Source organism: Falco biarmicus, chromosome 1, assembly GCF_023638135.1.
Source record: "Falco biarmicus isolate bFalBia1 chromosome 1, bFalBia1.pri, whole genome shotgun sequence".
Classification (NCBI taxonomy): Eukaryota; Metazoa; Chordata; class Aves; order Falconiformes; family Falconidae; genus Falco; species Falco biarmicus.
In genome coordinates this window covers 99,158,741-99,418,273 of record NC_079288.1, presented here as the reverse complement: position 1 = coordinate 99,418,273, position 259,533 = coordinate 99,158,741, and the positions used below count along the sequence as shown (strand labels likewise).

The 259,533-nt window shown below is 36.0% G+C and overlaps 2 protein-coding genes across 4 annotated transcripts; one reads left to right on the top strand and one right to left on the bottom strand.

Moving 5' to 3' along the window:
- Positions 1–42,174: 42,174 nt before the first annotated feature.
- DTHD1 (death domain containing 1) lies at positions 42,175–62,776 on the bottom strand. Its single transcript, XM_056327341.1, has 10 exons — positions 62,478–62,776; positions 58,723–59,622; positions 57,894–58,224; positions 57,031–57,210; positions 55,953–56,194; positions 53,804–53,968; positions 52,932–53,221; positions 51,394–51,638; positions 43,130–43,187; positions 42,175–42,546 (listed from the first exon to the last, which is right to left on the bottom strand). Exons 1-10 carry the CDS (start codon positions 62,774–62,776, stop codon positions 42,257–42,259), a joined length of 3,000 nt encoding a protein of 999 aa, XP_056183316.1. The 3' UTR covers positions 42,175–42,256.
- Positions 62,777–75,848: 13,072 nt separating this feature from the next.
- On the top strand, positions 75,849–205,844 carry ARAP2 (ArfGAP with RhoGAP domain, ankyrin repeat and PH domain 2). 3 transcript variants are annotated; one of them, XM_056351398.1, is made up of 33 exons: positions 75,851–75,988; positions 81,877–82,937; positions 90,118–90,188; positions 91,126–91,205; positions 96,087–96,169; positions 96,969–97,325; positions 100,670–100,739; positions 105,978–106,098; positions 108,914–109,095; positions 133,951–134,066; positions 135,209–135,408; positions 136,171–136,256; positions 136,938–137,120; positions 138,581–138,755; positions 140,273–140,407; positions 145,238–145,382; positions 147,743–147,845; positions 148,484–148,682; positions 150,728–150,791; positions 158,326–158,489; positions 160,520–160,732; positions 162,983–163,088; positions 164,944–165,091; positions 165,939–166,007; positions 173,291–173,365; positions 174,463–174,580; positions 179,140–179,268; positions 185,449–185,588; positions 190,372–190,454; positions 191,849–191,884; positions 192,361–192,424; positions 196,859–196,987; positions 202,519–205,844. In XM_056351398.1, exons 2-33 carry the CDS (start codon positions 82,072–82,074, stop codon positions 202,870–202,872), a joined length of 5,064 nt encoding a protein of 1,687 aa, XP_056207373.1. In that variant the 5' UTR covers positions 75,851–75,988; positions 81,877–82,071; the 3' UTR covers positions 202,873–205,844. The 3 variants fall into 3 exon arrangements, 2 of the variants coding, with proteins under 2 accessions (XP_056207373.1, XP_056207383.1); XM_056351408.1 differs by lacking the exon at positions 75,851–75,988 and adding an exon at positions 76,725–76,852; XR_008823869.1 differs by lacking the exons at positions 185,449–185,588; positions 192,361–192,424; positions 196,859–196,987; positions 202,519–205,844 and having other exon boundaries at positions 75,849–75,988.
- Positions 205,845–259,533: the final 53,689 nt, after the last annotated feature.

Sequence of the window (259,533 nt, the reverse complement as noted above, 5' to 3'; positions counted from 1 at the left end):
ACATTGTGGTAAATGCACCTACAAGTTTTTCCTTGTCTATACAAGTGGGAGTTGGAAGAAGTAGGTTAATTCTTAGCTCAGCAGTAGAAATTCCTGTACAATTTTAATGAGCCCGTTAACTTATTGAGCTCCAGTTTCCAAATATGTAAAACAGAATATTACTAACTGCCCATCTCAGATTCACTAACAATTTTTAAAGGCCATGTGATTTGGAATTGTTTTTTTCCAAAAGTACGTGTGACTAACAAAGCCTTTTGGAGAATTTATTGCTAAGTTGAGCTGACCTTTCTCACCTTAGTTATGTCTGTATTAGCAACAGTTCTACCTACAAAAAATTTGCGGAGTGAAACAGCTGGCACTGAGGGCCTCATATCCAGATGAAAAGGGTTTCTTTTGGACTAGCTTTAGTTTGATCCTATGGAGTGAATCGTTGGAATGCACTGAGCTCCTCACATCTTCTCTAGTTTCAACTGAAAGAAAAGCATTTATTTGCTCCAAGACAACTCCACAGTGTAACCTACAAACTAGGTATGGGTGGTTAGTACATTCAAAAGTACAATGCTGTTGCAAACTAAAACACTAATGTAATTGCACCCTTAGCCTCTTGCAGGAGAATCATATTCAAATACAGCAGGTTTTTTCTCTGTTCTTGATGAAATCACAGTATAAATTCTACCCTCTAATAAAAAGATCTGATCCAGGGTATTTAGTTCTTTCGGACCAGTCAGAGCAGTCATCTGTGATAGCTCCCAACAGTCCCTCTCCCTCAAATTCCCAGCCTTGCTCTGGCAACAGATACTTTCTCTAAATCTTTTTAATGACAATTTTGAAAGAATTTTTTCTAAGTATTTCCATTTTTCCAGACTCTGCTTTTCTCTCTCTTCACTCCCTTAATTAGGTCATTATGATGTAAGTAAAAATCTTGTGCAGGACAGAAGTTTTAGTTGCTTTATAGCTCTGTGAAATATATAGGTGAAAATTCTCCTTTGGAGAAGACTAATGAATAAAGAATAAAAATCACTGCAGCTGCTTTTTTGAACACAGGGAAAGCAGTAGATCTTTAGGCTCCAACCTGGTGAAAAAGAAACAGAGAAGGGCCTCATAACTCTCATAATCATAATAAAGGCTGGGAGTGAGGCAGGGAAGACGACCAGTGATAAAATCCAGAATATGTCATTTGCAGACAATGATTCCCCCTCATCTGTGAGACCATTTTGTGAATACTTCCATGGGGATAATGAGGTAGGAATATGATATCTCACAGAAAATTTATGAAAGAGCTCTTGTCACACACACATGGAAAGGAACTGAAAAGTATATTCACATATTTCAGTCTGCCTGTCTTGAGTACTGACTAGAGTATAAAAGTATTCATCAGATTGCACTTGGGGTTTCAAAGTAGTCCAGATCTTGTGTTTGAAAAGGACAAAAATGTGTATGTGAAACTATACAGAAAATTACACTAGTAAATTTATATTTTATATATTATATATTATAGATTTTTATAAACTTTAAATAAAATGTTCTCAGTGATTAATCTCTTTAACTCCAGTTCTACCTCAGCCTTGGCAGGGTGCACATTGGTTTTCAAACAGGATCCATTCTAGTATCATAATGCAGAACAAAGTAAATCTGTTCGGTTTTAAGTAAAAAGCCAGCAGAATGTTCATATATCTGACTAAATAAATAAGTCTTTAAAATATTATTCATACATATTCCAATAGATCAAATAATAATAATAAAAGGCTTAAAGGACAGATATTTGTGTACACATATATATTTTAGTAATAGCACTGAACCTGGTTTTACAAAACACAGTTATAAGCAGTTATTCTGTCACTAGTGAAAAAAAAATTGGCCATCATGCCTTGCTTACTTGTCAGGTGCAATTTTATAAAGTTTATATGTTTGGCGCATAAACATGCCAATGAAATCTTCATATATATTCCTGTTAGAGAAAACATATGTAAAATTATTAGCACAACTGCATGGGTTCTTTAGGGGTAAATTTAAAAGAGTCTTAATCCTTGCACACACCTGGAATGGAAGGATTATCCTAAGGGATTTTTTCAGTGCTTCACTTTTTCATTTATTCATTCTAATCACCTAAAACAACTGTAGAGAGTGCAAGGAACTGTTTGAAAATGAAACAGGCTGCTAATGAAGATTGCCATCATTCATGTAATGGAAGCTGAAGTTGATATCTCAAGATCAGTTGATATGAATATAAATTATTGCAGTATCAAGTTTATTCTACAGTCAGCATAATATGAAAAAAGAATACAAAAATTTCCAAGCTTCAATACTTACAACTAAATTAATTCCATATTTAAATATCCTTCTAAAGTAAGATAAAATATGCAAGATGTTTAAAAGTTAATTTTCACTTAATATGCTTTTCAGGAAGAGCTAATAAGACCAGCAGGTTCAAACTTTGGAAACCTTTTTTTTAAATGCAATTAGATTATCTTTCTTCTTATATCTATCTCTTTTTAATGATGAAAAATCCCTGCAATTTGCTAGGAATCTTCCAAAAAATCATAACTCTACAGGTTCGATGAAAAATTATTAATACTTTTTTGAGAGATTTGACTAAGAGTAAGTTTAGCCTAATAAAAGGAATACTCCTTTTGCCTGAAAGCTAGCAGTCTGTGACTGTTCCCAGCCCCCACTTTTGAGCTAAGATATTGCTGGATGTGCTGCTTCACCAAAAGCCGTCTCTCCACAGTGTTAGTTGTGGTGGCTAACAAACTCCCTATAGAAGTCCATCCCTTCCAGGCATGGGTACTTGGCTTTATCAACGTGTAAGTGATTGTTTAGAGTCCATTCTTCCCATGAATGCACACCTGGCTTTCTTAACATTAGAATGATTTTCCTTACCTCTTTCCTTCCTTTGAAGCTGCATGTAAGTGGGGTGTCTGCAATCACTTAGCAGAGAACAGGGGAGCAGAAGGGGGAACCCTGCCCAAATGATCTCTTGCCACGATCACAGCTAACAAAGCTGCTGTCTGGCCTGTCTCAAATTATACTTGTATTACTTCACACTAGGAGTCATAAGGTTATTTCACATCGTTTCTTTAATTTAACATATTAGGTGATACATATGTGGACATCACCTGTGTGAGTGGCTTTTTAATCTCTTCAACAAGCCACAGACAGATTTATTAGAAACCGAGCAGTTGATAGTATATATATGAATACCATTAATTCAGTAAAGATCCTGAAATGCCAAGTTGCTCAGGTATTTGAGCATTCCAGCTGAAGAGGTTTATACCGCTTTGCAAAAAGTTATGCATGTACATTTGCATGAAGAGCACAACTTTGCAAAAACCTACAAATATAAGATCTTCTTGATACATATTAGTGCAACTGCATTGTCTAGAAAAAGCCTAGAAAATGGAACTTTGGATGCAAACATTGTCATTTATACAGCTTTACAAAGAAGCTGGATTCCACACCTTGTTTCCCTTCCTAGCAGGAAAAATTTTGGCAAATTTTATTGAAAGGGTAAAATGAAAATCATAATTTAGGTTGAACTTGGGAAAACTACAGCCATGAGAAGGAATTCCACTAATTAAAATCTAAATTTTTATCTTCAGGATATAAATGTCACTGGATAAAATAAATGTGCTTGTATTTGTTCTTAATTTCTTTGTTGATAAGAAGTACAAAATATTTTAATTCCTGATATAACTGGGGTAACAAACAAAGTGCAAGGTGTGGGTTGTATTGAATATTTTATATTAATATCATTGTTGCTGGTTGTGTATTCATATTCATTATCTCAACAAACAGGTGGAGATAGTGGTTTTTACATATTCCATACAAATACTCTTTGCTTTAGGTGGCAGCTGTGTTGTTGTAAGAGGAGGAGAAGAAAGGTGATAGCTCAGAATTGTAAACCATTTCTGTATACAAACCAATTGTATACAAACCAGAGTGTACACTGAGAAAGAAGAAAGCAGAGTGAATGAATCTGAATCTGCCTCTGCTTGGCCAAAATGAGATCATCACTTATATGGGTAATTAAAATTGTAAGAGTCTAAGATCATTTATGACCAGTAACCCTTACAGATTAGGTTCATGGATTCCATTAACATATAAATTGTTTTGCTCTTATCCTTTTGTATGCAAAAAGTTTATTTTGCCTTTCCAGCAAATACATTGCTTTTGTGACTCCTAGGAGAAGGAATTAGCATTATACCTTAGCACTTAGATGTGGACAAAGACATCAAGGACATTTGCATGGTGCTCCCAACACTGAAATAAAAGAAGCAGGACCAGGAAGGGATTAAAGTCACTTAGCAACAGGTATTGGGTATCGCAGAAGTGATCCACAGAAATTAGGTCATGGGATCTGAAAGCTGACATGTGCCTTGGGAAGAAATATCAGATTCAGTATTTGCAGCATAGCTGAGGGCTCCGTCTGTCCTGAAATGCTGGATCCCTGATGCTGACTTCTGGGACAGGACTCCAGTGAAAGGCCCTGCTTGAGTTAAATCATATTGGGTTTTTTCTATTTGGAAAACTTACCGGAAAAACAGTGCTTAGCCTGAATGCTAGCCTCTGAACGCCACTACATATATATTTTCTACAGTCAGCTGCTAATCTTTGCTGTAGCTAAGGGGAAGGTAGATCTTGAATTGGTCAGTTGAAGTTTTCTCCATAACTGAATCCAGCTCAGGCACCCCATGGGATCTGTGACTTGGAGATTAAAATGCTGGTTTTCTAACTAACAGTGCTTTAAGGAATGAGGTGTGAGGGCTGATGTGGTAAGCTTTGGGGAAGTGTTGCTTCTGGTAGGTGCTAATGTTTTCTACAAGGAAAAAGTACTGAAAAACTTCTAAAAGTAACTCTGGGAAAATCCAGAAATGTCACATTTTGCCATTGATTTCAGTTAGGCTTTAGTCGGGTCCCAGGAAATGCAGCATTACAATAATTCTCAGATGCCTCACATGCCCGAAACACAGTTTCTGGTATCTTTTGCAGGTTTTAAGCAACTTATAGATTAGATTATATTTAATCAGTAATACTGGTACTGCCTCAGTGTTTTCAGTAGAGCAGGTTGACACAGTTTAGTCCCAAGTATGTTACCTCTTCAAATGAGAGGTACTGCTGAAACTTCAGCTTTATTTCAATACAGCATAAGTATATTGTCTTGATAAATTTACACTGATATAAGCAGATTGTGACATGAAATATATGATAAATTTCAATGTTGTCTTGCACATTTAGGCAACACTTTCCCCTTCCTCCTGCTTTTGGAAGCTTTCCTGGTCTAAGGCTGGAGGAATTGCTGTCCAGTTCTACCTGCAGAGGGTAGTAACACAGAACGTGTCAAAGTCAGTGTTACAGTTCATAAGCAAGCATTAATGTAGGCTGAAATAATGGTAAACTAGGTTTCCAAGACTGATTGCAAATTTTGATCAACTTCAGAAGTGAGTTGCCCTTTTAGTGATTTGAATAGATGAAAGGTGGAAGTTACTTAATAAACTGGTCAATGAAAAAAGTTGATCAACCATAACAGTAATTAATTCTTATTGGTCAAAGGCTATTTTCATCAATCTACCCACTAATAGGTAGACATTTTCAGGCTTATTTTACATAAAATGAGATTCGATGATCATAACGGTCCCATCTAATCTTCCATAAATCAGTGGGTAGAACTGTTCTCTTAATCAATTTTGTAAGAAAGAATCTCAATATACTTACAAATAAAATGGCTTTTAATCAGAAAACAACATCTTCCAATGCAACTTTCATTTCTGATGATGTGAATTTCAGTTGTTGGTGAAAGCAATGTAATACAAGATAATTTACCGTCCCTTTCTCTAAGCCTTTTTCTCTGCATCCACATGGTTCTCAATGCATTTTCAGTTTTGCTTCAAATGGGTTTCAAGTTCTCTTTTCAATACACACAGAAGATGTTCTGACTTCTTTACTATTTGCCAGCAGTCTTTCAGTGAGAGATCAGAAATATCTGTGCTAATTGATATGTAAGAAACATTTAAACTTTCCTTCTTTCTGGAAGACTTTCTCTTGCTTTCTCTTCTCCATGTCATTTTGCTGCTTTATCACACTTATTTTAAAGTTCCTCTCTCCCCCATGCCTGAACTCTCAAGTATTTATTATACATTGTCTTCTTTTCATCCAGAATGTTTCAATTTATATACCTGAGCAAAAAAAAAAGAAAGAATTATAGGTCCCATTGCTGTTGCACTTACAAAGGGCTGGAAGTTCAATAGATGCAGAATCACAACCACAAAGCATGAAAGTGATTGACATCCTACTCCAGCCACAGTAAATAATTTCCATTTAAAATAATTAATGTAAGTTCCCCACTGAAAAATCCAAGTAAATGAACAGGAAGAAAATTAATTGAAGAAACAGTGGTAAAAGATAGAGTGATGGAAGAGATTAAAAAAAATATTTTGAAAAATTCTCTTTTGTACAGTCAGGGACAGAAGAGAACATTGGATTAAATGCACAGTGTTGAAGTATTTTATATACACATTAAGAATTCTGTCTGTAGAGGATTAAACCAAAAACATTTATACTACTAAAGTAAACACAAAAGACATAACTGAAGTTACTGTAAAAGAGAAACATGAACCTATTTGGAGGAGATCTGACTTATGGGTTTTGTTATTTGTTTTGTTCATTTTATTATTCTGCCTTCCAAGGAATGTTTCTACATCTTATTTAAATATTGCTTACTGTAAAATCATAAATAACTTTCACTTTATTACCTATCTTGCAGGTAATAATTCTATAATTCACTGGAAAGAATGGGTCATCAGTTTGTAAAGATTTTCTTCTTTGCAGAGACCAGAAAATCAAAGACCTAAAAGACCAAATACCAAAGTAAAATGATTTCTGAGTCTGGGATTTTGGGGTTTTGGGTGTGAATGCTGGGGGATGTAGTTCCAGTAATCAGTTAGTATCCGACTTGGATGTGAAATATAGGGCATCAAAGTTTATGTATGAATTCAGTAGTCATAAAAATAGCAGTCTGAATTTATGCACAGCTTTTAATAGATGCTACAGGACAAATATTCAGCTATTATAAATCAGCCATGCTTGCTTTGGAACAAAACACATGCCAAAGCTGCAAGAAAAGGGTTAATTTGGTCTTGCTGTGGAGGATCTACAAGCTCCTGTGAGTTCAGTAACATGGTTTGAATACCTGTGAACAAAATGATTCAGATAGTCAGCTGGCCAAAAAGGGTATCAGATGAAAAATTATTGAGAGCAATTAGTTTATCATATGGACCAAAGCTGAAAAAAATCCATAGTCTCAGTGAGACTGGGGGACAAAACCCATGTTCTAAACTGAACAGGAGCCTTGAAGTACCAGCACCACTGATGATGGGATGCTCAGCCAGAAATTAAATAATGGGGGAGGAAACTAAATATTTCTAAGCAAATAAGGGATTTGAAGACTCTATATATGAAGTTATGAACATGCTGAATTCCAGGATATAAGTTACAAATTGCATTACTTTCTGATCATCTGTGGAAAAAAGACATTTTTTTTCTATTGCCTCTAGCAAGAGGCAGATGGAAATGTTACCTCCAAGAATGAAACGGAAGGTGAGCAGAAATATTTATAACGAAAACATGAAAACCTCACATTTATTTTGCTGATGGCAGAATCACAACACAAGCAAGCAAGATATCAGTCAAATTCAAAGATACTATGAGTTACAAACATCTGAGCATTGCTGTTGACTTCAGTGGGTGCAACACACTTAACGGGGTTTGAAATGGAACAAGTGGCATGCACACCTTTCTGTTTTCTTTTCATTGCTGCTGTTTGAATCACTTACCAATGAATATCACATTACACAATATAAATGCATATTTTACATTATGAATACATCATCAGTGAATTTAGTCTCATAATACTATGACAAAATGTTTTCTGTATTCAAATGTACAAAAGAATTTTGGGATGATATAGAATAGTGTTGCCTAAATTGTTTTTAAAAGATGAGGTAGGAGGCTGGAAAAATCTCTTGCTTGTTCTTTAGGATTAAATAGATATAATTTACCCCATAATACATATTTTGACCTACTTTATATTTTTCAAGGTAGAGTTTCCTGCCTTTATATTCATATACTCTATTCTTATAGTAGCTTTTTATTGTATTTCAAAAGAGCATTTTCTTACCTTGTGATATTAAAGGCTTTTTGCAATACAAATACCTGCATGCCCCTAAAATACTTTAAGGGATTTACTAACTGTGAAAGCCTTATCTCTTGTTTTAAAGCTTATGTTTTGTGGGGTTTTTTTGTGCGCTACCTACATAAGACTAAATGCATATAGGTCTGATTTTATAGAATTTAATGGGGTAAAATCAGCATTTATATTTTTTTTTTAGCATACACTAAAATTATTTCTGCATTTGATGGTATCAACAGATTTGTTATATAAAACTGTTTTACTTACTCAAGTTCAGATGTCCCAGTTTGCTCATAACCAGGAATCTTTCTCTATGCTGTGAGACTCAAGAAGCCTGAAAGGAAAGCACCTGCTGCCATCCTAATTTTGAGAAAATTGTTTATCCTATTGGAACCTATTCTAAAATAAGAATTGTTGAGAAAAAAAGACTCATGAAATTTAGAGGAATGAAGCTGGATTAATTAGCATTGATAATATACAGCTGTGGGCTGGCTTCAGGGGCGGTAGGTTGGTTGATGTAGACAAGGTGCAGCTGTGGCTGGTTAAATTAAGAGGTTGGGCAGGCAATGAGGGGAGAGCAGCCGAGGGAGAGAGAGGAGGAAGAAGCAGCAAAGAGGGAGTGAGCATGCACGTGTCCTGGATGAGGAGAGACTAGGAGAAGGCAGCAGAGGGACTGGCATGAAGAGTACGTTGGTATGTGGTGGTAATAGACTTTGTTGCAGCTTTGTAGTTTGGAGAGTACTGTGGCAATGAAAAACTGCTCTCAGGTCCTTCAATGAACAGATCTCCATTTGCAGTGTTTATATGCTAGTATAACAACTTTTATCACAGGGGTCCTCAAACTTTTTAAGCAGGGGGCCGGCGCGTGGATGAAGGGGCAGGCAGTCATCTGCGGCTGCTTGGTTCCCCCCCCACCGGGGGTGGGGCGGGTGGGGGGTTCTGTAAGTACCAGGGGCCTGATTGAGGGCCCTGGGGGGCTGTATCCGGCCCGTGGGCTGTAGTTTGAGGACCGCTGTTCTAGAACCATGTTATTTTAGCAGTGCCAATAAAGCCACAGACTAGTGTGTAAAACCCTGTGTAAATCATTTTTTGCATGAGCAGGAAAGATTTTGAGGCTGAATTCATCATTTAGTTGGAAGTGTTTATGTCCTACAGAGGAGCAAGCATTATGGTTTAGTGGATAATATTTTATATTTGCAACGTTCTTGTGAAACCTTCCAGTGCTTGCTGCAAGAAACAGATTATGGGATAGGATTAGGGTCTAAGTTTATATTTGCAGGGAAAAAGGTAACTTGAAGCCGTAGTGGCTAAGTCATCTTTATACAGATTTAGACATTATGCCTCCTATACGCTTCCATGTGTAGAGTCTGTATAGCTTTTGCGCCTGAATGGAAGTGAACCTTATCCTTAGAGCAAAGAACTGAATATGAGTGAATGTTCTGTATGTTAGAAATGCTGGCACGCTTTGACTGTGCTAACATGGATTCATTGGATTTGTAACCCCAGTTTCAAGAATTATTTGAGAACTAATGCAGTTAAATTCATGAATGGATTTTAAAGGGTCTGTTTTAATTTTTAGTTATTACAGTGAAAATAAAAAAAAACCTTACCCTGTCCTTCATCCCTGAAGCACCACAAAGCCTGACTTTTTCTGTGCATGCAGGTGTGAAGGGAAGCAGCAGATGATAGTATTGGGTTACTATTTAGATAAAGTAGTAGAGGAGTAGGTGTGAACAATCTGTGTTTACTTCTACCTAATTCCAGTGTTTGACATAAGTACAGGTGGAAAGAGCTTCACTGGATGAACACATTTGATTGAGAAGGCAACAAGTCACTGTGGACTCCTTTTAATCTTTGCTGGCAATAGCATGGGTATAAAAGGAAAAAGGATAGACTTAATATTTGTTAAGTGCTAAAGAGGGCTGGCATGACTTCATCCTTCAAATAGCGAAAGACTGCTTTAAAGTAAATCTCCCAGTTTCAGTAGCAAATCATGTTTTTAAATTCTCTGATAATGGATATGGTGTTCACTGGGAAATATAAGCAAGCCAGTCTTCCAGCTGGCAATGTGAGTGGATACTTCTGCCTAAAAAGTCATATATTGGATATTTTATTGACAGATTATTTTTACATATCTAGTAAATCAATACTTAGCTCTGAAGTTTTGAGCTATTGTATCTAAACCTAATAATATACCCTAAGTAATAATAAAACTTCTTGAGGTCCTGAGCTTTGAAGATATTAAATGCAGTCTATCCTACCTTGTCCTTTGTAATTGTTAAGCAGACACAGATTCTTCTTGTTTGTTCTTAAATACCCAGATCAAACCCTCCAGCCCTTTAATGTTTTTTCCTCTTTTTCCTGAATTCCCTCCACAATTTGGAGTTAGTGAGATGCCCTGCCCCCTCTTTCCTACACCTACACACTTGATGTAAAGCTATGGAAAACTTCAGTGTTCAAATGCTGGCTGTCCTTTCTTCATATCTTAAAGAACTGAAGTTGGTATGTGTTTTGTGATCCAATAGCCTTCCAAGATATTCTGATTTTATTTTGTTTGCTATCAAAAGTTAAAAATGGCAAACTGAATGATACAGTCCTATGCGTGTTTGCACTTGGTAAACGATACAGGAACAATTTAATCCAAAATCATATTTTTTTAATTGCAATGTCCACTGCTACCTGTCGAGAGATGAGTTTGTTGCTTTTTTTATTTTCCTTTCATGTAAAAGAGGGAGGATTCATTGGAATGTTCTATTCACAAAGGTGAATTATAAAATTTTAATTTGGAAAATATACAAATATTTTACATTACAGTCTTCAAGTATTTCTTCCTTGCCTGACAACTGTCTTGATTCTGTAAATGGGTCTGAATTACAACCAAGCATCTGAACAGTTTCAGCCTGTGAAAAGTTGACAGGCATGCTTGAATTTTAATCTGTATGTCCTATATTTTTCCAGTGAGCTTCATCAAAGCTGAGATACCACCGGCACTCTTTCAAATATTAATAAGCTAATACAATTTGTGATAATTTCATCAGTGTTTGCTTGCCTTAATGCCTAGTAGCTTCATAGTTCTAGAATTACATATTATGTGTCATCTGCAAAGGTAAGAGGACCAGATTTTCCCAACATGTGAAAATAAAAAGTTTTCTTGCTTAACAGTGAGCATAATTCTGCTTTAATACCTTATCAATGGACACTGATAATATACTGCATGGAAAATCTACCGATTTTGTTTGTGCTTTCTCCATAACATTTTTTCAAAGATCAGATAATTAAGAGGGGGGGGGTGGTGGTGGGATATTTTATCAACTCATTAAATAGGTACATTAGCTATCTAGATGAAGCTCCTTCTGTGGTCAGTGGACAGAACTCAGTGGTCCCAAAGAACAACTAAGCATCTTCCAAAGGCCAGTGTAATTGTTGTAAGTCTCCTAAGCGTGCCGGGCTCTTTGCATTGAGTTTAGAATAACAAGATGTTGAATTTAGACTAGATGTGTAACTTTCAGAGTTTGATTCTGAGAGATCAATCCCATCCTCAGTCTAATAAATGGAATCTCCTACAGTCAGATGACTGAAGTGGTACAAAAATCTATTTGAAGACTGTCACTGAGATTGGCAGAAATTATACAATGAAACAATTTACAAAATTAAAAAAAAATGTTTACAGATATGGTGTGACCACAACCATTTAACTTCGTCCTTCTAAGTGTCCTCCCATCCCCCTCTCTTCCCTAATCACATAAAGAAAATGTTTTGGTTTTTTTTTTCATAAGGAAAGTCTCATGCCTAGAGCAAAATAAATACAAACGCACAAGTTTTCAGCGTAAAGGTGCTCAATGCAACCAGTAACACACAGACAACAGAAAGCACAGACTAGTTGTTGAGTACATAGACACAATAGGGTGTTCTAGTTGGCCACCATATTTGTTATTCTATACACATTCACTGTAGAGTCATAAGAGCATAGCATTCAAAAGTCCATTTTTACCTATTACTATCTCATGGTAGATTAGATACAACTACCATCAGCTGACCATATTTTTCTCTTTAAATAAGAATTATTTTTCCAGAGGCTCTTCTAATCTGTTTATCACCATTCTATATGAATTCCTCACAAACAACAGCAAGTTTATGTTCATAATGTCGCTGAAATAAGAATAAAAATGTTGTTAGCAGGAGCAGATGCTGACAAAGTGTAATTGACGTCAGTATGGAGACTTCTATGTAGTTCAAGGGGATGGTGAACCTGACAGACCTTATGAAGGGGATACTTTGAGTTACATGCTGAAGTACCACTGACTATTGCAATTTGACAATATTATTATACATGTGTATAAGCACTTCACTGAATGCAGATGTGTATCACAGAGGACTGGCAAAGATGTGACATTCCCAAATGAATATCTCAGTCACAGAGTCATTCTTCTTCCTGCTTTGTTTGTTAGCTCTCCAGTGCAAAGTTTAGGATTAAAAAACCTGACTCCTTTAACCCCAAAAATACTCTGTATGCTGGGAGAAACATTTTATCTGACTAAAAATATGAGTTCATCAGATGCTATTGCCATTAATTGTGGTCTGAATTGATATTAATCATTCACAATGCCATGACAAAACCTAACAGAACTTTTCTACCTTTTCAGTTGTGCTGGTTTTGTCTGGGATAGAGTTAATTTTCTTCACAGTAGCTAGCGTGGGGTATGTCTTGGATTGTGCTGAAAGCAGTGCTGATAACACAGGGGTGTTTTTGTTACTGCTGAGCAGCACTGACACGGAGCCGATGCTTTTTCTGCCCCTCATCCCCCACCAGCAGCGAGCTGCCTCGGGGGGGGTGTTGGGAGGGGGCACAGCTAGGACAGCTGATTCCAGCTGACCAAAGGGATATTCCATATCATATGGCATCATGCTCAGCATATAAAGCTGGGGGAAGAAGAAGGAAGGGGAGGATGTTCAGAGTTAGAGCATTTTGTCTTCCCGAGTAACTGTTATGTGTGCTGGAACCCTGCCTCCCTGGAGATGGCTGAACACCTGCCTGCCCATGGGGAGTGGTGAATGAATTCCTTGTTTTGCTTTGCTTGTGTGTGAAGCTTTTGCTTTACCTATCATATCTCAACCCATGAGTTTTCTCACTTTTACTCTTTTGATTATCTTTCCTATCCCACCACGGGGGAAGTGAGCAAGCGGCTGTGTGGTGCTTTGTGGCCTAGTGGCTGGGGTTACACCACAACATCAGTTAACGCATGATGTGAAAGAAGCAACATTTCCTATTAATCCAAATAAATGTTGCTGAATAGAAAACTTTTATTTACATCTTCCCTTAATTAATCCATAACAGATCTTTAACTCTGGTTTGCATCTGAGCCCCATGTTCAGTTGTGAGGACAGGGAGAGGAGGATAATTGAGCTTTTAAAGCCCCGAAGGGACATCAGTGTGATGTGTTAACCTAGGATTAAAATATGCCAGCTATTGGAACCGAAATCATTGTATGACAGTCTTCACATGTGAGGCCTCATGTGAGTCATGGGGGATGCACAGATGTGGACAATAACTTGTAAGGTGGAGAAAAGGACAGGGAATATCCACCTGCTGTGGCCTGCAGGCACAAAACCAAGGTCAGTAGCTTCAGAAATTTTCAAACCATGAGTGTGGTAGAGACATTTGGTCCAAGAACCAGACTGTATCTGTTCCAAAATAACCCTGTGAAATATGTGAAATACAAGTATGAGGAATTTGAGCACACAGTGTTTTAATCCACCAATATGCTCCTTTTGCATTGATTGGTAGTGCATAACGTATTCACGGTGTAGGTTGAAGCCTGCAGGAAGACAGTGGATATGTGTTGGGGGAAAATTTAAAAGGTTGTGTCCTTTCTGAGTTTCACACAGTGTAGCCTGAGACTTACTTGCAGTTTCTCACCAGCATCATGTCCATACAAACCATCACAATTTTAAAAAAGGCCTTCCTGTGCACTGAATTTTTAACTCGTATCAAACTGCAGAGAAATAACAATGTCAGAATACAAACAGTTATTTTTCTAGAAGGCATAGCTTTATCAATTAGAAATAGTTACTTTGTCAGCCAAATTTTGAAACTGGGTATTAATCTATGAATTAGCTGCCTGTTGTCTGAGACTATGTATCAGTATGCAAATATGCATATTGCTAATTGATCTTTGTAGTTAAATTTAGATGATTACTTAAGGAAAAACTGTCACTTTCATTTAGTTTCCCCAAAGTTTTTGTCAGGGCGTTTATGGATCTCAGTCACCCTCGAGTGTTACCCAAGGTACATGAATGACTAAGACCTTACAACTGAATTTTTTTAAGTGTTGTTTAAAAAAAAAAAAAAAGCTAAAATGCATTGAAGACAAGATTAACAAAACAAACTTGACTAGTTTCCTCTTTCACGATCCATGCGGCCTTCTTTTGTTTCAAAGTTGTTCCTTGACTTGTTTTACGTAAAAATACGCGCTATTAATGAATAAGTATTTTATGTTAGGTACTGCTTAGTCTACGTTTTCCCTCAGAGACTTCAGGCAAATTTGGGGGTAAATTTTTGTGGTAGCCCTTCCTGAGAAAACAATGATGGGATTTTTTTAAAGCTAAATATTCTATTGTGATGAACTGGTTTTACCTCTATAAATGTTAAAGGACGACCCTTTCTGGTTTAGAAAAGATGAAGTCACAGTAAATGTTTTCATAAGTAATTGAACTTCATTTACCAGGTAGAAATGCACTGCAGCAGTGATATTTACCACATCAGTGATTACAAGGCAATTATAAAATCACATCAGCTTATTAAAATTTATGAGAAATGTTATACATATATGTGATTTTTTTTAAAAGTATCACTGTAGCTGATAATTTTACAAAGTATGCAGTGAGAAAATCAACAAGTTATGCTTCTAGTAAAACCAGGAACATTAAAATTCTTCAAAAAAATTGTTGCTTACATTTTTTGAGTGAGAAATCACAGGAAATAACGTGCAATTAAACTGGGTTTTTTCCCACTAAAGCTGTAGTAACAGGATCGCTTAAGATCAAGGCCTTCCCTGAAAATAGTTCTGCATATTTCACATTTCCTTTAACAGTTTTCTAGCTACCACAACAACAGCAACATATAGTGATATACTTGTCTTTCTGGATTAGACTAAAATTTCACCTTCTAAAGTGTGCATCTATTTAGGTAGGCTTTCTTAATAAATTACTTGGGCTTCTCCATGATGTTAGATAAACTAAAATTATTTATTACTTCAAGTGTGGTTTATTTAAAATCTATTCATGCTCACAGGAATGTTTCTACTTACCTACACTGGCTTAGGACTTCAGTTAGCAAAGTTTTTGTGGTATTGTGGTTGTTAGAGGTTGCCTTACAGGGGTGAGGCTGCTGCATCTCTGCTCCCTGGTCTAGTTCATAGCGAGTCTAAGCATATGAGCCTGTGATTTTGTTTAGTGACTGTGCTGAAAAAAAAAAATTATTGCTGAAATATGTTAAAAAAGAACAATATTCAAAGTATGTCTAAAAATATTCTGCTATGTTTCTGTAAATGCACAAGTCCTTAGCCAAAGGGCAGAAATATTAGCAGTATTATCTAGTCAATATCCAGTGTGCTATATTTAAGTTTGGAGTAATTGTAATTATTCACAATATGTGACAAATATTGTACAAATTTAAATAACTAGCAAATTGAAGGAAGTTGTTTCCTACTAAAATTTCAAAAGCAGAAACAGCAGCTAAACTAAATACAATATTCTTTGAGATGACTGCTCAGATCTAATACGTAGCTAATTCAATTTTCATACAAAATTAAATATTAACTAGAGAAATTAACATAGAAAGTTCAGGAAAAAAGAGGGTGACATCTAACGGTTTCTTTTAAACTTACTGTTAAAGTTGTTGTTCACCCAAGCGTTATAAAGGTGACACCTTGTGGTGAGAAATAATATTGCGCCGGTATTCCTTAGCCACTGGATGACTGATTTTAAACTGTCTTTTCCATAATACAAATAGAATAACGTTATAATTGAATCACAGATTTGGCCAGTAATCTTTCACTCTGAAAGATACTCATTATGCATCATATCAATACTGTTTTAGATTCAAAGTGTCTTAATTCAAAAAAATTAAGCAGTATTCAAGATGGTTTTTTTTTTTAACCTTGCTTTGGTGCTTTTGTAATAGTTCTGCAATAATTTTATAATAATTTTTGTAAGAATTTTATATTTTTACAGTACTACGTAGATTTAAACACCGCTCCTCAGATTCAGCTGAATGTTACACTTGCCCCTGATTTAGATGAACACAGAAAACCTGAGAATCACATTAAATGCATCTTCTCTATATAGATACCATGTGCACAAATACGCCCCTCCAAGGCAATACAGAGCACAGATCATGTAACTACATTTGCAACGCACCCAGGATAAAATTATATCTGTGTGTCTGCCACCTTCCTTTTTTGTTAATGCATAGTTATTGCAGTGGCTAAAAGGATAGTTCGGTGGTCTTAAATGATGTTGGGAAAAAGGGTAGCCAAACTATTGCATGTTTAAAGCTGCTCTCCTAGGAAGTCATTACAGCTGCACGGTGCTGAGCCTGAGCTGATATGAGTCAGCTCCTTCTTTTTCTACAAAATATGGTCATAACTTATTTAGTAACCCTATTTAGTAAGAAATCTAATTCTTCAGCCTTCTTATTCTAGCTTTCAATCCAGCTTCAGCAATACTGATGTTTACTACAGATAAACCTACACATAAGCCATCATCCCCTCACTTTGCAGTAGCTCACAGCCTACCCATCTAGGTCTTGCAGTGTCCCACAATTAGAATAGCCTCTGCCAAACCCCAACTATTCAATTAATTTTGAGTATTGGCAGGAGGGACCATGTAAGTTTGAAGTAATTTTTTCTTATTCCCTTTAATTTAACAGTATGCTTAAATATGTTGACATAATATTTGCCATTGAATGTATGTTTGCTGCCCTGCATAAGTTATAACAGCTATGAGTGAAGATGCATGTTCCAACTGCTTTCTCCTCATTAGGCTCAGAGATTAAAGAAGTTGAGGGCTAGTGTGAGAGAAAAGTTGTTAAAAATAATTTAACAAATGGGTGATGAATTTCCCGGAGTAGGTGGCCAGATACCAGCCAGAAAGGTATTAATATTAGTTAAAGCAGTAGTTACATGAATTCCATCTTAATCATAGAATCATATAATCATTTAGGTTAGAAAAGTCCTTTGAGATCATCAAGTCCAACTGTTAACCCAGGACTGACAAATCCACCAATAAACCGTGTCCCTAAGCACAGCATCTATATGTTTTGTAAGTAACCCCAGGGCTGGTGATTCCACCACCTCCCTGCACAGCCTGTTCCAATGCTTGGCCACCCTTTCAGTGAAAAAATGTTTCTTAATATCCAATCTAAACCGCCCCTGGTATGAAATGGTTTACTCGGGAAACAACGTGGAATAATTTGATTTGAAATATTGCATGATATCCAGACATTTATTAAAGGAGTAACTAAATTGTGACAGAATAATAATCATGGTTCTTACATTAAAAGGCTTTGTTCCACTGGAAGAAAAGATAAGAACACTGTAACAACCTACTGAAGAAACAAGACAAAAATGGATGAAGAAAGATCTTTTAAGGTTTACATAATTTCAGGAAAGGATTGATAAGGTTTTTACTTATACCTGAGGACCTTTTGTGGTATTCCAGTGCCACATTTGGTTTTAATACATGATTCTGTAGTTCTGTTTGAGAAATAATATCAAGAATATTTATGTTGCAGCATTGCACAGATAGTAGAATTAGTAATGCTATAGTAGGTGTAGATACTGATGACTATTTTGGCAAAATTCAACATTAAATATCACTTAATCCAATGAGCAGACAAAATTACAGGATGATATGACTGCTTATGCATTCATACAAATTAATTACAATGGAACAGTAGATGAAAGAAGATCTTTAAATCTGTGACATAAATTTTGGTGAAGTGAAAACTTACAAAGTAGTCAATTGTATATATGGTCACTCTGTAAAGTCATATCAGTTACTGTTTGAATGAGGGATTAGGCAGGTACAAGGGACTGTACACGTGGCTGCTGTGGAGCAGCTGATATGCTGGATTTCAGTGCATAATTTATACTTTAAATTTAATTAAACCCATTCCATGAGATTTTCAGTTTCACAAGGCAATCTTTCATTCATCGAGGGAACTAATTAGTAGAATCAACCAGCTAAAAAAGCTATAAAAATTGATAAAAGTATGAGGAGTCAGCATCTCAAGCAAAGGTGGTGTGGAGAGACCTTGTATAACTGGAGTTTAACCTAATGAATTATCACCTGTCAAGTGCCAAACAAGCTGATAACCTACATGGAACAGGAAAAGGATGTGATCACAGAAAAAATACTAGCTCTCAGAGGTAAGGGTAATATAAGAATTGCCAAGACTCAAGCAGAATTACATCCTGCCAAGATACCAAAATAAAGTAAAACAGCTTTTCTATTTTATATTAAAACAAAGACAAGCTGTCCACACCCAGTACCAGAGGAGTCCTATTCCTGCTACCCAAGGAGTGTCAAAACAGGCAGGTGTTGTGTAGGACAAAACCAAGTCAGTCAAGTCAACTTCCTAACAGTTAATGGTAGTGAAGCATCAATTTCATTGTGAAGTTGCAAAATCTGGGATAGGGTTCAAGGCTGTTACCTTCTCTTTATCCTGTGAACAGGCTTAGTGCCTCAAATCCTTTCCAAGGAAAAAAAATCCAGCCACACATTTGGAGAAGAGCCAGCACATCCATGAAAGGAATTGTCTTCACACCTGCTACTGACCTTTGCTTATATGAACTCCTAGTCTATTTGAGAAAGACTTCTCTGATCCAATACAGAAATTGAGTAAACAGCACAATTTTCAAGAACACCTAGTGGCTGCTACCATGGGAGCAGAGGAGCAAAGCAGCATCAAATCTTGACCTCTTTGAAGGTCAGTAAGTAAACATGATATAGCACTGTCATGAGGCAGATCTTAAGGCACACTTTATATTGACTTTAAGCATTTCACTGGTTCAGCAAGGATCTCATATCAAGCCTGGCCAACAGCGCAGCTGGCAGGCAGGAAGCTGTATGGAGTGGTTGTGCTGTGGATAATAGTAAGGGCGAACACATACACACACACACAAATCAAACAAACGTAAATTCCTGATAATGCAGGCACTTCTTATATTATTCCTTCACCATCACAAAAGCAGTCACCAGTATCCATTCTGTATAATGATCTTAACATTTCTACTGATGGCTCCAGAACGGAACAGGAAAATTAGAAGTGGACTAATGGCAATCATCACTTATAACACTCCCAAGAAGAACTGGAGAAGACATAAATAATACAATTGAGGAAACGAGTACAGAGCTTCAAAGTACAAGGTGGTGCACTGGCAGATCAGGGAGGAGCAGCCTTGCCATCAAAACCTCCTAGCTGAGCACAGCAGCTGTAAGCATCTCTGTGCACTAATTAGTCATGGAGTGACTACTGATGAGATGCACTACAAAAAGGAAAGCTTAGGTATTTCAAACAGGTGAAGTATTTAGCAGTGCCATGGAAAATCTAGTTTAAGTCAGACAGATTTAAATAGTCCAGGCCTGATGAAATTTATTGTAGGACCTCATCCATTCTCTAAATATCCTTTTAATGTAGTTAGAGGATATCTATGAGAATCTTTGCAGGCTGGGCAATGTATCAAAGACTGGAGAAGTCATGTCCTCTTTAAAAAGTGAGTATGGTTGTGGCTAGGTAGAAGACAGAATGTTGGTGTTTGGATTCTAGCTGTTGAAAAAACACAAAATAACCAAAATTTATGAGCCTTAAGAATTCTACAGGTAACAGATCCATGTTACTTTTCATGTACAAATTATGACAACTAGCTACTTCTTGTTTTAGGCTAACATGTTTACTGGATAACTGAACTGAGTATCTTTTGGTTATTTTCTAGTCCAGGTAACAAATGTGGCTTTGGTGGTCATTTAGTGGTTTGTCAGACAAGTTATATTTTCTCTAGTTGAATAGAACTAGATATTCCACCTTAAAGAAACTGATAATCTTGAGCTAGCATCAGTGCTATTTGGGGCTCAGATGACAAACCCTTTTCACTGTAGTTTTTAAGAGGTTTCTCTGGAAAAATCTCACTTTTCTATTTTTCCCTATAGGCTGATTTCTATTTTAGGTTATCAGCTGTGAATCATGCCTCCCAGATGATTCCCAGCATCTGTGTACTGTCTGTTCATAGAACATAGCAGATGCTTGTTTAGACCCTTAGAGGTGTGCTGTTATATGTTCTGCTACCAGACTAGCATTAGAAACAGTCTTTAAATATAACATTTGTACTTGCTCCTGGGAAAAAATTTCCATCTACGTATGTGGTTCAGGCAGCTGGTATACATGTTGGTTTGAAGCTCAAGATGCTAGTAGGTCAGACTGGGGTTCTTCTGCATGATTTCCAGTAACTTCAAAGGAACATGGTTAGTCACTTGAGAAAAAAGGACATTGGAAAGTTTCGATTAAATGTATTTAAATTATTTTCTTGCAAGGCACTCTCTACTTTGTGCTTTTAGTCCTGGAGATTTTGGCTGCTAAATAAAATAAAGTGCGTGCTGCCGCATAAGTTCTTCCCCAAGATGTTTTTCAGAGAATTTATAAACAATTATTTTTCAAATCGGATTTTGACAAGAGTATCATAAAGATCTCTAAAAAAAAATATCTTGGAAAATGTGCATGTGTAGGTAGTTTAATTGTAATCCTTGTAAAATAGGGTAGGGAAGAGGAAAGAGTACTGTGAAACTCAAAATCCAACTGTAAACCACTAGTAATATCCAACCAAACAGAGAAGGAATTTGTCTGGTGCTTGATAGTACCTTCTCTGTATCTTAATCTTAATTTCCTAATTATTGCACTTGAGCATACCCTGTTTGGCATTAATCTGGCTCACCGGTGAGGCCTGCTGCCTTAAGTAGCACTGGGCTATTTGAGTCTGAGTCAACAGAGCTGTCAGTAGCTCAGCTGTCTGTCAAAACAAATAGAAATGTGATCAAAATCCACTGATTGCTTCTTTTCCTCCTCCCCAAGTGTATTAACTTAATTAAAATAATCACAACAGCTAGAATAAAGCTGTAAGTGTGCTGCATCTTGTTGAAATAGCATTTGCATTAACAAACTGTTAGGAGAGGAGGTTGCAAAGTAAAGCCCTGCCAAAATTGGCAAGTTTCAGCAGGAAGGCCTTAGCACAAGCCAACACTGAAAGTGTGCATTACGATATTGTTTTAAAATAATGCTTGCTGTTTTCGTGTTGTACTTGTTCATAGTTAAGTTGCCTCTTAACAAGCAGCTATTCTATAGTTCAGCTTATTAATTTTATAGCCCATGTTCCCATGCTTTATTTATCATACCTTATTCAACACATGCCTCTAAACCAGCTATTTTTAGCTTCCTTTTTTATGAACGACTTCACTAGAGAATGTGTGTTTTGTGAATGATCACATACAATGGTAAAGGAAGAGCATGTTTTATGACTGTGGATCAGACACAAGGCCATTAGTGTCAAATCTACTTGGTGAAGGAATACTTAACTTGTGTTGTCTAGGATGTGAATTTTTTCAGAGTACGTGTATTCTGTAAATCCAAAATGGAAATCTCTTTGGCTTCAGGTGGATTTCTAGTTTTTGAGCAATCCCGCAACTTAACTGTGAATGTTATTCGGGCAACATAGAATGAACACAACCTAGAACAGTCTAGTCTAAATAAAATGGCTGGTATCATGTGAGAACCACTCTCAGATGCAAACAGATTCCAAAACTGGCAGTAAAACACTTTAAACAATGGGTTTATTGCTCTTTTCCAGCAAACTCCCACCTCATAGGGGTGCTCTATACCAACTACTGCAACAAAAAAACTTAACTTTATTGCCAGAAAAGCTCCAGCCTATTCCTTCTCCAGAACAACTTTGACAATTTGTCTCACTCTGTTTACATTCACAATTCTGCTCTTTAAGTTTTAATGTGATATTACTGTATCAGCTAAGAACAGCTGAACAGCAATAGACCGTATCTTCCTTGCAGCTAAGCACACTCAGCTAAAATGGGTGATTTGGGTCTGCTTTTGTGTTCCCCACAGCTTTAAGTGTTTAATCCAGCTGCTGGTTAGCTGCATGTGTTTCCTTTTGTGATTGCATTTCTCACGCATTTTACACACATAGAATTTCATACCACATTACCATTGTTGTTGGAACAGAAATTTACTTTTTATGTGTACAAGACGGAACTCCAAACATTTGTGTTCCTTCCTCCAAAGCATAGTTGTTCCAGACTTCAAAGAAAAGTTCATCAGAATTTGCTTTGTTCCCTAAATTCTTCAAAATTACTGTTATTTTTGCAATAGCAAAAGAATCTCTGAAATAGCTTGGCCAGACAATGCAGAATACCTTCAAATAGTACTTGTCGGTAGCAGAAATCTAGCAAGTAAAGTACCAGCTGGCACTGATATTAAAGCTTGGTGACTGCGATGAACTCTTATAATGAAGAGACCTGAGAGAACCTTAATGGCAAACAGCAGTATCAGTCTGAACTGTAACTTTTTGATGTTACAGCTGGTATTCAGATCTCACCTGCTGATGGAAACACTTTCTAAACTAGGACCTTTGACAAGCCAATGGCAGCTGGTGAATTAACTCAGCCTCCTGTGTGTGTGGCCCTAAACTTTCAATATCTTACTGCTGTCATCAGTTTTGTAACTTTAGAAAAATACTATTGCCCAGAAAATAAGATAAAAAGGTAGGAGTTAGGAAAATTAATGAAAATCCATTACAGGAGACAGGTACAGCTGCGTGCTGCAATTCCCGTGCAAGCCTTGCTTAGGCAAGCTGCCCAAGGTAAAGGTTGCAAAATGGCAGTAGAGCTGCTCACCCCTTCGTAAAGCCCAAGAAAACATTTGTACTGAGCCATGAGTCACTTCAGCAGATTGGTGTCAGGGCCCTGATTTTCCCAACTTTCTTGGGGGGTTGGATGCCTGGGCTCAGGGTCAACTTAGAAATAGTGCAACTGAGCGCCTTGAGAGAAGGAGCAAGCAGGCACGTCCCTGGAGGCTTGCTCCAAGCTGCTGTGCTAGGAAGAGTGAGCTGGGGCTCCCTCCTCCTTTTCTTCGGGCTGCTGAGACACTGATGGTGGATCCCTGCCTGAGCTGTGCTGCAGGAGCGTTGTGCCTGTGCTGGAGCTTGGCCCTGCTGTGCCACCACACAGTGGGCGGTGGGACAGGCTCTGGCTGGCAAGACCCTGCCCTGTCAACGCTGCTTCATGTATGCACGTGCATCTTTGGGGGAAAGTGTAGGGTGGGAGGGGTGTCTGTCATTTTTCCAGAAAAGCCTTTAATACCATGGACACGCAAATCTCAGTGAGTATAAAACTTTTTGCAGTTCTTATTTTATTTCACAGTTCTGAAATCATATTATGATATTTCATACTAAGCCAGCTGTGCTTTCCAAGCACACTTGAAAAATAAGGTTTTTTGCTCCAGTTCCTTTAGGTGTTTCTATTGCACCAACTTTAATAATCATAACAGATTAACTCACTGCTGCAGAATTATCGGTAGGATATATTGCTGAACCTCTCCCAAAGCTGTAGAAGCTGTACAAATTAATCAGTTTTATCAGCTCATGGCTCAACTTCAGGCTGTTAATAGCTTCACTTTCTGGCATGTTTCCATGCTGTGGATGAAATTGTTTCTGTAGTATTCATATGGCTGGAAATGCTGCAAATCCTATGCTACTATGTCCATGTTTCAGTAGTGTTGACTTCCACTCTACATATTGCCTTGTACTGTGATTATATCTCCTAATTCACAGACAATAATTCTAATGGTTTATGAAAAGCCAAAATGTCTGTATAAAAGAGCGTATTTGCTTACTTCCCCTTAAAAATAGATCCAGATTGTGTTCATGGGTACAGCTTGTGGACATCCTCAAGGACATCGCCCACAGGAGGAGGAATGTCTGGGAAGTGCCATTACAGAGAAAAATAAACTGGTAGCTCTGCTCTGTTCTAGGGACTGAGCGGTGGTGAAACAGAAAGGGGAAGTAAAATTCAGTCATATAGAGAAAATTATCTTTGAAATTACCATTTCCTTTGAAAAAGGAAACAGTAGTTTCACAAGGAATTTTAAAGCTGTATCTTCTACAAAAGAAAATTAATATACCTTTCCTTGAAGAAGTGAATTTCCAACATATGTTTCTATCTTCAGTTCATCAAAAACACAGATGTAAGTGTAGAACTGTAAATTATCTTTTTTCTACTGAGATATTTCAGCCCTCTAGGAGTGCTTACAGGCAACAGGATTCATGTCACACTTTCAGAAGATCCCTTCCAGTTCTGTTTCCTTCAGGAAGTTTTACTCCTTTTTAAAGTAATGGAAGGTAACTTTATCAAACTGAAAATGAAATATTTGAAAAGTTCTTCTAAAGCTCCATCTTTAATTAATAGTGAGACATTCACCTCCTAGGATCTGGCATTACTTTGTAACCAAGAAATACTCTGCAAACCTGTAAGTTTCTCAAAGTTGTTTGTTATTTCTGTGACAAGTAGCTCTACTCTCTCTCTGTCTATATATATATATATAAAAATATAAATAAATATTAAAAATAAAAATATAGTTGACTATTCCCAAGAGCTCTCAAAGTCTGGAATCACACTGACTCTAGATTATACACTGAAGCCAGCGCACTTTATGTAGTTTAACACAATATACTCAGATTATGTTGCAGTGACTTACAATAAAACGTTAAAATATTTTTGTGGATGTAAATATTATTCTGTTAATTCTTATACCTAAAGGTTAAAGTAGGTTCTGGCAATTTAGGATGGGACCACCTCACATAAATGAGCTGGGATAGAATGGAGAGCATATCTTCTGATCTAGAAAAGGACAAATATACCTTTTACGAAATGCATATAGAACAAGGTATTTCTTTGGTGGCCTAAAAGGCTCTTTTAGCTCAGAAAGATTTCTGGCCAGGAGACACTGTGACTTCATGACTTCCCAAGTAATGTTGGAATTAGGATTCCAGAACATACTCTTTCAGGTACGAGAGTTGGAGCGAAATCACATTTTTCTGTGTATATGTAACATTGGGAACCTACTACAATACTCACCTGTGGTGTTCTCCCAGTAGCTGTTCAGTGGTTAACCACCCTCACTTGCAAAGACATCTGTTTTTTCCTCTGGATTTTCCTGTGTTCATCTGCAGTGAATTAAACTGAAGGACTGTCTAAGGACTCTTCTAGCTGCTCAGCTTGACATCCTTTAAAATAAACAGAGCTGCTTGAGGTGTTTTTTTTTTGTTACATATCTTATGTCTTCTACTGCTTTGAGTAATTCTTTTAGTGCTTCTTTCGTCCGTCATCCTTACAACTGTAGCTTACTCAGAATCAGGGCTTTGAGCTCAGCTTAGCACCATAGCAGCTTCTCCTACAGGGTATGGGAGCATTGCAATTGCATGTTTCCAGCCTGTCAGCCCCATGGAACAGCCTTGGAGTGGTGACCTCTTTTCCTTGGCAGTCACCTTTGCACCCCCTTCTGTTATTATCATAGGGACTAGGGTCTAGGTGTGTTTCTGTGAACTGCTCTTGTTCTTCATGTGTCAAGATCTCTGGGGAAATACTCAGCTGTTCAGGCTGATGGCAGATAAGAGACTGAGTTGTGTCTCCTTTACCCGAGTCCTGCCTGGGGAATCTCATACTCTTTCTTTTATAGCGTAAGAACAGCCTCCATGCTCTGCTCCTGAATGCGCATGTTACCGTACTGAATTTTTCCCTCAATTGAACCTGTTTTCCTTGAACATTCGTGGAGTCAACAATTAAATTTATCAGCATTGGCTGAACTATTTTTGTCCTTGGCTCTTTAAAAATGTAAATAAATGTAAAATTAGTGCCAGAAAAGCATGATGAAAGAAAAACAGCCACTTGGTGATATTCCCTTTTTACACTGGATGCTGAGATCTATTTTTTACTCAGCTGTTAATCCCATTAGTATCTGCCTTGATGATTTTTATCAACTGAATTTATAATTTCATAAAAATGATACCAACTTAATTTGACAAGATCTATTTTTCCATCTACCCATGTTGATTAGCAGTAATTATATTATCTTCCTTTAGCTGCTTATTACTTGAATCCCATATCAGGCTTTACATAATTACAACAATCTCTTAATACTGGCAGCATGAGGCCTTTCACTGATGACACTTAGATTATCTTCCCCATGATAATGCAAGGTGGGGTTTTTTCCCCTCTAAATATATCAGATAGATACTTAAATATCTATTTATCCTGTTCACTAAACTGTTATGATAGTGTGAACATAATAATGAACTAAATAATACCCTATCTCATGTTCTATTTGGTGAAAGGTTTGACCAGGAAATTCAGAATTACTTTAGTCTGCGTTGTAACTTCCTTGGAAACTTTGGGGCTTTTCATACTCAAAAATCTTTCTACAAGATTTCAGTACGTTCTCCTTTTATTTATTTATTGTTTTCCTCCCCTAAAAAAGGAATACATTCTAGGCCTTATTCTTTATTCCTGAGGATTCTTACATTGTTGTATTGGAAGTTACAACCTGAAAGAGTTGATGACTAGATTTTATGTAGCTTTTATGCAAGCACGTATTACCTAAGGAACAAAAGAGCCCTGCCTACTGCAAGGACTACAGCTCAAACTGACCCTTCATGAATATTTTTCAGATACATCTCCCAAAAAAACCAACTGGCCTTAAAGCAAGGTAGTAAGAGGAGGAGGGGGATAGAGGCCATCTTGAATAACAATCATTGCTTTCTGTCTTTTTTTTTTTCTAAGAATTAGAGGTCTATTATAGTTTCATTATTGACCTTCACATGCATTCAGTAGCTAGACTGTACTTTGAAAATTTGATTTTATTTGTCAAAAAATGTCAGGCCCCTAGTATGTTTTGCCTACAAAATACAGTTCAGTGAACATAGCTGTATCAACTATATGTTTAAAACCAAGAATTACCTATATTTTCACACCTACCTTAGGGAGGAAAATATTTTTCTATAGTTTTTGGTAAGCAGACATCCATTTGTGGCATTCAAAATACCAAAAGTACACTGTTAGCATTACACTGTGTAAAAAACACAGTTGAAGAACAAATTCATAAATAAAAGAACAAAATCAACTTGATATTTTTATCCTCTATTTACTTATTGGTATTAATTTGGTCCAACAATTGTATTGTTTAATTTCTAATTAATAGTTTGCAATGGCCTAGGTCCTCAGATGACTGAAGAACTGATATTCGAGTAAATTTAAACTCTGCTTCTGATTGTCTTTTGCTATAATTTTAATTATACAATATGATCAGTTTTGCTTTGTTTATCATGTTCTTTCATTAATTTTAACTAATGAAGTTATAGCATTTTTAACAGTAAGAAGCCTTTGAACACAGTGGAAAATCAGCATCTACAGGAAAAATGAAAGTCTTTGCAAGGTTCAGAGGTTCTAATTAGAAGGTTGAATCTAATACATCTCTTTCCCTTAGTGATATTGGATTTCATACAAAATTTATAAGATCTGAAAGGCCAAAATAAACATAAACCGCTTAATACTGAGTCTATAGATTGATGTCCCTTGACTTTAAGAGTATCTAGATTTACTTGAATGTACATCAGTTTATCAGGAACTTTGCTGCTGTTTCTGGAATACTACTTTCTTTTTCTGGACAACAACTTTATTTAATGTTTTTTCAGCTAATATTTAATATCCTTTTCTAAGTAGTTCCTTCCCTTTGGAAGATTCTCCTGGAAACTGACCTTTTTTTTCTGAGGTAAGTCTAAAGTATGTGGTTAAAGGGAAGAAAGACATCCATACTTCTGTCATGTGGCTGTCATTGGTCAAGCTGCTACTGTTTTCTCAAATTAAGAAAATAAGTGGGGTTTTGTTACTGCTATCTGGTTGCTGTATTTTTATCTGGAGGAAATAAATGTAATCTTTTCTATCACATTTGTATTCAATAAGAACTTTTTTAGCATTCTGTATTTCCATGAAATCTTTGAGAGGTGTGTGTGAACAGGAGTTTGGGGTGAAGGTGAGAAATGTGAGTGCTCTAAGATAGTGATGCATACTGATTTTGAACTGAGAATGACATATATTCATGTTTTAGTGGTTAAAATTCTTTGTTCTTTAGTGGTTTGTTGCCATAGGATATTAAGTTGATAGCTAAGTTTCTCAAATGCAAAGACAGAACTCCTGTCTGATTGTAGATGCAAAAGACCTACAATTATATGTATGAAGCAAAAATGTAGAGCATGTTACAAAGAAGGAGCTGTGGGTTAGATATTTAGCTACTGGTGGAGCACAGTGATTGACATCATGTAGGGACATGACCCTAGATAAAAAGCCCTATGTATGTATCTGATAACAGAGTGGTTTTATATTCTCTCAAATATTACTTGGAAAGTTTTTTTTATTTTTTGTGAAATTGTTTTCAGAAGATGGTGGGTAGGGGTGCTAATCTTTCTAAATTCTGAATCCAGAGTAGCACATCTGTCTGGGATGCTTCAAAAGGGAAAATAAAAAAAAAAAGTCTATGACTGCTGGAATGTTTCGTATAGAAAGAGAGCTATGTAGTATTTAACACTTCTTTGTTTTTTTTGGTTTTTTGGGGTTTTTTTCCATGAAAAACTTCTAAAGGGAAGATGACTGGTAGGAAGAAAAAATATTTATTGAACTTTTGTAATGGCTGTTAAAGTCCAATATTGCATTTTAAGCTGAACTGTATGTCATTGAATAACCCATGAAGCATCTTGAATCATCCTTCATATGTACCTTAAACATCCATTTAGCAGGCTGGCAGAATTCAGTGTACAGTGAGGATTCATGCCCATAGCAAGTGTTTGAACACTGTATAAAGATGCAAGGTAACTGCTGCTGAGTCATAGTGGTTCATGCATCTTATTAAATTCCACTGCAATATAAAGCAAGTTCAACTGGCTAAGCAACAGCATCATACCATGGAAAAATATCTGTATGTCAATGATGATGTTAAACTTTCCTATGTGTAGAAGTAGGGCTTCTAGAGCATATCACTCACTCTTCACAAGCAGCAGAAGGTTTTGCTGCTCAGTGAATATTTTCCAATGTCAGTCTTGGCATCCAGGGTAATTGCGACAGTGCTGAGAGATTAGGAGTGTTCAAAACGGGAATATTCTGTTTATACTGCATAAGAGCGGGCAATCAGTGCTCCAGACACAAGCTTTAGTTTATGCCCTTAAATAACAGTAGCAATGAGCTAAGAGCAACACTGTAGGAGAGATATTGTACATGGATGGGATCGTTATCTGGAGAAGCGTTGTCACTGCAGTTTCCAGTAAAGATGCTGTGTTTTCAAAGGGAAAATTCCAGGAAGAAGAAATTTTTTTCATAGGTAACACATTTGTAATCTACAGCCAGTGTCATATGGTGACCTGCTTACAATTGTCTGTCTTGTAAACATGTATGTTTAAATGAAGCTCTCAGCTAGTTTTTGAGACTGGTTTGAACAAGAGAATTTGAAGATACGCAAAATAGGGCTGAAGTCATTGTTACCATTCAAAAGAGGCAGAGTTAGACTTGCTCATGGAATTTTCCATAAAGCAGGTTCTTTTCTGCATGAACAAGGAAACTTATTACCCTAACTGCTTTGTTCATTTATCTCAAAAGAGAAGAATTTTTTGTTGTTCAGAATAAAAATGTAATAGAATTGCTCGGCTTAGATAAGATTTGAAATCTAAAAGGCTTCCTTTCAACATTCAAAAATTAAAATAGCAATAAAAAAAATTCTTATGCCTGAGCAGCTATTCCCCTCATTGTTGAAGTTCTGCATTTTATTTCTTTCTACCAAATATAACACTCGTGCGTTGAATTCCATCGTACTTTTTCTTAGGTCCTGTTTTTTTATTTGATGTTGTGCTTATAACCTTTCCTGTCTTAGTGTCATCTACTTTTTTCAGAGTGTATTCTTTATTATGTATTTTACAACATTAATGAAAGTGTTTAATAGAATTTGATCCTTGATTGTTTTCTCCTCTTGCTCCCTGTCAGATTCCATTTGCTTCATCGACTTAGTTTGTGTTTAGTTTCTTTCTCGCCACAGGGATTTTTTTCCAAGTCTATTAATAACCCCTAGGCAGTTCCTTTTCTCCTGGGGACTCTCCTCTTTTTCTGAGCCCTCCTGGCTAGCTTTACATTAACACTCTACAGTGGAAGCTCCTTGTTCCACTTTATTTAGTTACAGTCATTTTTTTTATAGGGTAAATAAAGCATTTTGCGACAAGCATTCAAGCTGGAAGATGACAAAGCTAAGGTTTTACTGTCAGCTTTTACTCTGTTTTAAAGCATATAGAGTATTATGCAATCCTGATATGCAAAACCATACTGTTGTTTTTGTATTGGTTCTGTAAAGTGCAATGCAGGCAAAATGTTCAGGGAAGAAAAATCTGTGCAGCGCAGATGTTATGGACCAAATGCTAAAGGACAGTTATGATGGCATGACAGACAGTATACATTAATTTATTCCATGAGTAGTAACCCACTTCCCTGAGGGAAATGTTGAATTGAATGATAATATTTGCCTGGCTATGTAAGAGGGTGTACAAAATATAGTGTAGTTCAGCTTTGTTTTTAGAGTGTTTAAACCTACAGGTTCACTAAGGTTTTTTTGGAACTCAGGAACACCATAAATGCAACATAGGACCAATGATCTTCTGCTCTAATTTGACAGTGGCTATATCTGTTGCTCCAGGAAAAATTTGCTGTGGTATGTTGTGATGACATGTCTCCCTAATGCAAAGCTGTAGGTGGTACAGTTCATGCTCCAAAGCATGCCCTAATCATGTTCTAGGCTATTATATTTTACCCTAATATAACTCCAGATGATATTCTTATTCATGTGGACATCTTAGGCCTGTGGAGCTTCATTGTTATCTCTGGCAGAGTCTTATTGTGGCAATTACATTTAGGGTTGTTTTTCTCTCTTCCCTCCCTCCTCAATCTTTCCCTTAAAAAAAAAAAAACCCACAACAACTCTTCTGAAATGCTCCCTTCTTACTATCTCCTGGGTCATGAGTACATAAAAGAAATAAAAATGCTAGTTTACTTCTTGCAGTCACTAAATTTTTCAAGCTTCTAAGCAACATCATGGGAGTGCAAGCAAATATGATTCCAGCTTGCACAGGCACATGGAGTTTGCCCAGGCTCCCACTTATTGTTAAAGACTGAGATCAAGCTCCACAGCATTACCACTATCCTGTGAACATCAAGCTTGGATGGACAATGAGTTATCAGAAATGAGCACTTGGTCTTCAAGTACCAAGTGTTTTCAGTGCATGGAAAATCAAATTATAGAATCTTTAGATCTCCATTTTCTCAGATGATAGTGTATTTCAGTTTGGTTTGGTTTGAAGGTAAGTCACAAAACTGCTCTCTTGTTTTACAGCCTTGGAGTTGCTGTAATTCTGGCTAACTAGTAAGACTTGGAAAGGGTTTGTAGTATTTAAGATCCATGAAATACTGGTGGCTAAATTGCAAATGTAGCTTACAAAGAGAAATCTGTTGCAGAAAATAGTTGGCTCCAATCCCATCATAATTTTGAGCATAGTAAAAGGAAGGCTGCAACAGATTTTGAAACCCCAACAGCATCAAATATGAGCACATGAAGTAAGTCAGAATTGTACTTAGCAGACTATGAAGATTATTGCAAGTGGAAAAAATTGCCAGAATAAGCCTTCTGCTTTGGTTTCCAACCTAATTTGAAAAATTTCTTTTAAAATTTTTTGTCTTAGAAGTTACATGCTAAGATGTAAATTATTTTTTTCAGAGAAAAGGGGAGAACTGCATGCTTTTGCTTTGATTTATTTTTTTCTTGATTCAAAGTATAAAATTCTTGTGGAAGATAAATTCACCTACTTTCATAATATGCAGACATTTATGGCAACATACCATACATGTGCGTTTTTTCCTCTTGCACTTCATTTTGTAACAAGAAGCCCTACTGCAGCCCACAGGGGGACTTAGAGGCCTGTGGAGATAAGACATTTTTAAACTCCTTATTGCAGTATAATATTATCATGGCAGAGAGGGGGGAAAAAACTCAACGAAACCCCCAACAACCTTGCCATCCCATTGCATGCTATCGTTCTTTTTGTACTTTAAAATCATTGTAACAACATGTTCTTCATTCATTCATTCAAAAATGTTTGAAGCATGTCATGAAAACATGTTCTCAAGGTGTCTTTGCCTGTTACATGTAATGTGTGTTTTCTCTGACTCAAGTGCCTAGAAGACTGTAAAAAATTATCTTTCAAAGAATCAGCATTTTATTTGGTGTCATTAAGACCCTGTCCTGGTTCACAGCTCAGAGCAGCTGAACTGCACTGCAAGTGAAAGCATGTTCTGAGAGCTATTCCCAGTATTGCATACATTAAAAAAATAATAATTTATAATCAAGTACTTATAGCTTGCACGGTAACAACATCAACCATCCTCACGGCTACTGGGGATTGCAGATGTATGGTAGTATAACCACATCCTGTCCTCTCATGTCTATGAGCAACTGTAATCTAGCAGAGAGAGTAAAATAAATAAATGGATTATTCTCTTGGGAAATATTTCTTTCCGAGTCAGCTTTGCAAATTTAGTCTCGGGTTTTATTTACAACTGCAGTTTTTGCCAGGATAACCCTTATCAATAGACCACCCTCCAAAGAAGGTGCAGATGTTTTCTCTGCAGATGTTAATGCTCATTGGAATGGTCAGTTACATAAATATCCTTCCTGCAACTTGTGGAACCACAGTAATGATCCTTATAATGACTTGCAGATGTTTCTAGATTATTTTGTCTGACCATAGGTGACAGAAACTCTTCTCTTCCTCTTAAGAATCTCCCCTTACCCAACACATTCCACTGCTGAGCACAATACTGGACCCCTATTTAAGAAAGATCTGAAGTTTTTTTCCATTTCTGACATTTGAGCCTGTACCAAGCTGTTAACAAACCTATTATAACTGAAGTAGCATTAATAAATTGTGATCATTTTCCAGAATTAATTCATCTAAAAACATACTAGTTCCTTGTATTTAATTTAATCTTCTTGCCTTTTTTTAAAATCTTTAAAAATTTCAGACTAATATTCTATATAATTTTTAAATAGAGCTCTTACTCACCTGACTACTTTTGGGTAACAGAATGTTCATTTGCTGAATGAGTCTTCATATCCCAGACATATTTATTTATCATCATAATGGACTAATATTATAAATGTATGTGTTGAGTTAAAAAAAAAAATCTTAAAATCTAGCAGTAGAAGAATAAACTAGAGGTAGGTAATGTCTACTAAACTTGGCCTCAGATTTTAAGACTGCAGTTCTTATCCTTTTTTTAGGGTTCTGGATATGGAAATTTAGCGTAGCCAAATGATATAGAAACATCTACTGAGTCTTCTGTGCTTTTGAAGATTATTTCCATTCATGACCAGAATAGTGTCAACAAACAAGTTGTTAAAATGTTTCTGTAGTTCAGAAATAGTTGACAGAAATTGATAAATTTTCACAGAAAAGGACTGAGTCACATAAACCAAACTGGATCATGTTTCAGCCAAAGCACGCATGTTCCTGTCCCTCTGGATGTCCCAGTAATAACGCTTTTGTTTTCTGCTCCTCACATTTCTACACAAAACTGCTATGGTTGGCTCTTAAACAGAGCTTTAATGTCTTTTACACAGAGTTTGGTCCTGGCCCTGACCCAGGTAAGTAGAGATCAAAAAATATTTGCAGGTAAATACCAATGATCCAAGAGGCCCAGCTTGAATGCAGTGAAGAAGGCATTCAAAGAAAAGGTGAAAGTGGAATGATGGTATCATTACCATCAGTTTCTATAGTGCCTGTTGATCAGTAGTTCAAATGAATTTTAGTAATGAAAAGCAGTTGAAAGTAGAGCATTATTCAATGGAAGCATGAACAGCTACACAATGTGAAACAGAGAAAAATATGCACGTAAATGTGTCCCAGCCTGTTCAGAATAAAGTGAAAATGTTTAGCTACCTTGAGTTTAAACTAGGGAAAAAACCAAAAATGTAAATGCAAATGCTACCTCTGAAAACTTGTAATTGAAACACTAGGGTAATTAACTGAAAACCTACCTTTTCCATTTTTTCTGCAGAGTAAAACTTTAACTTGATATGGAAATATAAACTGTAGTATAGAGAATTATGATGTTACTACTATTTGGATGAACTATAGGTGCTAATCTATAGATTTTAAAATAAAGAAGCTATTTTGTATAAAACAGATTTGTATGGCAGATTTGTATGTTGGTTAAAAGAAGCAAAGGGTTAAAACATTACCCCAGCTAAATCTATTAAACATAAAATAGCTGGAATAGCTTTGACAAGCTCATTAAAATTAATATGAACATTTCAAAGGGACAGACTGGCTGTCATAAATTATTCAGGAAAAGAAATTATGCTGTTCAACAAAGCATGCATTTTTTATGAAAATATAAGCACAATTTTAACTAGTAGCTAATTTCCATTTCACCCTGAATTACTAGTTTTATCTTCTTGGGGTTTCATAATAAAATCAGTTACAGTAAACACACCATGTATTACACCATTGTGGATCACTTAACTTTATTACATTGTGTAGCCATGGCTACCAGTCACTGGGAAAGAAAAGAGACTTAAGGTTTGACAGCAGTTTATTGTCAGCCAGGATACCATAAATCATATTAATTTTATACCTTTTTAGACATGAACTGAGGTTCTTGGTTGCTTGTCAGGTTTAGGTGTGTGTATGTGAGTCTCTGCATGTACACAGTACATAATGTGACAAGGAGTGGCAGGAGCCTACTTGTAAAATGAGGTGGATTGAGCAACTGGTATAAAGGATACGATGATAATTCCTGCCCAGTCTCTACCTGTCTGTATAATCGAGGGACACCAAAATGGACAGAGAATTTATCTCCTTCTTACTTCAGTTCTCCACTGTTGAAGACTGCTGTTATAAAAAATTTCATGAACTTTAAGAACTACATTTTATAATGCTTTAGGTATTTTCCCCAATTAATCCTGCTGGAAAGTTGTGATGGTTAGGAAAGTACCTCATTCCCAATCTGTATTTATGTTTACGTTCAGGAACAGGTATTGTGTTTTATCTAACTGAAAATATTTGTTCAGATTTTAATTTTCTCTGGGTAGATCGACTTTTAAAGTTTCCTTTTAAAATCCCTTCTCTTTTTCCATGATCTTTTAACTATTCCTTCTTTGCAGAAGGGCTCAGCAAAGATTCAGCACTTTAAGTTCATTCCTTTTGAATATACATGAACAGAACCGTGCACCATGCTGCAGAGGAAGTCTCCTCAACCTCTTCCAGACAGGCATTGACAGTTTGCTGCCCCCCTCAGAAATATTTTCTCAGTATATGCTGAGATTGTAGATACTTTGACATGACAACAATTAGAAAAAATGTGAAGCTCTTGATTAAAACTCACAGCACTTATACAGTACGTAACAAATGAATAAAAATACTCAAAAGCGAAGCCTGAAGGCAGAATAAACTGAGTAGAAATGGTTCAGTAAACCCACAGTAGATCTGCTCACTTTGCATGTGGAGTCGATGTAGTTGCCCCTTTTGCCCTTCCTTGTTTTTTTCTAAACCATTCAGGTCTATGCACAGTTCTTGGCAACAGTTGTTTCTGGAAGATTACAGAAGATGCCCCCATAGTTAAAAAAAATAATAATAGCGGAAGACCTTCACTGTTTTACTTGCAGACTGAGAAAAATCTAAGACTTTTAGGAGTTTCTGTATGTGTAAACAGAGGGATGAGCTAAAGTATTTTTGAAATCATTTGGATTTAGTTTTAGAAGTACTATAAAATCTTTCATTGTATCAGCTTAACACTTGACAGATGTTCTCAGAAAAACTTCCAGATTTTTTTGTAGCATCTTGTTTTCCCTGAGGAATGACATTTTGTCAAAACTCCATAAGAAAAAAAAAAACAACACCAAACATGGAGAACATAAATTGGCTATCTCCATTAGTAACTATTCATTTACCTCGAAAAGGTTACTAGTTTTTAAAAATGTTTGAAAATATATGAAACACGAACCTCTTCTGATGATGAGTTTCTTCAGTACAGAATACTTCCCTCTTTCTTTCTAGAAACAAAATACTCCAAAATATTTTTTAACATTTGATTCTATACCACTTCAACCTTTTTTTTATTCCTTTCCTTAACTCCTCAGGCACAGGCATGGACCTTAACAAAGTATTACTCTTAACACTTAAAAGAAAGCATTCCTATTTCTGATTGCATTATATCTGCAGTTTAGATTGTTTGCATGCCTTCACCTCAAAATACTCTGCAAGGGAGTAACTCATGAAGAAACAAGTAAGTAATGCAATCTTTCAGGAATTTCTATTCCATTGTCTTACCGAAGTGAGTTATTATATGTTGCTTTCAAGTTTGAAGATACTAGAAATAATATCTTTGTAGAAGCTCTTCTGCATCGTCTGCTGGTGAAATTGGCACTTGCAGTAGAAAGCTGGCATTGAATAATAATAATCATGTCTGGAGTCCTTCCAGTTCTATTAAGTTCTTTCAGATTCTGATACGTAATTAGTCTGCTCTGGTTATAATCTGACCTAAGGCCAAAATTAAAATAGGTGATAACATTTCTGGAAGTGATAGTATCAAAACTGGACTCCAAAATAGCGTGCAATGATGATAAAGATTATGTATGGATTTTGAAATATTTTAACAAGTTGAAGAGCCACAATTTTTTCATTTGGAAAGCTACAGCACAAAAGTTCTTAATGGTAACAACGATGTGGTAGGTGCTCAATGGATAAAAAAGGTCAGTGAGATCTAGGCATCTAAGACCCTGCATATGGATTTGGAAAATCTTCCATCAGGGGTGTATATCCACTGTGACATAAAGAATTTATATATGTAATGGGGAGTTCAAAAGCATGTGAATTTTTTTGAAAGACTAAGAATAGGGTTACCATAGTAATGATGAAGGGTTGTGTTTCACTTTGGCTAGAGATAAGGACAAAGTCTTGCACTTGCATACTCTATAATAGAATAATTTTTCTTATATTTATCATACTTTCATTGTTCAGGGAGAAAGGATGAAACATGGACTCTACTTTTCTATTCTTGCAAGCTTTACTATGATTTATTACAATGTTACAGTAGATCACTAATTCATAATAAGTCTTTTGTTAACCTCTAATAGTATATGAGAAAATTGTTTTCATATGAGTCTATTAACAATGGGAGCTCTTCAAATTGCCAGAGTAGAAATGAATTTTTATTAAAATAAGATTTTAATTAAGTAATAGAAGTATTAAGGCAATATTTTTCAGTTCATCAGACTCTTGTAATGATACTGGGTGTTCCAAAAAGTGAATTGGGTTTTTGGGAGGGGGGTTTATTTTATTTTATTTTTATTTTTTTCTGTAGATTATGTTGTAATGAGTGAGAAAGGCTTTTGAGTGTTTCCTGGGAGAAAATGAAATACAATATGAAGAATCAAACATAAAGTTGCACTTTCTATTTTAGAATTTCTCTAGTAATGATTCTTATTTTAATCATAATAATGATTCTTCTTTTCTGAGGACAAAGCAAGTCTATACATAGGGAAACTTTCCATTAAATTTTTTTCAGCTCCTTAAAGTTCATTGTGTATTATATGATTCAACTCAGTTTCAGATCAGCTGAAATAGGTGTGTTTGTGCTTTTCCAAACATCTATGTTGTGTAGAATTATTAGGAGACCTCCTAAGTATTTCTTTAGAGCATCATGCAAGGACCTTGTTTCTACTGCATAGCTAATGGATAGGCAAAGCCATTAGAGAATATATTCTAGCATCTTCATGAAAAAGGAGACTCTGAAGGAGCCTCAGAACAGACTGGTACCTGGTGTGCAGTATTCAGACATATGTTCAAGCCCCTCTACTTAGGACCAGAGGAACTGCAGATAATGCATTTCTTTGTTTGACAACTTTTCTGAGATGAATCAGAGATGCTCAATGACTTTTTGTTGTGTCTTAAGGTAAAGTGTAGAGATTGTATGGAAAGAAAGGAGTGATTTTGGCTGGGCTATTTTATGCCAGGTTCCTGAGTGCCTCTGCCCTTTCAGGGGTTTAGCTCACTGCGCTTAAGACCAGCTCACTGAAATGAGTCGTTGAGAATTGCTGAAAAGACCCCCTACTGGCGTTCCCCCACAGCTCTGCATGTGAGCTCTCCTCCAATTCACTTGGGAGTTTTTCAGGTGAGACTCTTGTGCTTGGAGATTGCCACAGATAGTTATTTCTATGAAAACAGTACCTCTTCCAGGACTATTGAAAGGATAAAATAACTCATTTTTGCAAGGGGCTTGGGTGAGATATTGATTAAATGCCATTATAATTTTTTTTAATTAAACCCATCTGTTGTATTCAACAGCTTACTGATCCTGCTTACTGAGCTCTATCTCCCTAAGAGAATTTGTATGCTAAATGTTGAATATGCAGAGTTTGCTTTATACCTTTGCACTTTGTCAATCTCAGAGACAGTTGGCAACCCATTCTGTAACAACGCCACAAAAGGAATACATGTTTTTCTTTCTTTTCTGTTTAACTGTCCAGCATTTAAATAATTAGCTTCTGTATTCAGTCTGCCAAATTACAGTTGTCTAGGTGATTTCTTTATAAGCAATTCACTTCCTATCTTAGCTCTCTTTCTGTTCAGTTGCCTTCAGTGTTTAGCAGAAATATACAACGTCACCTTTTATTTAGGTATAGAAAACATACCCATTCTAAGCAATAGTTTTGTTCTCAGTCCAGCCTATTTTTACAGCTAGTAACACAGCACAGAAGCAGATTTGTCCCATACAGACCTACTTCTTTCCTACCTTTTGATTGCAGTTCAGTGAGTCTAAATCTCACTGAGAGAACCCTTTCATTTAGGAAACAATATTTGATTGAATGAAAAGCAAATGACAGCTTTGATTCTAGATAAGAAATTGGATGTTCCACAGCAATAATTCAGTCATACCAGCCTGTGACTGATATTTGCTATTCGGAAAGAAGCAGAGTAGTCAGATATTCTTCCTTCCATAAGGCTTGAGAGCCACCTTAGTAATATCTCCCTGCTCCTCCCTTTTTGACAAGGTCTCTTTAGATTCTGCTACATCTTGATTTTGATTTACTTTAGCCATAAAAATCTACATTTTGGGGTCTCATTGCTGCTGCTGGCATTGCACTGTTGAACAGAAGGCCACATTTTGGTCTGAAACCTGTCTTGTTTGAAGGTTTTGATTACAGCCTATGAACTTTAGAGGGGGAAGAATCTCTTCTCTGAAAAACAAATTAGGATAAAAAATTGTATCTGTATACAAACCTGTTGGCTGAGACCTAACATGAAGAGAAACATCCCATATTCCCTTTTCCTGCCAGGAGTCCCTGGGTTCAGGGAGACCTAGTCAAAGAAGGTACTTAATGGTTGGACTCAATGATCTTAAAGGCCTTTTTCAACCTAAATGATTCTATGACTCTGTGGCCTTCCGGTAGAGCAAAAGAAACAAAGTGGGCAAGCATAAGCATGTTTGTTTTGCCTGTGTTGTGTATATAATTTTTTGTTAAAATGTGTGTTTTAAATATGTTTTTCTTTAGTGAGCTGAGAAAGTCTGTGCTCGATGCTACCCATGCCCTTCCAAGAGATGAAATAACAAAAAAGTGGGAACAAAAGCTGTGAAGGCTACCTAGAACAGCTAGCAGGGAAAGCCCCAGGACAAGGCAGAATTGGTGGGAGATGAGGAGGGAGAGGAACAGAGGAGAAGCACATCATCAGCAAGCGCTCAGTTTTAGTGGGCCACAGCAAGACTAGTTGCTAGTTTCAGACTGTAAGTGAAAGTTACTGCAAGAAGAGAAAAATAACTAGCAGGTCTAAAGGTTACCTCCTCAGAGGAGAACATGAATTTTTATATTAAAAACTGTTGTTAATTTTTTAATCTGCCTTATTAGTCTTTTCCCAAACTTAATAAACTATATGGTTTATTTAGTCTCTTGATTAGTGTTTGCTACTAATAAAAATGACCTTTTAACATAAGCAGAATTAATATATTTTTACCATCCAATTAATTTAAAAAATAATCTCAAATTCCTAGGAAGAGGAGGCTGAACACAGTTGTTCCCGTTGTATAATTGCTACTGAAATGCCCACAGTTCTTGCTGCTTTGCACTAATGTTAATGATAATGTATAGTGGAGTATCCAGGTCTTTATAAATGGCTTTAGTTTTTAGTAGTGTTTTATTCACATATTTTTCAGCATGTGAAATACAGGTATTATGGTTTTGTTAGACACAGAGGCCATCTTGTGGCAGAATTTTGGTAGTTGTATTTTTAAAAAAAAGTATTTTAATACTTTTAATTTAGATATAAAAATGAAGTCCAGTTTGTGGCAATATATCCAGTACTATCTGTAGTGCCATCATGCATTGAAGCATGATCATAATATGCATACATTCTGATAGTATCTGCTGAGCCATCATTCCCAAAGAGAAGGCACTGATGACAAAAGATCTGAAGATGTGAAGATGTGTTAGAGCACTGTGAAAAGTGTGATAAAGTTTTCCACTAATAAGAAGCCAGTTTACATTCAAAGAACATCTTTATTTATAGAAAAAAAAATAAAAAAGGAAAGGATGGTTATATCACAGTGAAGTGGTCAAATTCCTCATATATTCTGTTTTACAATTAAAAAAGTATAATCCTACAGAATGAGACATTGCTGACTAGATAATTCAAACTAATCAATGTTATTCCTATTTATATTTTCTTTTGCAAGGCAATTTTCTCAATTTTAGTTATGATTCAGGAATATTCAAATATATGAAAATAAAATATCCAGACTAACAATATGTATCACAAGTAAGATTTGCCAGGAAGACATACAAGATTTCTAAATAGTCTAAATACTAATAAATTCTAGATTAATAACTTCTAGATTTAGATCAATAATTAAAATTTGTATTATATTATTAAGGGTGTATGTGTGGGGGGGTGTGTGTGTGTGTGAAAGGGGAAAATAATTGGTTCATTGAATCCAGAAGAATAACAGTAAAAAATAACTATGTACAGGTGGACTTGATGAAAGAGCTTCATCTATTGCACATTGTTGGAGCATGAGGGAAATTGCATGGATGTGACAGCTGCGTAATCACAAATTGATAGTTATGTATGTAAATACCAAGCAGTCAGCTTTCTCCCAGAACTGTGATTCACTAGCTCTTGCCAGCTACTTTGGGCCTTTAACAGAAAAGTCAGTTAAGTACTTAGAGAAATTCTGGGTGTGTTGTATGCAGTGAATTGCAATGTAGCAGCAAGTAACAGAAGACTGCAAATTAGCATATTATCTCAGCAGAAACACAGTTATAAAAGTCCAAACCTGCTATTGCTCTGACTTTAAAAAGTTAGGTTGGTCAAACTTGGCATTCTGGAAAGAAACTAATGTTTAGATGTTAAAACACATGGCTAAGGAATGGCACAAATACATCTGGTTTATTATCTGTACCCTCAATATAAGAACTCAGTATAACGAAAAAAATTTCAAAGCAATAAATTTTAAAACTTACTTGAAGAAATACTCGTTTTTCCAAATTTAATGGTAACCTGAAAAAAACCCATGACCATGATAGATTAAAGTAAGGCTTCCTGGTAAATTCTGGAAACAGATTAGATCTTCATATGCAGACCAGTCTATAATTCTTCATACCTGTATTTTCAATGTCTCATTTTTCCACAGAAGAAATGTTTACTTTTACCAAGCAAGGACATTGCTATTATATTTGGAGTTGCAAAGTAACACATGAAATAAGCAGGTTTATCCCTGACTGGTATCACTGTCACTTGTGCATCCAAAGATATCACAGAAATATTCACACCTTTCAACAGGAAAGAAGATAAACTGGGCTGTTAGTTGCCAGTGATTCTGTCAAGTGAACACTTTATTTTGCCACTTAAACCTAAGTTCTTCTGAAAGATCACTTCTGCCACTCTTCCGCAAATAGTGAGACAGGAGCTGGTGTTTATCAGCTGACCTTGGAAGGGTCTTTTTCCAGCAGCAGAGCAGCTCATAGATCTGGTGTGTTAAATTATCAGGGCACTTCAGCCTAACAAGCTGAAGTACGCTCCGCCGAACAGGTAAGCACAAAGCAAGCAATGATGTATTATCTTCTGCAAGCTCTTCTGCAAGCCAATATAGCAAGTTGTCCCATATGGCCTCTGAAAGGTAAAAATAAATAGATTAAGAACATTATTCTTCTGCTATGTAATTCTTTCTTTTGCAAAGCTTTCTAAAGCTGAAGGTTTAGTGAGTGAACACCCCAACTAATTATGTTTTGTTGTTTGTTTGTTTGGTTTTTTTTTAACTTTAATGGAAATACCATCTCTTCTTGTTTCTAATTCAATTTTTGGTAACTGCACCACAACATGAAGTCAATTAAGAACAGATTCAGCAATAATCTATAACTTTTGGAACTGCATGGGAAAAGCTAGCAATAAAATAAAAGGGTTTGGGCAATTCCTATAACTGATAAATCAGTTATACTGAAGCTTTCCAGTATGAACTGAATCTCCTTATACAGAAAATTATACGTTGTTCAAGCACCCCACCACCATATTATCTTTATTTGAATTTCCCAGTGAGCAGATCACTTTCTTTTTTCCTTGAATACCTTTTAACACATTAACTACTTTGGTTCTTGAATATGGCATTTAAAAATGTCAGTTACAGCTGAAACATATCTTGGCATTTAAAAAAAAATAATAGCAAATATATATTAATATTTTAGGTATGTGTTCTTACCTGGTGAATCAGAAGAAATTCTTTTTGTGCTTCTTGGACGGTTGATCAACTTTTCTTGCTATCAAAGATATTGTGTTGAGGAAAGCAAAATTACTAAATGAGTAAGGGATGAGGCATAGGATATGGGAGTGGATTGCAGTAAATCAGCATTTGAGATTGGCTCTTCCTACACAGCAGATTTGTGTCATTATTGAAAACCAATTAACACCATCAGCAGGCATAAATCAGTATACAGTTATTAAAATAATGAAACTAAGTCTGTTTATACCAAATGGATGTTTATTTAATCTTTTATTAAAATGCTTATAATTTATGCAATTTTACAAATGTTTGATCAGTAGCATTATGTCATGAGTGGTGTATAAATGTGAGCATACAGAAAATCTGTATGGAATCCTTGTATATGAAGTGGATTCTAATTTTGAATACTGCATTAACTTTGCCTTGCTGTCTCTGTGTTGTTACTATAATTGTGTGCATATCGTACTGTTTCAGGAAAAATGAGACTTTCTAGGTATACAGTAGTTTTTGTTAGGTCTAGAAATCTTACTGTTTATAGCCATAATTATTCATTTTACATATTTCAACTTTTAATTAAAAATCACTAAAGATCAGAATTCAAAAGACAAGCTCCATTAGAAAGTATAGAATTTTTCCTATTTCTTCCTCTAGGCACTGGATTATTAAATATAATAATCAATATAATATATGGATATATAATATAAATATTCAAAATACTTTGTCCTTTTTCCCTATGACTGAGAAAGAGAAAATTCTTGTGGGCTTTACTGTTGTTTCCTACTCCACATAGAATAAGAAATTACTTCCATAAGCACTGAGCACAAGAAGAGATTAATTTGACATTCAGCAATTCTTTTTGTTAAAAGTTGTAATTGTCCTCTTTTAGTGGCCATGTTACTTTCCTCATGCACATTCATGTTTATGGCTGTTTATGCACAGCTTTCTCTGTGAGGCTTGCTCCAGGTTTATTCACTGAGCTTCTGTTTTCCATTTATGAATTAAAAGCATGAAACTCTGACTGGATAAATTATTCTCCTTTTCCTGCTGGGCATAGTTTGCCAGAGCCTTGCTGAGCTTATCTTAAATAGTTTTATAACACAGACTTTATATATTGTTCAGTATTTGGAGTATTTCATATGTACTGAGCTACACATCCAAAAGATCGATATAATCATAACTGTTTCTTATTCACCTGTGAACTGAACACCTTTTCATCAGGCCTGCACATCTTGGTAGGGGGGCTCAGTGTGCACAGGACGCACACACACACTGCTTGGCAGTGCAGAACCATCCTGTGCTGTGCTCATCTTGAGAGCTGAATGTGCCTCGTCTTAAGTGCTTATGCAGCAATTCTGTCACTGGGCCCGCCCTAGTGTGAAGATAGCATAACACGGCTAAAAAAATCCCTCGAAATAAAGGGAATATAAAGCTTTTCCACAAGGGGGCATTATTTTCCTTCCAAGACAGATTTGTTTGGCTTCTTTTGATTATGCATTTATATTTAAATTTATTTTCATTCATTAATGAGAATTTAGCTCCTCAAAGGTCTGTATGAGATTTTCAAAGTTATTCTAGATGAACTCTATTACCCATGCATTGACTTTAATCTGAACGACTTTATGGTACTTAATGCTAAAATAGTAGTAAAAAATGGTAAGAATTGAAAATGAGTATTGTCTAGAAATAGTGTAATAATATAAAATGCATTAGATCTAAAACATTAAATCGGCCTTGAAATATCAAATATCTCTGGTGAAGCACTAAATTCACCCATGGTTCAGCTGCACTGGCATGTGGTCCTACTGTTCTTGTTCACAGCATAAGTAAAATACTCAGCAGTCAAAGCAGTTTTCTAGTCTGGAAGGTGCTTCAATTAGCTAAGCGACTGACTTTCTGAAGCAGAGGATCACATGTTATTTTGCTGTTAGACAGTCACTAGACATAAAGCTTCAGTAAAATAGTAATTTGATAATGCTTGTATGTATTACAACAATCTCTTTTTGCAAAGCATTCTGATTTCAGGCAGTAATACTGCGGTGCCCTGTCAAATGGACTTCTCAGACATGACCAGACTCTAGTAGCATATCAAACAGGACAGGCAGAAAAGGAGAAATTAACCTTTTAAACTCTTTAACGCAGTTTCGTATCAATACAACTGCTTTGAAATCAGTAGAAATATTACTGATACGCACACACATACTTGACATCATAACCTAATTCACTGTATTTAACTTGTGTTGAAAATAACAGATTTGACCAGCCGGTGTTTTCCAATGCTAAGGAAATGAAAACTCCACAAATAGGAATCATTAGTGAAGATCAGCTTACTTCTGTACAAGTCATATTTAAACTAAAACCTGATGTGAAAGGTTACATACAATGTAAACAAACACTGCTTTGACCACTGTCAGAAATATATTTGTAAGAAAGTGGATAACGTGGACACGTACATATAAAAAGTGTCTATAATCTACATTGTTACTGTTTTCTCTCCACAATTCAAGGGAAATTTAGGTGGCAATTTTACAGAAAAAAGTGAAAATGTAGTCAGAATGGTTGCCTTAAAAAGATTCAATGTGTTTTGTCACAGCCAAAACCAGACATTGTGGATTCGTGGATGGTTCTAACTTTACCGGGGGGGGGGGGGGGAAGGCCAAAAAAGCACCAACAATTTCATTTCGCTAAGAAAATTTCTATTGTTACTGGCAACACTGAGTGTCTGACCTCGTGTGTACTAAAACTAATCTGTTAACATGGTTAAACTAAACTTAAGATATTTGTTAACTCAACAGCATAGTAGAAATATAAATAGTTGTTTCTGTTCTTGCCCTACATTTACTGCTGGTTTAGAGATTTTATTCCCATATGAAATGCTTCCCCCAGCATACTGGGAGCAACTGAGAAGTCCATCAACAATGCTACAACTTAGAGTCAACTATTAAGACATGAGCGTCTTACTGTGATGTAGAGGAATGCAGCTGGGTTAATTAGCATTGATAATATACAGCTGTGGGTTGGCTGATTTAGATAAGGTGCAACTGTGGCTGGTTCTGTTAAGTGGTTGAGAGCCAATGAAGAGAGAGCAGCTGAGGAAGAAGCAAAAGAAGAGAGAACACATGCCCTGGATGAGGTGGGATGAGAAGGCAGCAGAGGGACTAGCATGAAGAGTATGCTGGTATGAGATGGTAAAAGACCTTGTTGCAGTTGGCTAGTTTGGAGAGCGCAGTGACAATTGGTGCCCTGTGTGAGGTCCTTCAGATTATGAGACTGAGTGTAATGGGCAGTGACAGCAGTGAGGCTGTGCTGGGGGATGTTTGAAACAGTAATGGCGGTGACCCAATGAGACAGGTGGGGATAGCCTGTGATCCAGATCACGTTGGGATAGGTGGGAAGAGCCTGGGGATCTGGATCAGATACCGGGAAAGGTGAGCCTTTAGGGTTAAAAAGAAGAAAGCCTGACTGCTGTGGAGTTAAGAGACTGAGGGTAATGGGTGATAGTGGTGGAGTACACAGCCAGACGTGGCAGTAGCCCACAGTGGTGGCGGGTCCAGAGCAGGTCTGGCCAGACAGTGGCGATGGCCGTGCCAGAGGAAGGCATGGGAGCAGTGCGGTGCAGCGTGCGGCTCCCACTGTTGCTGCTGTTGCTCAGCCTGGTGGTATTCTTGCTAGTGTTTATGTGCTCATTGAAGGTGTCTCCAGTTGAAGAAGAAATGGGCCACCACAAGGATGTTAAGAAGTTTTTCAGTACACAGAATGATGTGTTAGCACTGTATTCTAGATCTGCTGCTGCTGAAAGCTCACTCAGGTTACTGTCCAGTGTGACCCGAGAGGTGAAAGGACAAGGCACTATAAGTTCATCACAACCCCCCTCTGAAGAAAACAAAATCCCAGGTGCTAAGAAAGCAGATAAGAAGAAAGGTGATCAACCTGCAGAAGCTGAAAAGCCCAAGATAAAAGTGAAGAAGGAATTCAGGGACAAGTTGTCCAAACTGTACGAAAAGTTTATTTGTAAAAAGTTTGTGATGGTTGGTAAAAAACATGAGGTATGAAATATTAAAAAGAAAAAAAAAGGGGGGGGATTTGTAGAGGAGTTATAGAGGACTGTACGAAAAATTTATTTGTAAAAGGGTTGTAATGACTGTTAAAAACATAAGGTATGAAATCTTTAAAAAAAAAAGAGGAAGTGTAGAGGAATGCAGCTGGGTTAATTAGCATTGATAATATACAACTGGGGGTTGGCTTCAGGGGTGGTGGGTTGGCCAATGTAGATAAGGTGCAGCTGTGGCTGGTTAAGTGGTTGGGAGCCAATGAAGAGAGAGCAGCCGAGGAAGAAGCAGAGGGAAAAAGAAGCAGAAGAAAAGAGAACACATGCCCTGGATGAGGCGAGATGAGGAGAAGGCAGCAGAGAGACTGATATGAAGAGTATGCTGGTATGACATGGTAAAAAACCTTGTTGCAGCTTGGTAGTTTGGAGAGTACTGTGACAACTGGAATTCTGCAAGCAGCTGTGTCGGTGTGCACAATACTATAAACAACCCAGAATTATCAATGAGTCAGATATGAATGCTAAAGTCATGTTTTGATATGCTTGAGAGATTTGTGGCAGCTTAATCATTGTACTGTAGCAGTATACATGTGATAGAAACTAGCAAAATTGAAGGATCATCACTTGAGTGTGTGTCTATGCACGTGAATTTGGTCAGATGTATTTGGTGCTTTGGCAATATATATTAATAGCATCAGCATATGACTAACTATGGACAGTGCCAGTCTCTGTTCATGTTATATGAACACTAACACAAGACTTGTACTTTAATGAAGTGGTAAATAGAAGTTGTGTTTCACAGATGGCTAGTGCAGTTGTATAATTAGGGCAGTAAATGTCTCCCTAACTGTGTTTTCTCACCCAGTTTTAACTATTTCCTTCCATTTCTTTTATTCATTAGAAAGCTCACCTAAATGTGAAAATATATCTGATTCATGTATATTGACCAAATCGTGGATAGTAAAACCAGGATAAAAGTTACGTTGATTTTTATTGTCAGTGCTTTCATCACTGTTAATAATTTTAGAACATACAATAAGATACATTAAGTAATTAGAATTTCCATTTCATTGCTCTGTCATTAAATTGCATCTGAATCATTGTGTTTAATAGATGGTTCTGCCTTTCAGTCAATTTCTTTTCTAACTCAAACACATTTTTAACTGCTGCAAATATCCTGGGAAAATAAATTCATGTTCTGATTATTTCTATGTGTAAAAAGTACGTTATTTTATATTACTGGTTGCACCTGCACTTACCAACATCATTGTTCTTATATCCTGATAAAGGGGATATAACAGTCCCTTTTTCAGTTTCTCTATAATATTAATATGTGCATATGATATTTCCACTTCTGTCAAAACTGCCTGAAGCATTATCAATGTACTGTCTCTCCACCTAGAACCACTATGTGCTTCTGATACCTTTCCTTCCCTTTCTTTCAAATCCTCTTTCTGAGTTCTGTGGCCACAACTGAAGAGTACAGTCATGATGTGAGCGCCTCATAGATATATGGCATAGTCTTGTTTTCGGTTTTGTTCTCTAATAATTTGGAAGTTTCTGCTTATATTTTTATTCTCTGCTGAATGCTCTGGAAGTTTTCAGAAAGCAACATAATTAAGATTTTTAATTTTTTTTGAGTGGTAATAGGTAATTTAGAGTCTATCAGTATAAAATCACTTATTGAACCTAAATTACCTAGTTTATTTTCTAGTTCAATATTCTGTGATTCTTCAGATAGCTTTAGTACTCTGATGACATTTCATAATGTCATCAGACATTTCACTTAATTATTCAAAAATTTCTGATGAATATGTTAAGTGTGGATCTGTGTAGGACTTTGCTAGTAACCATCTTCCCTTGGGAAAACCAGCTGCTTTTTCCTACTTTCTCTTATCTTTCAGCCAGCAAACAAGCCGAAAGAGAACATTTTTTTTTTTGTTTTTAAAATTTCTGTGAGTTTGTTCAGTATGGAATTCTTTACTTGGCTAGAAGAAGGTATGAAGAGCAAAAGAGTGAACAATGTTGTTATTTTGTGTTAATGAGTGTTACATATCATTAGATAGTAGTGTGGGTGAAATTCCCTTTTGCCTTGTGTATTTATATACCAATAGTAAGCTATGTTGTATTTAACTTACTAATTAGTCATGAAAGTCTAATAATCAGCGTCATTGCTGTTTTATAATTCTTCAAAAAGATTAAAATTGAACTAGCTAAATTATTAATGAATATTTCTTCTCTATTAAAACCCCCTTAATTTAGGTATTATCAATTTTAAATTATTACACTGCATGGAAGGAAGATAAATCATAAAGTAGGGTTCATCAACTATAGCAAAATATAACATTTTTTGTACTAAGATGACTTGCAACATAGGGGAAGATTTTATTTTGATGCTGTTCTTCATTCTATAGATTAGTATTTCAGTCCATGTTGGAAAATACAAATCACATCATGAAAAAGCTATCAACATGCAAATGTTTTCAAGCATTTTGATTGCTTTTTTTCCTAATATTTGCATTTAATGAAGATTGTGACTCCTTTGAAATGGACCTCCTAAAATATATTTACCAGAAGCAAAAGAAAAATAATTTGCAAGATGCTGTGGCACTTCTTTTCTGAAGTGGTACAATAATTCTGTCTCTCTAAGCAGACCTTTTGTGCATCAGACTTAGGTGCTCTATGCTTGAACTGGTTCAGATGAAAGTAGAGCCACTACTCAAAAAATAGATGTAAAGAAAATATTCCCAAAGGCTATCACTATTTGTTCCTAGGGTATGATTTAATTTCTAATTTACCAGCAATAATCATGTTATATAGCTCTTTCGTTTATTTCCATTTACATGAGTAGGCTGGGTGCTATTGTGTAGCCACATATAATATATATCCTCACACACTTATACAGACTTCCCAGACTTCAGGATCTGGGCCTCACTGAAAAAAGAGGGAACGTGGCCTCAAATTTAGTAGGAGAAAAGGGGTAGTCAGAAATTTATGTCCTGAAAAGTCTGAATAGAACTTTTAAGGACTAACATGTATAGTAATAGACCATATATACCAACCCAAATCTAAGACACTTGATAAGTACCTTTGTGGTTTAATACAAATGTAGTTCAATCATTTAAGTCTTATTCTTCTTATGAGTAAGATTAAATCAAGTGGAACAACAGGATGGAAGCTAGGCAGGTGGATGGAAGAGGACTAGCTGATGCCTAGGGTATGCTGCAGATTTTTTTATATATATTTTTTTAAATCATCTCACTGGACCTCAAGAGTTTGTATTTCCCTCTCTGTGAATACTGCACTTGGAATGCTCACCCTGTGGAAAAGCAAAGTGTTTGAAAGCATGTGATTTAAAAAAAAAAAAAACCTTACATTTTATACAGAGATTGTCACCGAAAGAAATATCCTCTTAAGATCTGCAGTTGTTACTTATTCTTAATTTTTAATTGGGAGAATGGAGATGAGAGAGAAATCAAGAGGTATGCTTATGAAATAAAAGACGTATTTGCAGGTGACAGCTTAATGAAGGGTGAAGTCAATTAAAATCAAAAAGAGAGAGATGCTACTGCTTGTCACTGGATATTTAGACCAAGAGTTACGGTACATATTTTGATATTAAAATGTATGTAAATTTGATAGCAGTAGTCTAGTGGCAGAATTCTGTACAACATAGGGGGCTGATACCTAGGCAACTTTGAAAAGATTACAAAGAGATTTCATTGCAGGAATATTAAAGATTAATTTATGCAGCAATGGCTTTCACCAGAGATGGAGATAAATGCCCATGTGGCTGTATTGTGGAGCCTTATCAGGCGTGATAGGAGAAAGAAAAGTTACATGAACCATCTAATGCTTTTACGTTTTGCAATTCTGCATTCCCAAGACAATGATACAGGAAATATACACCTTGTGAAACTTAAGTCATAATTTCTTAGGGCCATACTATTTAGGGAGAGCAAAAGGATGAAAAACTTCTGCTAAACATTTCTTTTCCATCTTCATGCTTGATGAGGGTCCCTCCCACCTGCTAAGAGAAATTCTGAGATGTTTGTACGTTGCTGATGGACCAGAACTGCTCCATCAGAGATCCGTGTGTATCTGTAAGACCTAAATCATACCAAAATCCTCTTGCCTAATAAATATGTGGTAAGGGAAAAAGGAAAAGATCTCTAACATTATCAAGTGAGAAACCCACCTTTGGTAATGTTAGTGCTAATTTACACAGCGGAGATTGGTGTCGATATTCACCATATAGCAATGGCTGTTCCCATTTCTTTGTTATCATCTCTCTGGTAATTTTATAAAACACTGCTGTTCCTTTGTAATGAGGTGAACTGTGGTTACCGAATTCATCCACTTCTTTAATTTGGAGCTCCAGCCTGGGTTTTCTTTGTGAATGAAAAATTAGCCTGTAGACTTTTCCAAAATCTTTTCCATTCTCTGGAGTCCATAAAAAAAAATATAAAAAAATTACACAGTATTTAGATGTGTGCATTTAAAGCAATTCATTAGGGTCAGTCAAATAGTTATTCACATAATTCAGCTGTTCTTTATCACTGTTATTATTTTACATTGAACATCTGATGTTCAAACACTCCTGCCAGTCTGCTTCAGTAGTTCAAATGTCTTTATAATTTCATGATTTTTCTAAGCCCTTGAATTGTTGGCATAAGGAATAAGCAGTGAAGGCTGTGCTACAAGTTGAAAAGTAAGGAACACTGAAGGGAATGAAGTATGTAACACAGAGAAATAAAAATAAAATGGTGTTGCGAATAGAATTACAAGTATATGCTTTCTGGTTATTCAGGGTGGATATGTGTCTATCTGTAACGACAAAATTAATTGAGGCAGAGATTTACGTGCAACTTTAGGCATTGTAGTTCCGTTTTAATTGATACATCTATATATGCTACCTTTGCATATATGAGCAGGCATTCCTTGGGGGCTGGAGACTTCTCTTTTTGAAGAATAATCCTTTCTTTAGGGTAAATGAAATTTTCAGTTGGAGACTTTATGTAAAAAATGTTCAGAGACCCAAATACATACTTACATATTCTTTCCAAAACTGACAGAATAGTCTATACATAATTTGGGGTGAAAATGTTTTTGAGGCTTCTTACCTCTTTTCTCTTTAAGCAAATCCCTGAATGGCGGCACCCACTGCATGGAATTTTTGAGGCTGCTGATTGAAACAGCAGAACAACTCTATCATCACCTCAATTCATAGTGCAACTCGCAAAAAGAAACATTTTGCCCTGGATTTCAATGTTTGATCTTCCTCACCTTAAGTGAAATTACACAGATAAAATATCGGAGTGTTTCTTTTTTGTCTGGAATCTTTTTAATTGCTATCAAATGTTCTTTATGTTAAAAAGCCATTGATGGAAACCTGCCCTTTTGAAATAAGAGATAAAATATCAGCTGTTTCTGAGGACCAAGTTTCACAGAATGGCAGAGGTTGGAAGAGATCTCTGAAGATCACCTTGTTGAACCCCCTTGTTCAAAGCAGGGTCACCTAAAGCAGGTTGCTCGGGATCTTGTTAAACTAGTACATTTTATTTTTCAGTTGTAGCAGTTTCCCATGTAGTTCTATGCGCTTAATTACAAGAAATAAAACACTGAAATAACTAAATGTGCTGTGATCAACCACAATCTACTTACGCTCCCATACAGTATTTCTGAATAGCTGAGGTAATTGTTAGTGTTCACCCCCATGCATGAATTATTGCTTACCTGAAGCAAAAATATTTCCTCTAAATCTAAAATGAACCTGCTCTCCTTCTCTTAATGGGAACTGCTGCGTAGGTTCTGGGGGACCAAAGTAGCCCCCTTCATGGAGTTTTTGAAGTTCACTGGCCAGTTCTTTGGATGCAGATAGCAAAACTACTATTTTGTATGGGTTTTCTCTTTTCCGATACAGTATCACATTAGCCATTGTGCTACAAAGACCTTTTTCTAGAGCCTGAGCAAAGAGGAGAAGATATGTGTTTTCCAAGAGGAGCGAAAGGCGAATGACCACAAAGCTGTATTAAAGAAAATAAAAAAGCAAGAAAATAAATAGCTCTATCTGAAATAATTTTATCAACTGCTAACAGTTTATTATGCAAAATAATACCGGGCTCAGTGTCCAACAGACCTTTTGCTACCTCCTTTTTATTCTCATTTCCAAGATATGAAAGGATGGAAATTTGCCTGTTTCTGTAATGTAGAGTATATTGACTCTCTACCAATTAATTCAAATAACATGAATTTTAGATGAAAGTAAAGGAATATTTCCTAATAAGTTCCAAAAAATATTATGGTTTTGTAGTTAGAGAGCTAAATCACATTTTCAAAGTAAGATTAATATCTGCATATCCTCTTTCAGGTTTGGTATATATTACATTGTGTACAGTCTATAGGAAAAGATATTTAAACAAATTTATATTTTCTGTAGTTAAGAGTAATAACTAAATGAACTTATACTGCAAAGTGGAAGAAAGAGATGCTGGCAAGCTAATAATTAATAGTGGATGATGTCTTAACTCTACTGATTTCCATTGATCCATATTCTTGGAAGTAAATATTTTAGTAAATAGAATTGTATTAAATTATTTATACGTTACCTCTCTAAATGCTCATTTAGTTCAAATGATACCAGCCCATTCCGTGCATTCTGGACAATAACATCATCGAACACCTTCCACCCCTCTTCTTTGTTTCTGTGACCTAATAATTTCAAAGTATCACTGGGATTCTCCCCATTTTTTCTCACAGAAGCACCCACAGCCCTGGAAAGCCAAGGAATTACAGGAAAAAATATAATGAAAAATAGATCCTGCAGAAGGAGTTAACTTTTATTTGTAGCTCTGCTTTCCCTTCTGCTTTTCTTGATGACTACGTGTGTTTTTCCCACCTTGCTGAAAAATCTGCATCTGGAACTGTAAAGTGATGCAATTGCTAAGAGTGATCTGCCTCTGCCCCACAACTCCCCAATCCTCTACAAAGAGGGAAGAAAGGAAAAAAGACAGGTTTCTTTCTAAATGAATCTAGCTTAATCTATTATGTACGGTAATTATTATGGATTGGTTTTGAGCCATTCATCAAGATTTAGATTCTTTAGAAGTAGGTATTGGGGAGGAAGAACACCAACCCACCTTTTCTTCCAGAAGTAAATATTGTTCAATGATCCCAAAGGATTTTAGAAAATAAGACGTGACTGCTATCCACTATATCTTTCAAGAGAGAAAATAAAAGAATCTTCTCTTCAAATCAGGTGATTACTTTGATATCACACTCAGAATCAAGCAACTATGGCATGACATTCTCTGGCTAATTTATCCTAATAAATGAAACGTGAAGTGCTTTTTTACAGAAGTCCATAGCTCTTACACACACCTCTCGGGGTTTTTTTAAAACTGGATGTGAATAACCCATTCACCTCAAGCATACACCCTATGTACAATCAAAAAATGAAAATACTTCAGACAGGACAGCCTAAGCTTTTCTCAAGCATACAGCATCAGCCTATGCACAGAGGAAAATATTGACATCATTTCTAAGGAATTTGTATAGAAATAAGCAATAGAGTGATGGTCTTTTCATGAATGTGCTTTGATTGTGAGTCTGAAGTGCCTTTTAGACTGGCATTAAGAACAGACAGATGCTGCAAGGGTGCTGCCACGCTATTAAATGCTTCTGGTGCAGGAGATGAAATCTGAATCTCCTATAGACTAACGTGGGCAACCTTCCCAAACCTGAAGTTTGTGATTAAGATGGATGTCTAGTCTAAGAGACCAGCCTGAGCGTGGAGCTCTTAAAAGCATAATCTGAGAAGTTTTTCAGAAATGGAAGGCTAGAACATTGTCTGCCTTCTCCATCTGTACCGTGCTTATTTCCAAAAAAATCATAATCTTGGCATATAGATGAATTTTGAAAAAGATAAATGTTTAGCACAGTAGGATTAAGCTAAGTCTTTAATGATGTAAAGCAGAGGCACCACAGAGCTAGTCCCTACCAAGAAATCCCACTAAGCCTCCCTGAACCTGGAGTTGCCCATGGTAGCAGAACTGGAATGACAACAATCAAATGGTAAGTTCAGATCATTGTTTTTCCTGCACGAGATGGTAAAAATATCTTTAATTTTGCTGACTTTCAAAACAAATGAGGTCAGCTTTGGCCTTTTTTTCCACCAAAATTTTTAGAAGTCCCCATGTTTTAACGCTTTTAAAAACAAAAGGCCTAAGATTTAGAAACTTTGTAGTGAGTGCTTTGGGAAAATCTGGGACTTTATCTAATGCAGCACTTACCACAAAACTGACCTACTCCAAACCATTGTGCCGTACGTTTTGATTCAGGTAGCCATTAGAATGTGTAGAAGTAGAGATCAGAAAATTCAAAGGCCAGGGTAGCCAAACCACCGACTTGTAAAATGATCACAGCAGCTTTGAGACATGATTATTCTCTGTGTTCAGTGTTTGGTTCTGGTGAAAGTGGCCGAATGTTTCTTGCTGAAGAAAATACAGGCATTTTTCATCCTGGCTTCTGCTAGAAATATAGTGGTCAGCATATTTGAAGATTATACATCAAATGCTATGTGAATTTCTTGGTGAAGCTGTAGCATGAGAATTGTGCAGATTTGCTCTAACACTGTTTCTTAAGTATAGCAGACTATTAAGGAACTAATGTATTTTTAATACAAAAAAAATTTAATCAGAAGTTGGTAAAATTAATTAATTTTGATGTTTTGAAAATTTGTAGTGAAATTGTTCTTACCGAGGATGGCATACTGTAGCAACCCGTTTTACTGTGGCACTAATGGCTCTTGCATGTTCTGTCTCATCTTGCCTCTTTTTTTCTGGGTTTGGAGGACAGGGTAGAGTAATAGTGACAGATCTGTTGAACGGTTGGGCTGAAGGATGCTGGACATAAACCAGTGCACTAGTGGATACCACTGAGTGGTACATATCGTATCTTGCTTTCAATGCTGAAACCAATGATGGTTCAACTGGCTGAATCTAAATATGGAAAGCAATTGTTCAATAGTTTTTAAATTAATAAATCTTTTCATACATGCTTGTTCTTTTACAACTTGATTTCTCTTTTGGAATTGGATCAGACTATCACAGAAGCATTAAGCCCCTCTCTGTAACCCAAGGAACAACCCTACAAAAGTATCAACACTTTATACAATGCATAACCAAGTGCTTTAGAGTCATCAAAAACTGGAACCTTTGCTGACTTAAAAATTTTGATTGTTTTGTTCCTGCTTGGAGTTCAAGTTTTGAAACTCCTGGGCTTCCTCAGATTTTGATAATTTTCTAAGATTTTTTGAATCTGTATTTTTTTTCACTGTTAATTTTACCTTCTCCGTACCTTAGAATCGATGTTTTTGTGGAGTAAGGGAGAAACACAGTATAACTGAAGAAAATTTTGAAATTATTCTCAGCCTAAGATTAAGAGGTGACAAAACCTTCTGTTGCACTGCCTAGTACCAATAATGAAGGTCAGGTGAGAAAAATTGCTCCATTAGCTTGAACACTGGGCCAAGCAGTTGAAGTCTGGCGTTGATGCTTATGTCATTATTGAAAACAACTATATTTTCTGAAGTGTATCAAAGAAAGGTAGGTGGTTTTTCTTTTGAGGTAGAGATGTTGTTGACTACTGATGATATTATGTGGTTTAAACAAAGTTGGCAGGAAACCATTTGCTGTGTGTACAGGATGTGGAGCTGCAACCACTTTTCATAGACTGAATAATGGAACAGGTTGCCCTTTAACATTATTGGCATTCTTGCTTCAGAACTGATCAGATAACAGACTTATAGAACAAGTATTGCATATTTCAAGCTCACCTTTAACTGCATGGGTGCTGGAGAACTGAATGTTTCTGGATGGTAACAGAAAGAGATTCTACAATCCATGCTCAGCTTTTTTGAAAGTCCTACCTTTGGAACAGTAAATGTTTCTTTCTTTAAGCATGACAACACAGAAAAAACACCCAGCTGATAAATTTTCACTTCCGCAAATGTTTCCTGTGTAAAGTAAATGTGGAGTTAGAGTACACTGGAGGAAAAGGAAGCTGTGTTCCACAGCAGATAAACATTTTGAGAAGACAACAGTATTCACAGAGTAAGGTGTGAAATGAAAATAAACTGAATATTATTGCCACTTGGGTGCCCAGGTATCTGATGATCTCTAGTTATCATATGATGTCATTAATATTCCAGGGTATGACTGGGATAAAATGAAACAAGCTCATAAACTGGGTGATGAATCTGTCCCAATGCAATTCTGCATTTGAAAAAAGAACCATCCTATGTTTCTTTGAGATGGAGTTTGGACTCATACATGCAGAATTTTGTTACTTCCCTGTGATCTGAATGCAAAATAATTCCCCTTAAGTTTTTACTTTTAACAAATACTGAATCATATTATACTTGATTGAAAAAGTCATGAACCATTACTCAGTCATTAGTATTGTGGGATTAAGAACTAGCCTTAACATTACAAGTGAAAAAAAAAAAAAAAAGACCTTGTTAAATACTAGGTTTCAAAGATAATTAGTTCTTGAGAAACTAGGAACAAAAGCTCAGTTTAACCCCACGTAGTGGGCAATATGGCTTAATAATGACAACTTCACTTGTCTAACTCCACAGAGGCTTAAATGGGAACCTGGAATGATGTTTTTACAATGTGTAGATGAGAGGTTACCAACCTTATGTTTTCCTTGGTATCCCTCCAAAGAAATAGGAGTTAAGTAGTGTGATTGAAAGTTCACATCAGTCAACTTCACCATAATCTCCCGATAACTTCCTCTGAAGCATGAAGTAAATGGGATTGCAATGTTGATAGGGAAAGGGATTGTTTTCTCATAATCAGAGCATTCAATACTGATGACATTGCTGACCAGCTCCTCAGAATCATCCACCACCAAGGAACTAGTGTCATTGACTATCTTACACTTCAGATTCTCCAGAGCAGTTGATGGGGCTTTAATAAAACAAGCTACTTCACATTTACTTTTACCACTCTCTTCCACTAGAAATCTGCAGAAGAAGAATATAAAATATTATTCTTTGTATTTTGGGTGGGGTGGCATCTTGTATTTTTAATTAAATAATTTACTATAGCGATGTGCTACACTAGCATAAGCATATCATTCATAAAAATATATGTTTATGAATAGATGGGAAAATCATGAAAATGCTTATGTTGAGCTTGTTTCAGAACAGCTTACAAATTATTATAAAACTGACTAATTGGGGTAATTTCCTACTGATTTCCAACTGTTTGGGAGTTACTGACTTTACTGGGTGTGACTCAGTCCCTCACTGTCAAAAAAAATGCAATCAAATAGAAAGTTACAGTTTACTTTAGACCAAATGGAAGATCTTCATTGCATGCTTAAGTTGTAAACTGCTATCAAGTGCATGACCAGCAGCTGTTCAATACATGCATATTGAGTTTCTGGGCCGCAGATGTTGGTAAGTGTGCTAATAAGCAATATTTATGTACATCTGTTTCTGAAAAGAATACATGCTTACTCTTTGCTCATCCAGTGCCTAGATTTCTGTACTTCTGAATCATTCATAGAAAGATTCACAGCAGTAAGATCACATGTTTGTTCTGAAGCTGTGAAGGTAATTAGGTCATTCCTAATAATCTCATGATTTGTTTCCATTTTACTGTCTTCCATTTGCTTTGTGAGTCTACGTTCTTCACTTTTGACCTGTTCTGAAGAGTCTTTGACTACTGAATTTTTTTCCTGTTCAAGAAGTTTTGTGACAGCCCTGTCATAAATGTCTTCCGCTGTCCCAGATAGAATGCCTTCCCCACTGCTCATATGAGCATCTTGAAAAGTCAATTCTGGCGACTTTTCAGTAACGGAGCTACCTCCATGACGTTTATCCTTTCCACTGCACTCTTTTTTCTCTGTAACAGAGCTCATTAGTAGTCTGTGTTCACTGTGTTCTTTTTTCATTGGAGGTTCGCTGCCAATGTCCTGTTCTTGAGCAGATATATTTTCAACTAATGATGCAACAATGTCTTTTACCACTGTTACAGTTTCACTCGGCTGGATTTGATTAATATTTTGATTTTCCATCTTGTTCAAGGAAGGAGTTCTTTGGCATTGCTGACTGGGACTAGAAGATGTTTGCACAGAGTCTGTTGCTTCTTCAGAACAATGCACTGTTTCTCTAGAAGCATTTTGAGCAGTCTGGATCTGAGAATCATCTTCTCTGCAGTGAGCAGCATAAAGTTTATTTTCTGCCACTTGAAGATGTGAGACTGTATTGATCAAATAAGCCTTCACTTCATGCAGATAATCTACAGTTCCATTGTACTCTAAGGCAAAAAAATAGGTAAACAATTGAATTTTGCTAAGAAAGCTAGCCAAAAATGTGAAAGCTCTTACACACGTACCTAATGAATTCTGCCTAATTCTGTAGTGCAATTCAATACATGAAGCACAATTTATTTCCTGGCTTTCATTTAGTGTTTTTGCATTTATTGCTATTCAATTTGAGTCAATTTCTGAAGAACTGAATTGAATGACAAGTATTTTTGTGTACTTGTCCAAGTACAACTGTGTATTTGTCAAAGTACTATTGTGGCAACTTTAATGACCACCTTTCTAATGATCAGACACCACCTAAATGCTTAATGACAATCAATCTAAAGCATGAAATTTGGACATAATAGTCAAATCCATTTAGGAAGAGCTTAAAAATTAAACAATAATTATATATATTTCCTAAAATTGAATGCTACAAGATTCTAACACGTGGATGTCTTAACAAAGCTGTCATGCATGGGCTCAATATTAAACATGCTCAGCAGCTTTGAATTTTTGCTACAGAGAATTGAGGATAATATCAAAACACCAGCACATATATAATACTGAAGTTCAGCAGTTTGTATCTGTACCTATTATAGGAATGGTGGAAGTTGCTTGCGCATATAACTGAAAACACTTGGTGAAGAATGATGCACAAAAAGCACACAATCACTATGTGCCATTCATGTAAGGTTTTATCTTTAACCTATTTTGTGATCCCTCGTTTTTTTTTATCTAACACCTTTCTTAGGAATCCTTCCAGATACTACCTTCAAGGATTTCAGATGCATCACTTTCAGCTCTCCCCTCACCATACACTGTCAATCTCTGAAACTGGACCCATGTCTTCATTAGTTATGTATATTTCAAACCCCTTGGAAAATTGCTTTTTTATTTCTGTTTGCTGCATGAGATCCAGGAAAGCTTTGTTTTGCAGGCTAAATCCAGTGAGGGTCAGTAGAAATAAGAAAATGGCACAGAAGGAAAACACAGTATACTGTTTCATCAATGTGTCATGTTATACGATCTGGACAGGCCCTTCACTTTTATCCCTATTTGCAACTGATTAATCTAAACCTACAAAGAGTACAGTTCAGAATAAAGGTTGGTGTGGTTTTTTTGGTTGAATTTAGTCTAAAAATTATTCCTTTGTAATGATTTCCCAGTTCCCAAATGGCTTGTTATTGGATTTTGACTACATTTGTGGGGGGAGCAATCACATTTTTAAAATATTTTTCCACTGGTAGTTCAAAAAACAACGTAAGTTTATTCTAAGGTACTGCTGTTTTGCCAGGGACACTTTTGCAATAGTGAGAAGAACTTCTAAATAGCTTAACAAGACTGAGAAATATGAAACAAAAGGACTGGAAATGACATAGGTTCATTTGCATAAGAGGTTGTAAAAGACCACTTCCCAGCTTCACTATAAAGCAAAGTTCAAGCTTCGGCAAAACTACCAAAATTAACCTGTTTCCTCCCTGAATTTTGCATTCTCTGAAAAAAAAAACGAAACAAAAAAAACCAACCCAAAACCAATCATACAGCTCTTTAAGCTTCCCTAAAATCGAATTTGAAGATAATGGGGTCATTCAGAACAATGGCCTTTTCCTGCACTGTGAATGTGACTTTTCTAATACTGCAGTGCCTAAAGCCAAGCAAAGACATGGCCTTGTAACTTCACACTACCCAAGGAAAGACACTTTTTGCATTCTGTTACAAGGTTAACCTCAAAATAAGCCTTCTTTTAAGTTACCACCACCACCACCATCTCTTTTCTAACACTTTGCTTTCTGTACTAAGATGGCAGCAGTCTTTATCACTTTTATTGTCATCTTTTTAACGTTGTTACTTGTAGAGGCCTGTAGACTCGATATGGGTCTGCTGGCAGGGTGCTGGCACAGGGGGCTGCAGGGGCAGGCTCCGTGGTGCATGCCCACGCTGCACACAGCTGGTTCCAGCCAGCTCCGCAGTGGTCCTACTGCCTGCAGGACTGACTTGAGCCTGTCAGCAAAGCTGGTGCTGCCTCTGTGAGCAGATAGTTAAGAAAGGGCAAGAATACTGAAGAACAGTGAGGACTGAGGAAAAAAAGTGCGAGAAACAGCCCTGTGAACACCCAAAGTCAGAGGAGAAGAAAGGGGAGGTGCTCCAGGCATGGAGCAGAGGTTCCCTTGCAGCCCACGGAGACCAGGCTGGAGCAGGTATCTGCTTTGCAGCCTGTGGAGACCCTCACTGGAGCAGGCAGGCATTCCCTGAAGGAACTGCAGCTCGTGGAGAGCCCAGCTTTTCCTGACAGGACCTGTGGGAAGGATCCACAGTGCTGCATGAAACAGTGTGAGGAGTGAGTGGCAGAGCAGAGCTGTTAGGGATTGATTGACTGCTGCCCCATTTCCCTGCTAGAGGAGGTAGGAACGAAGGAACAAAGGTGAGCCTGGAAAAAAAGGAGGGGTGGGGGAAAGGTGGGGTTTGAATTTTTTCCCTTTGTTTTTTACTATCCAGATCTATTTCAATTGGAAAGAAATGAAATTATTTTTTTTCCCCTAAGTCAAGTCTATTTTGTCCATGATGGTAATGGTAAGTGATTTTCCTGTATTTATATTGACCCATGAGGTTTCCCATCTTATTTTCTCCACCTGTCCTGTTGAGGAAGGGGAGTAAGTTGCTGGGTGGGCATCTAGTGTCTAGCCAAGATAAACCCACTGAAGTATAATATACATAAAACTTTGAAAAAAATCATTTTTGTTAATTTTATTTTATATATATTTTTTTCCTCACATCATGAGAATTATGAGTCTCATATTGAACCTTATGTAACAGACTAAAAAACAGTGTGATATTCTCAAAAGATGAATTTGGTTTAACAAATTACCAAGTACTGAAATACTAAAAAATCAAAAGTAAGGTCCCCCAGTATCATCACACAGTAGAACTTAGCATCCAGTATACCCAGTCCATTCTGCTTACAGGTAAGTCCCTCCATACTTGCCTGGACTTGCAGTCAATTCCTTGTATTTGTCGTGCAAAGCACTCAGCAACTGCCAGGTGTCTTGAATACTTGCCGTAACATTCTCCAGATGCTGGCTGAGAGATCTGCTCAGCTGTTTTGTTAAAGACATCAGTCTAAGTGTGTACTCCATGATACCTTCATTATCCAGATCACTTTTCAGAAGCACATCTCTCACTAGCGAGTTCAGTTGCCAATTTTTTTCCGGGAGCTGGCCTGATTTGTCTGCAGTTGTAATCTTACCTTCAGCCATTTCCATGCTATGTTCAGAATATACTACTATAATTTCTTTTCTGCTCAAATACTTCCACACAGTGTTGTCCTTGGTAAAGACTACTACACCATTTAGTTTTTGTAGCCAAAGAGCATTTTAAAAAGTACCGTATTCCATACACTGACAAATCAAAGTCTAGCCCAGAAACTCTGAGTTGATGTTGACTATTAAAAAGTTACTAGGTGACAGAGAGGAGTGGCTGTCCTGTAACTACAGGCAAGGATTGCCAAGAGATGCCTCTGCACACCATGTACCTTTAAGGGAGGTTATGTAAACCTGTTCCGTTGCAGTGACTTAGGAGCTCTGAGCTTCACTTCAGTGGCTGTAAATGATCAGCACCCATGAACTCAAGCTTAATTGTGAATTCATAATTACATAGTCACCAACAATGAGGAAATGGTTTCACTGCAAGCTAACATTAAATGCTGTAGGTCACTTGACGCCGTTTTCTGACAACCGTATTTCATTTCTTGTAAAGATATGTGAAATAGGTGGGACAGGTCCAAGATGCTGTGCAGTCTAGGTGATGTACTTGAGCTATACGTAGGTTTCAGCAAGACAAGAATTGACAAATGTAATTCTGTGATTAGCAAAAATAGTTATTAGTAATAGACATCTGAGGAAACTTGCAGTGTTTTCCAGGGTGTGTTTATATAATGGGAAGAAACTTAAACAAAAAATAGTAACAGCTAAAACTTCAAATACCTAATGACTGAAATTTTGTTTGATGTTTTGGAAATTGAAAAGCAAACATGAGAAAAACATAAGCTTACTACATTTAACTGTGGCATCAAGAATTGACTATATGTGGTTCACAGGCAAAAAGCACTGTGCTCAGGAGTAGCCCTGTGAAAACAGCGCTGCTTTCGCAAGGGCTCACAGCTATGTTCTCCTGGAGGCAGCTTGGGAGGAAGCAGGGCCAGTGCCTGACAGGGCTCCTGTGCTGTTCTTGTCTTCAGAGGGTGGCATTTGAGTGCTGATACCTCAGTGATATTATCTGTGATGATTTGCATTTCACCCAGCAAGTTCAGGGAAAAAAGTCTCAATACAACAGCGATGAAAACAAGTGGGGGAACATCACTGATATTCTCTTTGCACTGTGCCATGCTAGCAGGGGAAGACAGGCCTGCAACCCTCATCAGCAGAGTTCAGTACTGGGCTAAATCTGAAGTGTCACATACAGCAAAATATTTTATAGTTTAAGAAATGTACAACACAAATCGTTGGTACAGTGGCTTTCCTACTAAATATTCCTTTTTATGACCCATTATAACTATAATTAATGCAGCTTTAAATAGCAATTAAAATGGCACTGTGATACAAAAGCACACTGAAAATTGCATCTAAGCTTTGCAAGAATTAATAAGGTAATGTCAGCAGAGTGCTTTGAAGATGTAAAGCACTGTATAAATGTTAAAATAACAATGAAAGAGATAAAGTGTCTTTAATCAAACGTACGAGCTGAAACCAGCTGTAATTATTAAATTCAAAAGGAAAGTTCCTTTTGACTCATTACAGTTTGCATGACCACAAAGGAAGTGTACTGCACAGCTAACACAAAAAGATGTGTGAATCATTAACCTATTTACCAGTTCTGATGGTCCAGCATCTCCACATTTTCCCAAATTATTCCTAGTAAAAAAGGATGTCTGAAAAGAACATATACTTTCATGTACAGAAAGTAAAAAAGTCATCTTCCTACCCAAAATTTTTGGGATGCATAAGTGAAAAAAAAAAAGATAAGATAGGCAAAAAGGCATTATTATATATACACTGTATAGTATTGCATAGACTAGCTTCTTGATTTGAATCCATATTGTTCCCCTAACCATAGTATAGCTGGATTTATCAGCTATGGATCTTTGTCAGTGTATGTATTTGCTTAGATTACTGCAGACTAAATCAATCAGTGATGGGCAGATGTGAGTTATGAAAAAAGATATTAGTTTGAATAAAGGTAAAAGAAGATCTGATTTTTAAGAAGTAACTTTTGTGTATGTGAAATAGATAGTAATAAATGGACCTGTTATCAGAATATGCTGTTCATTGAATGTTGTAGAACTTATGAGAAGCTACTTGTGGTTTAACCCCAGCAGCCAAACAAGCATCCGTTACACAGTGGGATTGGGGGAGAATTGGAAAAGTGAGAAAACTCATGGGCTGAAATAAAGACAGTTTAAAAGGTAAAGCAAAACCCATGCATGCAAGCAAAGCAAAACAAGGAATTCATTCACCACTCCCCATGGGCAGGCAGGTGTTCAGCCATCTCCAGGGAGGCAGGGTTCCAGCACACATAACAGTTACTCGGGAAGACAAAATGCTCTAACTCTGAACATCCTCCCCTTCCTTCTTCTTCCCCCAGCTTTATATGCTGAGCATGATGCCATATGATATGGAATATCCCTTTGGTCAGCTGGAATCAGCTGTCCTAGCTGTGCCCCCTCCCAACAGCCCCCCCCCAAGCAGCTCGCTGCTGGCGGGGGATGAGGGGCAGAAAAAGCATCGGCTCTGTGTCAGTGCTGCTCAGCAGTAACGAAAACACCCCTGTGTTATCAGCACTGCTTTCAGCACAATCCAAGACATACCCTACGCTAGCTACTGTGAAGAAAATTAACTCTATCCCAGACAAAACCAGGACAGTACTACAATATACTGTTATAAACACAGTTTTAGAAAATATGACAAGAACTGCTCTATACTAATGTTCTTTGCCATAAGCAAACTGTTTTGTTTGGTTTGGTTTGGTTTTGTTGGGATTTTTTTTAAAAGTTATTTATCTAGCTCCTGCTTCAGCTAATACATGCTAACTGTATAAATTCTCTATGCATATTCAAAATCAGGCATTAGTTTCAAAAATACATGTCTAAAACATTCAGTAGGAGAAGAGAAACTGTTCTGACTTTTTAATGGGTAGTTGAAACTATTTCAAGCCTTAGAGATAAAAAAGTTTATATTGGTCTTATCTGTAAGCGTGAGTGAAAATGCAAAAAACCAAGCATTGTAAAACTGTGAAGTACTACATGGTATAAAGGTCTGCAATTATAGTGTGGTCTGTATGAGAATTTATTATAGAGGTAATTAGGTAAGCTGCATTCTTACTGAAACAGTTACTACACAAGTGCTGCTGTTGGGAGACATTTGAATTATGAACACATGATTATATCTCAGACCTTGCGACACAAAATGAGGCAGTAATGGCCACTCAAATTACAGTTGACTCTTCCAGCTTTTTTACTCTTTACTGGTAGTAAAGAGAATGTATATTTAGGTTGTCTGATGATCAACAGTTGAAGGCCTTTACGTACAGCTATTCATATAGCAAAAACATAGCTTTTGTTAAACAAAGATAGGTCCCACACTATTTTAATTTCAGTCCCAGCACTGGGCTATGAAAACCTGCGATTTATGATATTTTGCTACTAATTTCTCCTTACTGGAAGAATAGTGATAAATTATGTAGAGTGGAATTTCTTAATCTTTGATGCTGTTTAGTGGATAGTCTTATGATTTAAGTCTTTGAGAACAATCAGACATTTTTTACTTGATGCAGGTTCTTGCCCAGAGAGATCCAATTGTAGCAGTAGCTTTCAGGGCCCTGCATGCACCCATGGGCCTTCATGGCTCAGACCAGCCTCCCCGGGTGAGTGCGGGTGAGTAGCTGGGCCATGTTTGAAGCTTGCTGAACAATGCAGATTGTAAAAGTAAATGTTGCTGAAATTAGTAAAATACAAGCAGAAAACATGAAGGGGAAAGAAAGTAGAGAATGTAAGTAATTCAGAAATATTACAGAAAAGTTACTGTATATTCTCAGAAAATACACTCTATACTGTATTAATATATAACTTTCAGTACACTGAAGAAAATAAAACACTGTAATAGATCACATACATGAAAGAGGAAGTCCTTTCAATGCAATATGGTAATGAACCTAGTACAAAGGTTATGTAAATAGAATTTATATCATACAGCTAATGCTGGAGTTTTACAACCACTTTAAGCTCATACTTTTGTTAAGTTATATTCATCCTGGATTTGTTATCTGAGATGGTTTACTATGCAGCACACCAGCTACAAAGAGGAGGTTGAGACAGTAGAAATAATCAGACTTGTTAAGGACAATATTACTCCATTCTCCAGCAGAGTCAACTTTAACAGTGAACTTTAACAGTGAAACTATAGTTAGATCTTTCAGCTTTTACAACAAAATCCTGAGCAAAAGAAAAAAAAAACCACACACACACACAGATGCAAATAAAACCAGTTCTGGGATATTGTATCAGAAGAAACTCACAGATTTGGCCACTGCGGATCCCCAGCCTGACTGGAAATCCCTGTCTGAAATGTATCCTTTAACAGAGAAAGAATCAGGCTCATAGTGGTAAAATGAAGACATAAGCTATTATGTTTACCATTAAAGATGGATACCAGATAATTAGCTTTACAATAACAGACTAACAGGATAAAATGAGACATGGGTGTCCTACAACCTGATTGGCAAAATAGGGCCCTATGCCTGGGTAGGTAATATAATGTACAGAGAAGAAAATAAAAATAATTAAGAGACAATGTGTAAGAAAAAGAAATGCAAGAACAATTATGATAGATGTAAAATTGTAACTAGGATGTATCTTTTCCAGTCTTGGGTTGCTTTATTTATTTATTTATTTTGTGTAAAAGAACTAATAACAAAAGAGCTGTGTACTCATACTCAAAGCTTAGTTCTGCATTGAGCTTTGCCTTTCTGAAGAGTGATTCTACTCTTCAGGAAAGCTATATAAGAAAAAAAAAAAGAAAAAAAAAGAAAAAAAAAGAAAAAAAACCAAAGTGGGAAATCGGCTCTGTGCTTGATTTTGTTTTAAAGCAATTCCTATTCCCAAGTTACTTTCACTTTTAACTATATTCTGTAACTATTCAAAAAGTCCTTAAGGGTTTTCACGTTTGTATTAAATAGTGGCCTTAGATGTAGGAGAAACGAAATACCAAATTTAGATAAATAGGGATCAAAGTATGCATTTAAATTATGTTACTATTTAGCAGATGTACCTGTTCTTTTCAGAGTACCTTAACACTGTTGCAAGGCTGGTAACAAAGGGAGTGGACTTTGGTCTGCCAGGAAAGGAGATTAGACTGTATGATGCAGGCCCAGTAAGTTTTATCTTTATACTTTGTGTATAATGCAAAGTTCAGTATGTGCCAATGAATGCATTTTGATGCATCTGGTGATCTTTTCATATTTGAAAATATGTGTAATGTTTTTTCTTCCTGTCTCTGGTATTCTAAGGGCCAAGTGAGAAAATAACAATAGTACAAGAAAAACAAAGAAAGTGCTATAGGTATACTGTGCCATAGAAATTGTATTATATACTCATGTGAATGGTTCATTTAGCGCTCTACCATAGTGACCAGTGCTGAATGTTTTGAAGAAAGACATAATCCCTTTGAAATATATGATTATGAAATAATATGGTTAGAAAAGGTATATCTCTCCTAGTGTAGTCACAGTACTTGACACTAAGACATCTTAAGTACGAATCAGTGTGCATGAACCTCATATTAGGAAAGACAAAGCTCCAGAGTGTAGGGGAGAACAAAGTCTGAGCCTGCACTAAAGCCCAGTGTGGGGCCACCTATGTACCTATATTCACTTAAATGCAGCACGGTGATCTTGGCCTGAATTTGCCATTATATTTATGTTAGCTTCTGTGGAGCTTTCAGATAACAAATGTTCAGAAAACAAGCCACGCTCAGCTATGCTGGAGTAAAGCTAAAACACAAAACATGATGCTAGCTTTTTGTTTTGTTTTGTTTTCATTTCTGAGTCTGATCTATGCCAAACCACCCAGGCACAGCCTTTGGTTAGCTTTGTGATCTGGGTGGGGGGTGTGGTGTGGAATAAAAGCAGCTTATATTCTGTGTTCTCTTTCAGTTTAATTGTTGATAACTATTTGTAAGTAGTTTGAATAACATTCCATGGGAAAAAATAATCTTCTATGTACCGATCAAAGACAAAGACATTGCAGACTAGGACTTTATGAGTCCTTATCTTTGGAATGGTAAAAGGAACTTCTAGCCCACCTAATCTGTCCTTTACTACTTGAGCATAGACATACAAAACAGTAGGAGTCTAGGGGAAGATAAAAATATCAATATGTACTCTCACATACATATACTATATTATCCTGTTTACATTCTTTTACAGGAGATTGTCTTGATTTAGCTGAGAACCTACTAGGCCTGAAATCAAGCTTGAACTGTAATATGCATTTCCTGTATCTCTCTTTTGTGAAAGAAATACAAACCACTTTGCCTGGTGCTTCTCTTACAATGGACAATGCCTTGCAGGCACAAGAGAAGTGAGCTTTGATGACAAATATGAAGAAAAAGTGGGCTTTCCATAGCCACTGAAATACCCTAATCAGTTTTCATTAATTTTTTTTCATGCTCATTTAGACCATCAATGCACTGTAGAAATGGCAATGAACGGTTTTAACGCATTAATTTAAACTAGAATTTGCTTTATTTTTATTTTTATTTCGTTTTAATTTTGTTCTGTATGCAAGAACTGTGAAGGCCTCCAGGATTCTGAACATTCATAAACAAGTGATAAGATTTGTATTGCAGTAGCTGAACAAGTATGTAATTCGAATTCCATACCGGTGTGCATAAAGCAAAAAGATTTAGTCAAGGTTTTAGTCTTGCATAGATTGTTTTCTTCTTTGTGCATACAAAATTGAATTATCTTGAATCAGGCCTTTGTGTGATGCATTGGCTTTCCAATTATTATGTAAGGAAACTACAAGATTACCACAGTGCCTCTGAAATGTCAGAAGCTTGATTAACTGTTTACCTGGAGAAGATCATAATTTCCACAGCTGTTGTGCTTTTTGTCTAATTTTATAAGATTAAGAAATAACCTAATTATTACCTTTGGGAAAAAAGTTATTCTTGAAAGAAAAATGCTTTTTGATGTGATCAGCAGTTATATTTTGTAGTTATTAAACATGATTGATGTTGTTTTAATGTTAGTGTTTAATTATAGAAGAAAAACTCTAGGCTTTTCTATCTAATATTGAAGTGACACTTATCTAATTGCATTTTTAATTACATTTTTAGAAGGGAAAGGCTGTAGAAACATGACATGGAAAGTATTGTTTTCACTTGATGGTATTTCTTTTCCTAATGACAAAGTACTAGTCTCAGTTATACTGCTGTCCTCAACAGAATTAAACCTTCATTGCTCTTAAGAGATACCCTTGGTACAAAGTAATCCTTGAAGGAACAATGAAATTTTCTGAGTAGAAGGTGGTGAAAAAGATAGTGAGAACAATAACTACCTGGATATAGAATGGTGTGGTGTGACTAATTTCAGCAGAGCTTGCAACATGACCTGAGTATTTGAATGAGATTTCTTAAATGGCAATCTAATTCAAAACTGTAGGCACAATACTTATGCCATCCTTTCTTTACCTAAAATAACTAAGGTTCCTGGTACTTCCAGTACCACCTGGTACTCCCCAGGTGGCTTGTCTACTTTTAACTTTCATTTTAGCAGTTTATGTTTGAGTCTGTTTCTCAATTTGTTATTTCGAAAAGAGACTGAAATCTAAGGAAACCTTACGTGAAATTGAATGTATGTAGTAAAACTTCAAAGACTTGGCAGTTCTCGGCTTCTAACCACTTAATAACTTTACAAGAAACTATTCAAGGACAGAACGGGTATCTTCATTATGAATTTTCTATTAAAGTATTAACTGTATATACAGTAAGTCTGCAGTTTGGTCCCTTTAATAGCATCAGAATCCTGGGGAGTAAGCCAGTTATCATGAGTTTCTTTCTTTGGTTGGGCAGAAAGCAACAAGGAAACGAGAAAACAGAAGAGAGATAATGCATTTCACCAGACCCAATAATAGTATGAAATTGTGTTGAACTTTATACAATTTTAACAGTGATTGTACTTTGGAAATTTTTTTCCTTTAGAAATAGTTCTGTGATGTCTATTATGTTTCATTACTTTCCATGCCAAATTTGCTCAAGTAACAAGTAAAATGAAAGAGGGAAGTGTCTGAGACAGTGACCTTTAGATTAATAGCAGCTTTAAATGTGTCATATGTGGTTTCTGTAGTATGCAAGCAAACCAAGGCTCTGTAGGTAAAACCTTAATGATGTGTGATTCATTACAATTCAATGAACTGTGCAAAAGATGAAAATTGAAAAAAATTTGCACTTTGATGTGCAGGAAGGTTCCTCAGAGGGATTTATTTTCAAGTAAGTTTAAGAATGCTCCATTACACTTCTCAAAGACAAGAGGAAGTTATGCCAAAATAAATAGGTACCCTAAATGAGAGCAATAGCAAAGAAATAAAAAGGAACTTACCACATGATTTGAAGCTGTATTTGTATTCAAAAGCAACTTGAAAATATAATGAGAGAAGTACTGGGATAAGGTCCAACAGCAAGCATAGCACTCTGAAAATGAAAGTGTTAAAGTTACCCCTCTAGATTTTCTAGTGACAGATTTCTTGGAGAAACCCTAAGCAGCAGCTAGAATGAGAGACTAATGCCAGGTATTTTCTAATTTTTTTTTTCTTGGTTAGATGCCTTTCATTTGAAGCAAGAGCTTAACCCGTCTGCCTTGCTGAAATAAATTTGCTGTTTTCATTTCTAGGCTTGTGAACTCAGGTGAATCTTATACATAGGACGTGCTTTTACTTCCCCTTAAGCAATGAATTCGAACAAAGTAGTACTGCAGACAAAATTCTCAGGTTGTCTGCAGATTGAAATGCATATCAGTGTATGTGAAAGTGGGGGATCACCAATCCATAGGGCTGTATTAACAGGTTTGGGCGCTGGCTCAAGACAGGACATGGAAAAGGTTAGTCCAGGGAAGTACTGTATTGTGTGCTTTGACAAAAGGCAGTAGATAGACTCGTTCATTTCTAGGGATATATTTTGTATTGCCATCTTTGCAGACACCCTCTGAGAGTGAGGTCAAGTTCAATGTTTCTGACTCGCCCATCACCGCTATAAGAGAGGTGTTTTTAGAGCAAACATTACTATTGGTTTGTAAGTGTTTTTGTTCTCAGACATAGAATCTTAGTTAATCTAAACAGCTTTTTGCCTTTAGAGGATTTTGCATGTGCAGCTGAGTGCAACATACAACACATAAGCCAGAAAACTCACTCTGACTTATTTGTCACCAGAATTGGTAAAGAAAAATATGTCAGTATATTGCAAAAGTAATCAGTATCACCTTGTTACACCAGCTTTATGTGAGTTGTTTCAGAAGTCACATACCAAAATAACTTAAAGGGATTACCTCATGAGTCCATCAGTAGTTTTAAGGAAAACAGACTGCATTAAGGTCAAACATATACCCATTAAAGGAAATAAGATGGCAAAATCCACAGTCATGTTGTCATGCCTGTAAAGAAGAACACCAACTAGTATAACTAATATTAACTAGTAAAGTGGTAGTCTAAAAATACAAATCCATTATATGGTACAGGGAACTACCTTATGATGCTTCTCAGAAATCAGACTGACTGTTATACAATTACATTAAAACACTGGGTATGGGTCAAACTGGCTTACAGGACTCAGTAAAAATTTAAGTTGGTGTCCAATGAGACATACAAAAGTAACTGAGTTATAATGCATTGAGTAACTGGCTGAGAGGAATCCCAAGGTCACATAAACAGCTGATAGCAAATGCAAAACCTGAACCTAGATATCTCAGCTCTTGTGCTTATTCTTAACTACAGTCCTGTCATTTTTCAAAAGCTTTGCAGCATTTTTGTCTTACTCTGGGTGCAATATGTTCCCTCCTGCTAGAACTCTGCTTGTGAAAATCATAATGCATGATTTAATTTCCTAGGTTAGTTTTCCTGATTATTTTATTAACAAGAATATTGATGCTATACTATAACAAGAGTAGTAAACTTCCAAAGACATAAGGCCTAGACACTAACTTGCTGGTTGTCTGAGCTGCAGCTAACATTTCATTGCTTATAACGCTTCAAAAGCTTCAAAAACTAAATGCATTTTACCTTCTCAACACCTTGAGAAGATTGGTAGATGAATTTTATTACCTCTGCTTTAAAAAGAAGCAAATGAGACTGAAAGGACTGGAGAAGGCCATGTTTAGAACTTGGACCTCACTGCCTTGGACTGTGTTCAGTGGGAATATGTGCTATTTTTATTGCAGAGGGAAATTATCTCATTAAAATTCACAAATAAATTCTGTGTATTTTTAGATAGCTGACAAACTTCATGTAAATATCAAAGATAATTTTTAGGCCATCCATAAAGGAAGGAGTAGCAGTTGTTTCCCCCAGTTTATATTATCAGCTTGCTGTTTATGCAGCTAGTTTCAGAGTTCTTAAATACAGTAAATATGCAGCAAGTAGAACTTATTATATACATAAATATGAAGCAAGTAATTTTAAAGACATGCACATGCAAAAATTACAATATTTGAAAATTGGAAAATAACTGACTAGTTTGAGTCAGTTACATTACTGGCTTAGTGAAGAATAAAAAATGTGGCAAACATCTACTTTGATTTATGACAAACCACACTGATAGGGTGTGGAAATCTGAGGGAGATTTGTGTTCTAAGGATCAGTTCCTGTACAGTTTAGATTATATTATTCCATCATCAGTTAAACACAGACTTACATGGTTATTCTTATGGACTGATACTATTAAAAGTAATCAGGCCAATATCAATTACTGGAAAACAAGGTTATTTTAAGCGTTTTTGTAACCATAAAGCTGAGCTGGAAGGGAGTCTTACCATGTTCACTATCAATGACCTTCTTGTATGGTCAAATGTATTTTAGGATACAACAGGCCTTAATGTCTTCCAAAAGTCTTGCAACTTCTTTTCATAATTACTTCCTAAACTTAAATTTTATCTTCACATACTAAAAAAAAGTTACCTACCTAACATTTTTTCATGATGGAAATTATCAGCTAATAAAATCTCTGCAGTTTTCAAGCCTGACAGCAGATTTTCAAAACTCAAGAATACAAACAAGTCATAGAATAGCCTGTGCCTTATGTCGTATTTGAATTACAGTAGAATTGGCAAGGTGCAATTTTTGTGAATTTTTGGTTGTTGGTTTTTTTTTTTTACCATAATGGTAGAAAGCCGTTGTTCCATGCTCTGGCAAAGAACTATATGCTGTAGATAAACGAGAGACTTGAGAGCATTCTTAGAATCTGGTAAATTATGCTACTTTATTTCTAACAAAACCAGCATATACATTTGCCTGATACTGATAGTGTAATTTAGACATACACAAAAAGACAAGAAAAACACCTAATGCCCCCCAAAACCCAACATGGGAATTTCTTGACAGAGAAGAGCTCAAGGGTACTAATCAATGACCATACCTGAAGACTGGTAGGAAAAAGAAATTCAGCCCAGCAAAAACTGTGGTTTTGCATGGCAAAGTAAAGCTACAAAAGGTGCGGGTCTTTTGTTGTTTACAGTATCTGAACCATTCAAATATTTTAAGTTACTGTGGTTAAAATTCCTTTTCTTAGTCAGCATTCATTGGCATTCTTACTGTTCTGAAAGGAAACTAGGCTTAGCTGGAACTCTTAGGCAAATCTGTGATTGGATGACTCTGTGAGTCACTGGGTTACAATCCAGAAAGGCTATGACCGAAAAGGGTGTTAGTAAACTGACTGAATCACATCTGTGCACTGACTTGGTTTGGAAACATATGGGTCCCTTTGCAAACAACTGGGAATGACACTGAGCCAGACTTAGCAAAAACATGAATAAAAAGTCAAGCAAGAACATATCAAATTTATTTAGGTTATCTAAAGAGATGAGACCAAAAGTTTGCACTGGAGCAGGACTTTTTTGCCACAAAATTTGCTTGCATAATGCAAGTGTAGGAGGTAAAATTAACTGGTTTTTTTGTGGGTTTTTTTTTTTGTTTGTTTTTTTTTTTTTTTTTTTGTACACTGGTATTTAGGCATGTAATAATTAGGACTTGCAGCAGGATTTTCAGATACACTGACGGAATTGGTTCTGTAATGCTGAACTTCAAACTTCTAATTGTTTTAACTGGGAGCTGGAGAGTGAAAAAGCTGTTTACGTTCAAAATCGTGATCCTGAAACCTCACTTTACTGCCATAGCACCAACAGGTTTTAACAGCCTTACTATTAGTCAGGCTATCTGGTATGGCAGTATTTAGCATGTGGCAAGCAGCAGAAAGAACCTAGGTGTGCTTGCTCCTAAACGAGCACTTTAATTACCGGCCTCTTTTTCCTCAGTAAACCTTCACTGCTGCAAGAGCAGCAGGCCTCAGGCTTCTGCCCCGACAGCATGCGCTTCCTGGGCCAAGGACATGCGTCCTTGGATTTAAATAGAAAAAAATCAGGACTGACACATCAAGAAGATGTGTATGTACATTGATCGTGTATATGAAAGTACTTTTTGGTCTTATTTTGTGTAACAAAAAGCTAGCTTCAGTTGCATGACTGTAATTCACACATGTAGGTGAGTTCCTAGAAGCGGGGAAGTTACATACGTTGCTGACAGTTTAGTAATTCTTTGAATTATTTATTTTTTTAGAAAAGCTGGCAATCCCTCAGCAGCTGTGCCGCTACTGTTAAGGCAATGCCGCTCCTTCGCACCTGGCCTGACCTGCCCTGAGCACCGCTCCGGCTGGTGCCAGAGATGGCCGGGAGCAGCCCGCTACCACGCAGCCCGCCGCTTCCTAGCCAGGGGGACGCCCGCCGCCACCCCAGCTCGGGCTGCCGGAGAGGGCGCGGGCGCCTGCGAAGCGACGCGCTGGGGCAGTGAGCACTCCCAGAGCCGAAGCCTGCGGCTGCGAGCGCGCTCCCTCCCGGCTCCTCCAGAAATATGCTGCCCGACGAGCACGCCCTGAGCACCCGCCCCGGCGCGGAGCGGCAGCGCGGAAGGGCGCGGGGCGGCGGGCGCTCCCGCCCGCGCCCAGGTGGGGCCGCCTCCTGAGGGAGCGCCGCGGGCGCGGCTTGCCGCGGAGCAGCGCGGGGGTGGGGTGGGGTGTGGAGGCAGGAAGGAAGGAAGGAAAGAGAAAGAAATCAAGAAAGTGAGTGAGCGGAGAGACGGAGGGGGAACAGAGAGCTGAAGCCAGGCAAAAGCCCTGCTCTTCCCCTGCTGCTGTCTCCCCGTCCCCGGCTGCCTTTGGCCGGAGGTAAGCCAGCCTCGGCAGGGTGCGGCGTTTGCCAGGTAGAGGGCGAGGGCTGCCGGCCTGCTGCCCTGTGCTCGGCGGCCTGCGCCGGCGGCTCCCCGGGCCGGGCCGGGCCGGGCTGTGAGCGCGGAGCTGCTCCGTGGGCCGGGCTCTGGGGCCCCGGTGCCGCCGGCAGCGCAGACCGCGCCGCTGGGGAGCGGCTTTAAAGTTACCGGCGGGTGCGGGGCGAGGCGGAGCAGTGTGGTACAGGGCATGGTTCTGAAGGGCATCAGGTACCGAAGTTGTAATCTTACAAGAAATAGCTCGTAGGCAGGTGGAAAATACGGCGTGTATTAATTTTTTCCCCCTCCTTCCTGATTTCTTTTTAGCTTAAGTTATTTTAACGGTCTGTATGTAAATGTCATACTAAGGAACAGTGCTTTATTATTTATTTTTTATTTATTTATTATTTGTTATTGTGCATCTGTTTGTGAGTTGGTTTTGCAAAGTTGGACGCAAGCAGACTTCTTGTTAGCTGCCAGTATATTTTTGGATTTTTTTTTAGCAGAAAATGCAGGAAGTTCACTTTGAGAAAGCCAGAGAGCCACCGGGATGTCCTAGATATAAGAGACCAAGTGAAGGATACAGCGACCCAGTGTTACCAGAGCAACTGGCTAAAGTGCACTCAGCCAATGCCTCCTTCAGCATGCTTATTCATGGCGTGTAGCTCCTTATTCCAGCAACTCTGCAAGTGGTTCCACTGGAATTACTTGCAGTATGAGGTTTGACTCTGAGGTAGAGAAAGTGGCTGAACTTTTCTCTGGGAGAGAAGTGTTCTGAAATAGAAACAACAGCAAAGAAACATTTGGGCAGAGGATGTGATTAAAGGTATTTCGTAAACCATGCTTAGTAACTTCCTTGCATGTGGAAGGGGAACAGTTCTATCAGAATTGTTGCAATCGGTTATCTTGCTCTGAGTTGACCCAAATGTTAATTCATTAAGTAACCACTTTAAAAAGGTCATTTGAGATTTTTTATTTTTTTTTTGAGAACACAGTCGATATGCTGACTGTGTTATGTAGATTTTTGTAAAGATCTTTTAATGATCTACAACCATTTCCTAGTCCTGTTGTAGTGAGGTTTTGTTTTGGGTTTGTTACCTGTTTATTTGGATCTTAATCTAGTATGTGCTTTAGCAGAAGCCTGGAGCAAGCCTGAACTTGCTTGTATTTGTTGAACTGACTGCTTAAAGTGTGATTATCTTTCCATATGCTTCTAAGGGTTTGACACTTTCTTCAGGCTAGTATCTGTAGTAATCTTAAAGGCAAAAAAAAGTCTCACTTGGGAGTTTCTATATTCAACTATATCCTACTGGTCATACAATTCATTATTAAAAGTTTAACTGCTTGCTTGCTTCAACATAGATTTGTCTGTATTCCAATCAGTGTTATCTTGAAGACTTTTCAACTTGAAAGTCACAGAATGGAAGAATCATAAAATCAATTGCTGTGTCTTTTCAGAATATTAGATGCAGGTACTTACCTTCCATGTGAAGGAAAGATCCAGAAAGTTATGTATGTTTTTCTGTGCCAGTGCTGTCGTTTTTCTTTGGTGCTGTTTAGCTGTCATTTTTAGCAAAACAGAACGAACTGTTATGCTGCTCTAAGTTGTTGTACCTCATTATCTAAGCTCCTCCCATAAGATGGGAAAAGAACATGAAAATCAGTTTGAGCAGCACTGTGAGAAACATAAACTTCTATGAAATAAGTTGGATAAGGCTTGGGATGTGCAAGAGAAATTGCACAATTCCCCTGCCAAAACTTATTTTCTTGGAAGAAAAGACCAGATTTTTCCCTTGTATTGTTTTTTATTTTTTTTCCACACAGCAATTTAGATGCTTTACCCATATTTCTGTAAGTTGAATGGTAAAGTGTCTTCCAAGAAGCTTGATATTTTTATTTTTTTTTGTCCAACTCCTATAGCATTTTCCTGTCTTTAGTAACTATGTTGAATGATGCCTTTTGTCTTGGTTACTCTATATTGGAGAATGTAATAATACAGCAAGAATCAATTTTATTTAGGCAAGACCAAATTCCCTTCATTTTTTTTTTTCTTTTCTGATATTTATTTTTGTCAAATGCTGTAGGAAAAAAATCTACTTTGTCTTGCTGCTGAGAGAAGTTTTGTTTTACAGGATATATGCAACCAAGAGCACTAATATTGAATACTGTTGGTTATTTATACTTGTTACAGTACAAATATGGATGTGAAAGTGACTATATGTAGATAAATGTGTATATATCATATATATGCACTACATCTCTAATGCTGTACAAACATTCTTCAGGGTTTCTTATGATGTATTCCACAATTAAAACTGTGGAGGAAATTACATTGTTTTAAATTGATATTAATTACATTGAAATAGATTAATCTGTTGAATAAGGTGATCCTTGAATTCTGCTTTTCTACATACTTCTTGAGCTTAAGCCTTTAGTAAGGATAAAATATTGCAAGAAACGATTCAGTATTCTAGCCTGCAGTACAAATATTCACCAGTGTGATTTGTTTATTTGTTTAGCTGTTTGTTACTTGAATGTTTGAGTAGTCAAACCAAAACAGGTGTCAGTATAACCCTTTGTTCAGACCCACAAAAAATGTGTGACTGAACTTATGGTAGCTAACCAGCTGTATAGCTAGGCTAGACCTATAGCATGTCTTTATAAATCTTGATGTATGCATTGACAGCTTCTGCTGTAGATTACTACAGAAAATGAAAATGGCTTGGGCTTCAACTTCTACTAGTTATGGCATTTATGGTCAAAGTGTCTTTCCAGAGAGCAGTTTCTTCCTTTCTCAGTCTGCTACGTTTCATTTGCAAAATATGCTGCAAAAAGTAATGCTTCTTGCAAATTTGGAAACAAAGTTTGTTCTGTGCTAGGTAATCCTCTGCATTGTTATCCTCTGCATTGTTATGTGGTTTATACAGACATGGGTTAGGATCCAAACAGCTGATAATACATGGCTATTTGAGTTCCTGAGTAACAATGCTGGAGACGTTCCAGAATAAGCTGTGTAGGCAAAGGTATTGCATGTAGAAGAAACAGCATTTAGATACTGAAAAGTGTGTGTAGGTGTGTGTATATATATATATATATAAGAAAATATTTGTAAATATACAACTGAAAGCTACTTTCCTGTGTCTTTTTGGTTACTGCTGAAGATGGAGGGGTTGCGAGAAAGATACTGTCTGAGAATAAAACAATAATACCTCAGAGAAAAAGCCAGACACTACCATGAAACCCAGAACTGCCACAGAAGGTGGAAATGGCTGAGATAACCAATTGCTAACTCCAACTTTAAAACTCGTAGATTGATACATCGAGATCTACAAACCATTGTAGAGGTTTTGTATACTTGAACATGTGGGTTGTTTGGGATTGTTTTTTTGGTTGTTCTGTTGGTTTTTGGTTTGGGGTTTGTTTTTTTTTGGGGGGGGGGGAGGTGTTAAATAATGGGTATGTGAAATACTATTTTCTGGCACAGACAGTGCCTGTGTGATACTTTTTGCCCACTTTAGTAATTTCTGTAGCAATTATTTCTCATTCTGTACTCATAGTACATATTGAACTTCTTAAGAGAGTATGTATTTGTATTTTTTAGGGTTTAGAGATGGGTGGAGGCCCTACGTTCAACTTCTATGTCTAGAGGCTCGTTGAAAAGCTTGAGAAAATGCTGATGTCTGAAGTTTTCAGAGGAACGATGAGTGCTTAGATAAGTATGTAGGTTGGGAAAGGACAACGTTAACTTTAAAAGCTGATTGTTAATCAGTCTAGCTCAATCCAAGGTGTTTTGAATTTAAATGACTTGAGAATCTTTTGAGAAGGGTTAACTCTAACAAAGCTGATCTTTCTTGAGAGGTTGCTATCTGACTGGCCTACAGAGTCGTCTCTAAAAATTGTATGTATTGTATGTATTCATTTATTTGTATGAACTTTTTGTTCAAGATAAGTCACTTCTCAGACTTGTGCAGTGATCAAAGCTGATAAAAATATTGCCCCAAAAATGAAGTTAAAGAGATTAGCAAGAATCCAAAGACATATTTTAAATAACAGAACATTTATAGTAAGCGTGCTGTGTTCGTTTTTACATTTCCAGGAAAATGTAGGTTTGTTCATCTTTTTTTTCTTATTGTTATGTCTCTCACACACGTATATATATGGTGTAAGTATAGAGAGTTTTTTTCCCTGTTCTTGATTGCCACTTTCTGAAAACATGGTAGTAATAAAGATATTTACAAAATCTTAGAAGAAAAGACTTCTAATGATTGAGTTAGTTATTTAGTCATTTATTTCATAATAAAGTACAATTACTGATAGCAGTGATAACGGTTGTACTCCATTCAGTATATGATTTTAAATTTAATTGCATGTGGCTTTGGGGAATGAGGAGGGGCATAGTTTTGTTTATGATTACTTTTCTGAAAAACAACTTAGTTACTCAAAAGACATTGGTGAAATCTTACAGGAAGAGGTTTTATCCTTTATTGGAGGAACTTATATGGTACAAAAGTAATCAACCTTTTAAGCTTCAATTCTTAGATCATAAGTAGTACCCTTCTTGCCAGGAAATATTTTGAAAAATAAGTATCATTACCCACTACCGTGGATATATTCTGGATATATGATTTATTTTCTTTCTAATCGTTGTTTGAGTCTTAACCTCTTCTACTGAAGCGGTTCTTTCTTTTCCAGGCTGCTTAAGGCTAGTACCTGCATGCCAGGACAGCTGCTACAGTCAGCAGGATTGCCTAAGGCCAAATTACCCTTTATGTGGGAAGAGGGAGGTGAAGAAACCTGCTGACTGCAGCTGATCTTAAACCTTCTTTAAAGAAATGTGATTTCAGGCTGTCTCAAACACCTTCAGAATAGTACCTTCGTTGTCTGCTTTGGATTTTGTAAATTGTGAATTTGGATATGGCCCTGAAGAAAGAACTCGATATAGGTGGTAGAAACTGGACAGTGCCAAGAGCTGAGTTGGGAAATATTGAGGAAGAACTGTCATCGGCAATTAAGATGCCAAATGTCCCTACTGTGGAGTCCAGAACTTTCCTATGGGGTTATGCTAGTTTGTGGCCAAGAGAACTGCTTCCTTGACAGAGCTGAGAAGCTCAGTAGTTACCTGTTTCCTGTTTGCCTTTGTGACACTTCTCTGAAGGGCCTGATCTTGCAAGGTGTATTTTGATCACCTCCATAGCTTTCTGACTGTAGCTTTTTAAACAATTAAGGCACTTCCCAATCCCCCCACCCTCTGCTCAGAAACTATTCTACCTTTGTAAACTATTTTGTTGGTTACTGCACTTTTTCAGTTGGATGTTCAGTTGAAGAGGGCTTCAATTCACAGTTCACATAGAATGCTTTAGCTAGTCATTTTCACTTTCTCCCACTGAAAACATGTTTCTGTGCTGAAAAGAGTTTAAGGCTCATAAGTTAAGGGAGTAGAAGCCCTGCGCTGTAGTTAATTGGTGCTGGCATGGGAACAGGATAGCTTTAGGTTCCAGCTCTGTCCTAGATTGCTTTTTCTCCCCCTTATATCCAAATACTGTGTAATAAGTGTGTGTGTAGATAAGTGGTTTATCTCTTAACTGTTCATGTTAATGTTAACTACTAGGATTATATATTTTAAGATTCTATTACTTATGCTGACTTAAGACTTTGATTTCTATATTCTCTTTATAGAGGCCTAGATAAAAGGATGGAGAAGTTATGCAGTTTATGCCCTTTGAAATTTTCATATATAAGCAATTTAAAAATATTACTGTCCAAATGACAGGGAGCCTTTCAGAATTTTGTCCAAGATTAATGTGAATTTAGATGGGATTTTTTTAAAAATTATCTTTTTCATTTTCATAGGTTTGCAGTCTTTAAAAAAAAACCAAACATCAGTTCAAACTGAAGGAACCTGAGGAAGTGTCTTGAAGAAACTGATGTTCTCCGTTGGCTGGCTGATACCAAGTTTAAAGGGCTTTGTTGCTAGTGAATATGTATGCATCCTGACTATATTTCTACTTGACTGTGGGGTGGAATATTCGGAATGAAGCTGCCATCATGTCATCCACAGACAATGGCACTGATATTGAAGAATTCTTGGTCCACATAAACTTGGGGCAGTACCTTCCTAACTTTAAAGAGTATGGCTATAACATTGTGACAGACTGCATGGGAATAAATAACAGTATACTTCAGCAAATGGGAGTGTTGCCTACAGGACATCGCAGAAGAATTCTTAAGCAATTAGACACCACTTTTTCAAAAATGCAAGGAGGTTCTCTTTTGTGTGAAAATCTAAAATTCAAAGATTTGAAAGGTTCAGAAAAGCAGCAATATTTGTCCTCAGATCAGGAGTCTCCAATAAGCAATTCAAGTATAGACAGGACTAGCTTGATACCTGCAACATTGTCAGAACAGCTTAATAAAGCTTACATTGGTAACAAAAGATTTGATCTTGCAGAACAAAACTTATTAGAGGCAAATGACGATCGCTTTAAAAATTCAGATTTTTCTAGTTTATACCAGAATTCAGACAGAATGCTAAAAGCTATCCATCAAATTGGATGTATTAAGATGAATACTCAGCCAGATACATCACTGGAAGAAGCTGCTGCATACCAAGCTGATGAGCGCTTGACTGGCTGTTTGGCATTTCATGATCCTCCTACTTCGTTTGCTCATTCATGTGAGACAAAATACAATGAAAACAAACATCTCATGTTTTCAGATGAGGATGATTTATCTGATAGTGAGCCAAATTCTCCATTCTTTAAGTTTAAAGGAGAAATGATAGACAATGACTTATATGGTTCTTATGCACAAAACTGCATGAAAGTATTTCCAAGAGCAACCCGGTCTTTTATATTAAGGCATCGGCCCATACCAGAAATTCCAGAATCAAGTGAAGTTCAAGCTTCATCAAGGTAACTGTTCTTTCTTTCTCATAAAGAATTGTTATCATTGTAGAAATTATGGTTTGGGGTTTCTTGCAGGTTTTTTCTGTTTGGGTTTTTTTGTGGACTTTCAACGCATGTGCTGTAGATACACTGGATTTGGTATAAATGTTGCCAAATAAATTGAAGGAGGATAAGCTTCAATGCAAATGAAAAGCACCAATGAGATTATAAAGGGAAATTTTAGAACAATGTTTCCTTATAACCTCCCCAGTCATCCTTGCGTCGACTTATTTTCAAAGAAAGGAATCTTTATTGCTTTAGGTATAATCCTTACTAAAAACAACTATATCAAGCATTTTTAAAACTTAATCTGTATACTGTTAAGATGGGGAAGAATAGAAATACATAAATGTTACAAAACCAAGATTGAAAAATAACAAAAAGTTGTTGAATCTCTTCCAAACCAAAACATTGCTAATAATATTAATTAGATATAGTTCGTGTTTCTGATGAAATTCTGATCTGTCAGAGGGAAATGGTGACAAAATAGTGTTTTCAAGAGTGCTAAACCTTCACCCTTAAGAATAAAAATCTGTTTTTATGATGAGACAACAATAATTGTAAACCACCAGTATTCAGTTTGTATCTTATAAATTTTACAGCTGTATCTTTCAAGGGATGCTGTTCTTGGAAAATAAATATTTATTATTTTATATATGTAACTTATAAGAAAGATCTAGGAAGTTTTACAGACCTTCACATGTTAATGTAGTTTTATCTAAAAAGTGGGGCAAAATTTAGTAAATCCTTCTTGTCTGTTTTGTGTATTGTATGGTGTAGCCACCCTGTAAACAAAGAAAGATGCATCTGATATGATTGTATGGATGGGCATAACAAGATGATTACACAAGAATCTTAAGTTCTAGCCTTAAAACACATAAAATTTATATGTAAATATAAACAGTTGTTGTTTTGAATTAGAATAGGACATTTATTTTGTAGAGGAGTTAACTACATTATCCTGTAGGTCTATAGCAAGGACTTTCTTCAAGATGGGTCTTAGATTAATTTTTAAATTGGTTGTCATTTAACTGTTAAATCAGCAAATGAATGCAACCAGTTTGTCATATTAGGAGCTGGCTTTTGCTCGTGTTTTCATGATAACAAAACCTTAGCTTTTAATGATGTTGTAGTATAAAAATATTCTTGAGGCATTCCATCAGGAAAAAAGTGGAAAAAGGGAGGGGGGGTTGTACAGGAGAGATGTGAGAGGTGTTCAGAGTTTATGTAATCTTTGTAAGGATAGTTCTCTGCAGCATTGGTGAGGATAGTATTGGATAGAGTCCTATAAAGTTTGTTATGATAAATTGCACTGGAAAGTTTGAATTTGTTTCAAAATACTCATGTGGTGTGGGTGTGGATTTTTCTTCCTTCGAAATGGTTGAGTTCATAGCTTGAATCCACAAATTAGTGAGTAGCACTTACTGTCTTGAATAAGAATTAGTTGTTGTAGCTTGTCTTGCAGAGCTATGATGGAATGTAAAGGAAAAGGTCTGATGTTAGAACTTAACTCCAGGCCTATCTTAATAAAAGTAATATTGTTTGAACATTAAAAATAATAGGCACAGAATGTGCAGTTGATCATAATATTACAGGTTATGTAAATGAAGAATGTCTCCCCACAGACTGATTTGTAATATTTTTGGTTCTGTTAACTATATAATCTTTTACCTGTCATGCTGGTTAAGTGTCTTAAACAGAGAAGAAAAATCAATGCAAAGGCATATGCAAAGTTTTGTCAGCGTAGTCATATCCAAATCATTAGGTTGCACTTTTTAAAGTAAAAAATTACTATTTTTTTTAAACCACTAGCTATGCCTGGAAGGGACATGTCTGAGAATGTTTTGTATTTAGCTTGTCTTTCATCTCCATATCTCAGCGGTTAGAAACATCGTTAGCGAGTTTATACATGCCCTAAATACAGAGTTTTCCCAGCATTTATGTTTCTTTTAGATTACTGAAAGAAGTCAGTACTAAACGTTGTAATACAATTGTCTGATTGAACAGATGGAGCGGCAAAGATTCTTTGCAACAATTAAGATATTTTGTATGCCTTAAAAATTGTTTAATCAGTGTGTTTTACGTTGCCAAAAAAAATTGTGCTTATTGAAACTTCAGTATAATCGTCTTTAAGCGAGGAGTAGCTTTACATTAAGTTTGGTAGAGTGATTATTGCTACTTCATATAATAAAGCTATTCCTGCTGAGCTGAAATGGGAATCTCATCCTAAAAGATAACAATAGTTACTAAAAGAGTACTATTAACGTCCTTTGAGAAACAGTCATCCAGTAGAGAGTATATGCTATATTTATAATCTTCCCACCATTGAAGTAAATCCTTCAAATCAGAGTCTATTAGTGATTGATATGTGACTGGGTCATTACCCACCATTTTGATTTGCAACCTCCAACTTATTTTCTTCATTTTTATGCTCCAGTTATAACAATATGGAGATCTCGAAGGACAAGTAGCAGTTTGTCTGAGCAAGGTCAAGGTTAAACCAGAACTTAAACTTCACAGAAACATTCTTGATAACCTTGCTGAGTATTTTTTTTTAGAGGCAAAGAACTAATGCAGAACTTTAAAATAGCAGCTTGCAGCATCTTTAACATCAGGAAAGATCATGTCTGCCTTACAGAGCTGCATAGACAAACATCCTCAACTGACTTTTATTGATAGACCATAGTTTCATCTGTATTACGTTTTGTGAAGGCTTTTCCATAGAGGCAGAGAAATCCTGCTGAAATCTGGGAAACTCAGTGTTTCTTTCTAGTCATTCATGGATATTAGTCTTCAAATTTTTATGCAAGGAAATTATTTTCTCATGATCTCCTATGTGCAATCTGGCACAAAAAGTTCACAGGGTGAGTCTCCTTATGTCCCTTACCAGTGCTGTGACCGTGTCACTTTTAGTTACTAATGGTGTGCTTGCCTTGCTTGCAATTGTATTTGCTTCCCTGTGCCTCACTTGTGCTCCTGGTTCTTGCCTGTAACAAAACACAGCTGATAAGACGTTATAGCATTTTAGGAGTTGGAAATATATTGGTTTTCTTTCTTCTTTGAAGTATATGTGGCATCACTGTAGTACTGAGGGGCGCAAATATTTTTTTTTTTTAAAAGTGACAATTACACAGTGTTCTTGATAGTGGTGTCATTGTGCAGATTTTAGTAGTGTTTTTGGGTTATCGGTATTGAAGCGATGCATAGTTATGTCAGATTCTTGTCAGCTAGACTTTTTCTTCTTATGATGAGCTCTCTGTTGACGCAGAATTGGTAAAGATGACTTGAAAGATGTTTAAAAGCACTAGAATTATTAAGGGGATTGCAAATCATATTCTAAAGTTAAAATAATCTGCATCCAAAACATCTTTATTAGACTGTCATCACCCTTTCTGAGACAGTGCATTCTGTATTTAGGTGAGAAATCTTAAATTTTTAATGTGGTTCGCCAGTCGTGTTGTGGAACAGAACAAAGAGTTAAACACAGAGGGTTGGAAGTTTCATGGTCACTCTTGATACTTTTGGTCTAAGTGACTTCTTCCATTTACAGGCTTCAGTAAAAGCTTCTGTAAGACAAAATAGTGAAAGTAATGCAGTGGATGGAGCTAACTATTGATGTGCCTTTAGTGCAAGATTGAAGATAATAAGCATAGAGAGAGTTTTATATGCTTTGGATCATGTCATTTAGCAGTCACTCAAGTGAAATAGCTACTGTTGCATCATTCAGAGCAGCAATCTGTTCAAAGAAAAAGCTTAAGCAGATTTATGGCGTGCTAAACCTGTTTGTTATACAAGATTGCTACGCAGAAAACTTCAGACTGATGAACTCTATATGCTTTAGGTTTTTTCATATCCCTCAACTTTGCTGTATTCTTCAGAAGTGGGATTGCTCTGATTGTTCGTTAACAGAAACAACTAGATCAAAAGTAATTCTGGAGAACGAGCTGCATTTGGGGGAAAATATAAATGAATGAAATGAATATTGATCCTTGTGCTGAGCAGGCACTATTTGTTTTCTGCAGCTGGCAGATCCTATGGTTGAAACTTCTTGCTTGGTGCTGATACTGTTTAGACTCTCTTTCTTAACATATAAATGGTAAGATTGCTAATGAGGTGCCCAAGCTGGTGCTGCTGTGTCCCTCTGCTTGGTGTTCTGTCACACAAAACAAGTGTTTCAGGAGAGAAAAGCTGCTCTTCTTTTCCTATGGTCAAGCATCACAACTAATTTACCTCTGCAAGCAGTCCATGAATCTGACAGCACGCTGGAGCGCTTTTGACATGTTTGCATTATGGGAGGGTTAGGTCTTCAGACAGACAGAAAAGAAAACATGCTTTGAATGAGCTTGAAAACAAAAGCCTTGTTCATTGAAAACACTCAGCAGATGAAGGTTTTGAAGCACTGACTGCTTGCAGTGACCTCTCTCCCTCACTTTATTTGTGAGGTGACAGCAGTATATTGAATAAAACAGCTCAGCTCAGTCCAGTGCAAAGCTCTTGCCTTTCCAGTTTCTCAGTCTTTAGCAGGACCAGTCACTGCCTCATCACACCGTTTCATCCTGTTTATTCTTAAGGAAAGGGTGGTGGGGAACAGTATGCTGCCCGAGCCACATCCGGTACCTCTTAATATATGAAAATAGTGGGTCTTAATCTCCACAGTTGTTACAAAGCAATAATTTAATTGAAATTATTATTATGTATTTGTAGAATTGGCACTCTTTGTGATTGGCAGACTGCTTGCACTAACCTTCCTTTAAAGAGCAAAATTAATGATCATCTTTATCTGAAGAGATATTACATTTTGGAAATGGTTAAGGAAAGTCAGAGATTGGTGTGGATAAAAGATTTTTTTTTTACATCTTATTTGCTTCCAGAGAAGTCTTCAGTATTTTTCTGTTTTTTCCATCCAGGTATTCAGTTTGTACAATAACTAACTAGCTGTTCTATTGAGCATTAACAAATTATTACAATTTTATAGCTCGTACTGTATGTTGTTTGTTATACATTGTCATTCAAGCAGATATTCAAAGTAAACTTGTTTCATTTACTTTATATCTTGAAGTAGTTTTTACTTGACTTAAGTTAGAATAGAACTTTGTTCTCAAAAAATGACAAAATTTTTATTTCTGGTTGTGAGGATAAAGACTAATTTGCTTATTAGCAGGTTTTCTTGCCATGTATACGTACATGTAGGTACATAACAAAAAAAGAATATACACATCCTGAAAAAATGTGAATTTAAAAAAGGCAAGTCTTTGTAAACTGATTTTTAATTTTTTCTTTCCTTCTGACTTTATCTTCACTCTTTGCTGTTACCCTTGTCCTCTTTTAAATCAATCTACCCTAAAATGAAGTCAATGGCTCACTGATTTACATAAGGAAGAAAACTGTGATTTTAAAACTTCTTTGAGTCAAAGCTGCTTAGCTGTATCTCTAATTTGTTTCAATGCTATTAATACCCTTAAAAAAATCCCAACCTAACAACAAAAAATATGGTCTGTTTTGAAAAAGTTAGATATGTGGGTTTTTTTAATAAGCATATCAGGTTCTTTATGACTAGATTAGTACAAATGCATGAAGTTAGTTGGCTAATGGAGCTTCAAATGATGTAACTACATCAATTTTAGTAAGATGTATGAAGAAACACAGACTTTTAAAGTATTTGCTGTGTACTTTTTGTAATTATACCTCGGGAGAGTAACAAATCATGTATGACAGCTAGGCTATGATCCACCATCACTGGCCAAACTCACCCTGTGTTTTCTAAAACCAGGATTTTACAATATCATTGAGGAACTTAATTGATATAACCTGGAAACACTTGAAATGTCAAGTAACTATAAACAGTGCAGCTTCTGTGTTGAATTTAACCTAATAATTTGTTTGGTGCAGGTTAATGCATGGGTTAAAAATGATATGAAATAGTTCATAAATGTATGCGTTCTGTTGTAGAGGAACATCAGCCTGTAATATGGAGTAATTCAACTTGGACTTCATGGGACAGTATTTCTAAAGTTTTGAATATAGCTAATCTTAAAAGAATAAAATTTCTCAGTATGTCAAGTGGGGAAACAAAAATTAGGAGTATTGATATTTTTGGTAAAACATACTTATCTTTGGTTTTAAGGATGGAGGACCTGTTAGAAAAACTTCAGGGATCTTGTATGGCATTTATCAGTCACTGGATATTCTATAAGGATGCAGTAGGATCCATAGCACTTATTTCAAGCAGAGAAAATGAAATTAAGAGGAAAAATTACTAACTATTGATGTTAACTGGGGAAATCAGAGCTTGGCTGCAAACAGCTCTAATACAGACTCCTGGAGTAGTAAAGATGGGTTAGAAATTTACTAATTCAAGCATATTTGTTCCTGTGTTGTTATTCTAAAGGTACTGTCTCAGCTTGAAATCTCAATAATAACAAAACAACAACAATAATTGAAAAAAAATAATGTGATTTTTAGGAGCATGATGAGTGCCACTATACATGAAATTGCTGAAATAATTAAGGGCCAACACAACATCAAGAATAAAATAATTTTTCTGTTGTGTGTGGGGACACATTCTTATCTATCTACAAAACATGCAGTGGTAGTCACAGGCAGTTGCAGTACAATGTCTTTTGTGTCTCAGATTGAAAACTTTCTGGAAAAAAATTGACCTTAGAAAATCAAAACTTTACAGCAGTTTTTTTCAGTGCTTGAGAGCCTGTTTTATCTGGTTTCCCATGCCCAGGCTTCCTTTGAGCTTAATGTTAAATTAGACTTTCATAGTACATTCTTCTTTAAATATAGTCATTGATATCTGTGTGAAGGAGAAGGGAAGGTAAAGGGTAGGGAAGAATGTGGAATCTCCATGCTTCCCAGCAATCTAAATGTATCATAAGGTCAATTCAAAACCAACGCACACACACAGAAAAACCCCAAACTCAAGATGAGTGCTAGAATCAGAAAAGTATTTAGTGTGAGAAAGGGAGAAAACCTCATTTTTAGGTGACTTTTAAATTAAATCAGAAATTTTCTCAAGACTTAAAATTGATTGTTTCTATATTTGTATATAATTTTAATAGCCTAACTGCATAAGATAATTTTGCTCCATTTCTGGGAAATTTCATTTAATGTTTTTATTCTGTGCTATGTTTTATTCAAGTTCCCTTCAGAAAAGAAGAAATGTGGATCCTGTAAATATTTCTTGCACTGGGAAGCAAATTTCACGAGACAGTGAGTCAAACATGCTAATATTTACTTCTTGAATACTGAGGAAAAAACCTTAGACATGAAGGTGTCTGAAATTAGTATAGATTTGCTTATTTTAAGAAATATCGGTCATCTGGAAGGTCTGGGGGAAAAAAAGTAATAGCAGAGCATTTAAGCACTTCTGCATTTTTACTTACTTTCTGTTTATGAACAAATATAATGAAAATCATAAAATCTACTCTTTAAACCTAATTTATTTTAGTATACTTTTTTAGGCTACAGTATTTTGAGTTTTCTAAGATTAGATTCAGATTTCTTAAGCAGACTTAGCTTTTTCTTGAATGTTACAAGACATGTATTCCTGAATAAGGCTGCTTAATTTGTTAGTTAGTGCTCATAGCTTCAGGAAATAACAGAAAATTAATCGTATTAAATAGTTTACTGGAAGAGTGTAGAAGACTTTTGCAGTCAGTTGTAAACAAAAGTTCTTTCATGCTCTAGAGGTGTGTCTTGTTTGAAGTTATGCATATTAATTTCAAGTGAATACTTGATGGCAAAATGAACATTGTGCACAAATGAGTTTTCATGTGTTTTGGGTTAGTTGTTGTGTGGGGTATTTTTTGTTGGTTTTTTTTTTTTGTGTTGTTGGTTTTTGTTTAAGTCAGAATAAAAGGACACTTTGGAGCTATTGCTCCTAAGAGTGTGCAACAGAAGTTTTGGTTTTTTAGCTTGATGCAGGGTGGGAAAGAAGAAAAATGCCTGTATGCAAGTAATAGGCAAATTACATAGTAATAATAGTAGTAGTGTCTGACTAGGTAGTGACTGAATGGGAAAACTGTCTGAAGTTCAGCTAGAAATGGGAAATTGTTTCTTGTTCTTCAAAATTCCTTCTGAGAAGGATGGAGATGATTTCGTTAGTACTTTAATAGAGCATTGATGTATGACTCTTTTTTCCTTTAAGACACTTCCACAGAAGAAAAGCCACCTATCATCTCTCCATATGGGGAAACCTTTATTTGTGACAACCCTGAAGATGCTAAGGTAAGTTGAGAAGTCTGGTTATAAATGGTCTGTCTTATTTTCAGTCTTCATATTATGTATATTATATAGCCCTTAAGGTGTTTTTTTTCCTCTGCTTCTTCAGTTCCCAGTACCTTTTCTGTCTTGTTAGGTACATGCAAAAGGTTTATACTGTAAATATTTGTGGACTAGTGATTCTTCTCAACTTTGAGATACACTTTGTACTGTTCAATACTAAAAAGAAGTTGTGGCGTGTGTTGGTTAGGTTTGGTGGGGTTTTTTATTATTATTATTATTATTTTGCTATTTTAAACAACATAGGATAGGTAACTGACAGTTTTCTTTTTCTTTTTTCAAATGCCCAGAGCTGCCATATCAAATATAAAAGTCAGTTACAGGCAATTGCAGTCTACCTTGATGCCTTCCTTTTACCCTCTTAGGTACAATGGTGTATTGTAATACTTTGTGCCTAAATGAGGTTAAGTGGTGGATAACCATTAGAATTGACTAGTAAAGGTGTAAAATAGCTTTTTGCGCTTCTGATAATTGTGGATCAAGACTGGACAACTCTACACAGGCTTATGTATGTCCTATGAAAGAAGTTTACATGTTAACTTAGGTGATCTAATGGTCACTTTTGGCCATACCCTTTTTTAATTCCTGCATATGAAAGTTCTCGGGACTTCTGATATTTTTCATACATCCCTTAAACTTCCTGTATACCCAGAAAGTCACTTTTGTTGTAGGATTCTCTGAAGAGAACAGTTTTGTTGGGGTCAGTTATGAATGATGTGAATGCCGCAGATGGCATGTGGACAGACTTCTTGAATCATGGGGAGATCTGGGAGGTAAATTAGCTTAGTGAGGCATCTGCCACATGGTGTGAATCCCAGCTCCTACTTCTGTCTCAGAAGGATACAGACCAGAAATCGTTGGTTCTGTAATTGCTTATACTTGTCCCATCTGATCTCAATCCAGACAGTTAGAGAAAACAGTAAATTATTCTTAGTTTCTGTCCTAGTCTTTGCTTTAATGTTTCACTTTTATAACTATTGTAAACTGTTGACTAAAATGAAAGCAATACAGACTGCAATTCAGAAAGCAAAACAGATGCCTAGGATTTTTTTCCCCCCAATTTTAATATGGTAGGAGTTTTTCAGTAGAGAATAAGTGGTTCAAATTTCATCTTCTAATGGGAGTGGTTTTAGAAGCATAAAAATCTTCTCTGGTTTTGGTTCTTTCTTTCCTCTGGAAATATGTTTTGTACTTTTTTTTGTTGACTTTTTAATGAGGTACACGTAAATTCATGTTGTTTCTCCTTCTAGTTTTGGTTATCTGCACACAAAAGTGAATTTTGAGCTTTCGTTTTCTTTCCTTGTGTACAGTCTTGTCTGTGACAGTTGCCTCTGCCAATGTCTTTAAAAATTCAGAATTTTAACATCTTTGTACTTAGTTCAATGGCATAAGCAGGTTTTCTAGAAGTTTCCTAGCCTTGTTACTACTTAACATCATTCTGTACATATCATTGAAATACTTGGTTGGAAAAAAGCATACCCAGGGAGGTTGTTGACAATCTTTCTTATCTTAAAAAGGTACAAAATACAAAAATATCATGCTGTTAAACTGGGTTAACTGCTTCAAATGAAATTGCTATTTTTGCTGATTTTATAATCATGATTAATGCAGTAATTATAAAATACTTTTCCTGATCTGAAGGTTTGGATTTTAATTATCATTTTCATGTAAGTGAACTGGGTTTTGAGATATATTTATCACATGCCTGTTGGAAACGTCATAGTTAATTTTAGTTCCATTAGAATTTAATTGCAGACAAAGGTCATCAAGAAGAACCATAAAACAAAGATGCTAAGATACATTTCACTTTCAGATTTTTTTCAGTAGTTATCAAGTATCCTGGGAACAAATAAAAGAAAGTTTACAGAATGCTGTAAAGTAGCTGAGATTTTAGGGCTTGTAACTGCTGCTTTATTTTAAAAGAAACCTCAAATGAGAATATAGTTTGTCTATAAACAAGAAAAATTAGCAAATTGTTATATTGACTGAAGTTTGTTCTAAGGGCTTATATACTATTACCCTTCTTCCTGTTTCATTGGTGTAAAAAAGAGAAGGCTTCTATAGGCTATTATAAAGGGATCGTCTGTAGAAATAGGTAGCAAGTCACTACAGACTGGAGGTAAGTAAGCATGAGAAAATAGTGAATTAAGGCTATAAAGAAAATATGTCTTTGAGTTGGGTTAAGAAGAAAGAACTAGAAGCAGAAACCTCTAAAGGGCAACCTGAAGAAGGAGCGTTTTTGTAAAGTATTGATTTTAAAATAACACAAATAAACCCCCAAATGTTTTAGACCTAATTTATTGTTGTGTCCAACTGAAGAATCTAGTATATTAGAATTCCTTCACAGAAAAACTGCATTGTAATGAGTTTAGACCTCCAGAGTAAAGGATTTGCTTTGTTTCTTGCTGTTGGCAGTCAGACTAAATTAAACATGCATATTGAGTTCATTAAGCTATGTGAGCTCCTAAGCATTGTTCTGCTGTGGAATGCTGGCCAGATTGCAAATCTTACCACTTTAAAATACTAAGGGTTCTTATTTTAGGAGGAGTTTATCTTTATGGACCTGTATAAAATTGTATTGCCAAACCGTAATTCAAGAATCAACCTGAGAACTGTGACATTAGCTTTAGTAGAAGACTAAGGTAGCATCTCTTAAAGGAAGATGCTTGTCCTGAATGGCGTTGAGTCTTTGTTTAATGTAGCTTTAGTCCTGATACTCTTCATGAAGCTCATGTTTTAGCATTCAGGTTTCCTGCCTTGCTGTTGTGATCAGCAGGGCTACCTGTTACAAAAAGCTAAAACCAAAAATGTATCTCAATAACTTCCTGATTGAAAGTAGAGGATTTTTATACAGGGTTGCAAGTAGACAGTTCCATCTGTCTGGGATCCAGAAGCCAATTTCCCTTCTTAATGGTAGGTGCTTCCTGTCCAAAGAACAGTACATATTTGAGACAGTTTCTGTGTCATACATATATACACACCTATCTTTTAAGAAATACTTCTGTCTATAAAGATATCTGCAGGAGAAAAATGCTGCTGCTAACTTCTTTTGCATAATACCTTAGAGATCCCAGGAGGTGGAAGATGGGAGTTTTGTCTCATCTTGAATCTGAGCATCTTGCAGAGTAATTCTATAAACAACACACTGGAAATTCTTAGGATTTAATTTGGGTGAAATATACATCTTTATGAGCAAATAGAACTCCCTGTCCCCAAAACCTGTCTTCATTTGTAGACTTCTAAATTTTAAAATCTACTGGCAATAGCAATGCATTTCTTGATTATTGCTTAGAAGTTCTCAGGCTCCCTGAATTCACTTGCCCAAATGTTGAAGATTGCTGAGCACAAGCAGGACATAGAACTATTATCATAAAGGTTCACGGGAGAGAGGAAGAGGTACTACCACATAGCTTCAGTGGGCATGGTTTGCAGTTGCATCTTGGTAAACAAATGAAGATAAAGGATATTGACCATTTTTAGTCTGAAGATGCTTCCTGGGTGATATTAGCCTCCTGACTGTTGCATAGAAGTGGGACGCTGCCATTTCCCCTCTTTTGTGAGACTCAACCAATCCAAGCATTAGATAAGCAGTGGACAGGTTGCTTTTAAGTTTTCCATTTAGTTTGTTTGCAGATGTTTTGTTTTATAATGATTTTTTTTTTCTAATCCTTCATGCTACAACATTGTTAAGTGTGGTGTGTGGGTGGTGGCTGATCTTGGGTGAGTTTTTTTGTTTGTTTGGGGTTTTTTTGGTTTGTGGTTTTTTTTTTTTTTTTTTTTTTTATATGGATCTGGCTGGCAGAGGAAGGCAGACTGCTCACCTAGGTTTATTCTAGCAGCAAACTGTGATTTCCACAATTTGTACTGCAGTGTACAGCTTTGGGCTATGTGCCTTTTTTTTTTTTTAAGCTGGCCTTTTCCTGTTGCCAAGTTACAGCCTTCAAATACAAGATGAGGCACTGCTCTTCAGAAAACAAATAGCAACTGTTGCAAAAGTTTTTCCACTTTTTTCTGCTATCCTTCATGACATACACATCAAAGCCTGAATGAGTAATTTAAAAAGCTTCCATCAGAAAACACAAAGATGTTAATTTCACGTTGTTGGTTGTTTTTTTAAGGAAGAGAGAAAAGTATCAAGAAGCTTGGTATGCAGTATGACTGTCAGATCAAGTTTAGGAAGTGTGAAATGTAATGTTCTTGAACAGTGTTAACCTTGACATTTTGTATGCTGCAAGCAGTTTGTGATAAAGATTTCTAAACAAACACTAATAAATGTGCCTTTTAGGAAGAAGAGCTTGGCAAGAAAATGTGAGATATTTGGTGTGGTTGAGTTTAGTGTTACTGCAGGAATTTGAATTTACCATTATTTTATTTTTAGTATGCTCTGAAGGCTGTACAATTAATTCAGAGAAACATTGATATGAAAGATAGGCTACTAGTGGCAAGTCATAAATGGTATGCTTAACCTGCATGCAACATGTGGCTTTTGAGCTTAGAAAATTTCAGGGTAAAATATTCAGTTGTGCTTCAAGAAACATCAGAGCACTACTATTTCTATGCACTGAATTTCTTCATTTATTTGTTTATATCAGCTATTTTGGACTGTGCTCAAATGTTTTATCTATTATTATTAAAAATGGAAATACCAAAATTAACGTTTCTTAGAATACTCTTGAAAACATGATCTTCCAAATGCACATTTGAAAATGCAGCAAAGAAAAGCTTTACTAGTTACGCTGTTGTTTGTGTGTGATTTATGTCTACGGTAGTTTAAACATCACTTACTACTTCAATACAAACGTTGATTATAATGTATTTCTTTTCTAGGAACTCCATGGAAATGAATTCCTGGCTTCTGAAAATAAATTGGATCTAGGAACAAATGAGGAGTATTCTTACAAGAATCTATGGTATTGAATACGAGTTATAGAGATACTCAAAATGCAAAGAGGAAACAATTATTTACTGATGTCACAAGTAGACCTCTATCTCTGAAGGCACAACCGTGACTGCATTTATTTATTTATTTTTTCCCTATTTGAGCCTTTACCCCATGCTGTAGGAGGCGATGTTTGGCTCTATGGCTGTCCCGAGACTTATGAAGGTTTAAGGCTCTTGTGTATTTAGAAGATGTCCCTCTTTTCCCCAGTCAGAACAAAGATGAAATAAGTTTTAGTTTTGTATGTCTGCTAGCTAACCATGCCTGAATACTCTCATACTCTACCTGCTTATTAGAAAAAAAAGCACAACCAAACGCAAACCTAAAACCCATTCTCTAGCCCTCTCATGAGGTAGTGGCTAGTGGTTTGATGAAACGGGAGCTAACGTGCTCTTTAACTCTCCTCTCTGTACTTGGCTTCTATTGAGGTGGGAGATGGAAGAGAGGTAATATTGCAAGTCCTCCAAAATATTAAAAAGAGTGAGGCTAGTTTTCTGCAGAGGGAGAATTAATTTTAAACTTCTATTCAGGCTTCTAAAGGAAGCAGCAAGTGTTACCTTGCTACTACTCCTGTTGAATGGAGAAAGTAGGATTCAGTATGGTCATAGTTACAAGATACATTGTCTTTAGCATGTCTGTGGTTATCAGAATGATTAAACAAGTTATAAACATGTTTATAATATCTTACCAATATTTGTTCTAATTAATAATTTTATATAGTTGTGCATTGTAGCAATATATGAAGAGTAAAATGCAATTTTTCTTTCTAGTTCCTTTAACAATCAGGAAGAGAAGACAAAGGAATTTGCAAAAAATGAATCACTGTCTCGGGAAAAGAAAGTAGTATCACCAGAAGAATCTGAAAGTGAATCTGTGTATTCTTTTGTGGAACAATGTTCTTTGCCTTTAAAGAAAAAGAAAAATAAAGCAAAAACATACTCAGCATCTTGTAGTAAGATACAATGTGGAGATTCAGATCGCTTGGTCAGTGAACAAATGCATTTTCAGCAATTTGATGGAGATCAAACTGTGATTGGAAATGAATCAATAACACCTTATGCTTGTTTTTATGGACCATCAGTAACGAAGGTTAAAGCAGGATGGCTGGATAAATTATCCCCTCAAGGGTATGGTATTTGCAGTGATTACTGTGTAATTGTGAGGATATATGTTTGCATGAGAGATGTTAAGTTCGTATTTGGTCACAGCTTACTATTAGTGGTGAGAAAGTGAACTAGTTTTGTTGCATAGGGCTTTTCTGAATTCTTAAGTTTTTAATGATGTTATCTATTCTAAAGTTTACTTTGGAGGTGCACTCAGGAAAAATATTTTTATTAAAAGTGTTCATCACCACTCATGAACTGCAGCAGAAAAATACGAAAAAAATTCCAATATGTACATTTTTGCTGATTTTCTGTGGGCCACAAGGTTAGTGAAAAGAAATTCTGATTCTGAAATAAAACTTCACCAATATGTCCATGGATGTATAAATTAATAATTAGTGTGACTGGAGATCCTCTTGGTTTCAGAATTGTGTGTATAAATTGAGCTTTGGCTTTAGAAATGCATCTAGGCTGAATTTTCTCCTGGTTTAGTTTATTGACATGCTGAAGTTTGATGGGAGGAATCTAAGTCCAAGTCTTTCTTTAAGATTTGAAATAATGAAGAGAGGAATACTATAGAGAACAGACTGTCTGCCACATTTGTAGGTAAAAGAAAATTAAAAATCCTTATGTTTAATTTCTGTTATTTTCAAAAGGTTTTAAAATTGTTTTATTTTAATCTACTTTAAATTCCAGGTTGTCTTAGATTGTTTTAAAGAGCACTCTATTATTAGATCTTCCCTTCATAAATACTTGCAAACTGATGAAATTCTTCTTTCTCCTTAATAAACTGACTAAACTATTCTTCATTTTAAATTGTTCTGAATTCATTTTTGTATTGAAAGTGGCACAATTTTACTTTTAAAGTCTATTTCTGATCTTCACTATAACATCTAGAAATCAAACCTGTTAAACTTGTTAGCGCTGTAATACATCTAGTTTAATGTACTTCTAAGCCTTAGTACTTCAGTGTTCTTTGTTCTTAAGAATCTATGTTTAGCTACACTAAAAGGTGGTATTAAACTGTTTGGCCTTTCCTTTCATAATTTGTGGCTATAATAATCCATCACTACTCATCAACTAGTACAGCAATTAATTTTTTATTTCAATTTAGTGAAAAAGTTATAGAATTAAATTGGTTGAGAATACAGTCTGGTTTGAGCTCACTGGAAGGAGCTCTGTTGTATAGCAATTCCCCCCCCCCCCCCCCTTTTTTTATTTATTGTTCCTTTTTAAGAGTTCTGATTTAGGAACTTTTAATGTCTTTGGTTTTGGCTTCATTTGTGTTAATACAGTGATACATTGTTGAAGCTGAATAATAAGAAGGAATCAACCTATTTTGCCATCATGGAATCTTAATCTGCTCAAACATTTTTTTTTTTAATTTTTTTTCAAAGTTTCATTCACATTTATGGATTGCCATTTTTTACTTTTTCTAAAGAATCAAATAATAATTACACACAGAATCAAAAGACTTTTCCCCAGCATAACATGCATTTATATATCTATCTTTTTCAGAATTGTTAGTGTATTGGCTTCTCAGAGAGCTGCAGTTAGCTTTAACTTTTGTTTTATTTCACTTCTAGGACTTTTTTTAAACAGCACTTCCAGCAATTAGCTAACAGAGTGATAAAAAGTATAGTTCTTATTTCCAGTTGACTCACGCTATTTGAAGGAATAGAGTTGTGAACAAAGTGTGAATGCTTTAGATAAAGTACTGTATGAGAGTATATTATTTGAAAAAAGATGAGTCAACCACAAGGTTGATACTGATAGGACTGAATAGAACAGTTGCAGCAGGGTCATTAGCTTTGAGTCACTGATACTCCTTGGCTAAATTTCAAGGACTTCTTCCTAAGCGTGGTTTAAGGAATGCTGCATTTTTTGAGAAATGGTACTGTAAGAGAACCAAATATCTGAAGGTGTAAAGAAAGCAACCAAAAGAAAAAAAAATCTTTTTCATTCCTTAAAGCACTGTAATTTCTTATTTCAGTCCCTGCCAATTGGATGTTTCTTTCTGTTCTACTCCCTGTTAGCTGTGTGCGCGCACACCCATCCCCCCACCTTGCCTTGCCTTGCCTCTTCTCCTCCTTACAGAGCTCTCATTTACACCTGGCACTTCATATCTGCTCAGGGGAATGAGTATATACTATTTTCTTAAATTGCTACAAATCATGCATTTCAAGTACGGCTCCTCTTTTTTTAGTTCACTCTAAATGGTAAAGCCATTCAGTTTACTCACACTGTACATGGTGCTTAGGTTCACATTTTCTTCCCTGCATCATCTTGAAGTTTATTGACATTTTAATGGAAAATAGATTTTACATTGGCCTTTCCAGGTTATGAAAAATGATGATTTATTGTAGTCATATAATACAAGTTAATTAAGCCAGAGCTGCTATTTGATTAAAGTTTTGATAAACTATCACAGTCTACTAATCCTAAAGCAGAACACTCATTTAGCAGGAAAGGAAATAATGTTGGGAAAAGAGATGTTAGAGTGGTGTCTTGCTCTTGCTTAATTAACTTGTTTAATAGATTTTAGAACTGAAACTTTTATAGATGATAACTAATAGGCTGTCAACATTTTAAATGAGTATAATGGACTACTTCAGGTTCATGTAAAAATAATTTTTTAGGAGGTCCTTATAAAGCATGAGTTAACAGCAAACTGAAATAATCAAATGAGCCTCTCATTAATGATGTTCAGTTCATAACACAGACTGAAAATGAAATTTGATGTACTTGAGTGGTTTGGTGTGACTGTGATTTATTCATTGGCCAGGGAAGAGAGTTTTTGGGAGGTGTTGACTGGAGACACCATAACCTGTAAACAGAGGTGGTGTTCTTATAAACATGGCAATGAAATGGTTATTTTAGTTTTTCAGTTTCTTTTTTGGAAAGTACCTTACAAAGCTTGTAATGCTTGAAGTATGCTCAGTGTTCAGAATATTCCTTTGTCTCCAGCAAAAATAGTCAGTTCTCATCCTTGTTAATTTCAAGCAAAATTATACTATTGAAAGTTGTTTTTTTCCTCTGTCACTTCAGACGTGATCTAGAGCATACGGGGAGGCAATAGAGAAAAAGAAAACTGAATTGATTAATAATATGAAGATACCAATTTATAAAAGAAGTCTAGAAATACTGCACTTCTTGTTTCCAGATCTTTTTATTATATAAGAAATCAGCGTTCTCCTTTTGGAAAGAAATGATAGGGCTAAAATTTATTTTAATTTTCAAAATTTTTAAGCTGAAACACAGGAAGCTAAATATGATTTGACCTTTCTGTAACTTGTGCTTGGGACATTCTTAAAAGCCAGTGTTAGTTTGTGTTTATTATTTTAATTGTATTAATTTTTGATTTACAGCAAACGTGTGTTTCAGAAGCGCTGGGTTAAGTTCGATGGAGACAGCATTTCGTATTACAATAATGAAAAGGTAAGTGACATGTTTTGTTCATGTTTGTGATGAAATGCATTTGTGTTAATACACACATTACCCTGAAGAAATTCAGAAATAAATGAATATTCATCTTGAATTAATTTTCAATTGCAAAGTACTAGGATGAGACATTATTAAATATTTTAAGGTGTCCTTGAGATCTTCATGTATTTTTGATGCTCTTGCTTTCTAAAAGGGCTTATATTCCTGACCTTTTCAGATAAGATATCATTAGCTCTTCTTACTTTATGGAAAGTGATGCTGCTGCATTCTGCAAAACAGAACAGGATCATGCAAAACACATTTAAGAGATGCAGTGTTATTTTGGTGGTCACAAAGTGTCTTGTCATAGGAACCCAGCATGTTTGGTTCCTGAGAGACATTAAATGTGGTATGAAAGTCCTTTTAAAAATCAACCCCCCACACACTTGTTTACTCGTTAAAATGTCTCTTTCCTGTTTGTCTTCTAGGAATAATCATATATCATTGGACTAGGTTATGTTTGAATGGGTCTTTTTAAAATCAGCATAGTACTACCATGTCAGTGGCTGTTCTTTGTTTCTGTACCTAGGGATTAAATCTTACTGAAACATTTGTGGACTCATGAGTTGTTTTGATTAAAGTAGTTCCCTTCTGATGTGTGATACAAAAATGGATTTTTAAATTGTGTTTTTCAACAAAATATGTATTCCTTTAGTGAAATTGAGATCTTAAAAAGACTTATTTGGCCTTTTGATACTATTTTTTCACAGTAGAAACTACATTGGTGGTTTGTGTGTTTTTGGGGTTTTTTTGAGACCCATCTTTAAACACGTTTGTTGGGGTTTTTTTACCTTTTTTTTTATTATTTAATGCTGCAAAGCATTTCCTGTTGAAGCTTAACATTACATTAGGAACAAAATACAGTGTTAGGTAAAAGCTCCTGAGCAGTATATGCTGGGTGGTAGTAATCAATAAGTGGCCTGTAGATGCTTTATGATAATATGCACACTCTTAGCTCTATTTCAGCAGAAGATGAGGAGGGTAGAATTGAAGTAGGAAAAGACTAACTATTTCCTGAGGGGCCAGAGAAATTAAGAAGAACCTCAAAAAATTATTTACGTTGATCTGTATGCCTACTGATTAAGAACATGAAACAATTTGTTTTTACTTTTGTACTTTGCTTCACTCACAGTAGAAGACATGATTTTGTAGATGAAGGGAACAATACACTAACGTTTGGATTGCACTGACAAAAAATGTTAGCCCTTTGTGGTATTCATCCCAGGGTTTCAGAGGAGCAGAAAAGCAGGGTTAGTCATTAAGAAATACTTGAAAAATACAGTGTTTGGGATTTGCTTAACACTGTCTGTAGCATAATTAGGGAAAGAAATGCTAATAGAGAATTTTAAATCTTTTATCTGCACTGGGTTTGTTTTTTTTTTTTCCTTGAAGGCCACTGAAAAAGTTACTTGGAGGTCAGTTACTCTAGAATAGTACTTGTTATACATTTGCCTGTCATTGGAGATTCCAGAGATCTTCCCCTCTGCTCAGGGGAATATTTAGTGTTAGCTGATGCATAGGAAGCTACCAACTCTGCATCATCTGTTTAAAAGGTCTTTGTAACAGGTTAGCCTATCAGGAGCTTGCAAATGTCTTGGTCTGAAGGGTTTTTGGCTCACTTTTCCTGGAATCTGAGTACAAAATCTCACTGCTGGGATTGAAAGGGATGTTGGTTGGTCTGTGTGTGTATACAGTTTGACCAAATCTGGGTGTTTGACTTATTCACTTGGTGAGCCATGTACGCTAAGAACTTTGTGTGTCTGAGAACTGTGAGGCCTGAAGAAAATTTTTGGAACTGAGGCTTTGGTGAAACTCAGGACTAACCTGTAGATAGGAGGAAAACATAGTTGACTACCAATAGCTGTCAGTGCACAGTGGGATTGTGTTGGGTGAGCAGTGGTGTTACTGGGGAACTGAGTTTTTAGTACAGTGGTGGCTGCTGGATCACTACTCCCACAACCAGAGTATTCATATTGCCTGCTGGATGGATACCAGCATGGTCCTGCTGTTGCTTGTGTGTTGTTACCTTGACGTTGTGAGCAACTATTTGCAGAACTATCAAGACCTGCATGCAGCTCAGGAGCTGGTTCTGATAAGACAAGGATAGTTACACAGTTCATTGCAAGGCAGCAGGTCCCTCCTAGTTACGTGGCTGGCTATATATATATATATTTAAATGGGGAAGTTGTTGTTTTAACTTTAGATCTTAATGGCAAGTTCCGTCTATTCTAGTGTGTTTATCCAAGGATGTTCTTACAAAGGCAAGCATGTTATAAAGAATTTGTTACACTTTTGGTTTCACATATCAGTTAAAAGTTCTCAAAAGGAAACCAATCCATACTTGGGTATTTTTATGATTATTACAAGCAGAGGAGGGTAGACTCTGTGAAATGAAACTGTTTATTTTACCCAGAAACAATAACAATATTAAATAGCTCTATTTGTCATTCAAATTAGGAACTTGAGAGAGTGAGATTCTCAAGAAAGGGAAGTGTGTGCTACAAGGCTAATGAAGAGTGAAACAAGTGGAGGATGGGGTGGGAAGACACAGAGGGCCGTATTCCGGAAAATGTGTATCTTGCCCATTTAAACGCTCTCTAAATGATTTAAACCTTAATTTTCTAAATATTTCTGTAACCTTGATCTAGTTGCATGTCAGCTTCTAAGCAATAGGGATCTTTACTTTGTATCTGCGTGTATGACAAAAAGTTTTCTGCAAACAGCATCTGACGTAGGAATGGTTTTTGTTTTAATCTGTGATTCTGCTAATTTCTTCTATGTTCATGTCCTGAGTAAGTTGATGTGGTCAGAGCAATATCTCGTGTGGTTTTGTCTTAACAGAATGTGGTTAACTGAAGTGAAAGGAAACCAAAGAGGGGAAGGTAGAATTGGAGAATTATTTTCAGCTACCCTGTAGGCACAGTGTTTGTTTCGAATTTCTTTCTACTTTTGGCAGGAGCGCACTGGTGCTCTAACATGTGCTTTATAGTAAGGCAAAAACTGCTGGTTATGTTGAAAGTTTTTATTTAAAAACATCTTAGGGTCACTGACAAATATGTTAGTGATTTAGGAAAAAGTCTTCGCTTTTCCTGTGGAAAACTTTGATATTTTGCTGTGTGATGTTGTGTATGTGCATAACAGACAACAAAATTTACTGCCAAACAGGTGAATCATTGTCATTCTTGAAATAGGTAATATTTAATCTGTTGTGGAAGGAAAGCCAAAGCAGTGCGCTGGGAATGTTGGAAAACAAAACAGTGTTTTCCAGAATCTTTTAGTCCAATTCTAAAACACAACTATCAAGGAGTGATATTGGGCTGCATTTGAAAATAAAAGTTTTCATCAAAGCACTCAATATATATAAAAAATGTTTTTCTTTCCTCATGAGGAAGTTGTTCTGTCAGATTTTTTTGCAGCCCTAAAGCTAATGTACATATCTTAGTGACAGGAGTATCTGTAAGGTTCTTGGCTGTGTTTGTGTTTGTTTTCTGTATTATTCAATAATTCACCTAATTTCTAGTCTGGAGTGTTCCAAAGAGAGAAACTGTATCTTGATCAACAAGAGTTTTTTCACAGTAGGGATTATTTCTTGCATGCAAAAGGGAAGCTGCTGCAGAGGAAAGATTGAGAAATTGTTATGGTTTAAACTGTATTTGAAAATATGTATCCTTGAAGAACAAAGCTTTAAAAAGCATGATTGTTTAAATAGCAAAATCAAAATTATGCTGAGCTTAGAAGGAAACTAACTCTTATAGCAAATAAAATAGCTGTGACTTCCAGCAGTCTGAATTACTCTTACATTACCAAAAACAGCCAGTAGATGCCTGCAAACACCGTAATATAATTATATCTGAACACCTTTAGAAATACTATATGCAATATTTGCTTTGCCATTGTGAAGGATCAGTAGTCAACATAATATCCAACTTTATTAAAAAAATGTAAAATCTCTTCTAACAAATATAGCCACAAAGAAAATGGGTGTGCAATGCTAAGATATTTCTGAGTAACAGAGCAGTTCTTGGGTGTAATTGTAGTAATTTCATGTTTGCTTCAGCTGTATTTCAATATTTCTATTTGCTTAACTGCATTCACTGATGTATATTAGTCCCTAGAAGCGAAACAACATTGAGTGTGGATTTGGTGAAAATCAGTAGTATATTAACCTCAATAAACAGAAAAATGATCCTGTGTATCCTTCGTGCTTAGCATTCACAGTGGTTCCTTAAATTATTGTATAAAGTCTGTTATAATAATTTATAGTTTTGGAGGAAAGTTATTGCAGTACAAATTCTTTATGGGGAGCTCACCTTTGGACTATTACTGCATCTGGATCATAAATCTTAGCAGTATATCTGAATTGTCTTGGTCAGAAAACCAATTAATCAAAGCTTAGTGGGGACAGGAGCAGCAGCGTTAACTCTGGAATCCAGGAATTGTGCAGAAGTATTTCCAAGGTATTACATGTCTGCGGGAGCTTTCCTTTCCCTGTTCATCACTCCCCCACCCCCCAAATACTTATGTTAATTAGGTTAAAATACAAGAGACTTGGAAAAAGTACTTGCAGCAATTCCTTTTTCCTATTTTGCTTTAGTGTTCAGTTCAGTTGTCCTGATTCCTAGTTGCAAATCAGCAATTTTGGGGAAAATTTTGGATTACTGGTGATAAAATCAGTGAATTTACTTTTCTTATTGGCTAGCCACTGGAGGAGTGTGGGAGGAACGGAAAAATTCTTTGGAATTTTGTGCCAGGAGCAGGCACAATTTTTTTCCCTTGTCTGTTTCTATTCTACAAGTATAATAGTTACAGTTTTTTGAATTATGGTTCCGTGAAGATAGTCCATGTAATTTACTTTGGCATAAACTTGTAAATTTAGGAGAGTGTGATATTTTGCAATATTAGTGTCATGAGACAAATTATGAAGTGGTATCTCAAATATATGCATTCTATCTCACCATGGGACTTAACTCTATTTTAGAAGGATGCAGGTGTGCATAGACCCAGAACAGTGAATTTTGTGATGTGTAGGTCATGGTTTTCTAATTAATGCAGTTTTATTAATAGTGTGGTGAAATTTTAGGAGCACAGCCAGTGTATGTGAACTTCCTAAACATCATGGCAAGTAGTATTACCTCAGAGACATTTAACATTCCATGAGAGTTATTAACTATTTCTATGGCATTTTTATTATAGGAAGTGTTCTCAAAGGGAATAATACTGCTCTCTGCTATAGCAACAGTAAGAATTCACGGGGAGAATAAATTTGAAGTTGTCACATCCCATAGGACTTTTGTCTTCCGTGTGGATAAAGAAGGTAAGTAGAACATGTGTAATTCTAATGATTGTCAAAAAGCCATGTAATCACTGCTGATAAATTATGTTTGTGAAATATAACTTGTTACATTACCTGAAATATTTCTGGAATCCAGCTGTTTTGGGCTGATAAAGTGAAATTGGAGATAACTGTAAGCTTTGTAAGAACAACTGAAATTGTTAAGGAATAGTTTTTAAAAATATCAAAATGAGAATACTATTTTCCAACTCTTCTGCCTCCTCCCCCATCCTTCCCAAAGATGAATTTTTCTGGATGTTCCTCAGGTCTCACTAGCAGCTCTTATAGCCTGTATGCTCTCAGCCATCTGCTCCGAGTCACTATTTGATATAAAATTGACAAAGAGCAAAATGAAGTTGATAGCTTGAATGTAATGCTGTGATCAAAGGAAATCTAGGTTTTTCTGTCTGTCTTTGTTTGCTGCCTTATGTGATATTTTCAGCCATATATTGATAGAGAATACAAATGAAAATTGTAGTAGGGAAATTAGTATGCCTTCTAATCTAATGCTTTATCAACCTACAGCTGTAATATGTGGAACCAATCAATGTCAGTGCATGTGTATAACTTATTTATGGAAACAATCAAATAAATAGAATACCTAGGAAAAAAAGATAGGCAATATGTATTTACAGAGGTACATGCCAGACCCGTTATAGCTAAGGGTCTGTCAGCATTTCCATTATCAAATCCCATTTTTATGGGTTATAGCTTGGTTGTAAATGTTTGCTGCAGGCTGTAACAGTAGTGCAGCATCAGTGAACAAATCCTTCTTATCAGGTTTGGCTCAAATCATTTCAGGCACTTTTATGCTCTTAGCTGACTTAAAAAGTATGTCTATTTTTATTATTTTTGCCTTTCTTTTCCAATTTTTTTTTGGGGGGGAGGGGTACCAATTGGAACATAGCCATCTTAGTGCAATACATTTTGTAGGGCTGTAATTTGCTTTATGGACCATTGACTTTGAATACTATAAAAATGTTAACAGCTTATACTGACTTATGAAATATATTCAGAGCAACCACTTTTTATACCTAAAATTGAGTTTTTATTTAGTATGTAACTATCTTTGGACATAGTGGCCTGAGCTGGATGTTGTATTCATAGTAAATTATGTAAATAACCCTGCTTGCTTTCTGTTATGTGCACAAACTGTTACTTGATACTACTCCTTCTGTGGATTTGTGGTTGGGAACTGTTCTGGGACTATTTGAAGGGTACTTACTTCTTTTCAAAGACCTTGGAATCAAGACTTTTATAAATATTTCATCCTGTGGACCTTATTTATTAACTTTTCTTTCTGTCTGCTGGAGTATCAAAATAAAGAATGCTATCAGTCTTCATTGGCCTGTGTCCCTTGGTACCAAAGTTGGTGTATATATATATTATATATCTAATTATATATATAATATATAATCAGTGGATTGTAGTGCTTGTCTTGTTTACTTTCACTGCTCTGATTTATTGTTTTTTGGTATATCAAAATACACTATTTTTGGATTGATTTAAGTATCTGGAGGGAAAAACTATATAACGCTTTGGAAAGTTTGGGGGCATTTCAGGGCAAAAAATTGGTAGTTACGGGATAGCGATGAAATAGAGCATAATCTGCTCAGATGCAGTGAGATTTTGCTTAATTGAAGTGGAATACCATTAAAAAAAACCTTCTAGAGTAATTTGATGCCCTCAACTATACTAAAATATTCCAGTGGTCTTTTCACTTTTCAATGTACTTTCAAGGAGTGTGTTTTAAAAAAAAACTTCTAAGGGGAGCACTTGGATTGCCTTCCGTGTGCTAGTCTGTCAGGCTGCTATCTTCCTTTTCTTCAGACTATTTTCTGATGCTTAAATTTGTGTATTTGTTCTTTCTTGTTACACACATGACATTTATGAAGCAAGCACATTACTGATTTAATGGTGCTCTTTGCAGTGTTTGGCACTGATTGTGTCAACTTTACGTACACTGTGGATAGACCTTTTCTCCCCCCACCCCCCCACCCCCCAGTATGTTTTACAGCCTGAACCTTCCAAATCAAAGAGTTGAAATATTCACGATGTTCCAATTGCGTGGGGCAAGTCTAATGCATTCAGAGTATTCAGCATTAAAATATATTGATCATAGTCTGGTGAAATATCTGAACAGTGAATGAGACATGGAAATTTATTACTTCACCTACCTGTGTTCGTGTATTTGTGAGATGTTAAATTAATAATGAATGCAATGATATTCAAACATGCATTTTCTTGATTATTCAGTACCCTTGACAATATCAAGCTTAACCACTACACCTTAATGGAATAGATTGTAAATTTCAAAATGTTGTTCCTTAAAAGCATGGCCAAACATAGAAAATAGCATTGGTGATGGCTTACTTCTTCAGTGACAGATGATATTTAGGCTCCCAGGTTTTTGCTTACATAACTTCTGTATTTCCCATTGATCTGGCTTCCAGAAGGTATAACATGCCACCTGTCTACCACCTCAGTCTTTAAGCTGTCTGGAATTAAGCATCTTAGAACTAGTAGTCACATTTTTAAGAATCTTGATAATCAGTTTGTCTAACTTCTGTTTGTTGATTGTTGGGAGTTAATTGAATGGCTGTCTTTGCTAACACATCCACTGACATGGTCTGTCATGTTATTTTTATGTACACCTCCTCTTCAAGGTGGATGTTCTCTCTGATAGCTATACCATCAACCAGCATAGCATAGTAGGAAGAACAGGAAAGCCAATGAGTGGAGAAGAATGAAGTTGCTGCTTAACCGTATGTCTTTGTCTCATTTTTTTCTTGTTTAGAAGAAAGGAATGCCTGGGTTAATACAATGCTCAATGCCTTGAAATCACAGTCTGATAATAACTCTCAGTCTCGAACTTCTGTCACCCCTGAGAAAAGTGGCTATCTTGAGCTGAAAGGATACAAAGCCAAAATTTTTATTCTACTTCAGGGGAATACTGTGTGGATCTGCAAAAATGAGCAGGTAAATTTTTCATATGCTTTTTGTGAATGAACGCTTATAAAGATGGTTTAACTAGTGAGTTGGAAATTGATGGCTCTGTGAATAGGTGAATTTCAATAGAAATGCATATCTCTTTTTATGTAGTACTTTATTGCTGCAATTCTCAAAGGCTTCAAAAAGCAGGTGAAGTATCATTATGTTGATTGTACAGTGGAAAAAATGAATATATAGTGAGGTGAAGTGAAAAGCCCTGAGTGTCACAACAGGTTAGTGGCAGGGCTGGGATTAATTCACTCTTAAAACATGTGCTATAAGCACTTTACTAAATCAGAAGGCTTATTTTGTGCATTGGTTTCACTGTCCTATAATACAGTCATCTGGAAAGTTTGCTATGCAGAAGTAGATTGTGTTATTTAAGTGATATTTCAGCTAAATGCTCAAAACTGATGTTTTTTGTGTTTTGAAGAACCTAGATAGGGCTGTTTCTCTTGTGCACTGTAAAATTTTAAACAAATCCAGTAGTAAAAAACATGAAGTAGGGCTATCATTTCAGGTCCCAAAATCTGAGGCTTTTTGTTATGTTTTGGGCATGACTATAGTATGGTATAAAGTAGTTGGCTGTGTGTTGTGGTTTAACCCCAGCTGGCAACAAAGCACTTTTGTAATCAACTTTATTCTCACCCTAAATCCAAAACCACAGCACTGCACCAGCTACTAGGAAGGAAGTTAACTCTGTCACAGCTGAAACCAGGACACTGTGGAACTCTTTAGGATGCTGTAGATGGGGGTAAATGGGGATAATGGGGTTCAGTGAATGAGTGAATGACTCTGTGAGCTAGTGGAAGAAAATATCTATTGCAGGACATTAAATGGAAGGTGGTGTTTCTGCCTGAGGAAACTGAGGAGCCATGATTAGCTGGAACCTGGGAGGGCATTTGGGGGAGGTGGTGTTATGTGCTTGCCTTGTTCTCATTTTCCCTCAGATCTGCATACAGACAAACTCCTCTTTCAAATGTGAATGGTGTCTCAGTAAGACTTGTCATTTTGGAGTTGTTCTCACTTCCTCTCCTGTTATCCTCTTTAAGTGTGAAATTATTTAGATGGGCTTGAGGGACCACATAATGTTCAATAGTAGATGTTACTATTCTTTCCCAGAGTATGTCAGGAAATTTGAGACTCAGAAAGACCTTTGTTTTTTCTTTTCACTTACTGTATTCCAAGGAAGTTTTACTTGTCAGGCACATTCTTTGAGGTCACTCAACAACCAACTAACCAAAAACATTGTATTGAGTTTGAATGGCAAGGTTTTGAGGGGTGGGAGGGAGGAGGGCTACAAGGGTGGCTTCTATGAGAAGCTGCCAGAAGCTTCACGTATGTCTGATGGAGCCAATGCCAGCCAGCTTTAAGACGGATCTGCCACTGACCAGGGCAGAGTCGCTTAGCAACGGTGGTAGCACCTCTGGAATAGCATATTTAAGAAGGGGGTGGGGGGTGGAGGTGTGGTGGGGGGTGGGGGTGGTGGGTGGTGGAAATCCTGTACAACAGCAACTGCAGCTGGAGAGAGGAGTGAGCATATGTGAGAGAAACAACTCAGCAGACAGCAAAAGTCAGTGAAGAAACAGGGGGAGGAGGTGCTCCAGGTGCCAGTGCTCTGTAGGGTTCCCCGGCAGCCCATGCTGAAGCCCATGGTGAGGCAGGCTGTACCCCTGCAGCCCATGGAGGTTAACAATGGAGCAGATATCCACCTGCAGGCCGGGGAGGACCCCATGCCAAAGCAGGTGGATGCCTGAAGGAGGCTGTAATCCCACAGGAAGCCCATGCTGGAGTAGACTGCTGGCAGGGCCTGTGGATCTGTGGAGAGAGGAGCCCAGGCTTGAGCACGCTTGCTGGTAGGACTTGTGACCCCATGTGGGACCCACACCAGAGCAGTTCAAGAACAACTGTAGCCTGTGGGAAGGACTCACATTAGAGAAGTTCGTGAAGGACTGTCTCCTGTGGAAGGGACCCCACACTGGAGCAAGGGAAGAGTTTGAGGAGTCCTCCCACTGAGCAGGAAGGATTGACAGAAAACTTGTAATGAACTGACTGCAGCCTCCATTCCCCAGTACTGCTGTGGGGGGAGAAGGTAGAGAAAACTGGAAGTGAAGTTAAGCCTGGGAAGAAGGGAGGGGTGGTGTGAAGATGTTTTTAAGATTTGGTTTTATTTTCATTACCTTACTTTGACTTGATTGGTAATAAATTAATTTCCTAAGGTCAAGTCTGTTTTGCCCATGATGGTAATTGGTGAGTGATCTCTGCCTGCCCTTATCTCGACCTATGAGCCTTTCATTATATTTGGTCTCTCCTGTCCAGCTGAGGAGGGGAGCGACAGAGCAGCTTTGGTGGGCACCTGGTGTTTAGCCAGGGTCAAATGTGACGCAGTTTGTGGATTTATGCTGATTTGTAGCTATAACAAAACTCCAGAAATGATTTTGACATGTAGTATTTTACCAGAAGTGTATTGGCTACATGTATTTCAATTTAAGCCTGCAGCATGTGTTTTGCTGAATGAGCACCATGGAGAGAAGCTGGTTTTCATAGTTGAGCGTAGTACTCTTCAACTATACTGAAATTCTCAGTCTTGATTACTGTAACAAATAGGTGACCTGCCAATTTGTTTATTTAAGTAAAGATTAGAGCTAGAGGTCTTTAAGGAGGAACAAACCCAAAAGACAAATGCCATCCCCCCACCCTGAGACCCTGTACTTCACTGAGGTTCTTTCATGTCATTCCAGTAGAAAGAATGAAGTCAACCAACTTAGTTTACAGTCTCTGCCTGTGGGATCACCCACACTGTGTTACAGTGCTCAATGTTACTGTTCTGTTATGGGGTTTCTAGGTATTTCATCAGTGGGAATCCCTGGAATGGGTTTTCATCAATGAGAGTCCTGTCTTTGTGGAAGCAGTTTGTAATGAGCTGCTTTTACCTTCAGAATCAATACTGTATTCATCTTACGCCCCTGAATACATTTTAATGCTCCCTTATGGCTTTTCTGAGCTTCTTGATTAAGGGACAAATGTGGTACTTCAATGAGATATACACACTTGTGGAGGAATTTCTCTTCCAGTGATAGGTCATCTGAAACTAGCTAAGTCCCTCTTGAGTGTCTTTGTACCAGGCATCCATTTCTTGCTTTCTTTCTTACTCTACCTGCATGTAACTATTGGGAGCATTTCTCTTGCTTCAAGTACTCCTTTGATCTTTCTCTGTTGATGTGGGACACCCCCAGCTATGCCCACTGTGCTGAGTCAGTTTTCCTGACTGTGTATGTTGATACAAAACTGTTCCAGAGCCCTTCACTTTTCAATTATGAATATCTAAGATAATCAACTGCTCTCCCCCCCTCCCCCCCCCCCCCCCCCAAGTAAATTTCCTTTCTTACAGTTTTTTTTAGATTATTATTTTGTGTGTGCACGGGTGTGTTGGTTCTATTGCTTGTGCAGCTGTATGGCAAGTTGCATCGGCTCTGCCCTTTCAACATCATTGATTTCAGATTTGCTTTAGCTGATCACGAAAGCACACCCTTACATAGCCTTTCGAAAAGATATTTATTCCCTTCTGCTACATGGATGCTCTGCAGAGATCACGGACTGCTGTGCAGCAGAAGGCAAACCAGAATCAAGCCCTGAAACAGAATGAAGGTTAGATATGCTGCAGCCTGTCAGCTCCTTCTGTGTGTATGAATATTACAAACAATGGTGCAAACCCAGCTTCTTCCCAAAGCTTATTTACTTAAAACCAAAAATATCAAATGGTCCTAAGAGGTTTCATTTTAGATCTTCCATTTGAACGATGTCTCTTTAGGTGATTTCTGGCTATTTGGGATTTGAAAGAAATAGCTTCTGTCATTAAGCTTTCATAGTCTGTAATTCTTCTCTTGGTACCTCTTGTGTTTTATTTTCAAGCTGAAAACCGAATTATTTTTACCGCAGCACTGAAGAAAACCCCAGTAATACAGGGTTAATCCATTAGAGGGCTCTATTGCTCTAAAAATCTTTCCCATCGTAAGTTTGCACTTTAGCCAGTAATTACCAGGCAAATATGTCTAGGGCTGTCCTCAAATCCTGTTCATATTTGAATTCACATCCATACTAGAACGACTCCCAGAGAGACTTAGAGGGTTTAGTATAATTGCAGTGCTAAAAGACACCTATTTAGACTTCTTATAACGTCAAAATGAGATCAGATCAAGCTGATTCATTGATTTCTCTTAAACTTGATAAAGGAGAGTCCACTGTTACTTTAAAAGATTTTTCTTCATTCTCAAAAGTGGAGAGGATCCTAAGCCAAATGCCAAATCCTAACATAACCACCATGAACTTCTTGAAGTTTAGATTGAGATCAGAACATCATGTCTCCGGCCCATTTCTAGTTAAAAAGTGATTGGTTTAGCTTGAGCTTCTGGCAGTGATATAGTGCTATTATGAAACCATCAATTTCTTTGACTCTCCATGTAGTGTGAATTTCTTAAACTTCCTCTCTGGAGCAAAAGTGAAAAATAGATCGTACAGAATCAATTTGTTCAACCTGCAACTTGCTGAAATTCCCATTTCTATTTCAAAATCATTCGTGCTCAAATAAAAACATGTCATCTGATCCTTCCTGACAGCTTAAATGTTGGCTTGAAATGTCAGTCTGCTGTGATGGTGTCAGTGATAACCTCCCCTCTGTGGCCATCACAAGGGCTCTGACAGATGCTTGCCTGGTCTGCTAGAATATACCCTCTTCGTTAGGGTATATTTAAGATTCACTGGCATCTAATGTCAGGGAGGGCCTAGTTGTCACAGTGTTTGCACTAGAATTTGGCTTTGGTAGAGAGAATTCAGGATCCTCTTTGTTACTGCTTTGGGTGGTTTTGAGATAGATGCATCTAACTGGGATATTTGAGGAAACTTTGCCAAATATAAAGACTGGGAAATGGTATGTATGGCTGTGCACCATAATTATTTCTGACTTTTGTTCTCCATGCGTGACTCCAAGTTAAATCTTGAATAGTGACGAGTATTGTCTCTGTTATGTACAAGCAGTAGTATCCATTTCTTATTGAAAATCTCGTTTCATGTTGGCTCAATGCTCTTACTTATTTCAAAGGGGGTTTTGTTTTTTCAAAGACTGAAATGATTTGCTCTGTGGCAGATGGAAATGTTTATTCATGTTGAGTGAACTGGTAAGAGAGTGCCTAGTAATTTTCATTTCCTCTCTAATGCTAATGGTGCATTTAAAGCAGAACCGGACAACATGAAAAGATGTATTACAGGAAATTATATTAAAGACTTAGAAGATGGCAAAGGGTATGATAATGTAGAGAACCGATAAGAGGATAGATGGAAGGACAAGTCAAAGATGATGCTTGAGCTTGATGTTCTGAAGGAGAAGTGATGCGAATGTCAGTGGAGGGAAGTGGAAGGGATGTGTGCATTTATCTCTGTGTGCGTAAGAACAGAGATGTGTTCTTGTCTCTTAAGAAACACAGGCTCAAAGGGGAGTGAGTGCTTTGAGCAACATGATCTAGTAAAACATGTCCCTGTCCATGGAGGGGAATTGGACTAGATGATCTTTAAAAGTCCCTTCCAACCCAAACTGTTCTATGATTGTGTGAAATACAGTGCCAGAGATGATGTGGTTGGGATTCAGGGGCAGACTTAGAAGTCTGTGACTTTTTTGGTATGTAGAAATGGGAATTTATAATGAACCTTTGCAAGGGGATTGTTCATTAGGAACCGTTCAGTTTTTCCCTGGAGAAAATGTAATCCTGATTAATAATCGTGATCATGATGGAAGAGATAGAGAAACCCTTAAAAAAATTAAGTAAAGAATCTATTAAGTACAGTAGAAAGTGTCTAACAATGGAAGGTGGACAGAGAAGAATACTTAAATGAAGGTCTGAAGATGAGTAGTAATTGTCATGCTAAGGCAGCATGAGAAAGCCTTTTTAATGTATTTAGACTCTGTTGTATCATTGTGATAATATCTGTGAATAGGAAATGAGTCCAAGGTGATGGCAACAGCAATATGACAGAGGGGTTGAAGTGTTTGGGAGGGGAATTGAATGTAGGTTGAGTAGAAAGCAAATTAGTTGCTTAAAGATTTTGAGATCTAATGAGGAACCCTGAGCAAAACAACTGACTGTTTTGGAAAGGAAGACAGATGGAAAAAAGAGGCAGGGAATCAAAGGCAACAAAAGACAGTGGGAGGTGGAATGGGAAGACTTTTTGAGATAGTTGATAGGTGGTAAGTGAGAGGAAAGTGCCTGATAAGCACTCGGGTGGGGCAGTGGAAGGTGGAATTCCTGAGTATAAGAGAACAAGAAACTTTATCATCAGTGTCCTGTTCCCCATCTCCCATCCTTGCCCCACCCCACCACTCCGAGAACACTTGTCCTTTTGGAGATTTTATGGTGATAAGCTGTTTGTAATTATAACTGGGAAGCTCTCTAAAGAAAGAGTTCTCTACTCGATTGCTGGTGCAGACTAAGATCAAACACATTTACATGAATGAGCCTGGCCTGGAACACCTTAAATAGGTGGATGTGATACAAAAAGAAATGAATGTTTGTCCTCCTTTGTCCTTGTTTGGTTCATTTGGTATTTACTTCAGAATGATACAATTCTGTAGCAAGATGTTAAAAAACTAAAACAAAAGAACCCCAAAATATATTGGAGAAGGAAAGATTAATATGAGTAAGTGTTTTAAGATCAAATATACTGGTACACTGGTGGAAGCAAATGATCTAGTCTCTTTTAAGTACAGTAGATTAAGGTCATATTCCTAATTTTGCAGCACTCCTTGGCAAGAAATTAATTCCAATCTTCCACACTAAAAATCATGGCAAAGATCAATTGCTGTGCATGACATCAGAAACAATTAAACAGGAAATAACTCAAATTCTGTAAGAAAGCTTGAAAACTTGTTTTTTGCTTGCTGTTCAATACAAAATCAGCGATTGCAGGTACTTATGTTGAGTGGAGAAAAGGTTTGTTGTTGTTCTGACTGTTTCCTCAGTTTTAAACGAATTGCACATCTACTCCGAAAAAGATTAAAAAATGGATTTTAAAAAAGTAAGGTAGTTGAATCAGACAAGAAAAGTGTCAGTGACCACCTTTACAGGGAAGATCTACATTTTACATTCAAAAATAATGTTGTGGCACGTTGTTCTAGATTGTTGAAGATATTATTAAAAAGCATGGAAAAAAGCATTAACAGGAATTTTATCAAGTAAAAATTAAAAACGTAGGTTAAGCTCTTCTATGAGCAGTTAAACTTTGGCTCTATGAGGATTTTATATTTCTTGTTCATTTTTTTTAATGCTATTAAGATCTCATTGAGATGTAAGTACACCTAAAGCAATCATGAAACATGGCAGAAAGCCTAATGCTTCCACAATGATCTAAAGCTTCATGATTAATTTGATTTGGGGTGGAGGGTAGGGAAGGAGGAAGGGAAATGACAAGGTTACCAGCTTCTCAGTAATTCTCAGCCAAGCTTTCTGGATGAGTAATATGTATACAGCCAGTGACCTTGATTATGTAAAAATTAACAGTGAAGACAAGTAGTTTGAATATTATGAAGAAAAAAGATTTTCCAGAGTTTCACAGCATATGTGTAAGCAATTGAAGAAGGTTTTAATCTACTTGTCATACGGTTATAACACTGTTAATGCAGTATTGGGGAAATCCATTTTTCTCTATCGCTACTGGAATTACCTGAGAGCATCATCCTTCACTATGCATGTTACTGCATTTAAGAACTACTATCTTGGCCTCAGTCCCATGGTAAAATAATCTATTGGATGAAAAGCCCTATATATAGGAAGCAGAGCATCATTATGTGTACTTTACTTTATAATAGTAGACCAGGTCTGCATTTTTACTTTATAATAGTAGACCAGGTCTGCATTTTTTTTTTTTTTTTAGTTTAAATCACATGAACAAGTTATTTTTGCATTCAGTGAGCCTGAAAGATTGTATAATCAGCATGTGTGCGTATATCTGTATGCATACACTTAAGTAAAGTTTTCTTTTTTCTGAGTGCAACAAGGTTTGAGATGACAAACTGAAAAAAAAAAGTGGTGGTTTTTTTTTTTTTTTTTTCAAGAATACTTAGATCTTTCTACTTTCAATAGCTCAATATACTATGGAATTAAATGCAGCTAGAATGCTATTTTGGACCTAGTTGATTCCTGATTAATTGTAGACATATTGGTTGGTTCTCATACATGCTGAAAAACTACTCAGTAGCTCTGGTTTGTTTTTTCTCCTATAAATTGAGGGCAATGTAAAACATGTTTTTCCTGTTACTTCTATTCATTTGCTGCGTTTGGCTCAAAAGTAATTTTAAACATACCAGTGGCAACACTGATTACATTTTTTGCCTCAGCCTGTGTCCTTTACTTCAGGTATTAAACTAATTAGCACAGCTGAAATACTAATATTTTTGTAAAATTATAAAGCTGTTACAACAGTGAAGAGCAGAGCATTTTTGAGACAGTGTGGACAACATATCCTTGCTGAAGTGTTCATTCCACAAAGTTAAAGATAGGTACAAACATATGTTATGATAGTGTATGTGAATTCAATTTCTTAATTAATTACAAATACCATGATATGCCATTGCAAATTTTTAATTATTTAGCATATATCTTCTGCTATTGACTTGCCATTTTCTAAATCTGTTATAACTCCATTAACTAAATGCATTTTATTAATTTAATCTTTAATTGGTGTGACAGAGCTCAGACAAGCAATGTCACAAAAGGATATATTATTTTTTTTGGTACATTGTCTATATGATAAAGAGTTAAGTTGTATGGATATCCTTTTCTGAAAGCTAAACTTTAACAGAGAGGTGGGGCTATTCTTTTGTCCAGTTGGAAGTTGAAAAGCTAATCTATGACAATGATGATTAGATGGACACTGGCAGTTATATTATGATGATCAAAATGTTCTCCTTGGTTGCAATACTAAATGAAATCCTGCATGCACCAGCAGGAGACCAAAGAGTATTTGTGTCATCATTAATGTGCTTTATATCTAACACTGTAATGTCTAGACACCCAAGCACTTAAAAGCAGGTGATTGATCATAATGTATTAAGTTTTACAGTAGCTGAACAAGCTGGAAAAGCACAGTGTTCATAAAGAAAACCTGTTTTGGCATTCATGATCTCCAATGTTACTTTGTGGTGATTTTCAAGATTGGGTAGTCTTGTTACCGAAATCTCGGAATGAAGAGCTTATCGACACCAATGTGATGTAGATAAGCAGACACTTCTTTATTGACAGCTGGGTGTGTGAGCGAGTCCTCTCGCTATCAACGCGCACCAAGTCGCAAAATTAAGACACCATATATAGAACTTATTCATACATATTCATTAAGTATTCATGCATAACCATGATGTTTCCCATAGATCATTAACATATTCTCCTCCTATATCCGATTCTGCGCAGTAGAGCTTAGAAAGGTCTAGAAATGGGTCTGGGGTACGATTTGGGTTAGTGGTATATGAGTCGGTGGTCGCGATCTCCCCCTGCCGGAATTACCTTTTACTAAAGTTCACGGTTTCTTGGCAGGTAACCACAAGCTGTTCCAGTCGACTCTCCCCAGTTTCCATTCATCTCATATTCTGACATTTCAATACACCTTCTACATACAGAAGACTGGTCAAATACAAAGAAACCTTTCAAACCCTAAAGTTATTACCTAAGTTTTAACAATGGTTCTAGCCCATTCTTCTAGCTGTGGTACAGGATGTACAGAGGATCTCATAGCAGCTTTTACTGTGCAACGATAAGTTTCATTAAAATATATTTCTTAACCTTCTATATTTCTATTCTATAAAATAATTTTATAAAATCAAATAATCAAATAAAGACAATCAATCTTAACTTATTAGCAAATCTATAACAGTCTCATTTCAGTCTCTGTTGGAGTTCATCAGGGTAAGGACCACTGGAATGTAAGATGCCCAGAATTTGTAGTTAATTCTCCCTTTTATTTTTTTACTTTATAGTCTTTCACCCCTCCATTTTTTTTGTTACAAGCAACTGATTGAACAGTGGACCCGTGCTCCAGAACTGTTGTCTTCTGCCCAGCATGCACTAGAGTTGTGAACAGTGTTGTTGCTGGCAGTGGAGAGAACAGATTGGAATTACTAATGGACTACTAAAATAATTAGGCCATTTGAGTTTTTATCAGTTATGCAAAGTGGGTGTTTTAAAATAAGCATTGTAAAGATGCTCCTTATAATACTGAGAACTTCAATATCATTGTAGCTTAAGTGACATTTTAATTTTTTGGACCTCAAATAAATTGTTTTTTTGTTTTTTTCTGGTTTCTTTACGTTGTTTGGCACAGTATGACATTGTTCAGGTAATAAGAAGACATTATTTTCCTTACTCCACTGTTTTATATCTACATATTTTATTCTAGACAAATGCACTATCCTTAAAGCAAACGGAAGGGACTTCATCTTTTACAACATAATAAGAATGTGGGGAGTACCCCAGTGTGCGGTCTTGGCAATAATTTCTGTCCCTGATAAATAAATTGCTAGGCCAACAAATTTGTACTTAATCAGCTCAAGCTGAATTATTGCCTCATGAAATACTGCAATGTCATTGTTATTAAATGAGATTATCCCTTTTAAATATTTTGCATGCAAAATACTACCTTGTAAGAGATGACATGTTTTAAAACTCATTCATTAAAAATCAATATCTTACAGATATTTCAAGAAAACTTCACTCAAAAGTTATTTCCATCTCAGCATGTAGGTCAGACCCGGGCTAGAGATCCACCAGAGTGATTAATGTCTAACACTTTTAAAGAAACGCTTGAACTATATGACTGAATTGTAGCATTACCTTCACTTAGTTGCCAAAACAATTGGCAATGGTGGAGGACCATGTAAACAGGGCTGGGCAGTGGTTGAAAAGGAAAATATATTCAATTCATAACAGAGGAGATGGAAAGGAATGATTCAGGAAATAAAAGATGAAAGTAATCTTGCTAGGTTTTTTTCAAGTGACACCTGGTGACATTAGTATGTTTTGAGCATTTCAAACAACTTGTAGTTGGTTGGGTTGGGTGGTTGTTTTTTTTTTTCATCTTTTGTGGGGCCTTTATGTTGTACTTTTGCAATATTTCCAATAAAATTAGCTTTGAAAGAAAAAAAGCCCACAAGTTGAGCCAAAGAATGAAACGGCCAAGGAGTGTGTTTTACTCATGGAGATAAAACACTTTAATTATTGACTTTGACAATGCTTTTGGGGATTGTGATATCTAATATTTAATTGAGTATTACAGCTTTTGTCAATTTATTTGTTTAAGGTGAGTTAAGATACTAAAAAAAAAAAAAAAGGTAGGTACTGCTGGCCATTGGATATTACTCCCCTTTGATTATAGCACAATTATTGTCTCTTTCTCGTACCGTCCAATGTTTTCAAATTGTACAGGTTTCTATACTCCAAATCTAAGCAAAGAGGAGTCTATATCCACTGTATTGCATTTGTCCACGTTTATACATGTCTACAGTCTTAAGTCCCGTATGCAGAGCTGTGTTAGAGATACATGAGTGCGGTTTGGAAAAGGTCTTGGAGCAGAGTGGCTTCATTGGTATAATTAATGTGGCTTTGTATACTGCTTCCTGTTCCACAATCAGCCCATCTGGCACTTGTTTGAGAGGCTCCGCAGGACATTGTGTGCTGATGAGAGGTGTGATGTTTTTTCCAGCCAAGGGCTGTAATTCCTTGCCATGGGGTCATAAAGAAGTTCAAAGGCAGATAAAATGACAGCAGTCAGCAACAGCAGCTCGGTTCCTGCAACACAGGAGTAATTGCAGCCCATTATTACAATTGACTGTCGTTTCTCTCCCCTGAAGGAACTGAGCAGCTGCCAATTTACTGGGCTGCAAGGAAACTGATGAGGCAGGAGATGGGGGTCATAACAAAAGTTGAAGAACTGATCAAGGCAAAATTCATTAGTTCTGAGTAGCCATAAGAGGAGACAGTGCTGACTGGTCATTACTGATACACAGGTGGGAGATGGATTCTGACTTCCAGGTTGGTTTGTTTCACCTTGCAGTTCTTTTTTTCACAAAGAAGTGAGGGCGGTTCTAGCATCTATTGTTTTAATTCCTTTAAAACAAACCACCCAGAAGAGGTGCCTTCTGGTTTTGTGTGATTTATCAAGAAAGAAATAATTTGCATAAAATATGCATAGACCCATAAGCTGTTTGTGTGTTTTCTGTGTGCTCTGTAATGTTCCTGTGGGTTAGGTATTTACAGGTTTCTCACTTTCTTTCTACAGCTAAAAAAGGATGATATATAATTAGTTTTGTCTTTTCCATTTTATTTAATGGCAATGTGCAGTTGGTAAAACTTAGAAGCCTGATTTGAAGATGATCTTGGGTACTTGGACTTGCTTATGGTAAATCTGTACAATTTTAGATGTGAAAGTTGTATGTCTTAATTAGTTTTCTCAGCAATATATGTTAATGCAGAAATAAAAGGGTTGCATCTACATAAAGCTCTGTTTTGAAGGCTCTATCTTTTTCTTACTTCTGTCACTGATGAGCTATGGAATATCAGAAACATATCTCTTAATATATGCAGGTGAAGTTGTACTGGAATTTTACAGGGAGAAATAAAAATAAAGGTTAATAGAGTGCACTGTAGGTACAAAAGTAGAGGATGTTATCTCATCACAGTTCTGCATGATTCTGTGGTGCTGACTGTTCAGGTCTTCTAATTGTGTGGCTCTTTCATCTGCAGAGCTATATTTCATTCTCCTATGCTACTTACAGACGTATTTTAAAATTAACCTTAAGAGGCACATGCAGATTTTGTTCTAGCTGTTTGTCCTTCTAAATGGAAAAGTTAAAGATGCATTTGCAGTATATACAGGACAGTTTAGGAAAGCTGTTGCTTGTAGGGTCTAAACATAAATACCTGGGGTTAATCTCCAGCTCTGTGAATGTCAGTTGGAGCTTTGCCATTAATATGAGAGTTGCCTGTTTTTCATTTTAGTCCAGTATTTTGTTTCATTCCCGAATTCTTGTTCATCCTAGTTGCTTAAATGGCATGGCCGTGGTGGGTTAATATACCTTCTTCTAACTTCCATGTGTTTGCAGATTGCAGCTGCCCATTCTTGCAAATATAGGATTTTTTTGAGGATTTTCAATTCTCAAAAATCATTGTAGCATGTTACAAGCCTTCCCACCCACAATTGGTACAAAATGCTGCTGCTGGGTTTCTGAATATCCTGAAATTGAGCAATTTTATAATTCTAGTTCTAATTTACTGTTTGTAAGATTCTCTTTTACAGTGTTACCTTGATTAAGCCTTTGCAGTTTTGATGCAATTTCTCTGTAGTGAGATGCACCTGCATACCTTCAGTTATGAGCCAGAACAGGTTTTTCATAGCTGTGCTTTACCGTGACATGAAGCAGGTTCAGTTTGCTGGTGTCTAGGTCAGGATGTTGCTGTTAAATGAGCATGTGAGTCAGTGCTTCATATATATATATATATATTTTCATCACTTTCCATGTACACATTGCCACTGTAGGTGCTGTTCTTTACTAACCTCTGATCTGAATGTAGTAGTATGTATATGTTTCAAAATAATTTTTATTTTTTATTGTTGTGTGATTTTTGAAGGCTGTTCTAACAGAACATTGAGGAAACAAATTTGTAAACTTGCAAAATGTCAGTGAAGCCTCTATTTGCTACATTAGAGTTTATTAATGGTTTTAGAATAACAGTTTCAGTAGCGATCAAAGCCTGTTGCTCACTCCAAGAATGTGCTGTGAAACAGTTAATATTGCTGTTGGCAAGTTTTGCTTTTTTAGTCTTTTGTTAAATTCAGATGGGAAAGATTTATTTCTTCCTTGTATAAGGAGATAGATAGGAGTGAAACCTGAGAAGTGAAAAGAATACAGCAGACAGGTGGAATCATTACTTTACAAGGGAGCCACGTTTCTGTAGCTTATTCTGGGTCCTACCAGACCTTCCTGTATTGTTTGTTTTGTGACAATGGGTAGCTCAGTCAAACAAACAAAAGATAAATGTAGAAACTAAGTGGAGATAATTTGTTAATGATCATGTAAATTTGAGTGTTCTTTCTACCAACTAGTTCTTTAGTTAGTAACAGAGTATTAAGGTTATTTGAAAGGAGTATGTTGTGGGGTTTTTTTGTTGTTCTTTTTAGGATTGGGGATTTTTTTTTTTTTTTTTCACTTTCAATTTGTCATAGTATTTTCCTTAGAGTATTGTTGCTCTGTATTTATGCAAACAGTTCATAGTTTTCTGTTGGATGTTAGCCTTTGCTTCTCATTAGCAGAAAATAATTTCATTGTAAGCTTGAATTTACTTGATTGTTGTATAAGGTGTTTCTAGCTCATAATTTTGAGTTTTGGAAGACTGATATTAATAAAAAATTATAAAGACTGTTGTGTTAATTAAGACAAAGGTATTTAGATTCAGTAAGGCTATACTAATTCTAGACCCAATGCTGAAACATGAGCATAGTGTAGATGTTTTAGAGCTGGATTACCTTGTTTTATTTTTGACTATCACAAAAATACTTGAATAGCTTCTCTGTAATTGTATGGGGTCATTCTTTGAGTTGTGAATGCCTTTGGTTAAATTGTGTAGCTGTGATGGTTGCCCTTCTTAGCTTTAACTGTTAAATCAAAGCTAAAAAACCCACAACCCACTAAAAACTAATAGCAATGGCCTTTATATGAACTCATAATAAAATGTATTTATGATGGATTTACTAGTTCAGTAAACTAAGCATTTAATATTCTAACCATTTCATTATTTAAGTAGTGAAAAATAGATTGGTTATTTGTGAAGGGCATTGATTTGTGAAACTTTCTTTTACATATTTACTTTACTTTAATACTAACAATGTTTCCTTTATGTGGAATCACTACCTTCATGACAAAAAGCCTATAGGCAAATATGAAAATGAATAGCTGCTAAGCAGTAGCTCTGTGTATGTCCATTAGTCTTTTTGCTGTATAAAAAATCAAAATACTTTCTGTGCATTCATCAGCTATTTTCATCTTTTTTTGTCTCATAAAGACACATTATTATGTGTGAATCTGAAGCCAGCAGAAGAAAATATTTTTCTTTAAAAACAAAAACACTGCCCCTCCAAAAAAACCCACCACCACCAAAAAAAAAAACCCAAACCAACCCAAACCAAAAACCCCACTCCACTCTATTTTTGGTTGATCTGAATGTAAGGAGGATGTCTTCCCAGGAGAGAAAATACTGAAATGACTGACTGGGTTAAGAAATATTCCTGCTTATCAAAAGCAACTGTGCAGCATTGCTGTTGTCGTGATATCAGCCCTCTCTTGGTCCAGGTGCAGAAGAATGTACGGCAAAACTGTTTGTGCTGCTGTCCCTTCACTGTTTTAGAATAAATATGACAGAAGCGGGAAGAATTCACAAATCATACTTCAGCCCCTTTAGGTTTCTGATTCTATGCGTTTGGTGGGAAGTTGCTGCTTTACACTGGTTTCTAGAAAATGCCTGTACTTCCATGGAGTCTAAGGCATGTTCTTCAAAGTTATTGGGCATGCATGTACACACTCAAAATATAGTTCTTCTACTAAATATGTATTTGTGTCTTTCACAAGAAGAAAATTTATTTTGCTATTTTGGTTTAGATGTTAAAAAGTTTCTGAATTTCAAATTTTAAACAAGTCTGAAATTTGATGGGGTTTAATGCCTCCTTTCTGCGAGGGTGTTTCGTAAATGCAAGAGAATTTATACCATCTGGCCAAAAGCTTTTGTGTGGGTCTGTACTTTCCTTAACTTAAATATTCCTCTGAAAATTGAAGATCATAATGTCACTTGTTAAAGTGAAACTTTTCATGTTTTTGTGAGCAGCAGGTGTCTAAACCCTAGCTGGAAAAAAGTACTGTTAGCACAATGCACAGCTTTTGATAATTAATTAAAACACTCCTAATAAGGTTTTATGTGTGTGTGTATTTTGCTGCAATCTGCATCATCTCAGAAGGGCCATTCAGTTTGGTAGCATCAAATCAAAACTGTTAGTTTTATTGACATCAACAGGGAAATCCTGTAGTGACCCAGTTATGATAAAATGGGGTATGTTTGGAATATAGGGTATTTGGAAAGCCATAGATGCGCCCCCCCCCCTTTTTTTTTAAGATGTGAAAATGTCCATCATAGTTAATTCTATTTGGATGGCACTTTAAAAAGTGTTGAAACAGTATTTTTTCCTGTTTATTCCACTTTTTTCTTTTTTCTTTTGTTCCTGGGTTTTGGGTTTTTTTGGTAATTAATTGTCCCTTGTAAATATTTTGAATTTTGCAGATGACTTGGAGGTTAGTTTCATGAGTTTAAAAAAAAAAAAAAAAAGCTTTGGAAAACTTTCTCCATCAGAAATTGTTACTTTTGCTAATCCTTGTTGAAAGAGAAATTATGAAATTTTTTTACTTGTGAAATATGATATCATAGAATTAAATTTTATTTTACTAAAGTAGGAGGTAGTAAATAAAATAAGAAGTTTTTATATATACAGTGAGGACTGATTGTTTTAGCACCTTCCTGTTTGCAGACAATAAGTAAAAAGCTTTGTGCTTGGTCAATGAAACTTTTTACTCGTCAATGTCATTTTTTGTTTTTCTTCACAGGCAAATTTGGAGGAAAACAGGAGCTCCATTATTTGGAGGTTTTCTTGGTTCATTAGGGGATCTTTGCCAGTGCGGGTATCATACCAGTTTTCTCTATTGTCCAGTGACAACTGTACAAAATGGTCTATGAAGTAGTTAATCAATTTTGCATGACCACTATTCTAAATTGTAAAATATCATAAAAATGTTCATAATCTGTCCTTACTCTAGGAGTCCAAACACTTTGCTAGCAGTTTGTCTAGACTAAGATGTGAATTCAGAAAACCGTAACTGTACATGGTACTTTTCAAATACACAGATCCTTCTAGTGTCCGGAGAACAGTTTTGATAAATCTTCCAAGAAAGTCTCTGTTGTGAAGCACTTCCAAGGAATAGTCCAGGTGGCTACTTAAAATTTTAATAGTAATATCTATGTTTAAAAATGTTCTTATATCATCAACAGGTGCTCTGGGTGCTCATTACAGGGGAAGTGTTTAAAACTGGTGAGTTTTAAATGGTGGCTGTAGTTGGCTATACCTGTTTCAGCTAAGTGGGGAAAAAATACCACAGGCAGGTGGAAGGGTTAAACAATAGAAGTGAGGAAAATTGCGGCATGGCCAGGTAATAATAGGTTTCACATATGTTAAAATGGCATCCCTTTGGGTTGAAAAATGTGTGAAGTGAGTAACAAGAAATGAACTCTGAAACGGAATGAATTTCCATGTATTACAAGTTTTGTATCTTAAGGAACACAATTGTCTGTTTTAATACAAGGCGATGTTATAAATGGCTATTGGAATAAGAGTAAAGGTGAAAACCTTGAATATAAGCTGTACTTGCTCATGACAGGCTTTGAATTTTATTTACATGCTTGTTTAGCTACACGATCTTTATGTCATCTCTTGATGTTTCATGAAGCAGCAGAAGATCATAGTCCAGGCAGGCTGCAGTTGCTGCAGCCTCTCTAGCTAATATGATGCTGATTTCGGAACGAGCTCCATGCTGCAGAGGAGCCTTGCTGGAAGGGCGTTACCATAATTGTTCAAATTGAAGCTTTGTCTGCATTTGTCTTTCATGTTGGGGGGTTGGCAACAAAGAGAGTAGTTTTGTCTCTTGCATGATATCCGTCAGGGTGTTTGGGAAGATAACAAGGCAGGTTTTGTATGTATTGTTACCACCTTGCTTTTGATGCTTGATTCTGTCTTGCATGCTTCAGATGTGAGACTGCTGCTTTCCTAGTATGTTGAGTGACAAGAAAAAGAATGCAGGTGCAGGCAGAATGGAGTATGGCATGAGTCACACTTTCTGTGCTGCAGCTGAACTCTGAGTTGTAGAACAGTTGAAGAATTCAGTCCTTTCAGTATTTTTCTACAGCAGCAATGCAAATTACTATGGTACCTTTAAGTCTTGAACTCTGCTTTCCAGTAATAGCTTTAAACTGCTTTGTGTTTAAAAAGTACAGCTTTATGTAGAATTTCCTTACAGTGATTTAACAGCTCACGCAAATTGTTTCAGAAATAACAAAAAGGTTATTGGACCATCACTAGATGGCACACATACAAATTATTTGTAATGGCAAGATTTTTTTCTCCTTTCTGTTGTCATCTTTTTGCTTCATTGTTGAGGACTAAGAAATTGAAGCTTTTAATTTATGTATGTATGTGTTTGTAGCTATTGTCTTTGAACATTGCTTTCCAGATTGTATCATCTTGTCTTCGTTTACTGTGATGATACACTAAAGTCTTTCCTTCTGGGACTGGAGAGGAGGGGGTTGGGGTTAAGAGTCTGTGTCCTCTGCTCTGACTTACATTCCTTAAATCTTGTTAAGACCTGAAGTACTCAGTGGCTGCTATTATGTTGAATTTGACTGAAGCCAAGCATCTATCTAGAGTGAAAACTTACTTGGAGTTAGGTAGGGAGACAGATGCTCCTGTGATTATGTAAACTTCAGTTTTTGGGAGAACGTAGCTAAAAACTTGTGAAAATCTAGAGAAGATCTGTGCAAAATAACGTTACCACAATTACAGATGTGTGTACCCACACTAAAAATGGGAAAACTGGGCTTATTTCTAAACACTTAATTTCACACAATTAAAACATACAATTAAATATTGTGCAGTAGATGCTATAATGTGCTATTTTCTTCCACAGGATTACTACCTAATTCAGTGCATTGTTTATGTGGTAACTGATAATTTTAATTTCTTTTCACCGAGTAACCTGTGCCTTTTATTATTATACACTGTTGAAAAGTGCTTTACAGAATGAATCCTTCACCATTAGAGGAACGTTCTGTGAGGAAATGGTCAGCAGTTGCTGTATGTGGCTATTTGAGGAACAGGGATTATTTTTCGTCAGCTCCTGTTAGGTAAAGGAGCACGATTCTCTCATATGACCACACAGTTCTGAGAAACAAAATGAATTATTCAAATATCTATATATTTTCCATTCTCTGTTTTCTCTCTCTTTTAGGAGGGTGGTTGGGAAGAAATATTTTTTTGTCAAACTATACCTGCTCAAAATACTGCTTTCATAGGTCTTGACTTAAATTCCAGCTGCTCAGCAGTTCTGCAAATCAAACCCTAGAGCAGAAAGGCAGGGAATGAAACAGGTACAGTGAAATGACTGTATGGTAAGGCTTTTGATTTCCACTGAGTAGAAACTGGCAAAGGCAAAGATAAGAGCTAACTCTCCAGAATAGTATTCAGTCACTTTAATTATGTGATCCTCCTTTTTTTAAATTTATTTTTATTTTGTATTTTGCAGCCTATACAGGAAGGGGGCTTTCATCTTCATGTGTTCTAGATCCATTCCATACAACAAACAAGGCATGGGCCTAATGGTGCATAATCAAGTGATTTAAAATTGTATTGATACTGCAAAATACACAGACATAGCTGCTGAAGTGAGGATGCTGAATTACTTCTGTAGTAAGTGAATAGAGAGATTTGTAATTTACATGAAAAGTAACATCTAAGGTTGTAACTACCTTAGAGTGTTGGTCAGGAATGCGGTTTTGAAACAAATCTTTTGGTTGTCCCCACTTTTTATGTATTGGCTTTCATGATAGAGCCATCTCAAAGTACATGTACTAGATCTTCTTATAATATAGAGATGTGGAGTGGGACGTGCTCCAGTAGTATAACCAATACACTCCACTACAAACAAGCCTACTGCATGGCACTGACTAGTTTGCTCTCTTCCTTCTTTTTAACCTCCAAATTTATGGATATCAGGTTGTCATTATAAAATGTTTTGCAATAATAGCCTGAATCATTTTCAAGTGGTTCTATTATAGAATGTAGGAGTTTTGCTTACCTAAGTAAAGAACCTAAAATTGATGATGTAACTACCTCACATATAACAGATGAGCACGAAGGTACAGATTTACCATGCACAGAAAATTTGAATTCTAGCATCTCTTTACTCATCCGTGCTTGAGTTGGCAAACTCCGTGTTCTTTTAACATCATTTTGTGTGTGTGTGTGATCATGTACTATATGCTTCACTACAGTTTCATTTTGAGATCTCATTAGGAAGACTGTAAGAGAGAGTATATATGTCTTCAACTTGTGGCAGTTTTTATTCCAATCTGTGATATGTAACTATCACCTAAAATCTGTATTACAAGATTTTAGGCTGTGATGAGGGATGTAAGTCTCTAAAGATTTGAAAATCATGATGAAAGGTGACTGGGGAGGCTAAGCCTAAGTATAGTTTAAAAGGAGAGGAAATCAATCTGAACTTTTGGAGAATTAGTATCATCAAAGCACTTTCCGCATTACTAGTCACTGTTTCTCAAACTCTAATAAATAAATATGTCTTAATTTTTCATTAACACGGAAACAAATTTTTCCCACCTTTCTGTTGCAGAAATTAGCCTTCTTTAATAAATAGCTGGAAAAGCTGAAGTATATACCTCCAATTAAGTTGGAAAGAAGAGAAACTATGATCGCTTTATCTGAAGGATTCTGGTTACTGGCTTTTAATCTCCCAGGAATTATTTGGTTGTTTGAAGGGAATCAAATATCATGGGGCTAGAATGATGGAAAAGTCTAAATCATGTTAAATTGTTAAGGGAATTCTCAGATCTCTCAGAAATAAGTCTTAGTATAATTGTCACAAACTGTTGTGGTAGTGTCCCCAAAGTAAACCTAAACAGCTATTGCAAGTAGCAAAGGTAAATTCAAGGAGACAGGTAAGGTAGTATTTTGGAACTCTGATCAGAGATACTGTGATTTAGGGTCAAGTACCTTCTGTGTATGGGCAGTAGGACAAGAGTAGTGTCATAAATATGGATGGATCTTTTGTAAATTAGTGGTAGGATGTAAGGAAAGATGAATGGTAAAAAAAAAAAGTATGTGTGCATATATAAACACACATACATATACATACATATCTGTGTGTGTATATGTATGTGTATATGTTAGTATATTCTTGTTGTATTAGCTTGTTCCTCTTACTATTATTGGAGCATTGTTATATGTGTGTGTGTGCATGCACACCCTTAAATACTGCATGACCTCAGGATCTGATAGCTAAGGACAGAAAAGCAAAGGGATCATGATCTCTTAATTCACAGGAAAGAAACTGATATGTGGTAAGAATGCTCAGCTGATGCAGCAATTTCCAAAAACACTATTCTTCCAGCATACACCAGTACTATTTCTGTATTTCACAGTTCTGTACTTTCTGTACTTCAAAATATACCACAAATATATACTTACACATGTATGTGTATGTAGAAATATATTCTCTTGAAATCATGGCAGCAATTTTCCTTTTTAATTGCTGTTGCTGTTATCCCCACATTCCTCCAGGAAGAAACTAAGAGGAAAATTACAGACTGATTTTTCTAATGTGAAACAGTTAGTTAACCTTTAAAATAAAACTTGGAATTTATTTCCCAGAATTTTTATGAGGGGTAAGGGTAAACTTATAATTGTGGGTGGTTGGTTTTTTTTTTATCAACTTTGTATACTGTGGAAATAATATTACACAGCACATCTGAAGACACTATTATAACTGCTAAAACAGTGAAAGTTGAGGAACACAAGCAGCAGTTCTAGAACTCCTGTGTTCAGATAAATTTGGTTTGACTAAACCAACAAGAATGCTATCCCATCTGTTACTAGTGCAAAACTGAGTGGACGGGGAGAAAATAAGAAAGAAAAATGATTACATTTTCCAGGGAGAAGGAGAGTAGTTTTGTAGCAAAGGTGTGTTCATTAACTGAGTGCCACAAGATTAATCCTCTGATTATTTTTAAGTATTCCATAGAGAAAGATGCCTAGGCCAGTCTTTTTAAGACGATATAGCAAAAGTTATGTGTTCAGCAACTCTGAAAATTAGACTTGTTTAGATGTAGCTGCATGATTGGAAACATAATATAGTAGGTCAAAAGATAAAAAGAAATCAGAATCCTTTATTCATACATGTACTTAAGTTTTCCTTAACCTTGGTGTTTATTTCTGTCTGTAAAACAGTGGTAATGTATTAGGAAAGGTATGAGACTAATTTTGAAGCTCCTTGAATTTCATCCAGAATAAAATCGAAGAAAGGTTAGTAAAGCCTGTCTCAGGGTAGCTTTTGCCTATGAAAAGATAATATATAACAGAGAAAGCAATTTTGTACAGTAATAGCACTTTATAGATACACATTAAAGGTGTGTTTAAAAAAAATGTTATATGATTTCACAGTTTATATACAGATGACAGGTTTTCATAGGCTATGTCTTTTTCAGACAGGGGTGGTAATGACAGCAGGGCTCACACATTGTAATCATTCCTCCTTCAGGAAGGAACAGCAGCTTACCAAAAGCCTGTTCTCATCTTACAGTTAACTACTTTCCACTACTAGTATTTTTAGCCTTCAGTTAACTGTACTGTTTAGTGAATACTTTTTATTAAGTCTGTAAAGAATTGGTTTGTTTTAAAAAGGTCTTATTGTCAACCCATTTTTCAACTTTTCTTCAAATTTGTGAAGACAGTATAAATGTTGACATTTAAGACACATCTATATTTAAAAAAAAAACAAACAACAAACCAAACCCAACCAACTCTGTCTTCTCTGTGCATTTTTGAGTTGTAAACTTTTCTTTGTTTGTCAGAAAGTCTAACACAGTTTAATCTACCTGAAACAATGAGCTTTCACTCTGTAGAACCAAGATGATTCTTATTCTGAAAAGATACTGCTTGGTCTTGCTCTCAGTACATTTTGTGTAGTGCTTGAATGGCCCTATTGTCCTTTTGTGCACTCAAAGTGAATGAATTTATCTTTCGAAGTGGAGCATTTCTTTCTTCCCTGTACCAATTTCCACTTCTGTTTCTGAAGGAGAGAACAAGACTGCACTCCTGAAAGCATGTAATTCTGAACCTTTAAAATTAGATTCCAGTGTACCTGTCGCTCACAAAACTTGTTTTATGCCAAGTGTTGTACAGTTACCACAGAGTTGGTTTGGACTATTATGGAAATAACTTTAATGTACCAATGAAATTGGTTAATTTGCCACCATTTTCAGTTCTGAACAGTATATTCCTCACTTCTAATTTCTTGACCTTTCTGACATTCTTTACACTGAAATTCAGTACTGTAAGTTCTTATGCACTTGCTGAATTTAAAACAGAATAGTTACTATCTCATCAGTGAGATTGTTCATACGCTAGGTATGTGTGCAAATTTTGGAGGGTTGGTGCTCTAGCTAAAGGTAAAGACTTTCAATTTGATGCATTTAATTTCTAGAGTGCTTTCTTAGTTCTGCATTGTTAAGTTCAGTGCAATGAAGTTTGTGTCTCTCTTCACGGACATAAATGTGTGCGCTCTTTGGCCTGCAGGGCTTCCATGCAGCCTGCTCCCTTTTTGCTTTAAGGAAATTGGGTGCAGTTAGCTGTTTGAAGGCATAAAAAGGAAGAGAACTGAAGAGAATATCAGATAGACAATTTCAAGAAGGAACAGTATGGAATAGGTAGATGAGTGAAGTTTAATTATTGTTTTTCTCTAACATCATGTAATGAAATTCTCAGTTATCAGGCAAAAAGAACCCCAACATACATCCACAAAATTAACTGCTTTTTTTGCACATAGTATTTCGGAACTGTGTGAAGTAGGATGCTGCAGAGGCCTCAAAGCATGAATTTGTTTAAATTCCTTGAGGATGTGGCTGTCAATGAGTAAATATGAAGGCTTTGTTGCAGCTGTTCAGGGACCTTCTGTGCTGGAAGTCCATGGATTGCTGGAAGCTTATTTGCGAAGATGAGAATGTACCTTTTCTTATGTACATTCTTTTTATGACAGTTGCCAGTAGCAAATGCTTAAAGCGAAGCTACTGTACTAGGTGAACTTTTGATCTGGCTCAATATGGTAGTTATTATTTCAGCCATCTTCATTACTCATCATTTACCTTCAGTAAACTCTTCTGGATTGAAGAGTATATTGAACTCCTATATACCATGGCTTCTGGCAGTCATTCAGCTTTTATTTAATAAACAATGCGTTGCACTCTTGTTCATGTAGAAGTATAGTCTCATTACCTGTCCTTTAAAAATCAAGACTTCTTAAGGAAAACTATTTGAAATAATTAAAACCAACAAATGAAACATGCATCCAGTTTATATCTCAGATGGGCAAACCATTTAATTCCAGAAAGTTATAGTTTTTTTCTTGTTTTTATTTTGCTCGTTTGATTTAAGATACTGCTGTTAACAGAAACAAAAATTTAGTATATTTCTATCATGAGAATCATGAACAACCATAGGTTTAAGGAAGAATTGTATACATATTTCATTTTGTTAAAACAGTCTGTCTGAAGGCAGGCAAAACTGCTATCAATTGGAAGGATTTAGATGTATAAACATCATTTAATAACTAAAACATGTTTTAAGCTAGATACCTCTGTAGTGTTTTGGATACACATTTCTGAAGCAATCTGTTTTTTTCTTTTATTAATAGTTAGAGTGTGCATTTTTTTTTCTCCTACCAATCAAATAAGGTCATTCTAGCAATTAGAAGCATAGTTTTTGGGCAAAAGTTAGTACAGGTTTATCTATTAATGGATTAGGAGGAGCTTGCATGTTGTAGCCAAAATGTGTATTACTGACCTTGGATTTTTGGACCATGCTGATTTAATTTTCTATGCATGTTTGATTTTTGAGTGATAAAATCCTGAACTTTTCTTGCTTTTCCCCTAGGATTTTAAGACAGGATTTGGTATCACTTTAATCCCTATGAACGTGGCAAATGTAAAACAAGTGGATCGGACTGCAAAGCAATCTTTTGAAATAATTACTCCTTATAAAACCTTTAGGTAAGAACTTTAACATTTACATTAAAAAAATGCAAATAACTAATGCACTGAAGAAATACTTTTACAGTGACTTATCTAGTTTGGATGGAAAGGTAGTGTTTTTATTAAGAATGCTCAGCATTTTATCTATGAAAAGGATTTTCTTCCCTTTGTTTAGCTGTGTGCTTCATCTGTTACCTTCCTGACTAGATATCCTATGCCCACAGATTCATATTTTTATGTAGCCTTCTTTGTTCATTCTGTGCAAAGGCAGAAGTAAAAAAAAAGTCACTTTAACAACTTGACTCCATTTTAAAGAATAATGAAATGCAGGAGTGAAATAATGCTGCATCTATTTAATATTAAGCATTTTATTTGAAAAGAAAAGAATCACTAATATGCCATCCTTTGTAGAAATTCTCTATTGAAATCAGTAGAAAGTTTCACTTTGGCTGATGCTATGACTTGTAATGATTTTTAAGAAAATAAAAATAAAAGACTTTTAAGTGTTGTAGAGTTTCTTAAATTTAATCTCAGTAATGCCAAAGAAGAAACCACTTTTTTCTCCTGGGCTTGCTAAATGTTAGCAACGAATTTCCCATCAATCTCAGTTGACTAGAGTAGTAGGTAAATTAGCCTTGATCAGTGATTTGAATCTGTGGCTAGTTGATAGCTGGTTCTTTGACTTTCTCTAAGCCATATATCACCAAGTTGATGTTTGCTTATTATTACTTAGATTTTTCGAAAAGATCTATTTAAATGAAAAGCATTTTTGGCTGTTGTAGATAGCAATTTTGTTTTACTCCTCAGTAAGCCTCTGTGTTTCCTTAGGTCATTCTATGCTTTTGTTAAAATTCAGGCTTTAAGTTTCGTATGAGGTAATGTAAAAAGATTGAAAGTAACTTAGGAATGTAACTTGAACGTTATAAAAGCTATGTAGTTCATGCTAGTATTGGTTGTATTGAAAACTGAACACCGAAACGGAGTTTTCACTGACTAAAAATACAAAATAATACATTCCATCTTAGTTTTTATATCTGTGTAGAGGAAGATTTTTTTTGACTGATATCTGGTGTAAATGTAATAAATAAGAGAGACTACAGACTATGTTTAATTGGGCTTTAAAATAAAGATCAATAACATGGAAAAGTCAATTGTTTCAGCTTTACAGCAGAGTCGGAAAGAGAGAAACAAGACTGGATTGAAACACTGCAGCAATCAATAGCAGAAACTCTGTCTGATTATGAAGTAGCTGAGAAGATTTGGTTCAATGAGTCCAACAGGAGCTGTGCTGACTGTAAAGCTCCCGGTCCTGACTGGGCATCCATCAATCTCTGTGTTGTCATTTGTAAGAAGTGTGCAGGTAGAGTAATTAATGACAGGCTGTGTGGGTTCTACAAAATGTCATATTTGCATACCTGTGTATGTCCTTTAATTGGCTTTTTTCACTTTTACAGCACCATCCTTGTGAAATTTTTGACAAACAAAAAGTGAACATAACATTTTATTTTTTTTTTCTTTAATACCAAGGTCATCCTTATTCTAAGGCACTTTCATGCTTAAATGACAGGTCTGTAAGGTGGTTGGTTTCCCTCAGATGAATAATCCTTCACGATGAGTGGAAATTAAGAAACACTAGCACTTCCTGGGAAATGGCTGGCTTTTGCAAGGCTGGATGCCAAAGGATAACAATTTTCAGTGTATAAATTTGGGATATTAATTCTGTTACATCAGGGCATATTTTACTGCCAATAGGGATAACTCTTTCAGATACTACTAAAAATCTAATTCTGGTATGTTTTATATTTAAATACGTGCTTAAGCAGTAGGTTCAAGGAAATAGCTTATAACTTCAGGCTTTCTTTCAAAACAAAACCTCCCAAAAGTATGCTACATCAGCCAGCCTACTTTATTTATTCATTATTATCAAATGCAATTCACTTCTTTTTTTCTTTTGATTTTTGGGGGGTTTGGTGCTTGTATATTCAATTGTAAAACCCAGTCTTTTTTAATAATAGCAGTTAGAATAAATCTGTCATCTATTTTTTTTTTTTTTTGCTACCTCAGCAGAAGAGAAACCCAGTTTAAGTGCTTTAGTTAAATGAAAATACTCTTGAATTTTCAGGACAGCACAGATCTTTAGGACCAAGAGATTCAAAGGTCCGGAGTCTAAAAATGGATGCCAGCATTTGGAGCAATGAACTTATTGAGGTATATTGTGATATTCAAACTCTTTTTTTTTTTTCCAATCTTGAAAACTACTGTATGAATAGGAGCTATTTATTTCTCTGTTCACAGGAAAGCTGAGCATGTAACTGCTAAATAACATGCTGCTGTTGTGGTAAACTTGATGTTTCCAGGAATAACCTACCTTTGTGTCATTCATTGGTTTTGATATCTGTACAATTTCCCTTTGTATTTCTCAAAGCATCTATTTTTTGGGGGGAAAAAAATAAAATGCTTTTGCAGAGCAATCATGATGGGGCAATATTGGGAAGAAGAAAAGAAAGGAGACTTCTGCCTACCAGTTTAGTTGCTTGGGGTGTTAGAAAGTGGTGGTGATAAAGAGGATCGAGTCACCAATGTTTTCTTTAAAACATATGCTAGTCTTCTCTAATCTTTTATTGGTATTTTCTAGTATGTATTGAAATATTACAACTGGTTAGTCTTGTAAAGCTTAGTTGATATTGATAGTAAATGATGACTACATACTTTATTTTTCATTTATAGATGACCATAGACACTGACTGAGAGAGGCTTCTGTCTCCCGCAGGCAATTTCCTTTTCTTTAATAACTTCCTTTTTCAACTTTTAGCAGCTAAAAAATTATTTAGGGGCTAGCTTCATATCCTTTGTGCTATTTTGCTTATTTTTTTCTTGTACCTCATCCAGCTGTTTATTATCATTGGAAATAAAAGAGCAAACAGTTTTTGGGCAGGAAATCTTCCTCCAGATGAAGAGCTGCATATGGATGCCCCTGCAGAAAAAAGGATAGCATTCATTACACAAAAATATAAAGAGGGAAAATTCAGGAAAGTACCTTTTCCCTACAAAACCAAGGAACAGTTGAATAAGGTAATGCTAGAATGGGTAAGCCCATGCCATACCTTTTATATTCTATCGGATGTGTGCAATTTGTTCATTGTGTTAAACTGGTGAGAAATAAATTCAGAATACTGAGTGACGTTCTCACAGAGCTGAATAAGGGTTGTTTTGGAGCCTTTACAGGAGTAATTTCATGATTTTTTTTTTTAGTTCCTATTTTTTCCACTTTGTTTGTTTGTAAAAGTTTATGGTACCTGTATGGTGCCTGTAATAATGTCTTTCAGAGCTATTAATGCATGTGGATCTTTTTTTTTTTTTTGTTCATTTCAAATGCACGCTGTAGAGATGCAAATTCCCAATTCACTTCTTTATTTTGATATCTTATATGTCTGAAATATAACACTCGAATACATTAGATGATTTAGTGTTATCAATGGTGAAAGCAGAAAATTAGTAAAACCTGTGTTTTACAGGTTTGATTTTTCTGAAGTCTGTGTTTTTTGTTGGGGAGGAGGGGAAGGGTGCCTGTCAATTACTCATTTAACTACTGGGAAAAAATATCAGACATAATGGTCAAATTCTCTGCAGAGACATGAAATTACCATGTAATAAGGTGGTCATTGCCAGTAATTCTAGAATGTTTACTGAACTGTCTGCCCTGTCATCTTGTGCCTACTAGATGCTTATATATTTCTTAGAGCAGCTGGATTTTAGAGTAGTACTCTTTTTGAGTTGAGTGGTTTCTGCTGTAATTTCAGAAAAACTCATTAATTAATTAAATAAATATGCATTTAATAATAGAATTTTTTATGGAATTGATTTCTGTAATTGTGTTAGCTACTTCTGGTATTATGGGTTTGGACCAACATTTTGAAAGAAAAAAACCCCAAGGTTAGTTATGTTCATCTGTCTTTGTGTATACAAACATGAAAGGGACTGATGTTTTATGATGTGTGTGGTGAGATCTTTAAAACTCAAGGATGATCAAGTATGAAGATACCCTAAAGAATAGCTGCCTTATTGACTGTGACCATTGTTTTGAAAAAACGCCTATGTGTTTCAGTTTGTTTCCTAGTAATGGAGTTTAAGGATCAAATCTTGTCCCTTTGGTTGAACTTTTGAGGTCCGAAATAGTAAGATTTTTTGTTTAGTAGTTTGGTGTGTGCAGGAAAACTGGGAATTCTTCACATAAATAACAAGTTTCCCCTCCAGTTTCATTAGTTCACGTTATCCTTCCCATATAAGACTTGTGGCAGCAACACCTTATGGGGCTTGGTTGATGGGCTTTTTTTTTTTTGTTGTTGTTGTTGCCACTTTTATTTCTAGGTTCAGATCACACTTCATGATTCCTACTACTTCTCAATGTTTATGGTCTTTGAAAATGCATGGGAGCTATACTGGAGGTGAAAGAATTTGCATCTAAATTACACAAACTTGTTGCCAATAACTTTCTAATTCAGACAGACTTCTTATTTTCCCTCTGTGATAAGGCCCTGTGTGCTGCTGTAGTCAAACAAGATGTGCTAGAAACTCTGATGTTGCTGTTTAGTGGGGCTGATGCTATGTGTGCCACTGGAGACCCCGTTTACAGTACTCCATACTTACTAGCCAAGAAAGCTGGACAAAGACTGCAAATGGAATTCCTGTACCATAATAAGTTCTCAGGTAGGATACGTTATCTTTGTTTTCATCTTCTAATTTTTATTGAGCCAAGGGGAAGGAAGGAAGGAATTCAGAAGAAAAATTGGCATTAAGTTGAACAACAGTGGTGTAGTAGAGGGGGAGTTGTGATGTTCTTAATTGTATTTCAGCAGGCAGTGTATATAATTGTGTACAAGTTACTTTTTTTTTTTTTGCTCAGACATCAAGTTTAAGACTTAAAAAAAGCCAGTGGTAACCCACAGACCTCATACCCTTATTTATAACACGAAAGAAAAATGTCACCTGCTCTGCCAAAATTATCAGGCTTCTACCAGAAAAAAACGGCTATTAGCAGTTAACATGTATGTGAAGTATTTGTCTGGGGCTTTGCTTTTTCTTAAACATTATTTAAGTTGATATCTACCCCTACTGCGCACAGACCTACCTGTATTTTCACAAACCCTGCTCACAGAATAAAACCCATCTCTTGAACTTGTCATATGATCTATCCCAGCAAACTATCTGTTTTTCAGATCACAACTTCTGTTACAGCTTGTTGCAGTATGTGACTGTTACGAGGCTCTTGGGAACAGAAAACTCTTCTTAAAAATACATAAATAAATACATTTTTGAGTATAGATGTGCCTGAGCTTAAATTTTAAAAGGACTGCACAATATCTGAAGTAGTCTGAGTGTGAAAGTTCACACACAGACTTACACAGGAAAAAATTAGCCATGCTATACTGCAGCCAACATCGTGGACATACTCCTGGACCAACTTTCCATTGCCTCATGCCATTCTGCAAAGTAACACCACATAGGCTGAACAACAAAAGTTTTAGTGGGAAATGCAGGAATGATTTAGAGCTCCTAGAGCAAGCCTGGTGCCTTCAGTTCTGCCTTAGCATTGCTTGGTCACAAGTAACAGGCACTAGATCTATAGGATGTGGAGCTTAGCCACTGTGCAAACACACACCTATGGGTTTTTTGCTGCTGTGCTCTCAAGTGGTCCTACAACTATAGAAAGATTTGCTTGTCTGTCTCTGTCTCTTCTACTTTTAGCCTTCTAGCCAGGGCAGCATCACAATGTGCTGGTGCTAAATTTTGTTCTCTTCAGAGAAAGGGAGGTCATTGCAGGTTGACAGTGATTCTCCAAATCATTGTCTGTCTGCTGCCAAAGATGGTGGTAAACTTCTAGATCAGCCCTCAAGAGAAACAATTCCCTTCTGCTGAAGTATGTTATGTAAGGGATAAAAATAAAACCTTAGTACACCAGACAATGTTTTTTTTAGATTACATTGGCAAGCAGTGGTAGACAGTGCCAATGTTGTCACAAATATGAACCAAAGTTGTGTGTGTGTGTGATGGATATGTAAGTTTAATTATAAAAATAAATCAAACAGATGTATCTGTGTTGTAGTAAAGATATTGCAGAGAAACTACATAACTACAGATATGCGGTTAGAAAGATCAGTGGAGAAATGGTTATAACTAATATAACTGAAGTTCTGCGTGTTACTTAACCCTTTGTCTTTCAATAGATTTCCCAAACTACGATACTTGTTTTAAAAGTGAATTCTCTGAAGATTCTTCACATTCCATCTTTCTTTGTGAATTCCTATACAAAGTTTCTTCAAATACTGCTAAGCTTCTTACAGAGAAGAAGCTAAAAGAAGGTATTTCAATTGTACTTTATGCATTTGAATAATACGTGAATTGTATGGTTTGAATGAATTTGATTCTTTTTAACTTCTTGCATTACTTTTTAAAAGATAAGATGTCTTTGATAATGACATATCCTCTTTTGATTCGGTAGACCTCTTTCAGATAAAGTACTTGATTGTCTTCATCTCTTTATTCAGTGGTTGATGGAGAAAGAAAACTGAAATACAGAAAAATTACTCAGTTAAGAACAGTTATTGATAAATAAAAGAGTTTAAAATGCTTCTCACTGTAATTATATTTAGATGAATACTACTAACTGCCAAAAAGTATTTTCTATCTAAAATGCTAATATTCCAAAAATCATGTAGGAGTATCACTGACTTTTTAGTAAGAGTCCAAATGGTTAACAACTAGGATATTTCTCAAGCTAACAAATTTTAAAAAGTATTCAGAGTAGAAATGAACACTTCCAACAACTTTACCACAAATTGAGCTTTGTGGGATGAAAATAGTAGATATACATTGTCTTCTGTCATATTTTTATTTTGAGAGAGATATGTTATCATATAGTTTGCTTAGCTTTATTTTTTTCTTTTTTCTCCCCAGTTGTGTTCCTATATTTTTCTCCCATCTAAACAAACCACCGATGCAGATTTTTTAAATCTGGGATAATTTATGATTGAGTTTATTGCTCCTAAAATCTTCATATGGCATCCTGTGTTAGTATATACATAATTTTTGTATGATTATGTCCATAGTCTCATGGTGTATTCCTTTAAGATCCTTAGTGGACATTAAAGTATATTAAAGCACATAACTCCTATTTGAATGTGCTTTTGGAGAATCTGTATGTTAGTGTGGGTCCAAATTTTTGAGAGCATTGAGTCATTGAAAAAACTAATGCCTGATCACAGGCAATTCCCAGCAACTTGGCAGTTGTTATGTGACAGAGAACTGCAGCTGAACAGGACTTTCTTGAGGATTGTTCTGAAGCTGCACTGAGCTTATTCAGAAAAGGAAGGAGTAACTGCAAACCTCACTACTACTTGCTCTAAGCGCAGAACTTGTCTTCTGTGCTGTGGGTATCTGTATCTATCTTCAGAAAAAAACCTCCAATTTAAACAAAACACAAAAAGACCCCAATAAGAGAAACAGCAGATGCAAGGCAATACTACTGATCTCTTCTAACATAATGGTATGTTAGAAGTGCAGTATGTTTGTAAATACCTGTATAGATTGAAGATTTAGCTATAAATGCTCACAGAATGTCTTCTGTAGTACTTTTTGGGGAGATGCAGTGAGAGTGAGCATCATTAGTAGAATGCCTTAAAATATTGATGAAGAAAGCCCTCCGACAAGAAGAAGCTGAATTGTGGCTGTCTTCCATCATAAGTTTTTAGTGGACAGAAATGAGTGCTTTGAAACCTTGTGGTCTATTGCTTAGCATTGCACTGAATACCTAGAGGAATATGCAGTAAATGGAAAGGAACCAGATTTCCCTGAGCTCAGGTTTTGGCCTCTGAAATTGTGATAGTGTAGAGTGTAGATGTTCTGCTGTTTGGTTTTTAAGGGGTGTGGTTTTGTTTTGGTTTTGCATTAATATTGAATTACCCACGTGTCTGTCAAGACTCACGTTTCTGGGATGGGTGCTTTACAGATACATAAGAAGATAGGTTTCCCTGCCCATTTGGAGTTCAAGAAGACAAATGGGACAAGAAAGGAAGATGTAATAATACCATCCTTTCAACAACAATAAAAAAACCCTGCGATTCTAAATTAGAAACAGCTCTTGCCTGAGGGGTCTAATATATCTCTGCCATGCGTGAGAAGTATTATGACAAAAGGTTTTTTTGCTGTTTAGAACATAAAACACATAACTTTTTTCCCTTCCGTATTTTTTCCCTATATCAAGAACTGTTTCTACCTTTATAAAGTCTCATTAACATGAAGTAATAATGAATATGTGTATTGCAGATTGTTTGGAATAGGTGGTAATATTTTTTTTTTCTTCTTCTTATGGTCATTAGAAAATAATTTGATGGTTAGAGTTCTAACGTGTGGGAGATACAGTTTCAGTTCCATCCTCCACCTGTAAAGATACATATAAGAAGGTCACATTACCCAAAAAAGTGACCTAGCTGTTTAGTTCTAGAGAAGAGAAGTAAGCTTTCCTGTTGAAGCAGGTTCTGATTTGGCTGCAAACTAATTGAGTTCTTAGTCCAGAGAGGGAGCATCATTCTCTGACTGGGGATTACAGCACTTGTCTAAATTTTGGGCCCTGTCCCAAAGTACATTGGGCTTTTGATGTGCTGATTTCTTTTTTTTTTTTTTTAATGCTGTTTGTGGGAAGGGCTGAAAGCCAGAATCCTGTTAAGCTGTCTAACCATTACACTAGAGTTAAGTTCTTCCTCAGCGTTAGAGGCAGTTGTCAGCCTTGCCTATACTGCCAAGGCCTGAAAATTGAAGTGCTGTGTTTGTTGTCACAGAAGACTGTTATCCTTTTGTCAGCTGTGCTCTAATTGTAAAAGGACACTCAAGAAATCATTCAGTGCTGTGAGTTGAACTCAAATTTTGTAACAACCAGGTGGAACATTTTTCAGGTGGAATGGTTTTTCATTATGTCCATTTCAGATAATGCAGGAGAAAGTAAGCTAACTTTGTGTGGACTTCCCATTATAGCAGCACTAGTGGTTTCAGCAGGGGTGCATAACTTTTGAGGGAAGTTATTAATTAACAGCTGTTGATCAGCAGGAAGAGAACTCAAATGTTGGTGCTATTCTCATGTATTGGATCAAAAAGCAAAGATTAGAGGTTTAGTGGCTCAGGCTTGATTTTTTGCTTTTGTTTTTAGTGTAAAAGCTTTTATGGAGCCCTGTTAAAGGCCTTGACTTTCCAAAATCATCTTCAAGAATTGTAACAGTTTAATGAATATTGAAGCAGTCAGCTATTTTGTAGAATAGGCTTTGGGGGATGGGAGGGGGAAAGCTTGGGTACAAAAACTCCTAAACAGTTGCGGCCTCCAAGTTTAGTGCTTAACTCCTGCAAACATATACATTTTCAAACCCTGTATCTTAGGTTTATTTAACTATTTAGACAGAAAATAGAACTAGATAGCAAGTAACATGATACTAATAAATACTAATAAAGTAATGCCAAGATATTGATAAAACATGTATCAATCATATAGCCAGTAACAGAAAAACTAATTGGATGAAATATCAGATAACATACTAAGTATTGGCTAACTGCAACCGCAGTTTGGTTTTTTGTTTGATTTTGTATTTTTCCAGAGCTGTTTTACCAAACTCTCACAAACACTTCACTGGAATATTTGCGGCTATATAGGAAAATATAGGAATTTTTAAGACGGTAGAAATAGAGTATTTTCTCTTAGGACCTGCTTATCTGCAGTGGTGGGGATAGATGTACCTCAAATTACATTCTAAAAACTAGATGTAAGCTAGAATGAATGCATGAATATTTTGAGTAGCAAATAGTCATTAACAGGCGATGTCATGTTCTGTATTCATACTTTATGTTCCTAAGAGGGAGCAGACATTTGGTCTTACTTAAAAGTATTCTTTGCATATTTGCTCTGCAGATTTTTTTCCCTTCACCTTGTATTTTTTTTTTTTTTTGGCAAAGTATAGATGGCAATTACTAGATACTCCAGTATATCTGAATCAAAGTTACTTAAGTAGAGAATTCTTAACTAGGTAATTTACCCATGCTTAGCAACTGTAAATTGTAACATGTTGAAAGTACCCTTAAAAATTTAGCATCCTGTGAACTACAGTGTTGCTAAATGAATTTACCCTTGCCAAGTATGTATGTGAATAGCAACAAGAGAAATCACCAGTTCATTCTAATGTGAACATGCCATCCTGAAATGGTTATAGCTACATCCTGTCTACAAAGTGTCCATTTATGTTCCGCTGTATACAGGAATAAATCTGGTACAATTTCATTATTATCTGACACTTGGGCCAGCAGTAGGAAAGAATTGAGCTCAACCAGTAATATACCTGCGGAGGGTTGTTCTGTTAGTTTTTTGTTCTTCAGTTTGAAATCCTCTACTATTTTGGTAGTATATTTTAAAAAAATATAATAATAATGTTAAATAACACAACTTCTGGTAATATTTTTTTGTGTTTTCTAGTAGTCTGCAATGGATACAAGTTCTGGCATGTATGACATTGTTTTTTCTAGACTATTTGGAAGGCTTAAATTGTTTTTCTTGGTCTTGTGATGGTGGACACTCAAGCATTCCCAAACAATGCAAGACAGATTGACTTGGTTTTGGACACTAGTTCCAGTAACATGAAAGAAAGAGTAGCCCTTTCTTGTTACTGGATACCATGGTTCACTCACTCATTTTGCTAACAGCTCTTGTCAGAGTACATTGTTGTTGTAGCTTTCAGTGTTTCTAACTTTGTAGGGTGTTTTCTTTTTGCTTACTTAACTCTTTCCTGCTAAACATGTAACATGGTGGTGTGTGCTAGCTCTTCCCCAATTGAGTTACACAGCAAGTGAAGTAAAAGCCTTATACAATGCTAAAGTTAACTTATGAAAAGATTTAATATACTCATAAAGTAAAAATAAATGTGTTAAATATGAAATACTATTTTCTTAAATTACCATGTGCTAGAGTTTTGGTAGGTTAAGTAGTATCAGCACAGACATTGAATTCCTGGCCCACTGAAGTCAGTGAGACTGTGATTTCATCATAAATGTATTATTGTTACAACCAAGCTATTATCATTTGAGGCAAACTCTATGGGAAGAGGTAATTTTTATTATTATTATGCCAACTGACTTTTCTATTATTTCATTAATTGCAGATTGCAACAGAAGATGGTGCACTTTGGAAAGTGGCTTTCTGAGCTACTATGAAAATGACAAAACTACCACACCTAGCGGTATGATTGACATCAATGAAGTTATCTGTCTTGTAGTGCACAAGTCAGACCTCTTTTCAAACAGAGGGTAGGTTTCCAAATGAATATTTCAATAAATAAACTTGGCTATTTCAAAGATTTTTATTCTGCGCTTTTAGAGCTGTGAATTTGTTCCTGAATTTTGAATATGCAATTTAGTGGAAAAGAGCTGAATTATTTTATGTTGACATCAAGAAATAAGTGCCAAGTGGTATTTGGGGATTCTTTGATATATTTTTTTAATTTGTTTATAGTGATATAATGAAAATGTTAGGATAATTTAAAAGGGCAGCATAACTTAGATACATCTGTTTCTTATTAAAACGGTAATGCGTATTCTCAGTGCTTAAAATGTTACATGATGATAAACTGAACAATTAATACTTACATTTCTTTCTGGGATTGACCTCTGCCTCAAGCCAAAACTTCCTTTGTTTGCTCCTGATAATAATGCAGCAGATTGGAGTTCTCCACAATGCTTTCAGTTTTGGTCACAGATCTGTTGGTCTTTGAAATCCATTCTTTGTTCTGCAGCTCAGAACGACAGTGTAAGGGTTGAACATTGTGTTAGTTTGAAGATAACAACTTTTTTATGGTCTTGTTTGTCTTTTTTAACTCTCTTGAATCTCATTTGTACTTTAAAAAAAACAAATAGAGATTCACCTAAATCTGACTTGTGTACCAGTGATACTTGATTTCTTTAGGGCAACATTTTTGTTTAGACCATACTTTGGATCTGTCTAACAAATTCCATAACAATTCCCTTTAAAATTTCTTCGTGTGGGTGTAGGTAAAATAACAAGATCTTTCTACAGTATAATACTGTAATGCTTGTAGTTACAAAGCAAAAGTGTCTGCAAAGAAAACAGTCTGTACAATAAGATTCTGGAAAAGATAATGGGAAGAAAGGACTTTACAGGGCATTGAGAGAGGAGAAATCCTGAAACATGATGATGTCTCAACATACTATAAAATACAGTGGAGATAGCCTTTGCTATTCTGCAGTAGCATAGCTTTGTGGTATCCAGAAAAAAAAAAGAAAAATAGCACTTTCTTCTGTTATCGAATATAACCTATTGCTTTGCTACAGCTGCAAACAGTTCCACTTCAGGATAACACCAAAATTAAAAACATATTTGCTGAATAGTTCACTTTTAGGGATTGATTTATCTCCTGCTGTGCTTCACCTGCAATTGGGTGGTTTTATGAGAAACTTCCCTAAATCTGGTATTTCCTGTAGTGAAACAATCACTCCTTAAAATGTCTATTCCATTAGTCAGAATTAAGTATTTGCATATAATTTTCAAAATGGTTATTGAAAATGAGAGAACTGACTTATGTTCTGTTCTTCAGATTTAGACAAATCTCGTTCTCCAGCATTGAAAGTTAAAAACATACTCCATCTATTTGGATTCTAGGGAGAGATTACAGATGAAATCACACTTTAAATTATCATTCACTAATTTAGAAGTTAAAGACTGATCCTAAGTCCAAGAAGGTACTGACTTTCCAAATTCCACACCACTTTCAACTGATTTACTTTTTCTTCTATTATTATCGTTATTTGTCAGTTAAAAGTAGAAAAGCAGGGTCCATCTCTTTAAATAATGATACACTTTTTTCAAAGGAAAAAAACCAAGACCCTCCTCTCAAACTTTTAAGAAGTTCTTGAGCTACAGCAACTTGAAAGGGTAGTCATAAACATGACAGAATCAAACTCTTCTTGATAGTGGCAGGTGATACGTAGAGTGGCAGTGACCACATATTTCACCCTAGGAGGTTCAGGCTGGATGATAGGAAAAGCCTCTTCATTAAAGGGTGGTGGAGAACAGGAACAAGTGGCTGAGAGAAATAGTAGTCTCCATCCTTGAAGGTTTTCTAGGCTTTTCATTGCTGTTCTGATCTATAGTTAGTGATACTCTCACTTAGAGCAGGAGATTAAATCAAGTGACATCTAAAAGTCCCATTGAACCAACATTTCTATGATTTTGTGCTAACTTGTTTTCAACTTCCCATTCAATGAGTTGGTCTGCTTATATTAAAACTAAACTGAATGCTTTGTGTGAATCCAAAAAATATATTTGCTGAAATCACACAAACTTGAAAAAACCAAAAAAAATTTCCCTGTGATTTTTAATGAATATATGTAAACATTTTTTATTAATTTCAGAATTATTGAAAAAAACTATTATGCAGTAGCATCAAAACATGTATTACTGACCTGAAAAGTACTTTATGTTGTGTTATAAAATACTCTGTTATTAGTCGGGTTGTACTTGTAAGATTGGAGGAGAAATGCAGATGGATTCCATTCCATAGGTATGAAAAAATAAGAGAGGGAAATGGGACTCTTGTGCCTACTGTTATGAAGTCTAAATACAGCTGGCTTTTTCCTCATGCTTCCTTTAGGGACATCTTTACTTTTGAAATCTACTTAATGTCAGAACGTGTTTTTCTGTTTGGAGCTGAAACTGCATATTCACAAAGAAAATGGACTTGGGCAATAGCTAAGGTAATACTGATAATTATTTTTTCCAGTTAGGCCAGGAACCTTTGCACAAAGAATAAAGTGTCATTGTTAGCTTCAAATCCTCTGAGAAGCCATTCTTGATGAATACTGATCCATCCTGTTTGTAAAGGTTTCTTGTGCAGCAGGAAGAAATAACTTCTGTGATTTAATGTTTGAAACAAAATAATAAAATAAAATGGAAAGGAAATTGAAGCGACATTTTCATGCCAACTTTAAGAATATATTAAAGGTGCTCTAGTATAAAGACATATATGAATTTATTTCAGCTAAATTGTTTATGGTTGCAATTCTATTATTTTACTTGCTCAAACAGAATTTGCAAAACAGTACTGTAATTTATACGGTACCAATTGCTAGTAGTCACATTACTAATTAAATCAGTTGTATTTCAAAAAGCAAAAATGTGTGAATTGTAGAGTATGAATGGAAAAAATGTTATACTTTTTTGTATTTTAAATTTAGTTTATATGAGATCATGAATGATCAATCTGAAAGTCTTGTATTTTTTTTACTGTGGCTTTCATCCTTGAATCTTATAGATTTGCAATATCTTGATTTGTTTTTTTTTAGGGGAAGAGGGTTTTTTTTCTTCATCTGACTCACCCCATTTTCTTTGGTAGCATTTTGTTCCCCCTGTGGCTGAATGCTTATTAGAGAGAAACTGTGACCTGATAGGCCAGCTGTACTACAAAGATTGCCATAACCTGGATCAGTGGAGAAAAGGCTGGTTTGCTATAGAGAAGTCGAGCCTTTATTTTTGTCTTGAGATGGAGAATGCTGAAGAAGATTCCATATATTTAAGGAGGCTGCAAGAACTAAGTAAGAATTTTACTTAACATCTATCAGGAAATAACTCTACAGAATCAATTCACTTCTAAGGACATTTCTATTACATTTTACAGACATAAACATCAGGGAGCTCAGTAACTATTCTTTTGCATCAGCCAGATGCCTTCCTGACTCTCCTCTAAATATAGAGTTGGTAAAGTTCTGTATTGGATTGTTCTTTTCCTACTTATTGGCACACACTAGAAAGACACCACCCTTTCCAGCTTCATAATGAACGAAGAAAATTTTTGTTCCAGTTGCAGCAGTATCTTTTTTTACAAGAGTACTGAATTGAATAATGATATATAACCTTTTGGGATTATTGTCTCATATTTTTGACAGGGCAGAAATACTCACTGCAAAGTGTGTTCTTGAGATGATTGACAAGACCTAGTTTTAAAATACTCAAAAATGGAAAAATTATAATTCTCTTGGAAAACTATTTCACAGACTAATAGACTTTTCTTTTTCTCTGGTACTAAAAATATTCTTTGCTTAATAGTATGATGTGGAAATATAAGAATATTATACAAATGGCCTATGACCAATTTTATATCATTGTTTGTAGTTATGCTCTGAATCCTCTTTAAGCATTTCTGCTCTACTTTTTTTATATATTGAACAAACCACTATCTTATGTAGGAAAGTAATAAAAAATCTCAAATTATTTTTAAAGTAACACAGAGAAGCTAATTTAGCTGTTTATTGATGATCCTCTTTCTAAATGCTGTCAGGTTGTGGACTGTTTTACAGGAAATTGCCTAAATGCCATTGGGCTTTCTACTATTTGTTTACTTCAACCTTACATTTGCTGTAAATAACTCTGTAAAGGTTATTTAATCAGCAATATTTTTATGCATCTAGCTATCATTTAACTTATGAATACTTTTTGATCTTGATTCAGCATTAGAAGGTTAGGGAGTAGGAGAACTGTTTCTGTAATTGCTCTTACCATAATCATGTAAGCATTCAAAATTTGTGTGTATCTCAACTATAGAAATGAAACATACATCTAGCTTTTGGTTGCAAATTGGTTTTGCTTGGGTTTTGATTCTTAAATTTGATTATTTGTAAAATGAAGTTGTATTTCTTGAAAATATTATATAGCCATACTCTGATATCTTTTCTTTGATTTCTGGTTTCCCCAAAATAGATCTGATCCACTACTAAGCCTGAATCATATAACTGAAAGTTGCCGAATCTGAAAATGCCAAAAGATGGAAGTATAGTGACTTACCTGATATTTGACTCAGTAAATGTAAATGAGGCCAGGAGTATGTGTGATACAAAAACATTATACAACATGCATCAAAATGTGCCTATTAAGCTTCATTAATATTCAGGACTTTACTGTCTCTCGGAATTAATTGAGATAAGATGTGGATTATATGAGACCTAAGCTTTGAAAAAATAAGCTTTTCAGAATTTTGATTTAGTAAACAGGTCACATTATATTTACTGTTTTTAATATCGTGCACAGTATAGTCTTACAAGCGCTATTACTGAAAACTATCCAGATGTATTTTCTGTATTATATATAATGTAGGTGTTTTGCAGAGTGCTTTTTTAGCAGGAATAGCGTAAGGCAACATCAAGAAGGGTGGCAATGAAATCTGCAGTGTAACATATAACTTTTGTTACATTTTTGTAACTATCTGTAGCCATTAGGGTGCAAGTAAATTAATGGATTAAAAACCCCCGCTTACTTCTGAATCATTATGTCATTTAAAACTTCTAAATACAAGTTTAATTTTAGTATAATAAAACGCTGTAGCATTTTTTCACATTCAAAAGTACCTGTTTAACTTTTCTTTATATCATTCTGTATTCTTTTTCTTGTCAATGTTGAGTGTATTTTGTGGAATTTTGTTTCTTATTGTCAAGAGCATTCTTTATTTGAAATGTTTAAGAATTCCATGTTCCTTTTGCCACTGAAGATCATTTTGAAAAAAACATATCTGTATGTGCATACATGTATGTTTGTCTATATTACGTGTGTCTGTGTAGATCACAATGTGTGTATGTTTTGTTTTCAGCAATCAGTAGTGTGATGCAAAATGGAGAGAAAATAGACGTCTTGCTGCTCGTTGAAAAAGGAAGGTAAGGTTCCCATCTGAATAAAGCTTTGATCTGCTTTTACATTGATGTCTTAGAATTCTTGCTGATCAGTCATGGAGCTTTTTCACTTGCGCTTGCTATAGAGAGAGTAAATTTGGAGACTTTTTAAAGGAGGGAAAGTCTTTATGTATTAATTACATTTTATGTCTGCGTCAGGAAATGCTAACAAGTACTGCTTAATTAAAAGCAGTTTTCCCACTGAGAAAGTTATTCCCAGTCAGATTAGCCTGCCAATAATGCTTTCTTCAAAAGGACCTAACTTTTTTTATCCTGTAAAGAAAGAGTACCTCTTTGGAACATTTACCACTTGCTTCTCAATTTTTTTTTGTCACTCTTATGTCCAAGAATTCTGTCTCTCAGTCTGCATAGGTCAGGACTGAAACGATATGTATGAGTACTCTGGGTAGTTTTATTGTACTGTCTGATCTCGGTTAACAACATACCAGCTAGAATAAAAGCATATTTGTGAATCATATTTCAGACGTGACCTATATTTGCTTCCAGCTAAATAATGTTCTGCTGACATGATTGCCAAATATAGTGATATGGAAGGTTGAAACCTGAAGTGAGGTAGGGTATTTCTGCTTCATATATGGGCACAAATTTAAAAATGAAGGTTAAATTATTGAAAATAATTCTTACTTTGTAATAGGTTGTTGGTTAGTTTGTGGTTTTTTTAATTCAGTGTTAGATTATTAGATAAATGTCTGTGTAAGAAGTGGTGCAGTGTTTACACAATCTTCTAAACAGCCAATAATAGGTTAATAAAGGAATATTGGTTTTCTTTTTGTTGGGGAAACAAAAAAAACACCACACAGATACCTTTGACATCTATTCAGAGTTGGAGAAATTCATTGTAGCTTGTGTGTTCTGAATTTTAACTCCCCCTAAGATACTGTTTAATTTCCAGGCTTCAATAAGATGATGCAGATTAGAAACAAACATTTTTCCTGTTGTGGTGGGGTTTTTTTGGGTTGTTGTTTTTTTTTTTTCCTGAAGCAGCATACTGAAAGATTCAGCATTAAGTAAGCTGCTTATACCAACCAGGGAACCAGAGGTACCCTATTCAAGGTGCAGTCCAATAGATGGATAGAAACTTTGCATCTAATTTCATAGGTAGCAGTGCTGAGCAACACTTCTAGTTCCAAGTCAGCTTTTATTATTTCTTTCATTATAATATTTCTTTCAAGTGAGGGTAAGTTTTCCCTGAATTGCTTTAGTAGTTTAATGGAATTTCTGAACTATTTGAGAATAATTTCAACAAGGGCACTGAGTGAATTATGGTGGCCATGAATATGTTTTAGTTTTTCTTCACTGAAGTCTGCCATAAAGAATTTAAATGCATAGTGTTTACATTATCTTTACCATTAAAAGCCATATGGGTACCTAAACTTTGGCATAGTGACTCTTTGCTAAGGATGTTACCTCACAAATATCCAGGTGTTCAGCACAGTTGCATGATATTGCATCTTGCAGTGCTAAGAAATTTAATGTGTGTCTGTGGAAAATGGTTAAGTATAAAATCACATTTATCTTTAGATTAAATGATCGTAAATGGAAACAAAACTAGAAATCCTCCTTTTGCTCCTCCAGACCTGAGATAAATGAATTTGATGTCATCAGCATCAACAAAATTATATATGATAGGTTCTATATTTTCCCATTTTGTCTGTTATTTTATAGCAGTGCGTGTCTAATGACAACATTGGCATAGATTAATCACTTGGAAGAGACCCTATATATACTTACCTATTGAAAACTTCACGTTAATTTGTTAGTCACTTAAAAGCTGAATAAACATTAAAATCCAGAAAAACAGTATTGTAAGAATGAAACAAAACAAGTAAGATTTTTCCAGAATTATGAAAAGATTTTTTTTGGGGGGGAGAAACCCCAAAGCAAAACAAAAACCCAAACCAAACATTCCTCTTTACATAAAGAAGTAAATGTGGCCAGTGTCATATAACAGCTTGCTAAATTTTGTTAGAAGAAACTATGAAAATACCTTGAGTATTTTCCTAATGAATCTCATACTGTTCTGTTGGTTTTGTTACTGACTTCAAACTAACTTCCTGTTACTTATAAATACTTAAGCCTTTTTTCCAAGTCTCGGTCATTGAGTTGTTTAATTAGGGAAAATCATACATTACATGTATCATATACCTTTCTCTTTGACACTTTTTCTGTTGACTGCTGTAAGCAGATGTTACAAACAGACAAAAACTTCAAGTCTTACTGCTCAAATAATTATAATGTTACAAATCTGTGAATTCTGGACTTCTAAAAAGTGCTTATTCAATGTATATGTATGTTAAATTCATGGGGTACATAAATATAACATTCATCTGATCCATAAGTACTCAGAGGAAGAGTTTACAATTGATTTTGGGCTGGAAGATGTAGATTCTTTCCAGCTTGTATAAAATACAAGAATTCAGACAGAATACTGCCAAAAGGCATGTGAGATTTGTCTGAAGCGTCTTAGATGTGAACACAATCCACTCCCACGCACCCCCTTCTTTTTTTCCCACCTCTTCCTCTACCCAGTTTTCTACTTGGCACCTTGCTATTAATTTATGCTCTATCTGACAAAGAAGGCTAACCGCTCTGAAATAAGTGGTAATCATACTATACATTGCAAAGTAATAGCACATCATGAGAGGTTGAACCAGGCTAAAACATTTTCAAAGCAACAAAACTGTTTCTCTTTTGAAGATTGTTGTTCTTGAAGCTCGCTCTACTTGCTACATTTTCACAATAATCCTAGCCTTTTTCTAACTCTAGATTATTATTTTTTTTTCAGGTCTCAAAGATATTTCATGTTTGTCTTTGGGTACCTTTGCTAAAGTAAATTAGAGAGGAACACACTCCCTTTTTTAGCACCTACTGAAATTTTATTGCACTCTGATCTCTTTTGGAATGTATGTCCAACATGTTAGAACTATCTGCAACCCATCTGGAAATCCTGACTTCTTACAACACTGTTTTCTTATGCCATAATCAGATGGTCATTTGCTTCCTTGTATGTTCCACTTCTGTAGTTAAAATGCTTCTTGCCTTCTTGCTAGAAGCCGTCTAGATTTCTATGTCTGACGCTTCCCTCTGTCACATAGATGTCCTCTTGTTTGTTCTGTATTAAGTTTGGGGTTTTTTCTCTCATTGATCTCTCCTATATATTTGTAAAATTCTTGAAATGACTGGTGATACTCTTGTTGCCATCCAAACAGAAATTACATAGCAGATAGGTGAAGGAGGTACTCCTGTGTAGTTCAACAGAGGGATCTGTACACTGAAGAGAGGAAAGGTGACTGAAAACAACTTTATACAGTAATTTTAAAATATATCTTCTATATATAAAATTTAACACAAAATTTCTAATGCCATGCTTTAAGGAAGAACATTTGTGCAGACCATTCATTATAAAATATTTCTTCTTTTCTGTAATCATTTAAGCTCCCTCTTAAGTGTCTGTGAATATTTTTGACCATAATGTAATCCAGATGGTGTTTTTTTCCCCTGTTACACTTCTTTTGTAGTTAGCTCTTTCTTATTATAGATAATAAACCTTCCCTACATAGTTGCACAATTTCTTTGTGCTGGTGATTCATTAATTACAATACTTTCTTCTTAACCCTTTGATAACAGCAGTAAGATTTCTTGTAAAATGCAGTTATGAGCACAAAATTCAGAATCCAGAAATAATCTAAATGCAAGACTCATATGAGGGGAAGGACTTGTGCTTCCAATATTATGTGCTGGATGTGAGACCCTGAATATACTTTGAAAAAATATTGCTAACCTTTGTTATATATCTGTAATTATTAGTGGAATTTCCATGCTTTAGTTGCAGTTTGATTATTCATATATGATTTCATAGCAATGCATACCTTTTTAGTACCTCTGTTTTCAGACATGTAGATTATCAGAATCACTTGAAAATTGCTGGAGGGCACTGTGTTGTGCTAATGTCTGTTTCTCACCATTCCTCCCCCCAACCCTTACCACAGAATCACTTAGTATTGCTGCTTTCCCAGTGCAGTGTTGTGCAACAAAGCATACAGATGTGGTTAAGCTGGTAGGTTTTGCAAGATGGGTTAAAGATAAGCCTTTGCACTGTTGTGGATGAAGTGTGCTCACATAAGTTTGTCTGACTGCTGGTGCAGAAGGATGTGATGGTATTCCACAATAAAGCTGAAAAGTTAATAGTAGCTTCCTTGATGTTGAGACTAGGTGTTCTTGGACTGCTGCAGTCATTCATGCTAATTCAATTGCATCAATTCACTAAGGCAGAAATCTACATTGGCAGGCCTTCTTGTTTGAGTACTTAAATTATTAATTTCTTGCGTGTGACTCTATGTCATTTTAACAGAGCAAAACCTCACCATTATTCACCACATAGTCACTATTGCTAATTATTTGTTGTGAAGTGTGTGTTCTTTTATCGGTTTTTTGAACTGGAAGGTACAGAATTGATATTGTAGGAATGCATTTTGGTTCAGTCTGTGCAAAGTAGTTGTTAGTAGGCATGATAGGTAAATCTACTTTGTAAACATTGCAGTAAAAATTGTTTCAAGCATGTAACTTCTATAAGCTGAGAAGTATTCTTGACATTCAGTTGCTCAGTTTTATGGTGCATGGGATATCAGTACACTTCAGCCTGTGTTTATATGCTTAGTCTTAAATCCTTGCATTTATTATAAGTTCATATTTTGATAATAGCAAGTAGTTCAATGAGAAATACGTATATTTGTTATTGCTACTGTCTCTGAAAACTGTGTGGAAGAGATGATAACATTGATGTGAAAAGGAGAAGCTAGATCTGCAAAACTGTCTCTATTATTTGATGAAGTTATGTTGAAGATTTCTGCTGTGCTTTGAGGAAAGTTCTGCTTATCTGCTGGTAACTATTTCCCCTTTCCTTTTGATACAACCTTCCAGGTTCACAGAGATCAACAGTTTCCAAGTAGCAAAAAAATGTTCTTAAGTTTGGCTGAAAGTGTTAAAATTAGAAGGAAAGCTTACACTTCTTATTCATACATTGTTGTATGTTTTTGTGATTTAAATGTATCCTAAGTGTGCGCTCTCTCTTTGACAAAAATACTGTGGTTTGAGATAAGCTTTCTAAGGCACTTCCACAGCAAACTGGCTGAATTTTGAACTGTGTCTGGTACTGCTTTCATTTCCTTTTCTTCCTTCTTTTATTCTATGATATTGTAGTAAATGCTGAAAGTGCTTCTTTGACTTATCTTTTTTTTTAGATGACTGCTCTAGAGACTTGACTGGGCAAAGTTAATAATTTTTTGGAGAACAATTAGTCGTCTTCCCTGAACAATCCAAATTCTGCAATTGCAGCAAGATTTTTCACATTTGAATTTTTTACCAGCAACTTCTCTTTCATCACTGTGTTGGTGCTATAGGACTGCTGCCTAAACAGATACCCCATTTTCTTTGTTAATTACTAAGTACCCTCTTCCTCTGAATTTAACTCAACAGCTTTTCAAATCTTAGAAAATAATGAGAACATCATCTCTTGGTAGTTCTGATACGTTTTTTTTTTCTATTGTGATACATTGAGGAGAAGATGGGAAGATCCATAGAATACAAAATGGCCTTTTTCACAGTTTACTTAATTCATATGTCACGTCAGGTGATTGACAGGCACGTGATTTAGACTTTCATATCTCTGTGAAAAAATACAGATAAGTTTAAATTAACTTTGAAGTTCAATTCACTACTATATATCCTCTATTCTCCTCTGGTACTGATTCACTGATATACAGCAGAGTTGCCCTTTCCTTGTTTAGAAGTAATAATATTTCCACTTTACAGTATGTTGCTTCCTGTTCATATCATAATTCTTTAGATAACAAAAAATAATGTGTTGAGGTTTCTATTTATCCTTTTGCATAATACCATAATGTGAATCTTGCTGTTCTGCAAGGAAAATGAAAACACAATAATATGCATATACGGGTGCATGTCTTGTGTTGGGAAGCAACATAAATCTTTTATAAATCATAGTCCTAAACTCTGCTGGTCTGTGAATAATAGTACTAACGGAACAGTGTTAACATGTGCTGTCAGACTCTTTTCAACTAATTTCAAACTGTTTCATTTCCTGTCATATATAGCTACAGTGATACCAGAGGATTTCAGGGTGATGTGCTGTTTGGGAGTCATTGGTTGAGAACCAGCCATGCAGGATATCTGTTCTGACAAGTCTTCAGAAAATATTTGAATGCATTGAATTAGGCACACTCATTTTGCTGTAAAAACTTGAGACCTTCACGCAAATTATTGGTGGCTCTTAATGAAAGAGAGAGGCTGACTGTTTCTATTAGCCAGGCTTGTGTGGTAGTTAATATGACTTTCAAAGTCATGAAGTAGAGGCTTTTTAAAAAGGGTCTTCGGAAAGATGACATATTTTAGTGTTTCCTATTCTGTTGCTGAATGGCTAAGTCTGTATGGTGGATCCTGAGAATACTTCAGATCCTGGGTCTGTGTGCATACATTGACTGCATACTCAATTTCTGTTGAGATATGAATGCTACAACAGAGATGTTTATAAAAGCAAAATTTAAAAATGCTAACAAAAAATACTGAAATTAAATATTCCATCATGATATAAAATGCTTTGGGTTTTTTCCTAAACAAAATAATCAAAGTTAATGTTTGCTTTTAAATTGATGAAAGTCTTTTCATAGAAGTCCAGTAGAACATTTTGACTTTTCCTACTAAGCAAATAAACTGTCATTAAAGAAAACGTATCCCTCATGTTTCTTTAGTGGAAGACAAAGAGTATATGTAGAAAAGTTTGCTTGCTATTTTAACACTTGAAACATTTGTTTATGACATATATGCATGTGGGTGGACATAAACCATTAAACCTTTCAATTTTGGAATTTTCTCTTAGAAGCTAACCTATCGGGGTTAAACAGGGGATTATTGTAACATATTTAAATAATAAAATCAGAACAGCACCATGCTTTTAGATAAACATGTAATTAAAGTGTTGCATTAACTTATTCTACCTCAAATCTTAGTTTTTTCATATGTTTCTTAGCTTTGTGATTTCCTGAGGGTGATCATTTCAATACATGTGAAGGGGGGAAGTTCAGTATGTCTCAGCTCCTCTACAGAAGGGAGGGTGCGTGGGTGGTTAAAAGTTGTCTCTGAATCTGTTTTCTACTTAACTGTGACTTGGACTTATGAGTGCATGGTGTAGGAGCAAGACTGAAGAAGAGTAATGAAAGCAGCTGATTGACATTTTAAAAGGCCTGTTTGTGGATCTTCTTTCATTTATTGTGATACTGCTATTAAAGTGTAGTTGGAAAAAAAAAAAAAAAAAAGTACTGTAACAATAGGTCACTACCACAGCTTGTATGTGGTGGAAAGTGCCTTGATATCTTAGTCTAAGTATTTCTAACTTTTTCCAGACATCTGCTATGTTGCTGTTGTACAATAACATCAGTTTTCTATTTCTTTCCTGCATTCAAAATATTTTTATACTTTTCAGAACGCTCTACATCCATGGCCATACAAAGCTGGATTTCATGGTCTGGTATAGTGCAATTGAAAAAGCAGCAGGCACAGATGGTAATGCATTACAAGACCAGCAGCTCAGCAAAAATGATGTTCCTATTATAGTGAACAGCTGTATAGCATTTGTTACACAGTATGGTAAGTATAGTGGATTTTATTAAACCTAAGATAATTTTTGTGTAATACCTAAGCCCCCACACCATCTGATCTTACTTGAATGGGTTTACATATTTCCTAAAGTAAAACCTTGTTAGCCTTGTTCTTTGATGTGATGGTGAAGTATCCTGTCACACATCTGAGTATTGGCAATTTGGGGAAATACAACTTGGTAGATGCCCTTTATAGACACCTTCCTATTTAAAAAATTGTTTTCCTGGTGTAGCACAGTCTTGGGGTCCAGTACCTCGGAGCAGAACACCTCAGTCCTGAAAATAAGCTATGTGAACGAGGAAAGGCTATGGCCTGGACTGGTCAGCCCATATTCAGGGAAACTGATGCTAACTGTGGAGCCATGTTCAGTCTTAAGGCTGCTGTTTTTTCAGTGTCATAGCCTAAGGGCATATAGTCAGTTACCATTTGTTTAAGTAAATTTTGCCAACATAACTTTCTATAGCATTAGATCATATGCAGATGATATCTGTCCTTTTAACTACTACAAATTCATCACTTTTACTTGTGAAATGCTAGATACATATCAACCCTGTACAAATCCGTCTTTGGGATAAATGTGTCTGCAACCTCTGTCAGTATGAGACCACCTAATTTATATTTCAGTGTTTGAAGTTTAAATAACTTTTGACAAACAATACATTATGGTAAATAGCTGTGTCTGGGTTACAACTATTGCCTAAAGCCAAGAAGAAAGAAGTTTTCCCTAAATTACTTTCTAATCATTAGTGTGAACTCTTAGAATAATTCATGTTGCTATTTCACGTGCTGAAATGTTGTTAAAGCAGGGTAGTTATGTCTGCCACTCAGAGCAATCATACGTGTATGTCCTAAATTAAAATTCCATTTCCTAATGTCTTTTAAATAAGTTAGATCTTTATTGAAAAATGTAGTTTTTTCAGGATCAGCACTACTGGGTGTTAAAATACTCATTTTAAAGCTGAAGAAATGAGTTAAAATACTCATTTGGAAGCTGAAGAAAAAAATATACATATTTTTGTGTCATCATGATAAAGTTTGTCTCTAGTTGTGGTCCATAGATGGCAGACACTCTTGGGCCCCACAGCGGTTCCTGACAGTAAAAACACAAAGGCAGTATCAAATGATAGTGCTTGTGGGCGTTACAGGAAAGGTGAATTGCAAGAACATAAAATGTGTTTTCATTTTTGAGAGAGTACTTAATTTGACAGGTACGTAAGAAAAGCAGGGTTTTATATAAATTGTGATTCTCTTTCAAAAAATGTGGGGAATGCAGGAAGCAGCTCTACCAAGAGAAACAACTGGACTGCAAATCCATGCCAAACTTCCACACCTTTAAAAAAAAAAAAAAAAAAAAATTTTTGGCTACTTGTGCAGTAATTGAAGGTAGTTTTGACTGTGGTTTAGACTGTGAATCTTTTAAGTTGGCTTTGCACTTTAATGGTTTTAATTGCTAAATGCATGAATACTGGCTGTCTGATGTCTTCCTGAACATGAGAAAAACCACAAAAAAGACTAATTTCTACTAATCCTGAGGCTTTTGAGAATGAAGTGTTTCAGATTGTATAAATATAATACTTTACCGAGTCCTAAGTTGAGTTGATCAGTAGGGTAATAAAATAGCAGGAGGTTTGCTTATGAAAGCAGCAGTGTTTCATGTGTAATAAAATACCGTTCATAAAAAGCTTCTTTCCTTGACTGTATCTTTTGAAACTTTTGTTTTAGGAAGTCCTGAAGAGATCTGGGCACTTGAATTGCCTGTAAAGTATTCCTGAAATTGTGATCCCAGGCTTGCTTAAGACTATGATGTGCATTTTTGCAAAGAGATATGGCTGGGTGTAAGCAGACTTGGCAGTGTTTTTACTAACAAAGTGAGTGTGTGCAAAAGGTCAGAGAGATTTTAGTAGGAAATACAGTGTGTTTGACAGCCAGATATGCTTTCCATATAATAACATCTAGAATTTTTGAATTCTCAATTTGACATTTATTTATTTTTTTTCCGTCCTGTATTGCTGTAACAGGTTTAGGTAGCAAGCAGATCTACCTTAAGAATGGGGATTCTTCCAAAGTGGCTGAACTGCTGGAAAGTTTCAAAAAAGATGCAAGGAGCGTTAAACTAAGAGCAGGAAAACATCAGCTTGAAGATGTAACTGATGTGTTGAAAAGTTTTCTTTCTCAAATAGATGATGCGCTTCTCACAAAAGAACTTTATCCATTCTGGATCTCTGCATTAGGTAATGTATTAAAAAACACTTGATACAAGAAAGGTTGTATGTACATTTTCAGTATCAGATTTGAAGGGATTGTTAATTGCTTGCCCGATATTCACCTATGTTATTTGATAATTGGCAAAACAATTGTAGTGAGGAAAATAAATATGTTTAGTTTGGCTGCAATAGCTTATGTTAATCAGAGATTATTTTATCACCTTTAAGTGAACCATAATAATAATAACAACTAGTGATATTTCCTTAACAATGTGAGTAAATAGTAGACCAATGTTGCACTGTGTCGTAGTTGGATCAGCCAAGGTAATAAGTGATGATTAATATTTTATGGAAGCATTGGTGGTAGGATTCAAGAAATAGACATATGTTAGAGTAGGAAAAAGATAGTGTACTCTGTCTTTTGACCATATGTAGAAGTTTAGCTCAAAAGTGGTAAAATGTTGATGCTATCATCCACATGATAATTAAATGGCAGTCTTGCTGCTTAAATTCTTAAAATATCTTTTATGTACATCCACACAAAGTTATGTGTATTAACAACTGAAACTTGTTAACAGCTGTTACTTGTTTTTTGTTTCCTTAGAAATATTAATTTATTTTGAAAGAAAATTTAAATAATTTCATCCCAAACTGTAACCTGTGATGTCTTTAAAACATGAAGATGCATGTCTCTGTATGATTGAAAACAGATCCATGAAATCACTAATATGTTAATTAGTTATTCATTTTTTTTAGTGTTTTTTATAGTGTTCTTACAAAACAGCTATATTTCAATTTGTTTCTATTTTGCAGTATTTACAGTCTGCAAAAAACACTCCCTCATAAACCGTGCTATAAATTGCAGATGATGCATAGCAATTAAAGATGCATAGGAAAAGCTAAGATAGAACATTAATTTCTGTATTCATGCATTGAAATCATGCATATTTACTTTGTGGCAAGCTTAGTCTTTAAATAAGTTATTAAAAGCATATTCCTTTCTGCTTTTGCTTAAGTTCAAATTTGTGGAGATTGTTTTAATATAAACAACTGGAAGTCTGAGAAACTCAGGTATGAATATTACACATTTTTGACCTTTAACCTCAATTTCAACAAACCAGCAGAAAGAGTATTAAGAATTTATTCACTTAACACAAGATTCCTCTCATGTTATCAGAAATCAGAAAAAGTTGTATCTGTAGCAGTTTAGATTTGTTAGCTCTTTTGTGAAAGAGAGTTAACTCTTGCTGTTAAGGTGTTAAGAGAGATTTAACTTGCTGATTTGTACATGGGGCTAAAATTCTGCTTCAGCTTTACAGCAGAGAATCATGTCTTGTTATAGTTAAGTGACAGTAGAAGTACTTGTGGGAAGACTAAAACACTGAAGAAGATAAGAGTATAAGATGTTTAAACTGGGTTTCTTGTTGTGTGTTGATTTTTCTTCTTCCAATTACTGAAGTAATCAAAACATAGTGCAGTAGTTAGTGGAGAGTGCTAGCAACCAGCTGGAATAGATGAGAGTTCTTTTGCTTTTTCTTTTCAGAAAATTGAGAGAAGCAAGGGATTAAGAAGAAAAAGCTGAATAAGTAAAGAAAGAAAAGTTACATTAACTTTGCTCATGCCCTGAGCAGGATTGTGCTCTGTAGTGTCTATGCAGCATGGGGAGGCAGAGTGAACTTGAAGGTTGAGAGCCGTGGCTGTGTTTCAGATACTGTAATTCCCAAGACTGGAATTGCTATCATGGGCTTTGCCACTGCTGTGCTATGTAACTTTGTAGCACTTACCACCCCTTCCTGTTTCCTCTCCTCTTACCAGTCTTACGCATTTGGATCTTTAAACTACTTAGGGCCTTGCAACACTTTTTTCCAATAAAAGTTAAAGAGATGAAAAGATCTTTTCCTTTCTTATCTCTGGGAACGTTTCTTAGAAGTACATTTGTACTTGTGCACACACAGATGCATTCACACATATACATGCACAAACTACAGATTAAATATCCTCTGAGAGGAAATGGAATTGCTATCCTGAGATTTAGTCTTAAACTGTAGCAAATAGTGCTTGAATATAGAACTAGCCCTCTTTATTGCTGATGCTGTTTCACTAAACTGGTATAGACTTTGTTAATAGTATATCGTTAGTATTGCTTTTATGAAGAGGAGATTGACTGGGCAAATTGCAGTTGTAAATGACTAGAGCTGCCAATATAGTTAATGAGAATTGCTATTGGTTTTTTGTGTGCATTTTAATTAATGCTCAGTTATGATTATTTTCTGGCAGATACACAAAATGAAAAGGAACGTGTGAAGAAGTATGGAACTTTTATTCGGACACTTCCACCAGTCAGTAGGGCAACTTTGGCTGCTTTAATTGAACATCTTTACAGGTCAATACAAATGATGCACTGTAGCAGAGGAATTCTTGTAATGTGTTCTCAGCATAACTCTACCATGTAGCTTGTTACATTAACTAGTAAGCATCAAAAGCTTACCTAGTTGTGCTGATTAATTATATTTGATTCCCTTTAATTTATAATGTGGTTTTTCTTTTGTTGTGTTTTTAGTAGTAGCTATCTGTAAATATCAATGGCATGGAGCAGCTTTACAGCAAGAGAGGGCTGCCAGGGTAGGGTGGTTTTTGATGTAGTTTCTTTAGACAAACTCGTTTTACCCCAGTCTGCTAGTCTTCCAGAGGATTGTTTCAAATCATTCTTGAAATTACAAGATTTTTCAGGGAAAATGTCCTTCTTCACAATCTGTATTGTACATAATAACTTTGACAATTAGCTACCCTGTTTTTCATCAATGCTTCATTTTGCAACTGAGATAGTGGTAGAGAATATCCAAAATATAAACTTGTTTAAGCAGCAAAGGTCGTGTCTTATTCCTTGATCAAATAAGCAGCAGCAAATGTGAGAAAATGTGTGGCTTGGATGATTCTGCAGTGTCATGGTTAAACAGTAATGGTCTATGTTATATTATCTATTGAAGAAGTCAAATTATATATTCCTGGTAAATTGTAGTAGGTAGAGCATGTGTAGAATCGTTTCTTTGCAGGATATTGTGTTCGAACCTCACAATACATAACCGTGTACATAGCAGATGTTCTTTTAAAAACTATTTAGATGTTTATTAAATTGATTGGTGCCATTATTGGGATAAATATTGTAGTAAGTGTCATGTTTAATTATGTCTCCAAACATATCCAGATTAGATGTAGTAGTATGATGTTATATCTGTTCTGAAAGTAGTTTGAATTTATGTGTATAACAGTGAAAATTCTGTGATACTTTAAAAGATCTGTGTCTAAAAGAGGACACATTATGTAAACAACAGAACTGATATGAAAACTTTACTATAGGTATAGAAACTAAGAAGGATCTCATTCCTTTCCACATTGTGTTTGATGTTAGATCATAAGTTTGTAGGATATACTTACATAACATAATATAGCAAATATTTAATGTTGGTGCAGCATCATCTTGAGTGCTATGTGCAGTTCTGGGCCCCACAGTTTAAGGATGTTCAGGTCCTTGAATGCATCCAGAGGAGGGCAACAAAGTGGGTGAAAGGGCTGGAAGGAGCATCCTGTGAGGAGCAGCTGAGGACTTTGGGCTTGTCTAGTTTGGAGCAAAGGAGGCTGAGGGGCAACCTCATTGCTCTCTACAGCTTCCCAAGGAGGGGAAATGGAGAGCAAGGTGCTGATCTCTTCTCCCTGGTATCTAATGATAGGATGCATGGGAATGGTTCAAAGCTGCATCCAGGGAGATTCAGATTTGATATTAGGAAACATTTCTTCACCGAGAGGGTGGCCAAACACTGGAACAGGCTTCCTAGATGGGTGGTCAGTGCCCCAGGCCTGGCAATGTTTAAGAGGCATTTGGACAGTGTCCTTAATAACATGCTTTAATTTTTGGTCAGACCTTAAGTGATTAGGCAGGCAGACTAGATGATTGTTGTAGGTCCCTTCCAACTGAATTATTCTATTCTGTGCTATTTTTATTCTATTATAATTCTGGTATCGCTTGAGATACAGATAGAAAGTACAAGATTTCATTTTTGTAAGGAGTTGTGAGGTAAAGAATATAAAGAAGTATAAAAAAGAATAAATAATACTAGGTTTTTTTCATTGCATTTAATGTAGTTATTCTTTTGAAATGCACTCTGTATTCTTAAAAGGAGCCTCAGACAATTAAAGGAACAATGAAACACTCTAAATAGGTTTATTTTTTCCTTCAACAGGGTGCAAAAGTGTTCTGAAATCAACCATATGAACCCTCACAATCTCGCCATGGTGTTTTCCTCATGCTTATTTCAAACAAAAGGCCAAACTAGCGAAGAAGTCAATGTAATTGAAGATCTAATTAAAAATTATGTGCAACTTTTTGATGTAGGTATCTTTTATAGAAAAGTGTCCTAATTGCTGAGCTGTTAGAAATGCTAAAACATCAAAGTCTTGTTAAAGATGATCTTGCTATTAGTTACGCTATCTGAGGATTTGCAGGGCTTTTGAACATTCAGTTGACACTGTTCTTTGTCTGCTTTAAGTTTTATTTCCCAGCTAGTTTAGCCTGTGTAGGAAAGACTATTTATAGGCTTGCTGTGAGCTACTGTTTTCCAAAATGGTGCTCATTCTTCTTGCTGACACCAGCGTACCAATTTAAAGAAAATTTTAAGAATATGACTATTAAAAACAATACTCTATTCAAATTTTGTGGGCCTGATCAGAACTGAAGCATGGAAGAATTCTGTGTTCTCAGTCTCTGACCTGTGGTTATGGTAAAGACTAGAAGGGTTCCTTAGGCCTAGAAAGAACATTAATTCCAACTGGATAGAAAAGATACTACTAGCAACAATTTGTATTAGCCATTTTGGTTTAGAGTTTACTGTGCCACTATAACATTGTTTGGCAATTTTTCATGGAGTCGTCTCTCTTCTATTATGTATTTGGTAAAGTTTATAGTAATGAGTCCCTTCAATGAAGTGTTGTTTCTGACTGATAGGACATTTTGCATAGCTGCTTCTATAATAATGTGATTAACAGTATTGTTAATTGTAACAAGGTATTACTGCTACATTATTATTTATGATTTACTACTGTTAGATGTAAACATTTCTCAATATTTATATTTGTATTTATATTAGTTTATTACATCAAATTAGTCTTTGCTATTTTATGTTGTAATTTTTATACTTGCTCCCTTATTAATTGATCAAAAATTATCTATTTTAAACAGATAAATGAAGACCAGGTCAAACAAATGGATATAGAGAATAGCTTTATTACTAGGTGGAAAGACACTCAAGTAAGTGGCAAGTATCAACTAGTATGCAAACAATTTTAACAAGACTATTATTTTGTTCATAGGTGTTTATACCTAGATTTCTAAATGTAAATTTCTAAGTTTGTATAGTGATCAGTGTTGTTAACTGCAGAACTGAGGAAAATGAAATTAAATAAAAGAGGAGGCATAAACTAATAAAGCAAAACAGTTCTGTGTAAAGCATGCTGTAGAATTATGTTCTGGCCTGAGTAACGGGATAACTTACATGTTGTTACATACTTTTACTATGCTTCATAAATTGTACTAGAAGGAAATGGTCAACATTTGCAAATGTGAAAGTGATGATCTATCTTTTTTAAATTTTAAACATGCATATTAAATACATTCAAGTGTATATTAATACTTCTATTTCATGAGCTTTGGGTATACATGGTCTCTTCTTCATTAGAGTTTCACCATCCCTTTGAGTTTAAAGCATCTGAATCTTTGGCCACATCCTGTTCTGTGACCATCTCTAGAACTGGAAAGCACAAATATTATTTGGAAAAGCTTCAGACACATACTAACAGTCAAACTGAACTTTGTGTTACACTATGAGAAAATTGAATATCTTAGGCCATTTATCATCTTGAGTTACAGTTTTACCTGTAATAACTTTTGAATAACTTCAGAGTGGTATGAAACAGCAAAGTGATAGCATGTTTTACTGTCTGAATGGAATCTGTGTACGTTCCTAATTAAAGCAAAAATTGCTAAATTTCATACTACAAAGGTGGTTTAATTAGAAGAACTAAAATGAAATGTAGGGAGCTTAAAAGCTTTTTCAGAAATCTAGAGCAGTGGAGGAGAAGCTTCCAGTGATTTTGAAGTTTACAGAGCTTTAGAAACTAATAGAAAGGTAGTAAAAAAAATCTGTAATGCTTTGTCTGTTGGATGCCTTTCCCCTTCTAGCAACAGCTTTGTGGTACCTTATAAGCCATCATTAAGAAGATAGGCTTTTGCAAATACATGCTGAAATTGCATGCTCTGTTAATTGCTATCTGGAGTCTTATTTTAAAGGAATCTCATATTCCTTTATTGTCTGGGCCAGAGTGGCATGTAGCTTTCTGACCATAATGACCTACTGTGAATGTGCATATAGAAGGTAGAATGTAGATTTCCTCCTTTTGGTGCCCAGTGGGGAGTGACCAAGTTACTGGGAAACTTTTTAAAGTTGATTTCTACTGTCTGTCTTGCAGAATGCAAACATCTGCCTTGGTAATGGCAAGAAAAACACCCCAAATTTGATATCTCTAAGAGCATTCTTCAAGGCAGAAGCTGAAGTATCTTTAATGGAATTTATTAATTCTGGGGTTCATGAAAAGGACCTTATTGAGATTAGAGAATAAAATTATGAAGCCTAAGATCCTGAAAATGGAGAGACTTTAAAATATTTTCTGTGGGTTTAGAACCAAAAAAATACTTGGTACAGCTGTTACACTATTAACAATTTCCAAGCAACTCTGGGAAGCTGTAATGATTAAATGTTTGTAATACCTTCTGGAAAAATTAGGGAGATATGAGTGGAGTTTCATGAGTAGAGAAAGAGATAGTGGAGACATTCTGATTAGATAGGGAGAAAAAAGTAGAAAGGAAACTGAAAGGCTGTTGATGTATTGAATAATATAGTAGCAACGGCTGGCCAAGTGGGTTTGTCTAAAACTGAAGAAAAATATAGAGAAGACCCAAATAAAGTGGTGGTTTTCTGTATTTTTCCACCCCAGATACCACTATGAGATCACCCTTATCAGGTGTATCTAACTTAGAAGGATGCCTGTTGAAGAAAGAGAGAAACTTTCTTTTGTTTCCCTTGGACTCTCCATGTTTTTGGGAGGTGGAGTTATAGCTGTTCCTTGGGTAGCCTGTTCTATTGCTTGACCACCTTTTCAGTGAAAACATTTTTCCTAAAATCGAATTTAAACCGTACCTTTTGTAACTTGAGGCCATTTCCTCTTGTCCTGTCACTTGCTACCTGGGAGAAGACGCCTACCCCCACCTGCCTACAGCCTCCTTTCAGGGAGCTGTAGAGAGCAATAAAGTCCCCCCTGAGCCTCCTCCAGACTAAACAACCCCATCTGCCTCAGTGGCTCATCATAAGACTTGTTCTCTAGATCCTTCGTCAGATTTGTTGCCCTTCTCTGGACATGCTGCAACACCTTTACATCCCTCTTGCAGTGAGGGGCTCAAAACCGAACACAGTATTTGAGGTGCAGCCTACCAGTGCAGAGTACAGGGGGACAATCACTGCCGTAGTCCTGCTGGCCACACTATTTCAGGTACAAACCAGGATGCTATTGACCTTCTTGGCCACCTGGACACACTGCTGGCTGATATTCAGCCAGCTGTCAGCCAGCACCCCCAGGTCCTTTTCCTCCAGGCAGCTTTTCAGCCACTCTTCCCCAGGCCTGTATGACTGTTTTGACCCCAGTGCAGGACCTGACACTTCTTGTTGAATCTCATACAATTGGCCTTGGCCAGCCAGCCAGCTTTTAACCCAGTATAGAATACACCCGTCCAAGCCATGAGCAGCCAGTGTCTCCAGGAGAATGCTGTGGGAGATGGTGTCAAAGGCTTTAATAAAGTCCAGGGTAGACAACATCCACAGCCTTTCCCTCATCCACTGGGCAGGTCATTTTGTTGTGGACATCACGTTTGTCAAGCAGGATCTGCCTTTCATAAACCCATGCTGGCTGGGCCTGATGCCCCAGTTGTCCTGCACATGCTGCTTGATGGTGCTCTGAACAACCTGTTCTATAACCTTCCCCAAGCACTGAAGTCAGGCTGAAATATCTGTGGTTTTAGTGTGGTACAGCTTTATTAGCTGCAGTGGAGTCTATTATTTCCTTTGTATCTGATTCTACCCCTTCACATTCCTTCCACAACTTTGCAATCACGTGGAATAATTTAAAGCCTATCTGTCTTGGATGGCACTGTCTTGGAAATGAGAATTCAAATCACTGGATTTAACAGTGGGCTCATTCAGAGTGTATCCTGAATGAGTTTAATGATTAGATGGGTTGAGGTGCTCGGCTTTACTGAGGTGGTACCAGTCCTAAGTAAAAAAGAAACTTTAGGAACCAGGAATGTTTTTATAGAAAAGGGTAATTTGTTGGGTACCCATGTATGTAGGTGATTGTTTTGAGGATTGCTGTTGTGAGATTAAACACAGAAAAATCTGTTAAGATCTTCAGCAATGCAAAAAGAGACTAATGTGCCCAAGCATTTCGGATTTCCATATGACCTGTTATATAAACAAAGGAAAAATGTATCAGAATAACTGTGTACTAGAAAATTTCAATATGAAAAGGAGACAGAAAGAATTATTATTAATGAAAAAATATTGTAGTAAATTACCACCTTTTCCACTCTGTCCTAGAAATATATTACTATTAAGACCTATTCAGATATTTTGCTCTATATTATTTGTATTGTGTGGGCAAAATGGATTTGCACTATAAATTGTGTACTTTGGTGTATGGCTTTGTTCTTTAATATAGACTTGAATGGCATAAAAAGGAAAATAGTATACAGAATGATACAGATTCCCTGTTTACCAAAGAGGACAATGATCTCAACTTAAAGCTGTGGTTGATTTTCTTCTCCCTGTAAAGAAAATAAGCAGTGTAAAAGTCTTAGAACAAACTTGGTCATTGGGGCATTTTAAAATTGTATCTGAAGTGATTCCAGATTCCTACTTGGAAAACATTAATTCTTAATACTCAGTGCATGTACGCACAACCTGTTACAAGGAAAATGTTAACTGAGCTGCTGGATTTTATTAATTAATCTCTGTCAATACTGTATCTGAAAACATCATGAAATGCTGCATTTGAGTTATAAAATATTTTTGGATCTTATCAAATCATTGGTATATTCAGTCTGTACAGCACTTCCTGGAAAAGGAGCCACGAGAAGTCAAGATAGCAAATAATAACTCAGGAGATCTTTGTCTGGGAGCACTTGCTCCAGAGATAACAGCTTTTTTCGTTTTAGCTTTCTAAACAAGCAATGGACATGGAATCAAAACTTCTACTTTTTAATGATTGATAAATTGAAGTTTGAACTGCTTTTAAGGAATAGGGACGGACTGTATTCTCTCTGTTGTCAGCCTATTACCCCTTGAATATAACAATTGAGGAACTGATTCCTCAAGAGCCTGACTGTCATTTGTGGCAATTTGATTGTGACTATGAGCATTTTTCCCCTCTGAATTAAGCTGTGGAACATTTTTTGCCAGTTGCCAATTTTTCTGTAGCAGACATGATTAATGTAACTAGTGTTTCAGTTTGAAGATAAATTCTTCCTAAACTCCATGTGCACATAACATGTAAAATGCATGGATGTCTAATGCCTGGAACCACTTTAATGCAGCAGGGAGTAATTCTGATCAAAGATGGTACACTTGCTGTTATTTCTAAGTATTTACTGCCTGAAGCCCACTGATTAAAAAAGTTTTTTCTAGGTGGTTGCAAGGATGTTTTGAAATTTTATATGTAATTTTCTCTCTGGAAGAATTCAACATTTCCCTAACTGTGCATGATGTTGCCAAAAGGTTTTGCTGGGGGAAAACATTAGAGCCAGACCTGAACTAACATGAAGTGCTTTTGTAAAAGATCAACCTTCCTCTTTGTTATATTTTACATTTATGACTTCTGTCATGAGTCTGAAGTGCATATTACTCATAATTTCGAAGACTGGATTGTATAGATGCCTACACTTTATATTTTACCAGGGTTATCCATATAAATGACATTTAAACCACTGCTGTTAAGTCCAGTCTAGCATGTGATGCACTCATTAACACTATGTAAAGAATAGCCAGACCTCAGCCAATTGTTACGAGCTGTATTTGCTGAACAGACCTGAAATGGGATAAACATTTTCAAAACAGAAACAGTGGTTAGTTGGAATGGTGTAGCTTTAACTTCATATCTTTCATTATTTCAGTGAAGGAAAAGGGTATGCTGAAACAGATTATTTTTCAGCTGCTCCCTCTCTCAGTAGCTACCATCATTCAGCCTGTAAGCGCCTTGCTAGACCATGCACATGGGAGACGTGCATATGCAGACCATGTAGCATGGAGACTGGACTTCAGGCTCATGCAGGAGAGGTAGCTCTTTGAGAACAGTTTTGGATGTGCTTCCATGACTATTAAAAGTGATGACATGGTGCGGACCGAGTGATGTAACAGCATAGGTAACTGGCAGCTTTGGCCTCAAGCAGCTACAATTAAGAATTGTGTGTAAGAATCCTTTCCATTTAACATCTGATAGTGTGACATTATTGCATCAAAACATGTGCACATTTTTTGTGGGAAAATCAGTGATGTGGGTGTTTAATACATTTGAGTATATAGGTTGCTATAGTACTATTATCACCAGGCTGGTGATGCAAAGTGTTCACAGAATAACTGAACCATATTTCTGCTTAAGGCCTGGAAGTTCTTATGTCTGAAACATTACTTAAGTTCCATTCCAGGTGGCACTTCATTAGCCGCTCTTCATTTTCTGTCCACCACATACTTACACCAGCTGTTTCTGTTTGCTGCTGTAATTTACATCACATTTTCTTTCTGTACAGTTGTTTACATGAGCCCAGTGGAAATCAAATGTCAGCTTCATTCTTATTTCCAACCCTTTTCTGTAATATCATCTGAAAAGCAAATTTTAAAACTAAATGAGCTTTTTTGAGTCTGTGCCACTATAATTAAGCAGCTTTCTTCAAAGTAGCTTTGTAATGTTTTTCTTCACAAATGTTTCCATTAGTTTTCTATTCTCAGAGGCTAAACTAACTTTTAAGTCACCATTTTTCAGAATGTTAATGCTCTTTATAATTGAGTGCTGACATTTATTTTTCTATAGAAATGTAGGTTTAGCTTCTTTAAATTAGTCAAAATGTGTCCCAAAGCTTGCCTGTTTCTATCATTTTCTCTATATCTTATTCTGTATATAATGCAGGTTTTTTACTTAACCTCTTCCTCTGTTTGTAGTAATGCATGAACAAGTAGCATCACTATGAATACTGTTCTCAAAATTAAGACACAAATTGTTTATTAATTCTTTATGTTGGCTTATTAATAAAAGGGTACACCTGAAAGGTCTAGTTTTCTGCCTTATTTTTTCTTCCTATGCTCTGATCATCACCGTGTGTTTAGTTTTAGAAAGTAGTTTTCGTACTGGGATGAATTACCGTCTTTTGAAGATGCTTATGATTATGCTGCAAGGGAATTAGAGCAGACAAAATGTGAGACATTTTTAACTGTAAAACAACTTCTCACATACAAAGAAAATTTTATTGCCATAGATGAGCAAATCTAGTAATGGAAAATACTAAATTCCTTCTCATGGATCAGCTTTTTCTCCCTGATCATAAAATATTGGATTCCAGTTTTTTTGTAAGTTTCATATTGTTAGACATTCTGAAATTATATTTGTTGGTATTGAATGTGTGAAACATATTATGTCATACATTCGCTTTATCACCTAATTATTCCATGTTAGCACTGTACACAAAGTTTAGATATCTCTCCAACAAATTTGAGGAGCTATACTTAACAAAGGTTGAGATCAAAAGCATTTATTTTGATTGTTTTTTAAAGTATGTAATGACAAGTTTTTGTTGTGATTAGTGATCACAAATACAGTCTGTATAATAATGGATTTTGATTATATGGATATGTACATTTGGCTATATGACTGAAATATTCTGTTACTTGTAATTTTTCCTCCCATTTATGATTAGCTCATTTTAGTTTGGGGTTCCTGTCCTGTCCTTTTTCATGATTTTAAATTGTATTCATCTTTTTTGGCTCTGAAGTGAGCCTGGCTACCATCTAAATCAACATTATGGTTCTGGCAGTTTGAGATACTAAGGTAAATTTATGTCTTAGATTTTGCAGTCTTAAATATAAATTTAAAATTTCCACTTATTACATCTCCCCAAGTTTTCCTGTCGTTGAAAGTATATTTGTAAAGTGTGTTCATTTCTTTTGATATGGTTCTCTTGTATTTAGTCAGGGTTTGGATTTTCCTCCTGAGTCTGTGAATAGTGTTTGTTTCCTTACACTAGTCAAATAAAAGCAAAGGTAGTGCAGGTTTTCCGATTAGAGTCAACATTTGGACTATTTTTGTAGATGAGTGGGGAAAAAAAAATTTGAGTTCAGTAGGTTCTAGCACATCTACTAGATAATGATTATACTTCTCATACTTAAAAGGATGTTTGAATATTTTTAAGAGTCTAATTTTGTTTTCATTGCTTTGTTTTAGGTTTCCCAGGCTGGAGATTTGCTTATTGAAGTTTATGTGGAAAGAAAGGAGCCAGACTGTAGTATTATAATCAGGGTTAGTGTATAAAAGTGCTACAGTGTTTTTACTAAGCATTTTCTCATGAAGTATATCAAATTTATTTTCATATGTTTTATATAATTATATAATGAAAGTATAAATTTATATGTATCACTATTCTTTTAAATATTTTTTCTTACTTTGCTCTCTTGCCTAAATTTTGTAAAAACTGATTATTATGCATTTTTAAGGAGAATGTTATCATGGAGTTTTATAGGGGAGATATCCTTCTTTGGTTTTACTGCAGTATACAGTGGTATAAATTCTTGCAGCTTTATGGGTGCAACACGCAAGAACATGAACAAGTACACAGTGATTGCTGGCATTATTTAATGGTTCAAAGCCATTTAAATGACCTTCCTCATGATTTTTCTTTTTGCCGGTGGCTATCAGCTATCCTTGAGTGCTAAGAAACCAAAGCTTGTTATTTACTATAATTGAGATTTTTCAGCCTTGTATCTGATAGTGTATTTTAAATGCACTCATCTCCATGTAGTAATGCTTTGTTGTTTGGAGGATGAGGAAAAAATAATCCATTTCTGTAGCGAGAAAGGATATTGTTAAGAAAGAAATAGAAAATTTAGGGCAATGCTTTTTTTTTTTATGTTATACCTCTGTTTTCTTTTTGTTCTGATTAGCATATGATTCTCAAACACTTTTTTGTACATGTACATGGTATACATAGATACACGCATACATACACATAAGACATGCTTTTTTAAATAGGAATAAAAATGGGAGTGTGCACTGTTAAGATAGAAGAATGGTTTTTCTGTAATATTTACCTTTCCATACCCAAGAAAACATCTCAAGGCTTTTTCTTTTTTTATTTTCTCTCTAATTTTTAAAGGGTAGACAAAAGGCATTTCAAGTCACCAAGTTACCACTCAGCTAAAAATTACAGCTTAGAGTTTATGGAACAAAATATGGGAAGCATGCTACAGTCTGACAAATAATTTAGGTTTTCCAACTATATCTGCAGCTTTTTTTTTTTTTTTCCTTTTTAAGTCAATTGCAGGGAGCAAGATTTTGAAAAAATAAATCAGAAATTAGTAATTGTAGTATATTGTTAGCTGACTCAATTTGTATTACAGGTATCACCTTTGATGGAAGCAGAAGAATTAACTAATGATGTCTTAGGAATTAAAAACATTACTCCCAACAAAGATGATATCTGGGCTGCTTTTGAAGTACTTGAAAATGGAGAACTAGGTTAGTGACACTTAATTTTATGCATGTTCATCAATATTTTTTTTTTTATTTTTCAATATATAACATAATCAAAAGCTTAGTTAAAGAGTTACTGAAAATCTTATAGAAACAAAACAAAAATTAACCTTCATGCCATTGTTATACGTTTTGTTGCTGAGGCATCTGAGTGATTTCTTTCTATGCTTTGCCAGAAATAACGTGGAGAATTGTTTTAATATGCTTATAAATTGAGGGCTGAAAAACTGTTCTTTACTCTGCTTTGCAGTTCATGAGTGATCAGCTATGGAAAAGTAGGCCTTGCCAATCAGTGTCAAAGAAGAAACTCATTTTCATTAGAGAGTCAGCAGTTCATTTTATAAGGAATAATGTTTTTCAGACAATGAAATGAGAAAATGCATGTAATTTTTAGGGGAAAGGATCTTTTTTGTTATTATTTAGTCAATTATTTTATATGTATAAATGAAAAAGGCATAATCCTGTGTGTAATTATGTGTTTATGGCAAGAGACATTATGGTGTGTCTAGCAGAATCTTGAAACTTTTGTTTTAAATATGGTTCTGCTGCCAACAAGAACAAATGCCACATGATCACAATATTCATGAACTGTAAAGAGGTTTTAAACTTAGGAGTGCTTTTTTGCATGCTGGAGCTTGTGCTTTATTATTAGAGATACTTAAAATAACATAAATAATTGAGGGTTTTTTCAGTGAGTTAGTATTCAAAACACAACATTTTCATCTGATTGTTGAAGAATACATGGGGGACAAATACAGTTTTAGTAAAAGGCAATGTCTATTTGCACTTCATAGTAAGTTACTGCTTTTACTATTTTTGTGTTACAGAAGTGGACTATGGACTAGTTTATTTCTGTAGTGAAGATGTGTATTTTCAAGTTAAGGAATAAAAAAAGTATTAAAAAAAGTGGAGAAAACTGAGATTACTAAGTGTTCCAAGAATGTTTGAATAGTTTTGTTGTACTTGCTTTTCAGATGTATTTACAATAATCTTTTCAGATTTACTGATATTCCTGATATACTTAGCCTTGACCTTCGCAGTATCAATAACAAGAATGGAACTGCATTCTTCCTTTTGACTTAAAATAAATGATCCTGATCCCTCCTTGCACCTTGCAGTTTTGTGGTGATGCTGTGTAGAATTGTAATAGAGTTCTTTTCCAGATTCATAGATGTGGGTGCCAAATGACAAAGAGTGCTAGCATCTATTATCTTTAGAAGAGTCCTGGTAACTCCTACAAGTACTCTAGAAATCCTATTTCTTTTGACTGAGCAATGGAAAAATTTGAAGAGGGAATTTTATTTTCTTAGACTTGATATATAACACTTACAGGCAAATGAAGACTAAACTAGATATGGCCAAGAGAACATAAAAGTAAATAAAAAAGATAGATCTCACATCAACTCCATGAGGTATTTTGGTGCAACAAATCTAGTATTGTAGTGTGGGCTAGAAATGTTGTCTGAACTAATGACTATAGAAGATCAGAAGAAATTAGCTTAGAGCGCGACACTACAGGCCTTACATAGGACAATAAATATTGGCAAGAGATTAGTGTATCCCATTGAAACAAGAGTTCACAATGCAAAGTAGAAATGTCATACCAGTGTTTTACAATGAAAACAAACAAGAAAAAGCAAAGTAAATACAGTTCTAATTCAACATCTGGCTCCAATCAGTAGACACTACGTTGATGAAATGTCTGCTTCATGGCCTCCTTACTGGAAGAATCAATGCATGAGCACAGGTGAACAGAATTAATAATGTTGAAAAATAAAAATAATGGATGTAGTAAGAGGCACTTGATTTGGGAAGACTCCTGTAAAGCTATGTCTGAATCTAGATTTTCAAAAGGCTGAAACACAGAGGAAAAATATAGTCCTGTGCAGTCTTTGGTCCAAATGTGACACTAAAGAAATTGAAAACTACTTGAATCTTTGCTCCTGCAAGTCGATCTTACTAGCATCATTTAATAAACGACATGGAACATTACATAATCTAAGGCATTTACAAATAAGTTGAGATACTGACAAGTCATGACAGAAACAAATTTTGCTTGTTTCAAATGTTACATTAGTGATCACAGTGTGTTTCTGACAGAAATGAATTTTCTGCTTGTGTTTCCACCGTGGTCTGGTGCCTGTTAGTGCATGGTGATATTCAGTTTATTACACTCAATCCTGAAGTTTTATGAGAGTTGTTCTACTTTTTAAGATATACTGCCATGAAAACGAACCCTGAGAAGGCAAGAAAATTAGAATTTTGTATTTTCTGAAAAGTAATTTTCTTGTGATTGTTGATGTTGTTTAAGGTGAAAATGACTGGGTTTGGATGTTTACCAGCATATAATGACCTAAGTAAAAGGGTAATTGGACATGTGTGTTGACTGCTTGCTGTTCAAGATACTAAAATTGCAATATTAAAAATAAGCTAAATTATTTGTATATGGAAAAGTTGAAGTAATTGTTAATTTTATCTAACATAATGCAGAATGTTCAATACCATATGGTTTTACAAAATAGGGTGTATATATATAATTTTTTTTAGTAATTTGTGCTTGATGGATAGTTTGTAAATGAGGTGTGTTGCCAGTAAAATATCTAATGCATTTCAGCATGATGATTTATGTACCGTGTAATCCATGATGACAGGTGGTCTTAAGTGTAACTATAAATAAAACAGTAGGTGTTGACTCTGGGAGTGCTGGTATTCTAGGAAGATATGGTGATTTGCCAGTGTTTCCTGCCTTTGATTTGTAAAGTTCTTCGCCTTAAAAGGGATTTTTCCCTTTTGTACAAAGGCGACAAGTTGTTTTAACTTTATCACATTGGTGTCCAGAGTTTCCCAAAAGTTGAAAAGAAATTTTAAAAGTTTGACCTTTTAAAACAAAGTGGCCAGAAGAAATGGTGCTATAAAGTAGGGATTGAGCTGCTGTCTGCAGAATGTAAGCGAGTACTATAACAAGTTTACAGGTAAGGTAGGTTTTTTGCATCCGAAAACAGCAGTAGGTTTTGGGGTTTTTTCTGTCACTTAAATGTGTTATTTGTGGCTGCTGCTTTCTTGAAGCTCTGGTGTTCAGGTGTTCAGGAAAATATGTTCTGCTACAGCATAGTGCTGGACAGTCCCAAAGCAGCTGTTGACATTTCATATTCATCTATGCTAGCAGAAATGAAAAATGAGATTATGGCTGCATACTTTTCCGTTCAGTACTCAAGAGGCACAGGGCTATACTGCTTGACCCAACATGACACTGTCACACAGGTGTGACTTGCCAGGAGCTGTACCCAGTTCTTCTCAAGACCTGACCCACATAAGTTGGTATGCAAATGGGAACTCTGAACTTTTGGAAAAATCTCTCTTTGGAGATAAAATGACATTTAGATTCGCTGCTGTACATTTTAGCCCGCAAAGCCACTATTTTTGTGCTTTCATGAATTATAGTAGTTGCTTACTGCTAAGCAGGTGAAAGCCTTCAGGCATGTGTGTGAAGGAAGGATTAATAGAGAGTGGAACTGTACAGTCTCCTTTCCATCCACATCAGTGTTGCCTTGTGTGATACCTTAGGCTGTGTTGCAGTGCATGTCCCACTCCGACATCTGCTGGATCTGGTAATGTGAATTTGGGGAGTATTTGCAAGATCTTCCCTTCTTTCATTTGGTATATGAACTGGGTTTGTATGGAATTCTGTCTGGACTTTCTTATCACCGCAGTTTTTCAGTCTTGCGAAAGGGTCTCAGTTTCTCCTTCAGGATGGATGACATCTTTCAACAAATGTATGTGTGAGTAACCAAAGTGTTGAAGTGCACACATACAGTCTAGTCACGCCTTCATCTATTGGTATTTTATTCTTGCTGTAATGTTTGTATGAGGTTGAAATATAAAAAATGCGAGTTGGGAATTCCTCAACCACAGCAACAGGGGGAAGACCTACTAAAACCATGTATTTTCCCCTTCTAATGAAAGGAATGTAACGAAACCAAGAGTCTGTCTCAGTTTGCTTTGATCATTAACCGACAGTGTAATCTATACCAGTTTGTCGGCTTGGGGTTTTTTTGCCCACTGCTCCAAATTCTTTGGTTTTTGATTGCTGAGAATCGGTAGCTATGATGATTCATTTTTGTATTGAGCCTAGGCCAGTGAGGCCCAGAATAGCTGTAGGCATTAGTTCTGTTTGGTCATATTTAGGTATGCCCTGTGATAGTTCCTAACTTTTGTATTTAGTTTGAATACAGTGTTTTAGTCTCTTTACACAATAAATTATTCTTAACTAATTACAAAAGTCACTGAACATTTGACTACTGCTTATTTAATTTGACATTCATGACCTGTGCATACTGCCATCAAAGATGTTGCTGCAGAAAGGTAATGAAGTGCCTAATTGTCTTATTTTGAAAACAGTGTTTTTCTTCTATGTCTCAAAGTGAATGAGACAGTGTTGTGTATATGCTTGTGTAACTGCTAAGGGCCTCCAGTCTTGGTGTGTGGGTTGTTGTTTTTTCTTTCAACATTGTTTTGTTTTTGTTTTTCCCTCTGGTATTTTTTAGAGCGCCCTCTGCATTATACAGAGAATGTACTAGAACAAGTTCTTCACTGGAGTTCACTACCAGAGCCTGGCACTGCATATCTGATAATAAAGAGATTTCTAACAGCAGACATGATAAAACTCTACAGTGGTATGTGTCTTTTTCAATACGTAGGTATTTGATGGGGGGACATGAAGATGGCAATTCTTTTATAGCTTTTTCACTGGGGCAAATTGTCCCAGAACATCTGAATTACTACTACTTTACAAAAGTTACTAATTTACTGAAGGTTGTAAGGACTTCCTTTTAAAACATAGAAATTCTACATGCTTTTGTTTCCTGATACTACAAGCTCTCCCATTTGAACATAATAGTATACAGAAACACTGCATTCAGTTCACAGTTTGTGAATTTCTGCTGTGAAGCTTGAGACTATTCTTTTATCCATAATGCAGTTCTGCACAGTCTTTCCACATATATACTACATATAGTGTCTCTCTGTGGAATTTACATATAATTATTACATTATATATAAAACATATAATTGGGACATAATTATGTAAGTATGCTATATACTAATAATGATTTCTGTTACATAATCCGATGCCTTCAAACTGCAAAGGTAATTTGAATGACTCAAGGAACTGAATGACTTGGAGAACGTGTGGCCTTTAAAAAGGATGAGGAATTTACATCTGACACTTGAAAGGAAACATAGCTCAAACATGTAGTGGAAAAATATGATTTACAAGCTGCCCCAGTCTTTTTTTTTTTTTTAACCTGGATTTAAGTCTCCTGTGTAATAATACAAAGTATTTGTTTTGAGGGAAGCAGGAATTTAGAACTTAAACGTGTCCAAAATGTACTGTCTTGTTTTCAAGCAGTTGAGGTCATGTATGCTGTCACTGTAAAACATTCAAAGGTGACACGTGATATCTAGTTTAATGCCCATCTGATTTTATCTAATATGTAATCTTTTCTTTTCCTTTCTTGCCCATACACAGATATTAATCTCTCCATCTCTATTTCTCTTCTGTCTTGATTTCATCAAGTTATGCTATTATGCTTATTAATAGCCTTCTCTCATCATAATTTATTCCTGTGAAAGCGTAGTCCGCAAATATGAACCAACCTTAACAAGTGGCTATTCATGACTTTTATGTTTGAGTCTCACTATCTCTAAACATGTCATAGCAGATAGTGTATAGAGAGAAGTGTCCTACTTCGCTAACACCTTGATATATGAACTCCCATCACCTCACTCATTATGTGCTGAGGTATAATCAGAAAGTGCAATGGGTCATAAGGACTGTGTGAACCGCTGCTCTGAGAAACATATAAGAATAAGGCTAGTGTCAATTTACAAAATGTAGTACTATTTTACAGGGAGCTCTTCCATTTGCCCTCCTTCTCTCCTCATTTCTACATCCATTTGTTCTCCATGCCCATCACAGTTGATTGCATCAATTAGATACAGTTTAACCTTAGTCTAGACGCACTGGGTTTTGACTGAATGTTTACATGTACTGGCACTTTTTTTTTGTTAAAACCTTATTAAATAAGTGATACTGATTTTTGTAGTGCCTTGAAGGGAATAATCTCTGCGATATTGCAGACTTATAGTATTGATCTCTGCAAACTCTACATGGCAGAGTAATTGTGTATTACAAAATATTTTCTTGAGAGTAGAATTGCCATTTTAAGGAACTTTTATATAGTGAACATACTTTAATTTCTAAAACATTACCTTTTCTAACTGAATCTTGTTATAATAAAATAATTTTTAAAATAAACACAGGTCTTTAGTAATATCTTAAGAGTTTGAGGCCACTTTTAGCTTGTAAATTTACTCTGAAACATTAGCAATACTGGGGAGCAAGTTAAGTAGCTTCAGCAAAGCAGTGTATATATTAAGTGCAGGCAAAGATGCGCAGAAAATCTGCACCATTCATCCACTTTTTGTAGTTACAGGAATCTGTGTTTATTGTTTCTATTTCTATCTTACATCTGTACACACTGTTAAACAAGTGAGCAGCTATTTCAGGACAAAAAGATACAGGTTTTCTTAGATAAATGTTGTACTTCCATCACTAGATAGTGTCAGAGTGAGAGATACAGGATGAGGTCATTGGGGAAGGGTTCCTCCCAGTGTCTAGAGGAGGAGGCAGCTGCGGTTATGCTGGGGCTCTCCATCTCACAAGTGCACAGGAAATAACTGCTGGCTTGAAGGAAGGGAAGACCTTAATGTTTTCAGTCTTTTATGCTCTGTACATGGATAGTTCCTTCTCATTGCGTAGTAGGGCTGAGGCCAGATGTCCAACCACTACAATTTGAAGTATGGATCTTTGACAGTGTATTCAGCTCATACAAATGGACAGCTGTGGGTGGATGGATGTCCTTCTTTGCAGGAAAATTAATACGGTTGCAATCATGTTTATAACTGAATTCCATTAATTTCCCTTGGTTCTCTGATTTTTCTTGGAATCTTACAGAGTAAATTACAATATTCCTGACCTTTGTTTCCTGTTAATGTTACCTCAGAGAAAAGTGTCATCAGTACTTTTCTCCTTTTTCTACCTGAGACTTTAATGATGTTTGAAATAATGTTGATTCAATAGTGAGCTAAAGGAACAAATGTATTAGCTTCATTTCATGTTGGCAACTTACCATTTCCTTCCACATCAGTGCAACTTCTCCCATGTTCCTTATGCACAGCACATTCTCCTTTTTCATAGTTATTATTCTCATTCTAATTTTGTCCATTTTAAACTAATTTCTCATGTTGTACAATATCAAACATTGTATTAAGGTTTATTTTCTCTTGTCTAGAAATCAACTTTCCTTTCCAAGGAAAAAAGGTGTTAGTTTATTTGTATTGATATGTTTCAGTAAATTTATGGTGAGTTTTCCACTTTTAGTTATTCTCTCCTGACAATTTATTCCATACCTTATAATGCTGGTTGCAGGAGCACTCTTTCAAGTGCTATTCAGAAGGGCAAAGTGTGCATTATATTTTGGATTAAAAGATACTCATTACAGCTTAGTTCCATTTCAAGACCCTTTTTCTTCTCCTTACCTGAAAATTTCCCACATTGAAGTTTTGTTTGTTAGAAAAATATGAGGGAATAGATTCACTGTAAAGTATTTGTATATAGGTCCTTGAAGTTTTATCAGTGGAGCGTTGTATAATTTGAGTGGGAAGTATTGATTTCTGAGAGCAAGGGCTATTATCCAGAGATGTTCTTTGAAATGCAAACTTCTAAACCATAGGTGGATCAATCTTGAATGGATTTGAGTGCATCTAGTTCCTAGTAGTTGTGAAGTTCTAGAAAGCTTTGAATGTTTTGCAAAGTTTGTGTCTGGAAAAAAATTCTGATTAGGAAACATCTGGATTATTTTAGATTTACTGTAGGAAATACTGGCCTCTAAAAAATATAGAATATCATCAGTTTAGAGGATTATTAGTTTTCCTCTTTCAGGCTTTTCTAAGACCTTTGTGAGTATCAAGTGTTTTATAGATTTGCTATCATGAAAAAAAAAAATTCTAAACGTCACAGCATCCTTATGTTGAGAGCTATGTGCAGAAATTTAAAGTCTTCCAATTTAGTACAGACATGGAAGTATCCTGCTACTTTAATTTGGTGGGGGGGGGGGAAGCTTCTGATTGTGTGGATAAGGATTCATATTGTATTCAGAAGATTAAATAAATATTCGTAATTCTTATTGGCAAAGAGGGGATACGTTAGTGTTGCTTTTTTTTAACTGTGCGTGTATATTTGCATTTAGCAATGAGGCAATCTAACTTCTGATTTTTATTGTTGAAAAGTATTGATTCTGGCTTTAGATTCTATCTTAAACTAATGAAAACACTGAGAGACTTTCTTTTGAGATTTTCCTTTTCATGGCAAGCATGCTGGTTAGAATATAGTTGGTTTTATCTGATGAAATCAAAGAATTTTATTATCTTCTTAATTTCCATTCTTTTTTATAAATGTTTTTCATAACTTCAGTTTGTAGTAACATATAAAGCAAGACATAATTAGATTCACAATTTTTAATTATCTTCTTTTTGCAGATAATTAGGGTTAGTAGGAAGAATAATTTAATTCCAACTCTTAAAGCAGCAGTTTTTCAGCCAGTATGGAAGATGGGATTGAGATACAACTTTTCTAGTTAGTCCCAAATTCTCTCTACACCATACAAATGATAGTTGAATTTGACATTGATTTTTGAAACATAATGTAACAGGGGTTTTTGTATGCTTTTTAAAGTGTATTTGTGTAATTGGATGTTTGAGACTTGATATCACTTACGTACTTTTTGTGCATGCACAACCATGCATCTAATGCATTAATACTTTTTTCACTATTAAAATATTGGGGCTCTTTCTCAGTCACGTGTGGAATAACTAATTACAGGTTATTAAAAAAAAAGAACAAAAATATATATAACTGAAATATAGGTAGTTGAAAACAGTACTGTGCAACATATGTGTATTAAACCCTGTGTTTTATGGTCATTAGTGATGCTTCATGCAAGTTCTTAATTCTCCCTTGGCACTTTTTATACTTGCTTTGTGCACACCATGCAGTACTTGAAGATATTGACTGTTCATTTAGCAGAATGTATGAAAAAGGAAAAAATACATAATATTGATTAGTACATGTTACAGCAAGTGTTGCTTCCAAAGCATGACTATTGGTGTAGTTAGCTGTGACTGTGTAATATTTTTTTTAATTGTGAAGAGTGATATGCAGTGGAATTTGGTCTTTTCTGTATTCCTGTGTTTCCTGACCAAGTGAAAATGTATTTTATGTTACTTTTTACTGTTGATTTATTTAAAACATTTTATTCTTATTCATTTAAGATTATATTGTATGCTGCTGCTTAACAATAGAGTTTTGTTATCAGGTGCTCAAATCGTAAGTGGAATTATAGTGAAAATGCCAGTTGAGCCGTTGTGTAAGGATGCTATTCTCCATATACCACATATTCCTTTTACACCACAGTTTTATTTATTATCTTGAAATGAATATATGATAAGAACAAGTGGTATCATTCTGGGACTCCTAAAGAAAGAATTTCAATATTTCCTAATTAAGTGAATGAGTTACAGGCAATACCTACTACATTTAGCAAAAGAAAATGGGTGGTGAAAGCCAAAATACAATGTAAGTAGTAGGCCTGTAATGTTTGGGATAAAGGAATTATTATCCCTCTTCAAAGTAAAATAGTATTGATTAGAATGGAGAAGAGTTAATCTCCTGTCTAGCTGCTCTCTCTTCACCCTGGCAGTCTGCTTCCAGCACTAGATACCCAAGGAGAAAAGAATACTTCAGAATTCTGCTAAATTCTATGCTCTTAAATAAAGACTTCATAAGGTGCGAGTAGGATTTTTTTTTTTTCTTTTATTGTTCCTTACTTTGTTAAAGTGCTGGTTTGGCTTTTGAGTTTATATGCATGAGTCATATCAGCATGGTAATTTGTGGTCAGACATTTTTATTATTTGAAAGTGGACTTGCTGGGAAAAGCTGATAAACTAGGTGTTTTTTTCAAAAAACAACAACAAAACATATATTGAGCAGAATAGGAAAACAGCTAGAAGTGGTTGTGCAGTAGTTTATATGTACTAGTAATATACTTTTGTATTATTTTATTTAGAATTTTAAATTGAGGATGTACTGAAAAATCTAGTGTATAACATTGAAAACCTTCAATGGTTCTGGTTGTTCTTTTATTAAAAACTTTTTCAGTACAAAGTTAAATGCTTTATAGAGCTGACTGCAAAGGTTTTGCATGTGTTTGCGGTCTTTTGTGTGTTGGCTTTTTAAAATTACTTTTACCAAATATATTTGTGTTTCTGTGTGTATTTTGACTCAAACAGAAAAATGTAGACAGACTCATGACAAACTCAGATTTTTACAGAATATTTTTTCCTCTGAAGCACAGAGATTAAAAATATCCATGTCATGCTTTTGGATTTAACTGCACATTCTATTCTGAATAGAATCTTTTAATTAAAGTGTGTTGATGGATTCTTTTCATGTTATCTTAAAAGTGAAACAGAAGACATTTCCTCCCCCCATTAATTAAAATCATAATGTGTCAATATTCAAAAATAGCTTTCTTATTAATAAATAATATATAAATATATAGTATGTATTTACTGTAATATGTAATTATATGTATTCATATATTATATATAACATTATAACAAATCAGTGGAATTGTAATTTCAGGCTTTTGATAAACAGTAATACTAGGGGTACTTAAACTAGCATCTTCTGGCTTTGTCAAATCTAACAAAATGCTTTTTTATTTTCTTGATAGAGAAAAATGATAAAGGTAGCATGAAAGCAGGCAATCTGAAGTACAAAGAAGAACCATCAAAACTACTGTCTGGAAACAAGTTTCAAGAGCGTTATTTTGTGTTACGGGAAGGAAACTTGCTTCTTTATAAGGATGTGAAGGTACAACAGACAAACTGTTCACCAAACTCTTAAACACTCACTTAAGCTTTCTGTTTTGTACAAAAAAAAAAAAAAAAAAAAAAGGCAAACAGATAAAAATTTCTGATATTAAATGGCAACTTCTAGAGTCTGGGGGTGAAGTACAAGATTTTTATCTTACAATTTCACAGAGGCTTTGGTGAAAGGAGTTTGTGTCAGTTGCTTATTTAGCTATTGTAATTATGCATTACTATAAGCTTTAGATAATATAAAACTCCCAGTGTTTAGGAATGCCTACAGCTTGTGTGGTGATTAAGATTTTTTTGAAAGCCTACTGTGGAGAGTAGTAATAGAGAGTATGGAACTTAAGCGAGCTGCATTTTTTCTTGGTGTCTCACACAAAGCCTTTAGAAATTACAAGCAACAGGGCTCTTCTGTCTACAACTGTCATGATAGAAGACATTACAGGAAACAGTAAGTCTCAATACCCTAGAGAAATCTTGCCCTGCTTCCCAACAACAGTTTTTGGATGTATTCTGTCCTCCAAAAACTAGTATGGATAATTAGATAGGCCTCAGGATTCCACAGAAGCAAATCTAAGCATACTTAATAGCATGGTGGGTTCAGTTTTAAGTATTTCATGAGAGTTTTCTTTAGAGTGTTTTTGGGTGTACACAGCTGGTATTAAAGTATATATAAATAATATGCATCATGAACTATGTTTTCATTTTAGTTCGGATAATTTCTGGTTTTTAAAAAATCTCTTAAAGTTTAAGTTCTTTTATTTTTGCTGACTGCTGGTTTTGCCCATCCAGCAAATATAGATGTATAATTTTTGAGCTTCATAAAGTACTTCTTTAAAAGATAGATCCATTGCTCAATTAAGCTAATGCAAAAGAAATACTGTGTCTTCTTGTGCTACTGTGGATAAAATCTTAATTAGAATGACCCGACAATGTCAAAAATAGTGTCTCATAATTTAGTGCTAAAACTCAAATTGGCACATATGTGAGAATAAATTAATAAGTCCATAAAACCTTAATTATTATCTTGGAAAGAGTTTATGATTGTTTTGTTACACTACTTTATAATCTGCTTTTTTTTAAGCCACTCTGATTTACAAAACATTAAATTCCCTATCTCTGGTGCAGTTTTGAACAGTGTTACTTTTAAATGGATTTACATTTGTTTTTTAAAAAAGTGAATGGAAATACCATCCTGACAAAATATTGTGTATCAGTTTGGTGTATTTTCTTTTGAAAGATGTTCGTCTATCACTAATAATCTTGGTTAAATTTCAGTCATATTTAGAATTTAATAGTAGGAAAGCTTGATATTGCAGATGAAAATAATGTTTATTAAAACTGCATGTAGTATTGAATTTATAAATTCTCATTAACAGGAAATTAAGTTTGTGGTGGAGATACATTCTTTTAATTGTTTTCTCTCATTCAAGAGCAATTATCAAAAAAAGTGAAAAGTTTCCATGATACTGTATGTTAAATCGCAATATTGTGCTAATTGACTGAAATATCATACCACTTTTAACGTACTGCTGTTAAGAGATAGTCACACACAGATAAAAGGCTTAAGATACAATTTTGTGAGAAGTATACTGTTATTTAACTAAACAGTATGTTTTGTAGGTTTTTTTGGTTGGTTTTTTTTTCATCCTGCCAGTACCCTTGCTTTGAGCAGGAAGTTACAAAGTTACACAAGAATACCAACCATACAACTGTTATGTGTGGTTTTTGTTTGTTTTTTTTTCCTAAATGCCATCTCAGATTGTGTCTCCTTTTTTCCCCATACTGGAGCGGTAGAGGTTGAAAGCTGTAGAAGGAGAAATTAAGACTCCAGGACAGTTAACGCTGTGAAGTAGCTTTATGTATTAGGATCATAATATTTTTTTTAAATTGTGGGTTTTTTCTAAATAGAAGGCTAAACCACTTGTCCTATAAGTACTAAAGGGATATTAGTGTGTTGTATTAGATGTTAGTTGTGTTCTATAGTAGAATAGTGTACATGAGAATTGTATTGTCTCCTTTCAGCGTTTCATACTCTAGGGACCTTCAGTTCTCATACCTAGTGTTGGGTATATGTCTCTTGTAGGTTGGCTAGAGGTCATTCAAGAAGGAACAAGGAGGGAAGAAACCTCTAGTCCAACTTCTTGTTCACAATAGCTAGCAAGTGAGATCAGAACAGGTTGTTCAGGGCTTGATGCAGTTAAGTCTTGAAAACCATGGAGGGTGGGATGGCACAATCTCTCTGGGCAGTCTGTTGCAGTACCTGACTGTCCTCATGAAAGAAAGTTTGTCCTTATATCTAATCATCTTCTCACAATGTGAAGAGCCTCACTTGGTCTTCTTGATAACTTCCCTGTAGGTGCTGGGGTGCTGCTGTTAGGTCGGCCTCTCCTCACAGGGCAAGTGCTCCAGCCCCCAGCCAGTTTGGTGGGCCATTGCTGAACTCACTCCAGATTATTGATTCTCTTCTTTGTATTGGGGGGCTCAGAACTACATGCAGGACTGTAGACGTAGTCTCACAAGTGCTGAGGAGAGGAGGAAAGTCACTCTTCTTGACAAACTAGCTGTGTTTCTACCAACACAGCCCAGAAGACCTTCTTTGCTGCCCGGGCACACTGCTGGCTTATGCCCAGCTTGCCGTCTACCAGCACCCTCAGGTGCTTCTTAGTAGAGCTGCTCCCCAGTCTGTGTCATTGCAAGGTGTTTTTTTCTCCTTCCCCAGAGCAGGACTTGGTAATTATCATTGTTGAATTTCATAAGATTCCTGTAGGCCCATTTCTTTGTTCAGTTTAGGTCCCTCTGGAAGTCAGCCCTGCCCCCAAGCATATTGACTGGTTGTTTTGCAAACTTGGTGATTGACTCCTTCAGGTCATTGATGAAGATGTTAAAAAGGACAGGTCTCAGGATAGGCCCCTGCAGTACTCCCCTTGTCATAGATCAGCAGTTAGAGTATGTCTGAGATGTTGTCACCATCTAAGTCTGATCGTGTAACTAGCTTTTTACTGGTATAGATGTCTACCCATCCAGACCAGCTTTGTTAGAAGGATAATGTGGGAGACGGTGTGAGAAGCCTTGGGGTAAGTGGCATCCACTACTCCTTTATTATCCACAAATCCAGTCATTTTATTGTAGAAATCTATCACGTTGGCTATGCTGCATGCTCCTAGTAGAACCTTCTCTTCCATGTGCTCAGAAACATGCTCCAAGAAAACTCACTCCAGGATTTTTCCAGGGACTGAAATAAGACTGACAAGCAACTAGCTCTTAAAGTTGTCTTTTCAGCCTTTGTTGAGGATGGATGCGATGTTTTTCTTTTTCCAGTTATCAGCAGTTGTCCCTGATCTCTGACACTTCCAAGATGACACAGCGCAACCTTTCCAGGATGTCAGCCAGCACACTTAGAACCCTATCTGATCCAATGGACTTGCATGACTTAAATTCTCTCAGGTCTTTTCTGACTCAATCCAGTGCTCCTCTAGTGCAGTCATTATTCTTTTCTTCGAACCCTGTCTGTAACCATAGAGGCCTACGAGACCTTGCTGGTGCAAAGACTGATGCAAAGAAGATATTGTTACCTTAGCCTTACCTGTGTCTCCTGTTGCTAATTCACCCTCCCTGTCCAGCAAAGAGTCTACATTTTCCTGGTTCAGCATTTTACTACTAAGGTACCAGTGTAGAAGCTCTTCATGTTGCCCTTGATGTCCATAGTAGATCTCAATTCCAAATGAGCTTTGGCTTGCCTAACACTGTATCTACATGTCCTGGGCAGTGTTTCTAAACTTTTTCCTTTATAGTCTGTCCCTTCTTCCACTGCCTGTATACTGCCTTGGAGCTCCACCATGAGCTACCTATTTACCTGGGCTTGTTCACCTGAGCATTGGGATAAACTATTGGTTTTGGAGAATGCTATCCTTAAAGACCTGCCAGCTTTCCTGAGCTCCTTTGCCCTTCAGAGTTGCCTCCTCCATGGACACCCACCTATCGATTATCAATTCCTTGAATAAGCCAAATATTGCTCTTCTAATCTCCATTGTCTGTCATCTTTTTTTGTCTTCAGGATCTTGAGTTCTACCATTTCATGGTAACTATGGCCAATACTACCATTGATTATCATGTCCCTGACCCATTCATTCTTGTCTGTGAATAGCAGATATAAGCTGTGCATCATCCCTTGTTGGTGCATCCAGTATTCGTGTCAAGAGGTTATCTCTGACAACCTCCAGAAACTGGCCGGATTATTTGTGTCCCAATGTGTTGTCCTTCCAGAAGACACCAAGGAGAGCAAAGCTCTGCCTTCCCCATCCCCTGCCCTGTAAGAGTCAGGAACTGTTATTCAGAGACTTGATTGTTTAAAGTCTTCATCTGTTTTTTTTTCATTCTGATTAGGTGATCTGAAGCAAATATGATGATATTGTCTATCCCAAGGAAGGGCTTCTTTAGCAGAGGGCAACCCCACTCCTCATCTTCCATGTCTCTTTCAAAAGAGCTTGTGTCCATATATTAAAACACTGCAGTTTTGTGAATTGTACCACCACATCTTCATTATTCTAGTTGTGTTACATTTTTTGTAATTTCATGTGGACCTCAAGTTCTTAATTAGACTCTTTCCAGTCATAGTTATTAGCATACTTTGTTCATGGGGAAAAAAAAGAGAGAAAAATCACCATGATCTGTTAGAAAAGAAGGGCCCGTGAAAGAAGCCTAACTGTGAACACAGTTATGTGGCATTCCCTCTTTTGCACATTCCTGATACAATAATTAGAATCTTATTTTATTTGCAGGCTAGCAAACCTGAAAAAGTGTTGCCTGTCAATTCCCTGAAGCTTTATCTTGGAGTGAAAAAGAAAATGAAGCCACCAACAATGTAAGAATAGAAAATAAAATAAGTTAAACACTGTGTTGCAAGGTACTTGTAGTATCATCAACAAAGGAGAACATAAAACATTGTGGAACAAGGAAAAGTCAAGAAGCCAATTGAAGTATGCTGAATTAAATTAACCTCTATAATAATACTTGTTCTTTTTCTATCTCTGGGTTTGTGTTACATGTTAACTCTTCTGTGCTAGGAAATTACTTTATTGATTGGCTTTTCTTAATCTTAAGTGTATTATCTCTTGTGGATATGTTTGCTGCTAGCTCGCTCAGTTTTGTAGTATGTGTCCTGCATTTCATTGGTGAACATACCTTCTTTGCACCAAGAAAAAACAGAGAAGAGAAAACGAGCTAGTCATGGCCTTTAGTGATAGTTCTTGTTGTTCAGTAGAAGATTTTCCTTTTTCAGGATCTGTTATTTTGATGTTTCTTCTAGCTGAAGTTTACAGTGCCCTTTACAAACATTGGTGACTATGTCTCTGGAAAAGAGCAGTGAAAAGTGACACCTGTTTTTCTCAGATGTTTCCAGTATTTGTTTGGTCAAAGCTTTGGGAACACCAAGGCAATGTACATAGGATCCTATCCTAAGGGGATTCTAGGTTGGCTGTAGCCTTTAAACAGATCTGCTTGAACTTCTCCTTTACAGTTGGCACATCAAAACATCCCCCAAAGGTCTATAAATTTCAAAGCTTAGTTGTGTTAGAGAAAATGTTTGTTGGTTGGGTTTTTTCTTTGAGTTAAACACAGAATGAGTAGGCGATTAGTCCAAAACAGGAATAAAAAGATTATGCAAATGAGTCTTTGCAGGTAAGTTCTTTCCTTGAGGTTTATTTTCAGTCTACTTTCTAAAGCAGTCTCTTCTGGATCTCCAGGAATATCTGTGCTTCTTTTACCTCAGAGGCTTTATTGTGCACCTACTCCCTTTTTTTTTTTTTTTTTTTTTTTTTTTTTTTTTTTCAGAAATTTTTAAATCTCTGTAAACTCATGTGATTCCTTCTGTTTACACTGCAAGCATATGTCTCTTCCCTCTGTAACTTTCACACTGTAGTAGTCTCTTCACAGGGCACCATCTTGAAGTTTTACTTCTAGCAGCTTTCAGAAAGTACAGCCACAGCCAAAATGAGGCAAATAGCCATCATTTGCAGGGCTTGGCTGTAACCCTTTGTCCAGAACAGAATGTTTGTGAATCAACTGTGAGAAAATGGGAAAAATTCATCATGAAATCCACAATTTCATTATAGATTTGCAGTACACATTTAAACTTTAATTTTATGCTTTTTTCTCCACTTAAAGGCACTATATAAGGTAATGAATCTCTGCAGTTTAAGAACTATGTCTCTGTGTAGAGTTTCTGGAAGTAATTTCTGAAAATTTTATTTGTTTCAGCTGGGGACTTGCAGTATTTTCTGAAAAGCTCCAGTGGTAAGTAAACATGACACACGATTGGTTTAACTTCAGTGTTTAATATTTGTTGAAATGTTAAATTTCAAAATAAGAATGTTTGAAAACTAATTGGTAATATTTTGCTTGCATGTTGACTTTTTGCTTTTCTTAATTAACTGAAGTCTTAATTCATAAGTTTTGGTAATCTTTTGGGGTTAGTTATCTGTCTTCCTTCTGTGGCCATAGAGCAAGCAATTATCATAAATTTAGATTGATCAATTTTAAACCTATAGACATGCTTTAAATGAAGCACATGCATTGTGTTCAAAGTAGGGTAAAATGACAATTTGAAGTACTTATGTTTTCCTATCTTTTTCTGGGAGTGTTAATAATAAACAGCATTCATAAATGAGTGTAAGCACTGTTTGAAGGTGTTTAGAAGCCTATTCCTCAATATGTTTAACTGCAACAGGAGTTTTCCTTGGTTTCCTTGTTAATTATATATTGCATTCTAGGTACATATGTTGTGATGGACAAGATGTGCAGATGGAGTGGATGATCAGCATTTTTACTGCACAGGTACTAGTCTGATCAAAGAGATTTAACTCACTGCTGTTACAGAAATCCCGTTAAACCATTATATGTATGTGTTATGGATATGTCATAGGTAAAGTTGCAATGCCATTAAAGTTTCTGGAATACTCAATGTAATGAAACTGCAAAAAAGATAGATCTTAGTGTATGAAGACTGTCATTTTCATATGAAAGCTGAGTGCTTTGAGATTAGAGGATAACAACATTAGATTCTGGCATTTATTTTATTTTTTTTCCTGCTGTGTTGTAAAAGAAGCTGGTTAAAGAAAGAAAACTAATTTCCTTTGTGGTAATAAACCTCTTCGGGCCAAAATTCTGGCCATTGACCTAAAGGGTCTGTCTGCGTGCCACACTGCCTGAGTGCTATCTCTCTGCTCACTAGTTTGGATGCTGCATGCAAAGTAGTTGTGAAAGAAGGGTGTCTTGTTTAAAAACATTGTGGTGTAAACTAGCCCTGTTGAAGTGCTGTGCCAATACAAATGTTTTTCTCTGGTATCCAGGTTAGTTAACAATGACAATTCAATGTATCGGATAGGCATTATCCTAAATTAAGTAATCTTCTGCTTGCTAACTAGATTGTAAGTAAGGAGGATTTACATTTGTGCTATGTAACATGTCCTTGCAAATGGAACTTAATATTTACATAGGAGGAAGTAGGAGTAAGAGAAACGGGAGTAATTCAACCTGACAGGAGGCTGGAATGTAGTTCAAAGTTTCAAAAGGATTTTGTATTTGTGTCAGATTTTTCTTGCCTCTCCCATAATGTTCCAGGAACTTTGGGGAATATCACTGTGAATAAACATCAGTAGATTTATGTATTGCGTAAAGTGGCCTAGACATAGGGTGTTGTAATACATACTTCTTAGAGGCTTTCTAAATCAGAATCTGACCTTTATATAATGCATGCCTTGTAAGTAAGACTTCCAAACTTTTGTCTTATTCAGTCAGCTCCTTTAGCTGAAGTAACTATTGTAGTTTCTATGGAAACAGCCACCAGTCCTGGCATACATCTCATGGGCATAAAATGAGTGGTGTCACAACAAATAGGCTCAGAGGTTATCAATATAGGCTACTTAGAAATAACTCATACAAGCTTGGTAACTGTTGAAGTACTTCTGATGTAAAATCACAGGGGCAATCTATTAGCATTCTGATCAGGTAGTGTACGATGTAGAATGTTGCTTTGACAATATAGATAAAAACCTGGGAGATACTGCTCAATGTTCAGGATATTTTTTCTAACAAAAAAATCTAAAGCATTTCACATGCATTTAATTAAAAAAAAAATGTATGAATTAATACTATTGTTGGGGTTTTTTTTAACTTCATTCCAATGAATGATCAGTACAATGAATTAGCAGTACTAATGAGCAACATTGGGAGGTTTTTTTAGTTTTGGGGGTTTTTGGCACTTTTTTACGGATTTGGGTTTTTTTGTTTAATCAGCATTCTTGACATTGGTAAAGTGAGTCTGAATTACATGATAAATGAAGTGCTAATGATGCAGACTTGCTGGATTGTTCTTATTACAGTCTACTGCTTTAGATATAATTTACAGTGAAAATCTCCTTGGAAATGCAATGGTTGATATTGCTAAAGCTTAAGATAAGATCTCCAACTGGTTTGTATCATTCAGCAGCAGACAATTATTATGACAGTATTCCATCTGTAAACCAGAAAACTGTACTTGTCAACTGAAGTTATTTCTAGTTAAAATCTTCTTTAGGGAAGACAGCTTGTCTTTTACCTGATCTGTTATCACAGTATTTGAACACCTTTATGTTAGAGAGTCTGCAGGCAGCACATTTTCAGTGGAGTAGCTTAAATAACAAATTGAAAAATACTGTAAAGTAGGTTTTGAAGTGTTAAAACATTGACATTTCATGATCCAGTGCAATTAGGAGGGAGATGAATCTGTTACTGTGCTCCTCAGTGCTTGAGCAGAATAAGACTTTATCGGTAAGTAATAATGCTAAGATAGTAGTACTATTGTTATTTTTTCCCCTTGTTTTCTGATGTTTATTCCTGTAGTATAAATAATGCAGAGAATATAAATAGCAAAGTATAGGTGGTACTACTGTAATCTAGTAACAAGGGTATTTTTCATACAGAAAATCAAGTTAGCCTGGAGGTTATTCATCTTGTACTTCAAACTGGTAAATATTAAGAGGGTTTGAAGGAGGACCATTGTTCATTTCAGTTGTGTATGCAAAATCATTCTGGAAAGTATGGCTGAAACTGGATTCCTGAATTCTAGAAGAGTTTTGTACAAAATCACTTAATAGCATACATAGCATACAGGTGGAAGTAATTAATTGATATGAAGATGGACACAACAATAGTCTCCCAGTTCCATTGCCTTTGATCAACTAGAGAGGTACATTATATTACCATGAGCTGCAGTTGAGCAGATAGGTCAAAACTATGAATAAATACATTTATTATGTGGCCTAATACATTGCTAGTATTTCTGATGTACTTTCCAAAAGTTCTATTTTAAGAAATGCTACATACACAAGAGGGAAATCAGGCTGCTTAACTGACAGGGAGTTTCCTTAAGCTTGCTGAGAATTAAGAGAGGCAGTTTCCTTCAGAAGCTGACTTAAAAGTTTCTCACTCACTTCTTTAATTGTATATGTTTCTTGTATCTTGGTCCACAGTGAATTGATTTTTGTTGGCAAGACCTGCTTTTTCAGATATCTTCAATCTTTCATTGGAAGAAAATGTTTTTAATGTTCACTGAGGAGAACTCATAATAGGCTTTTACATCACGCTGGTCAGCACTACGTGTGAGAATTTTTTACTCTGTGAAGATGTGAACGTATAAAATACTTTTTCTAATTTTGAAATTGGGGCTTCTGGTTTCTGGACTGCTTTTCTAAGTCAGTAGTCACTGATTGTGATAGTTTGTTAATAGTAAAGCAGTTTTTATTTGCAGACTATCTGCAAGTATGATCACAGCTCCACAAATGGATTTTTGTATACAGCCTTGAAGAGACTTCATGGATTAGGAAGGCTGAATAGCATTAAAAAAAAAAAAAAAAAAAGAAAAAAAAATTACTCTGAAGATCCTGACAGCTGTGGAAAGAAATTTGTTACAGATTTGAACAGTGTCACAGAATTGTTTAGTTTGGAAGAGAGCTCTGGGGATCATCTAGTCAAATCCCTCTGTTCAAAGCAGGGTCAGCTAGAGCAGGTTGCTTGGGGCTGTGTCCAGTCAGGTTTGAATAATTGGAGACTCCACAACCTTTCTTGGGAGTTTATTCTGGTGTTTAACCACTCCCACAGTAAAAAAGGGTTGGTTTTTTTTCCCGTGTTCATACAGAATTTGTTTCCTGTTTCTTATGACTGATTCTTTGGGTTAGTATTTTTCTGGTATTTCCACAAAGTGGCCTCAGGTTTTAGTAGGGCTCCTTTGCACTTCTGGCTGGCCGGTTCCTTTGGAGTTTTTCTAATTTAGCTTTGTGCGCTCTTCTTCAAGCATTAGAAACTGTTCTGTAGGCCTTGTACACTGTCTTTGATTCACAGAATCTCATGTTGAAGCTTTCTTCAGGAAAATACTGTTATGCTACCTTGTCCTCAGAGCTATCCTTCTGGTTACCATTAAGGAAGACTCTGTCAGCTTCCAGCACAAGTGTTCAAATTTCTAGCTGTGAAATTCTACATGATCTGGTAATGAATGTTCATTACAGACCTCTTAACAGAAAGAGGTTTTCATATTTTGTTTGAAATATTCAGTTATTTTTTTTCCTTCCCTTCTCTTCCCAGTCATGTTTTTCACTCAGAATGAGGATTCACACTTTGGAGTTCTCTCCAAAACTGACATGTTTTCGCTTGAGATCTACTGAAACTATTGTGGAAGGCAGATCTGTTTATCTGTAGGTTGTGTTTTTAGAGCATTCAGAATGTAAAGCTGATTCCTTTTGGATAACACAGGTTATTGTAGCTTAAGCAGCAGTTTTCTCCTAAATTATTAATATATTGAAATTATAATATTGAAACACTCATTTACAGATTGGGTTCATTTTATTTTATTTAAGAAACTTCTATTTGGACTCCTGAAAGCATGTTTATGTGGAATTTTGAAATTGTGAATCAAGTAAATTTGTGCATCTTGTTTGTTATTTTCCTAAAGATAATTGATATTATCTTAGAAGATAATTGGAATTATAATATGGAGAGAAAATGTTTGATACATGAAAACTGTATAGAGATATTTTGGCTCTGTTCACTCAATATTGCACATCACATATAAAATACTAACGTAATTTTAAGCTCTGTAGTGTTTTCAAACTTTGGCCCCAAAAAGAGGGCATGGAGATGTGCAATAGATAGCTTTTTCCGAGAGTTTTACATACAAAAGGATGTTGTGTATTTATGAAATGCCACACCCAAATAAAGAATCATTTTGTTCTTCAGCATGCAGATATATGGCCACCTGCTGGAAAAGCAAGAAAACAGTCTATAACTAAAAGTCCAAAGATCGGAGGCTTACCACTAATTCCTATTCACCAGAAGAACACTTGTAAAATCAGAGGGAGTACAGAAGTAAGTGGGACTTGAACTTGGTGTAGAAATTCTAAAATGCAATGCTATACTTGTAAATAGTTCAGTAATAACGAACTCTTTAGAGCTGGAAAAATATAAAATGTAGATGTTCTTATTATCAATATCCTTTTCATTGTTTTGTCATTAACGGAACAATTAAGAGAAAGTAATGTAAAAAACCATTACGTGACCTAAACTTGAGTCACCTCTTAGGCTGTTCAGTAAATCAATAGTGGATTTTTATTTGTTTGGGGGTGGGGTTTTTTTTAAGCAATGATTGTTCATTAGAAGTAAATAGGACTTTTACCTAGAAATAGAATGCACATTATCACAGTGCACTTTATTACAATTTTATTTTAATAAGTTCCTTAAAAAATGTCCTATGTGTGAATTTTACCATATCTTTTCTGTCTAAAACAGGGGTCCTCAAACTATGGCCCATGGGCCGGATACGGCCCCCCAGGGTCCTCAATCCAGCCCCCGGTATTTACAGAACCCCCCTGCCCCCCCCGCCGGGGGCTGGGGAGGTGAAACCAAGCAGCCGCAGATGACTGCCTGCCACTTCATCCGCGCGCCGGCCCCCTGGTTAAAAAGTTTGAGGACCCCTGGACTAAAAGAACTGCACTGTTTTAGTGTTTTAGTTGTCTGCTTTGCAAATGTAATGGAAAAGCTCAGATGGAACTAACTGTGATACATTAAATTGTAATTATTACTAGTCTCAAAGAAGAACAAGAGGGTTTAGTTACAACTCTGTGAAGAGACTGAGCTGTGTCACTGCATTATGTGCACTAGTGATATGTCTCAACCTTATCTTGTTAGCTTGAGATGAATTTCTGGTATCCACGTAAAGATACTAATGCCTGTGGGGAGGACTGACTTGCATTACTTCCAGCTGAGAAGAAGCAGGGATAGTGGAAACCTACCACTTTTCCCTGTTCTGCTTGGGAAAAATAGTGGTAACTAATCTGAATGCAGCAGAGAATAAGTGTTGAAACAGGAGAGCTTGGTCCTTTGTATGCAGTATTATTTCTTGCATGTTTTAGAAGATTTTTGAAGGGATGTAGATAATATGGTAGCTGTTATCACCACTTACAGAGACAGTGGTTCAGGTATAGATTGGTGAAGCTGACTCAGTTCCATAGCAAACCAAAAGTAAAGGTAGAAGTACTGCTTTATCTAAAAGGCAACTCCATCCCTCTGTTGTTACGCTTTCTTCAGGCATTTCTGCTCTGCCTTACCAAATGGGTATAATACAGTGTGAATGTGATTTTGGTTTTCCTGTTTTGTTTGATTTGTCCTTTCATTTTAACTGTCTCCCAGGAAGTATTTTTGCAGTTCTCTGATAAGTTCCTTCTAATGTTTGCATTTTAAAACTTCTTTGATGAAAGTAAATCATAGGTTTTGTCATTCAAGAGACATAACTCATGTCTCTTACCTGTTCTTTACGCAGGTACAGTTGAGATCTCTAAAACATTCTTTGAGATTACTACAAATTCAGACATTTTAGGGTAAAGGCTTTATTGGATTTTGAGCTTCCTGATTTAAAATCCTTAATACCTTATAGTACTAGAATTAATATTTTATTAGTGTTTTTGTTGATAATGTGCTTAATTGGGAAGGACTGTAATATTTTGTATACTGCCATTTAAAGGAATTCTGCATTGTAACTTAAAAGTAGAAGATCACAGTCTTCATTATTTATGCCATAACTAGATCCAGAGAAGTTTTATGCAGAGGGTATTTGCATATTTTAGGAAGGTTGACATAAAATTATTTAAAGTGGAAAATAAAAACACACTTTTTTTTTTTACATGGACAGTCAAATCTAGAATGAACGGTAAAATAGTGGTAGAAAGTAAGTATATGATATGGTTTATGAAGGAAAAATATTGTACAGCAGCGTAGTCAGTAAGCAGTAGATACCTATTTAGAGAACATGCCTTCAGTCTTTCCATGGATTTGTAGTACTTCACCAGCAAGCCAAAATATCTCCATTTTAAAGCATTGGAAAGTAATAACAGGAGCAAGCATTTTCTGAAAGATGCTGGTTTGTAGAAAAACATCGGTCTGTTTACAGGTCAATGTGTAAACCTGTAATAGAAATGCGATCAAAGTTATCTTCATATAGGCAGGAAAAAAGACTGAAAGTTTTCCAAACGCTGGAAGAAGTGGCATCTTTGTGATATGAAAATAAGGGGCAGTGGGGGGACACAACTTGAAGATAACCAGAAACAAACAAGTTTAATATTAATGATCTATGCTAAAACAAAGCAGTTTTATTGTGTGCTAACAAGATAAATGTATAATACAGAAAGTTTGAAAACACTGTGTGACTATAGAGTCCTTCTGATAACAAGTAGATCAAAAGATTTCTGTTGTTTCTGTACCACTTGTTGCATGCATGGATAGTGCATTTAAAATATGCATATTTCTCATATAGAATCTTACATTTCTGTATATCTGCAGTAAATCTGTAATTTTATTTCAAAATATGGGAAGACTGAGGATTAAGGAATACTGACTTACAATAGGATATACCTGTGCAGCATTTTGAAAGGAACAGTATGTCATGGGGATAATGGAGGCTGCAAATAGAGTTGCTCCACATGTTTTTGCTGGTGATGTTCAGAAAACAAAAAAGAAAATGTTAGATGTCCATATTATTATCAACTTATTTACCAATTACTTGATTAAGGGGCTGAAATTTTGAGGCATACTGCTGCTTCTAACACAATTTTTTTGTTGTTTTTTTTGCATCAGAGGTTACTGGGAGAGAAGTATGAGTCCAGCAGTATAATTTACAGCATGTGACTAAGCAGGAGATCAAATACTAAGAAATAATATTATTAAGAAATTTGATGTGCAGCCTTGTTCACACATGATTTTGGTATGTTATTTATAAAGGAAACTGTTAGTACTCCAAATTGAACAACAGAATTTCGCTCCATCAATTGAATATTCTTACAGTGCTGGGAATTAGGATTTCTCTATATACTGAATCTACTTTAAAACTCGAGAATGTTGAGTAGAGGTCTGTGTTAAGGGGCTGAATGCCATAATACAAGGCTGTTTCGGAGAAGTGGTCAACCTTTAAATTTGAGTGGTTTTTTTGATCTGTTCTTACTTTGATTATATAAAAGGCTTCTCCCATACCCAGTTTAGCAGGAGAACTATACTGATTTAAAAAATGTAGTTGGTATTTTTCTTCTCAAGAGTTGAAAAATTGAAATATGATGTAAAAAATTCTGTAAATAGAAGATTGTTGTTCCTGACAATTTCACAAGTAATTCATATCTTAGTTTGCTGAGTAATAGTGACCAGCTTGGAGTGTGTTACTGTGTTTTCTGAAAGGTACTGCATGACAATTTGCATTCCATATAGTGCGTGTATGTTATCACAGATAGGCCTTTTATTATTTTATTAATTGAACTGGTGATAATCTCACTGTTTTACTGTTCATGAGAGAATGTTACTGGAAATGGAAAGAAATTATCTTAAATGGAAAATTACAGCTTTTTCAAATACTTAGCAAAGCCCCGCCCCCCCCCCCCCCCCCCCCCCCCCATTCTTGAGTCATTGGAACAGTTCTTCAGTTGCCTTGAACTTTTTTTGCTGAACACATTAAATATTAGGATGCTTCTTCCTGGATTAGGTGATAGCAAGAGATTCTAAACTGATAGCAGTTGTTACTGATGGCAGTAGAATTTAAAAGAGTCTTCAGGCAAGCTAAAATCTGCTCCATAGCAGGCACCAGTGGTAACACATGTAGCAGTATGAAGTCTTGCATGCATTGTTGTTCTGGGACTGATTTTTTTTAATATCATGGCTACTGGTGCTTCGTTATTAAGGGAAAGTTTTCATTCTTGGTGAATGCAAATATTCACCAAGGCTGCAAATACCAGCCTCCTTAATGCTGAAAGTGATATCAATAAAATAAACCCTTTATCTGATCTTTTAAAAATTGTGATTTACATAATCTAAATGTTTGTTTCTTTTATTATTGAGCAGATGCTAGCTCAGGTGAAATTTCAAGAGACTGCACTGATTTATACTGTATTTTGTAACGTAAACTCATTTAATATTTACTGTTTTTCTTCTTACATGGCAGCTAATTTGCTGCATCAACGTTTTGTATTGGGGCTTATATTTGCTGTCCTCATGAAGAAAGAAATGCCACTGTAAAACATACAAGGCAAATAAGAATGGCAGAGGAATTTATTGTACCCTGTCTGCTCAGTTGATGTGGCAGTAGGCAGATCATTCTTGTTGTGGAAGAGCCTCACAGCTCTCAAAGAAAATGAGGTCCTTGAATTCTTTCTTCATGTATGATGTCTTTGTTGACTATTAGAAGATACTTAAAACTGAGGGAGACTGGTTCTTTTCATCTTTCCTGTATGACACTTGTTCAGTTTGGCTGGATTTTTATGGAATCAGTCATCCATAGTTTTTGAGCAAGTTGTCTCCTGGAATCTTAATACCTCATATATGTTAAAGCAAACCTGAAAAAATATTCAGACACTAAAGAGAAGCTAATTTAGGTACATCCACATGAATGTTTTAGTGAGGATCAGGGCTGTACTTTAAGAGCAAATGTTCCCATTTTCTGTGTTTTGCTTCGTATTGTGGAGTGGTTCTGGATCATGTGAAATTGGTTTGCGTTCAGATGGAACTGAAGCTGAAGACTTTCTGCAGGAGCATATCTAATGCACTGCAGCCAAAAATAGACCTTCTGTCAGTAGGAGAAAACTAAAAGTAGTCTGAAGTGTATATAAATGAAAGAAAAAAAAAAAAAAGCAGCCCTGAAATAGTGTTAGTGTGGACGTCAAATTCTCAGCACTTTCACTGTACAGATGCGCTCCTAATGGGCCACACCAGTCACAAATTTAGATGCAGCATTTGATTTAACTTTCATCTCCTACAGTTTAAGAACTTGAAAACAGCCCACCGATACGGAACAGTTGCATTGCCATCAGTTTGTTGTTTTATCTGAATTCCCAGTATGTTTACTTAAAATTGCTAGCCAAAATTTGAAAAAGCAGACAGTTTTTATCAGGTAGTACTGAACAGCTGCTGAAAATGTTTATGTGATCATGTAAAGTTATATTTTGCACATTCATGTAGCTCAGTCATTAAGATCAAAATTGCAATATTTTTAGTTGTATTTGTTCAATTTAAGAATTCTGAATTTTTAAGAGTATATGGAACTGCTGTAAAACATTAAAACAGTCTGCTGTGGTAGAATGAAAAATTGCGAGTATATGAAAATTAATGTCTTCATTGACATGGTGCATTTAATTGAAAGATTTATGTAATTTTCAGAAGTATCACTAATTAAGAAAATATGCTTACTAAATGATAATAGCACCAATTGTGTGAATTGAAGACTATTAACTCTGCTGTCTCCGGTCTTGAATAAAATTGATTTTTCTTTTAAACTGTTATGCGAAACTAATGAGAAAAATTGCAATCTAAATATCACTGAATACTCTGTGAATGTGAATGATCTTATTTCTCTTTGCTTGTTTGCTCAGAATATAGAACTGCACTCTGGAAAACCAAAATTCAGTGAGCATCATGAAAATGAATTTCTGGAAGAAAGAAAAAATTGGAAAGAAAAAGCTTCTATTGTGGCACAATGTTTGGAACGGAAGGAGGAGAAAGTCCGAAATCATGCAAAAACACATTGGAACTCAGTCTCTGCTGAGGATGTAGGTGCAGGGATAACCGAACTACATGGAAAACCACATAAGGCACTGAAGAAAAGTAAGAACAAAACAAAGAAAACTACTTTGGAATTAGATAACAAATTGCCATCAAACGTTATTCAGGAACTAAATACAGTGCTGCAGAAGAACAGAGTACTTCCTGATGAAACCTCTAGCTGATTTCCTGAGTCTGAAGTTTATATATGTATATATGTGTGTGTGTGTATATATATATATATATATATATATGCGCGTGTATATGTATTTTCTGGAAAAAAGTAGTCGGGTTTGATGCATGCAGTTGTACAGTGCAGAGGAAATATAATTTGTTTATATGCAGCTGTTAATTTTGTACGTGCTTATGCCACATGCTGTAATTTAAGACTGAACTGAGAAAGCTGATTATATAAAACTCCAGAAATTTGGAGGTTTTCCTGCGCAGTGCAATGACATCAGGGTTTTGTTAATTATTTTTTGTTGCAGATCTTGTTTGATATAATAATTCTAAGCTTTTCCTCTGTTTATATTGTGTACCATCTTGTAAGTACTAGAGAGATATTTTTGGAAAGAAGACAAGATATACAATGATATTGGTATTGTTGGCCTGCAATATTTTTAATTGTCTAACACTATAAAAATTAGTAACATCTGCTTTGAAAAGTGATTTTTCATGTATTTTTTTTAATTTAAAATTAAATTAGTGTCTGCTTCCACAGATTTGTCCTCTGACAGAGCATGTGAAAGAATCAAAAGGGAGAGGAAGGTAATAGATAAGACAATGTATTCGTTCTTGTATCTTAGAACTGTGTCTATATGGTGTACATCTGATTAAAACATCTAAGCAGTGAGAGAGAATACTGAGGATGACAAAAAGAAGTCTTCAAAGCAACATTTAATTTAAAAGGGTATATGAATTGGAAGAGTAGCATCATCTCTTTCTGCCAATGGGCTGAAGTAATTTTATAAACAGACATTGGGTAGCTCAGGGTGACAGAGGCAGACGTCTCTATTGCTGTTTGGATAAAGCTTGCTTGGTTCTGACAAAGCTGCCGGCATCTGATGAATAGTTAATATTCACATGAGAAATTAAGTTCCTTAAGAAAAAATGGTCCCCACACAAGCATATCTGTCAGAAGGTTATTAACTCACTCAATTAAGAAGTGCCAGTTACTAAATGGGTGAGATTAACCCCTCCCTTTACCATGAGGACAAAGGTGAGCAGTGTGCTTTTTGCAGGGACTAGGAAATCCCTGTACTACACCTGTAGCACAGCTCTTACTCCGAGTGTGAGGAGAGTCCCAAGGTTGAGACAACAGGCTCATTTGCTGCATTCTGAGTATGTAGGTAGCAGTTTCTGGAGATATATGATATACTATCATCCTGCCACTACTTTGGTTTTTAAGCCCTGAGTTCCTTACATTTAAAAATCAGAAAATGGCTTCAAAACAAAACCTCTGTGAGCAATGAAACTATTTGGTTTTCTTAAGTTGTTTTGTGAATCTCACCTTTATTTATCCCATGGGATTGCCACCTTCCTTTCTCACAGCATATCCCAGTTTTCACTTTGTCCCATAACAGCTGAATGGGCAAAAGGCACCGCTGTGCTGAGGCTGTTTCCAGGTGTTGCAGATGCTACCTGGTTAAGCAGCAGGATCAACAGAGCAGAGAGCTAATGAGCTCATGCTGCACCTTTGCTTCAGGGGAGGCATTAATAACAGCATCTGCTTTATTTTGCTGCTGTCCCTTTTGTGGGCTGTTTAACCACTCTGCCACAGATTTTCACTAGCCTTTGGTGTTCCTCAAGTTCGATTGGAATTGGCCAGAGCTCTTAGGGTAGAAGAGAGAATTTTAAACTATTTCTTGCTTATTGGAAGCTGTTTTAAATAATCTCTTAATTCCTTAAATTTAATTTTTCCTCTGAAATTTTATCAGCATCAATTGATTTTTATTAACATAGTTTTCAGGATGATTTATGTTGCTACTGAATTTCTGCCCATACTTCCCATAAGTATGACTACTTATCCCCTCTTCTGGTTTTGTTATTCACAGGTGCCGTAATATTTCTTACATCATTTACTTCTATTCTTGATTGCATCGAGCAGCTTAATTGGAAAAATAATTTGTTTGACTGAAGAAATTAGACAAATTAAATAATGTATCTGGCAATTCTGCTAGGAAGTATAGGGAAAACTAGGTCAAACTCCAATATCTTTTAGTGGTTTGTGTTTATTCTTCTGGAGTGGAGCACGGACAAAGCAAGTTTAGTCTTCCAGACTTTGCACTTACCGTATTTGACCAATTGTTAAATCTGAAACAAGTTTGTAGATTTTAATTTTCCAAGTGCACTGTTGACTCTTTTGCTACATATAATTTTTAATTGATCCTTCTTCTAATTTATTGAGGCCCTGGCTCAAGAAAGCATATAATCCTGAACTTAAATCGTATTGACTAAAGAGGCTGCTTAATGTAATAAGCACATTCTTAAATGCCAATTTGAATTGGGGCCTTATGCCATCAGGAGAAATTACTGTCTGAGGCGGGACCTGAATGTACTGTTTACAGTTGTACTTTTATTTGAAAATATTTTTCAGTATTGAGTTACAGTTCCTGTATTTATCTTTTTATTGGGTTCTTAAAAATGACATTCACCTTACTGCTGAAAGCTTCATGCATCATTTAAGCTCCTACACTAATGGAATAAATGGAGCAATGGAAGGGTTTTGTGCGTTGAAGTGAATATGCCCATGAAGAAAATGTGTTGTGTATTTTTATTGGATCTAAGAACTACAGAAATATTTGTTCTGTTTCAAAGGTCTATCACAGATAAAGTATCTGTATGGCTGCTGTTAAAAGGCCCTAAAAATCAAGAAGAAAAATGTTTATTAAAATATGTTTAAATTTGGCTTTGTATGTATATGTACACAAATACATTATATATGGATATATATGCTTGCAGATAGGTGCACATCCACAGAGAGACACTGAATGGTGAGGGTTAACTCAAGGACAACTCATTTGGGAAAGAAGAAATTTTGCAATTAGTTGTTTCAAATAGGTATCAAAGTTTTGGACCAATTATCTTGACGTAATGTTGCACTACACATTTCAGATTGATTTAAGATCTGCGTAATAAATGTGTTTTGTTGCAATACTTTAATGACTGCTGGTCTCTTATTGTCCCTGTGCCATGTTGTGGACTGGTAAAGGAAGTATAATTTTCAGATAATAAATGGTAATTATTTGAATAAATGCAGCTTCTCAAAAATAGGCAATGCATTTTTTCAGAAGAAAATTACATGAATAAATTAGAGAAAAGACTTCTGTATGTCTTTCCATATGAAAGGTGTTGATTAACCTGTTAAGTGTTTATTTTCTGATCTGCAAAATGAAGTTAAATGAGACATAGGTATTTTATGTATGGGTTCATAACAGTGGGAAGACTAGGATTAAAATCTCAGTAAATCTCAGATTCATCGTTACCTTGTTAGATTTGTGCAACCATTGTAGGTGTAAAGCTGACATGTAAGCATTGCTTGTGCTAATTGTTTTTAACACAGTGCCTCTTTGCTCTTTATGTGTGGGTTTTTCACATTTATTAGGATGGGGGAGGGAAACAACACAAAACATGAAATAAAATATGAGCTGGAATCTCCTTGTTTTCTTTTCTTTGTTTGCTGAGCTGAATATTGGCTACTATTTTGGAATTTTTCTTTGAAACTGATCTTTTTCTGAGATACTATTTTTGGGCTCCCAGTTCAAAGGAGCAGTGTGATAACAGGTTTTGTGCCCCAGTGGAGACTGCTTTAACGTGGGGTTGATTTTGCCATTTGAGATCTACAGAACATGTTCATGCAGAGCTTACCTTTAATGCATTACTCAGGTTAAGACAACAATTTCTGTGTTATAAGGTTTTGCAAATGTTATTCAAGAATTTGTCTGGTGGGGGAAGGATATCCCCAAATATTTCTTCAGTTAGTGGGGAGGGCTTGGCCATATTGTTGATTTTTATTTCTTCATTGTGAAGAGCTCTGCACTGTTGTGCCTAAAGCGAGTTGTTAGGATGTTAATGGCTGGTTGCCATAAGCACCCCTGGGTGCTTCCACTGTCACCTACAGGAGCAGTTTTGGACTACTCTGCAGGTACAGGTTTATCAGAGAGTAAAAGTTATGGGAATCTTATCTCACTGCTATGATTCTTCTTTCCCCTGATACAGTGCCAGCACAGTTTGTGTTCCTATGAGTGCTGCCAGGTTACCACCAGCTCCACATCTCAAGTTCTAGATTAAGGAGTCTGGGGAAGAAACACTCTCTGCTGTGTATGGTGGTGGTGCCTGCAGGAGCCGGAAAATAGAGGGATATGTGTCTTACTGGCTGAGGCACTTTATTATGAGCCTAGCCTGTCATATCACCTTTCTGATTTTTAAAACCTGTTTTCCAGTGCAGGCTGTTTCAATGGGAAAGAATTGGTTATCAGACTGTTGCTGGCATCTGAATTAATTTCAGTTGTGCCTGAGTCCAAATGGAAATGAATTAAAAAAAAAAGAAAAAAAAAAACCAACAAAACCACAACTATTGACTCAAGTCCTAGTTGTGAGCATAGCATGCTGTAAAAACATTCAATCTTGGCTACTTAAGGCAAATCTGAAGTTCCGATGTTAGATTAGGAAACCTCAACTGCGTATGTGTGAGGTAGAAACAGATTACCTTGATGGATGGATGTAATGTATTCCAAGTGGAACTGTTTGAAAAAGCATGTACTAGCTTGCAAAACTGAGGCTACTGCAGCCAGATTGACTAGGAAGATTCAGAATGCTTGGATATATTCTATACAGTACAGTAGACCCACCAGAAGTATTCTCTGCACTGTCAAAAAAAAAGAAGCCTTTGTCAAACTTTATGGGTTTTGAGGTTAGATTATTCTCTATAAAAAAAGGCAGGAAGCCTTGCAAAGTTTTCTGCATGGTTCACGCTAGATTTGGATGTTGTAATGCTTTACTTGCAACTCCACTGCAAACGGGATCCATCTGGAGTTCAGTTAAGGGGGAAAAGGGTCCTGCTATTTTAATTTTTGCCACTGCTGTAGTTTAACTGTCTATTTGTTGTCTTTGCTGAAATTTCTTTGAGAATATTCCTGTTATGCTTTGCTGTTCCTGTTTTACTAAAAGATCACAGCTATCTGTGATATTGAAGAGGAAGAAAGATATGGATGTTAATATACAGTTGCAGTAGGCAATTTTATCTTCCTACATACTTGTACTCTTGCACTGCAGTTCAGATTTTTGAGGTGATTTAGTACTTGCTTAGCCTACCTGACCTAACTTGAGCCCGTTCTGCTTTTTGTTGTAGACTCTGGAACATCCTAATCTTTAGGTTGTCTTTCATACAGCTCCCATTCTGCTCATTGGCTTGACGTGGTTTTGTTCTGCTTTTCTAATTTGACTCAAACTTTAGCCATCCTTTCTGTTTATATCCCATGACATCTCTGACTCTTGACTTTGTCTTGGTTTACAGGTGGTATGTGCATTATGGGCAAGCCTGTTATATCAAGCTTGCCTTAACCTTCATCTTAAATCCTGGTACAGATCTTCTCGGTGTTTCCCTATAGATAAAAGGATTTTGCTGAACTGGCAAAGAGACATAGAGGTTTAGATGTTGATAAAAAGGTGTTACAAAATTCTGTAACCCATTTCTACAAATGCCCCTGAAGGTTTTCTACATATTTGCATTTGTAGTCCTCAGCAAATCAAAAGGCAAGCGAAAGCAAATGTACTCTGTTTGCTTTTTAAATTGTTTTAGTTCAGTGCCTTAATGATCCTATAATATTTTGGCCTGGTAATAAAGAATGCAATTTCCTGTATATTATACTGGTTACATAAACAGTAAAGGCTTTTATTTCAAAATTTCATTAGCAGTGGTTTGTCCATTACCACAGATTGCTTAAGAACTAACAGGTCTAAATAAATTAAGGTTTACTGTATATATTATTTTTGTGACTTGTCAATTTCTTATCATTGACGTTTCCAATATGTTTTATTTAAAAGCTGGTAATGTGTCTGCATTTAACCAGTTTTTCTTTATACATCTATTTAAATTACAGCAAGATGGATATATAATTTCTTCAAACCTGCTTTCGACATTAGTCTTTAGTTTATTGTGTCTCAGTAGTTTACACTTGTGATTGGTGTCCAGCACTTAAGTTCATTTTCAGGACTGAGGATTTTTTTCTGCTGTTTGCTCATTCATCTTATATATTGGAACTGTTCAAGCTCATAAACTGCATGTAACAATCCTAAGGTCTTCCAAGCTGTTCTAGGTAAAACATTTTTCACATGAGGATCTTTACAGGTTTTCCTTCAAGTGGAAACCAGGCTTCATGGGAGATTACAAAACTTCCATGTAGAACATGTCTTGGAGTCTTGGTTAAATCTCCAAATGAAACAGTACATTTTATCCATATCCTGGACATTCTTGGTTTAGTTCCCTTTCACTTTTTGATCTTGTATAGCACGGCTTAGACAGGTAAATGAATTTTGAAAATGTTGACATAGGATCTGTTCTAAGAACTAGTGTATGGAAAAAGAAATAGGAAATATCTGTAAAACAGCAAGTAATTGCACCATTAGCTTAAGTTTTACTCATTAAATAGCAAAATAAAAGTAAATTCAGTTTCATTGTTTTTTTCCTCCCAGGTTTTGAAGTTCTCACTAGCTTGAACTTTCTATGACTTTTCGATATTAGTAACTGAGTTTCATTTAGAAAGCTTATCCTCAAAGACTTAAATTTTGATAGAGAATTTACTAAATGCAAACTATTTTTTAAAGACCTTTTATAAAGGTTTGGTTTCCTAAAAACTAGCTAAATCACAGCAGCATTACCTTGTTTAGTTTTCCTGAGTGGTAGTTCTTGGATAAATACATATCCTGTGATGATTATTCATCTTTTTTAATGTCAGTGATGAAAAAAAAATTCCATAGTTTCCTATATATGACTGAATTAGTCTAAAATGCACATTTCTTATATTTACCGTTTACTATTGGAATTTGTCAAAACAACCTGACAGCATTTAGGGAAAATATTGCTATTGAAATTCCACAGCCATGAATATGCTGCTTGCTTGAATAATACAACCTTGATTTGTTATAGCCAATGATGTAGTAGTTGTTACAGGGAATCTGATGCTTCTGCAGTTAGCAGTTCATTTATCTTCAGTTCAGCCTCTTGTGACCATCTCCTTTTTCTCTAGACTCCTTGCCTTTCAAAAAAAGACATTAGTTTAGAATTCCAAATGTACAGCCAGAGATTAATCTTGAAAATTCTATTAAAAAAACCCCAACCCTCACATAAAATAACCCTCCTCCTTAATGTGTTTGCATAAGCTTCCTATATTAAATGATTTTTGAGAGGCATTATAACAAAACAAAGGGATGACACCCATGCTGAAATACAAATCAGTTCTGCAGTAGGTGAATGCTGTTTGCCTTAGAATAGTTCACCCCATCAGGTGAATTAGGGTCATCAAGCAAATATTTCTGAATCAAGTTCAGAAGTCATTGGCAAGAAACTGCGCCTGTGTCTTGCTGAGGACTTCAAAGATGAATATTCTCTCCATAGTTTCACCAAATTTTTTATTTCAGTTGTTATAGAAAAGCCTCAAATGTAGCTCAGGGAAGTGGAATTCAGGAGTTTCTCTGATTATCTCCTGGCTTGTGGACACTGTAGTCCAGGCTTAGCCTTTGTTGGTATGCACCTGGTCATGTTATTTACTGATTGTTGCAAATCATTTCTCTGCTGTAGCTTTTGAAAATTTCATTTTTAGAACAGCTGATCTGCAGAGTTCTATCCTACAATTTGTCTGTTAAGCCTAGAACACAGAACTAGGACAATACAGGTGAAAACCCCTGCTGTATAAAGAACAAAGTGGTTTTCCACCTTTAAGCGTACACTGCGGCCTGTACCTGAGATTTTCACTCCTGAGAGGTATCAAAACACATATCTTCTCTGTAAATGCTCTTTGCTGGAGTTCATTTTCATACTGGATGTTTTAGTGAAGACTGATGAAACCTGTAGCCAAATAACATTTTTGTGGAACTAACCTGATTTCTTTCCTTGATATATTCTGGAATGAGCGTCCACACTTTAAATGGACAAAATTTATAGTAAAATTTATAGTTAACTGTAACGGAGTGTGAGGGTGAATACTCTTTTTGGATGCTTATATTAAATAGAATCTTCCTCTTCACAAGTACTGGAGTTTTCATACGGTTTGGGGTTTTTGGACACCAGAAACCTCTTTTTTTTTTTTTTTTCTTTTTTTTCCCCCTGGAATCAGAACTATTTGCCATAGATTCTTGGGGAAAAAAATCCCATCTAGATTCATATTTTACCATTAATTCTTAACTTCTTTTGGAGTCAACTAAGTTAATTGACAACTGACTGAACTATGAGAAAGCTACACCACGCAGACACCTAACATGTTCAGTTAGGTGTGTGTACATTTTATGCTGTTGAAAAAAGTGTCATGTTCCACTTCTGAAGTTCCTTTTTAAGACCAAATATTTGTTCTTGTGTTCCCTGACATTTGTGTACATTTTATTTTCAGTTGCAGAACTCCATATTCCAGTGGAAAATAAAAATTTCTCATCAAACTAGTTTTGGTGTTTTCCTAAACATTTACAGGTGAAGGAGGAGTGCCTCTGAAAAGAGGTTTCAGGATATGGTGATCGGCTGGTTTGACAGCAGCAGAAGTTCCCCAAGAAGTCAAATCTGTGCCTTCATTTTGCTCTCATCTACAATTTGGTTCAGGCCCCCAAAGGTTAATGTCCAGTACATTAGGTATGTTATAATTGAACTCTTGAGAAGCAAAACGTTAATGAACTGTCTTCCCTTTGGAAGTAAACTGTAGGTTTCCTATTACTAGCACTGCCAGCATTCTTGATCTTATTGTGTAATCGACACAATGTCTCTCTCCTGGTGCCTCTAATTTTATATAATTAATGTGCATGTAAAATGAAACTTGTAAATATTTTGTGCTCATATAACACATGCTGAATAATGTAAACAAGCTATTGTAAGTTGCTTATTTTTTCCCCTTGTAGTTTCTTGATCTCAGAATTTTGCATTAATGTGGAGCTGTGAAGGAGAAAAGTGCCAGGCAGCTCACCTTGTTGAAGCATGTAACCCAGAAACAATGAAAACATTCTAAACAGCAGAAAGATCATTTAGGTTCTTTTTGTTTGTTTTTCCTATACAAAAGCAGTCTAGTGAATAATAGATTGCAGAATTTTCAACTCATATATATCAGACTGTTTTACAAATACACATCTCAACTGATGGTTTTTAACAGCTAAATGTTTTGCATATGAACTTCATGGCTACTTATCAAGGCAAAACAGGTCCATACTTGTAAGTAATATCTAATGAAATTATGAAGTATAGGATATAAGATTAAAAACAATGAGAAGTTTTCTAGCTTGTTGAAACTACATTGTGCAACTCTACCAAGAGGAAACACTCTTTTCAGTTTTAAGTATTGGTTGAGTTTCCAGAAATGAAATATCATGTCACAAACCAGAAATCTCTTTTACAGCCACTGCTTGTACTATACAATGTATTTAATGGAAATCAGATAGTCTTCATTTTTTCTTGTTGAAGTTAGAAAGGGCTTGCTCATCAGAATTCTGTAACAGTTCTCTTTTTCCATCTCTTCATTTATCACCTATCACTGGAAATTGCATGAAAGTTGAATCTAGGTCCATGCAACAATCTGGCAGCTAGGATGCCTTATTCTGATAGTTTCCCACACTGATTCAAATGAAAATTAGTTTTAAAATAGAGAAAAAAATAAATAAATTAGAATTCAAGTTAATTGAAAGAAAACTTATATAGAGTCCTGACTACAACAAAGCTGCCTGTAAGTGTAAATAAATGGTAGTCTGGTCTTACATGTGTATTATAAAATTGAAGAAAATGGTTGTCTATCAAACTGGTGACACACACTTTGGTGCTTGTAGGTGCAAATTTGTGAATGAAAATATTTAGTCATTGCACTTCCCTTTGCAGCTTATCAAGTATCTCTAATGCTACTGCCTCTACTGCTGCTGTTAGTTGGTACATATGTGTGTATTAAATATATTTCAAAGCTGCTGTCATCACCTCGTGGTTAACCTGAAGGCAGGTTTGCTGGTCCAAGCCAAGTGGATTGCATCCCCATGGAATGCCAACCTGATCTCAGCACTGGCCCCATTTTGCCCTTTCTCCAAGCTCCACCTTCATATGCTTTGTTAGGACTACAGGGAGAGAAGACCCTCTTGTCCCTTTGATCCATTTCTACTGTCAGAGTAAATTAGGACCTCTCTATTCTACCCAGACTGGAAAGTGGTCACACAGCTGAGTTAACAAAACTGGTGGGAACATTACAGGGGACAAACACTAGCAATGATAGTTTTAAAACAGTAACACAGAGATGAGTTACAAGTGCTTCCACTCTCTGTTCATAGTATGTTGAATTTCTTCAACATACAATGAGTCAAGGATATAACTCATGGTTTTAGTCCCACAGAGATTTTTGTTGACCTATGGGTAACATAGAGATAGAAAGTGTTAACCATCATGAATGGATTATTTTGTTATTAAGGACAGGAGAAGAACTAAATATATTAAAACAAATCCCTCTCCCTCACCTTAAATTTGCCTGCCTGCAAATCTGTGGCTGTTTGTGAAATACTTTAAAAGAAATTTTGTTCTACAGAAATTTGGTCTTAATTCTCCATGAGCATTAAGTCCTGTCCTAAAGGGTTATAGAAGAATCACTAATTATCTAGCAGTCGAACAAAAAAACTATTTCAATGTTTTCTAGATTATAATTCAATATTTAAAGTTTAATGAAACAAATATTTAAGTAATTTTCTAAAAATGTGCATTTTCAGGGTGTTTTCTTCAAACAGGTAAATCAGCACAGATCAGATATTAGATCTAAATGAAAGTCCAATATTCTCATTTACAAAAATGAGATAATCTTCATTATAGACATACAAGTGTCAAATAATTTCATGTTCATCAAAAAAAAACTTTGTATGTTAAATTGCAATAAATTACAGTAGCATTGTATTAAAACCAGTTCAAGAGAAAAATGAAATGGAATTCATAAATAAACCTTTTTTACTTCATCCTAGCAATGTAATTTGAAGACCTGATGCTAATGTATTTTAAGCTGGGAAGTTGACAGGGGGTTTTTTGGACTTGGGTTGTGGTTGTTTGGGGTTTTTTTTACTGTATTATAGTTGTGCTAAAGCACATTCATCTTTTCTAGTGCTTTACAGTGGCCTAATACGAGTAAGGCTTGAATGTAGAACAATTTGGATAGGAAGCAATACATCATCAGGGATAAAAATGATGAGTTTGCCTTTGGAAGGCATTATAGTGAAGGACTGAAGCTGATGCATATTGCTGTATGCTGGTTATCTAATGAACATTTTCACCTTTGTCTGCAACTTCCAAACCTTAAAGGAAGGCTTATGTAAAATTATGAAGGGCTGTTTCAACTGTATGAAGTTACTGCCAAGAATCAACTGATCTTTATGGTGAAGCATTATTTAAAAATTAATTTTATTAACTTTGTGCTGCAGAGGTAGAGTTCAGGATAAGTGAGACACTTGGAAATTTAGGCTTTCAAACAGTTCGTTTCTTTTATACTGAATGTCCTGGTTTTAACTCCAGGTAAGAAAGATTTTTTTTTAGAATTAGAACATGGGCGATCTGCTCCTGTACAACAGAAGATAATTTTATTTCCTAGATTTCTCTGCTATAAAGTAAACAATAACAAATGCAGATAAGCAGAGGTCATCTGCTGCTAATATGAGCACTATAGAGTTTATCCATTTCCCACAACAAATCTAGACACTAAACAGTTAATATTTTCTTTCTCTGTTTTTTTCTTTAATACTATGGCACTATTGTAAGCAAATACCCTTTCCAACTATTGAATTTCTCTGTCTCAAAAAGGGTTAATGGATGAGATGATTATGTCAAGTTTTGAGCTGAAGGGGATTCAGCTGTTATAAAACCAAGCAATATTACCGTCGTCCCTCACCCCTTGAGAAAATCAGTAAGTACAGTAAGTAAAAAAACAGTTTAATATTCTATAACCTTAAAATTGATAGCAAGGTGTTTAAAATATTTTAGAAAAAATATGCCTAAACTTATCCTTTTATACTAGCACTGTATTGCTTCACATGTAATCTCATTGTTCCACATACATTGGCAAATATTCCTTAAGTGCAGAGAAGGCTTGTAAACTTCTAGAAATACTGGTGCATGCAATATTTTCAGATAATTATAGTGCAACTGCTTGCAGATTTCCAGCTACAGATTGCACTGTGCATTCAGGCTATGGTCATATTTAATACATCACAGGCATAAAATTTGTACTTTGCTAAGTCTTCTATACAAAGAGGTTTTCATCTAGTTTTACTTTATAAGTAATGAATGAAGGTGAGATAATGATGTCCTACCATGATCAGGTGTACTAGCAAGGGTGACTCATCAATCCTAGCTCGCTCCTGCAGAAAGTAACATCTTGCATAATTTCACAGTCAAAGAGAAACGCTGCACTATATACAATCTTTCAGCACACTTCCATTTTAATATTACTTTCAATACAAATTAAAAAAGGAGACTTTTTTGGCAAATGAACAGTTTTGCCTTATTAATGCTGAGTGGAAAAGAGAGGAAAAACAGCTATTGACGAGTGAAGATATGTATGCCACCATATGGATTCTAATGCTTTAATTATATTTTTCTCTTTCTTTTTATGGCAACTTTCAGTGATAATAATTTTTCAACTAATTAAAGACCAGCTGCTACTTAGCAAGCTAGGCACCCAATTAGGAATCCAGAACCTGGTAAACAACCTTTACTGCCAGCCAGCTAGCTGAATCACCTCCTGTCACTGGCATGGAAGTTTTTTTGTAGTTGTTGTTTTATAAATACACATTTTAGTCATATTGACTGGCACTGCTGAGTGCTTTTCCTTGAGACTAGCACAAAAATCTGACATCACGTTCACTTTTTTGCAAAGGAGCCTGCAAAACCTTGTGGTTGTTGTTTTTTTAATTTTGGGTTTTTAAAAAATTTTACTAGCAATTAAAAGACTTTTTTTAAAAAAGGTTTACTGAACAGACAAGCAGATAAATTTCCTGGATGCAGGAAGCAGTTTGCCTACAGCAACTTCCTGCTACTTAATGACGTTTAGAGAAATTATGTTGTTATTTCAGATTGAAGTCTAATTTTTCCATGCAGTGTACACTCCAGATGAATGTGGTCCACGTCTATTCTGCCTAGAGTTGTAAAGTAAATAAATAATCCATATATGTATTGTCGAGACTTTTTTTATAGAAATCTTTCGGACCAGCAGTCATGAAAAAAAAAGATCTGTGAAACTTGTCCTGACTGGTTTTGTTCACTGATCGCTCTGAAATACACATTTGGTTATGAATTTACTGGTAGAGACAATGAGAAATGGAAAAGAAATCTGTAAACGACAGAATCGCTTAGGTTAACCAAAGCTAGAAAAAGCTGAGTGCAAGTTCAGGTGCACAGTTTTAGGGAAGTGTAAGGTGGTTCATGCTGAAAGGCACAGGTTGAATGATGTGTATGTATTGCAGCAAGCCACTTCCTAGGCCACTCAGGAAACAGATAAAACCTTGTGATTCTTATTACAACACCAAATCTAATAGACACCCTTGCTCAAAAAGACAAAAATGTTAGTATGTATCAAAACAAAATGAGAAAAGAGGTGGCTACAAAATGAAGTTTGCAGCTTTTCTGTGGGTCTTGTGCATGCTTAACTAATGCTGAGAGGGGAAAAAGTGGCAACAGAGCTAAGGGAGGAGTTCAGGCATTTTCCAAGTGTGAAACACATGGAGAGTCTTGGGTGATCTAAGTTAAAAAGCAAGTGAAGGGAAGTGATTGTAAAGTAACAAAAAGAGAATTTCCATAGGCTTGATATATGAAGATTTGTATTTAATAGTTTTAGTGATGAGAAATTAGTCATGTTTTCACAGCAGACTGACAGCTCCAGGTGTTAGAGAAAGTCTCGTATACAAATGACAGCCAGTTCCTGTGGCAGCTTCTGCTTTTTTGACTTTGTTCTGGCTTTGCAGGTTTGTCTGCACAGGAGAAGAAAGGTAAGCTTCATTCCCATGGAATAAGAAGTAGATCTTTCAATAGAAATATACCACCAGTAAGTTTTGAAATTACTGGGGGGAAAAAAAGAAAGAAAAAAAGGTGGTTGTATCTAGTAATATAGATGCTCTTGTGTGGTTTTATTGGGAATGGTAGATTCTAGTGGCAGGATAAAGAAATGTTACGAAGTTGCAGGGCCAGTGATGACAATCACAGTCACAAATGTGAGATCAGGCTAGTTTCCCAGGCTCAGATTTTCAGCTAAATCCTCTTCTTATGACTGATTATCATAATCTTACCCCACATTTATGTCCATTCCTTCCTCCTAAGTTTCCTCAAGAACATCCAAGATGACCTGCTGTTAATATATTCTCCCTGCTCCTGCCACGGTAATGGTTAATTTTGCACTGCTGTACCCACCTCTTCTGCTAGTCTTGATTAAAATGACAGAATTACAAGCAGAATAACTCCATTTGTGCTTCTCAGAAACCACCTGGAACCAAGGAGTCTCTTTTGCTGTGTCTGAGAACTGGGTGATCAGCACCATGCAACAATCAGTGCCCTAATCCTTATGCTGTCCAAGCCAGTAGGTATTTTAGCCTATGCCTCCACTGAAAGCCCAAGCTTTTGTTATGCTGCTGAGTTTTTTTGGAACCTTGTTCAATAGCAACAGAATGAAGAAGAAAAAAAAACCAAAAACCTGTGGTAAAGAACTGGTATTGTGAGTATAGTTTTCCATTTGTGCTTTGTTTCTGCGAATCTGGGAGCAGAGATGGTGATAGTAACAGTGGAGTATACCCTCGCCATTACACTAACATCATGAAGTCACACTGAAAATGAACTGCTGGTTAGAAGGTCTATTTCTCATAGGATTATGCGGAGACTGAGATCAAGGTCATCAGAGCTGGGATTGAGGCTTCTCAAAGACATTTTGACAGCATTCTTTTCTGAACATCTTTTGCCAACGATGTTCTTTTAACCCAAATAAAAGAATTCTGAGCTTTTGTGAGATGTTCATAGCATTAGTGGTACTGAGTATTGTGAATGCTAAGCAGCTGTTTTGCAAAGTTAAATAGCTTGGCCATTTTCCAATTTCTTTTTTGAAGAATTGATGAGCTTAGTGTACTTTATGGATGGTCTGCCAGTAACATTTAATTTTGTTCCTTTTCTTTTCCTTCTCCTAAGCCAAATGAAAAAAAGTTTAAAATGGTATCTAAGTTCTATGCTCTCAATTTCAATAGGTGGTAAAAAGAACATATAAGCATTAGGTATTTCAATGTATTGTTGATTTATTTGATTACAAATAAAATTAATTTATCTCTTCTTTCTCCTATCTACCCAAAGTGACCATATAAGATTGAAAGTGTGCATTTGTTTGCCTCTGACAGCCATTGTTTAATTTTGTTATTTTATCTGTGGGTAGTCTTTCCACTTAGGAGTAGGATTTATTTTTATTATTAGTTACATTGTGTTTTTACCCACAAATGTCAGTCTTAGTGTTCTAGAATATGTGCAAATACATGGCATGGGGGGGGGGGGGGGGGGGTTTGCTGGTGGTAGTGGTGGAAAAATCAGTAGTAATGTGTATTGAAAGGTGAATTCTGCACTACAGAAATGCTGAAGTTGCTCTCTAATAGAGGGAGAACTAGGCAAGTCAAATGCAGTCAATTTACTGGTATTAAGACAGTTAACTCCTATTGATTTTTAAATACCTCTAATGTGGGACCATAGAGTTGAAAGGGGCCTCCTGCATCACTATGTCCCGCTTCCTAAAACTACTCAGGGGCAGGAATCCAAAACAAATCCAAATCCCCAGGCTGGGATTGAAGAGGCTACAGTTTCATTTGGAGCCACAAATGCTAATTAATCATCAATATTATTAGTATTTGTTTTGTTCTTTTAGACAGATCTTGATGAATGCACAAGTACCTTTACTCATTATTTTTCCAGAAGAGAGCAGGGATTACCAGCCTGCAACAGGTAAGGAAGACAGCCTGGGTAAGATTCTGGAAATGTGTTATTGCTGCTCGATTTTTTAAATTAACAGGGTACAAGATTTGCTTTAGACCCTCAGGGAGGATATTTGAAAATATGTTATTTAGACCTAATGCCTGCTTCTTCATCTTGACTTAGTGAACGCTTCACCAGGAAATGCCTTCCTAGTAACTATTCTTGAAGGACCTCTTAACCTAAGCTGCAATTTGGGTGTAACAGCTCTGGACAGATAAGCTCCCTTTCTTTCTACTAAACCTCTGAAGAGTGTTCGCAAAATGCACAATATTGTTCCTTTGCTCAAGTACAAGTAATGTTATCCTTTCCAAGATTAAATTATTTTCATGTATTTTAGGCATCTTAGTTTGGATGATGTAACTTTCATTCTTACTGTATTTCAGTGGGAACAAAGCTACATCAGTAATCAGTACTTTATGGTGCATCTCCGAGGACTAGAGTAGCCTGCAAATCATTTAAGGCAGAAGAACAGAATACAAAAATCATAATTTATTGCTAGGAATTCAAGGATGAACCTTGAGTATCTTTACTGCTTTTATATTCGCACATTATTTTTGTTATTTTTCCACAGCAGAAAAGTATGTTTGATTTTCTAATGATAACAGTGACTTAATCCATTAATCTTTGACTTTCTAATAATAAAACAATGCTTTCTTTTCAGTTTCAAAGAAAGTTTTATAGTCTACTTTTCTAAAAAAAAAGCAACAACAAAAAAACCCTCTAAAGAATGTTAAATCATTAGAAAAAGAAACCAAGCATGGTCTACCAAGAAAATTGTCCTTCTGTTGCAAAATACATCTATTCTAGAAAAAATTAAGGGAAAGGAGTTCTAATTTAAGTCTTGGTGGAAGTTCAACATTTGCATTTTAATAGGAATATTTAAGCAAGTATTCTTTCATTATGGGATCATAAACTGTGCATTTTGGTATAAAGATAGGATGAAGGCATAAAAGAAGCTATGGGTTCCTAGAATTTGAAAAGGTGTGGAACATTCATGATTCTTCCTCCAAATACCAGTGCTACTAGAAGTTCATACCTGGTATAAAGCAAACAAAACACCCAAGAAATACTAAACAAAGGAAGAACTCTTCTGCTTTGACATGTATTAGTCAGGAAAAATTCTCTCTTTGGTTGTTGCTCTTTTAACACACACAAGTGACAAACGTTTAGTACATCTGTTCAGCTGACAATAAAGCTTTGTCATTGTGATGACAAACGAAAAAGGATTGGATTAATTTAGTTATAAAGAGATTTACATTTTGCTGTTTCTGACTTGTCTCCACAAGACTGATGAATTAGAAATAATAATTCCTTCTGAAGCCACCATTGTAGAATGAGGTAGAAAAATTCCACTCACTGAAATATGTATCATATATCTGGCAGGTAAACCCAAAGAAAATTCCTTCTGTTATTAACTAAACTCAACAAGTTTTATAAGATGTATGGTCTTTTTATGTCACTGGGGCACAGGAACTCTACTATGTTGTTGAGTACCATACCTTGACCATTCTTTTTTCTCTGACGTGCTTTGGAGCATTTAGTGGTGGAAGGGTTGATGTTGCAATCAGTGTAAGATTCTTCAAGTTTTCATGTTTTTAGAATGACATAGAGGGAGATAATTAGAGCTTTACAAAGTACACTAAACAGTGGCAAAGTGATTCACTTGTTTTCTTAACTGTTGCTTTCCATGTAATACGCGTTGAGTAGTTTATAGTCTGGATTTTATGCAGTATCACACTTATGCAAAAGTCACTGGTACACAAGCTTAGTGATAACGTCAATGTCTGATGGATCATTTCCTAAACACTCAGGTAACAGTAAAAGTTCAACACAATTGAAAAGTGAACTACAGATCACAGGATCTGAAGAGAAAAGAGGAGGAAAGTATTTCAGAAGCATAAAGTCATCACTGAAACAAAATGACAAAAAAGGCTTGTGGAAATATAAATGGTTGTTTTCAAATGTACTGATAACTGTGAAATATCTCCTTGTGCTTTCCAAAGATGGTCAGATGTGACAGCAATTTAATAAGAATCAGAAATTTTCACCTGCTGGCTTTACTCTTTGAGTCAGTCTGTCTGCAGAAACCCACACACTTACCAGATATTAAGGCACCATAGCAGTCTAAAAATGGCATGCTATATTAAAAAAAAAAAAAAAGTTCAGAGATTCAAGAAATTATGCATTTCATGGTTGTTTAAAAAAAAAAAAAAAAACAAAAAATGAACAAACCCACAAAGGTCAATTAGCTTCAGCAATATAAATGACTTCTGTTTCAAGTTCTCTGACATGTCTGCACTTTTATCTATAGCATGTTTTTGTCAAATGGTGGCATTTTTATCTCTTCTCGCAATGCAGTTGGTCTTTCAATATACAGTAATTGCACAGCTGGGTCCACAAATTATTGTGCTTGGTGAAAATATGCAAGCATCACAGCCTTGGTTGTGTACGTGTTGTGGTGCTGACTGACAGCCTCAAAAGCACAGCTTACAGCTAAGTACCTCTAGAGGGGTCCCGAGATAGTTAAAGGGTTATGACCCTATTACTTTTCCCTAAACAGTTGTTTTTCTCTTACAGTATTTTTCTTCTGAGTTTATTTCCCTCCCTTAATTTTTTTTTTATCGAGTGTCACCATTTTTTATCTCTCATTAAATATTTCCGTGCCTATTTATGTGTTTTCCATTAAAACTTCCTCCCCTATTTTTTTGCTTACTTTCTGACTCCTTTCAGTCTCTACTGTCATTGTCTCAAAAGCAAAATCTGAGACCTGTTTGCTCCTGTGTGAAGAACAGTGGTGATATCCTGCTCCAGGACAGAGTTTTAAGCTATGAATTCAAGGTATCCCTTGAGCCCTAAATCATCAGCATCAAGAAAGGCATTATTCCAAACACAGCCCCATCCTTTGCATGTCTTGTTCTTTGCTGTATGGTTTAGTTTCTTTATATTGTCCACTCAGTTAAATTATAAGCCTTATTGGATGTATTTCCTTCGGTTTCCAAAATCATAGCTTTTGAGCCCCGCCTTGCTCTTTCCCAACATTAAATCTCACTGTTGTCAGTGTGCAGTAGGAACTGGTACTTTAAATTTAAATTTTAAAGGAATTGATACCTATTCTGGCATATGTAAGTGCATTGATTGGTGTTTGTGGGAGGGAGGAGAGGTTAAATACCAATGATCTGATGCAAACTAGGAATATTTTTTGTTTTTCTGTGAGGTGTAACACTAAGCCACTTGCGTGTATAGTAGCTCATGTAGGCAGAACACCATACTGAGAAAATACAGGTGTGTCTGTTGCTCTCAAGAAATGGTTAAATAACACGTATAGTTTACTTTGTCTGTTCCTGCCAGTTTTCAGAGATGAAAGCTACTGAAGTCTGAATGTGGCCCTTTGGGATGAAATCCTGGTTCCACCGAAGTTGGCTGAAGTTCATGCATTGACCTAATCAGGGACCTAATTTTGACTTCGACTTTATATGTGTCCAGGAAGAGTGAAAAAGTAGTTTCAATCTAATCTGTGTGATCAGGAAGTGTACTGTCTTTTCTGCAGCTGGAATAAACCACAGATAGAAAGTGTGAAAGGACGAATCAGTAGGATAAGTTAATGAATATAGCATGTGTAATATCAGCACAATATGATATAATTTACATGAATTTATGATATGAACAAAGGCCACAGAGCTTTTTCAGTTGCTCTTTCAGCTATATTATAAGGAAATGCCTAAGAACAAAGAAAATGTCTTTGTAAGGCTTTACTGAATCCTCTTCAACATCTACTGAAGTGTGTGGCAAACAAGTTGTCCAACAGTATTGAATATTGATAATGAGAAAATGGAATCAAACTTAAAGTTCATTAAATCCAACTTTATATTTGCAATTATTTTGTATACATTTATGTGTATATATAATATATAGGTGTGTATATATATACACACACATGCATGTACATACATATGCACAGACATATCCCTCAAAAGAAAAATAAATTAACCCCCCCTTTTGGTCCCAAAGCCAACTCCGTGCAGCAAAGCACATGGTGAAGTTATGTAGGCACGGTTGGGGTTTTTTTCATCTCATGAAAGACCTGAAAGTTAAATTCCTTATTTGGTCATTCTTGACCTCATATTTGTTTAAGCAGGATGGCCTTAATCTGAAGGAAATACGTTGGTTTTGGTTTTTTTGTCTTCAGCTTTTTGAAAGCAAGTCCATTTTTTCAAGAACACACATTTGCTTTGAGAGATGCAAATGCAGATTGAGTCAACCAAGAAGGCAAGGGGACAGAAATTTACTATTATTCATTCAAGTAAGTGATGTGAATAGTACAGGGACTGTACATTTTGGTGTGGTGTTTCCCCCTTCTAAAGGCCATTGCATTGCCGGAATGCGACAATGAGTTATGTTAAGCTTATGATCCAATGCAACTACCTGATACTTTTCTATAGGATGGTTATTTGGCTTGTCATTTTCCACTTTAGTGTGAAAGATTTAAAAATACAAGCACTGTTTAGCTTCAAGAGAGGACTGAGCAGGGCAATAACTGTGTCAGAATACCAATGCAGCTACTGCAAAGTAATGAAGAAAAATCTGTTATTTCCATTTATGACAGAACAAGAAATACTAGGCTAAATTGAAGCACCTATGATTCAGTTCAGCGGTAAGGAAATTTAACAGACACTTGAGGCACAACGTGTTGCCTGAAGAGTTTATGGAGTCTCTGAGTACAGGTACAACATGGCCTATAAGGAATTAAATAGCTGAGAGTGATCCTGCATTGGAAAGGCACTAGGTTATCTTTCCAGCTCCATTCTGGTGCTATGTATGGACATAATGTTGCTATTATATACCATGGTCTAAAGATGAAAAGACTTCAGTGGTGCTCAAATCCAAAAGGAAGCATACCTGTAGTGTGCAGCAAAAGGAAAAAATAACTATTTATTTGTACTTTTAGCTTCTTTCCACATTATTTTTAACACCACAAAAGAATGAGGTAAAGAAAGAGTTGCCAAAGGAAGTATCTTGAGGTAGAGGATACCAGGAAAAATAGATGTATAATAAAATAAATTGATAAAAGCAATGTGTTTTGTAATTTGGTAATTTGCGCGGTTTTTTATTCTGTATTTAAAATTATTCATTTAATAGTATTTACACGTAATTCATGAAGTAGAGGTAAAATTTGTGATCATTTTTCTAGTATTCAAAACTCCAGAGCTTCTGGCATGTTTTGGTGGGGTAGGTCAGTCATGTATTTTCTTCTGGTTTTGATTAGATAGCTTAACTTTAAGAATCAGCATAATTTTCATGCCATTCATGGCATTTTTCATGCAATTTTTAGCATAATTTTTATGCTAACGCCAAGATTTGTTCTTGTCAGTGATTTTTTCATATACGTGTTAAATTACTTGTGCTTAACTACTACTGCTGTGAACTTGAGCATACTGGCCAAGGACACCAATAAAGGAAAATTTATATTTACTTTGATAAAAATTTTTAGGAAGAGTTTTTTGCATGTCTTTAGGTGCCCATAAGGTTTTGGTTTGCTTTGGTTTGCTTTTTGTTAAACTTTGTTGTACTTGAAAAAAATTGAACTTGGCTTTCAGTTAGAAGAAAATAACTTTATTGCTTTGAGAGACTTCTCATTTTAATTTGGGGTTTTGGCTTGTACAATAAAAATTGTGTTAATAGTATTCATAAAACACCATCCACATGATTTTGTAAGGACTAGTACTCTGTTGAAAGCAATGAATTTAAACAGAGCTGTATTTACATCCGCTTTTCTAAATATTTATACCACGTTTATATTCTCATTCACTGAGTGCTTGCAAATAGATCTGCCAAGCACCAAAAATCAGAAATGATAGATGAGATACCTTTTAAGATCTAGCCAACAGATGTGAGTTCAGTGATGCTACTGATTAAATTAAAACAAAACAAAACAAAAAAACCCCCAAAAACCTAACAAACAAAACCAACAAAACCAAAACACAAAACCCACAAGGCAAAGCAGTAGTAAGGTTCATATAATAAACACAGGAATGGATAGAGTATAACTAATTTCTCTTTCTCCCATTAGAGGTGTAAAACTATTAACCCACTTACAAGGATAATCCTCTTGAACATATATTAATTTCTGGTCATGATCTTCTCGTGCATTACTTCAGAACTACTAGAAAACATGATAATTTGAAACAAAATTAATTTGGCATTTCAGAATGGGGTAACCTGTTTTAGAAGTTTTATTATTACCAGCAAGGAGATGTTTATTTTCAAGTGTCATGCTTTCCTGCAAATTGGCAAAACAGAGGAGAAAATGGCAAGTTAAGCACAGGTATATACTGAGAAACTGAAATAAAATAAACTGTCTCTGCTCCTCCTTCCTCACACTGTTTACCTGCTCCACGTGGGGTCCTGCCCATGGGACAGTCCTTCACAAACTGCTCCAACATGGGTCCTACCCACTGGCTGCCATTCAAGAGCTGCTCCAGCGTGTGTCCTTACTACAGGGTGCAGTTCACCTGCTCTGGGGTGGGTCCCTCCCCGGGCTGCAGGTGGGTATCTGCTCCACCGTTAGCCTCCATGGGCTGAGGGGCACAGCCTGCCCCGCCGTGGGCTTCACCATGGGCTGCCGGGGAATCTCTGCTCCAGTGCCTGGAGCACCTCCTCCTCTTCCTTCTTCATGGAATTCTCCTGGGTATCTGCAGGGCTGTTTCTCATTTTTCTTCTCTCTGCTTTCCCCACAGCTGCCATGCAGTGTTGTCTGAGGAGCCCAGCTGTGCCCTGCAGTGGGGTCTGTTAGAACTGGCTGGAACCGGTTGTGTTCCCCCTCCCCCCCCCCCCCCAAGCAGCCCTGGCTGCCCCTCACAGAGGCCACCCCCGCTGCCAGCGCCTGGGCACCCATGCCGGGTAAGTGCCCCCTGACCCACAAGGGCCAGGGCCTCGTAGGAAGGAACGAGTGTGCATCCCACCAGCCTTCAGCTCTGAAATGACAAATCCCCAGGTGGCTTTCAAGCCCGTATGTCAGATAAGTTTGGCCCTACAGTTCATTTTTTGTAATTCCTTGTTTTCATTGGGGCTGCCTAACAATTTAATGTTAAAATATGTTTATTATTTCCGGGTGGGACCTTCATTTTTTTATCAATACTGTATAATGCCACGGAGAGGTGAGAAACCAGTGCGGTTTCTTTGGCACTTGCAGACCGCTGGTTTGTTCCCTGGTCAGATCTCAGCTAGATGCTCAAACATCTCACTACCAGCCTGGCTGGGTGTAGGCTGCCTTCTGAGGCGTGAGAGGATGTGGAGTCCTTTTTCAACACCCGAGGTTATTCTGTTCCCGTTGAATTGGGATTATACTCAGTATTCTATTGTTTCATTATAATTTTATGCTGAATAGTTTACAGGTTCAGCACAGCGCTACCAGAAAATGCTGAAAACCAGTGTTTCCAATTCATAATTAGAGGAGAATGTGAACTACAGTCAGAGATTTAAATAAAATATTTGGAAGGTGCTGCATTGCGATGTCTGTGAAATCACTTTCAGGCTCTTTAAAAGCAGGTTTTTCACTGAGTTTCTGTTTGGATTTCATGCAAAGCATGTTCGTTTATCTACCAATGAATCCTAATGAGGAGCCTTTCAGGTTTTGTGATGCACAAAAGATTTCTGCAGAAACCAAAGGCCCTCACATACAAATCCTTTCTTACCTTGTTTCAGTGGTGGCTCCTCTGATACCAGGAAATGAATTTTTCACATCTGACTCCTCAAAGCAGTTGCTAGCTTAGTAATAACATTTCAGCACCTGCAAATGCCTTATTAGAAACACTTTCATGATTCCCCTGCACTCCTGCACCAAGACTCACTTGCTGCAAAAATCTTCAGGATTTTCTCTGCAGTCAATTTTACACTATGTAACCCAATCTAGCTAGAATATTCCCATTTGTATAACAATACAGACCTGAACTTTCTGTAAATTTTAAAATATCCATAGGGATTAAAATAAAATTATATTATTGGTACAGTAGGAAATAATATTCCCAAGTGTATTTAACAGACCACCATTTCATTCAATAGGAGTGAACATATTTATTTTGACTGGTGCTATATTTACACCTACTTTTTTGCTTTTGAAAAGGTTGTGCTTGTTTTATTTAATGATACTATGGCAATATAAGAGTTCAGATGAATTCTAAAAGAGATATGACTGATATTTCTATAGATTTAATTGATAATGTAATTCAAGTTTAACCTTTTATCATAGTTTGTATCAGATTTATTTCCATCATAGTCCAAGTATTTGCATGATACTTGATATATTTTTTGGATATTTGATGCCATCTTGAGAAATTTCTATTGGCTTCCACCATGTATTCAATGAAAAGAAATGAAAGAAATAAAAACCAATACCCCCCCCAAAAAAAAACCAACCAAAAAAATTCATAAAATAATTCCTTTCCTCTGCAGATATACTCCATCAATATGGGTGCTAAAATTCTGTAATATAAATTCTAGTGTAGGTATGTAAATCCTGCTAAAACAATTTTCATGGTGTATACAAAGTACCTGCCTCAAAACAGAATATCATGACTGGTTAACTGATTTGGAAAAAAAGACAAAAGATATTCTGTGAAGTACAGATGAAAAATGTTTGGTTCTGTACAGTTTAGGTAGTAGAAAAACATTTTCTCTGTATCTGCCAAATCGAGAACTTCACTGAAAGTATTAATATTTTAAGTAAAATTCTATCATTAACAAGGCAGAGAAACTTGATGTCGTTTTGTGTGGTTTTTGGTTGGGTTTTTTTGTTTGTTGGTTGGTTTTTTTTGGTTTTTGTTTTTTTAATGCAAAGAGAGTAACTATGTGAGTACTTGTGTGATTCAAAACCCAGGAATCCCACTTTCCTTTTAACACCTTTATTCTAGTGTATTCATATTTCTGTATTGAATTATAATTACCTCTCTACGCTTGTCATTGTTGTTGATGTCATTTACTTTTAGGTAGGTTTGAATCCCTCTAGGGTGAAAAGCAATTCAGATTATCCTCTTCCCAGGCAAAAATGAATGGTAAATAAAGTTATTTGTATCACCACTCTTCTGCACCTGAATTGAGGTACCTTTGTGTGACTTTAATATGCTGCTGAAGCTACATGCAGTATTAGGATTTCACATGAACAGCTGTTTCTAACATTTCCAATTTGCTAGCAAGAAGTACTTTTTATCAGTCTATAGGTCACTTCAGATGCCATTTTTGGTGTCCAAGGTTATGCTGAATATTGCTATAGGAAAGACCATTCCACATCTCCTAAGCCCAGCTGCAGCCACTGCCTTGTAGCTTCAATACATTTCCTTGTCAGAAGGAGACCTGGGCAGGTTATGTTGCTTGCTTCTCTACTTCTGCACAAAAAGCCTCCTAGGAGCAGGAGCATTAATGTACTTTACAGAAGTGGTAGTTTGCATAGCCTGTAAACTGCCATGTTGAAGTGCACATTGGAAGATGAGAGTAGATGCAGCCTAACTCTCCCTGTGCATTGCAGATTGCCCTTATGCATCTCATGGTTCTAACACTAGAGTCCTCCTAGAGCTGAGCTGCTGGTAATATACTGTGCTGACTAATTTTGTGGCATTTATGTGGCATATATACATCAGCATCTAATTTACTGCAACTTGAACATATCAAAGATCATGGCAGATTTAGGATTTCTACCTGAATTTTTAAGAATAAGAACTCAAAACTACAAATATCCTTTCTGTATGTATTTGTGCACATATGGGGGGTTCCTTTATTTGGGGGAAAAAAGAAAAAAAATCCTTTCATGCCTTACATATTAGCTGCGTTCATCCAAATTTGAACAGTAAATCTCTAAGCCTGCTGCTTGGTGGACTTGAGTTTACTGCTAAGTAAGGTAGCCACTTCTTAACTGATACTTGCTTAGTCAAGGAGATGAAGAGCTCAGGACTGGTAAAGGAGAATCTCTGAAAATAGATTATTTGAAAAATAATAACATTTTGAGGCAATTATTACCCATATTTTGGCTTACAGGCAGAAAAAGTACATAGCCAGTAGAGAAAAGAATAATAAAAATCAACAATTTTATGTGCTGAAGAAAAGTTAAGGAGGTATAGAACTAGTCAGATGATTTCCAGGGTGGTAAGTCCTATCAGTTTTAATTAAAGTGAAATAATTTATATAATAACCTGTGGGAAAACAGCCGAGTAATCCCATTGTGTACATTTTACACTTTAAATAGGTCCCTAATATAGTGGTTTCTAAGCTTTGAGATCATTACTCTGTATAGTCCGGTGATTTAAACATTGATCTGATCTGTAACACAGCTGAGTGCACAGCCTCTGACAAAGCTGAACGGCTCTTTTTGACTAGGTGACAGGGGAAGAGATAACAAACTACAATAACAGAACATGAATATTTTCAGTTCAGCTCTAACTTCTGCAGTAATGACACTGAATATCTGTTGGTCACGTTCATTTTCTACAAGACCTTAACTCTAACTGGAATAATGTTTATTTGTTTTAAGTGGTAGGAGTAAAAGAAAGCAAAGCCACCTTTTAATATATGAAAGCTAGTAGGATAAAGTGATGTGGTCCATTAGGTCTTAGAGATTGAAGTATGCAGCTCCTTGTTTCTCTGTCAAATGAAAATATCCTTCTAATCTTTCCTATTCTGGTTAATATAAAAAATTATTTGAATAGTTTGCAAATACAATCGAGGTGGTCATGTTTTAGAAGTGGTATGCAATGTATGCCAGGGACTTGGAGATCTAAGTGCTAAGGTGAATAAATATGAAATACAAATTGTTTACTGAAGAATAAGCTGTGAATGCAAGGAATTTTGGTGAATGCTGCAAATAGTAAAGGGAAAGTATAGAAACATAAAGGATTTCTGCAAGCTTTACAAGGTAAGGACTTCTTTTTACCTTTGAGAATATTTTGCATTGCTTGAGTGATTGTTCTCTGGGTGCCTCTGCTTGATGAATTGATTCAGCACATCCCAACTATCATCTTTCTTTTTTCTACACACTCAGTCCTAATAGATTTTCATTAGTAACTGAAGGTTTTTTGGTGTTAGTTGTGCTTGGAAAGTGCGATTTAGGAGAGGATCACATTCCAGAGCATGGCCAATGGCATATGATAATTGGGTAATAAAACATGGGTCTGTCAGTAGGAATATAAATACTGCCAGATATAATTGCCATTCCCTGTTTTTACAGTCCTTCGGTAAGCCTGTGGAAGTGGAGCAGCTAATATGCCTCCGAAAAAGATTCTTTTTTAATGCACTTCATTATTGTTTAGGTTTTATAATGCTTAGCTGGGGACTAAGATGGTTCTTTAAAGTATTCCCTGGTCCTGTGGGAGGATAGAAGCAAGATGGCTGTTTTTATTTAGGTCTAAATTTCATAGTTTCTGATAGTCAATGGTTTATGTGCTGGATGTACATCTACATAGCCGTTCATATCTGAGCCTCTTCTCCAGTGATCAGGTATGAGTGCTAGCATATAATTTATGCTTCAAAGTGGAACTCTTGAACAAATAACTCAGTAGATATTAAATAAAAATTCCATAAGTCAATAATAACCAATATCAACAACAACTGAGTAAAAAAATAACAATTCCTGAATTCAGCAATTCCAAAGCAGTAAACCCCATCTCCTTAGAAATTTGTGTCTTCTGTATTTCCCACACTCCCATTATGATATAGCCAGCTGTCTCCAGGTCCACAATGTATTTATTCTTCCTCACCAATTCCCTCTGGTAATACTTCTGGATCCTGCTCATGTTCTTTGGCCCATCTCACTGAATCACCAGGCACTTGCTGCTCCTTACAGCACAGAATCCTTCACCCTCTAGGTCCTCTAGTTTGGATAAAGCCTTTGAAATTCTTCTGTCAGACAGAATCAGACTGGAAAACAAGATCAACAAGGTGTGAAGAGGAGAGGGAAAGAAAAGAAAGAATAATATCACAAGAACTTAATTTCCTGAGGAAACAAGGTTAAAACAGAGTGCACATCACCTTTGTATTAGATTTACTTGATACTCTGTACAATTTCTTTTCAAGGAACTGGTCAAAAATGAAAAGAGGGCTGAAAAGCTTATGCATGAGAGCACTTTCAAAGACTATCCCCTAAACATTTTTTAAGAGAAACCAAGAGATTGCACAGAAAATTCAAAAGAAGATCCTGCATCAACAGATTTTCAAAGCAGAAATGTCTCAGGATACTCACATTTCAAAATATGATCTCATTTTCATAATCACAATCAGGTTCCCCCATAATACCTATTTCAGGCTTTTGTTGAAGAATATCAAAAGGTACATAACCAAGAATAACATTTATACGTAATAAATTACCTGATAACGTATCCCTTTGGGTAGTGACCTGAAGGGAATCGTGAGATGATACAGTAAGTAACAAACTTAGTAAATAGTACAGTAAGTAGAAAATTTAGCTTTTATGATCTTCAGGTATTTTAAAGCCCTCTTTTGGAGGAGAGATAAACAAGATGCTGATATTCATTTCATATTTATATCACCAGATAATGTCCTCTATAACTCTACAACACGAGATGATGCCCATTTAAAATTTGCTTAGTCTATATGGTAGAAAGTCATTCACCAATATCAACTTGAGTTTTTCAATAATAGATATTAAAAACACAAACAAAGCACAATAGCATTTTATATTGTATGAAACTTTTTCTATCTGATCAATAATGTATTCCTTCTTAATTATTCAATATTATTTAGTGAAAATTTTATGCCTACTGGAATATTAATATGATACAACAAGTGTAAATACTCCCATTTTAATTAAAATACTTTAGCAAAAGTTGGATGAGAAAGTTTTGATGTATTGATAGTCGTGGCAAAGCAAAGCAATCCATTGAAGTGAAATATAAAGACAAGCAACTAAAAAACTAAGGAATTGCAGGAACATTATAAGTCATATACTTTATTTTTTGCTTTCAAACTCTATGTATATACAAATGATATAACTAAAACATTCTAAAATAATCTGGTTTTCTATTTATTTTTCCTGTGCTATGTATAACTTTTCTGTTTCTGGGAGCTTTTAGAAATGGAAGATGCTTCTATTTAGTGCTGTAGAATAACAATCTTAGATCTCCAGGAAATCAGATTTTCTTTTAGCTAAAAAGGTTCATTCCAGCTGGAAAATATTCCAGATGAGGTATTCCTGCCAGAACCATGAAAGTATTAACAAGCTCCTGGATACCATGTAAGAGTGATTATATCATTGGGCAAAGAACCTTCACAGTGCGGAGGTACTCCACATCCATTGTAGGCTTCAGATTGTGCAGTCCTGGATTCACTGATCTCAATAGTCAAAAGGTCTTCTGAAGGGAACCTCACTGTGTATCGCTTCTACTGTAGGTAGCTGACTATAGCTGCCCATGGTACCTGGGCAAACATGGAGCAAGGAAAGGGAGAAAGAAATGGCAAAGAAATTCTCCAAAAGGAGCCATGGAAAATTTTGCAGAATATTTTAGATTTCCAATTCATGGTAATACTGTTACATACTTACTTGGCAACAAAAAAAAAAAAACCAACCAAACCAAACCAACAGCCTCTCTCTCCCCAAAACCTAACTAAATAATACTGCAGCATGGGAAATAAGGTAAGTTTATGAGAGAAAGAAACCTCAGATATTTAATGAATACTGTTAAATATGTGAACTTGTACTGTCCTTGGAGTAATAATCTCAGAAAAACTGGAAATTTATCTGGCCAAGTGATGCTTTCAATAAAGTATGAAGTGAACTAAAGCATAATGAATCTGCACCTCTCAACGCTGAGGCTGCCTCTGTGAGGACTACCTCGGGTAGTGCTGCATCCCATCAAATCATCCCACGTTGACATTAGTGCCATGTGTGGCTGTTCTCAGGGTTAATGCATATGCTCAAGTTACTTTACTCAATGGGACCTACAGCAGTGTGAAAATATGAAAGGAGAAAGAAGGGATAAATTAATTAGAAAGGAGATAACAATCACATAAACAAAAGCTGGGAGGAAAAAATAGATTGTACTCAATTTGCCCTTTCACTATTCAAATATATTGCTGTTCTGTTGCTAGAAATGGCCCTTTTCACTATAGCAGCACCTTATCTTCACAGCTTCATGTTTCAAACTGTCAAAATATAATAGGCCTTACTAAAAAAGATGATGCTTAAAAACCAGAATAAAATAAAGCAAAAAGAAAATGGATATTTCTCTCTGACAGACACAATACTGGGGGCAAAGCAAAAACCAAACCAACTTAAAATAGCAGTTATGAACAATGCTGTAAACAGTTCAGAGATATCGTAAGTAGGGTAGGCTGAGCTGTCCTAAGCATGGGATGCCCTCTGTCAGGCCACATAACTTGGATACGCCCACACTTGGACGGGGGTAGGTTTGCTAATTCAGATCTGTCCTTAATTTGTTACAACATTTCATACAATTTCTTTTTAATTTTTATCCCAGATATTTTTGTTGTTGTTGTTCTTCAAGATATGCATATAAACAAACTATTGGAAAAAAAGATAATAAGCTATAAAAAGACAGCTGTATAGGACACCAATCTAATAAGTCAGACCAATGGCCCATGTAGCCTGCCTCTTGTAGTGTCAAAAAAAAGTGATGTTATTTAGAGAACAAAGACAGTACCTGCAGCCATCCTCAGGGGACATCAGTTCTGCCTCATCTCTATCCTGGACAGAAACTATCGTGCCTTAACTCTTTGTTTGCTACATTTTAGCCAGCTTCCAACTCATGAAATGATCTTTCCTGCATTCAAAGTCTATGAGCATGGCAGCTCGGTTCCTGTCAAAGCTTTTGCTGTGGGATCTTCTCAAATGCTTCTGAAAAATCCAAATACTTTATTTCCACTGAATCCTTTTTATCCATGCATGTATTTACATGTTCATAAAGTGTCTCAAGGTTGGTGAGGCAGTGTTGTCCTTCACAAAATCTATACTGATTCTAGAGCTCTTCTTCGTTATAAATTCTTCCCTTTTACCAGAGATGGTAGTCAGATTTACTGGTTTACAGTTTCCAGAAACCCCATCCAGATCTTAGGACAAGAAAAATTGCTGCAAACCATTCCTTTTCATTTATTTATTTGTTTTACAGGAAAGATTTAAGACATATTTAAGGGTTTGCAACATTGTACTCATGTGATGCATTGAAGTCTTTCCAAGCACCACTACACCTGAGGTGAAAAGGAGAAAAAAGAAGAGTGGGAAAGGGGAAAAAAATTCTTTTTAATACCCTCTGAATAAGTTTCCCTATTTTTAATACAGTGCTTATGGAAAAATTAACAGTGACAACTCTTGTACAAGGTCAGTAGAGCTACTGTCTGTTGTCATTAAGGTTTAAGTTCATAAATACTATAATTATAGTTAGCAGTAAGTGATATGAGCAGGAAGCATATCCGCTTGTTCAAATCCTGCAGTGTTTGCCTATGCGGGAAACCCTGAGAATTCTAATTTTAAGGCTTTGAGTGACCTCTAAGATAGGAAAGTAGAGCTGTTTGTTACAAAGGGAAGCACAATACTGTAATTACTTTTTATGCCAGTGTCAGCATCTTTAATAAGTATCTGCACTCTCCTCAGCATGTGTACTAAAACTGGTGCAGTGTAGAATAAAATTGGCACTACTTTGTCCTGCTTTCTCCTTTCTGTTAAAATTGTACAGCTAAAACTGAGATAAAGATGCTATTTTCTAACTAATGAGTAGAAAAGGTGGTTATTTTATTTATTTGCAGCATTATTCCATACTTTACACAAGACCCATCAGGAACAGATCTTGTCTTTTTGTGGAGTGCTTATCTGATAGCTGTGCAAAACAGGTGAAATACAACATTGGGTCTAATGTTTTTTTTTTTTTCCTGTTCTCTCGATACTTGGTAAAATCCTATTCTACAAGTATTGACCTCCTTTTTCCTTTCATACTGTATAAATGAGAAACATGATAAGTTAAACTCAGAATAACTATTCCTAATTTCAGTCTCAGAGTTTGTTGCTTCTGTTTCAACCTGTAGAATCACTTATGTGACCCTAATCTTGTCTCCTTATTCCTGTTTCCCCTTTTCATTTAACCTTTTCAGAAAAATCTCATCTTCTTTTAAGCCTTGCTTTCTCTTGGGTCTTAGGCTGTCACAACTCTAGCAGCACTACAGCCTCAATAGCCGTGGTAGTGGATGGCAAAACCAGTAGCAGTTAATTTGAAGGAGTTTCTGAATAAGTGATCAAATACATTCACACACTGATCATTTAGTTTCTCCTTTTCAGGGTACAGGCCATAGGTCATCCTCAACTTTCCACCTGCAATAAAGCATACATTTTAGAAAATAATCAGTCTTGATTTTTAAATTGCCAACAGAAACCTATGTAACCTGTTCTAATTACTTCCCCTCACAGTTAAAAATGTGTACCTGATTAAAAGGCTGAGTTTGTCTAACTTCAGCTGCTAGCCGTAGGATCTTGCTATGCTGCCAGCTGCTAGGCTGAAAGCTCATTGTCAGTACCATTATCGATTTAATTGATCTTTTACTGCTGTTTCAAGATTAGGCTCTCAACTGGCATTTCTAACCATGTGGTAGAGCCATGTGAAACATGACTCACTGCAGCCAACCATTTGTGGCATGACTTTCCCCCAGCATTGTCTTGGAAAACTGGTTGTGCAAAAAAGGTGCAACTAGAATGAGAATGGATAAGTCTGGTCTGCCAGTGTTTAACTCCTACGTTGCTCATGCTTTGCACAAGTGTAAGTGACTAAGTGAAGTACATGCAGTGGAAAATCAGATCCACTGGAAGTTTTGCCTAGGTGCTGGAAAGCATGAATTTAAATTCTGAACAGCTGTCTCCTTTAACCATATTCCTGCTGCCTTTTTGTTTACTATTTACAAATATTCATGTGAACATATTATTGTTCCCAAGGGTGTTTGGGGAAGAGCTATTCTGTTCCATATAGACACATGTATTTGCATGCAAAGAAATATTTTATGTATATATTATATATTATAGATTTTATTATGTATGTGCATAATTATATATATTATATTATTACATCTATATTATATATAGATGTAATATTGTCTGCAATAAAAATACTAATAAGTCCTTGTATTTTTCCATTTTAAAGCACTTCAAGCAACCAATCAGGGAACAGAAACAAGCTCTGTTAGATGACCATTGGCAAGCCCTGAATAGTGGCAAACAACTGAAGCCAAAAATGTTTTAGGATTTTTTGGCTCTCTGTCAAATAGTTCTAAATAATAAGCATTTTTGCAGAAATAAATCTTTGTTTACTGAACAGAACTCACTACAGAACTTGTTTACTATGAATAATTTGCTCATTTGTTCCAAAAGACAAAATTGGTTTTATCCACTTCTGATACTGGAAGAATGCTATTAACCATCTAAAGCTGGTCTTTAGAACAGTCTTGGCTTTCACATTTTGAAGTGTGCTTGCTTTCTGTGCTCCTGCAGCGTGCAATCTTATCTCTTCAGGTCATCGCTTCCATTCACTGAGGTGCTGGGAGTAGAGCAGGTAATAGTGCTTGAACAGATAAAATACATTCTCAGTACCTCTGTTAAAATATTAGGACTGCTGGTCAGGAGTGCTCAGACTTGTTCAGGAATTTTCAGTTCACAGATGAAAGTACAAACTATTTGATACCGGTGCACATGATGACATCTTTGATGGGTACAATAAAGTCTTTCTGCTACGCTTGTGAGTAGCTGCAGGAATATATTTACAGCTCAGTGACTGAATTTGCAATCTGTTTCTCTTTCCATTTACAGCATGAAAAGTGGTGTAATATTTGTTTCTGTTTTAAGAAGTCAGTGGTCTGATAAACATCTTTTTCCTTTCAAGTGGGAACAGAGAGAGCAGAAGATGTTCCCTAAATATCTATTTTAGAGAACCCTAAATTGCATGTGATTAACTTTCTATCAAATTAATAGGCCATCCTTTGTGAAGTAGACACATTTATAGCCCTGCAAAATGTGGGGAGATATTTCTCTAATTTGCCCATTAGCTCTTCTTTTGTGGAAATCTATTTTTCACTGCCCGGAGATTTTAAATATTTCCCAGAACTATTTTAGAAACTGGACAGACCTCATTGTCTACCTCTTGAATTTTCTACTCTGAAACTGGTTCTGGTGATGAACAAATGTACTTTGTATGCTCTTGGCACCACCAGTAACAGCTTCAAACTAGAAATTAATTTTTAAACACCAGGCTTCTGTAACCACTGCACTGCTATTAAGCTCCCTGGCACAATCTTTAGTTTTATTCAGTCAGAGTTGATGATAGTTTTTTGGGGTTTTTTTTCCAATTTTTTTAAGCTCTATTTTATGGTGCACGTTACCTTTCCCCCCAAATTAATATTTAACTCAAAGTATATTGGAAAATAAAACCCCAGGCATATTAAAGGTGCATATGCCTGGTCAAGTTAGAGATTTCAATTTATCCGCAAATAATAGAATTTCAGTTTGGCTCAGCTGCTTACACCTTGGTGGAAAAACAGTGTATTGACAATTTTTTGCTCTTTTCAGTGGCTGTTGTGCTGTAAAAAAAGGCTGCAACATCGGCAGGCCCAGGAATCTGCAACCTTTTAAAGGAGATTCTTGAAAAGGTAAAGCCAGCTGCATCTCCCAAAGTTTGCCCCTGGCTATCTGAAGGAAAGACAGTAAACTGGAACATCCATTGCCAGCCTGGCCGTTCTAGCCATCTTCTAAAAATGATCCTTGGGGTCGTGACTATTTTGATTGACATCAAAAATACAGGTGAAGATCTCTGATATGTAGCAGAAGACGGATGAAGCTTATGAAGCTCAGATAGGAATTGGGGAGCATACATTTCAAACATACACCTTTCCATCCCTCTGGGACCAATGCTGAATAGAGATCAGGTTACCTAAGCATCAAAGTTACAATTTGTTTTGTTATCTTAAATTCAGCAGTGTGCCCAGGTGGCCAAGAAGGCAAATAGCATCCTGGCTTGTACCTGAAATAGTGTGGCCAGCAGGACTAGGGCAGCGATTGTCCCCCTGTACTCAGCACTGGTAGGCTGCACCTGTAATCCTGTGTTCAGGTTTGGACCCCTCACCTCAAGAGGGACATTGAGGTGCTGGACTGTGTCCAGAGAAGGGCAGTGAAGCTGGTGAAGGGTCTGGAACACAAACCTTATGAGGAGCAGCTGAGGGAACTGGGGTTGTTTAGCCTGGAGGAGGCTCAGGGGGGACTTTATTGCTCTCTACAGCTCCCTGAAAGGAGGCTGTAGGCAGGTGAGGGTAGGCCTCTTCTCGTACAATAGCAAGTGACAGGACAAGAGGAAACAGCCTCAAGTTACACCAGGTATGGTTTAGGTTGGATATTAGGAAAAATGCTTTCACTGAAAGTGTGGTCAAGCATTGGAACAGGCTGCCCAGGGAGGGGTGGAATCACCATCCCTGGAGATGTTTGAAAAACACGTAGATGAGGTGCTTAGGGACATGGTTTAGTGATGGACCTGGCAAACCTGGGTTGATGGTTGGACTTGATGTTTTCAAAGGTATTTTCCAACCTGATGATTCTGTGTCTGAAAGAAAAAGAATTAAACACTTCCCTTATGATTCCAGAGGGTAGAAACCTAATGCTTATAGCAAGCAAAATAACCATGCAAATAATTCTAGGGGGTTTTGTCCCCTCTTTTTTTGTGTGTGGTGTCATTTCAACTGCTACAAATTATACCACTAGACTGAATGAACATGACATAACTGAAGATTTAAATATGAACCTGGGCTGATTAAACTGCATGCTTATGTGGAAAGTGCAGGTGCTATCAGTAGCATATTGAACTTCCTTAAATCAGTGTGTCCAACCTTTGTGCTAACATAGCCCAACAAGGACTGTGCTGTTACTAAAAATATTCACCTCTCTCAGCCTTGTTGATTTTAACTTCTTAAATTTCCTGTGACTGTAAGGGTGTTCTCGGTAAGTCATGGCTTGCTTTGAAAGTCTAAAACACAATGCTCATTTATATTTCATGTAAATATGCAGAAAAAAAGCTTCTTGCAACTTGGAATACTAAGGGATGAATGAAATTCTGTCCCTGCTGACATCAACAGCTGTTCTGCTTCTGAAAGTAGTCTGGGTTAGATTTCATCCTCGTCAATGAAAAAGAAAAGATGTTTTCTTTGACTTCACCGGGCTCCAAAAATTAAGAAAGTTATGTACAAAAATCCTACCAGCTTTGTGTTTTAAGTTCCAGGGTATTTACCTTTTTTAGCATTAGTTTGGATGGGATTATTGTTTTCTGAAAATAAACAAAACTGGAAACTGTAAGTGAAAATACAGAGCATACAAAATAATTTTTAAAGAATTTTTGGAGGTGTTGTTATGGAAGCTCAAATATTTCTATTTTATTGTCTGCCTTCTGAATACTGGCCTTTAATTGCAGCACTTTGCTACTAGTAAAGCGAGGTCTTTCCTGTATGTTATTATTGTTTCTGCTGGAGAGTGAGTAAACAACAGTATGACACTTTAGCAGCTGCTATATGGTCTAGATATTTCATTTATATTTTAATTATTCTATGAGCATTTTTTTATTCCAGTATACCAGGTAAAACATTCATCAGGTGTGATATTAAAATAAAGGGGTATTTTCATTCTTTATTTCTCTACTGTCAGGTGATCCTTCACTTTGTATATTTAAATTTCTTGTCCGTCCATAATGTGGGTTTTTTTTTCATCTGATAGGTAACAACAACCTTCAAGAAGGTGTTTTGCCTTTATGTTGCTAATACAGACTATCACATTCAGTTTTTTAAAGGAATTTATATGAAATATATGTATTTTTATATAATAATAATAAAACTAGAAAAGCATTATTGACCTAGTATTGTATCAATACTACTTTTAATGCTAAAGCAGGTTCCAGAGGTTTTGAGTCCAGCTTTTATGGTCTTGAATTTTTTATTCCAACACCAACACTCAAGGAAGGTTTAGTTCACACACATCAATGGTTTTAATGCAGCAAACCTTTCAACTGAATCTAAGACATAAAAATTCTTTAGCTTGCTTGGGAGGCTTATTCAACATTGTGAACTTCAGCTCAGCTGAATCACAATGTGACAATGCAAAGCAGCCTACAGAAAACTGAATTAAAAATATAAATAAAAAATCAGAGCTGAAGCCATTGTGGAAAATTTCCTCACTGTAGAAACAAAATGTTGGAATGCGTGAAAAAGTTATTGTTCGATGAAGAATATCATAGTTCCCTTTTTCCAATTTATTCTGAAATGTAATGAAAGCTGAAAAATATAGAGCCTACTGTTTTTCTGGGGTAAGACTAAATAAATGCACTTGTGAACTCCTGGGGTTCTTTCTTTGCGCTATCATTGATTTGCTAGGAGGTCACTCAGTCGTCTGAGTTTGTGTCTTGTGATCAAGGTATGAAGACTATTGTATTTGAAAAGCAATTCATTATTCTGCATGTTTACTTTTCTATCTTGCCTATCATTTTAGTGATGATTACAGCATCTTCAAAGCATTGAATACTTGCTTAAAAACATGTGTGTGAAAACAATATTTAATTCTCTATTTCCAGCCATAAAGCCACTTAAAAATAGATTAATCTACAGAACATGGACCAATTGGGCTGGAGGGCTGGAGAAAGAGTATGACTCACCAGGAGAGGAAGTACTTGCTTTAGTGAATACACAGTTATTACTGAAGTTGTGAAGCATTCTATGTAGCCATATTCTTGAAGCTCACTTCCTTTGTTGCAGAAGGAGGGCTTAGTGTACAACACTGTCTTTCATAGTGAGGCAAGTACCAGAGCTTTAGTTTCCACTAAATGGCTGACCGGCAAAGGGAGAAATGGTCACAGCGAAAGGTACACCCCACTGGATAACACCAATGTGCTCCCAGAAAGAGCATCTGAAAGGAAGAGACGGTATATAGTGGTTTATAAAAGACTCAGTCATCTGGCAATTAGCTGAATCTGTGACTTGTGAGGACTGTAAGTTTTTTTGTCCTACCTTTTGCAAAAGTGGTGTACAAGGAACCTGTGTACATCATTTGAACTTAAGAAATTACCTGAGGTTGAGATCCATGCAACAGGATGAGAGAAAAGATTTGGGAAGAGAATTCAGAAGCTCTTGGAAAGAAGTATGAAGACCATGATTATTACAATCGCATTTTCTAAAATTTTCCCTACACAGGACAATGGAAAAGAGAGCACTGCAGGGCTATGAAATGAGAGCAGATGCTTCCTATTCCCCACTCATTGATCCTCCCTCCTCAAACAAAACATTTTCTGTAGTGTCTGAGAAAGAAGAAAGTTATCCTGAGCAAAAACCCCATGAGTTTTCTTCCCACTGGTGTACGTATATGGCTACAAGAGTAGATTTTGTTGGACTGTTATAACACGATTTTCGATTGCTTGTGTGTTTGTGCCCAGAACTAAGATTTCGCTGTAGATCATGTAAGTTGTATTGAGTTACTGAAAATTAAATACTTTTTTCAATTAAACCCTGCATGTTTTTACTTGATGCATGTCACTGAGACAAAATCTAGTATAAAATTTGCTCTGTTCTATCAAAATGGCACAGTTAAATGTTACTAAATATCAGTGGTAAAGTGTCTTCTATTTGTGGGTAAAAAGACTTGTCAAGTGGGTGATGACAAGAACAAGATATCTGAGTACATAAGAATGCCTCTACCGAGGATTGCATTAAGTGATATTTTTTGTAAAATAAGACTGTGAGTTCCATTTCCTTTGTCCAGCAAATAATGCAGATATGTTCCTGTCATATAGCTGGTATGGAACAGTATTAATAACAAGAAGCTTGTCAGTTAGTGAAATCTGCTAATGTGTCTGAAGCACAGGAATAACATGCACAAATGAGCTCTTTCTAATTTTATATATGTAATTGCTATAACAGTAATAGCAAAGTATATGAAAATACCCATATTCTTATTGTAAAGCAATCTCTCTGCAAAACGTAAGAAAAGAATTTTTCCTGTTATCTTTTTTTTTAATGTTTTCTTTAATCTCCATCTTAAATTTAAATTTATTGTAATTAAAATATTGTACTGTAAAGAATGGTTCATCGTTTTGAGGGTCTGACTCTGCTTTTGTATTTTTTTCTGTAGGTTTTCTTATTAAATTTATGCCAAAAATCCTGAACTGATCCTCAGACATTTTCCAACGGCCTTCATTTGCTGCAATACAGCAAGCAAGATTTAAGGTCCACTCTTCCTGAACAATTCCATTGTGGTTGTTCTATTACTTTTACATCTTTCTTTCTCTTAAGAGCCAATAATGAGCCTCATTCATTATTCTCCATTTATATTTGTATTAAGTGTTATTTTTCTTGTGTAAAGCGGTTATGAATTGAAATGTAATCTTCTCCTTTCCAGTCGGCAGAGGAGAGTCGCCATGGGTAAATGCTTTGTTTATGTCAAATACCAGCTAGCTGCTAGATTTTTATTTGCCAGTAATAACTGGGACAACAGTGTTTCTGGGGTGACGGACTATAGCTGTAAAATATTCTTTTGGAAGAAGTGATCACATTTCTCAGCCATGGAAAACTATAATATAAGGTCAAGGAGGTTTCAGAAGGTCATGGATGCTGTTTCACCAAGCTACAAAGGAGCTGATAAAGCAGACTGTTGGTCTGGCAGAAATGCTTCCCACAGGGAAGTGTTAATCAGACTATCCTTGGCAGGTAGAAGGGCAGTGGAGAGAATGCTTGGAGGAGAGTCTCTCCTTGGAATGGTAACATCATAAAACCTTTTGATTTTCAAGTTTTAAATATGAAAGCAACTAGCCTTTTTGTAGAAAGTACTCTGGAATATATATCTTTCAACAGAGATTTGTATTTTGTTAGAACTTTTTATTAAGAAACTATTTAGCATTTAATCTTATATCCATGCCATAGAATTCTGTTCTTACCATCTGTCAAGCAGTAATAGATTCTGAGTTCTTGCAAGTCACTTTTTTGGTCGCAAGAATCTGGATATCTTCTTAGCCTGCCTTGTTGTGTTCGTGTTCCCACTTCTGAAAAGAAGGAACACAAAATACTCAGGCAACCCTACTTTTTAGGAATCTCAGCGAGAACACTAGAAGCTGCTTCACAGAAAGCAGTGGTACCTCCAAAACTGATTGGTGTAGAGATGGAAAGGCAGACAGCATTTTTTTCGTAGTTTTAAGCTGTCTTTTAAGTAGTAAATACTTCATTTAGGTAACAGTACTATACTGTTTTCTAAAAAAAAACCAAGAGTGTGTGACTGAACTTGAAAGTCCCACTGGAAGAGAATATTTATAGGAAAATGTTAGAAAATCTATTGGAAACCTTTCCTTAGCCTCATCTTGTTAACAAAGCTATAGTTAGAAGAAAACAAGTGGTGTGTGGGGGTGTTCAGCTTTCAAACGCATCTGTACATTTTAGAAAACCTGATTTTTCTGGGGATTAGGCCACCTGCTCTGCAGTTTTGATCCTTCCAGTAGTAGACTTATGTGTTTTTTCACTTTCAGTTCAAAGTTTGGGTTCTGGTTTTCAACACTGGATTTTCAGTTACAGTTTTTATGCTTTACCATCAATGCTACACTACCTAATTGCTTATGAGGGCAGTGATTCAACAAATATTGTTTATCAGTCTGAGCAGGATAGTGTTTACATTCTTTGGATAATAAATGATCCAAGGAGAGTGAGACATGTTTATGCATATACTTATATGGTGATTTGTACGTATATCACTAGTCCTGTGGGGAAAAAGTGATTAACTTCATCTTAATGAAACAGAGACCGTGTTGTCATATAGCAAGTGAAACTCCTATCTACAACATCAGCAGGAAAAAATCCTGGTAATGAATAGCCTGAAAACTACAGGTAGAATAATTTAGATATTATTCCTTCCCTCATATACCATATGAGAACACACTTCAGTTAACCTTACCCCAGGCCTTTGAAAGAAAAGTATCGATTTAAATATGGAGCCTTTTTCTTCTGTTTCAGTTAATCCTGCCTACTAACCTTAACACAAGCTTGTGCCTGGAAGAATTTGCAGTCCTTTTGTGTTGATTCACTGGCAAGATTAAGGCTTAAGAAGAAGAAATGTGAGTGCAACCGCATAGATAATTGCTTGCTAGAAGTAATGTGTGTGCTCATTGTTAGATAATGGAATCTTACTAAAATATTAATAATATAATATTAAAGTTAGTATAACACCGTGTTACATATAAGCACTACTTAAACTTGAAAGCTTTCACAGGATTATGCCAAGATGCCATTTTGTCTTTATTAATTGCCTTCATTTTCCTTTCACATTGGCTGCATGTTACTTTTAGCATGAACTAGTAGAAGTCTGTCTGAAACCTATATAAAACTGGTATTTGCAAACATAATGTGCTGCACTGTTCATATGAAAATACATTAGTAAAAGAAAAAAAAAAAACCACAGCAAGCCAGTATTTGGCTTGATCCTATTAAACTACAGTTGGCTAAGAGCTATTCGTTACATGCAGAAAACATGAGAGACAAAAGCGCCGGGAAATGCAGCTTTAGTAAAAGCATCGCTGTGGGAAAAGCGTTGGCCACTGGGTGTCACCGTTGATCTATGCAGTTTTATACAAAATACTTACTTTGGCAGTACAAATGTTCCTTGTCCCATGAACAGCAGGTGCTCTCTTAACTGTTTGAACATCCCTACAGAGAAGAGTAGTGTCTGATTATTGAAGAAGACTTCTTTTTTTTTTTTTTTTTTTTCCTTTTTGCCTCTGGTGAGAGCTCTCTCTTCCCTACATTTGCTGTTAACCTCACCGAAGACATATAAAAGAATGGAATACTGGAACTGAGTTTGAAACTGGATTTAGTAGGTGTTTTATGTAGAGGTTGCATGTATGGTGATCTGATGAATTTCAAAACTAGTCGAGTCAAAGCTAAAAAGGAAAGAGACTTTTACATATTATGCTCTATGATAACAGTGTTTGCTAAGTTTTGTGGTATTGCAAACACATGCCCTAATTTTATCAGACCTCTTTCTGCCGCTGTTTGGAGCATGGCACACACAAACAGCAGGGGGAACCCAGAACAGTGAAGTTTCCCATATACAAAATAACACTGAATATGTAATGTACTATGTAAAAAAGGAGAAACAGATTCCTCCTTTTTCCCTGGATTTTTTAATAGAATGAATATTTTTTATTGTCATTACCTTGTAAGACTGAAAACAAATGAAATGGCAGTACTATGAAGTTACTTCATATGGATGATGCCAAATATACTTCCTATTTTGACCTTCCTCAATGACTTTGACATTTTCTCCTTAATCAGACTTCTGGGAATTTTCTCTTGTTCAAGTATTGTATTTTTCTCCCAAGTTAAAGCCTTCTGTTTGTGCCCTCAGGATAACTGAAATTGTTAATGAGTTTTACATGCCTGTGAATTGGAAGGTTGATTTTCAGGGTTCTACTATAGAACTCAAAAGTCATAAATTCATAGAAGTACTCACAGCAAACAACTGACTATTCAGTGGCATTCACTTTTTTTAGGGCTTCCCACTTAAAATCATCATCAGGGCATAATGCAATCTTTTCCAGACAAACCCAGAATTCATGACAAGTAGAAAAAAGATGTATGTTCAGACGGTCAATAAATTTTACATCTAGGAACAATTCAGGCAAATTACATCCTTACCTCTTTTGAACCTAGTTGTCTGCTAGCTTGATCAGCTCAAAAATGCACTAAAATCATATGTGAAGACAGGACTGATTTTTATGAAATAACTGTTAGGTACTTTAAGGATGCTAAAGTACATATCTCAGAAACCTGCATACATCAAATGTTTGAACTGGCAAATTTATTTATATGTGTCCTGTTCCTTTCAGCATGGTTATGTGCACTAAACTGGAAAACACATTGGGGATAGTTTGTAAACTCTTACATTTCTTTTGCAGCATACCTAATGGACAGAAGAAATAATAATGCAACTGGCATTTTTCTAGTCTAATAGAACTCTTTTTCCATTCCCTTTTCCTATTCCCAAATCCCAGGATTGTACATCATCTTATTGTTTTACGTGTTGTGTCATTTTTTTAAAGATATGAAAACCTAAATAATACAATTCAAAAAGTTATTTAAAAAACAAGAGTATTTATTTCTTTTGTTCTTTCTCTTTCATTCTTTTTCTTTCTCTCTCTCTGTCTCTCTTCATTAACTTTTTTAAACACCAGAAGATTGGATCACTGTATAATCTCTATAAATCTGAATCCACCTTCTTAATATAAATAACAATAGGTAGAACTTTACAAGAGAGTATGAGCTGTTATGAAGCTACGGCTGACCATTTCTATATGGTGCACTGTGTTGTGAGCTGTTCTTCAGAGAAATATTCCTACAAAGTGACATAACCATGCAAACCTTGCATTTTCCCAGTGCTTTCAGTCTGAAGGTTTGTCAGTTTCAGTGATGTTACTTAAAGGAGGGCTGTGGGTAGAGTATCTCCAAGTAGAATTTCTAAATTGTAACTAAGGAGTAATCAAAGTGTTCTTTTGATTTAAAAATTACCTTCAGTGTTTTGTTGGAGATCCATAATTAGTTTTGTTTTCATTCATTTTTTTGTGTGTTTTTAGTGTATTTTGAAAAAATAGAAGTGTCAAAAGGGCCATGTACTTATTTTTATGTATACAGCATAGTTTCTTCTGTTTAGACAAATCAAATATCCAGTCTTTGAAAATGTACTAATACCAGGGCTGCCAGTAAACAACAGATGTAGCAAATATATTAAAAAAAATAGTTTCCAACCAGCATATTTGTTTAGCAGTGTTACAAAAGGAGACTAATTTACTGTTGAGAGAGTTCAAAGAGGTAAGAATATGAAAAATAAAAACCCCTGAAGCAAAACTAGGAAGATATGAATGAATTTTCATCACAGAAAAGCTTGAAATAATACAGTTAGAAATCAGTACCAATGGGCTAAAAAAGAGAAGACTATGAACTGATAACTTTTACTGAAATTATCATTTATACAAGTTGCCTGTGACTAACGAGATTTTTGGGAATTGTTCAAAATATTAGAGCTGGATAATGTGGTAACTGATGATACATGGAAAAGACATAAAAATATTTATGCTAGTGCAATGCTCAAAAAAGAAAAGGACCTCGTATCTCCAGGAAAAAGTGATGATTTCTGAGTTAATTATGGTTTAACAGAAGTGTAGTGCTCCTGCTGAAACCTGAACCAGTATGAGAGAGATGTTTATGAAGTTACAGATCTTAGAAAACAACATGGTATCAGTATTTTGCTTATTACTACCTTGGTTTTTAGATTTGGTTTGTCATTTTGTTTTGGAAAAGGGAGGATAAAGAGAAATGTGAAAGAATATCTAAAGAAGGAAAAGTAATTATACAGTGAAGATACTGTTTGGGGAATTCCAAGTCCTCTGACACAACTTTTCTCAGAGAACTAGGAATTCTGGAGTGATTCAATGTCTCCAGCTGCAAAATTAAGAAGGTACTTCAGAGATGAAGGTAATAAACATGCTGGTGTGTCTTTACAAACAAGAAGAAATGTTGTGGAGTAATGGATAACATAGAGCATTAGCATGTGGTTTTATCTTTTAGTTATATATTGTACAATTCCAACAAAGCAGAAAATATAATACATAAAATTATTTTCCTACAGAATATAGTAATTAATAATTTGTACTTAGGCAATACTTTTTGGCTGAAGACAAAAAGTAGATTTAACCCAGTTTATATTTGGGAAAAATTACCAGAGGAAGGTTAATTTACCTTCTGAAAGTAATTAAAAAAAAAAAACCCAAACTCCAAACAAAAAACCCCCACAAATCTGAACTTAATTATCAAATTCTTTTATGGAGCAAATTATTCTGCATCATTGGCTTGCTCTTAGCTTGCAGTAATTCATATACATTTATAAGTGTGAGGATAACAGAAACATTGCCACTGGTTATTAATATTACAGAAGATATATAAGATTTAAGATGAAGTATAAAATAATAATCCTCTGTCTTAAAATACGAGATCAAAAATCTCCTTGCCGGATATGATTGTATATTAGACTGAGTATTTCAGTTTTTAATATTGTTTTCTTATGAAGTTGTCTTGACATCTACCAGGACAAGTTAATAACAGCTGCAATGATAATTCCTTTGTAGTGACAGGACAGGACAGAAACCAAAGGAGTTGATTGATTCATCCAGGCCATGAACTCCAAAGGACAACCTGTCATTGTTGTTTCTATGGCAGATTAAGTTGCTAAACCACTGTTCATCATATCTGAAAAGTCCTGGCACGCTGGTGAAGTTCCTACTGGCTGGAATAAAGGTAACTCCCATTTTTAAAAAAGTAAAAAAGAACAGCCAGGGAAGTACAGGACATTCAGTCTCACCTCTGTGCCTGGCAAGGTCATGGAGCAGATTGTCCAGGAAAGTATGCTAAGGCACATGGAAAAGAGACAGGTAACAGGTTGACAGCCAACATGGCTTCGCTAAGGTCAAATCATGCCTGACAAAGTTGGTGGCCTTCTACAATGGGGTTACAACACTGGTGAATAATGGACTTGTGCAGAACATTTGATACTGCCCTGCACAACATCCTTGGCTCTGAAATGTAAAGACATGGATTTGATCGGTGGTGGCCAACTCAGTGGATAGGGAATTGGCTGGATGGTTGCACTCAAAGCATTGCAGTGAATGGCTCAATGTCCAGGTGGAGACCAGTGATGAGTGGTGTCCCTCAGAGGTCTGTACTGGGACCATTATTATTTAACATCTTTGTTGGCAACTTAGAGAATGGGGTTGAGTGCACTCTCAGCCAGTTTGCGGATGACACCAAGCTGAGTGGTGTGGTTGATACTGTAGGGAAGGGATGCTACCCAGAGGGACCTTGGCAGGGTAGAGAGGTGGGCCCATTCAAACCTCATGAGGTTCAACTCACGCAAAGTCCTGCAACCGAGTTGGGGCAATCCCAAACATGGGTACAGGCTAGGCAATGAGTGGATTGAGAGCAGCTCTGTGGAGAAGGACTTGGAGGTATTGGTTGATGAAAAACTAAACATGAGTCAGAAATATGCACTCACAGCCCAGAAAGCCAATCATATCTTGTGCTGCATGAAAATACATGTAAGCAGCAGGCTGAAGGAGGTGATTTTCACTCTCTACTTAGCTGTTGTGAGGCTCCACCTTGAATACTGTGTTCAGCTCTGGGGCTCCAGCATAAGGAAGACATGGACCTGCTCAAGCAGGTCCCAAGTAAGGCCATGAAGATGATCAAGGGGCTGGAGCACCTTCCCTGTGAGAACAGTCTGAGAGAAGTTGTTTAGCCTAGAGAAGAGAAGGCTCTGGGGAGACCTCATAGCAGCCTTCCAGTACTTAAAAGGGCCCTACAGAAAAGATCTGGAGGGACTCTTTATCAGGGAGCGTAGGGGTAAGGTTTTTAAACTGAAAGGTGATTTAGATTAGATGTCAGTAAAAAATTCTTTACTGTGAGAGTGATGAGACGCTGGAACAGGTTACCCAGAGAAGTTGTGGATGCCCCATCCCTGGAAGGGTTCAAGGCCAGGCTGGATGGGGCTTTGGGCACCCTAGTCTAGTGGAATGTGTCCCTGCTCATGGTGAGGGGTTGGAATCAGATGATCTTTAAAGGTCCCTTTCATTCTATGTCCCAATCCATTCTATGATTCTGTGTTCCTTATCTTAGGTCTAAGGAATGAAGCAGCCTGTGAAATGAGCAAATGTTGTTTTATTTTCCTTGGAAACCTCAAATATTAGAGAAACAACAGCAGATAGCTAGAAATATGATCCCTATTTCATATGAACTTAATTTACTGGGGTTTGGACTCTATGAATTAGAATTTGGCAGTGAGATTTTAAGATTTTAATTACTTTATGGTTTCTTGGTTTATGCTTCAAGCACACACATGAGGTCTTAGGAAAGATACTAAATTGCTTAGGCTGCTGGAAATAGGAAAAAAATAATGCTAAAAAATCTACCAAAATTACAAGTAGACTATCCTGTTCAAATATACCAAAGGATAAACTTTTGGTTTTCTTCTTTTCAATTCCAAAATAATATGTCTACCAGTTCCTTTTCTACTTGCATTGCAGGGTAAGGTCTAAAATACAGGAAAATATATTAAGCAAACAAACAAAAAAAAAGATATAAGCTTTCAAACCCTTGAAATAGGTAACTGGAAATAAGTTCAGTTTAAATACCTAAAGATTACTTGGATGGTAGATTTAAAATTATGCAAGATTATAGTATTTTACCACTGCAACTAGATCAATATTGGGGTCATGGTGGAGGTGGGGAAGGCTTTGGGATAAGTAAGTGCTACAGTTTCAGTCTGAACAGTCCCAGAAGCTATCTGCTAATGAAAAATAAGATCTATACCTAACCTGATGTGAAGGGGAAGGAGGTTTTATAGAATGTAAAACATAACTCACATGGAAACACACACTGGAAACAATTTTTCTCATTGTTAATAAAAGAAAAATCACTGTGTTTCTGCAAGTTACAACTATAACAATTGTCAAACTACTAACTAGGTTAGAAAATTTTCAGTATTCTCTTCCTCTGGGTGGAAAATGAGTTTGATAAGACTGTGCTGTTCTCTCTGCTTTTGTCATTTATTGTGCATGGATATGGATTTTCTGGTTGGGAAGAAGAGGTGCACATGCAACAAATAGCTGGACAACTGCAGCACTGCTGCTCTCTTGATATTCTCTTTAAAATCTACCCCAAATAAAAGCAAACAATCTGCTCTTATCTACTTTTCTATTAGTAACAAACCACCTGAACATTTTTTCTGCATATGTCATCTTAAAACATGCCAGTATTTGTAATACAATCAATCTATAGCAACTTAAAATCTGTATGAACCTTTTATTGGCCCTTGTGAGTTATATAAAATTGTTATTTAACTGTATTGTAGCCTTAGAATTTTGCAAATTCCACACAGATTTTAAATGTAATTAATATGTTGCAAATGTATTGATCCAAGTTTTAAAATTAAGATGTCAGTAATAAACCTATGCCACTAAATTTCCACAGTACAAAGAAATGCTGGTTGAAGATGAGGACCCATAGGCCTGCAATGGAAAGCCTCACTGATCTTTTATTGTTTTGTTGTCTCCAATGATATTAAAATCTTTGCTAAAAAATTAGTATCAATATGTCAGGAAATGTTCAAAAGTGTTGTGATCCTTGAAGAAGTTGGATGAGTGAAAAAGTTTCTGAAGAGGTCTGTCTGTGTCTCCCCTGCCTTTGATGCTGAAATAGTTTCTAAAGCAAGGAAAATAACATGAGATCTTGTAGAAGATCCATTCATCCACTCTAGACATATTAGCCTTGGTTTATGAATTTGGTTGTGTACATGGTCAGCTGCTTCTTTCTGTTCTGTGGGTATAAAATCTATTTTCTCCTTAAGCTTTTGTCCTACATAGATAATTTAAGCGATATTCATTGTTCCATATTGTGGATCTAAGTCAAGATTGCTCGGGTGAAAAACAGTGTATCGCATTTGAGTGTAGGAAAACTGCACAATGTCACTTCAAAATAGATAGACCTGCTAGTTAGACCTGTAAGAGGTAATGCCTGAAGGATGTTGGAGGGGTGAGAGGTCAGTCTGGATACTGTCACAGGTAGAAATTTCAGCTGCTCTGTGGAACTGTTCGGTAAGATTATTTTTTTCTGACCAGGAGAAGAATTACATTTTTAATGTGAATTTCACATTAAAAGGAACATCCAATCTTCTATAGGATTTCAGTTTATTAGTAAGTCAACATTGGTACTAACTCCAGATCCTGTCTCATTCATATATAAAGATTTTTCCTTAACTTGTCAAAATGAAGGCTTAAAGCATGAGGATTCTTAGACCACTGGTCAAACTGAAAGTTGGAATTATTATTTCACAAGACAGGTTGTGTTGAAATCTCCCCTTTGTCAAAATCTCCAAATTCATAATTTCCTTCAGTCTAAAATCTAATTCTACTTTCAAGAAAACTGTCAGAAAACCTTCCCTTACATTAGGCAGTGATTTTTTTAAAGTAACTATTCAGAATATAAGTATAAAATGCCCATTGAACTGAACTGTCCAAAACTCAGCTATTGACATATTGCAGTCCATCTTTCTTAACAAACCCAGGCAAATGCATAAAATATGAAATTGCCTCAACCTGAAATTAAAGTTTAACTGGGGAAATAAAAATGAGCCACTTTTTTCCTGAATTCTGAAGCATGGCAGTGCTCTTACCTTAGAAAATGGCTCTCAGTCACTACCCTGTAGTAATCACTAGGGATTTCTGCAATTTATTTGTGTACACCTTATTTTACCCATAACTCACTCATTCACATGTAGTAACATATGCTGACCAGACCAAGACATTTTCTTTTTGAACTATATCAACAATGCTTAAATATGCTTTTGTCAGATAAGTATCTGTAACCCAGTCACTGGGACCTTATTTCAATATTTCTCTTGAGACCAAAACTAAACCCCCCCATTTTTCTGAAATCTAAGTGCTTCATTCTCACATGGGTTTCTCTTCAGCCTGTCAGCCTAAACTATCTGGGAGACTGTATACCTTTGCTCTTTCTGCAGTGACTATTAGCTTCAGTTACAGCAGCGTTAGGCCAATGCTTAGTGGTTTTGAAAATCCTTTTTGAAGGGAATTTCACTCCATCTGATCGATCCACCTTTATGACAAAGGACTGGCTTCAAACACTGTAGTTAACCCTCTTCAGTTGTACGTGTGATCACTGAAACAATGAGAACATTATACATTGATGTAGAAAAAGCATTTGACTCCATTGAATGGTCCTGCATTATTTTACCTTCTTTAAAAGGTTCTGTTTGGGAGTGAATAAAATTAAATGGGTAAAGCTCCTGTATATTTGAAAGCATAGTTTAGATCAGTTATGCTTTTTCTAACAAAACCTGTTAGCTTTGCTTCAGTTGCTCTAGAATTTCTTTCTGAGTGTCTGTCAGAAGATTCAAAGGGTGTCATTTTGCTGATACTGCCAACCATACTTTTCTACAAAAAGACAATTTGCTCAGCTGCTACCCCAGAAAACTCTGACCTTTCACAAATGCACCTAATTGATTGGTAGAATGATTTGCTAGGTGATACAACATGCAAAACTCACTTAATGCCTGCTTGCTTCCTCAATTAAATAGATTTTGTAGGTAGGATATATTAATAGTAATATTGTCAATAGGTAGCTATGCTATCAGATTTCTTTGCAAAAACTGTGTCATTAGAGAGCACATTCTGTCACTATCACTTTTTCTAATGCTTCTCTTAATTCTTTGTTCAACTAAAACCAAAGCCTATGGAATATGGGCAAAGAGGAAAATTTTGTCTGAGACAGGGGGTGGGGAGGAGTGATGCAGAATATGGAGGGTGAAAAGAAGTGATGAATATGAGGAGGAGAGGGAAAGTACAGAAAGACCAACCAAAAGAAAAAAATAAGCATAAAGCATTATGTTACCTGAATATCACTGTCATAGAAGCTTGAAATGATACAGAAAGAAATTTGTTTATGCTAGCACAGGCCACGACAGCAATGAGGAAAGCTCAAGTGTTTTGGGAGAAAAAAACTTTCAACCATCTGGTGAAATCATGAAGACTGAAATGTGTTTGAGGACTATAGAGAAATACTCTTTTCTTTCCAAATTTGTGGGCAAAATTTTTGGTGACTACCACTGTAATTTGCTGCTCTAACACCATAGAATGAGCAGGGGACAGGGCCATTAATCTTGTGCATTGAAGAAAAAAAAAAAAAGTAATGTTTTCTGGTGGCTATGTGAGTCATTATTTTTGCTTTTTCACAGCATTAATTTTTTTTCTGAAGGAGCTGGCAACAAATTTTGCCACATAAGGATAAAACAAAGTTAGTAAAAATAAACTCTTGAAAGAAACAATCTCCTCATGAGTTAAAACTGCGATTTATTTAAAATTTAATGAAATGGTTTTTCAATGTATTTGTTGTATTTTGTCACAGCAGCAAGGGTATACATAATTTATATCTTGTTTATAAGCCTAACAAATGTGTTTTCCAGAGATAAGGGGTCTGTTTCTAATACCAGTTATTCTTTGCATAGCAGAACTTTTCTAAAAGGTTTATGAACATTACTTATGATTATTTGTTGATGCTCCTACTTTTTCTAATTGTAGCCCCTGCCTTGCATGCCAGAAATTGTAATGCTTATTCACTTCATTTGATGATCAGTGATGATCAACTTCCCTTCAGATAATTCCACAGACCAGCAGGGAATTCAGCATCCTGACACTGGCCTGTAGATGTACAACTCTGTTAAGTAAGGAACTCCAATACTTAATTAGTTTACAGATATTTAGGTATCAAAAGTCTGGGCACAAGATATTTGTCACTGAATTTGCCCTGACATGTTTAGCTTTGTATCCCAGTAGTCTGCAATCTAATCTAACACATCACAAGTCCAAAGGCCAAAAGGCTTTTATCAAATTGAACTATGTGGACTCTTTTAGCTAGGTTTTTTAAAGGGCTTAATTTCTTCTTAAGCATTGTAATGAAGTGCCGTATTTTAAGGAGAACTAGCACTGAGAACTGAGCTCTTGGAAACACACATGCTAGTGCTTGTTGGGCAGATTAAACTGGGTAAATCATGGAGGAAATCTTGGCCCCACTGAATTTAGCAGCAAAAATACTTTTGATTTCAGTGAAGTCAGGATTTCACGCAGCAGAAAGGAAGCATTTTTAAAAGCATTTTCTTGAAGTTCAGTCTGTGCTTCTTATTGGGAGAAACAAGTTGTTGATTAGTATAATGTTATCACCCTTTTTTTCTTTCTCTGCTCAGCAGTGAAATAACACTCTCTGATAGAAAAATAGGTTTTAGAATTATCACTCAGGGAAATGAATGGAGGACTTGCATACTGCAGTCCTCAATCCGCTTTTGTTGCGGGATGAACTGTCACCTCTCACAGGCACCACAGCGTGCATTTCCTTTTGCAGTGTTTTCTTCACTACGATAGATTCCCAAGTGTAGATCTTTCTTCCAAATGAGAGTTTATACTGCGGTTACATGGACAGGATCTGATTTACCACACTGCTGGGAGCTAAGTTGAAGTGACCCCAGGTTGCAAGATGCCCTCTTTGTAATCTGCAAAATCAACCTCTACAGAGACAAGTGGCCTTGAGAACAGATATGAAGTTTGTCTGTATTCTCTCTTATCTTTCAGGTTTCTATGTCCAGAGCTGGTTTAGCAGTCTGCTTTCTAGTCCTTGATGATTATAAACAAGCCTCTGTGTATGCCTCCAGGTGATTTTTCCTTGAACAGAGCTGTTACCATTGGAACAAGTTATGCTTTCTGACTGAGAGAGTGGGGTATTGGATTTGGACCCAGAAGGGGAGAAAAAACGTTATTTTTCCTTTTCTGTCACTGAGCTTCTCTTTGAACTTGGGCAAATTAGTTCACTTCAATAATTTCCCCAACGTGCAGAAAGGGAGGAATGCTTCTTTAGAAAAAAACTGCTGGTTCTTAGGTTACCTCAGGTAAAGCTGTGACAGAACATGTTCTGGCTGAAACACTGAAGTGTATAGAAGAAGAAGTGACATTTCTTGGAGACAACAGTAACAGAGGAGATGTACAGGTAGTAGTTCTTGTCCTTGACACTGACTGCAGATAATCTGGAAAAAGTCACACATTCTTTTAGTGTTTTAGTTTCCAGGAACATTCCTCTATTAAAACACCGTGTTGGGAGGACAAATTAATTAACTTTTGAGAGGCATTCATCTACTACAGAGACTGAAAATAGGAGATTTCTCTTTTGTTCTCACAAATCAGAGGTACTCCATGGCAGCATCTAGTCTATGAAGTAAGGTGCAGTACAAGTGAGAAGCAGGGCAAGAGTTCTCTTGTCATCATTCTCTCACAGAGCAATCCTCAGTAGGCTAAAGTACCGTCAGAAATTATAGCTGAAAATGAACTGCCCCAGTAAATATGAAGGTATCATCTAGGGTAAAAGAACATGCATCCAAGCCTTTTCGAGAAACAAAGCTTTGGTTTTTAAATAGCCATGAGTTGAATAAATGTCTTATTTACATATGAAATTTGTAGCTATTTAGACATTTTAAAAATTGTAATGGAAAAAAAAACATATTTCCAATGGGAAGCAAATGATCAGCAAAACAAGCAGTGATGAAAATTCAAGGAAATAATGGAAAAGTATAAATAATGGATCTCAAAGATTAGCTAGGGAGCTAGTGATTACATGATGTAATTCTGGTTTTGATCCAATTAGCAAAATTTGTGATGTGTTATTTGTTTCAATTAAGAGGATAAATTCATGATGCAAACCTGTATGTATACAATGAAAGCATACCCATTTGTGATTTTCTGTACATAGCAGATTTCGAACAGCAGAAATGTTTCTGTTCCAAATTTCAAATGTCTTTTATCTAGTCAGGCCACCATTTCACAAAATTGGTTTGTCTGTTTCCACCATTCACTGAAAGTCAGTTTCTTTGTGTTTCTGCTGTTTTTTACCTTTCACCTGCTATAAAATTGTAAACCAATTAATTACCCACCTAAGGTATTATCATTGATATCTAAGTATTAAAGCATTATTAGAGTGCTAGGAAGCCTGCGACCCAAGTATGCAAAGGATCTAGGCTGGCTGTCCCCACAGTGGTTTGCTGCTGCACGGTACAATATGAAGGGATCTGGATGTCATGAGCTGTGTTTTCCATATGCACTGCTTGTAGGGTTGCTCTAATTCCAAGCACAGGAGAGTACCTGGGTGAAGCCTTCCTCCAGGTCAGGGGGTGGGTGGGATACTGGCACGTGGATTCATTTAATACGTTCAGTCTCCATGAGCCAGCGATGCTGCTCCAGAGCATGGGCGTCACACACATCTGAATGTGTGGTGGTGCATTGACAGTGTTTATGATGGGTCAATTCCAGCTTGAGAACAGACCTGGATAGCTGTAGACTAACCTGGTCCTGTCACAAATCCTGTTGCTTGGATGTTAGTGCTGCAGCAAAAAGTGTGTGCGTGTAGGGAGGCTGTTTGTCAGCAGAAGAGGACTTGTGCCAGGTTACCCTGTTCTTTGGGAGCTGCTCAGAACTGTGCTGCCAGAAATTATAGCTGAAAATGAACTGCCCCAGTAAATATGAAGGTATCATCTAGGGTAAAAGAACATGCATCCAAGCCTTTTCGAGAAACGAGGCTTTGTTTTTAAAATAGCCGTGAGTTGAATAAGTATCTGATTTACATGAGAAATCTGTAGCTGTTTAGACATTTTTAAAATTGTAATGGAAAACAAAAACATATCTCCAATGAGGGAATATGCCTTCCTTGTCAGGGCAGCTCTGGCAACACCATGCGGGGCCAAGGCCATGGCCGGTGCAGCAGGGCTGTGTGCATGGCACCGGCGGTCCCCAGGTCAGTGCTGGCTGACCCGGCGCGTTCACATTTTTTCAGTTATCACCATCGAACCACTCCCTGACTTAACCAAGAAGGACCATCATGTTCAAAAGCTTCTGCAAATACCAAAACAACCCAGAAGAGAAATACTGCAAGGCTGCAACAATGCTTATGTGAAAACTGGCTGCAGCAGTTTCTCAAATGACTCTTGATTTAGTAAGAGCAAATTACTCATGTTTTGCTAAAAGGGTTTTAAAAACCAGTGGAGGATTTTAGACATTCTGCTAATTTTTTCTTGGTATTACAGACACCAACATAAATCCTCTGCTAAGACTGCCTGTGCTTTCCCCTGGCTGCAGAGGGTTGCTTAGCAACCTCCTTGGTTTAGTCACGTGATAGAAGTACTAGGCTGCCAAAAAAGTTCACATTAAAATTATAGAAATAGGAGGGAGGGCTGTACTTTTCGCTTACAGAGTATACCTTTTAAAATGACTGACTAGATAAAAAGAAAGGTAGATTTTAATAACCCAAAAATATTGGCTTTACTTTGCCTAGATACTTGAGGTGTAAACATTCAGTGAACCCCAAATTCCAAGCAATTAGTTTTGAATTTTTTTTCAGACAAATCCACTCCAGACTTCCAGTGTTCAGAACAGCACTCCGCTGGTTGCATTACAGTGCAATCTCCCTTGATAACAGGATAAAATTGCATGTCTCTGCAAAGAGAATTAATGGAATTGTGACATTTACTGAACACATAAAGTATTTTAACAGTCAGAAATATGTGACTTTGTAAAAGACTTCAGTTTTTAAATGTCAAATTGTCTTTAAAGCAGAAAGATTTTCTGAAGTCTATTTGGATTCCTAATACAAAACTTAGAACATTAGCTTTTTTTTTTAGAACAGATTTTTTTCTTCAGAGAGTTGGTACAGCCTCCATCACAGATCTTTTGAGCCAGTTTTACTGCCTGTCAGATGTAACCCCACAGAATTTCAGCCAGCAAGGGTTAAGGTTTGGTTTTCCAAGCTCACATCAGATGAAGAATTCTTGATGCTTTTTCTTTTAACTATGTTAAATATGACACCTTTTTTCCCCACAGAAAGTTAAATTCATATGTTTATGAAGAACTTGGATTAAAATTCTCGCTTTAGTGTAAATAAAGACGTTTTAGTGTACATAGAGACAGAGAAAGGAAAACACATTAACATAACAGATCTGAATCAAACTTCCTTTGCTGAAAAACCTAAATTCTAATGGAGAATTGGAGCAATAGCATGATATTTATAATTGAAGTTGTTCAAACAAATAGTTTCATAAATAATGTTAATATTATATTGGGGGTTGTATGTACTATATTTTGGGTAGGTACAGCCACATTGTGACTTCTTCATGTTTTGGGGAAAATTCCTTCCACATTTGAAGATATCAGCAAAGTGAAAAAAGACTCTGATGGACGTGTTGATTTGCTGTTACATTATATAAACTTTTAAAATGGAAATTCATATAGCTAGGCTGGTGCCTCCATTACCTGGTACAATTTTATTGTTAATTTACAGGTGTTATCTTATTCTTTTCCGTACCCTAACCCCCATTACTGAGCAACAGCTCAGTGCTTCTGGCTTGTGCTGATACCTATTCTGTTGGAAGCAGACTATAATCATTACCTTGCTTTTCCTGGTAGGAATATTTTTCCTTTCCTTACCTTCATTACTCTCAGCTAGCCAGTTCCCTTTGTCCTTGTTTCTGCCACTTCTCTGTTGGAATAAGAATGTATTTGCTTGGCTGGTGAAAGTGTGTGAACTACTGTCCTAAGCAATGCCTTGCACCTGCTGCTGAGCCTACTTTGAATTTCCAGATAGGTATGTATTTTCCAGACACATATAATCTCTTATTTAATGGGGTATTACAGCATCACTATTTTCCCCTTGCAAATGTACGTCTGTGCTTTTTAAAAATTTAACATCGAGGTCTCCTTTTGCAAAAAAAATCTAATCTCTGAAATCTCTGAGAGGCAATTCTGATACACAGGAAGACAAAGTGAAAGCTAACAACAAGGTTTTATAAACATATGCATTCATTTGTTATCTGAGGCAAGGAGGACTAGTTACAAGGCAGGAATAACCCAGCAGCTTTATGAGATACTGTTTTCTTTTTGCTTTTTCACAGAAAGACCCCTCTGAGTTGCTCTGCAGGATCAAATATGATAACAGAAGATAGGTAATCCCCTGACTT

Bases quoted from the DNA above. Each gene is read 5' to 3' on its own strand.
- ARAP2 (XM_056351398.1), top strand. From the start codon at position 82,072: ATGTCATCCACAGACAATGGCACTGATATTGAAGAATTCTTGGTCCAC. The intron at 106,099-108,913 runs GTAAGTAGAACA...TTTCTTGTTTAG, and splicing joins CTTCCGTGTGGATAAAGAAG to AAGAAAGGAATGCCTGGGTT. The intron at 191,885-192,360 runs GTAAGTAAACAT...ATTGCATTCTAG, and splicing joins TTTTCTGAAAAGCTCCAGTG to GTACATATGTTGTGATGGAC.
- DTHD1 (XM_056327341.1), bottom strand. From the start codon at position 62,776: ATGGAAATGGCTGAAGGTAAGATTACAACTGCAGACAAATCAGGCCAG. The intron at 59,623-62,477 runs GTAAGCAGAATG...ATTGCACTACAG, and splicing joins AAGTATGGAGGGACTTACCT to AATTAGGCAGAATTCATTAG. The intron at 53,969-55,952 runs GTAAGAACAATT...TTGGCTTTCCAG, and splicing joins GCTACAGTATGCCATCCTCG to GGCTGTGGGTGCTTCTGTGA.